This window comes from Anomaloglossus baeobatrachus, chromosome 5, assembly GCF_048569485.1.
Source record: "Anomaloglossus baeobatrachus isolate aAnoBae1 chromosome 5, aAnoBae1.hap1, whole genome shotgun sequence".
Classification (NCBI taxonomy): Eukaryota; Metazoa; Chordata; class Amphibia; order Anura; family Aromobatidae; genus Anomaloglossus; species Anomaloglossus baeobatrachus.
The window spans coordinates 404883309-405171666 of NC_134357.1; the positions used below are offsets into that span (position 1 = coordinate 404883309).

The following is a 288358-nucleotide window of genomic DNA, read 5'->3' on the forward strand; positions in this document are numbered from 1 at the left end:
AGTGAAGGCAAAAGGGCCAACAAGTGCTAAGCATTTCTGGGAACTCCTTCAAGACTGTTGGAAGACCATTTCCGGTGACTAACTCATGAAGCTCATCAAGAGAATGCCAAGAGTGTGCAAAGCAGTAATCAAAGAAAAAGGTGGCTACTTTGAAGAACCTAGAATATAAGACATATTTTCAGTTGGTTCACACTTTTTGTTAAGTATTTCATTCCACATAGGTTAATTCATAGTTTTGATGCCTTCAATGTGAATCTATAATTTTCAGAGTCATGCAATTAAAGAAAACTTTTTGAATGAGAATGTGTGTCCAAACTTTTGGTCTGTGCTGTATATACAGAGACAATACACATATACATATAGTGTGACACAAAATACAATTAGCACAAATAGTTCCTAATACTTGCCCTGAATAAGATATAGATAATAATGAAGTTTCAGACATGCAGTACCATATTGCAAATCTCCAAGCATGTGGTACAGATGATACTGGAATTATTTCACCCACTGCAGAGAGAGGAGGCACCCAGGGAGTGCATGTCAGTTGTGGGCTAAAATATCCATATAATCAACATCAGCTGGAAACAATAAATCATTTCCCACTAGATCAGCGTTATATGTAAATCACCATATTGGAATACTTTGCTCATGTGCACATGTAGTCTGCAGTGAGATATGTCAACCAAAATAGTAGAAGTATACACTGTGTCATAGCGGAAAACACATGCGCCAACTCGCGCAATGGAAATTAAGGCCACGCCTGAGCAACTCGTCAGAGACCCACAGTATAGTCACATGACAGATATGCTTGCGATTCACACTGAAGCATATAGTGTGCGCATACGCATTAAAGTAAAATAGTTTTGGACACTAAGTAAGCAATGTAGAATTATATCCCAAAGTGATATATATAAAATATTGCAAAATTTAGGATATATACATAGATATAAGATGGTATATAAGATATACAGTATCCGAGAGAAAAAGAGGGGAAAAACGATAAAACGTCCAGTTTATATGAGATATTAATTTTATTGATCAGTGCAAAAGGTGGACATACCATGATAAAAACAATAAAAAACAGCAACCAGGAACAACCGGCAGTGTGACAACCACAGAGGTATAGAATTTGACTTAAGGGCACTTTACACACAGCGACATCACTAGCGATGTCGCTGGTGAAAGCACCCGCCCCCGTCGGTTGTGCTGTGGCGCCTCTGACCTGGTCAGGCAGCACTGAGTACTGCACTCTGGCTGAGTACAAAACAGGTAATCCCAAATGCTGACTAGGGTGTGGACGCAGACACGAAGTAACCAGGAACACACACACAGCTTAGAGAGGACCCCTGGGCAGACCCAGGGAGGGGGCGTGGCCCTCGCATCCCAGCTAGTGGTGGGTTGTGGGACTGGAGACAGGGAGTTGTGTAGTGGCAGTCAGAGGAGTAGGAGTGGAGCAGCCGCGTCTGGAATGTAGAGCAAAAGAGCAGGACACTCTCAGACCCTGCACCTGTAGTGGCTGCTGGCGGGGGAGTGTGGCTACCCAGTGGTGCCGCCTGAAAACCACCTACAGCAGGAGCGAAGAGGTGGCTGAGTAAGGGGACTACCGGTAGACCAAGCCCGCATGGGGCAACAGGTCCCCAGAGCAGGAACCCATCTACTCAGCCTGCTAAATCTGCTGGTGAGGGTGCTGTATGTACCTCACCAAACCACACAGAACCTGCAGCATCAACAGCAATGAGGGGGCCCATAAGAAGGATCGAGCCTGGAGCCATCTTATCCTTGGTCCACGCTGTCAGCAAACGGGTCAGAAAGGGGAGAACGGCAGTAGCGACTTCCCTGGGTGATCCCGAAGGACTCCAAGTCGGGGTCACCTCAAAACAAGAAGGGCTAGGAAGGCGAGTCAGCCCTATATCAGCCGGAGGGATACCTGGTTCCACATGGTTCATCATAGCATTGTTCAGGTTGTCTCACGTTACCATCAGAAAAGTGAGTAAAAACCCTGAAAGACATTGCTGCCTGTGTGTGAGTTCTTCTGCGACCTGTGGTACTACATACTTCCACTGAGCCCTGGGGCCAGCCTCACTCTTGGGAGGCCTCACCATCTAACTGCATCTACCATCAGCACCAGTCGCTCCCTAAACTGCAGTGGCGGTCACCCACTGACCGCAAATACCGAGAGTGGCGTCACGATTCCCATAGAAGTTAACCTGACCTGCCCATTCCAGGAAGATTCCCAGCACGTGAAGTACCTGAAGACCCTGAGGCGATCTGAAGGTAATGGGGCTCCAGATCGCGTCACGGGGAAATCGCTGCCCGTGGGGCACAACATCGCTAAGAATGGTCACATGTACTTACCTGCCTAGCGACGACGCTGTGGCCGGCGAACTGCCTCCTTTCTAAGGGGGCGGTTCGTGCGGTGTCACAGCGACGTCACTAAGTGGCCGCCCAATAGAAGAGGAGGGGTGGAGATGATCGGACGGAACATCCCGCCCACCTCCTTCCTCATAGCGGGTGGCTACAGGTACGGTGATGTTCCTCGTTCCTGCGGTGTCACACATAGCGATGTTTGCTGCAGCAGGAACGACGAACAACCTGCATCCTGCAAAAGCAACAATAATTGGGAATAGAACGACGCGTCAACGATCAACGATAAGGTAAGTAATTTTGATCGTAAAGGTCGTTCGTGCGTTTCACATACAATGACGTCACTAACGAGGCCGGATGTGCGTCACAAATTCCGTGACCCCAACGACATCTCGTTAGCGATGTCATTGCGTGTAAAGCGGCCTTTATACAAGCACTATATATATATATATATATATATATATATATATATATCTCTGTTTGGACAAGAAAGGTTACATGAAGCTATCAAAAGCTGATCACATGGAATAAAGAATGAGTAATCAAGAACCACTCATTCAGATTCTGTATTATACCACTGCATTATATTATTTATAGTTAATAGATGGTATATAAAATGAGTGATCCAGGAACGGTTATAACATTCCCCTACATTGTATAGTGTCAGAACAAGGATGACAAACAGTGTAGATTACAATAGTGCTGGCAAAGTCAAATAGTGAGCCACGTGGGGTAATTATTTATTTAGTCTATTGTCTTGTGACTAATCTGCACTTCCTGCCCAGTAAACTAAATAAATAATTACCCCACGTGGCTCACTATTTGACTTTGCCAGCACTATTATAATCTACTCTGTTTGTCATCCTTGTTCTGACACTATACAATGTAGGGGAATGTTATAACCTTGTGTTCCTGGATCACTCATTTTATATACCATCTATTAACGATAAACAATATAATGCAGTGGTATAATACAGAATCTGAATGAGTGGTTCTTGATTACTCATTCTTTATTCCATGTGATCAGCTTTTGATAGCTTCATGTAACCTTTCTTGTCCAAACAGAGATATATATATATATATATATATATATATATATATATATATATATATACACAGAGCCTACAAGTAGTATTCAACCCCCTGCAGATTTAGCAGGTTTGATAGGATGCAAATAAGTTAGAGCCTGCAAACTTCAAACAAGAGCAGAATTTATTAACAGATGCATAAATCTTACAAACCAACAAGTTATGTTGCTCAGTTAAATTTTATTAAATTTTCAACATAAACGTGTGGGTCAAGTAGTATTCAACCCCCTGCAGATTTAGCAGGTTTACACATTCGGAATTAACTTGGCATTGTGACATTTGAACTGTAGATCAGCCTGGAAGTGTGAAATGCACTGCAGCAAAAAAAAATGTTATTTCTTTCTTTTTTTTTTTTTTTAAATTGTGAAAAGTTTATTCAGAGGGTCATTTATTATTCAACCCCTCAAACCACCAGAATTCTGTTTGGGTCCCCTAAAGTATTAAGAAGTATTTCAGGCACAAAGAACAATGAGCTTCACATGTTTGGATTAATTATCTCTTTTTCCAGCCTTTTCTGACTAATTAAGACCCTCCCCAAACTTGTGAACAGCACTCATACTTGGTCAACATGGGAAAGACAAAGGAGCATTCCAAGGCCATCAGAGACAAGATCATGGAGGGTCACAAGGCTGGCAAGGGGTACAAAACCCTTTCCAAGGAGTTGGGCCTACCTGTCTCCACTGTTGGGAGCATCATCCGGAAGTGGAAGGCTTATGGAACTACTGTTAGCCTTCCACGGCCTGGACAGCCTTTGAAAGTTTCCACCCGTGCCGAGGCCAGGCATGTCCGAAGAGTCAAGGCTAACCCAAGGACAACAAGGAAGGAGCTCCGGGAAGATCTCATGGCAGTGGGGACATTGGTTTCAGTCAATACCATAAGTAACGTACTCCACCGCAATGGTCTCCGTTCCAGACGAGCCCGTAAGGTACCTTTACTTTCAAAGCGTCATGTCAAAGCTCGTCTACAGTTTGCTCATGATCACTTGGAGGACTCTGAGACAGACTGGTTCAAGGTTCTCTGGTCTGATGAGACCAAGATCGAGATCTTTGGTGCCAACCACACACGTGACGTTTAGAGACTGGATGGCACTGCATACGACCCCAAGAATACCATCCCTACAGTCAAGCATGGTGGTGGCAGCATCATGCTGTGGGGCTGTTTCTCAGCCAAGGGGCCTGGCCATCTGGTCCACATCCATGGGAAGATGGATAGCACGGACTACCTGGAGATTTTGGCCAAGAACCTCCGCTCCTCCATCAAGGATCTTAAGATGGGTCGTCATTTCATCTTCAAACAAGACAACGACCCAAAGCACACAGCCAAGAAAACCAAGGCCTGGTTCAAGAGGGAAAAAATCAAGGTGTTGCAGTGGCCTAGTCAGTCTCCTGACCTTAACCCAATTGAAAACTTGTGGAAGGAGCTCAAGATTAAAGTCCACATGAGACACACAAAGAACCTAGATAACTTTGAGAAGATCTGCATGGAGGAGTGGGCCAAGATAACTCCAGAGACCTGTGCCGGCCTGATCAGGTATTATAAAAGACGATTATTAGCTGTAATTGCAAACAAGGGTTATTCCACAAAATATTAAACCTAGGGGTTGAATAATAATTGACCCACACTTTTATGTTGAAAATTTATTAAAATTTAACTGAGCAACATAACTTGTTGGTTTGTAAGATTTATGCATCTGTTAATAAATCCTGCTCTTGTTTGAAGTTTGCAGGCTCTAACTTATTTGCATCTTATCAAACCTGCTAAATCTGCAGGGGGTTGAATACTACTTGTAGGCACTGTATATGTATCAACTTTGCTGATCTGCTTGCAAATGTGCAATGGCAAGTGCAGGCAAAGGGGCATCTGCGCCTGTATCCTGGACAGGGTATTGGCAGGCATGTAGCACTCTATAAACTTATTCCTCAATCTCCACCTGGTCCACATGCAAAGATTTCTCTTAAATTGTGAACATGGAGCACTTGAGACACAGAAGCAGGATGGTTATACTGATTATGTCGTCATCATCACAATCCTTGGTTTTTGCCTCATATTTTGTAGAAACTCACAGATATCAGACATCAACGTTCACTCGTCGATTCTTACAGTCATATGAAAAAGTTTGGGCACCCCTATTAATGTTAACCTTTTTTCTTTATAACAATTTGAGTTTTTGCAACAGCTATTTCAGTTTCATATATCTAATAACTGATGGACTGAGTAATATTTCTGGATTGAAATGAGGTTTACTGTACTAACAGAAAATGTGCAATCCGCATTTAAACAAAATTTGACCGGTGCAAAAGTATGGGCACCCTTATCAATTTCTTGATTTGAACACTCCTAACTACTTTTTACTGACTTAAGCTGGGTTCACACATAGCGACAGCGACAACGACGTCGCTGTTACATCACCATTTTCTGTGACGCAACAGCGACCTTGTAAGTCGCTGTTATGATCGCTGCTTAGCTTTCAAACACAGCAGAAGCAGCAGAGATCATAACGACATGCGTCGCTGTGCTACATGTGCAGAGAGCAGGGAGCCGCGCTTACCGCTGGCTCCTTGGACTCCTAGCTACAGTACACATCGGGTTAACTACCCGATGTGTACTGCAGCTACATGTGCAAAGAGCAGGGAGCCACGCACACTGCTTAGCGCTGGCTCCCTGCACTCCTAGCTACAGTACACATCGGGTTAATTACCCGATGAGTACTGCAGCTACATGTGCAGAGAGCAGGGAGCCGTGCACACCGCTTAGCGCTGGCTCCCTGCACTCCTAGCTACAGTACACATCGAGTTAATTACCCGATGTGTACTGCAGCTACATGTGCAGAGAGCAGGAGCCGGCACTTGCAGCGAGAGCGGCGGATGCTGGTAACGAAAGTATATATCGGGTAACCAGGGAAAGGTCTTCCCTTGGTTACCCGATGCTTACCCTGGTTACAGCTTACCGCAGCTGCCAGATGCCGGCTCCTGCTCCCTGCTTGCTACATTTCGTCGCTCTCTCGCTGTCCCACACAGCGATGTGTGCGTCACAGCGGGAGAGCGACGACCAAAAAATGAAGCTGGACATTCAGCAACGACCGGCGACCTCACAGCAAGGGCTAGGTCGTTGCTGGATGTCACACACAGTGACAGCGACGGGACGTCGCTGCCACCTCACAGAAAATGGTGACGTAGCAACGACGTCGTTGTCATCGTCACTGTGTATGACACTGAAGTGATGGCCCAGGGGCACCTCCGGCTGTGTAGTCGTGGCACTGGTACTGAGGCAGACCCCTGGTTTCACCACTTCTTTAACTTCGGGGGCAGACTTGATTGTGCAGTGTGGGACGTCTCTCTCACCGGCCGATGCACAAAGAGTCTTCAGGCAACAGTTGAAATGCATAAAAACTGACATTTATTCACACAGAAAAAAAATAACACTCCGGTCAGCAGATTCCGGCAATATTGGTGGAGCTGGGGACAACCTGCCCAAACGCGCCCTCTGGTGGGGATATGCCCTAAATACTCCTCTTCTCCGAGCTCCCACTCTCCGGTCAAGCACACACTGGACCCACACCAGCGGAATAGACCCTGAGGTTGCGTCCACCTCCTTTACTCCGGTGTCCCCTGGTGTTCCGCTCACACACTCACACTTGCCGCTGCAGATGTTCACTGCCTGCTGTCCCGGATCCTTCTACCCACACACTCTCACAGCCCTTCCCTAGATATCCGGCCGACTCCTCCTTCCCCGGTGGCAACAGCCGTCCCACCCGGCCACTAGGGGGTGCCCTAACACAACACATACATAATAAAAATCAACACTTTTAATAATCACAATGCCGGGTAAACTATGCTAAACTAGTAGGGGGTAGGCCCACCCACTACATGCCTCCCCTCTTAAAATCCGAGCCTCCCGGCAAGGCTCTTAACTATAAACACATTAAAACAAAAACCTTTCAGGTCAGTCCACGACCACAGCGGCACCAGTTCAACGGCGCTCCTGGTCTTTAGGGGCGCTTAGAGGTGCAGCAGCGCTCCCGGTCTCTAGGTAGCGCCCGGAGGCTCAACAGCGCTCCCGGTCTTACGATGGCGCCCGGAGACGCAACAGCGCTCCCGGTCTTAGATGGGCGCCCGGAGGCTCAATAGCGCTCCCGGTCTTAGTTGGCGGGCAACAGACCCGTAAAACTTTTAACGGAACTTCTGCCGGTTAAACAGCACCGGACTTAAACAACAGGTGGACAGTGGAGACTTACTCTGGGGGCCAGGCCCGCTTCCATTCCTCTGCTTGAGCCTGGATGTAAGCCCCCAGAGATTGTCCCGGCTGGCGGCGGATTCTTCTGAAGGACACAGGGGCGAAAGGCGGCTCCACTGGCGCAGCTGCTGTAGCTCCTCGCGGCGGTGATGGCGTCGCTGCCCGGGATGGTGGTGGCGCGGGTGGCGACGCGTCTAGCATGATGACCGGCTTGTTGGTAACATTTTGCGTCACCGCTACCACGGATGGAATCTTCTCCGGGTCAGGGGTCGGTTCCATCGCTGTTTCTGGGGCAGCAGCCATGGTGCGCCGGGGACGAGAGGGCTCGGACGGAACCGGTCTGGCATGGCTCCGGCGTCGCTTTTGTTGTTCCTCCCACTCCAGCTCCTCTTGCCACAGTTCCGCTTCCCGGGTGGTTGGCATGCGGTTAACGGCCACTGCAAACAGGCCGCGACTACCCGCGTCCGGCAAAAACTGGACCTTTTCGCCCGGCCAAAGGGTGTGGAGACGTCGGGGCAACCCCTCCACATCCAGGTGGACCCTATTGTAAAAATAGTCATCCCCGGTGTTGATCTCGTGGATGAAGCCGTACCCTTCTTTCTGGTTGAATTTTACCACCACGCCGGTGGTAAACTGCAGGGCCAGCTCCTCTCCGCCCGGACCGGACAGCATCTTCCTGACAAGATTTTCAGCCAGGAGACGTTCCTGTACAGGGTCGAGCTTCGGGGACGGCTCTTTGGGGTGCGGCTCTGCGGGCGGGACGACTACCGGGTCCCAGACGAAGCCACGGTGGTCTTTCTCCAGTCGCTCGGCAAAGTCTTCGGCCGGCTCCGACACGGGGGCCGATGGTGGAGCAGCGGCGTCAAGTTGTGAGGTCTCCCACGGGAAGGCTGTAACTCCCGGACGGCTTCCCGATGGAGTAGCATAAACCGCCCGCACTTCAGTGATGGTGCTTCCGGTCTGTGCGTCCCAGGTAGTTTTCCACGACACTTTGTCAGGGCGTGTAGAACCTCCCGGTCCGGTTGGAAGATCCATCAAAGCTGCTTCACTGGCAGGAGCGAACCTGGGTCGGCCCCGGCCTAAGCTGATCAGCGCCATGGTGGTAGCCAATTCCTCCGGTTGTCCAAGTGCTGCCATCTCTAATCGCTGTATAGTAGCAAGCGGCAGAGTCATAACGCAGACTGAGGAAAAAGGAGGCGGGCTTCTGTTTCCCGCTCTTAAACAGAATCCTCCCCCAGCCTCACGCTTTCTCTTGACTCCTCCGCGGCGGTACTTCTTTCTTTTCCGAACTCCGCCCACTTTGTATGTTTTTCTCAATGCCCTGGAGCTGGCGCCTCCCCTCTTTGGGCGGAGTACTCCGTACCTCCTCTTCGGCACCGGCCAGCCCCAGGCTCTTCTTTCGGCGCCAACTTTTCGCGCCTTTTCTTCTTCCTGGGCCCGGTCCAACGCTACGGGTCCTGTGTTCTCTTCCCACCAGGGGACTCTTCTTCCATAATCAGGATCCTGTACTTCAGGGACTACCTGATCTTCAGCCTCTTGGGTCCCTGGCAGGAGACTCGGATCCTGCCGACAACGCCACATGAAGTGATGGCCCAGGGGCACCTCCGGCTGTGTAGTCGTGGCACTGGTACTGAGGCAGACCCCTGGTTTCACCACTTCTTTAACTTCGGGGGCAGACTTGATTGTGCAGTGTGGGACGTCTCTCTCACCGGCCGATGCACAAAGAGTCTTCAGGCAACAGTTGAAATGCATAAAAACTGACATTTATTCACACAGAAAAAAAATAACACTCCGGTCAGCAGATTCCGGCAATATTGGTGGAGCTGGGGACAACCTGCCCAAACGCGCCCTCTGGTGGGGATATGCCCTAAATACTCCTCTTCTCCGGGCTCCCACTCTCCGGTCAAGCACACACTGGACCCACACCAGCGGAATAGACCCTGAGGTTGCGTCCACCTCCTTTACTCCGGTGTCCCCTGGTGTTCCGCTCACACACTCACACTTGCCGCTGCAGATGTTCACTGCCTGCTGTCCCGGATCCTTCTACCCACACACTCTCACAGCCCTTCCCTAGATATCCGGCCGACTCCTCCTTCCCCGGTGGCAACAGCCGTCCCACCCGGCCACTAGGGGGTGCCCTAACACAACACATACTAATAAAAATCAACACTTTTAATAATCACAATGCCGGGTAAACTATGCTAAACTAGTAGGGGGTAGGCCCACCCACTACAACACCACCCGTACTGAAGCACTAAATTGGTTTTCTAACCTCATTGAGCTTTGAACTTCATAGGCAGGTGTATCCAATCATGAGAAAAGGTATTTAAGGTAGCCACTTGCAAGTTGTTCTCCTATTTGAATCTCCTATGAAGAGTGTTATCATGGGCTCCTCAAAAAAACTCTCAAATGATCTGAAAACAAAGATTATTCAACATAGTTGAATAATATGTATATATATATATATATATTATACAGTCATATGAAAAAGTTTGGGCACCCCTATTAATGTTAACCTTTTTTCTTTATAACAATTTGGGTTTTTGCAACAGCTTTTTCAGTTTCATATATCTAATAAATGATGGACTCAGTAATATTTCTGGATTGAAATGAGGTTTATTGTACTAACAGAAAATGTGCAATCCGCAATTAAACAAAATTTGACCGGTGCAAAAGTATGGGCACCCTTATCAATTTCTTGATTTGAACACTCCTAACTACTTTTTACTGACTTAAGCTGGGTTCACACATAGCGACAGCGTCAACGACGTTGCTGTTACATCACCATTTTCTGTGACGCAACAGCGACCTTGTAAGTCGCTGTTATGATCGCTGCTTAGCTGTCAAACACAGCAGAAGCAGCAGCGATCATAACGACATGCGTCGCTGTGCTACATGTGCAGAGAGCAGGGAGCCGCGCTTACCGCTGGCTCCTTGGACTCCTAGCTACAGTACACATCGAGTTAACTACCCGATGTGTACTGCAGCTACATGTGCAAAGAGCAGGGAGCCGCGCACACCGCTTAGCGCTGGCTCCCTGCACTCCTAGCTACAGTACACATCGGGTTAATTACCCGATGTGTACTGCAGCTACATGTGCAGAGAGCAGGAGTCGGCACTGGCAGCAAGAGCGGCGGATGCTGGTAACGAAAGTATATATCGGGTAACCAGGGAAAGGTCTTCCCTTGGTTACCCGATGTTTACCCTGGTTACAGCTTACCGCAGCTGCCAGATGCCGGCTCCTGCTCCCTGCTCGCTACATTTCGTTGCTCTCTCGCTGTCCCACACAGCGATGTGTGCGTCACAGCGGGAGAGCGACGACCAAAAAATGAAGCTGTACATTCAGCAACGACCGGCGACCTCACAGCAGGGGCCAGGTCGTTGCTGGATGTCACACACAGCGACAGCGATGGGACGTCGCTGCAACATCACAGAAATTTTCTAACCTCATTGAGCTTTGAACTTCATAGGCCGGTATATCCATTTATGAGAAAAGGTATTTAGGTGGCCACTTGCAAGTTGTTCTCCTATTTGAATCTCCTATGAAGAGTGGCATCGTGGGCTCCTCAAAACAACTCTCAAATGATCTGAAAACAAAGATTATTTAACATAGTTGTTCAGGGGAAGGATGCAAAAAGTTGTCTGAGAGATTTAAACTGTCAGTTTCCACTGTGAGGAACATAGTAAGGAAATGGAAGAACACAGGTACAGTTCTTGTTAAGCCCAGAAGTGGCAGGCCAAGAAAAATATCAGAAAGGCAGAGAAGAAGAATGGTGAGAACAGTCAAGGACAATCCACAGACCACCTACAAAGACCTGCAACATCATCTTGCTGCAGATGGTGTCACTGTGCATCGTTCAACAATACACCGCACTTTGGACATGGAGAAGCTGTATGGGAGAGTGATGCGAAAGAAGCCGTTTCTGCAAGCACGCCACAAACAGTCGCCTGAGGTATGCAAAAGCACATTTGGACAAGCCAGTTAAATTTTGGAAGAAGGTCCTGTGGACTGATGAAACAAAGATTGAGTTGTTTGGTCATACAAAAAGGCGTTATGCATGGAGGCAAAAAAACACGGTATTCCAAGAAAAGCACTTGCTACCCACAGTAAAATTTGGTGGAGGGTCCATCATGTTTTGGGGCTGTGTGGCCAATGCCGACACCGGGAATCTTGTTAAAGTTGAGGGTCGCATGGATCCAACTCAGTATCGGCAGATTCTTGACAATAATGTGCAAGAATCAAAGACGAAGTTGAAGTTACGCAGGGGATGGATATTTCAGCAAGACAATGATCCAAAACACCGCTCCAAATCTACTCAGACATTCATGCAGAGGAACAATTACAATGTTCTATAATGGCCATCCCAGTCCCCAGACCTGAATATCATTGAACATCTGTGGGTTGATTGGAAGCGTGCTGTACATGCTCGGCGACCATCAAACTTAACTGAACTGGAATTGTTTTGTAAACAGGAATGGTCAAAAATACCTTCATCCAGGATCCAGGAACTCATTAAAAGCTACAGGAAGCAACTAAAGGCTGTGATTTTTGCAAAAGGAGGATCTACAAAATATTAATGTCACTTTATGTTGAGATGCCCATACTTTTGCACCGGTCAAATTTTGTTTAAATGCGGATTGCACATTTTCTGTTAGTAAAATAAACCTCATTTCAATCCAGAAATATTACTCAGTCCATCAGTTATTAGATATATGAAACTGAAATAGCTGTTGCAAAAACCCAAATTGTTATAAAGAAAAAAGGTTAACATTAATAGGGGTGCCCAAACTTTTTCATATGACTGTATAGATAGATAGATAGATATATAGTGCTTGTATAAGTCAAATTCTATACCCCTGTGATTGTCACACTGCTGGTTGTTCCTAGTTGTTGTTTTTTATAGTTTTTATCTTGGTATGTCCACCTTTTGTACTGATCAATAAAATTAATATCTCACATATAAACTGGACATTTGATCGTTATTCCCCCTCTTTTTCTCTTGGCTATTGTTTTGCAATTTGTCCAGACACATATATGTAGTCAATGGTTGTCCCCAATAAGGCATTTATGACTAGAGTTGAGCGCGATTCGCGGTTCGAGGTTCTCCAGTTCGCGGTTCGAGTGATTTTGGGGGCTGTTCTAGATCGAACTAGAACTTGAGCTTTTTGCTAAAGCTTGATAGTTCTAGATACGTTCGAGAACGGTTCTAGCAGCAAAAAGCAGGGCTTTTTACAGCTACAGTGTGCAGGAGCCATCGCTGGCAGCCTGCCAGAAGCTGGTAACCAAGATAAACATCGGGTATCCAAGCAAAGTGCTTTGGTTAGTAACCCGATGTTTATCCTAGTTAAGTGCAGGAAGCCGACACTTCCCCGCTCAGCTCACTCCGCCCCCTCCTGCACGCGGCATGTACACACACACACACACACTCACCTGTCCCCAGCCAAGCAGTCCACGACACTGACGTCCTCAGCGCCACCCACTTCGCACTCCACCGCCAGCACACATGGCTCCGCCCACCTGCACTCTGCACACATGGTCCCGCTCGGCTTACCTGCGGTGATGAAGTCCCGACCTCAGCGCTGTCACTGTCCTCCATGGCCGCCGCTTGTCACATCACCTTCTCTCACTTCCGACCCGAGACTGACTAGCGGTGACGTCACGGGCCGCTCGCGATACTTGGCTGTGAAGGCGGCGGTCATTGAACTCAGTGACAGGTGCTGTCAGCAGTGCAGGAGATCAGCGCAGGTAATGTACCTCGCTGACAGCAGCACTTGTCATCCCCTGCAGTGACCTGGGCTGACTCATTGATGTTAGCTCAAGTCACTGCATTGCTCTCCCAGCCAATGGGGAACATCCTGCTCTTCATTGACTGGGACAGTGTGGATCGTCATGGCAACCCCTTGGATTACACCAGACCTGGATTTGTTTTTCTTTCTAATAAATTGGTTAAAGAGGGAATGTATTGGGGAGTGTTTTTTCAAATAAAAATGTGTTTGTCGTCTATTTTTTTTTATTACTGACTGGGTTAGTGATGTCGGGTATCTGATAGACGCCTGACCTCACCAACCCCAGGGCTTGATGCCAGGTGACATTACACATCTGGTATTAACCCCATATATTACCCCGTTTGCCACTGCACCAGGGCACGGGATGAGCTGGGGCGAAGCACCAGGATTGGCACATCTAATGGATGCGCCACTTCTGGGGCGGCTGCGGCCTGCTATTTTTAGGCTGGGGAGAGTCCAATAACCATGGACCTCCCTAGTCTGAGAATATCAGACCCCAGCTGTCTGCTTTACCTTGGCTGGTGATCCAATTTTGGGGGGACCCCTACGTGTTTTTTTTTTTTTAATTATTTATTTAATTTAAAATAACAGCGTGGGGTGCCCTCAGTTTTGGAATACCAGCCAAGGTGAGGCTGCCAGATGTGGTCTGCAGGCTGCAGCCGTCTGCTTTACCCTAGCTGGCTACAAAAATAGGGGGAACCCTACGTCATTTTTTTTTCATTTTTTTGGCTAAATACAAAGCTAAGCACCCCTTAGTGCCACATGAAAGGCACCAAAGGGTGCAAAATTACAAAATGCAGGAGAGTGGGACATTATGTGTCTTTCTGCCATTATAATGACAGAAAAGACTGATATGAAGTGCACTAACACAAGAAAATCACCAGAGCGCTCTACGCTGTGAAAAGCAGTAGAAAATGGCACTGTAGTGAACATGTGACCGCCTCATGTAGGATGAAGCTATGGATCCTGGGTAAATTTATGTATTTTCCCTCCAGTTTTTTTGCAGTACACAAAAAAAACGGAAGGCACACGGATGACAAACAGATGACATACGGACCGTCTACGGAATGGAAACGGATGCCACACAGATGCACCCGTAAAAAAAAACGGACTGTTTTTTGCAGACCGCAAAAATGGATCGGTCGTGTTAATGTAGCCCTATTCTGATCTGCCGTTTATAAACAGCAGGCAGAAATAAGTGAATAACGCCCCCCAGCGTCAGAAAATCTCCGGGGTTTCAGGGCTAGCTGAGACCCTGGAGATCATGATTCAGGACGTTTTTTCCGGTCCCCGCTCACGTGATCACAGGTATACACCGTACACCGATGATCACGTTACAGTAAATGACAGCGCCATCTGGCATGAACAAACATGATAAATCTCCTCCCCGGTCCCCTCCGGTCCCCCGGTGTCTCCACAGTGCCCCCCCTGATGCCCTCCCAGAAATCCAAGATGGCCGCGCGCACAGCAGCGCGCCGGCCGCATTCACCCTACTCCTCTGATTTCTGTCCATGTGCCATGACACATGCGACAGAAAACTCCTCCCCAGGCCCTGCCAGTTCACCCCCTATAACCACACCGGTGTTCCCCGGTGTCCCACGGTACCTGTGCAGCGTTGATCCCCCCACGGCCCTCTTCTTCACAATAGACACTGCCGCATGCACAGAGCGGCTGTCAGCTCAGCTTCCTGTGCTCAGACACAGTGAGTGGTGGTTATGCATCTGTAAGCTAAATCGGCGGCACGGTGGCTCAGTGGTTAGCACTGCAGTCTTGCAGCGCTGAGGTCCTGGGTTCAATTCTCACCAAGGACACCATCTGCAAGGAGTTTGTATGTTCTCCCCGTGTTTGCGTGGGTTTCCTTTGGGTACTCCGGTTTTCTCCCACACTCCAAAGACATACAGCGCTATGGAATTAATAACGCTATATAAATGAATAAATTATTATTACTGCAATGCCCTGCTCATGAGGTAAAGAACATAATTGATCAGGAGAGCTATATTCTACATTTCCAAATGGAGGGATTTGCTTTTATAGTTTCCCTGCTGAACGACTACCAAACATGAGAGTCCGTTATACAAGAAAACACATCTAAATAGCGAGCTCTGTTGTTAAGTATTCATTCAGCTGGATAACTGGACTTAAAGGGGTATTCCATCTCCAAGATCCTATCCCCAATATATAGTAGGTGGAATAGCAATAATATTTGCAAATACCAATATTTGGAAATGTAGAATAGTTCTCCTGATTAGGCATGCCCTTACCTCATGAGCAGGGCATTGCAGCTTTGGTAGCAACCATTACGACATGGACTCTGCTGCTGTGGACCCGGGGAGAGTGAGTGCAGATTCATTGCACCCACACTCCTCACATGAAGGGTCTGCACTCCTAAAAAATGGGGGATACGTTTCCTGAGTGTCTCCCCCCCATATTCTAGACGGTCCAGCATCGTCATGGGACCCCTTTATTTTTTTTCTTACAATAAATTGGTGAAAGAGGAAATGTTTTGGGGACTGTTTTTTCAAATAAATTTCTTTTGTCGATTTTTTTTTTTGTTAGTACTGACAGTTTAGGATGTTGGGTATCTAATAGACGCCATGACATCACAAACTGCTGGGCTTGATCTCAGGTGACTTTACAGCTAGTATCAACCCGATTTATTACCCCGTTTGCCACTGCACCAGGGCACGGGATGAGCTGGGGTGAAGCGCCAGGATTGGCGCATCTATTGGATGCATTATGTCTGGGGTGCCTGCGGCCTGCTATTTTTAGGCTGTGAAGGCCCAATAACTATGGACCTTCCCACCCTAAGAATACCAGACCACATCTGTCCGCTTTACCTTGGCTGGTGATCCAATTTGGGGGGGACCCTACTTTTTTTTGTGTAATTATTAATATTTATAAAATAATTATAAAAAAAGAGCCTGGGGGGACCTCCACATTGGATCCCCAACCACGGTAAAGCTGCCAGCTGTGGTTTTCAGGCTACAGCCGTCTGCTTTACCCTAGCTGGCTATCAAAAATGAGGGGACCCAACGTCATTTTTTTTTTAACTATTTTTTAAATAGAAAAAATTATTGGGCTTCCCTGTATTTTGATTGCCAACCAAGGTAACGGCAGGCAGATGGGGGTGGCAACCCATAGCTGTCTGCTTTATCTGCGCTGAGAATCAAAAATACCGCAGAGCGCTACGTCATTTTTTTTAAAGATTTATTTTTACAGCACTGTGATGTCCAGCAATCAAAATACAGGGAAGCCCATTTTGTTTTTAGTTATTTAAATAAATAATTAAAAAAAATATATATGGGCTCCCGCTGCATTTTTTGTATTGCTAGCTAAGGGTAATCCAAGCAGCTACTGACTGCTAACCCCCACTGCTTGGTGTTACCTTCACTGGCAATGGAAAATCCAGGGAAGCATTTTTTATTTTTTTTGCCAAAAAACTACAAAAAAAGGACGTGAGCTTCGCCATATTTTTGTATGCTAGCCAGGTATAGCAGGCAGGTGCTGGAAGAGTTGGAAACCAAAAATATAGGGAAGCCCGTTTTTTTTAATTATTTCACTTATTTCATGAAATAATTAAAAAACAAATGACGTGGGCTTCGCCCCATTTTTGTGTCCAGCCAGGTACAACTAGGCAGCTGGGGATTGGAATCCGCAGCACAGGTTAGCCCGAGGTTTCTGGGCGCCTCTGCTGCGAATTGCAGTCTGCAGCCGCCCCAGAAAATGGCGCTTTCATAGAAGCGCCATCATCTGGCGCTGTATCCAACTCTTCCAACAGCCCTGAAGCCGGGTGGCTTGTTGGGTAATAATGAGTTAATACTAGCTTTGTTTTACTAGCTAGTATTAAGCCAGAGATTCTTAATGTCAGGCACGTTTGACCCGGTCATTAAGAATCTCCAATAAAGGGTTAAAAAAAAGACACCACACAGAGAAAAAATACTTTAATAGAAATAAATACACAGACACATTAGAGACTCCATCTTTATTACCCCCTGTCAGCCCTCCACGATCCATGGTCTTCTATCTTTCTCGTTCAACAAATGCAGCTCTGCTCCATCACTGCTGCATGGGGGAAGACGCTGCTTCCCGTGCAGCCTTCACTCTGTGAAGGCTGCACGGGAAGCAGCATGCAGCCTTCACTCCGTGAGTGATCAGTGCTGCTGGCTGTTAGCGGTAATAGCGGTAACGCTGACAAACGCGTTACCATAGCAACGGTGCTCCGATCATGTAATTCCCGGAGCCGCGGTTAGCGGTGACGTCACTGCTAACTGCGTTGCTATGGCAACGGTGATCTCCGTTAATGACCGGCTGTGTCAGCCGGTCCCTAACAGAATGGGGAGTCGACCGTGTGCTAGAGCATGTCGCCGGTACACGGCGATACACAAATGTGCACCGTGTACCGGAGAGTGCAATGACAGGACCTACGACAGGACATGACATCAAAGCCATGTGACCAGTCTGTAGCCAATGAGATTATAGCCACGTGACTGGTCACATGGCTATTTTGACGTCACGATAGGTCCTGCATCACTGCTGGCAGTGCTGGTTACCGCCAGGATTCAGCGATCATCGGATGGAATAGCGGCAGGAGACAGAGTGCAGGAGGGATCGCGGGGACTGGTAAGTGTTATGGCAATGTTTATTAACTGTATGTGTACATTTATAATGCGTTTTTATGTGTTTGTGATTGCCTCCCATTATTTCCTATTGGTTCGAGTTCGGTTCGTCGAACGTTCGCCGAACTGAACTCAAACGAGACCTCCGTTCGACGAACCGAACTCGAGCCGAACCACGGCCGGTTCGCTCATCTCTATTTATGACATTAATATAATATATAATTTGGTCAATATGCAACCTTTATCCCTGTGTGTTCTCCTTGTTTGTAAGATATAGAGTATATCAGACATTAATTAGGGCATTCAAAACCCATAAACCGATACTGAGACAATTAGATCCAGATAAAAAGCCATACCTGTAACATATTACAAATACTAGGCCATATACAAAAATATAAGATGGTATACATGATATACTGTACATCCTTAAATATTATTCAGGGCATTCAACCCCAAATTCCAAAACTATGGATATCAATAACAGATATATGCATATAGAATACCCATAGTGATTCCTCTTAAATATTATAAAGAGGTTAGAGTGGGGAATCAACCCCTAAAGGGCAAGAGGGAACAAAAAAATCTTTTTTAATAACAAATGAGACCCATCAATATGGGTAATCCCCAAAAATAAGGAAAAAGTGCTATGGAGTATGGTTATCCAAGACAATCAAAAAGACAGGTATCGACAAACAACTATGACAGGAGGAAGCATGTAAAGGACAACTGCTCATTTAGGCCCCCCAGAGTCATTGACCCCATTTTAAAGATCACCCTGCTTCTTTCTGAAGTATCAAGACTAGAGTTGAGCGTGGTTCGCGGTTTGCGGTTCTCCAGTTCGCGGTTCGAGTGATTTTGGGGGGTGTTCTAGATCGAACTAGAACTCAAGCTTTTTGCTAAAGTTCGATAGTTCTAGTTACGTTCAAGAACGGTTCTAGCAGCAAAAAGCAGGGCTTTTTACAGCTACGGTGTGCAGGAGCCATCGCTGGCAGCCTGCCAGAAGCTGGTAACCAAGATAAACATCGGGTATCCAAGCAAAGCGCTTTGGTTAGTAACCCGATATTTATCCTAGTTACGTGTGCATTAGGCCGACACTTCCCCGCTCAGCTCGCTCCGCCCCCTCCTGCACGCGGCATGTACACATACATACACACACACACACTCACACTCACCTGTCCCCAGCCATGCAGTCCACGACACTGACGTCCTCAGCGCTACATGACCCCGCTAGGCTCCACCCACTTTGCACTCTGCCGCCAGCACACATGGCTCCGCCCACCTGGCACTCTGCACACATGGTCCTGCTAGGCTCCGCCCACCTGACACTCTGCACACATGGTCCCGCTAGGCTCCGCCCACCTGCCACTCTGCACACATGGTCCCGCTAGGCTCCGCCCACCTGGAACTCTGCACACATGGTCCCGCTAGGCTCCGCCCTCCTGGCACTCTGCACACATGGTCCCGCTAGGCTCCGCCCACCTGACACTCTGCACACATGGTCCCGCTAGGCTCCGCCGACCTGGCACTCTGCACACATGGCGCTACTAGGCTCCGCCCACCTGACACTCTGCACACATGGTCCCGCTAGGCTCCGCACACCCGGCACTCTGCACACATGGTCCCGCTAGGCTCCGCCCACCTGGCACTCTGTACACATTACCCCACTAGGCTCCTCCCACCTGGCACTCTGCACACATTACTCCTCTAGGCTCCGCCCACCTGGCACTCTGCACACATAGTCCCGCTCGGCTTACCTGCGGTGATGAAGTCCCGACCTCAGCGCTGTCACTGTCCTCCATGGCCGCCGCTTGTCACATCACCTTCTCTCGCTTCCAACCCGAGACTAACTAGCGGTGACGTCACGGGCCGCTCGCGACACTTGGCTGTGAAGATGATTGAAGTCAGTGTGCAGGAGATCAGCACAGGTAATGTACCTCGCTGACAGCAGCACTTGTCATCCCCTGCAGTGACCTGGGCTGACCCATTGATGTTAGCTCAGGTCACTGCATTGCTCTGCCAGCCAATGGGGAACATCCTGCTCTTCATTTACTGGGACAGTGTGGATCGTCATGGGAACCCCTTGGATTACACCAGACCTGGATTTGTTTTTCTTTCTAATAAATTGGTTAAAGAGGGAATGTATTGGGGAGTGTTTTTTCAAATAAAAATGTGTTTGTCGTCTATTTTTTTTTATTACTGACTGGGTTGGTGATGTCAGGTATCTGATAGACGCCTGACCTCACCAACCCCAGGGCTTGGTGCCAGGTGACATTACACATCTGGTATTAACCCCATATATTACCACGTTTGCTACCACACCAGGGCACGGGATGAGCTGGGGCGAAGCACCAGGATTGGCGCATCTAATGGATGCGCCACTTCTGGGGCGGCTGCGGCCTGCTATTTTTAGGCTGGGGAGAGTCCAATAACCATGGACCTACGTCATTTTTTTTTCATTTTTTTGGCTAAATACAAAGCTAAGCACCCCTTAGTGCCACATGAAAGGCACCAAAGGGTGCAAAATTACAAAATGCAGGAGAGTGGGACATTATGTGTCTTTCTGCCATTATAATGACAGAAAAGACTGATATGAAGTGTACAAGCACAAGAAAATCACTAGAGCGCTCTACGCTGTGAAAAGCAGTAGAAAATGGCACTGGAGTGAACATCTGACCGCCTCATGTAGGTTGAAGCTATGGATCCTGGGTAAATTTATGTATTTTCCCTCCTTCAGTTTTTTTGCAGTACGCAAAAAAAACAGAAGGCACACGGATGCCAAACAGATGACATACGGATCGTCTACGGAACGGAAACGGATGCTACACGGATGCACCCGTGAAAAAAAACGGACAGATTTTTGCAGACCGCAAAAACGGATCGGTCGTGTTAATGTAGCCTTATTCTGATCTGCCGTTTATAAACAGCAGGCAGAAATAAGTGAATAACGCCCCCCAGCGTCAGAAAATCTCCGGGGTTTCAGGCGTAGCTGAGACCCTGGAGATCCTGATTCAGGACGGTTTTTCCGATCCCCGCTCACGTGATTACAGGTATACACCGTACACCGATGATCACGTTACAGTAAATGACAGTGTCGGTAAAAAATTATTTATCTGCCATCTGGCATGAACAAACATGATAAATCTCCTACCCGGTCCCCTCCGGTCCCCCGGTGTCGCCAAAGTGCCCCCCCGATGCCCTCCCAGAAAACCAAGATGGCCGCGCGCACAGCAGCGCGCCGGCCGCATTCACCCTACTCCTCTGATTTCTGTCGCATGTGCCATGTACCAAACTCCTCCCCAGGCCCTGCCAGGTCACCCCCTATAACCCCACCGGTGTTCCCCGGTGTCACACGGTACCTGTGCAGCGTTGATTACCCCCCGGCCCTCTCCTTCACAATAGACGCTGCCGCATGCACAGAGCGGCTGTCAGCTCAGCTTCCTGTGTTCAGACACAGTGAGTGGTGGTTATGCATCTGTAAGCTAAATGGGCGGCACGGTGGCTCAGTGGTTAGCACTGCAGTCTTGCAGCGATGATGTCCTGGGCTCAATTCCCACCCAGGACACCATCTGCAAGGAGTTTGTATGTTCTCCCCGTGTTTGCGTGGGTTTCCTCCGGGTACTCTGGTTTCCTCCCACACTCCAAAGACATACAGATAGAGAATTTAGATTGTGAGCCCCAATGGGGACAGTGTTCCCAATGTATGCAAAGTGCTATGGAATTAATAGCGCTAAATAAATTATTATTATTACTGCAATGCCCTGCTCATGAGGTAAGGAACATAGTTGATCAGGAGAGCTATATACTACATTTCCAAATGTAGGCATTTGATTTTATAGTTGCCCTGCTGAACGACTACCAAACATGAGAGTCCGTTATACGCCACAAGAAAACACATCTAAATAGCGAGCTCTGTTGTTTAGTATTCATTCAGCTGGATAACTGGACTTAAAGGGGTATTCCATCTCCAAGATCCTATCCCCAATATATAGTAGGTGGAATAGCAATAATATCAGCAAATACCAATATTTGGAAATGTACAATAGTTCTCCTGATTAGGCATGCCCTTACCTCATGAGCAGGGCATTGCAGCTTTGGTAGAAACCGTTACGATATGGACTCTGCTGCTGTGGACCCGGGGAGAGTGGGTGCAGATTCATTGCACCCACACTCCTCACATGGAGGGTCTGCACTCCTAGAAAATGGGGGATACGTTCCTGTTTTATCCTTATAATAAATTTGTGAAAGAGGGAATGTTTTGGGGAGTTTTCTTTCAAATAAATTTTTCTTGTCGATTTTATTTTTGTTAGTACTGACAGTTTATGATGTCGGGTATCTGATAGACACCATGACATCACAAACTGCTGGGCTTGATGTCAGGTGACTTTACAACTAGTATCAACCCCATTTATTACCCCGTTTGCCACTGCACCAGGGCACGGGATGAGCTGTGGTGAAGCGCCAGGATTGGCGCATCTAGTGGATGCGCCACGTCTGGGGTGCCTGTGGCCTGCTATTTTTAGGCTGTGAAGGCCCAATAACTATGGACCTTCCCACCCTGAGAATACCAGACCACAGCTGTCCGCTTTACCTTGGCTGGTGATCCAATTTGGGGGGGACCCTACCTTTTTTTGTAATTATTATTATTTATAAAATAATTATAAAAAAAGAGCCTGGGGTGACCTCCACATTGGATCCCCAACCACGGTAAAGCTGTCAGCTGTGGTTTTCAGGCTACAGCCATCTGCTTTACCTGTGATATAATCACTGGTACTATGCTGAGAGGGTTAAGGTGTGTTACCTGGGCCGGCTCTGTTGTGGATAGCTAATGAGATAGGTGGGACGGCTGTTCACCATATCTCCACCTCGGGGTGTGGTCCCAGGAATGTAAGTCAGGCCTCTGGACACACCCAGGGCCCTGCACTGAAGTTCCTGTGCTGGAGGAAGTAGCTGGGTGTATTGATGGGTGGAGGTAAGGAAACAGCATCTGAGAAGGCTCTGCAGGGACTTGTGGACTGAACATAACCTGAAGGGCTGAGGTTTGGGAATGTACCTGTTTTCCTGCCTGTACATGCCATGTGATGTCCGTACCAGCGCGGTGCTTTATGAAGTGGAATAAAGCAGGCTGTGATCTTAAGAAACTGTGCCTCCTGTGTCTACCTGAAGCCCTCATGCTGAGCGAGTAACCCCCTATGTTGCAAGGTGCAACGTCACATACCCTAGCTGGCTATCAAAAATGGGGGGACCCAACATCATTTTTTTAACTATTTTTTAAATAAAAAAAAATTAATGGTATTTTGATTGCCAGCCAAGGTAACGCCAGGCAGATGGGGGTGGCAACCCATAGCTGTCTGCTTTATCTGCACTGAGAATCAAAAATACCGCGGAGCGCTACGTCATTTTTTTTAAAGATTTATTTTTACAGCACTGTCATGTCAGGCAATCAAAATACAGGGAAGCCCTTTTTGTTTTTAGTTATTTAAATAAATAATTAAAAAAAATATATGGGCTCCCGCTGCATTTTTTGTATTTTAGCTAAGGGTAATCCAAGCAGCTACTGGCTGCTAACCCCCACTGCTTGGTGTTACCTTCACTGGCAATGGAAAATCCAGGGAAGCATTTTTTATTTTTTTTGCCAAAAACTACAAAAAAAATGACGTGCGCTTCGCCATATTTTTGTATGCTAGCCAGGTACAGCAGGCAGGTACGGGCTGCCCATAACCCCCTGCTGCCTATTTGTTCCCGGCTGGGAACTAAAAATATAGGGAACCCCTTTTTTTAATTAATTCATGAATTTTATGAAATAATTAAAAAAAAAAAAAAAAATGACGTAGGCTTCGCCCCATTTTTGTGTCCAGCCGGATACAACTAGGCAGCTGGGGATTGGAATCCACAGCACAGGTTAGCCTGAGGTTTCTGGGCCCCTCTGCTGCGAATTGCAGTCCGCAGCCGCCCTAGAAAATGGCGCTGTCATAGAAGCGCCATCATCTGGCGCTGTATCCTACTCTTCCAACAGCCCTGAAGACGGGTGGCTTGTTGGGTAATCATGAGTTAATACTGGCTTTGTTTTACTAGCCAGTATTAAGCCAGAGATTCTTAATGTCAGGCACGTTTGACCCGGCCGTTAAGAATCTCCAATAAAGGGTTAAAAAAAAAATCACACAGAGAAAAAATACTTTAATAGAAATAAATACACAGACACATTAGAGACTCCATCTTTATTACCTCTTGACAGCCCTCCACGATCCTGCTCTTCTGTCTTCTTTCCCCTTCAACACATGCAGCTCTGTCTGCTCCATCAGACAGCACAGCTGCATGGGGGAAGACACTCCATGCAGAAATCACTCTGTGAGAGTGACCACAGGCTCCAAGCTGTAAGCGGTGGCACGGGTTGCCATAGCAACGCTGCTCCGATCACGTGATTCCGGTGCCGCTGCGTGCTGGTAGCGGGACGTCCCCGTCACCGCTACCAAGCGCGTTGCTATGGCAACAGTGATCTCCGTGATTGACCGGCTGTGTCAGCCGGTCAGGAGCCGGCTTCTGCAGACGGTGGTAACTACGGTAAACATCGGGTAACCCAGAAGCCCTTTCCTTGGTTACCCGATGTTTACCGTAGTTACCAGCGTCCGCCGCTCTCACGCTGCCAGTGTCAGCCCCCTGCACACATAGCCAGACTACACATCGGGTTAAATTAACCCGATGTGAACTCTGGCTAGGAGTGCAGGGAGGCAGCGCTAAGCGGTGTGTGCTGGTAACCAAGGTAAATATAGGGTTGGTTACCCGATATTTACCTTAGTTACCAAGCGCAGCATCGCTTCCACGCGTGCTGCTGGCTGGGGGCTGTGGTCACTGGTTGCTGGTGAGATCTGCTTGTGTGACAGCTCACCAGCAACCCATGTAGCGACGCTCCAGCGATCCCTGCCAGGTCAGGTTGCTGGTGGGATCGCTGGAGCGTCGCTTAGTGTGATGGTACCTTAAGGGAACGGGGAAGCAGAGCAGGGAGTCTAGCTAGAGCATGTCGCCGGTACACGGCGATACACAAATGTGCACCGTGTAACAGAGAGATGCAATGACAGGTCCTACATGACGCGTCATAGTCATGTGACCAGTCTGTAGCCAATGAGATAACAGGCACGTGACTGGTCACATGGCTATTTTTCACGTCACGATAGGTCCTGCATCACTGCTGGCAGTGCTGGTTATCGGGAGGATTCAGCGATCCTCGGATGGAATAGCGGCAGGAGACAGAGTGCAGGAGGGATCGCGGGGACCGGTAAGTGTTATGGCAATGTTTATTAACTGTATGTGTACATTTATAAGGTGTTTTTATGTGTTTGTGATTGCCTCCTATTGTTTCCTATGCGGTTCTAGTGGTTCGCCGAACCGAACTCGAACCAGACCTCGGTTCGGCGAACCGAACTCGAGCCGAACCACGACCGGTTCACTCATCTCTAAACAAGACCAAAAAAGAAAAAAACGAATACAAAGTTCTACAATGCATACAAAATATTTTATGTTTTAAGTGCAATGTAAATATGGAGCATATATATAAAAATAATAAGACTGAAGAATTTATCACAACATTATATATGACCCCCCATCCTGAAGAAGAAAGCGCCGAAACGCCAGCGTCGGGGAGCATCACGATCCTGTATCAGCGTCTGGTGCCATTGCAACTGTGGTGCCATTGCAATTGTAATTACAATCAAGTAATGTGCCTGTTTGTACTTCTTTGCGCCCACCAGCGCTCCTAATATGGCGTCATTGTACAGATCACAGGCTTTGATCTGCCTGTGTCTCTGATTAGGGCATTCTGCCTACACAGCAGTAATTATCATAGTGGCACCTGACAAGGGTGCAGTGTTTACTTACCTCTAATATTATTACATGATTAATAGACTTGCATATCGTTAGCCTTGCCACAGCCACTATCCCTGGTATCACTTAATAAGGGCTCTTTTACTCTCTGGTTTACACGTTGTCCCAGAGTACTAATATACTTTTGTATGTATATATATATATAATATCATCTTGAAAGTTTATCACCTCCCCCCCCTCCTCTTTTTTTCTAAGTACTAGTGATACCATTAACATCCAGAATTTTTTCCCTCCAGCCATCTATGGAGTTTTGGATACTTTTTTAACCAATTAAATACCAATATCCTCAAACCTGTCCTCTCTGTTTATCTAGTAACTCTACCTTGTGTATTTTACCCTTCACTATCACTAAACTCATTCTGTACGGCACTCCGCATGGTGGTCGGGCGGCAGCTCCGCACCGTGGTCAGGCGGCAGTGTCGGGGGCAAGCTTCCCCGTCGCGGGGGCTGCTCGGGGAGATCGCGCTCTGGTCCGGTGCCTTCTCCTCGGTGGCTCGAGTGGGCCGGACCCGGGGCTCGAGCAGCGCTCCTCGCCCTTGAGTGAAAAGGGGAATTGGGTATCTTTTGGGATGTATAGAGTTCGTGACGCCACCCACGGGTTGTGGTGATGGTGGGCACCACCGCTGTTGGTGACATGGTTCCTGGGAGCGATGGCAGGGAGAAGCTAGGTGTTGACCCCTCCGTGGGTAGGGGCTGTTGGTCCCGGTAGGAGGGAGGGTTCCGCAGGATGGGTTTTGGCAGGGTGCAGGGGTGCAGTGCAGTGCAGCGCGGTGTTGGATGGCACAGGTATTCTCACTCAGACACAGATGGACAGAGTCTCTGGTAAACCAAATGGCTGGATGGATGGGGCCCGCAGCCGGCTGTGGTGTTTTCCCTGGACGGGTTGATGGTGGCTGTCGTCTCCCTGCACCTGTGTTTTGTATCTAGACTCCAATGCCTGGGCACCGGTAGTCCGCTCCCCGATGTATACGTACCGGAGGAGCCCGTTTACCCGCAGATACTGGCCCTTTGGATCTCTGGCCCTTGGCGGTGGCACTTATCTGGAATGGTTGGGCTGTTGCCTTCAATCGGGACTTGGGTGGGAATGAACCCCTGAGGTCCAGACCACAATCAGATAATTTGACTAAAGGTTGGTTTCAAGCCTAGTTGGGGTCTGAGTACCCTGCCCGGTGCTTGTCTCCAATCGGCTCCCCGGTTCGGTATCAGCGGGCCACCGCCCGACCCCGGTCCTAGGGTTCCGCTGACCGTCACCAACTCCTGCAGACGGCCACCACCGTCTGCCAACCTTGCTGGAAGTGCCTGGGCTCCAACCCAGACACCAACAGTTTCGCTCCTCACACTCCACTGCCCACAACTGGACTCTCTGACTGACTACTGTCTACTGTGTTTTTCCCGCCTCCAGGCCTGTGAACTCCTCGGTGGGCGGGATCAACCGCCTGGCTCCACCCCACCTCGTGTGGACATCAACCCTCGAGGGTGGCAACAAGGGTTTAATGTGTGACTGGTGTGACCTGTCCAAGGAAGGGGGTGTGTATGGTGTTGTGTCTGTGACCACCTGGCTAAGCCAGGGCATCACAGTAGCTCCGCACGGTGGTCAGGCGGCAGCTCCGCACGATGGTCAGGAGGCAGTTCCGCATGGTGGTGAAGCAGTGAGTTCATTGTAGATTATAGGCATTTCTGAACAGATGAGTTTTCATGTTCCGTTTGAAGCTTGCAAGGGTAGCAGAGAGTCTGATATGTTGAGGCAGTGAGTTCCAGAAGACTGGGGATGCTCGGGAAAAGTCTTGGAGTCGGTTGCATGAGGAGCGAATGAGAGAGGAGGAGAGAAGGAGATCTTGGGCAGACCGGAGGTGGCATGTTGGGGTGTAGTGGGAGATTAGTTCAGAGATATATGGAGGAGACATATTATGGACGGCTTTGTAGGTCAGTGTTAGTAGTTTGAATTGGATACAGTGGAAGATTGGGAGCCAGTGGAGGGACTTGCAGAGAGGTGAAGCGGGTGGTATTGAGGCGAGAGGTAGATCAGTCGGGCAGCAGAATTAAGGATGGACTGGAGAGGTACCCAGCCTATGGGGACCAGAATTCAGAGATTAAAAATGTTAGTGGAAGGGATAGGGGGGTAGAAAAGCGCAGTGTACTCACTGAAGCTGTTTCATGGCGGCATACTCCTTCCAGGTCACGCTTTCCCTTTCAGAGCCAACAATTGAATATTCACTGCTTTGCCCACCGGCGAGTGTAATTGGTTGCAGTTAGACGCACCCCCACACTGAATGGCAGCATGTCAATTGACTACAACCAATCACAGGCGCCAGGACGGCCCCCAGCTGTCAGGCTTTATCTGTGCTGTGCATCAAAATAAGCACAGAGTCACACATGCAAGGGACTTGTGTGGCGCCCTGGACAAGCCAGGGGCCACAGGTAACAACACACACACCCCCACCCCCAGCAGTTCACAGCAGACATCCCCAGTGAAACTTGATTCCTTTCCTCGGGCTCAGACAGACACACCAGGTGGGCGGAGTCAGGAGATGGAGACACCCACCCAGGAGTTTAGCTGGTCTGAGGCAGGAAACAAGCCCAGTCAAGTCCAGGGAGAGGAGGAGAGAGAAGGTCTGCAGGGAGACAGAAGCAGACAGGGTCCTAGGTTGGAGCCTAAGGCAGAGAGAGGCAGACGGTAGTGGCCATCTGCGAGAGCCGGGAAGACAGTTGTTGGAACCGTAGGTAGCCGGGGCTGGGCGGTGACCCACCGGTACTGAATCGGGGAGCCAGCTGGAAACCGGATTGCAGGAGGAGCGTGCTCGGAGGTGAAAGAGAGGACTTACATTACCAACCTGGGGTCAGGGGAAAAACACCGCAGCCGCCTGTGGGACCCGTCCATCCAGCCGTGTGTTTTACCGAGAACTGTGTCATCATTGAGTGAGTACCACCGTGCCGTGTGGCACAGCGCTGCCCCCGCGACTCTGCACCTCTCCAGGCCCCGTAACCCGCCTGCCAGCTCCAAAACCCTCCACGGGCCCCGGGACCACCAACACCCCTACCCACGGAGGGTACATAACAACTACGCTGCTCCCTGTCATCGCTCCCGGGATCCCCATCCAGAGCAGCGGTGGTGTCACCAAAATCACCACAACCGTGGGTGGCGTCACGGACAATCTCCCTTACCTAACCCCTTTTTACTGTGGAGCCTGGGATCACAGACCGGGTCACGCCACTGTGATACCCACAGAAGTGACCTCGTGGCCCGGATCTGAGTACCCCTTGTCCCTGGGCGACATATTTGGCGTCACGAACAGGATCCTACCGCTCTGCCGTTTGGTAGAGGTGCGCCCTGTTACCGCCGAAAGTGTCCGGCCGAAAATTTTGCAAAGCCGCCATCTTGGGCGCGAAAAATTTCCCGCTCGAGCGTCTTCCCCGAGCAGGAAAGGCGCGAAAGTGGAGCCCCGCCCCCTGAAGAAGGAAGTGCTAAAAAAAGACTAAGGTGGACGGGATGGCGTCCGACCGCATGTGAACCGCGGCTGTGGAAGCAGGGACGCCAGGACTCTGCCAGTGTTTGTTTCCTGGAACACCGCTGCACGAGATGTCCCGTCCGTCCGGCACCGCTGAAACCTCAGTGCCCGTACCCGCGGCCAACGCCCCGACCGACCCGTTACCTCTGTCACCGGTAGCGGAGCTCGCAGCGTCTGTGAGGGAGGGCCCAGGTTTTACCTTTGTCACCTCTCTGCCACCGGTCCCAGCTTCCATCCCAGCCGCACCGCCGATGACGACGGCCCTGGCAGTCCGCCCGGCCGCGACGGAGATGACGACGGCTCCAGCAGTCCGCCCGGCCACAACGGCAGCGAAGCACCCATCCCGTTAACTATCTGGGCAGCCTGGTTCTGGACTGGGGTCAAGGGGTGCTGCCCATTTCTTAGGGGCAGCATCAGGGCCAGGTTGTTTGGGTGGGTGACTAAAGGACCCGTTCCGTTGCCATTATTAAAAGTGTTTGATTGTTGCTGCAACGTTAAAGTGATATGCATCCCGTGATGGGAAGTTAAAAAGTAATGCTTGTGTTTTAATGTTTGATATGCCTTTCTACTTTTTTTCAGTTAAAAGAAAAATAAAACCGGTGATGGACGGGCAGCCCGCGGACGGTCTGCATTTTGCTAAGGGGGAATGTGGCGCCCTGGACAAGCCAGGGGCCACAGGTAACAACACACACACACCCCCACCCCCAGCAGTTCACAGCAGACATCCCCAGTGAAACTTGATTCCTTTCCTCGGGCTCAGACAGACACACCAGGTGGGAGGAGTCAGGAGATGGAGACACCCACCCAGGAGTTTAGCTGGCCTGAGGCAGGAAACAAGCCCAGTCAAGTCCAGGGAGAGGAGGAGAGAGAAGGTCTGCAGGGAGACAGAAGCAGACAGGGGCCTAGGTTGGAGCCTAAGGCCCCCGTGCAGAGAGAGGCAGACGGTAGTGGCCATCTGTGAGAGCCGGGAAGACAGTTGGTGGAACCGTAGGTAGCCGGGGCTGTGCGGTGGCCTACCGGTACTGAATCGGGGAGCCAGCTGGAAACCGGATTGCAGGAGGAGTGTGCTCGGAGGTGAAAGAGAGGACTTACATTACCAACCTGGGGTCAGGGGAAAAACACCGCAGCCGCCTGTGGGACCCGTCCATCCAGCCGTGTGTTTTACCGAGAACTGTGTCATCATTACTGGCTGAGTGAGTACCACCGTGCCGTGCGGCACAGCACTGCCCCCGCGACCCTGCACCTCTCCAGGCCCCGTAACCCGCCTGCCAGCTCCAAAACCCTCCACGGGCCCCGGGACCACCAACCCCCCTATCCACGGAGGGGACATAACAACTACGCTGCTCCCTGTCATCGCTCCCGGGACCCCCGTCCAGAGCAGCGGTGGTGTCACCAAAATCACAACAACCGTGGGTGGCGTCACGGACAATCTCCCTTACCTAACCCCTTTTTACTGTGGAGCCTGGGATCACAGACTGGGTCACGCCACCGTGATACCCACAGAAGTGACCTCGTGGCCCGGATCTGAGTACCCCTTGTCCCTGGGCGACACACTTGCATCATATTACTGGCAGCTGCACACTCTCCTGACAAGAGCATGCAGATACATAGAAACACATGCTGCCAACCTGCTCCTGTCAAGAGAGTGTGCAGCTGTGCCGGGTGATGCGATGTGAGACTCATGTGAGTCTGGCATGACATCACCCAGCAGCCACACACTCTCCTTACAGGAGCGTGCAGATACATAGAAACATATGCTGTCGACCCGCTCCTGTCAGGAGAGTGTGTGGCTGTTTCAGGTGACGCAATGTGAGACTCATGCGAGTCTGGCATGACATCACCCGGCATGGCCTGCCACTCTCTGAACATGAGCGTGCAGGTACATAGAAACAAAACGACCGACCCGCTCCTGTTAGGAGAGCGAGTGGCTGTGCTTGGTGATCTCCCCCCAATCTTGATACCCAGCGAAGATAAAGCCAGCTGGGGGCTGGTATTCTCAGCCCACAGCTGCCCAGTATTGCCGCTTCCATTAGATATGACAATCCCGGTGCTTTACCGGCCCTTCCCGTTGCCCTGGTGTGGTGGAAATCGGGGTAATAGCTGGTGTTAATAGCAGTGCACAGCTGCTATTAAGCCCTAGGTTAGTGATGGCAAAAGTATCTATGAGGTACCTGCATCATAACCTGTACATGAAAGTAAATAAGTACACCCACAGAGAAAAAATCCTTTATTTGGAATAAAATACAAAAACTTTGACCACTTTATTAACCCCCCAACACACCCTTCCAAGTCCAGCAATTCATTATTCACATGTTCAAATTAGCAAGTAGCATTTTTTTATTGTATATTCCAATATTTTTCCATATGCTTGAGGCATTATACCATTATCTATGTTTGATGTGCAGCCTTATCCTTGTATAGTATGTATCTTTTGGCTTGCACTCATAATATATATATATATATATATATATATATATATATATATATATATATATATATATATATTAGTGCTCACTTCAGTTATCCTATTCAGTTATATGTAGTTTCTTTCTGAATGTGAATACAGCTCCGCCCCTTTTGGCCATGTTTTTTCCATCTCCTTTATAAGAAAGTCCTTAGTTACCCCTCTCCACCCACAGCAGTTTTTAATTGCAATGAGATGACACACAGTTAGGGTCACAGAGCTAGGGACCCCAATATAGAGATATACCTTGACGAGGTCTTGGGGCTCAGTTACATTGATCAATGCGATTGCTAAATATCTCCTTTTTCCTAATATTCATGGCAGGTATGCAATTCATTATTCACATGTTCAAATTAGCAAGTAGCTTTTTTTTATTGTATATTCCAATATTTTTCCATATGCTTGAGGCATTATACCATTATCTATAATTGATGTGCAGCCTTATCCTTGTATAGTATGTATCTTTTGGCTTGCACTCATAATATATATATATATTAGTGCTCACTTCAGTTATCCTATTCAGTTATATGTAGTTTCTTTCTGAATGTGAACACAGCTCCGCCCCTTTCGGCCATGTTTTTTCCATCTCCTATATAAGAAAGTCCTTAGTTACCCCTCTCCACCCACAGCAGTTTTTAATTGCAATGAGATGACACACAGTTTGGGTCACAGAGCTAGGGACCCCAATATAGAGATATACCTTGACGAGGTCTTGGGGCTCAGTTACATTGATCAATGCGATTGCTAAATATCTCCTTTTTCCTAATATTCATAGCAGGTATGCACTTCATTATTCACATGTTCAAATTAGCAAGTAGCATTTTTTCATTGTATATTCCAATATTTTTCCATATGCTTGAGGCATTATACCATTATCTATGTTTGATGTGCAGCCTTATCCTTGTATAGTATGTATCTTTTGGCTTGCACTCATAATATATATATATATATATATATATATTAGTGCTCACTTCAGTTATCCTATTCAGTTATATGTAGTTTCTTTCTGAATGTGAACACAGCTCCGCCCCTTTCGGCCATGTTTTTTCCATCTCATATATAAGAAAGTCCTTAGTTACCCCTCTCCACCCACAGCAGTTTTTAATTGCAATGAGATGACACACAGTTAGGGTCACAGAGCTAGGGACCCCAATATAGAGATATACCTTGACGAGGTCTTGGGGCTCAGTTACATTGATCAATGCGATTGCTAAATATCTCCTTTTTCCTAATATTCATGGCAGGTATGCAATTCATTATTCACATGTTCAAATTAGCAAGTAGCATTTTTTCATAGTATATTCCAATATTTTTCCATATGCTTGAGGCATTATACCATTATCTATGTTTGATGTGCAGCCTTATCCTTGTATAATACAAACTTTAACATGAGCCTGGATGCCGGTTCTATGGGGACACAAACATGTTTGCTTTATAATGCTGTTTGTAAGGGCTAGGGGGTTGTAAAACAGGAGAATTATACTTACACAGAGTCTCCCACATGGCTGTCACACTGCTTCTGAGTCCGCTCATTAGCTCACATGCATATTCACTGCCTTCCCAGTCCACCCTCTGTGACAGCATTTTTGATTGCATGCAGTCAGACTACCTAAGTGCCAGCGTCTCTGGTGATGGAGTGTAAAAAGAAATAAATAATTGGAAAAAAATGGAGTAGGGTCTCTCGTATATTGATACCTAGCACAGATAAAGCAGACAGCTACAGGCTGCAGCCCCCACCTGTGAGCATTATCTTGGCTGTGTATCAAAAATGAGGGACCCCATGCAGCTTTTTTTAATTACTTAAATAAATCATTTTTTTTTAAAAAAAAAACTGCATTTTGATACCCAGCAAAAATAAAGCAGACAGCTGGGGGCTGTTATTCTTAGGCTGGGGAGGTCCATGGTTATTGCCCCCCCTCTAGCCTAAAAATAGAAGCCCACAGCCACCTTGGAATTGTTGCATTCATTAGATGCACCAATGCCAGTACTTTGCCCAGCTCATTCCGATTGGCCTGGAGTGATGGCAGTCAAGATAATACAAGGGTTTAATGACAGCCCTGAATTGTCAAAAAATCACAGCTGCCATCAAGCTTAGTTTTGGTAATGGGGAGGGGTCTAGGAGACCTAACCATCACAAACTCTGTAAGCCAGAAGAAGTAAACACAAAACACAGAAAAATCCTTTATTTAAAAAAAAATACATCCTTTCTCCAGTTTATTAATCCCCAAAACACCCTGCAGGTCGCAGAAAATGTGATGACTTCAGGGACACAGCCGCAGATGTGCACGGTGACGTCAATGAGTTCACCAGAGGTCATAGATGGAGGTTCACACAGTACACCAGCCAGTTGCGACTGAATGTGAACTGACCTAAAGTGAACTCAATGAACTCAGTGACCTTACCTCAGGTGAAGTCATTTAACTCAATGCCGGATTACCCGACTAGGCAATGTGTGAACATTAAGTATTTGGGTGTAGACATTTCTTTACCAAATCTGTATATCCTGGCAAAAAAATGCAAAATGCATGCGTGTTTGATGTATATTTTTGCCAAGAGATGACGATTTGATGCAGACATGTTTGTAACCAAATACTAAATGTGTACACATTACCTAATTTGTTGAACCGGCATTGAGTTCAATGACTTCCCCGGAAGTGAGGTTACTGCCTTTAATGAGTTCCTCTCAGGTCAGTTCAACTGAGGTCACAGCTGGTGTACCATGGAAAACCCAGCTGTGATGTCAGCTGAACTCACTGATGTCACTTCTCCCAGCTGCAGCTCAGTCAGTGAGTCCCAGTCCCAGACACCACAGTTATCGGTCACGTTTTCTAATGTAGCTGCACTCTGCGACCTCAGATGTAGAAGAGCTGGGTTCATCATTGGACGTTGTGTCTGTGGATTATGTTGGACCTGCAGTGTGTTTTGGAGGTTAATAAATTGGAGAAAGAGGGTGGTATTATCTGTTTTTATAAGTAAAGGATTTTTTCTATGTTTTGTGTGTATTTCTTTTTATTTACAAGGTAGTAATGGGGGAGTCTCATAGAACTCTCATAAACTCATTATTAACCTGAGGTTGATGACAGCTGTGATTTTTTTTGACAAATCACAGCTCTCATTAACCTCTTATATTACCCTGATTGCCACTGCTCCAGGACAATCAGGATATGCTGGGTAAAGCACCAGAATTGGCACATCTAATCAATGCAACAATTCCAGGGTGGCTGTAGGCTGCTATTGTTAAGGCTAGGGGGACAATAACCATGTGCCTCCTTACCCTGAGAGTATCAGCCCCCAGCTGTTGGCTTTATCTTGGCTGGGTATCAAAATTGGGGAGACAGCACACCGTTTTTTAAAATTATTTATTTACGTAATTTTAAAAAAAGCCGCATAGGGTCCGTCGTATTTTAACACACAGCCAAGATAATGCGCACAGATGAGGGCTGCAGACTTTAGCTATCTGGTTTATCTGCGCTAGGTATCAATATATGGGGGACCCTATTTATTTTTCTATTTTCTATTCCACAACCAATCATTGACACCAGCATGCTGGCAGTTGTAACATCCTGGAGATGGATTAACTGGGCCGTGCACTGGACTCCCCCAGTGAGGCAACCCGGAGCTAACCCCTATACAGGGACTGTCCGATCACCCCACCAGAGGGCCTAGATGCACGGTAGCCTGAACACTGGGGGTACGGGATCAGAGTCCTTCAGGGATCTTGTATGGGAATGTCTCTGAGTCCAACGAGCACCGGAGGCCGGATGGATGACTGGAACCGGATTCAGGTGCCGGGTAGGAACCGCAGACGGGGTTCGGGTCCAGCGAGACGTGAAGGCTGGTGTTACCAGGTGAAGTCGGGGATCGGTGACTGGTTCAGGCTGACGGTAGATGGCGGGATCCTCAGCAGACAGTCACCGGGAGACTTCCTGGGGAATCAGCAGTCAGGACCAGGTTAAGGTGACAGGACGGGTTCTGTGGAAGAGACAGAGTTAAACAGAGGCAAGGCACAAGGGGACCTGAACACCTAGCTATGGGAACACGTTGATCAGGCACCGCCCACATGGAAAGGAAGTCCTAATATACCCTGTACCTGTAATTGGCAATATCCTGTTTCCGGGACGCTGGCCCTTTAAGAAGAGGTGAGTGAACGCGCGCGCGCCCTAATGCGCATGCGCGAGGCTCGTGTGCCGGAGACCAGAGCAGGAAGTGGTGCAGGAGCTGTAGGAGGACCAGACAGTGTGTCCTGGGTCACAGGGAGACACCAGGACCGGCGAACAGGAGGCACGGAGGGTGCAGAGGAGGGAGAGTGAGAGGAGCAGCCGCGGGCAGAGGAACCGGGAACTGGAGCGGTGAGTGACAGGCGGCGCCAGGACCCGTGGAGCGTGACAGCAGTCTGACTACAACCAATCACAGATGCAGTCACAAAGGGTGAGTGGAGGAAGGAGAGAATATGCATAGAAGCTAATGAGCAGACCCAGAAACAGAGTGACAGCCTTTTTTCATATTTATCTGGGTGGTTGAACCCGAACAGTAAGAAAAACGTCCCTGAGAAGTCAGTATTCAAGGTCTGTGCACGGACCCCGAACTTTACAGTTCGAGTTTACCCGTCACCATTCATGACTCCACCATAAGAAAAAGACTAGGCAAAAATTGCAAATGCCTGCATGACAAAGTTCCAAGTCAAAAACCACTGCTGAGTAAAATGAACATAAAGGCTCATCTCAGTTTTGCCAGAATATATCTTGATGATCCCCAAGACTTTGGGGAGAATACTCTGTTGACTGACGAAAAAAAAGTTGAACATTTTGGATGGTGTAAGTCCCATTATATCTGGCGTAGAAGAAAAACTGCATTTCAGAAAAGGAACATCATAATACCATACCAACAGTAAAATATGGTGGTGTTGGTAGTGTGATGGTCTGTGGCTGCTTTACTGCTTCAGGACCTGGAAGACTTGCTGTGGTTAATGGAAACATGACGTCTACCAAGAAATTCTGAAGAAGAATGTCCAGCCATCAGTTTGTGACCTCCAGCTGAAGCACACTTTGGTTATGCAGCATGACAATGATGCAAAATACACAAGCAAGTCCACTTCTGAATGACTAAAGAAAAACAAAATTAAGACTTTGGAGTGGTCTAGTCAAAGTCCTGACCTTACGCCAATTGAGATACTGTGTTATGACCTTAAAAAAGGTGGTTCATGCTCGTAAACCCTGCAATGTGGCTGAATTACAACAATTACAACAATTCTGCAAAGATGAATGGGCCAAAATTCTTCAAGAACATTGTAATAGACTCATTGTCAGTTATCGCAAATGCTTGATTGCAGTAGTTGCTGCTAAGGGTGGCCCAACCAGTTTTCAGGTTAAGAGGTCAATCAATTTTTCACACAGGACTCTGTAGGTTAGGATTTACTTTTCCCTTAATAATAAAGACCTTCATTTATAAGTTATATTTTGCATTTACTCATGATATCTTTGTCTAATATTTACATTTGTTTGGTGATTTGAAACATTTAAGTGTGACAAACATGCAAAAGAATAAGACATCAGGAAGGGGCCAAACACTTTTTTCACACCAATGTATATGTTGCCAGGGCCCCTTCTTCTTGGGCCCCTGAGCTGCTGTACAGGTTGTACCAATAGTATGTACACCCCAGTACAACTTTTGATTTGATGATTTGACATTTTCATATAGAGTGAAGGAAATAATTATTTGATCCCTTGCTGATTTTGAAGGTTTGCCCACTGACAAAGACATGAACACTCTACAATTTTAAGGGTAGGATCATTTTAACAGTGAGAGACTATCCAAAATAAAATCCAGAAAATCACATTGTATACATTATATAAATGTATTTGAATTTTGCAGAGAGAATTAGTGAGCTCCCAGCATGACAATGACCCAAAACATAAAGCCAAGGCAACAAAGGAGTGCCTCAAAAGGAAGCACATTAAGGTCATGGAGTGGCCTAACCAATCTTTAGACCTAAAGGGCGCTTTACACGCTACAATAAATCTTACGATGTGTCGGCGGGGTCACGTCGTAAGTGACGCATATCCGGCATCGTAAGTATGATTGTAGCGTGTAAAACTTCCATGCAATTGCGATTGAACGAAAATCCGTTCATCGCATGCACGTCGTTTATTTCTCAAAGATTGAACGTGCGGTTGTGCAATGTTCCAGAGGCAGCACACATCGCAGTGTGTGACACCCCGGGAACATTGAACGACAGCTTACCTCCATCCGCAGCTCCCGCCGACAATGCGGAAGGAAGGAGGGGGCGGGATATTTACGTCCCGCTCATCTTCGCCCCTCTGCTTCTATTGGCCGGCTGCCGCGTGACATCGCTGTGACGCCGAACATCCCTCCCTCTCCAGGAAGTGGATGTTCGCCGCCCACAGAGAGGTCGTATGGACGGTTAAGTACGTGTGACAGCTTTTAATCAATTGTGCGGCACGGTCAAAAAATTGGACGTGCCGCACATACGATGGGGGCGGGTCACATCGTATACGATATCGTATACAAAATTGAAAGGTGTAAAGCAGGCTTTAATCCCATAGAAAACATATAGAGGGAGCTGAAGCTCCGAGTTGCCAAGCGACAGCCTCAAAATCTTAATGATTTAGAGTTGATCTGCAAAGAGGAGTGGACTAAAATTCCTCCCGACATGTGCGCAAACCTCCTCATCAACTACAAAAAATGTCTGTCTGCTGTGCTTGCCAACAAGGGTTTTGCCACCAAGCATTAAGTCTCGTTTGCCAGAGGGATCAAATTCTTATTTCTCTCTGCAAATTGCAAATTAATTTTTAGCATCTATACAATGTTATTTTCTGGATTTTATTTTGGATATTCTATCTCTCACTGTTAATATTAACCTACAATTAAAATTCTAGACTGTTCATGTCTTTGTCAGAGGGCAAACTTATAAATTCAGGAAGGGATCAAATAATTATTTCCTTCACTGTATTCTTATGAGGTCACATACTGTACAAACCTGTTGAGTGTCACCTAACAATGGACATTAATGAGTAGCAGTGACCCCTCCCTTTCTGTAGACGTGAGCAAGCTCTTCTATTTCTTTTCACACAAAATCTTTGCTCCACTCTGAAGTCTTTCACATCTGACTCCAACAGGTAAGGGACAAATTTCTATTATTGTTCATCATATAGTTTTAACTCAGATTAGCAGGCACTAAGCACAGTGGTAATGCTCTGAAAAACTGCCCTAAATTTACCTCATTCTCCTATGTAAAGTTATCGACAACAGTGATATCCCGTGAATTCTGTCAATTGACAACTTCAATTCTCCAAAATCTGTTTTTTCTTTAAAACACATTACGAACAAAACTGTTACTAATTTTTGACTAATAAACAAATTTTAAATGCCAAAAGAGAAAGTTTTGAACGTTTTCTCATATTTTAGATGAGAGCAATGCTTAGATATTACTGTAGAAGATTACAACACAAACTATATGATAAAAAGAGGTTTGGCCAATTATGTGACATTGCAGACATTGTAAAGAATCCCAAGTTATTTTTACTGTTTGTGAAATTTTGATGTTGGATTTTTAAAGTGGATTTGGGAAATCTGAGCTTGGCATATTTGCAATAAATTAGTTTTTTGAATCAACTGTTATTTTTATATTAAATTACTATAGCTCTATGATAGTTATTTATGGGATGATTTGAAGGATTTTTTAAATATTACTTCAATTCATAGTCCATTATAATCACAGTAAAATGCATAACATCACTGTATGGATTGATAAAGTTAGATAGACATCAAGATACATGTAATTATGTTAAGTGTTGTACAGAAATCCCTGTATATGAACATTATAAATTATTTCATTCTTGGGGTTTTTGAGTATTTTTTCTTTACCACTTCAGTTCAATCTCTTTTACGCCCCCTTCACATGTACGTGTAGCAATCATTTATTCACGGACCCAACACATGCCTATTATAACCCATGGTGATTTTCACATGTCCGTACTTTCACATTGACCGTGTGTCCATGTCACATGGAGACATGTCCATATTTTTTCCGGCAACACAGAAGACAAAAGCATGTGTGCCGCCCCCATGCTCGGCAGCTTCCAAGCCGCTCGGGTCCGGGCCTTCCGGTGTTGGGGGAGACCTCCCGGTCTCTCAGGGTCACGGAGGTGGATTTCAAATCAGAACTGCGCAGATGTATATGAATCAGGAAAATGACCACACAGAGAAACGTGTCTCTATTTGGGAGAAGTGGATGCCTTCTGCCAGTGTATTCAAAAGCATAACATTTTATACAGCTTTTTGGACAGTCCTGTAAAACAACATTCCTTTAAGGCATTCAGGTGTGTCTGGGAAGAGAGGAAAGTCTATTCAAGAATATTGCTTAATCATGAGTCTAACCGGTTTTCCAAGACTGGAAGAAGACATTGAAGAATGTCACTTTACTTATTTATGAGACTGCAAACTCATTACTTAGCCCTAAGCATAGTTGGTTTACGTTTACAATCCTTGCAACATTTCATTCAGGTATATGTAAAAAGCAATACATAAAACATAGAAAATACAGATTAATCTTATTATAATATAATATCATACTGGACAAACGATTCATAGCCTAGGCCTTCACAGTCCCCCCTTAATAAGATTATCTGTCTACTTACTCCGTGAGGGCTGCCCAGAGACTACAGTGTCTTATAGATATGGTATATAGGTGCGTGCTATCACGCTCTTTCCTAGCATCTTCACCTCAGTTCCCACAGAGGGGATCCGGGCCCCATGGTGCCCTTCTATAACAACCTGCTAAGTTTGACTTTGGGTTGTTGAGCTTTGATGGTAACCATTGTGTCAGATTTGGAGGGGGCTACTGGTGTATGTAATACTGAAGAGAAGGTTGCCATGGCTATAGCCTCGTTTGTCCCCTTATTACAAATCTTCTTACAGCAAGGCAAAATACAGTAAACAATAATTATAGCAAAAAAACAACACTAGAAGGGTTATAATCCCTATATGAATTAGTATCCCTTTCAGAGAGGTCATCCAACTAAACCAGTCACCCCAAGGATTGGTTACCCCTGAATTTTCTTTCAATTCTTTAGATAGGGAATTTAATTGTTTCAGGGCCTGGGTAACCTTACCATTTGGGCCTGTTTCATCTGGGACATAAGTACAACAGGCCTCTCCTATCATTGCACAGACACCTCCTTTTTCTGCTATTAGCATATCCAGAGCCATCCGGTTCTGGTTGGCCAGCAGAGTAGTCTGACCCAACTGAGTAGCTAACCCAGTTAAGGAGTTCCTGAAGTAATTAACAAATCTCTGTTGATTATAATAGAGATAATTGATCCATGCAACATTTTTATTCACAGTAATAATGGGAAGTAAGGACTTAAATCCTGCTGCTACTTCATCTCTGGCCTTATTCTCATCTGGGACCCCCCTTGGGACTCCAATTACATCAATATATACATGGGGGTCTTCCAATAGGTCATTGTTTGACACAGTTCTATGGGGCCTGGTTCTACCTTGGTTACTTGTTCTTATCTGCTCAAAGGTAACTCCATGATTTACAGGGCTTATTAGGATCGGCATTAACACTTTCATTAGGGCACATTATCCTGACCAAGGAAGTTTGAGTCTAGATCTTATCTTGAGGTTAGCACATAACAAAACAACATTTGCTATACGTTGTCTGTGGTCTTTTCCAGATGTTAAATGAGAAGGAGGATACTTGGTTGGTGCTAGTCCTGTCCAGGGTCGACTCGTGAACCTTGGTGATCTGCTCTTGATAAAGATCCAAAGCGTGATGAGGCTTCATGTGAACAGTTTGAGGCGTTGACTCAGAGAAGCCTTCTGAGATAATGGGTGGAATGGCAGCCGCTCTCTGCTTCAGTTGTTTTAGGTCCATTGGTTTCTGAGGCGAAGATCTTAACTCGCGTGTCACTGCCAGTGCTCAGCAGACTAGGCCGGGGAGACATCAGCCTGGTGTGATGGGCTCTCCCAAAACTTTTCCCAGGATTAGAGGGTTAACAGCTGGCATTTTGTATTAAGGAAAATCAACGAATATATTTATATATGTGTTAGAAGAAAACAAAAGCATTCATAAATATGTATATTAGGCTACATCGACTAAACTACGTATCGGGGTCTGTGAAATGGCTGAATTAAGTATTTCAGGTTACTCAATTCTTATGGTGCCAGTCCCCCCTAAAGACTTATTTCTGCCATTTCCGAATACTAAGGGTACTGTGTTCCCTTAGGAAGAGAGGGAAAGAGATCTGTTGGGAAAACCTGCCTGACTGAACGTTGAGGCATGGGCGGAGAGGGGAAAGGGTTTTCTTCACCGGTTTGAGACTAAAGACTCCTAGACGAGTCCTCACCCTTTGTAGTTGGACTTTCCCATGTCTCAAGGTTCTCTAAGTCCTCTCTTCTACGTATTTTGGCAATGATGGTCTGACACTGTACAGGTCTTTTAAAAAGGATAAATACAAGCAAGACGCTCAGTGTAGCTTCGGTGGACCGACCCTTCTGCAATGCGACGTGTGAATCCATGTTGCCCTGCCGTCGTGCTTATTGACATGTCTGTGGCTGGATGACTCATTCTCGCTTGTCCTTTTAGGATCAATCAGTCCCCTGACTGAAGACCACGTGCTAATGACACTGATTTAAAATCTGGAATTGGAGAATACACCTGTTTATCACACTATTTAGTCAATCATATAAAAAAAATTGTACATGCCTGAGATAAACCAAAAAATATCTTACAAATAGACCTGTTTATCACGAAAAGAAGTTTCCACCTTTCTATAAAAATATACACTTTCTTTACTTCTGTAAACCCATTTTTTACATACCACCTCCATCATGTGCTTTTCAGCAATAACGTCACTTTCTGCACTGGAATGCCTCTGACCAAACCTGGAAAGAAATTTACACAACACGCACAAACTCACATAAACCTACTCATGGTAGATGTATATGACTAATCTGCAATCACCGGAGCAGTAGAGTGGATGAGGGGAGTGTTCCTACGAGGTCTTTTTAGTTTCTCTACTTTGTATTAAGCACAGGTCTTACAAGACTTGGTGTGTCTGGCCACCTGGGTACTGAGCACTGGTGCCGCCCATATCTTGTCCACCACCACACTTATAATGATCTTTGTCACATGTGTTCATGGGTTACCTGGGCCGTTATTGAGTAGAGCACTCATGGCAGAGAAAGCTTACCGCCCTTTATCCACAGACCTTCCTCAGTCAGCTGGCTCCCTGCGTCTCACACTCCGTTCCTTGCTGAATCACTTGTTTCTGTAGGGATTTAAAAACACAAGTAGTGACCAATGTCACGGACGTGACAGGAGCCACCAAGGTACTGGTCTGCATTGGTAAAGGACTCTCAACTCTAGGCCCATTCACTGCTTCTTTGCTGTCTGCACCTGTGCGAGAGCCTCCACCTGGGCTCATATGCACTCTACGGTCTTTATAGGGTTTTCACGTCACACTAGAAAAGATCTGCTGCCTATAGCCACATTTGACTATCTTACCCCTTTCCGCTCTACAAACCACAGCAATCGCAAATCTTCATCTCGTTCTCCTATTCCGATGGGAGAGGAGTGGTTCGATTTTTATTACCTCATGTTGTGTAACCTCAGCATATCCAGTGCAAAATCAACCAGCATCTTGGTATCTGGATCCATCTACGAAAAAACTTAAAATCTGCATTAGCAATGGGCTCATCTGAGACATGTTCAAAATCTGACAATTCTTGTTACAGCAGAGCAATCATGAGATATATTGCAGCAAAAAATGAACAAGTCCTGCACCGCCTGCCCTCAGATTACCTCCAGGTCCAGTGGCTCACGTGCTGATGATTGCCATGTAGCGCTGGTTGCAGGCGCAGCGTGCTGGTCGGTAGTGAGCAGCTAGGAGATCCAACAACAGGGAGATGAATAATCGACCGCAAACAGCTGCTATGCCAAACAAATTCTTTTTTATTCAAACGTTCTTTTCATCGGTGCAGATAAAATTGCGGGAGGTGGCTTGGATGCGAGTCCCTCCAAAGGACGACGGCCGTTTCGTCTGTAAGCCAGACTTCTACGGGTCCCCGTAGAAGTCTGGCTTACAGACGAAACGGCCGTCGTCCTTTGGAGGGACTCGCATCCAAGCCACCTCCCGCAATTTTATCTGCACCGATGAAAAGAACGTTTGAATAAAAAAGAATTTGTTTGGCATAGCAGCTGTTTGCGGTCGATTATTCATCTCCCTGTTGTTGAATCATGAGATATATGTCTGTCTGCTGTATCCTCCATTACAGATAAAAATATAAAGAAAACTTAATAGACAAACTCAATTGATTAACAAATTAAAAACTTAAAAATAGGTCTTTCCCCCCTTTTTGAATCCATTATCCAAAGCATAATTAGATTCAAAAAGTGTGTGTCACCGGAGCTCTACATTTAGGCACAAAAGTCACATTGTATAAGATCATACCTAACCGGGAACACCATAAATATGTTGTGTAGCCTTTCAATGGAAAACGATTTCAATGACTTTTCAACCTTTGCTTGAAACACAGAAATCTGCATTACAATCTTTCTATAAAAAGAAAGCAGATTATTCAATACATTATATATCAAACACAGAATGCCATAAATCATCCACCGTAAACCAAATTATTATAATTATTAATAAATTAGATTATTAATAAAGATTATAATAATTAACTAATTGTACACAGCCTGACCTCTATGCTCCAATATCTGCCAATAAATCTAAACATGTCCACAATTCAATTTATTCTGTTTAGATAGAATCAGTAAAATAAAACACTATTGTCAATTACTTTTTCCAATATAATTTACAATGCATTTCTAAAGTAGAGAAAAGTCTCCTTTTTTTTTATAGCAAACAATAGGACTACCCCCCCTGTAAGTTGAAACTTTAGTTGTTTGACCCACAAACTGGAAATACCTGTATTTTGGGTCCACACCCTGAAGCCAATAGCAAACAGGGCTTGTCTTCCCCTTGTTGGGTTAAAAATCTATCTACTCCTTTATTTATTTCTTTTTAAAAAAAAACAAAAAAACAAACAAAAAAAAAACATGCAACTCTCAAAATTCACCTATCCCATCCACAACTGGAATACATCCTTTCATTTTTTTCTTCTTATCTTCCATCATATCTGTTTCAAAGGTACGTTTATTTAAGTTTTTTTTTTTTTTTCCTCTTAGTTTATTGCTTACTAATTAATAAGGCTATGTGCCCACGCTGCGGATTTCGCGCGGATTTTGCCGCGGATTTCCTGAAAATCTGCAGCAGCGGCACTTCCAAGCCATTTCAATGGCATTTTGGAAATGCTGTGCCCATGCTGCGGATTTTTCCGCGGCGGATTTGCCTCGAAAGCCGCGGATTTTCATGCAGAAAAATCCGCAGGTACATTCTACCGTGGACACATAGCCTAAGGCATTCCCCATATGACTGTGCTTACTCAATCCAACCTACACACTGGATATATCTTAAATGTCTTCCACTGCCGTCTCCAGCACAACCACTTATTCATTCATTCATTCATTCATTCATTCATATTAAATCTTTCAGTATTATAAACTTTTACTAACAGCTTTAATTTAATATTTTCAATATAGCAATGGATGTTAACATTTTGATCCCTGAGGCTCACATTGCAAATACTCATTAAATCCAATTTCCTACTAACCTGACACTCTCTTTATGACTGACCCAAGTCCCAAATATTACTTTATATATATTTAACCATGATCTTAGTCTAATTATAGATAAAACACCTTTTTTTCTGTCTGAGTATGTAGTAGTCCACCCAATCTGTTGTTTAAACATTTACACATTACATGGTCTTCTTCACACATCCCCCTCTCACTTCTTTTGTAATAACCATGCCTCGACCACCATGTGCTTCATCCACCATTTTTAGATCTGACCTAAAATAGCACATGGTTTATCATAGTATTGCGGCCTAGAGTCTCCACATCCACAACAAAGTTCACTCTCATCCGGATTTTTCCAGTGACAGCTAGAACAGGCCCATACCACACCATCGCCATTTTTGGTCGCTCACAAGGTACATTTTTATTATATACATAACTCAAAATTCTGTCTTTCTTTTCCCTTTCCCCTTCTACCCAATTCTCTCTATATAGACACTATATAGACTTTTAGAAACCCTTCCCCATGCATTGTTTTTCAAAACACCTTTTTTTTTTTTTTTTTTTTTAGTGTACTAATCTAGCAAAGTTCTCTGCAACAATATACATTGCTGGGGAATTTTGAGACCTTACAATAGATAACACAGTTTGTATATACTGTACACTAATATCCATGAAAGAAAGGAAAATCAAAATATTAATGAAATACTGGCAGCCTATATCTCAAGAAATCTAATTCTCCATAATACACGTCTCTGTTGGATCTATTTTTTCTAAATGGATATAATACCTTCCAACATTATTGGGGTAAGTCTTTATGAATTTTTAGATTAGCTAACACGGTGCAAAAATATGTATTTACCTGCCCCTATTCTATTTTAAGATATAATGCTGCCACACTTTTACAACACCAATTGTTCAAAATTTTCACTTATTTGTACAATAAGGGGTCGACACTTCAGGGACTCAAAGTAACAAATTTTGTACTTGTAAACTCTCTATTCTGACCAGGCTATCCAACATATTCCTCTGATTCTTCCTGAATGGTCTGACCACCTTGTAAAACCATTTGCTGGGCAACTTCCCCCAGCATGATGTAAATTTGAATTAGCTGGGTTAACATACACCCCTGTCTCCTGCACCTTCTTCTTCTATTTCAACCTATCCTTCTGACTGCAACATCTGCGCTACACTTTACCAAACACCTGTGCATCTTCCCACAATCCTTTATCTTTCAACTTCACTTTCTTTCCCTTCAGCGCCGCATTCCATGTGACGGCTATAGCCATCCGCTCCTAGGCAAACCTAACACCTTAGAAATCTCTGAGGCATGGCGCACAACTTTCTTTTCCTCTCTGTCTGTCACTAGTTCTATAACATTCTGCAAACCTTCTCAACTTTCTTTTTCTCCACCTAAGCATTGTTGCTGTTTTGACGGCAGTTGGATTACACTAATTCAAGACTATATGGTGCACGATACAGTCCGGCCGGCACTGGGGCGTTCCACCCTTGCTCTAGCTCCCTCAGCTAAGTAAAAACAAAGGTGTCCCGTGAAAGGACAAAAATGTCACATACAAGAATGTCCCGCCCTCCGGACTTGGTCAGCTGTACCAATTTATTGTCCTAATCCCTATCTTCGATCAGGGGTATCCCCTCCGTATCCTCAAACTACGGATCGGGTCGGTCTATCCAGCTATATCCAACTGCTGCCGTCTTACTCCCTACAATCCTTCCTCCGGATCCCTTGTGACAATGAACAGTAATGCAGATTCCATTTTTTCACATTTTCACTCTTACATATAGCTATTGGATTTTTCAAGTCAGTATTCACACAGCAGTTTCTGCTATTTCATGTATTCCCCTTACATAGTCACTGGTGTGCATACCTTATCTCCCCATAGTGATGTTTTTTTAGGTTTTTTGCACCCAGTTCAGACTTAGAATGGTGTTCCAAACGTTATTCCTTATTTGTTAGTAGTTTTTCGTTTGTGAACCCTCCCCAACCACACCTATTGCCAATCCATATCATACGCATAAATAGCCTGGGTCTGTACTGTAGATGCAGAACTTACCTAAGGTGGTGAGGGACCCCAGGGACCCCACAGTCCCATATCTAGTGTGACAATTGGTCCCTGAAAAACACATACAGCACACGGATGGCATCCATATGCCATCCATGTGTTGTTCGTGTTCAATATTTAAACTTTTCACAACCTAGGATGCCTCCCCCAAGTTACTGCGGGCTCCTGTTGCAACCCCACGGTAATCCCCGCACATGTCTGCTGATCTCATCAACACACATGTGTGCCTTACTGGTGCCGGAGGATTGGAGATCCACTCGTACCTGTTAACCCCTTAGTTTGTGCTGTCAAACACTTACAGCACAACCTTACGCGCTCTGGCGGAGACCATTCTTTTTCCCACCGCCATCAGTGGCCCCATGATGCAATATGTTGCCATGACAGCACGAGGTTAGATGACCTCTGTTGCTGTTATGATGCACTTGACGCTGATTAGAGTGCTCTGGTCATCACAAGCGATCAGAGTGTAAAGCCATAAAGTCTTCTAGGGGGCTAGTAAAATCTGTAAAAAAGTAAAAAAAAGTTTTAAAAATATTGAAAAAATAAAAGCCTAAAAGTTCAAATCACCCCCTTTTGCCCAATAAAGAATAAAACAATAAAAAATACACATATTTGGTATTGCTGTGTTCAAACATTCTCGATGTATCAAAATGTAAATTAAATTAATTTGATCGGCAATTGGCGTAGGGATATAAAAAAATACATAGAAATGCATTCCATGTGGAAAATCCACAGGTAAGAAAAATCTGTGTGTTTTTAGTACTTTTTCGCTGCGGAAACACACTACAAGTGCATGTATTCCACATATGAAGTTTTGTTAGAGCCAAATACCAGGAAGCATCAAAACATAACAGCTTTATTTAAAACATCAAATACCAAACAAAACAAGACAAAAATAGCAGCATCAAAAACGTAAAAAAAACGCTTTAAATATCGCAAAGAAAAGAATGCAAGTAAAATAATTTACTTAATAGGTGCAGAAATTCTGTAGAAATTTTGCAACATCAAATACTCACAACTTGTGGAAACATAGCCTGAGGTCCAGAAACTGATAGACAGCTGTTAGGGCCAGGTGGACGGGTAGACCCAGGAGGTGGATCCACTGGGCTGAACACCTCACCGAAGGCAAGGTGCCCGGTAGCCGGAGCACTACGGGTAGCAGGACAGTCCGTTCAGAGGAGTGGAATGTAGAAGTCCCTGGGACCACGGAGTCACTGAAGGTAGTCCGGGTGACGGAGCTCAGGTTCGGAGGCCGAGATGACGTCAGGCAGAGTCCGGAACCGATGGAGCGAGAAGACGGGTCACCACAGGGATCGGAGATGGTATGAACTGACGGGATGGCAGACCGTCACCGTTCGGGTATCGTCAGGACCGGTTGGCGAGGCAGGAGCGGCTCTAGGAGAGAGATAGGTAAGTATACCAGAAGTCACAAGGAGACCTGACTCCTAGCTTAGCAAAACACGAAGAACAGGCCCCGCCCACTTGGAAAGGATCTCCCTATATACCCTGTACCTGATTCTTCAATATCCTGTTGGAGGACACTGGCCCTTTAAGAGAGGGTCAATGACCGCACGCGCCCCCTAATGCGCATGCGCGAGGCCCGGGTGCCAGAAGCCAGAGCAGGGAGCGGTGAACAGGAGGCAGGAGAGCCGGGCTGGAGAAGAGTTGCCGACGGGCGCCGGGAGCGGGGACCGGGCTGCCTGGGGACCGCAGGTGATGGGGCATGGAGGCTGTGGAGCGGGGGATGCCTGGCAGAGGAGCTGGGGAGCGAGGCAGGGGAGCCGGGGAGCGTGGCAGGGGAGCCGGGGAGCGTGGCAGGGGAGCCGGGGAGCATGGCAGGGGAGCCGGAGAGCGTGACAACAGCATGCCAGAGCAAATTGCAGAAGTCTCGAGAAATAAAGGTCAATACTAGAAACTTCCAAAATGTTCATAATTGTACTTCAGTAACCCTAGTAACATCTAACAACCCCTTAATGACCACTTGATCTTGATGATCCCCAAGACTTTGGGGAGAATACTCTGTGGACTGACGAAAAAAAAGTTGAACTTTTTGGATGGTGTAAGTCCCATTATATCTGGCGTAGAAGAAAAACAGCATTTCAGAAAAGGAACATCATAATACCATACCAACAGTAAAATATGGTGGTGTTGGTAGTGTGATGGTCTGTGGCTGCTTTACTGCTTCAGGACCTGGAAGACTTGCTGTGGTTAATGGAAACATGACGTCTTCCAAGAAATTCTGAAGAAGAATGTCCAGCCATCAGTTTGTGACCTCCAGCTGAAGCACACTTTGGTTATGCAGCATGACAATGATGCAAAATACACAAGCAAGTCCACTTCTGAATGACTAAAGAAAAACAAAATTAAGACTTTGGAGTGGTCTAGTCAAAGTCCTGACCTTACGCCAATTGAGATACTGTGTTATGACCTTAAAAAAGGTGGTTCATGCTCGTAAACCCTGCAATGTGGCTGAATTACAACAATTACAACAATTCTGCAAAGATGAATGGGCCAAAATTCTTCAAGAACATTGTAATAGACTCATTGTCAGTTATCGCAAATGCTTGATTGCAGTAGTTGCTGCTAAGGGTGGCCCAACCAGTTTTCAGGTTAAGAGGTCAATCAATTTTTCACACAGGACTCTGTAGGTTAGGATTTACTTTTCCCTTAATAATAAAGACCTTCATTTATAAGTTATATTTTGCATTTATTCATGATATCTTTGTCTAATATTTACATTTGTTTGGTGATTTGAAACATTTAAGTGTGACAAACATGCAAAAGAATAAGACATCAGGAAGGGGCCAAACACTTTTTTCACACCAATGTATATGTTGCCAGGGCCCCTTCTTCTTGGGCCCCTGAGCTGCTGTACAGGTTGTACCAATAGTATGTACACCCCATTACAACTTTTGATTTGATGATTTGACATTTTCATATAGAGTGAAGGAAATAATTATTTGATCCCTTGCTGATTTTGAAGGTTTGCCCACTGACAAAGACATGAACACTCTACAATTTTAAGGGTAGAATCATTTTAACAGTGAGAGACTATCCAAAATAAAATCCAGAAAATCACATTGTATACATTATATAAATGTATTTGAATTTTGCAGAGAGAATTAGTGAGCTCCCAGCATGACAATGACCCAAAACATAAAGCCAAGGCAACAAAGGAGTGGCTCAAAAGGAAGCACATTAAGGTCAAGGAGTGGCCTAACCAATCTTTAGACCTAAAGGGCGCTTTACACGCTTCAATAAATCTTACGATGTGTCGGCGGGGTCACGTCGTAAGTGACGCATATCCGGCATCGTAAGTATGATTGTAGCGTGTAAAACTTCCGTGCAATTGCGATTGAACGAAAATCCGTTCATCGCATGCACGTCATTTATTTCTCAAAGATTGAACGTGCGGTTGTGCAATGTTCCAGAGGCAGCACACATTACAGTGTGTGACACCCCGGGAACATTGAACGACAGCTTACCTCCATCCGCAGCTCCCGCCGACAATGCGGAAGGAGGGGGGCGGGATATTTACATCCCGCTCATCTTCGCCCCTCCGCTTCTATTGGCCGGCTGCCGCGTGATGTCGCTGTGATGCCGAACGTCCCTCCCACTCCAGGAAGTGGATGTTCGCCGCCCACAGAGAGGTCGTATGGACGGTTAAGTACGTGTGACAGCTTTTAATCAATTGTGCGGCACGGTCAAAAAATTGAACGTGCCGCACATACGATGGGGGCGGGTCACATCGTATACGATATCGTATACAAAATTGAAAGGTGTAAAGCAGGCTTTAATCCCATAGAAAACATATAGAGGGAGCTGAAGCTCCGAGTTGCCAAGCGACAGCCTCAAAATCTTAATGATTTAGAGTTGATCTGCAAAGAGGAGTGGACTAAAATTCCTCCCGACATGTGCGCAAACCTCCTCATCAACTACAAAAAATGTCTGTCTGCTGTGCTTGCCAACAAGGGTTTTGCCACCAAGCATTAAGTCTCGTTTGCCAGAGGGATCAAATTCTTATTTCTCTCTGCAAATTGCAAATTAATTTTTAGCATCTATACAATGTTATTTTCTGGATTTTATTTTGGATATTCTATCTCTCACTGTTAATATTAACCTACAATTAAAATTCTAGACTGTTCATGTCTTTGTCAGAGGGCAAACTTATAAATTCAGGAAGGGATCAAATAATTATTTCCTTCACTGTATTCTTATGAGGTCACATACTGTACAAACCTGTTGAGTGTCACCTAACAATGGACATTAATGAGTAGCAGTGACCCCTCCCTTTCTGTAGACGTGAGCAAGCTCTTCTATTTCTTTTCACACAAAATCTTTGCTCCACTCTGAAGTCTTTCACATCTGACTCCAACAGGTAAGGGACAAATTTCTATTATTGTTCATCATATAGTTTTAACTCAGATTAGCAGGCACTAAGCACAGTGGTAATGCTCTGAAAAACTGCCCTAAATTTACCTCATTCTCCTATGTAAAGTTATCGACAACAGTGGTATCCCGTGAATTCTGTCAATTGACAACTTCAATTCTCCAAAATCTGTTTTTTCTTTAAAACACATTACGAACAAAACTGTTACTAATTTTTGACTAATAAACAAATTTTAAATGCCAAAAGAGAAAGTTTTGAAAGTTTTCTCATATTTTAGATGAGAGCAATGCTTAGATATTACTGTAGTCTGAAGATTACAACACAAACTATATGATAAAAAGAGGTTTGGCCAGTTATGTGACATTGCAGACATTGTAAAGAATCCCAAGTTATTTTTACTGTTTGTGAAATTTTGATGTTGGATTTTTAAAGTGGTTTTGGGAAATCTGAGCTTGGCATATTTGCAATAAATTAGTTTTTTGAATCAACTGTTATTTTTATATTAAATTACTATAGCTCTATGATAGTTAATTATGGGATGATTTGAAGGATTTTTTAAATATTACTTCAATTCATAGTCCATTATAATCACAGTAAAATGCATAACATGACTGTATGGATAGATAAAGTTAGATAGACATCAAGATACATGTAATTATGTTAAGTGTTGTACAGAAATCCCTGTATATGAACATTATAAATTATTTCATTCTTGGGGTTTTTGAGTATTTTTTCTTTACCACTTCAGTTCAATCTCTTTTACGCCCCCTTCACATGTACGTGTAGCAATCATTTATTCACGGACCCAACACATGCCTATTATAACCCATGGTGATTTTCCCATGTCCGTACTTTCACATTGACCGTGTGTCCATGTCACATGGAGACATGTCCATATTTTTTCCGGCAACACAGAAGACAAAAGCATGTGTGCCGCCCCCATGCTCGGCAGCTTCCAAGCCGCTCGGGTCCGGGCCTTCCGGTGGGTGGCTCGAGTGTCTCCGGACCCGGGGGTCCTGCAGTCACTCCGATAAATAGGGGGTCTGGAGGTGTGGGGACGTAGGTGTACGGCCGGAGCCATGTCAAGTTCGTGACACCACCCACGGGATGTGGTGAAGGTAGACACCACCGTTGCTGTTACGGGGCACCCGGGGGAGATGTTGCACAGCAAGATGTTAACCCCTTCGTGGGTAGGGATGGTGGCCCCGGGACCCGGTGGGCTTGAGTTAGTGCAGGGAGATGGGCGGCCGGAGGGCACTGATGTACTCACGATTAGTAAACATACAGGTCTCTGGTAAACCAAGGTGATGGTGGTCGGTGCCCGCAGCTGGCTGCAGTCTGGTCCCCCACCCGGTTGGTGGTTTCTGTCTTTCTCCCGCACCTGCTTTGTGATGGTGGACTACCTGCGCCTGCAACGTCAGGAGTCAGCTCACCGGCTTGTGGTTGTTGGAGGAGCCCTTTGCCCGCAGACGCTGGCCCGTGGGATCTCTGTGCCGTGGTGGTAGCTTTCTATCCCCCTCGTTGGGCTGTTGTCTTCTTTCGGGACTTTGGGTGGGAAAGGACCTAAAGTCCTAGCCTCAATCAGTTAATTAGCTAGTCCCCAGCGGTTTCTGGACCTAGCTTCAGGGTCTGAGTACCCCCCTTTGTGCTCCGGTTTCTGGGTCAGTTCCCCGGGTCGGTACCGGCGGGCCACTACCCTGTCCCGGTCCACCTCAGTTCCACCGAGCCGTCTTCCTGACTCCTGCAGACAGAGGCCCCCGTATGCCTCCTGGCCATAGGTACCAGGGCTCCTACCCTGGCACCTGTCAGTTAGTTGCAGACCTGACACACAGGCCTGCCTCCACTTAACTTCCCCTCCAAAACTAATCTGCCTGTTTCTCCTGCCTCAGGCCATGTGAACTCCTTGGTGGGCGTGTCCAATGCCTGGGCACGCCCCCTGGTGTGCCCATCAAGCCCTGAGGGAGGTGACCAGGTTTTTAATGGTTGGCTGCTGTCACCTTGTTAGGGGACTGGTGTTGTGCGGGGGTCTATCTGTGACTACCTGGCTGGTCCAGGGCGTCACACATGTACAAGTGTATGGGTGTCACAGGTGTATCACAGGTGACAGAGTCATGTGGTTTCTGGCAGTAAAAAGTCACAGTCTTTGGCTGCACAAAATGCTGCCTAACATACTGTTGTTCCTGCTGTTAATCTTCATTGTACTAGGTAGCTTTCCTGTTGCATTTTCATCTATTCCCCTTTAGGACCCATTTGAGCTGCTGATTATCATTATTCCCCTTGTGCTTAAATACTCCCATCTTCCCTGGACTTGTGCTGTTGATTATTCAGTTCATTCAAGCTCTGGTTGCAAGCAGGTGGCTTGTACTCATCTGTGGCATTGTTGCTGAAGCTTTGCTGAACTTCTACCTGAGTCATCTGTGGATAAGTTGCTAATTCACTTTTCCCCCGTGTGTCCCCCTTGTGTACTCCTTTAGCGTTTAGTGGTGTTGACAGAGCACATACCAGCCATTCCCTATTTAGGGTCCAGCACTTGTTATAAGTAGGGTCAGGTAGCCGGCTGAGCGCATACTGTAGATGCGGAACTTATCTAGGGTGGTGAGGGACCCCAGGGACCCCACAGTCCCATATCTAGTGTGACAATTGGTCCCTGAAAAACACATACAGCACACGGATGGCATCCATATGCCATCCATGTGCTGTTCGTGTTCAATATTTAAACTTTTCACAACCTAGGATGCCTCCCCCAAGTTACTGCGGGCTCCTGTTGCAACCCCACGGTAATCCCCGCACATGTCTGCTGATCTCATCAACACACATGTGTGCCTTACTTGTGCCGGAGGATTGGAGATCCACTCGTACCTGTTAACCCCTTAGTTTGTGCTGTCAAACACTGACAGCACAACCTTACGCGCTCTGGCGGAGACCATTCTGTTCCCCACCGCTATCAGTGGCCCCATGATGCAATATGTTGCCATGACAGCACGAGGTTAGATGACCTCTGTTGCTGTTATGACGCACTTGACGCTGATTAGAGTGCTCTGGTCATCACAAGCGATCAGAGTGTTAAAGGGACAGTATCGCGTTTTTTTATTTTTGTATTAAAAATAGTGATTCTGAAATCAAGTATTTCTAATAAAAAATTAAAATCGCAGCTTATTTACTTTTTCTGTTATTCTAATTTTACTGTATGCACTGGGGGCCATGTTGGATTTGCTGTGTGTGTAACGACAGTTACACACTCCTTTACGGCAGCCCCTGTGCATAGAGAATAGTGGTCGCTATCCGACCCTATGTTTAACGTTACAGTGGGCGTATGCTGTGACCTGGATGCGCCCCCTGGGCTGTCCAGATCACAGCAGAGGGAGGAGTTCAGCCGCCATCATCGTGGAGCTCACAGCGTATGCTGTTTGCTCCACTTCACCCCTGTCAACCGCCGGGATGTGTGAGTACAGGCCGCCTCCCCTCCCCTGCCCCCGTTACCAATGACACCGCCTCCCTCCGCTCTCCCCAGCCCCCGCTACTGCTACCGCTAGTGCCACCCCTCGCCGTTCCCGTCTCCGCTGACACCCCATCCCTTCGCTCTCCTCAGCCCCCGCTAGTGCCGCCCCTCCCCCTCGCCGTTCCCGTCTCCGCTGACACCCCATCCCTTCGCTCTCCTCAGCCCCTGCTAGTGCCGCCCCTCCCCCGCCGTTACCGTCTCCGATGACACTTCCTCCCTCCGCTCTCCCCAGCCACCGCTCTGCTCGCCGCTGCTGTGTATGTGTGTGCCATTGCCCCACTGCATGCGAGTACCGCCGCTGATGCTGTCTGCACGGCTGTGTATTATCCTCTCCTGTTTCATACTATCTGCTGAGCCGTGTATCTAATCCTCTCTTGGGTGATACACAGCTCAGCAGACCGCATCACCCAGGACAGGATTAGATACACGGCCGTGCACACAGCATCACCCAGGACAGGATTAGATACACAGCTCAGCAGACAGTATCACCCAGGACAGGATTAGATACACAGCTCATCAGACAGTATCTAATCCTGTCCTGGGTGATGCTGTCTGATGAGCTGTGTATCTAATCCTGTCCTGGGTGATACTGTCTGCTGAGCTGTGTATCTAATCCTGTCCTGGGTGATGCTGTGTGCACGGCCGTGTATCTAATCCTGTCCTGGGTGATGCGGTCTGCACGGCCGTGTATCTAATCCTGTCCTGGGTGATGCTGTCTGATGAGCTGTGTATCTAATCCTGTCCTGGGTGATACTGTCTGCTGAGCTGTGTATCTAATCCTGTCCTGGGTGATGCTGTGTGCACGGCCGTGTATCTAATCCTGTCCTGGGTGATGCGGTCTGCACGGCCGTGTATCTAATCCTGTCCTGGGTGATGCTGTGTGCACGGCCGTGTATCTAATCCTCTCCTGGGTGATGCGGTCTGCACGGCCGTGTATCTAATCCTATCCTGGGTGATGCTGTGTGCACGGCCGTGTATCTAATCCTCTCCTGGGTGATGCTGTGTGCACGGCCGTGTATCTAATCCTCTCCTGGGTGATGCTGTGTGCACGGCCGTGTATCTAATCCTGTCCTGGGTGATGCTGTGTGCACGGCCGTGTATCTAATCCTGTCCTGGGTGATGCTGTGTGCACGGCCGTGTATCTAATCCTGTCCTGGGTGATGCTGTGTGCATGGCCGTGTATCTAATCCTGTCCTGGGTGATGCGGTCTGCACGGCCGTGTATCTAATCCTGTCCTGGGTGATGCGGTCTGCACGGCCGTGTATCTAATCCTCTCCTGTATGATGCTGTGTGCACGGCCGTGTATCTAATCCTGTCCTGGGTGATGCGGTCTGCACGGCCGTGTATCTAATCCTGTCCTGGGTGATGCTGTGTGCACGGCCGTGTATCTAATCCTGTCCTGGTTGATGCGGTCTGCACAGCCGTGTATCTAATCCTGTCTTGGGTGATGCTGTGTGCACGGCCGTGTATCTAATCCTGTCCTGGGTAATGCTGTGTGCACGGCCGTGTATCTAATCCTGTCCTGGGTGATGCGGTCTGCACGGCCGTGTATCTAATCCTCTCCTGGGTGATGCTGTGTGCACGGCCGTGTATCTAATCCTAGCCTGTGTGATACTGTCTGCTGAGCCGTGTATCTAATCCTAGCCTGGGTGATACTGTCTGCTGAGTTGTGTGTCTAATCCTCTCCTGTGTGATACTGTCTGCTGAGCCGTGTATCTAATCCTGTCCTGTGTGATACTCCTGCTGTCCTTGGTGACACTTTAGACATTTGTGGTCACCAACAAAATGGCTCCGCACTGTGTCCCTATATGTCATTCTCTGTTATCCTTTGTAAACACTCAGATTGGGAGGTGGAGGCGCCATCACACACAGGAGAGCAGACTCCGCCCACTTTACTGCAAGCTGTAACGTGAGCTTTTTCCTACAGTGGGATTTCTATAGGATTTCAGAAGCTGCTCCCCCTAGTGTTTAACAGTGGAAACAGTGGAAAATATTAAACTTTTTAATTTTTTTTTACATTTTGCTCAATTAAAAAAAGAAAATAATATTTAAAAAAAACATTAAAATAATATTACTTTACATTTTTTCAGGTATTTAATTTTTTTTTTTTCTGACGATACAGTCCCTTTAAGCCATAAAGTCTTCTAGGGGGCTAGTAAAATCAGTAAAAAAGTAAAAAAAAGTTTTAAAAATATTGAAAAAATAAAAGCCTAAAAGTTCAAATCAACCCCTTTTGTCCAATAAAGAATAAAACAATAAAAAATACACATATTTGGTATCGCTGTGTTCAAACATTCTCGATGTATCAAAATGTAAATTAAATTAATTTGATCGGCAATCGGCGTAGGGATATAAAAAAATTACATAGAAATGCATTCCATGTGGAAAATCTACAGGTAAGAAAAATCTGTGTGTTTTTAGTACTTTTTCGCTGCGGAAACACACTACAAGTGCATGTATTCCACATATGAAGTTTTGTTAGAGCCAAATACCAGGAAGTAGCAAAACATAACAGCTTTATTTAAAACTTTAAATACCAAACAAAACAAGACAAAAATAGCAGCATCAAAAACGTAAAAAAAATGCTTTAACTATCACAAAGAAAAGAATGCAAGTAAAATAATTCACTTAATAGGTGCAGAAATTCTGTAGAAATTTTGCAACATCAAATACTCACAACTTGTGGAAATATAGCCTGAGGCCCAGCAACTGATAGACAGCATGCCAGAGCAAATTGCAGAAGTCTCGAGAAATAAAGGTCAATACTGTAAAGATTGAGTCTTTGCATGAACTGGATCAACTGGTTAGTAAAGTTTAGAAACTTCCAAAATGCTCATAATTGTACTTCAGTAACCCTAGTAACATCTAACAACCCCTTAATGACCACTGATATGCCTTTTAACGATGGTTATTAAGGGGCCTTATTCCTCGGCACCGCTTTTTAACAAAGCTGAGTAATAAGTAAATAGCACCAACCCATAGGTCAAAATGCCTCTGATGACAGCTGTAGATGACAGCTGACACCCACGGACATCAGCCTCAACCGGTTTTGGATCTAATCGGGACTCATTAATCACTTAAATGCTGCTGTCAATTACATCATAGGTATCTAAGTGGCTAAAAGGGGTTAAAAGACCCCCTATGGTAGGCTCAACCCCCTGTGATTATAATCGTGGGTTCCTTATCCTTGACATGGTACCCTGGGGTCATTTGATGACCCCAGGGTACAGTAGCCTGTAATATCCAGGTATAAGCCTGTGTCAGTGAATCACTGACATATCCCATGAGCAGTTCATGAGGTCAGTGATCAAGGTGAAAAATATACATGTCCCACAGTGGTACTAAGTGAAAAAGTAAAAAAAAAAAGTTAAATAAAATGTGTAAAGAAAAACACACAAAAAACTCACACAAATCATGAAAACCTGTTTTGCTACAAAATACAAAGCTTTTGTGTTCAAACAAAACTTAAACAAAGAAATATACACATAATTGGTATTGTCGCGTACGTAAAAACCCAATTTATAAAAATGTCGTGTTACTTATTCTGTAGGGTCAACACTGTAAAATAAAAGATAAAACACACCAAAATTGGCTTTTTTTATCATACTGACACACAAAACAGTGAATAAAAAGCGATCAAAAAGTCATATGTAAAGAAAAATGGTAGAAATGAAAACGTCCAACTGTCCCGCGAAAAAAGAAGATCTAATATGGCTCATTCAGAAAGAAATAAAAAAGTTATAGCTCTCAGAATATGGCGTCAGAATCTGGGGTGCAAAAACAAATTCATTTTTGTATAGATTTTAGTGTGTCAAAGTAGCAAAGCATAAAAAGTATATGTCTGATATCATTGTAACCGCACTGACCCAGGGAGTTAATCTGTATTATCACTTTACTTCACAGTGAACTGAGCAAAAAACAACCAGTAAGTGATTTGCTAGTTTTTGTTAATTGTTCAAAAGAAAAATCTGAATTGAAAGCGATCAAAAAATATTATGTTTCGCCAAAATGGTGCCAAAAAAATCTCCATATTGTCGCTCAAAATATAATCATTTACACAGCCGTCTAAGTTACAGTTCTCATAATATTGCGATGGAAAAACTATTATATAAAAACATTTTTACTGTGATAGAAGTAAAACATCAAAAACTAAAAATCTGGTGTCACTGTAATCGCACCGACCCACAAAACAAATAAATCTGTCCAATCATTAATACCACACATTGAACAGCGCAAAAATAAAAATAAGAACTATTTCTGTACTGCTGTCTAATTCTTCATTCTGCAGAACAAAAAACAGTATAAGGCTCGGCTGATATTTATCCTGCGCACCTACGTCAGGGTTACCGTGTAAATCCCAAAAACCGGCAAAATCCCCGTTGAAACCACTCATCATAATGAGGCAGATGCAGTCACTTCGGACTCCGTCTGGTCTCTATTCTGGTGGTGTCCCATCATTTTAGGTGTGTTCTTAGCACACAAATGTGGATGACCCCAGCTCTGTGCATGCCTAAAAAAATAGACACCAGCGATACAGAAGTCAAATGGAGTCCAAATTGTCTCTAACTGCCTCATTACAGTGAGTGGTTCTGCCAAGGGTTTTCGTCTGAATCACATTTGTGTGGGCTCTTCATTGAAACGCTGATGTAAGTGCCGAGCACAGGACACAAGAATGTGATCTCAGCCTTAAATAGATATCGATCAAAAAATGTACACCCAATCTCCACTCAGGTGTGTCATCTGTCACTGCAAAAATAGGGGAGTTCCACTTTACTGGTATAACAAAGACTCAGGAAAAGTGACACCTATCATCCCTCAACTAAAATCCAGTGAAATCTGCGCTCCCAAATCCAAATGTCTCCATCCTTCTGAGCCCCCTGTGCCTAAATCAGAGTAAGCGACCACATGTGGGGCATTATTGTAGTGGGGAGAGTGCACTTAACATATTATGGAGCGTGTTTTCAGAAGCTGGGCACAACGTATGGAGGCGCTGCAATATATGTGGGCAAAATAATTGTACACTAAACTGGCATATTTGTAATCCTCCAGAAAACGAGTGTGGCGGGGATGCTACAAAATAGTCACTGCAGCCATAGATAAATTATTTGAGAGGAACAGTGAAACGCCCGCGCCAGGGCTTGCAGGGCTCGCAGGTCACTGGGCCGGTGGTATTCGGGGTCAGGCTGTGAGTGGCCCGACCCGGCTTCCGTGACCCCGGCGGATTTCAATAAAAGGGAAAGTTCGACAGTCAGTCTGGTGTGACAAAGGGGATGGAAGGAGGGTAACGGGGTTCCTGGGGAGCTTGCCATCGCTCATGGCGGCCACTGAGGTCTCGACCTCCTCTGCCACCGCTCTCCCCCAGGAAACGGGATGGGACGGGGGATGCTAGCAGCGCCACCTGTGGTATGCGGCCAGGTGTTCAGCCGCCGCTGTACAGTCTCTCCCCGGGGCAGGTGTTACAGGCAGCCAGATGGAATCGCTCCCCATGGGTGGAGCGGGGGAGCCCGGGGAGGTTAGTGAGACCCAGGACAACAGTCCTCAGGGACACCGGGGGCACTGGGCGGTGGCATTACTCACACCAGTCACGGAGTGCGGTTCCAGTTTCTCTTTATTTAAAATTCATTCCACATCGCACCCGGGTGCTGGTCCTTGCCACCTGTAGCCTCTGGTCGGTCCCGGGCAGGTAGGAGGAAGGGTCCGGTAGAGTGATCTGGGGTCCCTCTCTTTTGGTGCGTTAATGCCGTCCCTGTGGCATGGAGCATCTTGGGAACTCGCCGCCTCTCTGTCTTTCGCTTGCCCGGTAGCGGGCACTACACCAACCGCCACCGGGTACAACGTTCTCCAAAGATCCCCAGTCCTCAGCTCTATTCCCTTCCTCAGATGTTATCAGCCCTGGTCTCGTGGCATCTCCTCAGCAGGGAGCTGTACTGTGGATATCTGCACTCCCTTGCAGCCCCTAACGTTCTGACTAAACTTTCTGTCTGCTCTGCACTTCACTCCTCATTTCAGACCCCCCTCCCATCAGGTTGTCATGGGGACCTGCACACCTGCTCATTAAGGAGACAGGCTAAAACTACATACTGAAGAATTTTTAACTCCTTCCTGCCAGTGTGTGTGTGTGGACTCTTCTCCTGCCCGGGAAAAAATGGGATAACATTTAATATCCTGTAACGACCTGGCTGCAGGGGCGTTACAACAGTTTCTACAAGGGTTTTGTTTGTTCGTTTTTTCTGCTGTTTTGGCAACTTAGGAGCTTTGCAAATATCGACCAGAAACTATTATAGCAAAATTTATAGCAAAATCTGCTATGCAGCCAGGCAGTAGTTTCTAATAACATATAGGGCATCACTACATTCAGGAGAAACTGTGCAATAAATCACAATAAAACCCTTGTGTAACTGACAATTTTGAATTTACTAAAAAAAATAATTTTTTACTACTAAAATGTTTCCACATCCAATGTTATAAAATTCTGTGAGGCACCTGTAGGTTCAAAATACTTATGTCACCCTTAAATGAATTTCTCAAGCAGTGAAGTTTCCAGTATGAGATTACTTGTGGGGTCTCTGATGATCTAGCACCTCAGGGGCTCGGATGATGGAGGCCACAATCTTTTCAAACGGAATCTGCATTCTAAATACCGAGTCGCACACCTTCCCTTCTGATCCTTGCTGTGTACTCAAATAGTTGTGTACAACCACATATAAGCTACTGCCACATTTGGCAAAAATTCATAACAAATTGTCTTTTCCATTTTTTCCTGTTAACCTTCATGTGAATTAAAATTTTGAGGCTAAAGGAAAATTTTAGCAGAAAAATCCTACGTTTTTCGCTTTCACAGACTAATCTAATAAAATTTGGTGTAATTTTTGTGCTAAAATACACACAACACCAATACTGGAATTCATTACAGGTTTTAGTTTGCAAAGTGGGGTTACATGTGGATTTTTCTGCATGTTTGGCACCTTAGGGGCTCTGCAAATGCAACACGTCCAAATTTGAATTTCAAAAACCAAATAGCGCTGTTCATTTTCCAACCCCTGCCATGTACCAAACATTAGTTTTTGACAATGTATAGGGTATCATTGTTTTCAGGAGAAATTGTGTAACACATTATGCGATCCATTTTCTCCTATTAGTCATTGTCAAAATTACAAATTTGGGGCTGAAATAACATTTTAGCAGAAAAAACGTAACTATCGTTTTTACATCCATATTTTAAAATGTTCTGTGAAGTACCCATGGGTTCAAAAAGCTCAAAACACCCATAAATAAATTCCTTGATGGGTCTAGTTTCCAAAATGGGGTCACTTGTGGGGGTTTCTGATGTTTTGATAGATTAGGGACTTTGCAAAGACATGGTGCCTGCAATCTATTTCAGCCAAATTTGCTTTCCATAATTCAAATATTGCTCCTTCCATTCTGAGCTCTCCCATTTGCTCAAACAGAACTGTGAGGAATATTACATTCATACGACCCTATCCCTTAATAAACTATTTGAGGTTTCCAGTTTTAAAAATGGGGTTACTTGTGGGGGATTTCTGCTGTTTAGGTACCTTAGGTCCCTTGCAAATGTGGCATGCTGCTAAAGCAACATTTTTGTGAAAAAAAAATCAATATGATGACCTAATGTTGTCAAATTCTGTGAAATACCTTTGGGTTCAAAATTATCACTGTACCCCTGGATAAAATGCCTGAGGGGTCTACTTTCCAAAAGGGGTTCACTTGTGGGGGTTTCTGCTGTGTAGGTACTATAGGGGTACCTTGAAAATACTATTTCAGTCAAATTTGCTTGCCAAAATTAAAAAATTCCTTCTTCTGTTCCAAATCCCCCTATTTGTCCAAACAGAACTTTTTTACTACATTTGAGGTTTCGCTGTACTCACAAAAAGGGGGTAACAAAATGAGGGGTCCACTTTTTGGTGTTATCTCTTGTACAAATGATACACTTGTGTAGGTTTCTGCTGTGTAGATACCTTAGGGGCACTGCAAATGCAACATGGTGCCCACAATCTTTTTCAACTAATTTGTTGTTCCAAAATTCAAATATTGCTCTTTCCATTCTGAGGCCTCCAGTTTATCCAAACAGAAGTTTCTTACCACATATGGGGTATCAGCGTGCTCAGAAGAAACTAGGTAACACATTTTGGTGTCCATTTTGCTCTGCTATATCTTGTAAAAGTGAATAACTTGGGGCTAAAGCAACATTTTTAGGTAAAATGTACATATTTTGTTTTTATTTCACATAGCATTTATTCCTATGAAGCAGATAAAGGTTGAGTGAACTTCTTGGAGCAGAAACTTCTTGAGCAGTTTGGACTTTTGGGTATTTTATGCCACCCAGGTCTCTCAAAGCCACTTCAAATGTGATATCGTCCCTAAAAATCTTGTTTTGTAAATTTTGTTGGAAAAAGTATGTTTTTAAAATGATGCTGACACAAAGTAGACATGTGGGAAATGTTAAAAATTTCTTAACTATTTTGTGTGACATAACCGTCTGGTTTAAAGGCATCATAAAAATGAAAAGTTTGAAAATTGTGACATTTCTGACTTTTTACCAGATAAATGCTAAAAACATCATCCTAACTTTACCACTACCATGAAGTACAATATGTCACGAAAAAATAATCTCCGAATCATGGGATCTGTTGAAGCGTTCCAAAGTTAATAATTTGGCCAGGTCATTAAGGTCAGAACTGATGTCACTAAGGGGTTAAAGATCTAAAACACTAAGGGGTACTTTGCATGCTGTGACATCGCTAGCTGATGCTATCGATGCCGAGCGCGATAGTACCCGCCCCATCGCACATGCGATATCTGGTGATAGCTGCCGTAGTGAACATTATCGCTACGGCAGCTTCACACGCACTTACCTGCCCTGCAATGTCGATCTGGCCGGCGACCCGCCTCCTTCCTAAGGGGGCGGGTCGTGCGGCGTCATAGCGACGTCACACAGCAGGCGGCCAATAGAAGCAGAGGTGCCGGAGATGAGCGGGATGTAAACATCCTGCCCACCTTCTCACTTCCGCGTTGCCGGTGGACGCCGTGCGCAGGTAGGAGATGTTTGTCGCTCCTGCGGCTTCACACACAGCGATGTGTGGAGCTGCAGGAGCGACAAACAACATCGTACCTGCGGACGCACTGAAATTATGAAAATGAACGACACTACACAGATCGCTAATTTACGACGCTTTTGCGATCGTAAATCGGCGCATCTAGGCTTTACACGTTGCGACATAGTTACTGGCGCCGGATATGTGTCACTTTCGATTTGACCCCGACGATATCGCAGGTGCGATGTCGCAACGTGCAAAGTACCCCTTAGGGTATCAGAATAGTGGTAAAAAGTATTTTTGGAACTGTTTTGTGGTGTTCTCTTGAATTTTAGTAGTGAACCAACCATTACAACATTATATGGCAGAGAGTTCCATTGACTCACTGCTCTTACAGTAAAGAATCTGCGTCTGTGATTGTGATTAAACTTCCTTTCCTCTAACCATAGTTGATGCCTCTTTGTCCCTGTTACAGGCCTAGCTGTAAAAAGATCACTAGAGAGAGGTCTGTACTGTACCCTCATATATTCGTACATTCTAATAAGATCGCCCCTAAGCCTTCGTTTTTTCAAACTGAATAACCCCAAGTTTAATAACTAGTGATGAGCGAGTATGCTTGTTACTACTCGGTACTCGCACGAGTATCACTGTACTCGGGCTACTCGGCGGGTACCGAGTAATTTTGCAATACTCGTGCTTTACTCGTGGTCTTGATTTCTGCATGTTGGCGCTCTTTTGAGAGCCAGCCCTCATGCAGGGATTGGCTGGCAGACCACTGCAATGCCACAGCCCTGTTAGTTGTGGAATTGCAGTGATTGGCCGGCCTGCACAGCGTGACCGAGCCTTTATACCGGCCGCCGCGCTGTGCTCTGCACACAGCCATCTCATATTCCCTGCTTTCCACGCCCACAGGCGCCTATGATTGGTTGCAGTGAGACACGCCCCCACTCTGAGTGACAGGTGTCACACTGCACCCAATCACAGCAGCCGGTGGGCGTGTCTATACTGTGCAGTAAAATAAATAAATAAATAATTAAAAAAACCGGCGTGCGGTCCCCCCAATTTTAATACCAGCCAGATAAAGCCATACAGCTGAAGGCTGGTATTCTCAGGATGGGGAGCCCCACGTTATGGGGAGCCCCCCACCCTAACAATATCAGTCAGCAGCTGCCCAGAATTGCCGCATACATTATATGCGACAGTTCTGGGGCTGTACCCGGCTCTTCCCGATTTACCCTAGTGCGTTGGCAAATCGGGGTAATAAGGAGTTAATGGCAGCCCATAGCTGCCACTAAATCCTAGATTAATCATGTCAGGCGTCTCCCCGAGATACCTTCCATGATTAATCTGTAAATTACAGTTAAAAAACACACACACCCGAAAAATCCTTTATTAGAAATAAAAAACACTAACAAAGTCCCTCATTACCAATTTATTAACCCCTACAAACCCTCCATGTCCGGCGTACTCCACAGTCCTCCAGCGTCGCGTCCAGCTCTGCTGCATGGAAGTGACAGGAGCTGCAGAATACACCGCCGCTCCGGTCACCTCCACGCAGCTAATGAGATGAGTATAGCGATCAGCTGCTGTCAGTCAGGTAACTCCCGGCCACCGCTGGATCCAGCGGTGGCCGCGATTAACCTCAGTGACAGCAGCTGATCGCGCTACTCACCTCAGTTGGTGCATGGAGCTGACCGGAGCGGCGGTGAGTAGCGCGATCAGCTGCTGTCACTGAGGTTAATCGCGGCCACCGCTGGATCCAGCGGTGGCCGGGAGTTACCTGACTGACAGCAGCTGATCGCTATACTCATCTCATTAGCTGCGTGGAGGTGACCGGAGCGGCGGTGTATTCTGCAGCTCCTGTCACTTCCATGCAGCAGAGCTGGACGCGACGCTGGAGGACTGTGGAGTACGCCGGACATGGAGGGTTTGTCGGGGTTAATAAATTGGTAATGAGGGACTTTGTTAGTGTTTTTTATTTCTAATAAAGGATTTTTCGGGTGTGTGTGTGTTTTTTAACTGTAATTTACAGATTAATCATGGAAGGAATCTCGGGGAGACGCCTGACATGATTAATCTAGGATTTAGTGGCAGCTATGGGCTGCCATTAACTCCTTATTACCCCGATTTGCCAACGCACTAGGGTAAATCGGGAAGAGCCGGGTACAGCCCCAGAACTGTCGCATATAATGTATGCGGCAATTCTGGGCGGCTGCTGACTGATATTGTTAGGGTGGGGGGCTCCCCATAACGTGGAGCTCCCCATCCTGAGAATACCAGCCTTCAGCCGTATGGCTTTATCTGGCTGGTATTAAAATTGGGGGGACCACACGCCGTTTTTTTTAATTATTTAATTATTTATTTCACTGCACAGTATAGACACGCCCACCGGCTGCTGTGATTGGGTGCAGTGTGACACCTGTCACTCAGTGTGGGGGGCGTGTCTTGGGTATGTGCCCTTAACATTTCCGCCATGAAAATTCATTTTGGTGTCATTTTGGAAGGTTTTCAGGTGAGTCCGTAAAAATGGCGTAAAACTCGGACAAAATTGTTCAGAGCTGTGACTTTTGAGTGATAAATGCTTCAAGGGGTCTTCCCCATGCTGTTGCCATGTCATTTGAGCACTCTTCTGAGACTTTTGTGACATTTTTAGGGTTTCTACATGCTGCCGGGGGTCATTTCACAAAAATACTCGGGTCTCCCATAGGATAACATTGGGCTCGTTGCTCGGGCCGAGTACACGAGTATCTTGGGAGGCTCGGCCCGAGCTTCGAGCACCCGAGCTTTTTAGTACTCGCTCATCACTATTAATAACCTATCTTGGTATTGCAGCCCACCCATTCCTTAAATAACCTTGGTTGCTCTTCTCTGCAGTTGCGGTCCACCCAATTGCGGTCCACCCATTCCTTAAATAACCTTGGTTGCTCTTCTCTGCAGTCGCTCTAGTTCAGCTATTATTCTAGTATAGTATAGTATTCTAAGGCTATGTGCGCACGTTGCGTACTGGCCCTGCAGAAATTTCTGCAGCGATTTAAAGAGCACACGTGCGCTTCAAATCACTGCAGAAACAGTCCGTTAATGAAAAAAAAAAAGCCGATTCCATGCGGCTCCATATCTGCAAATATTGAAATTCTACTCTCAATGCCTCTTACAAGGTCATTAACCCCTTCACGACCGCGGGCAGTAAAATTACGTCCTATTTTAACGTGACTTAACGACCAGGGACGTAATTTTACGGCCTAAACTTCATTTGATTGCCGTGGCCATAGCAACGGCTTTTGAATGATGTCCCCTGCTGTTTCTTACAGCAGGGGACCTTTGCTTGACCCCATGGGGGGTGGCATCGCCAACCCCCATCGACGATCGATGTGATTGGCTGTTCAAATCTAAACCGCCAACCACAACATTCGCACTGATTTCGGCAAAAATAATGCCCGAATTAGTGCGATACTGTGAGATCCAGCTATGAGATGCTGTAGCAGGTACAGCAGATCATAGGTGGATCTCAAACATGCCGCCCCCAGCCCCTGCAGCACTGATTGGAGCGATCGTGCTATGACGCGCAATCGCTCCAATCAGTGTGCAGTGGGGCGGTCTGATCTGCAGGTGGCCGCCCTCCCCAGGCCTGTGCTGGTCTGGGGAGCCTTCCCCAACATGTCTGCAGCGTGGAGTGGCTGGTACTTATGGTACCACACCACCGCTGCCGCCGCTTTTGTCACCGCTTCTGCGCCTGCTCCACGTGAGTATTCCACTCCCCTTGCAGCCCGTGCGCGCTCCCGTTATGGCCCCTGCGCGCTCCCGTTATGGCCCCTGCACGCTCCCGTGATGGCCCCTGCCCGTGCCCCCCGCGGTCTGCCCCCCCCACGCCCCGATCTGCCCCCCGACATCCTGATCTGCTCCCCCTGCGATCTGCCTGCCTCCTCTGTCATCTCTATTCTGCTTCCTTCCTTCCTTCCTTCCTTCCTTCCTTCCTTCTTTGCTTCTCCGGTATCCCCCTCTGCTCTCCTCCTCCCCCCTCTGCTCTCCCGCGCCCCCCTCTGCTCTCCCCCTCCCCTTGACGTCCACTTACCTGCCTTCACCGGGTCGTCCGATTTCTTCACTGGCCCGATCACATCTGCCTCCATCTCTGAGTCCTTCTTCCTGGGTCTTCTGCTGATCTGTCCAACGTCCTGCCTGCTGCTCCTGTACAGATGTCTATCTCGCTTGCCTTCTGTTCCTCCTGCTACTCCTCATGGTACTGTGAGTATAACTTTTTTTTTTTTCCCCTGTATCCTGTCCATTTTTACACCTCATCTGTCCGTGCGTTCCGCCGAGCACTGATCACGGATGCAGATAACGGATCTGCATCCGTGGTCAATTTTTGGCGTGACTTTTTTTTTTTTTCCGTATCCCCAACGCGTTTTGTATCGCGTCTGTCCGTGCGTCCCGCCAATCGCTGATCAGGGATGCAGATTACGGATCTGCATCCCTGCTCAATTTTTGGCGTGACTTGTTTCCGTATCCGCGACGCTTTTTGTATCGCATCCATCCGTGCGTCTCGCCGAGCGCTGATCAGGGATGCACATAACGGATCTGCATCCCTGTTCAATTTTTGGCGTGACTCTTTTCCGTATCCCCGACGCTTTTTGTATCGCATCCATCCGTGCGTCTCGCCGAGCGCTGATCAGGGATGCAGATAACGGATCTGCATCCCTGCTCAATTTTTGGCATGACTTTTTTCCGTATCCCCGACGCTTTTTGTATCGCATCTGTCTGTGCGTCTCGCCAAGCGCTGATCAGGGATGCACATAACGGATCGGCATCCCTGCTCAATTTTTGGCGTGACTCTTTTCCGTATCCCCGACGCTTTTTGTATCGCATCCATCCGTGCGTCTCGCCGAGCGCTGGTCAGGGATGCAGATAACGGATCGGCATCCCTGCTCAATTTTTGGTGTTTTCCACCACATATGAGGTATCTGCGTACTCAGGTAAAATTGCACAATACGTTTTATGGTGCAGTTTTTCCTGATACCGTTGTAAAAAAAAAAAAAAGCTACCTGGTTGATGCAAAAATGTTGTGGTAAAAAAAAAAAAAAATTTTCACGGTTCAACGTTATCAACATCTGTGGAGCCTCTGGGGGTGCAAAGGGGCTCACCAAACATCTAGATAATTTCCTTGAGGGGATGGGGTCACTTGTGAGGGAGCTCCACTGTTTAGGCACCATAGGGGGTCTCCAAACATGACATGGCGTCCGCTAATGATTCCAACCAATTTTGCTGTCAAATGGTGCGCTTTCTCTTCTGAGCCCTGCCATGCGCCTAAACAATTACTTTCCACCACATATGAGGTATCGTCGTACTCAGGAGAAATTGCACAATACGTTTTATGGTACATTTTTTCCTGATACCCTTGTGAAAAAAAAAGCTACGTGGTTCAAGTAACAGTTTTGTGGTGAAAAAAAAAAATTGTATTCATGTCTCAACATTATCAACTTGTGTGGAGCACCTTGGGGCTCGCTAAACATCTAGATAAATTCCTTGAGGGGTCTAGTTTCCAAAATGGGGTCACTTGTGGGGGAGCTCCATTGTTTAGGCACCTCAGGGGGTCTCCAAATGCAACATTACGTCAGCTAATGATTCCAACCAATTTTGCTGTCAAATGGTGCTCTTTCTCTTCTGAGCCCCGCCATGCGCCCAAACAATTACTTTCCACCACATATGAGGTATCGTCGTACTCAGGAAAAAATGCACTATAAATTTCATGGTGCATTTTTTACTGATACCCTTGTGAAAAAAAAGCTACCTAGTTGAAGCAACAGTTTAGTGATAACAATTTTATTTTTATCTTTTCACGGCTCAACGTTATAAACTTCTGTGAAGCCTCCAGGTGTTTAAAGTGCACACCAAACATCTAGAAAAATTATTTGAGGGCTCTAGTTTCCAAAATGAGGTCACTTGTGGGGTAGCTCCATTGTTTAAGCACCTCAGGGGGTCTTCAAACCCGACATGGCGTCCGCTAATGAGTGCAGCTAATTTTGCAGTCAAAAATTCAAATGGCGCTCCTTGCCTTCCGAGCCCTGCCGTGTGCCCAAACATTTGATTTCCACCACATATGGGGTATCTGCGTACTCAGGAGAAAATGCACAATACATTTTATGGTGCATTTTTTCCTGCTACCCTTGTGAAAAAAAAGCTACCTAGTTGAAGCAACAGTTTTGTGGTAAAAAACAAATTTTTTCTTTTCATGGCTCAACGTTATAAACTTCTGTGAAGCCCCCAGAGGTTCAAAGTGCTCACCAAACATCTAGAAAAATTATTTGAGGGCTCTAGTTTCCAAAATGGGGTCACTTGTGGGGTAGCTCCATTGTTTAGGCACCTCAGGGGGTCTTCAAACCCGACATGGCGTCCGCTAATGAGTGCAGCTAATTTTGTGTTCAAAAATTCAAATGGCGCTCCTTCCCTTTCGAACTCTGCCGTGTGCCCAAACAATTGATTTTTACCACATATGGGGTATCAGCATTGTGTCGCCCTGGGCAAGCCAGGGGACACAGATAACAACACACACACACCCCACATTCCCTGTAGGTACACCAGCTAATCCACAAATCCTTGTTGCCTTCCTCCAGTAGGCTGTTGATGCACACCAGGGGGTGGGCCAGGCGGTTGGCTCCACCCACCAAGGAGCTCACAACTCTGGAGGCAGGAAGTAACCAGACAGATTAGCCCAGGCAGGGCTTGAGTAAAGAAGCAGTTAAGCCCAGGGAGGGCAAGTGTAAACACCTAAGTGAAGGAGAGAGAAGGAACAACAGAGTGTAGCTCAGGAGGGAGCTAGAGTGAAACAGCAGTGAGAGTGACAGAAAGCCTGAAGTTGGTCTGTGGCTGTGTGCCCAGATGGAGTCAGCAAGGTCAGCAGACAGTGGTGAAGATCTGCAGTGGGACTGTCTGGAGGTTGCTGGAAGGGCCACGGAGGCTGTGTGTATCCGGGGCCTGGAGCAGTATACAAAGGGCAGTCAGCACCAGAGCAGGGGCTTTCGGATCCCAGCAAGGCTTGGAGTCGCTGTAAATTGCTAAATCCGTTAGTGAAGGGGACGTAGATCCCCCAACAAGCAAGTCCTGATTGACGGCAAAGGTCCAACCACAACGGGGAAACACCGCCACCGCCAAGGCACCAGTTTCCCAGGGCCGGCGCCTGCGGGCAAAGTGTGGAGCTCCTCCGGCACAGATTGCAGTCGGGGAGCGGGTAACCGGTGGGGATCTACCGCTACCAAACAGACATTTCAAAGGTGCAGGGAAGAGACCGTCACCGCTAACTGCAGGGAACCGCAGCACCGTGAACCGTCCGAGGGACCCGCCCAACCAGCCGTTTGTTTACCGAGAACTGTGTCGTGTTTACTGGCTGAGTGAGTACCTCAGTGCCGCAAGGCACAGCGCTGCCCCTGCGCCCCTGCACCCCACTGGGCCCCGGGATCACCAACCCCTACCCACGGAGGGGCAACACAACACCTGGCTGCTCCCATCACCATCCCCGGGACCCCCACACTGAGCAGCGGTGGTGCCATCACCACAGCCGTGGGTGGCGTCACGAACTATAACCCCAACAATCACCTCCCCTTTCACTCACGGGCGAGGAGTGTCGCTCGAGACACCCCGGGATCCGGCCCGCAGCTCGAGCCACCAGGAGCAACTGCCGGACCCGAGCAGAAAGGGTGAGCGCGGTGTGCTGACACCCTCCTCCCCGCCCGCGACAACTTGGCGTCACGAACAGGATCTTACTGCTCTGCCGTCTGGTAGAGGTGCGCCTTGTTACCGCCGGAGGTATCCGGCAGAAAAATTTCAGAAGCCGCCATCTTTGGCGCGAAAAGTTCCCGCTCGAGCGTCTTCTCGAGCAGTAGAGGCGCGAAGGCCAAAACCCCGCCCCAAGAGAGGAGGGGCCGGAAAGAGCTAAGGGGGACGCGATGGCGGCTGGCGGCATGTAGTCGCCGCTGTAAAGGCAGGGACGCCAGGACTCTGCAAACATCCCGTTCCTGGAAGCAAACGAACCAGACGTCATGTGGATGCCGTCCCGCGACACCGTACCCCCCGCGCCTGGAACCGCGGCGTGGGTAGAGATCCGGACCGCGCAGCTCTACCAACGGCTGCAGGTAAAGATGCAGCTCCTCATGGAGGAGTGGGAGGCCGACATGGCGGACGTTGTAGCCACCGTGCGGAGACGCGAGGAGGAAGCGGAGAAAGGGAGGGTGAGTGACCCACGTCCCGACGCCCTTGAGGGGCCGGTCATCGCGGCTGTGGGGCCCGGTCCAAGCCCTCTCCCTTCGCTGCCTCCCTCGCCACCCGTCCCGGAGGCCGTGACCCCGCCACTAGGCCTGCTACCACCGCAACCGGTAGCAGTACCCAGCGTCCCCGCCCAAGCGGGCCAACCTGTAGCCGGAGCTCGCAGCAGGTCAGCGGTGTTGCCGTGGAAGACTCCGAAGGCCGAACCGGAGGCATCCCCTGAGAAACTCCCCGAGCCGGAGCCGAAGACCCGCTCCGAGCCGAAGGCCCGGCAGCGGAAAGCCCCTAAGCCCATCCCCCACACCTCGGCTGAGGTAGCGCCGGGTTGTTGCTGCAAGGCAGCGCCCAAGGCCATGACACCGCGGGATACGCCACCCACCTTCCTGACAGTGGGTAACGTGCTGGATGTCCCGCGGGGCTCAACCCGTGCGCCGGAGCCATACTGGGACAGGGAGCCGACCAAGCTGGGCCTGGAGATCGCGGAGAGGGAGCGTAGGAAAGCCGAGCTGGTGGCCCGAGCCATACGGGAAAAGGAGAACCTGCGGCAAGCGACCTTCCGTGTTCGGGGCCCGTTCTACGAGGGGCAGGTGAGGCGATTCGATATCCGCCGGGGCTACGGGTTCATATACGAACCGGGCCTGGAGGCCGAGGTGTTTGTAGCCCGGCGGGATGTACATGCCCACCTGCCCGAGGAGCATCCTGGCCGCAATCTAATACCAGGGGACATGGTGCGTTACACCCGGCACTGCGGAGAGAGGGGGTGGTTTGCCCTGGATGTAAAGTTGAAGGGCAGCCCGGAGAGCAAGGTGAGCTCTGCATCCCCTCCCTCGGGTGAAGCAGCAAAAGGACCGGAGTAGGGCAGCGGATGCCCGTTGCACCGTCCCCGTTGGGACCATCACTGAAGTTGCTGTTTGTTTGAGAAAAGTTGAAAGTTTTGAAAAATGGAAAAACACTGATTGAACCGAGTTTTCACCTGATTGTCTTCTGTGATTAGCAACCGGCTGGAGCCGGCACCGTTGTCCCCGTGGGGACCGTTTAAAGTTTATGCATGGGAACTAGCCATGAACAAGCCCGTGAACTCTGCAGGGCAACCACAAACGTTAGTGGCTTGTAAATATGTTGGGTACCGTTACCGTTTCTGCAGGCCGCCTCCGGAGAGGCAGGTTGGAGGGAGGGCCCTGAGCAGAGCAGGCCAGGGCCCAGCCACCAAAGGAACCGGTGGCTACCCTCTGGAGGGAAGGACAGATCCCGCTCGGGTGCCGTGTGCTGGACTGTGGGTCAAGGGGTGCTGCCTGGGTTTTAGGGGCAGCATCAGGGCCAGGTTGCTTGGGTGGGAGAGAGCGGAAACCGTGACCGTACACCGTTGAAACGTTAAAAGTAAAATGTGCCTCCCGTCTTGGGAAGAGTTGTGATTGAAAATGTATACTATTTACTGTTTATAATGTTATACCGTTTACCTTTTCAGAAAAACAAAAAGGAAAATAAAACCGGTGTTGGACGGGCAGCCCGAGGACGGTCTGCGTTTTGCTAAGGGGGAATGTGTCGCCCTGGGCAAGCCAGGGGACACAGATAACAACACACACACACCCCACATTCCCTGTAGGTACACCAGCTAACCCACAAATCCTTGTTGCCTTCCTCCAGTAGGCTGTTGATGCACACCAGGGGGTGGGCCAGGCGGTTGGCTCCACCCACCAAGGAGCTCACAACTCTGGAGGCAGGAAGTAACCAGACAGATTAGCCCAGGCAGGGCTTGAGTAAAGAAGCAGTTAAGCCCAGGGAGGGCAAGTGTAAACACCTAAGTGAAGGAGAGAGAAGGAACAACAGAGTGTAGCTCAGGAGGGAGCTAGAGTGAAACAGCAGTGAGAGTGACAGAAAGCCTGAAGTTGGTCTGTGGCTGTGTGCCCAGACGGAGTCAGCAAGGTCAGCAGACAGTGGTGAAGATCTGCAGTGGGACTGTCTGGAGGTTGCTGGAAGGGCCACGGAGGCTGTGTGTATCCGGGGCCTGGAGCAGTATACAAAGGGCAGTCAGCACCAGAGCAGGGGCTTTCGGATCCCAGCAAGGCTTGGAGTCGCTGTAAATTGCTAAATCCGTTAGTGAAGGGGACGTAGATCCCCCAATAAGCAAGTCCTGATTGACGGCAAAGGTCCAACCACAACGGGGAAACACCGCCACCGCCAAGGCACCAGTTTCCCAGGGCCGGCGCCTGCGGGCAAAGTGTGGAGCTCCTCCGGCACAGATTGCAGTCGGGGAGCGGGTAACAGGTGGGGATCCACCGCTACCAAACAGACATTTCAAAGGTGCAGGGAAGAGACCGTCACCGCTAACTGCAGGGAACCGCAGCACCGTGAACTGTCCGAGGGACCCGTCCAACCAGCCGTTTGTTTACCGAGAACTGTGTCGTGTTTACTGGCTGAGTGAGTACCTCAGTGCCGCAAGGCACAGCGCTGCCCCTGCGCCCCTGCACCCCACTGGGCCCCGGGATCACCAACCCCTACCCACGGAGGGGCAACACAACACCTGGCTGCTCCCATCACCATCCCCGGGACCCCCACACTGAGCAGCGGTGGTGCCATCACCACAGCCGTGGGTGGCGTCACGAACTATAACCCCAACAATCACCTCCCCTTTCACTCACGGGCGAGGAGTGTCGCTCGAGACACCCCGGGATCCGGCCCGCAGCTCGAGCCACCAGGAGCAACTGCCGGACCCGAGCAGAAGGGGTGAGCGCGGTGTGCTGACACCCTCCTCCCCGCCCGCGACAGCATACTCAGGAGAAAATGCACAATAAATTGTATGGTGCACTTTCTCTTTTCTCCCTTGTGAAAATTTAAAATTTTATGGCTAAAGTAACATTTTTGTGTTAAAAAGTAAAATTTTCATTTTTTCCTTCCACATTGCTTTGGTTGCTGTGAAGCACCTAAAGGGTTAATAAACTTCTTGGATGTGGTTTTGAGCAGAGTGAGGGGTGCAGATTTTAGAATGGGGTCACTTCTGGGTATTTTCTGTCACCTCGGCTTCTCAAAGTCACCTCAAATGTGATGTGGTCCCTAAAAAAAATTCTTTTGTAAATTTTGTTGGAAAAATGAGAAATTGCTGATTAACTTTGACCCCTTCTAACAAAAAAAAAATTTGGTTCGAAAATTGCGCTGACTTAAAGTAGACATGTGGCAAATGTTATTTAGTAACTATTTTGTGTGAGATATTTCTCAGATTTATAGGCATACATTTTCAAAATTTGAAAATTGCAAAATTTTCAAAATGTTTGCAAAATTTCCTAAATTTTCACAAATAAATGCAACAAATATCAGCCTAAATTTACCACTGACATGAAGTACAATATGTCACGAGAAAACAGTCTCAGAATCGCCAGGATCTGTTGAAGCGTTCCAGAGTTATAACCTGTCAAAGTGACACTGGTCAGAATTGCAAAAAATGGCCCGGTCATTAGGGTGTTTTAGTGGCCGGGGGTGAAGGGGTTAATAGGGATGAGCGAATGTATTTGCCACTATTCGGTATCCGACGGCTAATAAGGTATTCGCTCCGGTACTTTCATTTTCGTTTCTGGACTTCCTGGCGCCATTTTCCAGCCAATGAACACATCTGACGTTGCTTGCCCTCACAGTAATGCCACAGCCATCTTTGTTGTGGTGTTACTGTGCCACCCCCACGTCAGTATCAGCCGGGCTGCTCGGATCCGGATCCGCAGTGGCTCGAGGGATTTCCGGACCCGGGGGTTGCGCGGACACTCAAATAAAAAGGGGACATATTTGTAGGGGGATTGCTGTAGATACTTCCTGACGCCACCCACGGTGTGTGGTAATATATGGTACCACCGCTGCTGTTGGGGAGCACCCGGGGGGAGATGGGATAGCAGCTGGATGTTAACCCCTCCGTGGATAGGGATGTATGCCCCGGGGCTCAGTGTTCAGAACACGAGGAGTGATGTAGGCTGGAGGCGGCACGCCGGGCCGGACCGGGGAATGTTGGTGTACTCACTGTAGAAGAATTACACATGAGTCCATTGGTAAACCAAGGTGTCAGTGGCCGGCTGCCGCGTCCGGGTGTACTCGGGTCCCACACCCGGCTGGTGTACCGATGTCCCTTCCTCCGGCACTCTGTAACTTTTCTCACTTTTGGACGACTCCGTCTGGAATGGGGAAGTCCGCTCCCGGTGTATTTTGGTTGGGAGACGTGCCCGAGAAAACTGACCTTTGGGATTTCAGTGGGTGTATGCGGATACCCTATCCCCGCGGTGGGCTGCCATTTCGCTCTATCTGGGCTAGACTTCTGGAGCTAGGCCTGAAACCTGCTCCTGGCCTAGTGAATTAGAGAAGGGTCTTGCAACCATCTTCTAACTATGGTCCAGGTACCCCGCCTGTGCACGGTTTCCGGACCGGATCTCCGCTGTCGGTACGGCCGGGGTCCAACCCTGTCCCGGTCCACACTGGATCTCCCGCGACTGTATTCCTGTCGCCTTTGGACACGGTCCATTGCTTGACACCTAGCCAGCAGACCAGGGCCACTCCCCTGTCTACTCTCCACTAGGCTCAGCTTGTCTCTGACAGTCTGTCACTGTCACTCCTCTCCACTTGACCTCCAACTTCAAACTCCAAACTGATCTGACTTGTTCTCGCCCCCGGATCCTCAAGACCCCTAGATGGGCGCTCCCAATCTGCCTGGTTCTGCCCACTGGTTTGTCCTTCTTACCCTGTAGGGGGTGGCTGGGATTTTGTGGCTGATGGAACCTTGTGTGGGAAGGTGTTATGTAGGGTGTTGTACACTTCTGTGATCACCTGGCGGTGCCAGGGTGTCACATTCCCTCTTGGTTGAATACAGCCTGTTCGCGGGCTGTCCGACCACTGACGTTTATTTTTCTAAGAAACGGGAAAAGATAAAACATGTAAACATTTCTTCCCTTTATGGGAGGCACATATTCTTGAACGTTGCATAACATGGAAAACATTACATTCCGGTTTTTCCTCACCCGCCACACAAACAACCTTTTCCTTGGTGCCACCGCTAAGAATGATGGGCACCCCTTTTCCCCAGTCCACAGGTGTTCCGGGTAACGCCTACTCGGGCCGGGTAAAAAGTCCCTTACCCGACAGTCCATCTCAAGGGCCCCAAGTCTGGGGAACCCTTGGCCTGGAGGTTAGCCACCAGTTTCTGTAGTGGCTGGGCCTCGGCCTACTCTACCACAGGCCCTTCCTCCGATCTTCCTCTCCAGTGGTGGTGTAAGTGATGAGGCAACAAGAAGGTAGTTGGGGGGGTATTTACAAGACCACGCAGAAAGTTTTGGGTTGACCTCACCAGTCCTGAGGTCGTGGTCCATGATTAAATAACGGTTAACGGGGTTAAACTTTAACACAGTACGGGTAGCTGGGAACCGCTACCTTTTACTCTTGATCATCATACAGGAAGCTGTGGGAAGCTGGGCAGGGTTTCTCGTTCACCACTACCCATTTCTTCACATCGAGGGCAAACCACCCTCACTCCCCACAGTGTCGGGTATACCTGACTAGGTCCCCGGGCTCCAGCTCACGGTCCGGGTGACCTGTAGGTAGATGAGGGGCCACATCCCTCCGGGACACGAAGATTTCAGAATCCAGTCCCGGTTCATAGATGAACCCCCATCCCTTTTGGGGGTTGAAGTGGCGTACTTGCCCTCGGTGGGTCGGGCTCCGCACCAGAAAGGTAGCCTGCCGAAGATTGTACTTTTCTTGGTATGCACGCGCCAGTACCTCAGCCTTTCGCTTCTCCCGGGTAGCAATCTCTTGCTTCAGCTGGCGCTTCTATCGCTCACAGTACGGGGCACGGGCTCCATGCTCCGCTTCCTGCTCAGGGACGTGGGCCACACGGATGCCCTCGGTGCCGGCCACAACCAGCTTCTCACTCTGCCAAGGGCTCCATCTCTCATTGGCATTTTCCGCTTCCCTGTAGTTACATCCCGGCTGCTCCATAGCCGGGACTGGGCACTGGGGAACGACCTGTGCGGTTGCTGCTGGTGACTCTTGGGTGGGTACCACCTCCGGTGCGGCCGGGCAGACTGCCGGGGCCGTCGTCATCTTCGTCGCGGCCGAGCGAGTTGCTTGAGCCGTCGACATCTGTGTTGCGACCGGGCGGATGGCCGAAGCTGTTGCCATATCTGTTGCGGCCGAGCGGACTGCCGGGGCCAGGAATGACGTCATCAGCACTGCGACTGGGCTCGGGGTCGGAGGAGATGTCTTCCCGACTGCGGTCCGGCGCAGGGCCAGGACTGGTGTTGGAGCGGGGATGCTGACAGGGCCCGAGGTTCCCATGGCTGGGGCTTCTTTGGTAGATATGACGGGTTCCGCTGCCAGTGTTTGAGGTAGCAGGCCGATGGCGGCACTGGCTGCGGACACAGGCGGCGAGGGATGAGACGTGGCGGACGGGAGCCGGCCGGGCCTCTTAGCCGTGACGGCCGGTTCCTGGGGAACAGAGGGGAACAGGTCACTGCTTACCCACTCCTCCAAGGCCATCTGTATCTCGCGTGCCTGGACAGCGGCAGCCAAGCCCTTCATTTCGGTGGTCCACCGCGTCATCAAAAAATGCGCCTGGGCCTGGATCCTCCGACACATCCTCTCCGTCTGTACTTCAATCCAGTCGGCGGTCCCGGGAACGGGCCTCTCCACTTGCGGGTTTTCGGAACCCTGAGACATCCTGCTGCTTGCTTGTCCAGGAACGAGATTTGGCAAAGTCCTGGTGTCCCTGCCTTTTATCTCCTTGCATCTCATGCCGCTTTTTCTGTCCTCCCCCTTGATTTTTCGACCGCGGTCTCGCAGGACCCACTGTCCTTTGCGCTTCCTGTCTGGGGAGTCACCAACTTCCGCACCCGTTGCCAGGGGGTGGGGCTTCAACTTCGCGCCTTTTTCAGGGGAAGAAGATGCCGACTTGTTGTTTTTCGTGCCCAAAAATGACGGCAAAATGGCAGCTGTCGAAAAATTTCCAAATGGATCACCATTTACAGTCCAAAACAAGGCACACTTCCACCAGGTAGTTGGATGGGTTACAATCCTGTTCGTGATGCCAGGTTTTGAGGTGTGCCGCCCCCACGTCAGTAGCACCCGGGCTGCTCGAATCCGGATCTGCAGTGGCTCGAGGTGATTTCCGGACCCGGGGGTCGCGCGGACACTCAAATAAAAAGGGGACGTACGGGGATTGCTGTAGATACTTCGTGACACCACCCACGGTGTGGGGTAAGATATGGTACCACCACTGCTGTTGGGGAACACACGGGGGAGATGGAATAGCAGCTGGATGTTAACCCCTCCGTGGGTAGGGATGGATGCCCCGGGGCTCAGTGCCCAGAACACGGGAAGTGATGTAGGCCGGAGGCTGCGCGCCGGGCCGGACCGGGGAATGTTGGTGTACTCCCTGTAGAAGAATTGCACACAAGTCAGTTGGTAAACCAAGGTGTCAGTAGCCGGCTGCCGCGTCCGGGTGTACTCGGGTCCCACACCCGGCTGGTGTACCGATGTCCCTTCCTCCGGCACTCTGTAACTTTTCTCACTTTTAGACGACTCCGTCTGGAATGGGGAAGTCCGCCCCTGGTGTATTTTGGTTAGGAGACGTGCCCGCAAAAACTGACCCTTGGGATTTCAGTGGGTGTTTGCGGATACCCTATCCCCCGTGGTGGGCTGCCGTTTCACTCTATCTAGGCTAAACTTCTGGAGCTAGGCCTGAAACCTGCTCCAGGCCTAGTGAATTAGAGAAGGGTCTTGCAACCGTCTTCTAACTATGGTCCAGGTACCCCGCCTGTGCACGGTTTCCAGACCGGATCTCCGCTGTTGTTAACGGCGGGCTCCGACCCTGTTTTGGTCCACACTGGATCTCCCGCAACCGTATTCCCGTCACCTTTGGATACGGTCCACTGCTTGCCACCTAGCCAGCAGACCAGGGCCACTACTGTGTCTACTCTCCACTAGGATCAGCTTGTCTCTGACAGTCTGTCACTGTCACTCCTCTCCACTTGACCTCCAACTTCAAACTCCAAACTGATCTGACTTGTTCTTGCCCCCGGATCCTCAAGACCCCTAGGTGGGCGCTCCCAATCCACCTGGTCCTGCCCACTGGTGTGTCCGTCTTACCCTGGGGGGTGGCTGGGATTTTGTGGCTGATGGAACCTTGTATGGGAAGGTGTTATGTAGGGTGTTGTACACTTCTGTGATCACATTACTGTGATTGGCTTGGCCGCACAGCGTCATAGGGGCTATATAAGGCAGCCGCCATTTTGTCTGCACGCATTCATTCCTAAGCTTCCGGTGTAGTGAGACTGCTTTGTGTGCAGTACAGTGTTTTTCAAGCCAACTAATACTAGTCCTTCTAAGGGCAGAAACTATTTAGCATTAGCTGTTAGAGACTGTGTAAATTATAGAAACAGGTATAGGGGCAGTGCAGTTCATTCTATGAGATAGTGGTCCTGCTGGAGAATCCAAAAGAGTCTTTTTAAGGGCTGAAGACAATGTCCACTGTACTATCAGCTGTGTACATCATAGAACTGCTGCAAAAAAAAAACATCCTCTTCTTAGTGCTGCATACGCTCTGTTCCTGCAGTGTGTGATATAGGGACAACTAGGGACAGATTACTCACAGACAGGGAGAGATTTAAAGCTGTCCTGACATCTGCTACTAATACTCTACAATCTCAGCACTGCTACATTTTTTGTGTCTGTTATACTAGCAATAGGTATTACAACTTGCAAAAAAAAGGTCCCAAATTGTAAAAACAAGGGGTTCAGGTGTAGTGTAGTGCCTGTCAGCCACCATCTCAATTCACAGTCTGAGTGTTACCCAGTTTTTATTAATACTTGCTGTCAGGGGCACAACTTCTGCCTCAAGGCCAGTACCTTCCTACTAGCCACCTAGCATATTTTGGGGGGCTTCATACCTTATAGCACCTACCTAGTGGCTTTCTGCAAGTAACACACAGTCTCAATGTTAGCCAATTTTTATTAATACTTGCTGTCAGGGGAACAACTTATGCCTCAAGGCCAGTACCTCCCTACCAGCCACCTAGCATATTTTGGGGGGCTTCATACCTTATAGCACCTACCTAGTGGCTTTCTGCAAGTAACACACAGTCTCAATGTTAGCCAATTTTTATTAATACTTGCTGTCAGGGTCGGTAATTGTGCCTCAAGGCCAGTACCTTCCTACCAGCCACCTAGCATATTTTGGGGGGCTTCATTTCTTACAGAACCTAGATAGTGGCTTTCTGCAAGTAACACACAGTCTCAGTATTAGCTAATTTTTATTAATACTTGCTGTCAGGGGAATAACTTCTGCCTCAAGGCCAGTACCTTTCTACCAGCCACCTAGCATATTTTGGGGGCTTCATATCTTACAGCACCTACCTAGTGGCTTTCTGCAACTAACACACAGTCTCAGTGTTAGCCAATTTTTATTAATACTTGCTGTCAGGGTCAGTAATTGTGCCTCAAGGCCAGTACCTTCCTAGCAACAACCTTGTAAGGTTTTGGGTTCTTCATATCTTACAGCACCTACATCATACCTCCCAACCGTCCCGGATTCTGCGGGACTGCCACGATTTATCAGGTCTGTCCCGCACTCCTGCGGCTCACAGCTGATGTCCCGGCTCCTCCCCTCAGTGGAGTGAATAAATTAAATTAAATTATCATCGGCTGGATTTTCGGGGCGGCCGGGACTCGAACTCGTGGAGCTGTGAGTTCATTGTTTCAAAGGCAGCAGCTTTACCACTGATCTACTGCCTCTTTTGAAACCAATAGGAAGATTTTGTTATCTTGACCTCTATACTGCAGGTGAGACACCAGAAGCAGGTTATTCAGCTGCAAAGATGGATGGAGGGATGGATGAATGGATGGATGATAGAGGGATGAATGGAGGGATAGAGGGATGAATGGAGGGATAGAGGGATGAATGGAGGGATAGAGGGATGAATGGAGGGATAGAGGGAGGCATGAATGGAGGGATAGAGGCAGGGATGGATGGATGATAGAGGGATGAATGGAGGGATGAATGGAAGGATAGAGGGAGGGATGGATGGATGATAGAGGGATGAATGGAGGGATGAATGGAGGGATAGAAGGAGGGATGAATGGAGGGATAGAGGGATGAAAGGAGGGATAGAGGGAGAGATGGATGGATGATAGAGGGATGAATGGAGGGATCAATGGAGGGATAGAGGGAGGTATGAATGGAGGGATAGAAGGAGGGATGAATGGAGGGATGAATGGAGGGATAGAGGGATGAATGGAGGGATGAATGGAGGGATAGAGGGAGGGATGGATGATAGAGGGATGAATGGAGGGATGAATGGAGGGATAGAGGGAGGGATGAATGGAGGGGTAGAGGGATGAATGGAGGGATGAATGGAGGGATAGAGGGAGGGATGGATGATAGAGGGATGAATGGAGGGATGAATGGAGGGATAGAGGGAGGGATGAATTGAGGGATAGAGGGATGAATGGAGGGATAGAGGCAGGGATAGATGGATGGATGGATAATAGAGGGATGAATGGAGGGATAGAGGGAGGGATGGATGGATGATAGAGGGATGAATGGAGGGATAGAAGGAGGGATGAATGGAGGGATAGAGGGATGAATGGAGGGATAGAGGGAGGGATGGATGGATGATAGAGGGATGAATGGAGGGATGAATGGAGGAATAGAGGGGGGATAGAGGGATGGATGGATGATAGAGGGATGAATGGAGGGATGAATGGAGGGATAGAGGTATGAATGGAGGGATGAATGGAGGGATGAATGGAGAGATAGAGGGAGGGATGGATGGATGATAGAGGGATGAATGGAGGGATAGAGGGAGGGATGGATGATAGAGGGATGAATGGAGGGATGAATGGAGGGATAGAGGGAGGGATGGATGCATGGATGATAGAGGGATGAATGGAGGGATAGAGGGATGGATGGATGATAGAGGGATGAATGGAGGGATGAATGGAGAGATAGAGGGAGGGATAGAGGGAGGGATGGATGGATGATAGTGGGATGGATGGATGATAGAGGGATGGATGATAGAGGGATATATAGATACACGACAGATAATAGATAGATAGAGATAGAATCATAGATAGATAGAGGGATAGAATCATAGATAGATAGAATCATATAAAGAATCATAGAATCATAGATAGATAGATGGATAGATAGAATCATACATAGATAGAATCATAGATAGATAGATAGATAGATAGAGAGATAGAATCATAGATAGATAGAATCATAGATAGATAGATAGATAGAGGGATAGAGATAGATAAATACTGTATCTCAATGTTGGTGAAAGAGTCAGATTAATTTGTTCCCATAAAACTACTATAAAGAAATGAGGAAAAAAATACAAATACAATTTTTTTATTTTTTTTTTATCTTCACCACCTTGGATTCAAACCAGCAACATTCAAAACTTGTGTCCAGCAACCTCCTGGCTTTCCTAGCTGCTCTAGCTGTTGAGCCACTAGGATTGATGATGTCAGAGGTAGGATTTCACATAAATGAACCTACAATGCAGCCTCTTACACAGCAGATTACACAGGACACAGCTCCATTGTACAGAGCAGCATCTCTATGTCCTGTATTCTAGAGGGAGAGGAAAAGAGGATTTTTTTTCTTCTAATAAAGTTACTAAAAATAATAAAAAAAAATAGAATAATGTAATTTTATTGCACTTTTTTTTATAAAATAATAAACATTACAAATCAGCAAATAACATGGACATATTTGGTGTCCCTGTAATCGTAATGACCTGAACAACACAGCGATCAGATTATTTATGGGGATCGGTAAATGGCGGGAAAAAAAAGGCGCAATTTATTATTTTTCTTTATTAAAACCCATAAAAAATGTAATAAAAATGGATCACTGAGGCCGTGTTCACACATAGCGTAAATGCTGCATTTTTTCTGCAGGTGTCCGCGCCACGAGTGCAATAACAATGTTCTCTGATTATTGCGTGTTTGCGGTATTTTTTATACATTGTCCCTTATTTGATACATGCTTGTTGCTGATGTGAATCCTGAAGCTTATAAAGAAAGAAACACCAAATCCGCACAGTTCAGCGGCGTCTTTCCACACACCAGGAGCGGAGATTTCAGGACGTCTCATCCACTTTGCTTGGACAATTAGTCCGTGTTCACATGTAGTGTAAATGCTGCATTTTTTTCTGCTGTTTCTTTGCACATTTATTCTGCTGTGTTTTATTGTCCAAGTAAAGTGGATGTGATTCCATGAAAAGACGCCGCTGAATTCTGCGGTTTTCAGGGGGGGGGGGGGGGTGTTTCTCTGGAGGTTTCTATGTGGAGCTTAAAAAAATGCAGGAAAAAGCTTCTCTGTACATAAAAACACTTAAAAACGCAGATTCACATGTGAACCAAAAACGCATTAAATAATGGAGAAAAGGCAGAAAAAATGCAGCAAAAATGGAAAAAACAGAGAAGATTGTTATTGTGTATTTTGGTGCAGACAGAAACAAAAAGAAACAGAATTTATGCAACGTGTGAACACGGATTGATAGGCACAAATAAACAACATGTCATATAGTGACACAGAAATATAAAAAAATTCTGACTGCTATAAATATGAATGAACAGTCCGGGGCATCTGCTGAATGACCCTTACTGCTAAATGGGTGGGGCTAGGGGTGTGGCTAGGGGCGTGGTCAAAATTTGCCGCGGCGCGCTGCGCGCGCTGCATACTTTGTCCCTCCTTCCTTTCTTGAAAAGTTGGGAGGTATGCCTACATAGTGCCTTGCTCTTACGAATACACAGTCTGAGTGCCAAAAAACAATACAAAAAAAAAGTGTTGTCAAACCCTATTTTCTTTTGGGGCTGAAAGACATTCACAGCATCTTTGTCGACTCCTCCAAGTGGTAGTTTGTCCAATAAAGTTACCTTTTGGTTTTTAGACTTAAGGCCGCTTTACGCGCTGCAATATCGTTACCGATATAGATAGCATGCATTCCCGCCCCCCATCGGTTGTGGGACACGGGCAAATCGCTGCCCATGGCGCACAACATCACCCGGACCTGTCACACATGCTTACCTGCCTAGCGACGTCGCTGTGACCGGCAAACTGCCTCCTTTCTAAGGGGGCGGTTTGTTTGGCGTCACAGCGACGTCACTAAGCGGCTGCCCAATCAAAGCGGAGGGCGCGGAGATGAGCGGGACAAACATCCCGCCCACCTCCTTCCTTCCTCATTGTGGGCGGGACGCAGGTAAGGTGAGGTTCCTCGTTCCAGCCGTGTCAACCGTAGCGATGTGTGCTGCCGCAGAAACGAAGAAATACATCGTTACTGCAGCAGCAACGATAATTGAGAAGGGAGCCCCATGTCACCGATGAGCGAGTTTGAACGTTTTTGCGAAAAATTGTTCATAGCTTTCACACCCAACGACATTGCTAACGCGGCCGGATGTGCGTCACAAATTCCGTGACCCCAACGACATCGCATTAGCGATGTCGTAGCGTGTAAAGCGGCCTTTACAGAAACAGCTATTAACGCAAGTTTAACAATCAGGCATAAGTGTTGTTCCACTGCCTGTAGAAAAGGTCACATTACAGTATTCACCTTGAATAATCAAACCAAAAAAATGGGAAAAAGAGGGGGTAAGGGCCGTGGACGAGGTGGTAGTGACAGTGGTGGTCGCCCAAGCAGTGTGATCGAGCCAAAGAAAAAGGTTCCTGCTTTATTGACCTCTGACTTCCTATCAAAATTTTCTTCTCCACGTCGGAAAGCACTCTTGCGCCCTGAACAGTGCAAACAGGTAACGAGTTGGATAGCAGAAAATGCCTCCAGTTACTTGCCGAGTAGCAAATCCCAAGGGTTCACACAGACAGACTTGAGTAGCCCAGAGGCTGGCCCATCGAATCCTCAGCCTGGTCATCCTTCCTCACAACATCACTATTCTAAGGAAACATATGACACCAAAGCAGGTTACTCTGAGGAACTGTTTACGGGACCATTTGACCTTTCATGGCTCTCACCGCGCAACACCACCAACGCAGGTGAGGCCGTGGTGTGCAGTGATGCACAGATCTTTGAGCACCCAAGGCCAGAAGGAAGCCATGTTGTTGGCAGTGACATGCTGGGCAATCAGGTGGAAGTGTTGGAGGATGATGAGACACAGTTTCCCTCAGGTCAGCCTCAAACCACCATTACCGAAGATGTTGACCTTGAGGAATTTGAAGATGACCTGGTCGATGATGAGGTGACTGATCCAACATGGACGGGTGGCATGGATTGCGAGAGCAGCAGTGCATAGGAGCATGTGCCCATAGTCCGCAATAAGGCTGTAAAACATAGGGTTTCGTCCACTGCCAGAAGTCAATCAACTGTGCACATGAGATGACACCACCCCCTGTGGCATCTCAGAGTCCAAGGGTCCATGCACCACCTCAGCCATCTCAGAGTCCAAGGGTCCGTGCACCACCTCAGCCATCTCAGAGTCCAAGGGTCTGTGGTGCGATTGTGTGGGAGTTTTTTTCCAAGAGTCCTTCAGACCAAACAGTTGCCATTTGTCAAATCTGTCAGACCAAGCTTAAAAGAGGCAAAAATACTTCCAGCTTTGGAACCTCCAGCATGAGAAACCATATGTTAGCCAAGCACACCGCTAGGTGATTGACAGCTCTAGGTGAAAAACACGATTTCCAGACTCAAAACTCTGCCACTTCCCCTGGGCTGCCTGCTTCCCAAACTGGTGTGCAAGAAGGTGATGCTGATGCCTCCTTCTCTCAAGCTGATGTTGGCCAAACTCAATCATCAACGACATCAGCTTCGTTGTCCCAGCATTCCATTCAGTTGTCCTTACTACAGACCTTCGAAAGGAAGCGAAAATACCCCGTTACACACCTCAGGGCAGAAACCATAACTGCACACATTGCACGATTGATAGCACTTGAGATGTTTGCGTATCGGCTTGTGGGAACAGAGGCTTTCTGCGACCTTTTGGCGGTGTTAGAACATCGGAACTCTGTTGTGCCTAGCCGCCACTATTTTTCTCGTTGTGCCGTCCCCGCACTCCACAATCACGTGTCCGTAAACATCAAACATGCTCTCACCAATGCCATAACAGGGAAGGTCCACTTAACCACAGACACGTGGATAAGCGGAGGTGGACAGGGACGCTACATTTCAGTGACGGCACACTGGGTGAACCTGGTGGCGGCTAGTACAGAGTCTGAGCCGGCAACATCCCATATAATTCCCACACCCAGAATAGCTGGGCCCACTTCAATCACAGTTTCAGTAGCCTCCTTCACAGCAACAACTCCCTCCTCCCCCTCCTACTCTTCTTCATCTAGCTCCTGTGCATCCTCCTCAACATCCGCCGTTGTCCAACCGTCGACATCATTCCCCAGCTGGGATCTCTGCAGCACTGCCTCGGCTAAGGCCCCTTTCACATGTCAGTGATTCTGGTACGTTTGTGCTTTTTTTTAAACGTACCAGAATCACTGACATACGCAGACCCATTATAATGAATGGGTCTGCTCACACGTCAGTGATTTTTCACTGCACGTGTCTCCGTGCGGCGTACCCGCGTGTGCGTGATTGCCGCACGGAGACATGTCCATTTTTTCTGGCATCCCTGATGTCCCACGGACCACGCAGTGGTGTGGTCCGTGAAACACGTGCCAGAAAAAAACGTGCATTTAAAATAATAAACATTTTTACTCACCCGGCTTCAGCGGCGCTCTCTGCAGCCCGTGCAGCCTGCTGCTTCTAAGCCGGCTCATTACTGTTGCGCATATTAATGATGCACGACAGAGCCGACCCGGAAGCAGCTGCTGCGGGGGTCAGCGCCGGCCGGATGCTGCACCGCGGGAGCGATCAGCACCATGGAGAGCGGGAGCGCGCACAGGTGAGTTAATCTCTAAGTGCAATCACGGGCCACGGAGAACGGAGCCCGGATTGCACTTAGACAACCCACGTGTGCCGTAATTCACGGCACACGGAGGGACATGTGTGTGTTTTACACGCCAGTGAAAAACGTCAGTGGTTTTCACTGACGTGTGAAACGGGCCTTAGAGTCAACACGCTCTACTGAAGCTCATCTGTATCGGTGACAAATCTCACACGGAACCTGAACTTTTGAAAGCGATAACTGAGCAGACAGATGAATGGCTTGAGCCTTTGGATCTCCGTCCAGGCATGGTAGTGTGCGGTAATGGTCGTAATCTGGTGGCGGCTTTAAAACTTGGAAAGCTTATACACGTTCCTTGTATGGCCCACGTTGTAAATTTAGTAGTTCAGCACTTTCTGAAGAAATACCCTGGGATACCAGACCTACTTACCAAGGTACGACGTATTAGCGCACATTTCCGCAAGATGGGCAGTGAGCCCCATAGGGGTGAATAGGCCCCATGACGATCGGGAGGGTTCAGGGTAGGAAAGGGTTAAGGTATATGGCTAGAAGGTTGTATATGGGGCTTTTGGATTGGTGGGAGAAATGGCAAAGGGGATTGGGGGATAGACTGGAAGGGGTGGGGTGTTGCAGGGGGTATAAAAGGGGACGTGCATAGGTCACTGCCTCTTTGTCCTACAACCAATGTGTCCCACCTGTGCTGCTGCCTCGCTGACCTGCAAGATGGCGGCCCTGGCTGCACTGCTGGTGGGGCCTCTGAAGTCAGCGAAGTGGACACGCTGCAGGAGCAGCTGGCGGCGGTCTGGTGGCTGGAGCGGTTAGGCCTGCTGCTTCTGCTCCCGGGCCGGCGCTGCGCGCTCGGCGGGCGCGACCGCCGGAGCGCTACTCCCCTGGCGGGGGGAGGAGGAATAGATCTGGGAGCCCCCCCCTCGGGGACCCTCCGGGGCAGCGGAGCTCTCCTCACCTGTCTGGAGAGTCACCAGCCGCCGGGAGGAATCCTCGCCGGAGATCCCGTAGGCCGGAAGTGGGCGGAGCTTCGGCAAGGCCTACTTCCGGTTTGCGGCCTGCACGGCCCCGGACCGGAGCGACGGCAGCCCCCAGTGAAGAGCTGGCTGGGGGTGGTGCCCAGCGTTGTGGAGCGGGAGCGGAGAGCTCCTGCAGGCGGCAGGGCAGCGATCGGTGCGTGAGGGGCGGCGCGGATCAGAGCGGCAGCCGGAGAGGACCGGGAACAGGGCCCTGCAGTACACAGGGCCGGATGCTCCGGTCAGTAATAACGGTCCCCCCAGCAAGGATCAGGCTGGGGGGAGTTCCCTGCGTACGTCGGAGTGGCACGGCCTCCCTGCAGTCGGCAGGGAGCGAGACCCATACAAATGACTGAAAGGGGGGATGGCGCAGCAGGCAGGAGTGGAGGCAGCAAAGAAGAACGGCGGCAGGACGCCGCGTAGCAAAAAGACAGAGGCCCAGCGGGAGACGCCCGGAGGAGCAGGGTGAGGTGACCGTGGGGGTTGACGGCCGCTGGAGGCAGGCTGTCCCCTCGCTGGTCCCCCCTGAGGAATTCAGCGGCGTTTCTGAAGCCGGCGAGGAAGAAGGATTGGAGGAGGCGGCTGAATGGATGGAGCGGCAGCAGGACGTTCGTGTTACGGCTGCTCGGTTCAGAGGCAGCTCGGTAAGAGGACGACCACTATTGTTTAATGTTGTGGGTAGCGGGGATGGGGGTTCCTCTGCGGGGGGTAGCATGCTGGGGGCGGTCAGTCAGTCGGTGTTACCCGGGGCGGAATTTTTGGGCTTAGCTGTTGGGGGGTATTGCAGGGGTTGTTGGTGGAACGGTTAGGTCAGAGTGGGCCTGGGTCCGACGGGGGGCTTCGGTGGGCCCCCCGGTGGGTGTGTTGCCGGTGGTGCCGGTGCGCGAGGTAGAGGCTCAGGAAATTGTGCTGGCGGTTGTTGCGGGTCAGGCGGACGGCGTGGCGGCTGAGGCGGTGGTTAGCAAGGACATGGGAAAGACAAAAGGAAAGAAGGACGAGGTTGCGCGTTTGGGCGATAGGGCACGGAGTGCAGTAGCAGTATACGCGGGTGTTGAAAGTCCGTTGGGGGTACAGTAAAAAAAAAAAAAAAAAAGGAGGAGGTAAGGGAGAAGATACGAAAAGGGGAGTATGTGAAAAAATTTTCCCTGCTTCCCTTGGAAAAGTTTAACGTGGACAAAGGAAGCGAGTGAGTCCAAGAAGGAAAAGGAGGAGGAGGAGAAAAGGAAGTATAGGTTGCTCACTTTTACTAACGGGCTACAGTCCTTTGTGGCCCTAGCCAGGGTGATTGGGAAAAAGGAGCCGGAGCGTACCACCCCCCCCCCCCTTTTCCGGTTACATGGACTCGATCGGCGAGGCTAACGGAGGGTATGGGGGTTTAGGCTGGCTGTGATATGATGCGCAGTTCCGGCAACGGAAGGCTCTGCGGCCTGGCATCCGGTGGGACCACAAAGATATTTCTTTGTGGATGCGGTTAATGACGGCCTCGGCCCAGCCCTTTCGAGGGGGTGCCGGGAGCCCGGGGACGAGCGGCGAGTCCCCGGCTGGTCAGAAATAGGGCCAGGCTGGCAATTTAATGAGGGGCAAGTGAGTTTGGGGGCGTCGTGTCGGTTACAATACGAGTGTTCCGGTTGTGGAGGCTCCCGCTCTTTGGCCAGGTGTTTCGACCAAGGTTAAGGAGAAGTTGGGGGAGGGGTCTGGAAAGGGAGGCCGCCAGTGAGGGTAGAGGCGATGCGCCCCTATTTAAATAGATATCCGTATGTTCGGGCGGTGGAGCTGTTGGCGACAGGTTTTAGGGGGGTTTACGGATTTCGTTTGAATCCGAGGCGCCGGTGTTTCGCCCGGGTAATTTGAGGTCCGCTAAAAAACATCTGGAGGTGGTAGGGGGAAAAGCTGCAGAAGGGGGTGGAGTTGTGGATGATGGCGGGCCTGTTCAAGGACCCGCCATTCTACAGCTTGAGGATTTCGTTACTTGGGATGGTGCCCGGGAAGGAGCCGAACACCTTTTGGCTCATTCATCATTATCCTATCCGGCAGAGTTGTCAGTGAACGATGGGTTTTCACCTGAGTTGTCTGTGGTCTGCATGTCTCGTTTGACACGGCATGGGAGTCACTGCGGGTAGCCCGGCAGGGGGGGGCCCTGATGGCCAAGGCGGATGTGGAAGCAGTTTTGGTTAATTCCGGCATCCGGAGAATTTTCAGCTTTCAGGGTGCATGTGGGATGGTGAATACTATGTGGATCGGTGCCTGCCCATGGGGTTGTTCCAGTTCATGTGTTTATTTTGCAGCGTTTAGTTCTTTTGTGGAATTGGTATTCAGGGATGTGGCAGTAGTCCATGCGGTGATTCACTATTTGGTTGATTTCTTTACGTTGGCCCGGTGGGCTCCTTAGTTTGTTCCTTGTTGATATTTACGTTAGAGCGGATAGCGGGAAGCCTAGGTATTCCGTTTGCAAAGAAAAAGCGGAAGGGCCAGTGATGGCTCAGGGTTTTTTGGGCAACGGAATTGATACGGTGGCTATGGAACGCCGATTGCCGGTGGGGCAAGCTGCGTGATTTGAAGGCGTCAGTGCAGTTTTGTCTTAGGCTGGGAAGGTGCGGTTGCGGGATTTGCAGTCAGTGCGTAATAAATTGAATTTTGCTTGTCGCATTATGCCGATGGGGCAAATAGTTAATAGGCGATTGGCAAGCGCAGCTACAAGGGTGACGGCTTCGGATCATTTTGTCAGAGTGACGAAGGGATGAAAGGAGATCTGCTGGTGTGGGATGCATTTCTTGACCAATACAATGGAGAGATGTTATGGATGGGCAATGGCATTGTCAAATAAACAGCTGGAATTCTTTACGGACGCAGGGGGGCGTCGGGTTTGGGGCAATTTTTCAAACACGTTGGTGCGTTGAAAATGGCCACGGCTTTGAGTAAAATAAAAAAAAAAAAAAAAAAAAGGGGGCTTGTAAAGAATCTTGCGCTGCTGGAATTGTTTCCCATCTTAGTGGCTTTGGAGTGGGGCCCCGAATTTGGAGGCAAGAAGCTTGGCATGTATGGTGATAACATGGCGGTGGTGCATTCTAGCAATTCACTGTCGGCTAAATCACCTCCAGTAGTGGGGTACTTGAGGCAGCTATTGTTGCGTTGCTAGGCGCTCAACATTGGGGTGGTGGCGCGGTATGTGCCGGGGTTCAAAATGAGGGTGGGTGATGCGCTATCTCGATTGCAGTAGCACAGGTTCCGGTGACTGTGACGGGAGCAGACGAGGATGGAGTGCTATGCCCGTAATGGCTGTGGGACCGGGTGTCGGTGTAGCATTTGAGGGAATTAGGAGATCGGTGTCCGAGGCTACTGGTTGCCGGTATCAGTCGGTGTGGCAGAAATGGGTAGAGTTGGTGAAGGCGGATGGGATGGAGCCTGGTTACACGGGAGGAACGTTGGGGGTTTTTTGTCGTTGATTAGTGGGGATTTTTCTGCAGGTCGGTCTGTTCGGTCATAGGTTACAAGTTGGAGGCGTGGGCTTTCTTGTTTGAAATGCAAGGGGTCGGGACGCGACAAAGGTTTTTTTCTGGAACGGTAGGCGATGAAGGGGTGTTCGAAAGGGGGCGCGGTTGCGGGTCACAAGGCGGCCTATAGCGTTCCCATTGTTGGTTCGTTTGGTGGGGTGTTTGTGGGGATATATGCTCGTTTCCTTATGAATGAGCCTTGTTCACGGTGGCCTTCGTATTGGCGTTCTTTGGGCCTTTCGCATCGGAGAATTGGTTAGCCCGGCTGGGCAAGCAGGAGGCGGACTGTTGGTGGAGGGTGTGATGCTTGGGATGGATAGAGCGGAATGCTGGCTACGGTTTTCAATGACAGATCAAGTGGGCCGGGGATGCCTGGTGGTGTGTTTGAATTTCCAGGGCACCAGCTATGCCCGGTGGTACAAGTGAAGGAGTTTTTTGAAGGTGGGGTGGTTACCCTGTTGTTTTCCTTAGGCATGGGGATGGATCCGCTTTATAGCGATTCCAGTTTATCGCAGTGCTGAAGACGGCTTTAGTACGGGTGTGGGAGGAGACAAGGGATTGAGGGTCCCACTCCTTCCGGATTGGGGCAGCGACTGAAGCCGTTAGGTGAGGTCTGAGTGAAGAATGGTTTCGGCAGATTGGGAGATGGTGGGAAGCTTTGCGGGCGGATGGTCACCGGGACGGTCGGCAGCTCGGAGTGGCGAAGACGGAAGCCCGTCTGAAATGGCTCGGAAATTGGTCATGACCTGGGGGAGAGTTCGCCTTGAGGTGGTGTTTTATAGCTGTATTGATCAGGAACCGGATGCATTAATTCAGCATGTGGGAGGGAATGACCTTGGAGTGAGGGTGGCGACAGAGTTGAAGAGGGATATCAAGTTTGACTTGTTTTATTTGTGGAAGGCGTTCCCTGGTATTTTGATTGTAGGGTCCGGTATCATAGCCGGAAGCAGTGGCGTTTCGCGAGGTCGGTGGATCATATTAACAGGGCCCGGGTACAAAATTGAACCGGGCATTGGCAGGGTCGGAGCGCGAAATTGAGGATTGGTGGTCCGACAGGGAGAGCTGGAGGAGTCCACCGAGCATTATTTGAGGCGAGATGGGGTTCATCTCACGGGCATAGGTTTGGATTTGTGGATGTTGGTTTTGAAGGATGGCTTAAAGCAAACAATGGGGGTGTGGAGGGCCCGGGCCAAGTAAGGTGTCACTTGGCCGGTCTGTGGCGGGGTGATAGGTCCGTTCAGAGAGGTTGGAAGTACCGACAGTCGGTTTGTTGGTATGAAGCCACTCAGGGGGAGTGGCTTCGGTTTGGATGGGAACTTGTGGGTGGAGGTCCTGCAGGTTCTGGGGAGGGGTAATTAACGATGGAACGTTATTACCCCACATCTCGGGTCGGTTGGTCACGGCCGAGGTGGTCCTCTGGGCCGGTTGGAGGTTACGGCCGGGGGATAGGAATGATGGTTTGGCCTCTCGGACGGATCTATCAGGTGTGTTTTGTGGAGAATAAGTATATATGTACAGGTTATGTGTTATCAATGGGTGGCATGTGGAGCCACGAGTTTGGGTACATATATACTGTTAAATAAAGCTGTGGCCATTCGTGCAATAAAGTCGTAGTCTGTGTCATTATTTTAGGTACAGTTGGTAAGGGCAAGTTTTACATTGGAGACCCGCTTATCCCTATAGATACGTCAAGATGGGCAGTGAGCCCCATAGGGGTGAATAGGCCCCATGACGATCGGGAGGGTTCAGGGTAGGAAAGGGTTAAGGTATATGGCTAGACGGTTGTATATGGGGCTTTTGGATTGGTGGGAGAAATGGCAAAGGGGATTGGGGGATAGACTGGAAGGGGTGAGGTGTTGCAGGGGGTATAAAAGGGGACGTGCATAGGTCACTGCCTCTTTGTCCTACAACCAATGTGTCCCACCCGCCCGCCCTGCAATAATGTAAATAAAAAAAAAAAAAAAAAAAGAAGAGAATAAATAATTAGTTAAAAAAAAAAACAAAAAAACCCTAAGTTATACGGGGGTGGAAGTAGCATAAAAAAAAAAAAAAAATAAAGAGTTTTTGTTGTCACAGCGGGGTGATAGGTCCGTTCAGAGAGGTTGGAAGTACCGACAGTCGGTTTGTTGGTATGAAGCCACTCAGGGGGAGTGGCTTCGGTTTGGATGGGAACTTGTGGGTGGAGGTCCTGCAGGTTCTGGGGAGGGGTAATTAACGATGGAACGTTATTACCCCACATCTCGGGTCGGTTGGTCACGGCCGAGGTGGTCCTCTGGGCCGGTTGGAGGTTACGGCCGGGGGATAGGAATGATGGTTTGGCCTCTCGGACGGATCTATCAGGTGTGTTTTGTGGAGAATAAGTATATATGTGCAGGTTATGTGTTATCAATGGGTGGCATGTGGAGCCACGAGTTTGGGTACATACATACTGTTAAATAAAGCTGTGGCCATTCGTGCAATAAAGTCGTAGTCTGTGTCATTATTTTAGGTACAGTTGGTAAGGGCAAGTTTTACATTGGAGACCCGCTTATCCCTATAGATACGTCAAGTCATCTCCCTCTTTTGCTGGCCTGACAGTGCTGCAGCAATGCTTACACTTGCCTCGTCACAGACTAATATGTGACCTCCCTACGAGATGGAATTCAACCTATCATATGTTGGCCAGGATCCATGAGCAGCAGAGGGCAGTATCCCAATTCCAGCTGGAACATGCCCGTCAGACGCAGCTGCCAGACATAAGTACTACCGAGTGGGTGTGGATTGCAGACATTTGTCAGGTCTTGGAGAATTTTGATTACTGTACCAACATTGTGAGCAGTGATGATGCTGTTATCAGCATTACCATTCCACTGATTTGTTTATTGAAACACTCTCTGGATGGTCTGACTGACCAAAGTATTCATGCACCCGAGTTGTCTGTGGATCCAGACTTCACAATGGTTGCTAGTAATCCGCACAACCTCGGCCAACAAGCTCAGGCCACCTTTGCTCAGCATCATAAGGATGAAGATGAGGAGGATGATGAAGAACAGGAATGCTTTGAAGTTGGTAACTAAGCGATTGACAACCCAAGCTTCAGGGCTGTCCAGCATGGATGGCCTGAGGAGGAGCAGAAGGATGAGAAGAGAGTGAGGAGGAGAGGAGGTTTAGGGAGACAATGTATACTAAGCAGTGACACACAAAGGTTTCCAGTTCGGAGTCTGGGACAGATGGCACAGTTCATGTCACACTGCCTTTCTCATGACTGTCGGCTAGTCCACATTTTGTCAGACAACAAATACTGGTTATGTACCTTCCTTGACCCACGCTACAAAGACAAATTTGCTTTGCTACTTGTGGAGATGACTCACCCACCCCAGGGCTATGGGACACCCGGTGCCGGGCCACCATTGACGTCCTAGTCCGGGGGACGTCAGTGGTGTCGGGGCCCGACTCCGTGGCCCTAATGGGTGTCAGTTGTAATAGGGCTGGTGACTTGGGAGCAATTAAAGTATATATTTTGTGACGCCACCTGTGGTCTGCGGCTATTAAGCCGCTGCTGCTGTGTGAGGCCTCCGGGGTGATGTTATGGCAGCAATGGTGGTACTGCTCCCCACAGGTGGAGCGGAACCCCGGGAACACTGTTAGTGCTCGTGAAAGTCTATGGTGTTGTGTGGCTAACACGGTGCAGGGCCGACAGGCAATGAAAGAACCAGGCACAAACAACAGTCTCTTTACCTTTTCCTCTTTTACTTTAGGAACAGTCCAGTCCTGGGAGACCGTCACAGGTGGTGATGGGGATCCGGTCGGCCTGGAAGTACTTGGGGTGATCTTTCTGGCCAGCTGAGTATGAGGCCTACTCCTGTGCTTTTCTTTGTTATGATAGGACCCTGCTTCTCTGAATCCAGCAATGGCCCTCTTTGCTGCTGGGACCGATGGTACGTCCCTTTCCCTCTGTAGTAGGCTGCGCAGGCCCTCTCTGGTGCTTCTCTGCTGGAGTCCACACCGGGCCCTGATGCTGCATCTGTACCTTCGGGCTGTTTATGGGCCAGGTGCTTGCAGCTCTCCTGCCCTTCGGATTCGGCTACCAGGGAGTATTTTAAGCCCTGGTGGCCACAGACTCCGATGTCCGAGTCTCTTCGCTGCCTCTCTGCTACTCCTGCTTCCCTGGGCCAAGCTGCTCTAGCTCTAGGCCCCAGATCCACAGGACAGCACACTCTGCGTCTGCTCACTATCACTTCTCTCTGCAGACTGAACTCTACTTCCTCTCTCAGGTCAGACTTGAGGAAGGCTCCCTGGAATTCCAGGTTCAGAGCTCCCCCTGCTGGCCGGAGGGAGAACTGCGGTGGATGTTAAACTTGCTGGCCAATGGACCTCCCCATTACCTCCAGGCTCAGCATTAACCCTTTGGAAGGGCAATGCTGTTGTGGCGACCAGGTCCTGGGGCGCCACACTCCCCCTTAGTTAAATTCAGTACTGCCGGACTGTAGAAACAAAACAAAACATGTTACAACCTTAAACAACTATAAGAGTCCAGCGTGGCTCCCTGCCGGGTGTCCATTACACTGCTCCATGGGGGACCCGCCGCGATAAAACCCCCAACGTAGGCTCTGGACATGCGTCAGAGCATTGATGACCCCACTCTATGCACACCGGACGGGTTTTCCTTCAGGGGTGCTGAGCACACTGGTGCTAACTATGTACAGCTAGGTGTTGGCCACCCATAGTCCAGTGGCCCAATTGTCCATTTTCTCAATCAAAAAAGAAAAACATTTTATACACAACATTACAGACATTTCACATAACTATTTACATTCTAATAAGTACTCTTTCTTTTTACTCTCTATACCTTGGAGGGGGCTGTCCCCGAGTGCTGCGTTGAGACCTGCGTAGCTCTGGTGTTTGTCCCTGACTACTTGGTGTGTCTTCTACCTCAGCACTACAGGTAGGCCTAACCCTGATAGGTATGCGTGATGATTGCCTATGTGGTCTAAGAGTCGCCAAGGGTATGACAGGTTCACAACTGACAGGGGGTTGATTCTCCTGTTCCACTGCTGGCGTGTCATCTCGTGTTGGAGCGGACAGTTCTTTAGGTGGATCTGGAACCTCTTCTGTTTCTGGCTCGACCAACTGCGGGAACGTCAACACTGGTACCACTATGGCATTGTTTATTCGGGTCCAAGTTTTGGGGAATTTCCCAAGGATTGTTTGGATCATCTCTCCCTCTTTTTCTTGACTTTGGGGACTTTCTTGTACTTCTTCTACTTCTTTTTGGGTTCTGCACCGTTCGGGGCACGCTTTCAGGCGGTCTCGAGAAACTGCTTGATAGGTCTTGCCTTCATCTTTGCTTATGAGGCATACCTTACTATTGTCAAAGTTGGAGGGAATAATGGTGTAGGGTTCATTCTCCAACTGATCATCTAATTTATGCGCCCTCCGCTTTTTCTTGAGGACCTGTTCTCCAGGTGCTAAGGGAGTTGCTGGGGCTGTTTGATTGTAATGCTGCTCTTGTCTCGTTCTTGCTTGGGACAGGCTCCTTTCTACGCATTCCTGGACCTTGCGGTACTGCTGTTGTCGCTCTGTATCCCAATCTTCTATCTCCTGAACCGCTTCAGGTGACACAGTCCCCATCTCAAAGTCTACAGGTAACTTGCCAGGTCTTGCTCGCATCAGGTAAGCAGGGCTGCAGTTGGTCGAATTTACTGGGATATGGTTGTACAGGTCTACCAGATCTAGTAACTTCTCCGGCCATTGATTTCTTTCTTCCAGAGGTAGAGTCTTGAGCATATCAATGACCACATGGTTCATCTTCTCGCACAATCCATTGGTTTGGGGGTGGTACGGTGTTGTTCTGATTTTCTTACAACCGTACATGTTACAGAACTCTTGGAACACTTCTGCCTCGAATGCAGGACCTTGATCAGTCAGTACCCTCTCAGGGTAACCGTGAGGTCGACAAAAGTATGCCTGAAATGCTCTAGCTGCTGTTCTGGCTTTCTGGTCCTTCACAGGCACTACTACAAGGAAACGAGAGTAATGGTCCACAATGGTGAGGGCGTACACATAGCCTGACCGGCTTGGTGTTAACTTCACATGGTCCAGGGCCACCAACTCCAGGGGCTGCTTCGTGACAATTGGCTGTAGGGGAGACCTCTGGCTGGCATCATCTTTCCGCCTCAGGTTACACGGACCACAGTCTCGGCACCACTTCTCGACTGTCTTTCTCATGTGCACCCAGTAGAACCGATCGCGGAGTAGGGTCTCCAACTTCTTCCACCCGAAGTGTCCTGCGTTATCATGGTAAGCTGCTAGGACCATTGGAGTATCCCTCTGTGGGACCACTATCTGCCAGACGAGTTCATTCGTTCGCCAGTTGACATATCTCTTGCAGAGCTTGCCTTGGTACGTGAACAGTCGTCCCCGCTCCTTCCACAGCTGCTGGGCTTCTTCTGGAGCATCTGGGCCAAGATGGGTCTCAGCTTGTGTTAGCTTTTCTTTGACCAATCGCACGGCCAGGTCACCGTTCTGTGTCTCTTCCCAATTATGGTGGAGTAATGGGTTGACCGAGACCTCGTGCTGGCTCGAGCGCTTCACTCCTACAGCATGCTCACACTGGGAAACACCTTGGTGATGGAAAGCCGGTAACTCTATCTCTTCGAGTTCATCCAGGTGTTCTCCAGACTCGGGTAAGTGAGGCATTCTGGACAGCGCATCAGCATTGTTATTCTTCTTGCCAGCCCGGTACTTGATGGTAAAGTCAAAGTTAGACAGCCGGGCCATCCATCGCTGTTCCAACGCACCGAACTTGGCTGTTGCCAGATGTGTCAATGGATTGTTGTCCATGAAGATGGTGAACTTGGCCGATGCCAGATAGTGCTTGAAGCGTTCAGTCACTGCCCAAACAATAGCGAGGAACTCCAGCTTGAAGGAACTGTAGTTTTCTGGATTCCTTTCTGTGGGCCGAAGCTTCCTACTGGCGTAAGCTATCACCTTCTCTCTGCCTCCCTGCACCTGGGACAGAACTGCTCCCAGTCCCACGTTGCTGGCGTCTGTATACAGTACAAACGGCTGGCTGTAGTAAGGGTAGACCAGAATTTCTTCTCCCGTGAGAGCCCCTTTCAGCCGGACAAAGGATGTTTCTATTTGGCTGCTCCATTCAAATGGAGGGCTCTGCTTCTTAGCCTGCTTTGGCTGGCCCACCAGGAGATCTTGAAGGGGCGCTGCTATCATTGTGAAACCATCAATGAACCTTCGATAGTAGCCCACCAGCCCAAGGAACTGCCGCACCTCCTTTACCGTGGTGGGTCTTGGCCAGTCCTTGATTACGGTGACTTTCTCCGGATCAGGTGCCACACCTTCTGCCCTGACCACATGACCCAGGTACTGTACCTTTGGCTTCAAGAGGTGACATTTGGACGGCTTTATCTTCAGGCCATATTTCGACAAGGACTCAAACACTTCTGCTAAGTGCCTCAGGTGGTCTTCATAAGTCTTGGAGTAGACTATGACGTCATCCAGGTACAACAGCATGGTTTCAAAGTTGTGGTGGCCCAAGCAGCACTCCATCAACCTTTGGAATGTCCCTGGGGCGTTGCAGAGCCCGAATGGCATACAGTTGAACTCGCAGAGGCCCATTCGTGTCGTGAATGCAGTCTTCTCCTTGTCCGCCTCTGCCACGGGAACCTGCCAATACCCACTGGTGAGATCCAAGGTGGAGAAATAGTTAGCTGACTTTAAGGCTGTTAGTGACTCCTCTATTCTGGGTAGTGGATAAGCATCTTTATGTGTAATGCGGTTAATTTGCCTGTAATCTACGCACATTCTCATTGTACCATCTTTTTTCTTTACGAGCACTAGTGGAGCTGCCCAGGGGCTACAACTATCTCTGATAACCCCAGCCTCCTTCATTTCCCGTAGCATTTCTTTGGCACGCTGATACTGTGCGGGGGGTACAGGGCGGTATCTCTCTTTAATGGGATGATGATCACCCGTGGGAATTTGATGTTTAACCCCTTTTACCTGCCCAAAATCTAGGGGGTGTTTGCTGAAGACCCGCTCGTACTCCTGTACCACTCGGTAAACCCCATGCTTTTGGTGTGAGGGGGTGGAGTCGGTGCCCACATGAAATTTTTGGCACCAGTCTTCCAGCTGCCCCTTGGAGCCATTGTCTTCCGCCTGGTCGGACGGGATCAAGGGTTCCACTGCTTTGATGGTATTGTTGCTGACAGTGTACAGTTTTGCTACAGTGGCGTACCGGGGCAATTTGGCTTCCTCCTCCCCACAATTCAGGACACGGACGGGCACTCTCCCCTTGCGAACGTCTGCTACTCCTCTGGCTATCAGGACTCCAGGCCTACTGTCTGAATACACCGGTTCTACCAAGGCATGGTAATCCTGACCCTTGAGGCCTATTGCTGCCCGACACCATATCAACATTTCACTTCTTGGGGGTATTGCAATGGGGAGGGGGTCACTTACCCTCACACTGCCAATTTCTCCTCCGGCCAGCTCTACCTGCTGCCTCCTCATCAGGGCTCTGATCTCCCTCTGTAGGGCACGCTGCTGCCCGGAGCTGGCAGTTTCAGACGCCTGTTGCAACAAAATTATCACTTTGGCAATACAATTTTCAATCACATTTGTACCAATGGTTAGCAGTGGGTCAGATTCTTTGCGATCAATATCTACAATTATCATCCCTTGACATGGCAATTCTACCCGCCCCACTTTAATGGTTACTTCTTTATACCCAATTTGAGGTAAGGGCTGACCATTACTGGCCACAATTGTTAAATCATCATCTGGGCCATGGTCAATGTCTGAATCAGCCCAATATCTTTTGTACAGTTTATAAGGGATAGTTGTTACCTGGGACCCCGTATCCAGGAGGGAATTCAACGGGATCCCATCCAGCACAATAGGAAGGACCGGGCGTCCTCCCACATACTTGCTGCGACTGGGGGTTGAGCCGGGCTTTCTTACACCTGGGGGTTGGCTCCTGGCCCCAGGCTCAGCCCATTTAAAGGACAGTGTCTTGCAATGTGGCCCGCCTGACTGCAGCGGCGGCAGATCGGTTGTCCAGTTGAATCATACCGGTCTGTATCTTTTCCTCGGGTCGGCGGAATCCTCCTCTGTCGCATCCATGGGACGTCATCTGGGCTGGAGGCCAACTCGATTCTTGCAGGCGATGGGGTCACTTGTAGAGACTGCACGGTCTTGGCAAGGGCAGCTACAGTCTTGGTCAGCTCCTGGACCTGCTGTCTGAGCTCTGCAGTGGGATCCTTATCCAGGGACTGCGCCTCAGCCCCTGCAGCGGCTCGTGTTGCAGGCACCACCCCTGGGTACGTGATAGCAAGAGGCCGGAGGGGTACTGGGTCACTCGGTGTAGATTCTCTCAGTACCCGGATGGCCTGGTCCTTAAACTTTGCAAAGTCCAGAGCAGGGTTCTGCAGGACCATGATACGCAGCTGGGTCCTGTGGGCGTCTGACAGGAGCCCCTCTATGAACTGCTCAGTTAGGAGTTTGTCTTCTTCACGTACACTCTCTGGGTCCACCTGTTTAATTGCTCTCAGGGCCTCCTGCAAGTTTAAGGCATAGTCCCTTATGCTGTCTGTGGCCCGTTGTTTGCACCCAAAGAATCTCATCTTTACTTCTGCTGCGGTGCGGGTGTCAACAGTACTTTTTAACTTGGCCAGTATCTGGGTTGCTGTCCCTTTATCTGTATCAGGCCAGGACTTCACTTCACGCTGAGCCGCGCCGGCTAACTGCCCCATTAATATGCCCACCTTCTGGCTCTCAGTCAGCGGATACACTATGAACAAGTCGTGCAGCCTTTCTCTGAAGTCGCTCAAGGTATGGGACTCCCCGGAGTACTGCGGCAGCCATTCTGCTCCCGAGATGCATTGTGATCGGCATTACCGGCGCGACCGCGGGGGCTGGGGCGGCGGCGACTGGGATTACATCGGCCGGCGCTGCTGCATCTTTCACTACTACAGCCACCGGCTCTCCCTCGGTGTCGGACATCTTCCTCCCCCTTAGTGAACCTTACCAGGCTCCGCTTTCTTGTTACAATCTCTTCCGGGTAGCGCGGGGTTAACGGCGCTCTGCTCTGATGGCGCGCTCCCTTCGCGCTCTTTGTCAGGCACGCCCCCCTTCTTCCTGCACTCGGCGAGGCTAATGGCGGTGGCAGTTTGCAAACAGTAACACAGTCTTTTAAGCACACTTTCTGCAGGCACACAGTACCCGGTGGGACCGGGCACGAAATCCTGTTCGTGACGCCAAATTTGACTCGCCCACCCCAGGGCTATGGGACACCCGGTGCCAGGCCGGACTAGTCCGGGGGACGTCAGTGGTGGCGGGGCCCGACTCCGTGGCCCTGGTGGGTGTCAGTTGTAATAGGGCTGGTGACTTGGGAGCAATTAAAGTATATGTTTCGTGACGCCACCTGTGGTCTGCGGCTATTAAGCCGCCGCTGCTGTGTGAGGCCTCCGGGGTGATGTTATGGCAGCAATAGTGGTACTGCTCCCCACAGGTGGAGCGGAACCCCGGGAACACTGTTAGTGCTCGTGAAAGTCTATGGTGTTGTGTGGCTAACACGGTGCAGGGCCGACAGGCAATGAAAGAACCAGGCACAAACAACAGTCTCTTTACCTTTTCCTCTTTTACTTTAGGAACAGTCCAGTCCTGGGAGACCGTCACAGGTGGTGATGGGGATCCGGTCGGCCTGGAAGTACTTGGGGTGATCTTTCTGGCCAGCTGAGTATGAGGCCTACTCCTGTGCTTTTCTTTGTTATATGATAGGACCCTGCTTCTCTGAATCCAGCAATGGCCCTCTTTTTTGCTGGGACTGATGGTACGTCCCTTTCCCTCTGTAGTAGGCTGCGCAGGCCCTCTCTGGTGCTTCTCTGCTGGAGTCCACACCGGGCCCTGATGCTGCAGCTGTACCTTCGGGCTGTTTATGGGCCAGGTGCTTGCAGCTCTCCTGCCCTTCGGATTCGGCTACCAGGGAGTATTTTAAGCCCTGGTGGCCACAGACTCCGATGTCCGAGTCTCTTCGTTGCCTCTCTGCTACTCCTGCTTCCCTGGGCCAAGCTGCTCTAGCTCTAGGCCCCAGATCCACAGGACAGCACACTCTACTTCTGCTCACTATCACTTCTCTCTACAGACTGAACTCTACTTCCTCCCTCAGGTCAGACTTGAGGAAGGCTCCCTGGAACTCCAGGTTCAGAGCTCCCCCTGCTGGCCGGAGGGAGAACTGCGGTGGATGTTAAACTTGCTGGCCAATGGACCTCCCCATTCCCGCCAGGCTCAACATTAACCCTTTGGAAGGGCAATGCTGTTGTGGCGACCAGGTCCTGGGGCGCCACAGAGACAAATAAGGATTGTACTACAGAAACACTCAAGAGGGCTGTAGTGGAGCAGTTGATGAAACGATTACCCTCAGATCATACTGGCGCCAGAGGTAGCGTGTCATCTCACGCAACAGGATTACAACAGAGGGCTATGCATAGTAGGAGCAACACAGGTGGGGGACTAATGTGCCAAAACTGGTCCATTTTCCACAAACCGTCAACTGCGACTCAGATAACAGTTGGGGGAATGAGCACAAGAAGGGAACAGTTAAGTAAGATGGTGAGGGACTATGTTGCTGACCATATCATCGTGCTTTCAGAGTCTACAGTGCCCTTTAACTATTGGGTTTCCAAGCTCAACACTTGGCCAGACCTCGCCTTATACGCTTTGGAAGTGCTAGCTTGCCCTGCCGTGAGTGTGTTGTCTCTGAGCGTGTTTTCAGCTCAGCGGGGTCAATAATAACAGACAGTCGCACACGACTATCCACCGAAAGTGCAGACAGTTTGACCATGATTAAAATACACCATAGATGGATTGCCCCAGAGTATCTCAGGCCACCTGTTAACAAGACCCAATAATAAGTGTAGCTCCAAAATTTGGATTTCTTAAGTTCAAATAAGTTCCATTGTTTCTCATTCACTATTTTGTCTTCTATCATATAATGACACCGCATGACTAATGTAACTTGTTAGGCTGCTGCCGCCATGTAATTGTTTGGCCCAATCATCCAGGGCAATATTTTACAAGCCTTTGTACAGTATGCACTGGAACAAGCACTGTCGAGGCTACACTGTCTAGAACAATTGGTCAGGCAGTCTCTATTTGTGTTCTTTATTGATGCTGTGCTCCACAGTGTGTTACACATGACCCCCTGCAAAACCAGAATTTTCTTTTGCTTCTTGGCATGTTATGCCCTGTTGCTTATCCTACCAATTTTTTTAAAAAAAAGCTGTTCGTAGTACCTACTGATGCAGTGCTCCATAGTGTCTGAACGATTATCCCCTGGGGAAACTGAATGTATTAAACTCCTTGCCATGTTATGCCCTGTTGCTTATGCTACCATTTTTTAATAAAAAGCTGTTGGGAGTACCGACTGATGCAGTGCTCCATGGTGTCTGAACTATTATCCCCTGGGGAAACTAAATGTATTAAACTTGTTGGCATGTTATACCCTGTTGCTTATGCTACTAATTTTTTTAAAATAAGCTCTAGGGAGTACCTTGTGATGCTTAGCTACATGATGTCTGAACCACTACACCCTAGGGAAACTGAATGTATTAAAGTTCTTGGCATGTTATGCCCTGTTGCTTATCCAACCATTTTTTAATAAAAAGCTCTTGGGAGCTCTTGGGAGTACCTTGTGATGCTTAACTACATGGTGTCTGAACTATTATCCCCTGGGGAAACAAAATGTATTAAACTCCTTGGCATGTTATGCCCTGTTGCAAATCCTACCAATTTTTTTTTAAAAAAAACTGTTGGGAGTACCTACTGATGCAGTGCTCCATAGTGTCTGAACCATTTACCCCTGGGGAAACTGAATTTTTAAAATCCTCGGTGTTAGCTAGTGGAATAAAGCCTGAGTTCCAGACTCCAAACTCTGCCCCTTCCCCTGGGCTGCTTGCTTCCCAAACTGGTGTGCAAGAAGGTGGCGCTGAGGCCTCCTTCTACCAAGCTGATGTTGGCCAAACTCAATCATCAACGACCACATCCGCTTCGGTGTCCCAGCATTCCGTTCAGTTGTCCATACTACAGACCTTCAAAAAAAAGTGAAAATACCCTGTTACCCACCCAAGGGCAGAAACCATAACTGCACACATTGTACGATTGATAGCTCTTGAGATTTTGCCGTATCGGCTTGTGGGAACAGAGTCTTTCTGCGACCTTTTGGCGGTGTGAGAAAATGAATGTATTAAACTCCTTGGCATGTTATGCCCTGTTGCTTATGCTACCATTTTTTTTTTAAAAATAAGCTGTTGGGAGCTGTTGGGAGTACCTTGTGATGCTTAGCTACGCTACATGGTGTCTGAACCACTACAACCTAGGGGAACTGAATGTATTAACTCCTCGGCATGTTATGCCCTGTCGCTTATGCTACCATTTTTTAATAAAAAGCTGTTGGGAGTACTGACTTATGCAGTGCTCCATAGTGTCTGAACTATTATCCCCTGGGGATACTAAATGTATTAAACGTCTTGGCATGTTAGGCCCTGTTGCTTATGCTACCAATTGTTTTTAAAATAAGCTGTTGGGAGCTCTTGGGAGTACCTTGTAATTCTTAGCTACATGATGTCTGGACCACTACACCTTAGGGGAACTGAATGTATTAAACTCCTTGGCATGTTAGGCCCTGTTGCAAATCAAACCAATTTTTTTAAAATAAGCTGTTGGGAGCTCTTGGGAGTACCGACTGATGCAGTGCTCCATAGTGTCTGAACTATTATCCCCTGGGGAAACTAAATGTATTAAACTTCTTGGCATGTTATGCCCTGTTGCTTATGCTACCAATTTTTTTAAAATAGGCTGTTGGGAGCTCTTGGGAGTACCTTGTGATGCTTAGCTAAATGATGTCTGAACCACTACCCCCTAGGGGAACTGAATGTAGTAAAGTCCTTGGCATGTTATGCCCTGTTGCTTATCCTACCATTTTTTTTTTTTTAAATACGCTGTTGGGAGCTGTTGGGAGTAACTTCTGATGCTGTGCTACATGGTCTTTGAACCATTCCTCTCTGGGTAAACTGAATTTTTTTAAATCCTCAGTGTTAGCTAGTGGAATAAAGCCTGAGTTCAAGAGTGAAACAACTGCCACTTCCACGGTGCTGCATGCTTCACAAACTGCGGTCTAGGAAGCAGGCGATGATGCCTCCTGCTCCCAACTTGCTTTTGGTCAGATGCAATCATCATCAACGACATCAGCTTCGATGTCCCAGCATGTTGGTCATTTGTCCATAAAACATACATTTCTCAATCATTTGAATAGAATTTGAATAGAGGGCCACTGGAGCTGGTGGGGGAGGAAGAGGAGGAAGAGGGTAAGGCCAACATCCAAATGGCCACATTGGCAATAGCACTGTAAAGTGTTATGGAATACGTATTCCAACTTTCACACTAATGATTTAGGGGATGCAGAAAACTTAAATGACTGCTATCCCTCCCCAATGTATGTTACAGGGCCTACCTGCGAGCCCTAAGAAGTCTGAGATTTGAGAACAGCCAGTGGCCCTTAGAGGGCCACTGGAGCCGGTGGTGCTGGTGGAGGAGGAGGAGGGCAAGGTCAACATCCCAACGGGCACATTGTAGCTGACCTTTTAAAGTGCTGTCAAATATGTCCCAAAAAAGGAGGTGTGAGACAGACACCAATATAATGTATAAGTTACAGCCCTTTTTAATCGAAAAAGGAAAAATGTAAAAAACGAAACATGTGAACATATGCTAAACTGTTTTTTTTTGGGAGGTCGGGGCTTGATTTGACGTTTTATTACATTAGGCACTAGAAACCGTTTCTTAGCAATTTCTCCTCTTTTACTTTGGTAAAGTAAGCTGTTCTGGTGACTACGTAAACGCTGCGTGCTGCTCTGACCACTTTATTCAAAGACACCAGAAATGCAGTCAGTCACCTTCTACAGGCTGTGCCCCTACTGCTTCAGCCTTTTCCCATCGATTTCAGCCTTTTCCTCAGTCACCACAGGTCACCGACAGGTTCAACGTAAAATTATTCGAGTTTCACATAGACTTACATTGGGGGCCGAATATTCGCAAATACTCGAATAGCGGCGAGGTATTCGGCAGATAGCCATCAAAGTGAATAATAGGATATTCGATCATCCCTAGTCATTAATATATATGTTAAAAAGAAGAGGGCTTAATACTGATCCCTGTGTACTCCACTGTTAACTGTGCTCCAGTCCGAGTGTGTTCCAATAATAACCACTCTTTGTTTCCTATCACTGAGCCAGTTTTTAGTTAGTCAGTCTCCAGTCTACTAACTAGTTACCAGTTTCCTATGCTATTATTCCTGTGTACATCATCTGTACCTGCCTTCCCATACCTAGTTGTCCTTGCTGTGCCCACCACATCTATCTGTGCCCGCCTACCTGTCTTTTTTAATCATCCTGATGATACCTGCCTATACCTGTGGCCATACTAGTGTCCATATCTGCCCTTGGGGTCAGCTGCCACAGTCCGGGTCACTGTCCTGGGAGTGGTACCTTGAGTCTGCCTCGAGCTAGGCGCTTAGTGAAGCCCCTCTGCTGAAGACCGTGTCCCCCTGTTGTCCAGTGGGTCCACTAAACTCGCTTTCTGCCCCTACATTGGCCGTAAGCATTACAGGGTACTTCCTCTTCCTCTACAGTGTTTGGGTCATGGACAGATGAACACTTCTATGGGATGGAGTGGAGATACTTGGTGACATTGCTGGTGGCAGTGCTTTCACATCCTTTCTTTGCGGTGAACCAGGTGGTCATTTTGCGTGGGAAGGGGAGAAAGAGGCCAAGACTGCAGCAGAAGAGGGAGCAGGAGGAGCCTCATGTCTTTCCTAGTTTTTAGGTGTGTACTCCACAGCAGCTTTTGCTTTGCATTCAAACTCCCCATCATGCATGTTGTTCTCAGGTTAAGAACATTTATGCATCACTTCAGGCTCTGATGGTACAGTGTGCAAACCACCCATGTCTTGTCATTAGCACATTACCTGAAGAAATGCCATGCCAGGGAACTTCTTTGAGCTGCTTTTGGTATGTTCAGTCAGACTGCACAATAGACAGCAGAAGCCGTCGGATTGGTTAGAGGCCCTATTCCCTCTTTTGCTGTGTAGCTGGGGCAGAGTGACCACCACCTCTTCCTCTGAACTGAGTATATCACTGAGCTGGCCCTGACTCCATGTGGGGTCTAGGACTTCATCATCCTCACATCACCTCTACCCTCCTTGTTGGTCTGCACACTGCAGAAAGCAGCAGCAGTTGGCACCTTTGTCATCATCATCAGAGATGTGCTGCAGAGATCCGCTGACCATGTGCACTAGCCGTCCCACATCTTCATCCTCAAACAGAATAAGTGGTTGGGCATTAATGCACTGAATCTCAGCAACGTTTGGGGCAGGGCCAGGTGAATGGCCCATGGAACCTAAGCCAGTGGAGTCATCAAAAAGCTGAAGTGTGTAGGGGGGTCAGAGCTCCGCCCACCCCTGCAGAAGTAGCCGACACACTGAAGGGTTACATTCAATGTATAACGATGTATGGTATTATGTGTAAATGGCCACCAGGTGGTAATGTGTCTTAGGGACAGTAGCCCTGGCACCTGGGTAGGCAAAAAAACAGTTAAGGAAGAGCAGGAGAAGAGGGCATATGAATAGGACATGAGAGAAGGAGGGTTAAGAGAGTCCCCAGTAGGAGTTACAGAAGAGAAGCCCAAAAAATTGTCTTTCTTGATTATTGATCCTAAGAGTCACCCCTGTAATCACGTACACATGGGATCCTGCACTTAGAGGATTTGCTAACTGCGCCACCAGAAGTGGGGTATAGTCCGATCGGTCGGGGAGGAGTCCGTTTTCTTCTGGATCGAAAACCCGAAGAATTCCTCTGCGAAACTGAAGGTCAGTTGTGGCCACAGAAGTTGAGTATGTCTTGGTCCTGCCCTAAGCACGGACGGAGGAGTGCTGTCATGCTTGACCCTTGCAATGCATAATCGGTCCCTGTGCGTGGGATGGAGTGGTCAAAAAGACTATTTGATTCAGTCCATGCTAGTTTGACGTTAAACAGAAGGATGAGGGGCCTAGCGGTATCTTACGGAGCCCAGGTGCCAGGAGAACAACCGGCTGTTAAATTGAATACTGAAGTGGAGGTTGGAGGGAACCCGATAGGGACTAGTGATGGTACCAGTGTAATGCGACTAGAAGATGTACCTGTGTTAAAGAACAGTAAAGATTGTTTGTTTGAAAGAAGAAAAGATGTCTCTGATTTATTGTCTCTGAGAAAGAATGGTGTGAAGATGGGACTGTTACGGAGTGATCCTATGAGTAGTGTGGCGACATGGAGGCAAACGGTTACCGAACGGCTGCACGGTGGCCTGGTGACTGGTGCATGTGTGGCGCCCCTGAACTGGTCAGGCACCACTGGGTACTGCACCCATGCTGAGGCAGTACTTTCAGGTAATCCAAAGGCTGGAATAGGGTGTGTACGCACAGACACATAGCAACAGGTCTCCCACACCTTAGAGGGGACCCTTGGGCAGACTCAAGAGGGGGCTTTCCTCTACATCTCATCTAGGGGTGTAGGGGAGGGGCTGGAAGCTAGGTTGCAGCGGCTGTCAGGAAAGGAGGAGGAGCTAGCCAGTCTGGTAGCAGAGAAGCGCAAAGTGTGGCTGGAGAGAGAGACGCGCGCTGACACGCATGTGAAGTAGCCCTTAGCGGAGGACAACAGTTATCGGCCAGTCAGTCAGAAAGACGCTGAGGGAGTCAGTTGGTCGAGTACAGGGAATACTGGTGACTAGGCATGCATGGGGAACAGGTCCCTAGAGTAGACGTCCATTTATTGATCTGCTAAACCTGCTGGTGAGGGGGACAACAAGTACCTCACCAACCAACTAGAGTCCGAGCCTCAGCAGCAACGAGGGGGCCCATAAGGGGGATCGAACCTGGAGCCATCTTCCTTGGTCCATGCTGCCGGCAAACGGTCCAAAAAGGGGAGAAAAGGCAGTAGCGACTTCCCTGGATGAATCCCACGGTACTTCAAGTCAGGGGTTATCCGAAACAAGAAGTGCTAGGAAGGCGAGTTAACGGTTACCCTTAGACCGGCCTAAAGGATACCTGGTTCCACCTGGTTTATCTCAGCATCGCCCGGGTTACCTCACGATAACAGCAAAAGTGAGTAAACAAGTTGAAAGACTGAGTTATTCTGGGACCTGTTGTTCCACGCACCCGAGCCCCTGGGGCCAGCTTCACTCACGGGAGACCACACCATACGACTGCAGATCCCATCAGCCCCAGAAGCTTGTTAAAACTGCAATGGCAGTCATCCATATCCCTAACCGCAAATCGTGTGTGGTGTCACGATAATACAAACAAAAACTACATACCTGTTGCCTTGCCAGAATTCCCAAAAAGTGGAGACCCTGTGGCGTCCTTTAGGGTAGAGTGGTGTCCCTGGGGCGACTGCTGCAGGTGTTGAGGGCTCCACACATGCACGACTACCACTTCCTGCCCCGTGCCCTCCACAATTGACTGTTGGATGACTTGGGTGCTCAGATTGCTTTCCTGATTTGCGAGGGGGTGAGGTGGAAGACAGATGGTCATGGGCCACAGGTGCAAACTTTGCACTTTCAGCTTGGGACCGGGTGAAATAAAAAGCTAATGTTTCTTTAAGCAATATCAGCCATCTAATTTAAAACCGCCTCTACAAGTTCATCTTTGATGATACCAGCCCATACCAGTACCCCACCTCCACCTTGCTGGCGTCTGAGTCGGAGTGGAGCTCTCTGCCTTTTACTGATCCAGCCTCTGGCCCATCCATCTGGCCCATCAAGAGTCACTCTCATTTCATCAGTCCATAAAACCTTTGAAAAATCAGTCATAAGATATTTCTGGGCCCAGTCTTGACGTTTTATCTTATGTTTCTTGTTCAAAGATGGTTGTTTTTCAGCCTTCCTTACCTTGGCCATCTCTTTGAGTATGGCACACCTTGTGCTTTTTGATACTCCAGTAACGTTGCAGCTCTGAAATATGGCCAAACTGGTGGCAAATGGCATCTTGGCAGCTTCACGCTTGATTTTCCTCAATTCATGGGCAGTTATTTTGCACCTTTTTTGCCCAACACGCTTCTTGCGACCATGTTGGCTATTTGCCATGAAATGCTTGATTGTTCGGTGATCACGCTTCAAACGTTTGGCAATTTCAAGACTGCTGCATCCCTCTGCAAGACATCTCACAATGTTGGACTTTTCAGAGCCTGTCAAATCTCCTCTTCTGACCCATTTCGCCAAAGGAAAGGAAGTTGCCTAATAATTAAGCACACCTTTTATAGGGTGTTGATGTCATTACACCACATCCCTCCTCATTACACAGATGCACATCACCTGATTTACTTAATTGGTAGTTGGCTCTCAAGCTTATACAGCTTGGAGTAGGACAACATGTATAAAAAGTATCATGTGATCAAAATACTCATTTGCCTAATAATTCTGCACACAGTGTATGTCAATGTCTCTTTATTCTGGAGAAAATTTGGACACTTTATTTCAAACTTGTATAATGGAGGTTGGTGGGTCTGGAGAGTCACATGTCATCACGGTGGAAATAGCCGACACTTCTCACTCACCCAATGCCAATAAAGAAACCTGCAGAAACTTGGACAGTAAATACGTGATGGAGACAGTTCCCTAACAACAATCAAACAGAAGTAAACAGGCAGCCGAGAGTCCGTGAGAAGAGTCAACTCCTGCATCCCGGGCCGCTCAAATTTTCCAGCAGGCACTTACTTGACAGGTTCCTTCTATAGTTACAGGGAGAAGCAGCCCATTTACTAAACAGTGTGACATCAGCTGTTTGCTGAGGGCTCGGTGACGTCTATTTTATTACGTTCACTGCCACCGTGTTTGCTCCTGAAGACTTTCCAAGGACTCCGCAAGTGTATACTCTGGATGGAAAATAGAGTGTGACAGGCGAAGCAGGGACACAGAAAGAGATTGTTTCCTTTCTAAATTAGAGCAGAAATCATTAGGCTAAAAAAAAATCATTACAGTTAATGTAAAGATGCAAACTTTGAGAACTGTAAATAAAATGAGACGAAAAATGGTCCAGACGTCAACATGTTCCTGAACACAATTCACCAAAATCGTGTTATCCTGATGAAAGTAGAAGACCGTCCAGCACTGGCCACGTCCATATAAACTTACTATACATATATTGGTATAAAAAAATCTGGCCAATATTGTAACTTACACAGAGTTTGTCCACATAGACTCTGCATGGTTCATAGGCCTACAGAGGTGGACGCAACCAGTGGATTTCAAGGGGTTTGTGGAGGATCCTGCAGTTTTGAAGGCATCTTGTGAGTGTCCGGACCAGATCAGAAAAAAGTTTTGGTGCCGAAAACCAAACAACGAAGGAGGCGCATGAATTATGAGAGGCTCTCGAGTTATAGTAAGACTTCAGAGCAGAAGCCCCACCACTCACGAACTCTAGAAGATCAGAAACTTTAGCAGCAGCACCTGCAGGAGTCAGTTGGATTCAAGATCAGAAGATCTACTCATGAGGACCGCCCTTGAGACGGGCATAAACAATAAGGCTCATCAATATCCCAGGATCCCTTGGTGCATCAATACCTGGATGACTGAGCTGTATTACTACAGCTGAGAGAATCTTTTGGAAATTTCAATTCACCACAAATTCACCACAAATCAATTAACAATCGAAAGTACCCCAAAGCCTCCAATTCACCTGAAGATTGTGTATGGTACTATCCTCACATACTATTTGTACAGTGTCTTAAGAGTTTTATGATTTTCTCTCCATATCTCTATATCTGAGCTGTGAGTTGTGACATCCTCTCACTATCCAAAATCATCCTAAATTGGCTGCTGTGTTCTCTGCCTCAGATTTTATGCAGACTCTGATAGTCCCTCCTCATTGGCTGTGCTATACAATGTGTTGAGAAAGCTGCAAGGAATTATGTTGAAGCTTGAGGTCATGTGATCCATTTCTGGCTGATGCAATCTTTTTAGGCATTCACATATCGCTGGTGACAAATTGTTCAAAATCACCGGGTTCAGCAAATGCCTAAAAATTGTATTTGCTCATCTCCAGTGATAGGGACTGTTGGTTAGAGACAAATTCTAGTACCTTCCCTTAAAAAAGATTACATTTCCCATGATGCCTGTTGCCCTTCAGAGGGAGCAGAGTCCATAACCTGTTCTCGCTCCTTTCTAGTAGCAGCCAGTGATATGAAGCTGCTCTCCACTTACATTGTAGATTCATTGGGGGGGGGTTATAATGTATTCACTCTATAGAATATTTTTATATGAGGTCGAAATGATAAAGTAATGATATATTGGAGGGGAGATATCTGAGAGCTGCTAGGAGAGATCTGATCAGCTCACAGGAAGTTAGAGACTGACTTCCTGTCTACACATAGGTGCATGCATGGGGCTGGTAGTCAGATTAGTCATCACATTACACAGTACCCCATAATGAAAGGGTTACAAATATATGTAAATGGCCAAGCTGGAGTGAATGAAATTACACAACAAAAGGTATAGGTCTGCAATCTATCACAATGTAAAAGTGGGACACATTAATTTTGGGGCTTGCTGCATGGAGAGCTGTGTGGGGGTCACAGTTGGGGATCTTATTGCGTCGGGGTTACCATTCATTGCAAGGGTAGTTGAAGGGGGGTACAGTAGGGTTATCATACTGTGTTTGTGGAAGAATTTACTGTAGGGTATCAAACACTGTTTATGGAGCCCTTTTTTTGCCATCATACTTTATGGCTGCAATGAAGGGGGAATCTAGGGGCTTCAAAAGGAGGAAAATTAGCCAATAAGGGCAGAGAAGTTGTGAAGCATCCTCTTCTGTGACCCAACCGAATTTTTTTTTCTTTGCGGGGGGGGGGGGGGGGGAGGAGGAGAGAGGCAGCCAATTAGAAATTCTGCTATGGGGCCCCATGAATTCTATGTACACCCCTAAGCACAGACTAAAAATAAATGGATTTGGTAGCCAAACATGACCCCAAACAACACACCCCATAAAATTCAAGGGAGACAAGAGGTTCTTGACTGTAAAATAGTCAGAATAAGCGCTAGGTGGCTACAAATTGAAGTTAAATGGTAGTAAAAGCAGGATAGTTATACATACCATGTGTGCCAGAGGATCGCACTGCAGTCAGACTCTCTTCCCACTAAGAGCCCACTAATTAATTGTCATCAATATTTACTGCTTCCCCTGCCCACCCTCTGTGCCAGTGTATGTGATTGATTACAGACTGATATACACACCCCATCCTGTTGAGTAAAAGAGGGTGTGTGTATTTTATTTCAAATAAAGGTTTTTTTCAGCGTTTGTATTTTATTTCTTTTTACTTACAGGATTAGTAATGCAGGGGTCTCATAACTGCCTCCCATTACTAATCCAGGGCTTGATGATGACAGCTGTGATTTTTTTTTATTGTTTTTTTAAAAACACACACGCCCACACACATATTATGCTCACCTTACCTTCCGTTCCATTGCCGGTCTCCCGGTTCTTGTAGTTCGCCGCTACAGGATGAATATCAGGTAACCATCGCGAAAAGGGAGGAACTTCCGCTGTCAGCCGCTACTCTAAGGCAGCGGGCTGACCAATCAGAGGCAAGCAGCTCATGCCTTTGACGTCAGTGCTCTGGCAGCGGAAGTTCAGGCATCGGTCGCGATGGTTACCCGATATACATCCTATACCGGCGAACTGCAAGTACCAGGAGGCCGGCGATGGAACGGAAGGTAAGGTGAACATAATATGTGTGTGTGCATGCGTGTTTGTGTGTGTTTGTGCGTGTGTGGAATGGCACAATAGGGGACCAGGATGGGAGATTGCAGAAGTTGTGGAACAAATTGTCTGTGTGACGCCCTGGAGAATCCAGGTAGTCACAAATAGGCCCCTACATAACATCACTCCCACACTTAGGAACACCAGCCAACCATTCAAAGCCTAGTCACCCCCTTAGGGACAGATAGACACACCAGTGGGTGTGGCCAGGTGGTTGGTGCACACCCACTCAGGGGTTTAGAGATCCCAGGGCGGGAAAGTAAACAGTTCAGTGTTGAAGTTAAAGTTGAGAGGAGCTGGGGCTAGGTGTAGTCCCAGCAGGAGTAGAAGGAGTTCAATTTGAAGGTGCCAGGGATGGAGCCCTGGTACCGCTGGCTAGGAGGCAGACGGTGGTCTCCGTCAGCAGGAGACGGGAAGACGACTTGGTGGAACCGAGACGTGCCGGGCCAGGGTTGTAGCCCTCCGGTACCGACACGGGGAACCATCCCGGAAACCATAGCCCAAACGGGGGTACTCGGACCCTGAAGCAAGAAGCCAGAATCGACTGGAGCTGGTTAATTTACCGATTGAGGCCAGGACTAGAGGTTCTGTCCCACCCAAAGCCCCTCATAGAAGACAACAGCCCACCGATAGGGGATAAGGTATGCACACCAGTGACTATGTAAGGGGGATACATGTAATAGCAGAAACTGCTGTGTGAATACTGACATGAAAAATCCAATAGCTATATGTAAGAATGAAAATGTGAAAAATGGAACCTGCATTACTGCCTTGAACATATGAATAAAGAGAAATTTAGCTATTGAATTGATCAATGCAATAGAGCCCCAACACTACGCCAAAGTATTTCTCTACGTTGGGGTCTCTAGCTAGTGTGTGTCCTCTCATGCAGTTAAAAAAACTTACCGTGTATGGGAAGCTGAGACCCAGGCTATATATGCGTATAATGTGGATTGGCAATAGGTGTGAGTGGGGAGGGTTCACAAACGAAAAACTACTAACAAATAAGGAATAACATTTGGAACACCATTCTAAGTCTGAACTGGGTGCAAGAACCTAAAAAAAATCACTATATGGAGAGAAGGTGTGTACACCAGTGACACGACGTCGTCTCGTGTGAAACCTCTGAGCGACGCAGTATCGCTCACAAATCGTGAGTCGTGTACTCATCGCTCAGCTTCATAATACCGTTTATTTTTCCTGCACCAGGTTGTTCATCGCTCCCGTGGCAGCACACGGCGCTCTGTGTCACACCACGGGAACGATGAACACAGCTTACCTGCGTCCCGTGACTCCCGCCGGCAGTGCGGAAGGAAAGAGGTGGGTGGGATGTTTACATCCCGCTCATCTCCGCCCCTCCGCTTCTATTGGCCGGCCACTGTGTGACGTCGCTGTGACGCCGAACGTCCCTCTCCATTCAGGAAGTGGACATTCACCGCCCACAGCGAAGTTGCTCAGCAGGTAAGTACGTGTGACGAGGGTTTCACGACTTTGTGCGACACGGGCAGTGATTTGACCATGACGCACAAACAACGGGGGCGGGTACGATCGACAGGGGGGCATGCCATTCTATATGCCAATTGACGACTCCCGTGACATGATCATGGGGTGTCAATGGGTTACCATGAAGGAAGGGGGTCTGCTGAAGAACCCTATTCCTGTCATGATGGTATTCCTGTGAAAGCAAACCCATAGCTAACATTCATAGGAGATTGTGATTTTTGTTATGTACAGCAATACTGTGGCATTGCTGTATATAGTTGAACCAATTGGACAATCACAGGTTCTAGCACCCTAAGGGGACTAACAAATACAGTGAAAAGTAAAAAAAAGTTTTAAAAATCCGAAAAAATACATATACAAGTTTAAATCCCACCACTGATCCTCCACTAAAAATTAAGAAAAATAAATACACATATTTGATATTGTTATATTTATAAAAGTGTGATCTATCAAAATATTAAATTAATCAGATATGTAAAAGGCGAAAAAAATCAATACACCAGAATTGCAATTTTTGTTGCCACCACAACAACTCAAAAAAATTTATTAACAGACAATTATAACATTGTATCTAACTTACAATTATATGCGTAAAAGCATTGTGTCGGGACGCAAGAAACAAGCTCTCACACATGTCCATATCCTGTCAAATTAAAACGTTACAGCTCTCGGAAAATGGTATCACAAGCTAAATAGTTTTTTCCACAAATTTCTGTTTTTTTTTCATAACTTAAATAAAACAAAACTTGTGCAAGTTTGGTATCTGTATAATCGTAGTAACCTTGAGAATTATATTGCCAAATCACTTTTACCATAAATTAATACTGTATATATAGAACCCCAAAATTTTAGGGGTAGAATTGCACTTTCTTTGCTATTTCACCACAATTGGAATTTTTTTCTCACTTTCTTGTACATCACATGATAAAATGGATGGTGTAATTTAAAAGGACAACTCGTCTTCCAAAAAACAAGCTCTCACACAGCTATGTTGATTGAAAAATAAAAAGTTATGGCTCTTTGGGAGGAAAATATAAAAAAGCAAAAACAAAATAATTGCCTGGTCATTAAGGAGTTAAATACCATCTAAAATGTTCTGTTCTGTTACCTTACCCCTGTCCTGCTCAACATACACTAAACAAAAATATAAACACAACACTTTTGTTTTTGTTCTTCATTCTTTTGCTCTGGTTTTGCTTTTCATGAGCTGAAGTCAAAGATTTACAAAATGTATACAAAATGCCTTTTTCTCTCAAATATTGTTCACAATTTTGTCTAAATCTGTGTAGTGATCACTTCTCCTTTGCCAAGATAATTCATCCACCTCACAGGCGTGGCACATCTAGATGCTGATTGGAAAGCATGGTTATTTTACAGGTGTGCCTAAAGCCTGCTTTACATGTTGCAATTTCGCATACGATATCGTATGCGATTTGCAACGCCCCCATCGTATGTGCGGCACGTTCAATTTGTTGAACGTGCCGCACCAACGATTAACCCCCGTCACACGTACTTACCTTCCATACGACCTCAATGTGGGCGGTGAACGTCCACTTCCTGGAGTGGGAGGGACATTTGGCGTCACATCAACGTCACGCGGCAGCCGGCCAATAGAAGCAAAGGGGCGGAGCTGAGTGGAACGTAAACATCCCGCCCACCTCCTTCCTTCCGCATAGCTGGCCGGGAGCCGCAGGACGTAGGTAAGATCTGTTCATCGTTCCCGGGGTGTCACACACTGCGATGTGTGCTACCCCGGGTACGATGAACAATCTGACGAGCAATTCTAGAGAAAGGTACGATGTGTATGCGATGAACGTTTTAATGTTCAATCGCAATCGCACGTACCTGTCACACACTGCAATGCACCTTACAATGCCGGATGTGCATCACTTACGACGTGACCCCGCCGACACATTGTAAGATACATTGCAGCGTGTAAAGCAGGCTGTAAAACACGTGTAAAACACGCTGCGACATCGCTCAAGCGATCTCGTTGGGGTCACGGAATTTGTGACGCACATCCGGCCGCGTTAGCGATGTCTTTGCTTGTGACACCTATGAGCGATTTTGAATCGTCGCAAAAACTGTCAAAATCGCTCATCGGTGACATGCCCCCCTGTTCTCGATTATCGCTGCTGCTCGGTGTACGAAGTAGTTCGTCGCTCCTGCGGCAGCACACGTCGCTATGTGTGACGCCGCAGGAACGAGGAACCTTAACTTACCCGCGGCCGCCCGCAATGCAGAAGGAAGGAGGTGGGCACGATGTTACGTCCTGCTCATCTCTGCCCCTCCTTTTCTATTGGAAAGCGGTTCAGTGACGCTGCTGTGATGTCACTGTGACGCTGAACGAATCGCCCCCTTAGAAAGGAGGTGGTTCGCCAGTCACAGCCACGTTGCAGAGCAGGTATGTGCGTGTGACGCTGCCGTAGCGATAATGTTCACTACGGCAGCGATCACACGATATCGCATGTGCGACGGGGGCGGGTGATTTAGCGCTCGACATCGCTAGCAATTGCTAGCGATGTCGTAGCGTGTAAAGCGGCCTTAAGGCCTCTTTCATACGTCAGTGATTCTGGTAAGTATGTGCTATTTTTTTACACGTACCAGAATCACGGACATACAGAGACCCATGAAAAATCAAGTCTGCGCACACATCAGTTTTTATTTTTAACTCCAGCAAATTTAGTGATATACACCCTATACTAATTGCGTAATAGAATTAATTATGCTAAACGCAGTGGGGCTCATTAGTATGCAGTCTTGGAGAGCAAAGCTATTCAGACAGGGCGTAGGCTTCTATACCGAAACTAGTCTCTGACTAATCTCCCGTTTTGTCACTGCTACTCTGCCTGGATTTTTAATATTTTTCCAATAAAGACTATATGATATTACTTACATCTTCTGGTCATTGAGGAACACCACTGGATTTGCCTCTGCCTTTTTCCACATCAGTGATGTTTCACTGACCATGTCTCCATGTGGCGCACACGCATGTCCGTCTGCTCCGCATGGAGACATGTTCATTTTTTTCAGGCATCATTGATGTCCCACGGGCTACACTATGGTGTCATCTGTGAAACATGACCAGAAAAACAGGGACATTGAAAATAAAAAGCATTTTATACTCAACTTCTCCAGCGACGGTATCTCAGGCCGCTGTTGGCTGCTGCTTTGGAGCTGGCTTATTACTGTCATGCATATTCAGTTATGCACGACACCGCTACCCAGAAGTAGCTGCAGCAGCGGCCAGAAGCACAGCAGAGCAGAAAACTTCAGCACCATGGACAGCAGGAGCGGGAACAGGTGAGTATACGTCCATTTGCTATCATGGATCGCTTGTGACGCCCTGGACTAGTCAGGTCATCCCAGGTAGTCACACACACACACATCACCCCCCTCCCCGACTAGGTGACAGCAGCCAACCAAGAAACCCTTGTCACCATCCTCCAGGTTTGATGTCCACACCAGGGGGCGGAGCCAGGCAGTTGGCTCCGCCCACCGAGGAGTTCACAGGCCTGGAGGCGGGAAAACAAACAGTCAAGTCTAGAGCAGTGTGGAGGGAAGTCAAGTTCACGGGCAGACCTGTGTCCAGGCCTGCCAACAGACTACCCCGGTGGCTGGGTCGGAGCCCAGTCACCTTTGGCAAGGAGGCAGACGGTGGTGGCCTCCTACAGGAGCTGGGATTACAGCCGGTGGAACCGTAGGGACCGGGGTCGGGCGGTGGCCCGCCGGTACCGAACCGGGGAACCGATTGGAAACCGGAGCACCAGGAGGGGTACTCAGACCCAGTACAAAGCCCTGAACCGACAGGGCCGAGTCAAATCAACTGATTGCGGACTGGACTTTAGGATCTATCCCACACAAGACCCGTTAGAAGACAACAGCCCAACCATACAGGGTAAAGCCACCGCCAAGGCATAGAGACCCAAAGGGCCAGTGTCTGCGGGCAAACGGGCTCCTACGGCATATACAAGTCGGGGAGCGGACTACCGTTGCTTAGGCATAGGAGTCAAAACATCCATACAAAGAGGTGCAGCAGAAAGGCGGAAACCACCAACCTATTCCGGAGAAGCTGCCGCCGGCTGTGGGCCCCGTTCATCATCCCGTTTGGTTTACCAGAGACTCCAGTGTATTGTGTCATAGTGAGTACACCAGTGTCTTCGGGCCGCGCACCGCGCTGCACTACACCAGCGACTGCTCGCAACCGCTCCCACACTTCAGCACCTTCCCTGGGCCCCCGGGACCATAATTCCCCTACCCACGGAGGGGTCAACACCAAGCTGCACAACACCGTCCCCGGGAGGCCTAGATAACGGCAGCGGTGGTGTCCATCTATTCACCACAACCCGTGGGTGATGTCACGAACTTACATCCCAAACCAAACCACCGCGGCCCCGGCCGTAGAACTCCCCGTCAAGTCCCTGTGTGTAGCGCCAACTCCCTTGCAGAGCAATGTGACCCCCGGGTCCGTGAGAGGCTCGAGCCACCACCCACCGTACGAGCACGGATCCGAGTGGCTCGGCTGTCGCAGCCGAGCCCGCGGGGCGGTACACACTTATCACGGATAGCACATGGATAACCCACATGGCACACGAAGGGACATATTCATTTTTTCACGCTTAAAAGACGCGTGTACATTTGAATATGAGAGGTGCAGTCTGCAGTTCCTGCGCGCACCTCATTTTGTGCAGGGCTGAGGTCTCCCACACTGCAAGAACCTGTGGTGAGTCACATGACTGTGATGTTACCACAGGTCCTGTTACAACCACGGAAACTGCATAGATCGCACAGATTATTCTATGTGATCACTGCAGTTTATGATGGAAAGGCTGGGGGCCCATCAGAGCTGTCACGCTGTACTCTAAGATGTACAATAGCAGTACAGCGCAGTAATGTGGGACTGAGAGGATTCCTGAAACTATCTGAGAAGGTAGTTAGCTGGTAAACCACTAGGGGGCGTAAAAGTGGAGGAAACGTATGAGCAGGGAATTCCCTAGCAGAGGTAATACTAGTCAAGCTCACCAGATGGCAGTAGAATCGTCAGAAAGCCGTGTCACAACATGAGGTCTTGTAAGTACACAAGGGCAAAGTCTAAACATAGTCAGAGGGAAGCAAATAGTCAGTAGCCGGGAAATCAGAGCCTAGAAGCGAGGAGGAGTGTGAAGACAAGACAGAATAAAGGTAAACAGATAAGGAACGAACAGGGAGACAGCGGGAGAGACACTGATGGAAACAGACAACAGAGGAGGTTAACAGGTCAGGTGAACACGGAGGTCAGGAGGGGGCAGGGCAGACAACAGGTCACTCAAGAGCAGAACACAGCAGAGCCAGAAGTATCACTGGCGAAGTCCAAGAGAAACAGTGCCCTAATAAAGCAGCCTGACCTCCAGAATGAGGCAGAAAAGATTAACCCCTAACGTGACTTGCATCAGAAGTGAAACTAAAAAAAAGGCTCAGCTCCAGCTGAGCCAGGAGTCAATCATGACAAGAGCATTGGGTCCCAGTCTTCCATCTAAACACCCCTGCCCAGCCTGCAGCAACAAGCCAGTGGTACCCCGCACAATATAAAGCATGGGGGCCCACTGGGGACGGGGACCCACTGGAGGGCCCTACGGTGCTCTGGTGGGCCAGTCTGACGCTGGTAAGGGTGTTATCAGGAGAAGAGATGTTTCATTAGGTATCATTAGCATATAGATGGTACTGGAAACCAAATGTGCTGATGGTGTGTCCATTAGAGATATCATATAAAGAGAAGAGGAGGGGGCCTATGACTGAGCATTGAGGAAGCCCAATTTTAAGGGAAAGGGTAAAGGATGAAGTTTCAGCAAATTATATAGTGAATGACACAACTAAAAGGTTGGAGGAGATCTAAGAGAGAGTTTTTTGAAGCACAGAAAGTGAAGCATAGTGAGGAGTAACTGGTGATCCACAGTGTCAAATGATGCAGAGAGATCAAGGAGATTCAGTAGGGAAAAAATTATGCAAGCTTGGTATTGCCATAATTATATTAACCTGGAGAAAAATAATTCCAGGTGAATTTAATGCTCAATAAATGCCATAAAAAATACAATTTATTTTTTTTAATTTTACCTAAATTGGATTTTTTTTCTACAATTCTCCCATAATTTACATGGTAATACGAATGCTGCCATTTAAAAGTACAACTTGCCCCACAAAAAAACAAATTGTCATTTGGGTATGTGGGAGGAAATATAAAAAAGTTATGGTTCTTGGAAAAAATGAAAGTGTAAAATGAAAAGTTACAGGTCATCAAGGGTTAAAGAGAACGTATCACCAATCTGGAGCTTCCTTTTTTATTTAATAAAAGAGTGGACAATCCTAACATTGGAGTTTTACAATATCATGTAGTTATAAAACACCCAGAAATGTCCCTAATGTCCCCTGAAAGAGCCTAAATTTCTACCAAATTTGGGTGCTGACATTGTTATGACGTAAGCCTTGCAACCAATCAGTGCCGACTTCCTCTTCAATGGATAAGGACATTTGAGCAGGAAGTCAGTGCAGCGCTCACATCCTGCTGAAATGTCTGAAGGCGGGGAGACAGATGCCGGGCATTCATTGATCACGGGGCCCAAGTGTCATAACAATGTCACATGGGCCTTGGGAACATGACTTCAGACATTGCTGGAACCACGGCCACACCAGAGATATATATAGTATAAGCTTATTTATTTTTACAGGGGCGAACAAGGGTAATGAGTAGGGGTTGTTCAAGTAGTGTGCATCCCCTTTAAAACCAATGTAAAAATGCAGACCCTTTGTGGGGACCTTAGGGGACAGAAGTTACATTAATGTCTTTGCCCATAATCTTTACCGCTGGGTTGTTAAATTGCCTTTTATACAGTTATTTATTTTTGCAGAGAAACATCCTCTGGATAATGTACCAATTGTCATTGTTTCTTTTTTCTTTTATTTTTAGGAGAACCAATAGAATGTCCAAGTCAAGTACAATAAAGTTTAAAATAATTTTGGTTCTTGCAATATTTTTCATCACATTGCTTAGCTATAATGTTCAACTTAAGGTAGGTTCTTCAGAAGATAACATATTTTTCACGTTGTTTTAACTTGTGTAACAAAACAACTATTGCTAATTTCTCAGCAGATGAAGGACCATAAAATGCTACACAACCCCTGTAGCTCTGAGAAAGAACAGGCTACAACATTAACCCCATCAACTTCAACTGAGCCAAACAGAATAGATGTGCAAATACATGAGATAATGACTCTTGTGAATCGTACTCTTCCAAATGTGGATTTTACATTTATAAATGTAACGACCAGTGCCAAACACAGCACCGCAACCATCGTAAACTATAAACCTATGTACTGCGTTGGAGACACCATAACAGTTCGGTTGGAGATGTGTAACTACTTGGGTGAAATAAAAACCTATGGAGGAGACTTCTTAAGACCTCGTATTTTTTCTCCAAATCTTGGAGCTGGGGCCTCTGGGGAAATTAAAGATTTTAACAATGGGACTTATAATATATATTTTACTCTATTTTGGGAAGGTGAAGTGAAGATATCTATACTCTTGATGCATCCCAGTGAAGGAGTCTCTGTTTTATGGAAGTCAAGGAACAATAGATACAAATATATCAAATACACCGGTAAATTCCTCAACAAAAATGAAGAAGTAGAGACAGAATGTGGATTTTCTTTAGATACAAAAAGAGAGATATGTAGCTATGTGGATGAAAGATATGCAGAGCCCTTCTACTGTATTAGACCTCCCAGTGTAGCTTGTGAAGCTTTTATAGCTTTGAAGAGTGGAAACAGTCCTTATACCAATCTGACCGGACTTCAGAGGAATCTCTTTAAAAGGTAAATTCAGTTTTCAATTGCATTAAAATAGGTAAAAATATATTTTGCTAATTTATTGGATGATTTGCTTGTTTTGGAGCATTTTTTTTAAAAACAAATAAAGATGATAAGCACCGCAAAACAAAATGGATTAAATGTACTGTAGCCAGGGCTATGACTCTATTGCTATAATAGACAACGGGCCAGTTTTAGACAAATTGTGAATTTGGGAAAAGTTCAAAGTTTGAGGAGTTTATATTGTGTTTATTTTCAAGTCCTTAACTCAGGGCTGTCAAACTTAAGGCTCGAGAGCAAATCCGCAAACTGGGTTGCCCATTAAACCTGGGTACTTTCCCTGTCCTCCATAGCGGAAAAATATCACCCTCCATAATTTTGTCACTCCCCGGAGCAGTCGGGTTGCTTAGATCCGTTTGGTCCGTGTCTGGAGGGGTTCTGCATCTGGGGCACCATCGATCAGTTTTAAATAAAAGGGGAAATAAAATAAAAATAGTCCGACTACGCCACTTGTGGTGTGCGGCCAGGGATGGTAGGGCTGCCACTGCGGGTTCCCGTGGGGGATGATGGATGGGGGCAGTGTGGATGGTGGAGCCCTCCGCAAGTAGGGCTATTCCCCAGGGGGTAGGTGAGGGAGGCGCAGGCAAATTACTCAGTCCAGACAGGGGAGTGCAGTTTGGTCGCTTTACTTACAAGCTGCGTTCGCACCCTGGAGATGTGCTGGATCCCAGGTGCGCCTGAGTCCTGTGTCCCTTTGCCAGCTGACCTGGGGCCACTAGCCCACCTTTGCACTCCTGTGTGTGTGGGTCCTCCCTGGCGTGGATTATTTGGAGGTCCTCCTGGTGTCTGGGTCCTGCCGCAGGCAGCTTGGACTATTTAAGGGAATATGTCCCTGTCCTCGCTTTGCTGCTGTTGCCTCGGACATTAGTGGTGGTAGATGAGTCCTGGAAACCCACTCACCAGCCAGAGTTAACAGATGGCTTGAAGTCCTGGTGTATTCTGGATGCTGCACCCCCTGCGTGCAAAGTACTGGAAGCCCTGGATTTCTACTCCCACAGGATTCCACTGTCCCTGGAGCCTGATCTCTCACTCTCCAGCTACTTTCTCCTCTGAGTTGCTGATCTTTCTACTCAGGTCTTAACAGGGTCTTTGCTACTTTCACTGTGTCTCAAGATTCCGTTGTCTATCTTGACACCTCTCTCATTCTTGCTACTGCTCACTTCTCATTCCTCTCCTGAACTCTCAACTCCTTTTCTCTCTCTCTTCTGCTGTCTAGCCACACTTCCGAGGCCACTCGCTCCTCCCCCAGGTCTGGTCCCTCCCTCTCCAGTTGGCTGCCTGTTAGCTCACAGTGCCCAGCCCTGTCACCTGGTTCTAAGGGAGTCCCCAACCTGGTTTGGGTGTAAGTGTCCTGGTGTGCTAGTGTGTGTACTGACTGGCACAGTTATGTAGGACCCGCGCTGTTAAGCTATGTGCGCACTTTGCGCTTTTTTCATGCGTTTCTGCAGCGTTTTGAACTGCAGCATTTTAATGCCAAAATGCATGCGTTTTGATTTTGAAGCAAAGTCTATGGGAAATAGGGATTTCTTGTGCACACAATGCTGTTTAAAATGCAGCGTTTCAGTAGCAGAAAATTTGGCAAAAACTCAGCGTTTAAAGAAGCAACATGTCAATTGTTTTTGCCGTTTTGGCTGCGTTTTGCTAACATTAAAGTCAATGAGAACTTTCAAAACGCATCCTAAATCTAAATCCCAGCAATTTACATGCTTTTTTGATGCAGAAAACATGCTTTTTTAACAAAATAAACGCATGCCTTTTTGACTTTATAAGGGCATGATATGTCCCTTTACACACACACACATAGTCTGACAATTAAATTAATGAAAATCCATAATTTAACGTTATTTTATGCATAAATATTATAAAACAGGAATAATTTTAATAAAATTAGATATTTCGTGTATGATTTTAATCATGATATTTGTTATCATTTTTTTTCAGTTTTTTTCATAGTGTTTGAATGTTTAAACTTTATTTAGTAGTGTATTTGTATTCAAAACGCATCTGACTTTAAGCAATGAAAAAGCATGTAAATCGCGGTAAAAACGCAGCTAAAACGCGGTAAAAACGTAAGCGTATTTTCAGCGTTTTTGTGGACAAAACCAAATTTGACAAAGACAATTTCTGCAAGAGGATGCGTTTAGAACTGCAAGAAATCAACGTAAAGTGCGCACATAGCCTTACAGTGATGTTACCTTGTTTTGTGACACCTGGTTACCGCAGGGGCATCACAATTTTTTTAAAATTTTCCTCCAGTTTGTACTGTGCATGCACTAAAGAGGCTGTCATTCACAGTATTAATGGTAGATGCAAAAATTTGTAGGTTAGTAGTAGGTGTGACGTTATTTCCGTCACATGTTGTTGGCATCACTTCCATTCCGGAGTGCAGCTCGCCATTCAACGAGGTGTGACATGCGCTCCTCATCTTTAGCCCTCTCTCACTGCATCAAAGAGAAGCTGCAGGTAAAAAAGGGCAAATGGTGGTAGGATATTAAGGGTCTATACTGCTGTTGGTATGCCTTTGGTTGGGTAAAAGGGGGTCTATAATGCTGTGGGGTTGCCTATGGTAGGGTTTAGGGGGATCTATAATGCTCGGGGGATGTCTGAGGTGGGATCTGAAGGGCTGCAATAAATGTGGGTGCCTTTGTTGGGATTTGTGGGGGATGCCTTTGATGGGTTTTGAGGAATGCACAATTCTGAGGGGATTACTGTGGTGGGATTTTAAGGGTCTGTAAAGCAGTCAGGATATCTGTGTTGGGATTTGGAGAATGTGTGCAATGCTATAGGCATGTCTGTCTTGAGATTTGGGAGGGTATGCAATGCTGGCAGGACTCTCGTGGTAAAATTTGGGGGAGGTTGCACTGTTGGATGCTTGTCATGATTTGTCTGCACTCAAATACTCAATGTGTACACATTGCCTAATTTGGCAATCTGGCATTGAGTTCAATGAGTTCACCTGAGGTGACATCAGTGAGTTCAATGAGTTTACCTCAGGTCAGTTCACTGCAGGTCATAGCTGGGGTACTGTGAGAACCGCCAGCTGTGACATCAGGTGAACTCAGTGATATCACAGCTCACAGCTGCGGCTTCATCAATGTGTCTCAGAGGCAGCAGTAACCAGTCACATTTCTAATATGACTGCATACTGTGACCTCAGGATGTAGTAGAGCAGGCATCGTGGGACCTTGTGTGAATTACGTCGAACCTGCAGGGTATTTTGGGGGTTAGTAAATTACCTAATTAATCACTGGTGGAGATCTGCATGAGCCCTTACAATTACATGTGGCCCTGTGAAGGCAAAAATAATGCTGATGTGGCCCTGTTTAAAAATGAGTTTGACTTAACAGCTAGTGAGTGAGGACACATGCGGTCAAGGCACCTATTCTGTGCCCTTACATGTGCTGCTGTGTGATGTTAGAGCTATATGTGTAGTGACAAGCAAAAGTGTAATAATTAGAGATGAGCAAACCTCCCAAGGTTTGATTCAGTTCTTGTTTACCAATTTCACCTATGTTCATTGAACGTCTCAACAAAGATATCTGAACCTTATTGAATTCAAGGGGAGGCAAAAATAAAGACACAGGCAACATCTTTAGGGGGGCCCAAAACCTGCCAAAACAGCTCAAACCATTTTACTATTGTGGCACAGACATTAGCTTCCTAGACAATTAGCATAAGAAATATCGAGGGGGATGAGTGACAGGTATAGGCCTGGTGGGCTGGGAGCCCTCATACCTCATTCAACAGGTCAAACCTCTTTCCTGCTCAGCCACATTCAGGTGGCTGCAATATTAGCTTCATAAACGGTTATTGCTAGACACATTTAAGAATTGTAAGAGAGGTAGATGAGTGAAGGGTAGCTGCATGCTTGCCAGTCTGGAAGCCCTACTGCTATAGGCAACACACTACAATGGCACCCAACTAGGAGTCCACATCCCTATTTCCAAAAATTAGGGATAGTCACCAGGACAGTTTTATCACTTGTCACAGAGTACCCATAGTGTTTTGGCCCAGCAGTAAGGCATGGGCCATGCACCAAACAGGGTCTGGCCCAGAATTTAAAGCTCTCAAATGAAGAGGTGAATGAGTGACAGGAGTAGGCCTAGTCCTCTGAGACACCAGCCACTACAGACAAGACACAACTTGAAAACGCAACTTAAAGTCTCCACATTGCCAGAAATTAGGGGGAGACACCAGAACAATGGCATCAATTGCCTCACAACACTCATAGTGTTTAGGCCTAGTAGTGAGGCATGGGCCTTACACCAGACAGTGTTTGGCCCAGAATTTACAGCTTTCAAATGATGCTCTTAACTTAATGTTATGATTAGAAATTGTGCTGACCACTGGGTTGCCACTCTGTTAGATCCACAGTAAAAGAGTACATTTTGCCAAATGCTTCCCCCTTGGAAAGGGACACGTGCATGCTGGAGTATTTAAAAAAGCTTCGTTTTCCCCAAGGCAGCAATGAGGCATATGTAGTTTTGACACTCATTGAGTTTTGATCCAGACACCGTGTGACAGTAAATTACTAAATAGAAAAATGTATTCTGTACTGTAAGTCTTGGAGTATTGCTGTTATTCACAGCAGGAGTGTCCAGAAAGCTTGGGCACCCTGCGCTGCGGCTTCCAATCCCCAGCTGCCTAGTTGTACCTGGCTAGACACAAAAATTGGGCGAAGCCCACGTCTTTTTTGTTTTTTTTAATTATTTCATGAAATTCATGAAATAATTAAAAAAAAAAGGGCTTCCCTATATTTTTGGTTCCCAGCCGGGTACAAATAGGCAGCTGGGTGTTGGGGGCAGCCCGTAGCTGCCTGCTGTACCTGGCTAGCATACAAAAACATGGTGAAGGCCACGTAATTTTTTTGGGGGGGGCAAAAAACTCCTGCATACAGTCCTGGATGGAGTATGCTGAGCCTTGTAGTTCTGCAGCTGCTGTCTGTCTGTATGGAGGAGAGCAGAGAGCAGCTGCAGAACTACAAGGCTCAGCATCCTCCATCCAGGACTGTATGCTGGAGGGAGAGGCAGGGGGAGTAGAACTGCAAGGCTCAGCATACTTCATCCACTAGTGTATGCAGGAGAGCAGACATCAGCTGCAGAACTACAAGGCTCAGCATCCTCCATCCAGGACTGTATGCTGGAGGGAGAGACAGGGGGAGCAGAACTACAAGGCTCAGCATGCTCCATTCACTAGTGTATGCAGGAGAGCAGACAGCAGCTGCAGAACTACAAGGCTCAGCATACTCCATCCAGGACTGTATGCAGGAGTTTTTTGCCCAGCAAAAAAATGACGCGGGCTTCGCCATATTTTTGTATGCTAGCCAGGTACAGCAGGCAGGTACGGCTGCCCCCAACCCCCAGCTACCTATCTGTACCCGGCTGGGAACTAAAAATATAGGTAAGTCCTTTTTATTATTATTTCATGAGTAGGTATCTCTTATGTATGACTTTAGACTCTGCATCGGTCTGCTCTCATACTCCCTGCTATAATGCTTTTTCCGTAGAGAACCATATGATCTACCTACTACAAGAATTGTACTCACCATGTTTTGACTCATATACAGCCTAGGCTACTCATATATTAGTGTACGTTTCTATTTTATATTTTATTATACTCCCTCTAGCTTACACCCTTTGACATCCTGTATGCTCATTTCTCTATTCTATTCCCACAGCAGGTGGAAAAAGCACATTTGTATACTTGATATCCTTACCTGTTAGTGATTCCTGCCCATCTTAGGTGAGCCTTCCCGCCTCCTTTGTATCACTTACCCCTTACATAACGTACCACCTTACCATCACGAATCCACACCATATAATTCTAGAATATGTGGGATTTCCCCTTTTTTATGCCTACATACCCTATACTTTACGGATTTCATTGATGCTGTGTATCCTTGATTCTTTGCTGTATCCTCCCCATGATTTATGTATGCAATTCGTACTGTGATTGTGTCGCCCGGGGACCAGGGGTACTCAGATCCGGGCCACAGAGTCACTTCTGTGGGTACCACGGTGGCGTGACCCGGTCTGTGATCCCAGGCTCCACAGTAAAAGGGGATTTGGGTAAGGGAGATTGTCCGTGACGCCACCCACGGTTGTGGTGAAGTTGGAACACCACCGCTGCCTTGGACGGGGATCCCGGGAGCGATGGTATGGAGCAGCTAGATGTTATTTCTCCCCTCCGTGGGTAGGGGGTTGGTAGCCCCGGGGCCCGGTGATAGGGTAAGCAGGGAACAGGGCGCAGTGCTGCAGTGCGGTGCCCGAGGGCACGGGTGTACTCACAAGAAAGTCACACGGAGTCACTGGTGAACTAGAAATTGCCGGTGTCCGCAGCCTTTGGTACGGGGGTGTTAGTGTCCCACACACGGTGCAGCAGCCCTTGTTGTTCTTCCCCTGCAGCCAAGTGCCTTTCTCTCCACTCTCTTCCTCTTTCTCCTCAGCCGGGAACGGGGAATCCACTCCCCTGTAGTGATCCGGGTACCCAGGTACCGAGGGGCCACCGCCCTGCTCCGGCTACCTGTTCTGGCCCCTTCCTCACTACGGCCTGTCCCGGCCCTTTCAGAGCACGCTCACTCCCAGCCTGGGAGCTACAACTCCCGACTTCTGTCCTGTCTGTCCTCCACACACTCTCTGCCCCAGCCCCTCCCCTCTCCTCTGCTTTTCTCTTACACTGGGGGCTGTGGTTTGTCTGGCTGCACCGGTGTGAGATCAGATTACCAAGGAGGATTAACTCTTTCTGTGACAACCTGGCTGTGCCAGGGCGTCACACACCCCCTTGGTAAAACACGGCCCGTCCTCGGGCCGTCTAGGCACCAACATTTATTTAAAACTGAAAAAAAAAAAAAGGATAAAACATTTTAAACATTTTCACACATGCATTTCCAATCTTCCCACAGCGGGATGCACATTACTTCAACGTTGCAACAACAAACAACACTTTTAATAATGTCAACGTAACGGGTCCTTTAGTCACCCACCCAAACGACCTAGCCTTGGTGCTGCCCCTAGGAAGTGGGCAGCACCCCTTGACCCCAGTCCAGAAACGGTTCTAGATTGGTCAACGGGACCGGTACTTTGCTGCCGTTGCGGCCGGGCGGACTGCCGGGGCCGTCGTCATCTCCGTCGCGGCCGGGCGGACTGCCGGGGCCGGTGGCAGGGTGGTGACAAAGGTGAGGACTGGGGACCCCAGGTCTGGGTCCTCCCCAACAGGCGCTGCGGGCTCCGCTACCGGTAACAGGGGTAACGGGTCGGTGCATCGCTGCGGCGGCTTCTCCAGGAACCAAATGTTGGCAGAGTCCTGGCGTCCCTGCCTTTACAGTCCTTGTCACATAAGCTGCGGTTCTTCTTCCTCCTCCCCCTTGGTACTCGGGAGCAGTCCTTCCAGCAACTTTTAAAGTTTCCCTTTCGCTTCCGGTCCTCCGGAGCTTCACTTCCGCCCGCGTTCTCAGGGGGGCGGAGCCTCTTTTTCGCGCCCACCGCTTGGGGAAGAAGGCGTTGGGCGGGAGATTTTCGCGCCCAAAATGGCGGCAAAGATGGCGACTTTCAAGATTTTTGCAGCGGATCACCGCTGACAGTCCAGAATAAGGCGCACTTCCTCCAGGTAACTGGATGGGTTCGATCCTGTTCGTGACGCCAAATGTGTCGCCCGGGGACCAGGGGTACTCAGATCCGGGCCACAGAGTCACTTCTGTGGGTACCACGGTGGCGTGACCCGGTCTGTGATCCCAGGCTCCACAGTAAAAGGGGATTTGGGTAAGGGAGATTGTCCGTGACGCCACCCACGGTTGTGGTGAAGTTGGAACACCACCGCTGCTTTGGACGGGGATCCCGGGAGCGATGGTATGGAGCAGCTAGATGTTATTTCTCCCCTCCGTGGGTAGGGGGTTGGTAGCACCGGGGCCCGGTGATAGGGTAAGCAGGGAACAGGGCGCAGTGCTGCAGTGCGGTGCCCGAGGGCACGGGTGTACTCACAAGAAAGTCACACGGAGTCACTGGTGAACTAAGAATTGCCGGTGTCCGCAGCCTTTGGTACGGGGGTGTTAGTGTCCCACACACGGTGCAGCATGTTACGGTTGCTGCGAGCACTAGAGACTATGTCCAGATTTCTTGCTACTGCACATGTGCGAGCGCTGGAGACTAAGTCCAGATTTCTTGCTACTGCACATGTGCGAGCGCTGGAGACTAAGTCCAGATTTCTTGCTACTGCACATGTGCGAGCGCTGGAGACTAAGTCCAGATTTCTTGCTACTGCACATGTGCGAGCGCCGGAGACTAAGTCCAATCTTGGAGCCATTGCACATGTGCGGGTGACATCATCGCTGACACGAGGTCACATGTCTCTGACACCTTCTATGCCGATTGGTCGCTGGTCATGTGCTTGTGACGTCTTGCTCGGTGATAGGCCAGCATGACGTCACTCCTGTCATTCTAGCAGCGGATTTGGCTCTGGTGTCCTCCATCTTGGATGAGGCACAGAGTCTATATAAGACCCTGACACACGCCGCATGGTGCTCAGTCCTCTTGGTTCATGCATATGAGTAGACGCTCTGTGCGCGTTCCTCTAGGCATTCCTCTGTCTATGCTAGGTGAGCGCTACCGGCAGGGTAGCGTTCTTATACCTTACAGCTTCGGCTCCTGTCCGTATCCTTACCTCTTAGGGGAGCGGACATAGGCAGGTGCCTGAGGCACATGGTCTGGCTGGGCCTTGTGATTCTACTCGTAGGTGGACGTTGCCGCTAGGGTAACGTTCCTTATACTGCGTCTGGCAGTTGTTCGTATCCTCGCACACTAGGGGAGCGAACAGAGGTAGGAGCTTTGTGCGGCTTACGCTGCTGTTCGTCTCTTTTGCACCACTAGAAGAGCGGACCTAGGCAGGTGCCATATCTAGGGGTTCGTGTCCTCGCACACTAGTGGAGCGAACGCAGGTAGGAGCTTTGTGCGGCTTACGCTGCTGTTCGTCTCTTTTGCACCACTAGAAGAGCGGACCTAGGTAGGTGCCATTTCGCACACATTGCCTTTGTCTCTGTGATTATTAACAGAGATCATTCCACACACCCTCCAAGTAAGGGAGGAATTGCTTTACTTACTTATTATATCCTTCTGTGAGTTAACAGAGGTATTGCACTCTGCCATAGTCTGCAGCAAAGTCTTTGCACGGTGGACCCTGACTGTCTGATACTCCTTTCGGTTATTGTCAGACAGCCCCCCGTAACACAGCAGCCCTTGTTGTTCTTCCCCTGCAGCCAAGTGCCTTTCTCTCCACTCTCTTCCTCTTTCTCCTCAGCCGGGAACGGGGAATCCACTCCCCTGTAGTGATCCGGGTACCCAGGTACCGAGGGGCCACCGCCCTGCTCCGGCTACCTGTTCTGGCCCCTTTCTCACTACGGCCTGTCCCGGCCCTTTCAGAGCACGCTCACTCCCAGCCTGGGAGCTACAACTCCCGACTTCTGTCCTGTCTGCCCTCCACACACTCTCTGCCCCAGCCCCTCCCCTCTCCTCTGCTTTTCTCTTACACTGGGGGCTGTGGTTTGTCTGGCTGCACCGGTGTGAGATCAGATTACCAAGGAGGATTAACTCTTTCTGTGACAACCTGGCTGTGCCAGGGCGTCACATGATTCTTACCATTTGTATTGTCAAAATTATCTATATGCTCTTATTGATGGATGTCCTTTTGTTTTGTTTTGTTATATATAACAACTCATCTAGTCTGTCCAACCCGAGGAAAAGGATTCGAAATCAACTACCTGTGTCCATTATACCTTTATTTTTGGGAAATATACAGTGTGCCGGAGTTACTCTTCTCTACCTAACCTTTTTTCTCCTGAGCACCTGTGGAAGGTGATGCGAGGTCTTTTCTTGTATATACAGACAAAGAGACAGACTGACAGGGAAAGAGACAGACAGGGAAAGAGAGGGAAAGAGAGAGACACAGACAAAGAGACAGACACAGGGAAACAGACAGGGAAAGAGAGGGAAAGAGACAGACAGGGAAAGAGAGGGAAAGAGACAGAGATAGATAGACAGACAGGGAAAGAGACAGACAGGGAAAGTGACAGAGATAGATAGACAGACAGGGAAAGAGATAGATAGACAGACAGGGAAATAGATTGAGACAGACGGAGAAAGAGACAGAGACAGTCAAAGACAGACAGGGAAAGAGACAGACAGACAAAGAGAGAGAGACAGAGAGATATATACAGAGGGGGAGACAGACATTATAATTACATTTATATCTATTTGTTTTGTGGTTTTTGTGTGCAGAATACATTTTTGTTAATACATTCTATTTTGTTAACAGCAGGTATTAACCCGGACATATATATATGTCAATCATGGTTCCATTCTGGTATATGTGTCCCCATAATGGCCCCATCCTGGTATAGATGTCCCCAAAATGACGACATCCTGGTATATATGTCCCTATAATGTCCCCATCCTGGTAAATATGTTCCCATAATGGCCCCATCCTGGTATACATATTTCCATAATAGCCACATCCCAGTATACATGTACCCATAATGGCTCTATTCTGGTATATATATATATATATATATATATATATATATATATATATATATATATATATATATATCCCTATAATGGCCACATCCTAATATACATGTCCCAATAATAGCACGATCCTGATACACATGTCACCATAGTGGCATATCCAGGTATACATGTCTCCATAATGACCCCATCCCAGTATGCATGTCCTCATATCGGCCCCATCCTGGTATATATGTCTTCATAATGGTCCCAGCCTTGTTTATGTCCCCATAATGTCTCCATCCTGGTAGATATGATACCCCAGGCACCGGACAAAAAATGATTATACTCACCTTCCCCCCGCTCACCTGGTGTCCTCCTCCGATGATTGCATGCCACAACTGACCAGCATGTAAGCAGCACAGCGCATAACGTCACTATCATGTGCAGCACGCCCACATAAAGCATACTCATATCTTTATGAATATTCATAGCTTTAATTGGCAGCCGGCATATCGCAGTGCAGGGTCCCGACAGGTCTCTATGCCGTGATGTATTTAAGCTGGATGCGTGCTCTTGGACGAACATCTAAATGAAACAGGCACTAGAGATGGCGGGGCCCCTGTTTCCCAGGCCCGGTCACAGTCGTGATTACTGTGACTGCATTAATTGTGCCCGCATTCATTGTGCCCCTGATTTCACAGATCTCTTTTAAAGAAATAACTGGGTTCAGGAACCTTTCTCCCCTCATCTTCACCTCCTGTCTTAGGGGCACTTTGCACGCTACGACATCGCAGGTGCGATGTCGGTGGGGTCAAATTGAAAATGACATACTTCCGGCATCGCATGCGACATCGTAGTGTGTAAAGGCTCGATGATACGATTAACGAGCGCAAAAGCATCGTAATCGTATCATCGGTGCAGCGTCGGCGTAATCCTTGATTACGCCGACGTGACGGTCCGATGTTGTTCCTCGCTACTGCGGCAGCACACATCGCTGTGTGTGAAGTCGCAGGAGCGAGGAACATCTCCTACCGGCGTCACCGCGGCTTCCGTAGGATATGCGGAAGGAAGGAGGTGGGCGGGATTTTTACATCCCACTCATCTCCGCCCCTCCGCTGCTATTGGCCGCCTGCCGTGTGACGTTGCAGTGACGCCGCACGACCCGCCCCCTTAATAAGGAGGCGGGTCGCCGGCCAGAGCGACGGTCGCAGGACAGGTGAGTCCATGTGAAGCTGCCGTAGCGATAATGTTCGCTACGGCAGCTATCACAAGGATATCGCAGTTGCAACGGGGGCGGGGACTATCGCGCTCGGCATCGCAGCATCAGCTTGCGATGTCGTAGTGTGCAAAGTGCCCCTTAGTCGATGGGTCTTTAGAATTCCAGATGTCCAACATTGTGGGTTCTCATTTTATTCTGCATTCCTGGCAATATTTGGTTCATTGGCAGTGTTATGATCCTCCTGAGGAGAGGACTTGGGTACCTGACTCTGATATCTCTGCTGAGCACCTAGTTATGACTTTTCATCTTCTCCATCCAGAGAGACCGTGTCCTGAGGGTTCAAAGGCCCCTGTTACAGCAAGTGGTACTGTCACATGGGGATTTTTACAAACCGCCAATTATCATGGCTGCGTTGGGTTCTGTTCAGACTACAGATTCTGACTCTTTGTGTCACGTCCTCACCAGAGTCCGCTCCTGCGACTTCTGCTTCAGTCACGAGGCATCGACGTATTCCTGCTGTGGAATGTGCTGGTGATGGGGGAGGAGTCGTTGCCAGTGCCTCTGGTGGGCGCAGGCTCTGCTCATCCACTATGCTGGGTTTTCCTGAGTGTAGGTGGCGTGTGTCTTCCAGCTGAGGTTGCCACTATTCAGCAACAGCCAATGGGAAGACACCACACCCCTTTTAACCCCCCTTCTGTCTGTTGGCCATTGCCAGATATAGATTGCATTCCTGCTAGACTGTGATTCTCCTTACTCTGATTATTAATTCCTGCTTTGACCCCGGCCTGCTCTGTGACTACTCTCCTGTCTGCCGTATTTGTACCTCGCTGCCCGATCCGGATTTGACCTCTGCTTTGTTTTCTGATTACATCCTTGCCTGCCTGATTCTGTCCCTGTTTTACATTTCCCAGTTTGACCCTGCCGGATTACTACTCTCATCGGACTGCAGCCCACCACAGGTAGGGATCTCCTGGGCCCTGTGTAATTCCAAATTCCTGTATAGGGGTTAAAGGGTTTCACGTTGTTGGGTCCTGCTTTGTGAGTGGCTTTCCTCTAGCCTGCCATCACAGCCAATCTGAGTCTGTGGTTCCAGGCAAGCGTTACACTTTGCTCTATAACTTCTCTGGTGCCTGTGATCAATGCAGGCAGACTCAGGCATTGACCTGCAGAGTGGTAATTCATAGGCAATATAGGAAGAGTTAATCTCTCTTAGTCCACTTGTTATTCTCCTTTGATCACATGTTGTGGGGAAGCCAATCACATCTGTTGCTCTCCTCTATAAGCTGGTTAGATCCTTCCAACTATTGTTTATGTTAGCTGGTCTGGTGAGGTGTTGTGATCCAGTCTATCTAGTGATTGCTATACTTGTTGCTGAGTGCGTTTGTGGAGTTAACCCTAGTAGGTATTTTTGTTTTTACTTTCCCGCTCTTGCTTTTATCCCGAGTTTCTCATTTTCTATTCATGTTTGTGTGCAATGTGTCAGTTTTGGTTTTCCCTTGTCTGTGTCTATCTTTTTTTCATCTAACTCCTGCCCTATCCTTCCCTGGTGGGAAGGAGTATCAGAGTAGTACAGCAGCATAGCCAGGAATGGGACTCAGGTATCTCCAAGATTAGGATTAACCCTGGGGTTAGGGACAGCTTAGGGTCCCATAGCGTGAGGGACAGCATAGGAGCCCCTGTCCCCCGTTATCCTAACAGTCACCCAGTGACAGCTACTTGTCAAGATACGCCATGTGTGCGCCCTCTTTCGCATGTCAACTACAACTGCCACCGGTCTGGCAGTGCTGCAGCAGCGCTTGCAAGTGCCACCTCACCATATGATTTGCGACTTGTACACACGCTGGAAGTCAACTTTACAAATGTTGGCAAGGCTTAGTGAGCTGCAGAGGGCAGTAGTGAAATTCCAGCTACAACATGCCCATCAGTATTCCGGTAAGCCTCCACATACAAGAACCAATGACTGACCATGGGTTTCTGACATCTATGCGGTTTTACAAAACCTTGAGGAATCAACCAAGATGAAACGATGAAACCATAATTAGCTTAATCATATAGAGACAAAAACACAAAAATAAAACAACATTTATTAAGTGCTTATTAAGAAGTGAGAAAGGTCACTGAATAAAAACGTGAATTTTAAAAAATAAACACTGAACAGAATCCAAAACCTCACAACTGGAGGAACCGCCCCCAGGAGGAGGATTTGTGCCGCACTTTTGAGGGCATTGTTGTACCATGGTTAGTAGCATGTTTTGCACTGACAGAATGCAGAGCATTTAATCTTTGTGATGACTCCGCTGAAGAGTTACATCAATGAAACGCATCGGGAGCATGCGTGTATCTGCAACTAATTAACCAAGGAAGGGCATTATATGGCACGTCTGGAAATCGTGGAGCCCCAAACTTGGATTATCTATGAGCCCGTTTGATGATTTGGTGAGACCATTCCTATTTGGCAAGATCCATTTAGGTTTAAAAAAAATGGCTTCTTAGGCTATGTGTCCACGCTGCGGAAAATGCGCGGATTTTGCCGCGGATTTCTCGCGGAAAAGCCGCGGATTTTCCGAAAATCTGCAGCAGCGGCACTTCCCAGCCATTTCTATGGCATTTTGGAAATGCTGTGCCCATGCTGCGGATTTTTCCGAGGCGGATTTGGTGCGGATTTTGATCCGGAAAAATCTACAACATATCAATTATTGTTGCAGATTTTGATCCGGATTTTGGCTTCAGAGTTGGGGAAAAAAAAAAAAAAATCCGCACCAAAATCCGCGACAATTCCGCGGTAAATCCGCGGCAAAGCCGCACCTTTTCAAAGGTGCGGATTTTGCGGGAAAGCCGCGGATTTTCATGCAGAAAAATCTGCAGCAACATTCTACCGTGGACACATAGCCTTAGGCTGTTATAATTGGTTTCGTTTTTTTCACCTTGCCATTTGATATTTTCCGAAAATCCTCCTCCTGGGGGCAGTACCTCCGATTGTGAGGTTTTGGATTCTGTTCAGCCATTATCTATGGTGAAATCTGTATGTTTATGGGAATTTTGTGTGCCTCACACTTGGTATTGGTTCATTTGAGCTTGGTGACCAAGGGCCCTATGTGTTTATTTTTTAAAATTCACGTTTTTATTCAGTGACCTTTCTCACTTCTTAATAAGCACTTAATAAATGTTAAGTTTCATTTTTGTGTTTTTGTCTCTATGAGATAAAAAAGAACAAAAACCTTTGTTGCTAGCTTGATACTTGACCTTTGAGGGTTTATACTGCGAGGTATATTTGCTACTATCCTTAATTAGCTTAACCATCACTCTTCTGTGTACTTATATCCTCGCTGCTCACAATTAAAGAGGAAGTTTTATATGCGGACCAGGTGGAGATGGAGGAAGAAAGAACACTGAGTGATGCTACCCAGCCAAGCCTCATTTCCTCAGTGCAGATTGGGTGATAATGAGGAGGAGGAGGAACAGGAGATGGTTGTGTGACGCCCTGGCCTATCAGGTCGTCACAGGGTGTTGCACAATTTTCCTTTCCGTGCAGTATCTATCTCTCTCCCTTGGTTCCAGGTGTCACCCAGTGATGTGCTAAGACCAGCATGCAAATCTCAGTTACACACACACATCCAAGAGAGAAGAGGCCACCCACCTTAGAGTCAGGCAGACTGGGTGGGAGGTGACTGGGCAGTCGTCGGCAGAGGAGCAAAGAGAGCGCAGGGCTCTCAAGCAGCTCTCAGGGAAAGAGCAAGCTGGAGAGTTGGAGCTCCTAGACAGCGTGAGTGCAGCCTCAGAGAGTGAGGTGCAGTGGAAGTGGAGGTTTCCGGAGGATCAGACTGGACCAAAGCACCCTAGTAACATCACTGGGAACGGTCACCTGGACGTACTCCCCTCAGCGGCAGCGGTACTGAAGGACGTTTGGTTGAATCACTGCCTGTGTCTTCATTGACCTCACACATCAACACAGCCTCATCCAGCACCAGAACAACCACTGTGAGTTTCTCAGCTCCTTGTCTCCCAGGCCTACAGCCCACGGCTCCCCCTTCCCATTACTGGGCCCCGGGACACCAAACCCCCTACCCACAGAGGGGTTAAACATCCTGCTGCTTCAACATCGTCAGGCCTACTACAGCCCACGGCTCCCCCCTTCCCATCACCGGACCCCGGGATATCACTCCCCAGCCCACGGAGAGGTTGACAACTTAAGCTGCTACACACCAGCATCCCAGGGCTCCCCAAACCGGCATCAGTGGTCCGTCACGTTACCACACACCGTGGATGGCGTCACGAACATTATCCAAAAACCACAAACAATTCCCCCCTTTATTGAGTGGCCGCACGACACCTGGGTCCAGAGACTCCTCGAGCCACCGCGGATCCGGTTCCGAGCAGCCCAGCTGCTGGCACGGGGGCAGCACACCTTAATTTTTGGCGTCACAAACAGGATGCGAGCAGGACCCACTAACCTGGGTGACGTACGTCTTGAAGTCGCAATCCAAAATCCCTTTTTCCGCGACGCCCGCCATTTTTTTGCTATTTTCACGCCAAAAATGCCATCTTCTTGGAAAAGGGCATGAAGCCAAAGCCCCGCCCTTTGTCCTCATTTTGAAACAGGAACCGGAAGTTCCCAGAGGGCCACAGCGCGTGAAAGAGTGCTGGGAGAAAACCAAGGGGGCGTGCCCGAATGTAGCGAAAGCGGAAGAGAAGCAGGGACGCCAGGACTCTGCCATACTGTTCCTGGACCATGCTGAGGCAAGATGGCGGAGCAAAGCTGGTCACCGGAACGTGCTGCTCCCGGGACTGTGACCTGGATTGAAGAACAGACCAAGCAGCTGTGCAGGAGAATGCAGATGCAGTTCCTGTTCATACTAAACCACAGGAGGGAAGAGATGAGGAGTCTGGCAGTGGCGGTGCGAGCCCGTGAGATCGAAATCCCACGTGAAAAAAGGGTAAGCGGTTACCCAGTCCCTATTGATTACCCTAATCTGGCCATGGCGGCTGAGGGATGCGGTCCGCCGCCGCTTGTGGCAACCACTCCACAGTCACCTACCCCATCCTCGGCGGACGCCGAGCTGCCGTTATCCATCCCTGCAGTGGAACCTGCAGTCTGTTCTTATGAAGCTCCAGCAGCGATCCCGAGATGCATCGTTATCCCGACCATGATAGCGGTCGTCCGGAGGCCGGCCAGACTAGACCCGGCCGCATCACCGGGCCCTTCCTTAGAGGCGGAGCACCAGGACCCTGCAACCCCGGCTACGGAGCAGTCGGTACATCTACCTGCAAGTTCATAAAAAGTTTTAAAAGTTTTATATGGACTGTCACCCTTGTTGAACCTTCCCGTGTTCCTTGGAGAAGACCGCCTGGACCCCCAGGTGGAGGGCGACAGAAAGTTCTGCTATAATTAGACTGCGCCCGCCTTGTTGAACCTTTTTCCACCCATTGTTACAGAAAAAGACTGCCAGGGCCTTGGACGGTGCTGTTTGGGTGGCGGGTTAATGGGATCCAGGACATTGGGAGTGTGGAGTATTTTTGCAGTGTTGGGAAGTGTGCCTCCCCTGTGAGGGATGGAAAATGTTTATACCATGTTATCCCTTTTTTCCTCCTTACAGGAACAGTTTTAAATAAACCCTGATGTGTCCTGTAGCTCGGGGACGAGCTACGGTTAACCAAGGGGAAATGTGACGCCCTGGCCTATCAGGTCGTCACAGGGTGTTGCACAATATTCCTTTCCGTGCAGCATCCATCTCTCTCACTTGGTTCAAGGTGTCACCCAGTGATGTGCTAAGACCAGCATGCAAATCTCAGTTACACACACACCAGTGGGAAGGTCCACGAGAGAAGAGGCCACCCACCTTAGAGTCAGGCAGATTAGGTTGAAGGTGACTGGGCAGTTGTCGGCAGAGGAGCAAAGAGAGCAGAGGGCTCTCAAACAGCTCCAGGGGAACAGCAGGCTGGGGAGTTAGAGCTCCCAGACAGCGTGAGTGCAGCCTCAGAGAGTGAGGTGCAGTGGAAGTGGAGGTTCCCGGAGGGTCAGACTGGACCAAAGCACCCTAGTAACATCACTAGGAACGGTCACCTGGACGTGCTCCCCTCAGAGGCAGCGGTACTGAAGGATGTTTGGTTGAATCACTGCCTGTGTGTTCATTGACGTCACACATCAACACAGCCTCATCCAGCACCAGGACAACCACTGTGAGTTTCTCTGCTCCTTGTCTCCCAGGCCTACAGCCCACGGCTCCCCCTTCCTATTACTGGGCTCTGGGACACCAAACCCCCTACCCACAGAGGGGTTAAACATCCTGCTGTTTCAACATCGTCAGGCCTACAGCCCACGGCTCCCCCTTCCCATCACCAGACCCCGGGACATCACTCCCCTGCCCACGGAGGGGTTAACAACTTAAGCTGCTACACACCAGCGTCCCCAGGCTCCCCAAACCGGCAGCGGTGGTCCGTCACGTTACCACACACCGTGGGTGGCGTCACGAACATTATCCCAAAACCACAAACAATTCCCCCCTTTATTGAGTGGCCGCACGACCCCTGGGTTCAGAGACCCCTTGAGCCACCGCGGATCCAGACCCGAACAGCTCGGCTGCTAGCACGGGGGTGGCACAGTTGCCAGCACTACAAAGGATACTACCAATATCAGCTTGTCTGTTGAGCATGGATGGGAAGAGAAGAAAAAGAAAGGGAGGAGGAGGAGATGGATAGTCATCCTTTTGGTAAAGACAGGGAAGTCTTGCCAGTTTGAAGTCTGCATCTTGGCCAACAACGATTACTGGCTATTCACATTTTGTGACCCACACCACAAGGAGAGCTTTCAATCTCTCCTTTCTGCAGCAGAGAAGGCTACTAAAATGGTGCAATACCAGAAGGACATAATTGAATAATTGGCCAAAAAATTCCCATCTGACAATGCTGGCATTAGAGGTCATAGTTCTTTGGACAACCAAGGAGTAGAGAGGAGGAAGAGACACACTTGGTCCAACAGAGGTCTGGGACAATTTTATTACACTCTCCCAGTGCTCAGACCCTAATTTGTAGGGTTCTTTGACAAAAAGGCAATAGTTTACGAAAATGGTAAATAAGTATCAAGCTTCCTCCATGATTCCTGTGTGCCATACAACTATTGGGTATCCAAGCTGAACATGTGGCATGAACTGTGCCTCTACACCTTGGAGATGCTAGTCTGCCTTACTTCTAGCATTTTGTCAGGGTTTTTTGTGCTGCTTGGCATAATAACTGATTGGCACATTCACTTGTCAACTGAAAATGTTGACAGGCTGACTCCTATCAAAATGAACAAGGCTTGGTTTGGCCCACACTTTTAAACCCCACCGGATAACTCCAGCTGATCATATAGTCTACAAAAATATTGTTTTTTGGGCACAAGGATATACAGTTATTGTTATTTTCTCTGTCGTGTTTTTGCCTACCCGCTATATCAACAGGGTCATAATGCGACTATCGCTCTTAATTTTCCCAGGGTGTATATGATGCCCTACTACATATTTTTTAGAGGCCTACCTCTAACATTCTCATATATACAGTTTGTGATGGGGTATGCGACAGAGCAGGCAGGGACATCAGGCCGATGAACAATCCAACAAGTTTTATTGAGGCAGGGAGCATAAAACATACAAAATCCAAGTAGTTCTTTAGAGTCCACAATGGTCCACACAAAGAAAATAGATCCGGGGGCGCCACCCAGCATTTTGACGGAAGAAAAATGCAACAACAGTCCTTAGATGAGTTCTTTAAATCCAGTAGCGAGGCTGAGACAACACAATCCCACGTAGCAGCTGATCTTCAATGTCCCATAGTCCATACACAGGCACCAGGACCTGCCCTCAGCACAGATCCTCACCTTTCACCCAACAAAACATGATACATATATATATATATATATATATATATATATATATACAGTCATATGAAAAAGTTTGGGCACCCCTATTAATGTTAACCTTTTTTCTTTATAACAATTTGGGTTTTTTCAACAGCTATTTCAGTTTCATATATCTAATAACTGATGGACTGAGTAATTTTTCTGAATTGGAATGAGCTTTATTGTACTAACACAAAATGTGCAATCCGAATTTAAACAAAATTTGTCCGGTGCAAAAGTATGGGCACCTCAACATAAAAGTGACATGAATATTTTGTAGATCCTCCTTTTGCAAAAATAACAGCCTCTAGTTGCTTCCTGTAGCTTTTAATGAGTTCCTGGATCCTGGATGAAGGTATATTTGACCATTCCTGTTTACAAAACAATTCCAGTTCAGTTAAGTTTGATGGTCGCCGAGTATGGACAGCATGCTTCAAATCATCCCACAAATTTTCAATGATATTCAGGTCTGGGGACTGGGATGGCCATTCTAGAACATTGTAATTGTTCCTCTGCATGAATGCCTGAGTAGATTCGGAGCGGTGTTTTGGATCATTGTCTTGCTGAAATATCCATCCCCTGCGTAACTTCAACTTCGTCACTGATTCTTGCATATTATTGTCAAGAATCTGCTGATACTGAGTTGAATCCATGCGATCCTCAACTTTAACAAGGTTCCCGGTGCCGGCATTGGCCACACAGCCCCAAAGCATGATGGAACCTCCACCAAATTTTACTCTGGGTAGCAAGTGCTTTTCTTGGAATGGCGTGTTTTTTTGCCTCCATGCATAACGCCTTTTTGTATGACCAAACAACTCAATCTTTGTTTCATCAGTCCACAGGACCTTCTTCCAAAATGTAACTGGCTTGTCCAAATGTGCTTTTGCATACCTCAGGCGACTCTGTTTGTGGCGTGCTTGCAGAAACGGCTTCATTTGCATCAGTCTCCCATACAGCTTCTCCTTGTGCAACGTGCGCTGTATTGTTGACCGATGCGCATTGACACCATCTGCAGCAAGATGATGCTGCAGGTCTTTGGAGGTGGTCTGTGGATTGTCCTTGACTGTTCTCACCATTCTTCTTCTCTGCCTCGCTTATATTTTTCTTGGCCTGCCACTTCTGGGCGTAACAAGAACTGTACCTGTGTTCTTCCATTTCCTTACTATGTTCCTTACAGTGGAAACTGACAGTTTAAATCTCTGAGACAATTTTTTGTACCCCTCACCTGAACAACTATGTTGAATAATCTTTGTTTTCAGATCATTTGAGAGTTGTTTGAGGAGCCCATGATGCCACTCTTCATAGGAGATTCAAATAGGAGAACAACTTGCAAGTGGCCACCTTAAATACCTTTTCTCATGATTGGATACACCTGCCTATGAAGTTCAAAGCTCAATGAGGTTACAAAACCAATTTAGTGCTTTAGTAAGTCAGTAAAAAGTAGTTAGGAGTGTTCACATCAAGAAATTGGTAAGGGTGCCCTTACTTTTGCACCGGTCAAATTTTGGTTAAATGCGGATTGCACATTTTCTGTTAGTACAATAAACCTCATTCCAATCCAGAAATATTACTCAGTCCATCAGTTATTAGATATATGAAACTGAAATAGCTGTTGCAAAAACCCAAATTGTAATAAAGAAAAAAGGTTAACATTAATAGGGGTGCCCAAACTTTTTCACATGACTGTATATATATATATATATATATATATATACAGTTAGGTCCAGAAATATTTGGACAGTGACACAATTTTCGCGAGTTGGGCTCTGCATGCCACCACATTGGATTTGAAATGAAACCTCTACAACAGAATTCAAGTGCAGATTGTAACGTTTAATTTGAAGGTTTGAACAAAAATATCTGATAGAAATTGTAGGAATTGTACACATTTCTTTACAAACACTCCACATTTTAGGAGGTCAAAAGTAATTGGACAAATAAACGAAACCCAAAAAAAAATTTTTATTTTCAATATTTTGTTGCGAATACTTTGGAGGCAATCACTGCCTTAAGTCTGGAACCCATGGTCATCACCAAACGCTGGGTTTCCTCCTTCTTAACGCTTTGCCAGGCCTTTACAGCCGCAGCCTTCAGGTCTTGCTTGTTTGTGGGTCTTTCCGTCTTAAGTCTGGATTTGAGCAAGTGAAATGCATGCTCAATTGGGTTAAGATCTGGTGATTGACTTGGCCATTGCAGAATGTTCCACTTTTTTGCACTCATGAACTCCTGGGTAGCATTGGCTGTATGCTTGGGGTCATTGTCCATCTGTACTATGAAGCGCTGTCCGACCAACTTTGCGGCATTTGGCTGAATCTGGGCTGAAAGTATATCCCGGTACACTTCAGAATTCATCCGGCTACTCTTGTCTGCTGTTATGTCATCAATAAACACAAGTGACCCAGTGCCATTGTAAGCCATGCATGCCCATGCCATCACGTTACCTCCACCATGTTTTACAGAGGATGTGGTGTGCGTTGGCTCATGTGCTGTTCCCTTTCTTCTCCAAACTTTTTTCTTCTCATCATTCTGGTACAGGTTGATCTTTGTCTCATCTGTCCATAGAATACTTTTCCAGAACTGAGCTGGCTTCATGAGGTGTTTTTCAGCAAATTTAACTCTGGCCTGTCTATTTTTGGAATTGATGAATGGTTTGCATCTAGATGTGAACCCTTTGTATTTACTTTCATGGAGTCTTCTCTTTACTGTTGACTTAGAGACAGATACACCTACTTCACTGAGAGTGTTCTGGACTTCAGTTGATGTTGTGAACGGGTTCTTCTTCACCAAAGAAAGTATGCGGCGATCATCCACCACTGTTGTCATCCGTGGACGCCCAGGCCTTTTTGAGTTCCCAAGCTCACCAGTCAATTCCTTTTTTCTCAGAATGTACCCGACTGTTGATTTTGCTACTTCAAGCATGTCTGCTATCTCTCTGATGGATTTTTTCTTTTTTTTCAGCCTCAGGATATTCTGCTTCACCTCAATTGAGAGTTCCTTAGACCGCATGTTGTCTGGTCACAGCAACAGCTTCCAAATGCAAAACCACACACCTGTAATCAACCCCAGACCTTTTAACTACTTCATTGAGTACAGGTTAACGAGGGAGATGCCTTCAGATTTAATTGCAGCCCTTAGAGTCTCTTGTCCAATTACTTTTGGTCCCTTGAAAAAGAGGAGGCTATGCATTACAGAGCTATGATTCCTAAACCCTTTCTCCGATTTGGATGTGAAAACTCTCATATTGCAGCTGGGAGTGTGCACTTTCAGCCCATGTTATATATATAATTGTATTTCTGAACATGTTTTTGTAAACAGCTAAAATAACAAAACTTGTGTCACTGTCCAAATATTTCTGGACCTAACTGTATATATACAGTCATAAGAAAAAGTTTGGGCACCCCTATTAATGTTAGCCTTTTATATTTATAACAATTTGGGTTTTTGCAACAGCTATTTCAGTTTCATATATCTAATAACTGATGGACTGTATATAGAGCGGAATATGTTGGCGCTATAGAAATAAAACGTATTATTATCCTCAAGTGTAAATGTTTATCAGCCCTTACACTTAAGTGGGCTTTACACGCTACAACGATCTCGTTGGGGTCACGGATTTTGTGACGCACATCCGACCGCTGTAGCGATGCCGTTGCATGTGACACCTATGAGCGATTTTGCAGCGTCGCAAAAACATGCAAAATCGCTCATCGGCGACATGGGAGTCCATTCTCAAATATCGTTACTGCAGCAGTAACGAAGCGTTCCTCATTCCTGCGGCAGCACACATCGCTCCGTGTGACACCGCAGGAACGAGGAAGCTCTCCTTACCTGCCTCCCGGCCACAATGCGGAAGGAAGGAGATGGGCGGGATGTTCGTCCCGCTCATCTCCGCCTCTCCACTTCTCTTGGGCGGTGGTTCAGTGACGCTGCAGTGACGTTGCTGTGATGCTGAACGAACTGCCCCCTTAGAAAGGAGGCGGTTCGCCGGTCACAGCAACGTCGCAGGGAAGGTAAGTAGTGTGACAGGTCCGGGCGATGTTGTGCGACACGGGCAGCGATTTGCCCGTGTCGCACAACAGATGGGGGCGGGTACGCATGATGGCAATATCGGTACCGATATCGGTACCGATATCACAGTGTGTAAAGCGGCCTTTAGTGCATAGGCTTTACCAGTTTAGCAGTCCCAATCCTTTCAAATAATGAAAAAATGTTTTCTGAGGCACTCTTCTACATCTTTTCCAGGGTGTATTGGAGTGCCTCTTTCTAATTTTTACTAGCCCTTGCTTATGGGCTGAAGACCTTTTATACATATCTTCAAGGGGGAAAACACAACTGCAGGACCACATCCTTATATTCCTGCCTTCTTTAGTCATGATCATCATCCACCTTGTGGCAAACTGAAAGACACCAATGCATAAAACCACACAGAAAACTTTGATTCTTTGGTTCTACAGGAGGACAACGTTTTCTTGGATGAAAAAAATAAAATAAAAGTCCAGGCTTATCTGGCCTCCAGGATTCCCCAAATAGTCCCTCTATATCAGGGGTCTCAAACTTGGCTGGGTGTAGGGCCGCACAGAGGAAAAAAGTAATTTGGGGGGCTGTAGTCTCTGCAGGACAAAGTGACATTTTTATTGGTACCTTATATAATATATATATATATATATATATATATATATATATATATATATATATATACACGCACACTTTTTTTTTTTTACACACCTTTGGATCACTGATTTTGAAAACATTTTTCACTTGTTTATTATAGCAAATGTGCACATTGTTTGTTTAAATATAAAAAAAAAATGTTGACAGTAAAAAAAAAATTTCACGCCTTATTTTGAGGTTTTTTTTTACATTTTATTCCTTTCTTGTACCTAATAGCCTTCCAATTAGCACCATCTAGAAATTTTGACCAACAACTTTTAGTAGTGTTGCCCATCTTGTTGTAATGTGTCCATCCTTGCCCCCTTGTAGTATTGTGCCCCATTCTGTAGTAATGTGCTCATCCTTGTCCCCGTCCTATAGTAATGTTCCCAACCTATAGTAATGTCCCCAGCCTTGTCCCCATCTTATTGTAATGTGCCCATCCTATAGTAATGTGATCACCTTGTCCCCATCCTATAGTAGTGTACCCACCTTGTCTTGATCCAATAGTATTGTGCCCATCCTTGTATTGTCCCCATCCTATAGTAATGTCCCCAGCCTTATCCCCATCCCATAGTAATGTGCCCATCCTGTAGTAATGGGTGGGGTGGGGGGCTGAAAGGGGGCAGTGGCTTTAACTTACCGATCGCTCCCCTCACCTCCCACAGATGTCAGAGTTAAGCTGAGGGGAGCGGTCTCCGGCCCCAGATCTACAGTGATTGGAGAGATCGGTCACAAGGCAGGTATCTCCAATCAGAGCTGGGGGCGGGTGAAGCAGAGGTCACCCAACTCCAGCCAATGATCAGTGCTATAGCTGCACTGATCATGGCTGGATTTCAATGTTTCAGCCATTTTCAATGGCTGAAACATTACAGTGGCTGTGATTGGCTGAGCGGCGTTCGTCAGCCAATCACAGTCTCCGTAGGTCTGGGGAGGAGACACCACCCCTCCTGAGGTCACGCAGAGGTCCCCTCCTCCCTGAATCTAAGGTATTTGCAAAGCGTTTGCAGCCACCGGGGTTGCGACTTCGCCATGACGTGCTGGGTACGTCATGGGTCCTTAAGTACCAGGGAGCCATGACGTACCCAGTATGTCATAGGTCGCTAAGAGGTTAATGTGCCTGCCTTCACATGCACAAAAAAACCTCCAAAAACACACTATTCTTCTCACCTGTCCCGCGTCCCCTCGGCTGCCTCACCTCTGCTTCCGTGCCCCTGTTGACTATCGTGGCAGGTGCAGGGGCTGCTTGCAGCCCCTGTCAGCGATTTATGTCAGATTAATGTTTTGCCGGCGCTGCGGCCCCTGCACCAGCTGCAATAGTCAACAGGGGCACTGGCCTGGGGGCCGCATGAAGCAGCCTGAGGGGCTGCATGTGGCCCGTGGGCCGCGTGTTTGAGACCTCTGCTCTAGATCATGGCTCTTCCACCTAAAACTATAGTCCCCTTGGGGACCGACTGTCCCGAAATTCTTCTTAGAATTAGGGGCACTCATAAACATGCCCTCCGGTTAACAGGAAGAAAGTTAAATGGTCACCTGACTATTTCATGCCTTCTCTCTCTTCCGATAGGCTCCTTGCCTTGAGGTCTGCGGCCTCAGGGGATAATGGTTTCAGCATCTTTCACACCAGCTGCATCATCTCTATGGACTTGAGTCTCTGAGATAATGGCCATGTACAGTGACTCACCACTAGAGATGATCAATCCTGCCAAGGATCGAATCAGTTCATAATCGCCAAGCCCACCTGACATCGCCGATTGGATCATCAATGCCAGCCGATCTGATCGTCGATCCTAGCCGAACCCACTAAATTCAATGAGAGGCAAAAGTGATGTGTTGTAAAATGGTGTAGGGTTGCTGTAAAAGAAAGAAAATAAAAAGGGTTTAAGCAGTACATACTTACCGAGTCCCCACACCTGCAATCTGAAATTATACCTAATGCATATTCACTGCTTTCCTCTTCCACCTGCGTCCTTGATTGGCTGCCATTGGATCACACTCCCACTCTCTGAGACATCGTTTGTGATTGGTTAGAATCATAAACTCTGTCTGTGTCCTTATAATGGTGTAAAATAAAAAAATAAACCAATTGGCATAGGCTTGCCCCATATTATGATATCTGGCACAGATATAGCCATGGCTGTAGGCTGCAGCCCCAGCCCTGAGCTTATCATGGCTGTGTATCAAAATAAGAGGAACCACATACGTTTTTTTAAATAAATATATAAGACGACTTTTTACCCCCTTAAAATAATGGCTACAGTGGGGGGTCGTCTTATACGCCGGATATACGGGGGGGGGGGGGTGTGTGTGTATGTACACTGCAGCGTCCAGGGGAGGTGGGGGCAGCAGCTCTGGAGCACAGGGGAACGCTGCGGGCTGCATCCTTTGATCTCCTGCACCCGCTCATATAATATGCACAGCCGCTGTCCATCTCCAATGGTGCTGAAATCGCACGCAGTGAGGGGCTGGAGCAGCGGTGCATATTATATGAGCCTGCGTCCCAGTGTGATCGCACATGCCCCCCCCTGTGTTAGATTTGGCCCCCAGGCTGCTGCTCATTCTAAAATAAAAAAGCTTTACTTACCCCTGCAGCGTTTCTCCCCGTGTCCCTGCTTCCACTGTGATCAGGCAGAGAGCTCAGCCTGCTGTGCCGATCACATGACCGCACTGACAACCAGGAAGTGGAAGAACAGAAGCACGGAGCCAGACAGGAGGGAGCTCAGCGCTGGAGGAGATAAGGAAAGAGGGTTTTATTTTACTTTGGGCAGCAGCTTAGGGGTCATATCTGACACAGGGGGACTTGTGCGATCTATAGGGGCCATGGGCAGCACTATGGGGGCCATATCTAACACAGGGGGACTTGTGCCCATTATGGGCCCCGGTGAGCTGCTTCTAACCCCCCAGATGTATGCCCTGCCAATCCCCCCCCGCCGATGCCGCGGGTGCTGTACCCGCCGAGCCGCGGGTGCAGGCCCCACAGAGCAGCAGAGTTGTGTGTATTTGTCTGTATGTAGCAGAGTTGTATGTGTTTGTCTGTATGTAGCAGAGTTGTATGTGTTTGTCTGTATGTAGCAGAGTTGTACGTGTTTGTCTGTATGTAGCAGAGTTGTACGTGTTTGTCTGTATGTAGCAGAGTTGTACGTGTTTGTCTGTATGTAGCAGAGTTGTACGTGTTTGTCTGTATGTAGCAGAGTTGTATGTGTTTGTCTGTATGTAGCAGAGTTGTATGTGTTTGTCTGTATGTAGCAGAGTTGTATGTGTTTGTCTGTATGTAGCAGAGTTGTATGTGTTTGTCTGTATGTAGCAGAGTTGTATGTGTTTGTCTGCATGTAGCAGAGTTGTGTGTGTTTGTCTGTATGTAGCAGAGTTGTGTGTGTTTGTCTGTATGTAGCAGAGTTGTATGTGTTTGTCTGAATGTAGCAGAGTTGTATGTGTTTGTCTGTATGTAGCAGAGTTGTGTGTGTTTGTCTGTATGTAGCAGAGTTGTGTGTGTTTGTCTGTTTGTAGCAGAGTTGTGTGTGTTTGTCTGTATGTAGCAGAGTTGTGTGTGTTTGTCTGTTTGTAGCAGAGTTGTGTGTGTTTGTCTGTTTGTAGCAGAGTTGTGTGTGTTTGTCTGTTTGTAGCAGAGTTGTGTGTGTTTGTCTGTTTGTAGCAGAGTTGTGTGTGTCTGTTTGTAGCAGAGTGTAGTACCATTGTTTCAGTCCAGTTGTGGTTTTATACAGCAGGGAGGAGCATTCCTTGCTGTACTAAGTGAACATTGGAGCGATTGATCTGTCAATGGCCCTTTAAAAACATATTGTACGGCTCTCGCGGAATTAAAATTAACATGTTGCAATCAAAGCAGACTTTTTTTCATTTGGGAGCGGGGTAGTCTTATACAGTGAGTATATCCCAAATTCTATATTTTTAGGGCAGAAGTTGGGGGTCGTCTTATACGCCCAGTCGTCTTATACGCCGGCATATACGGTATATATATATATATATATATATATATTTATACACTATTTAAATAAATTATTTAAAAAAACAGCTTGCGGCCCCCTCTAATTTTGATAGCCAACCAAGATAAAACCCAAGAGCTGGGGGCTGATATTCTCAGGCTGGGGAGACCCATGCTTATTGGCCTCCCAGCCAAAGATAGCTGCCTGCAGGCGCCCAAGATTACCGCATCCATTAGTTGCAACAATCCCAGCGCTTAACCTGTCTCTCCGATTGCTCTGATGCAGTGACAATTGGGGTAATAAGGAGTTAGTTGCAGCTCACAGCTGCCACTAAGTCCTAGATTAGTAATGGGAGGTGTCTATGAGACCCCCCCATTTCTAATCTTTAAGTGAAAGTAAATAAACACAAACACTAAAAAATCCTTTATTTGAAATAACAGACAAAAAAACACCCTTTTTCACCACTTTATTAACACCAAAAACACCCCTGCAGGTCCAACGCAGTCCACACGAGGTCCTACGAAGATTTCAGCTCTGCTACATTACTGGAGTCACAGCGTGTGATCACGGTACATGACCGAACGCTGTAACTTCAGGCACATAATGAGCTGCAGCGGGTGACATCACTCAAGTTAGGTGCAAATTTAGTGTTGAAATGTCTGCACCAGATTTCAGCACCAAATGTGTACTTTTGTATTTTTGTGCCAAGAGATGCAGATTTGGTGCTGAAATGTTTACACCATATTCCTGCACCCAATTTACACCTCCTGGCAAAAAATGCATCACTACTGCATTATACCGCATGCAGTAGTGATGCGTATTTTTTTGTCAAGAGGTGCAGATTAGGTGAAGGAATATGGTGTAAAAATTTCAGCACCAAATCTGCATATCTTGGCAAAAACCCCCCCACAGTTTTCTACCAGGAGATGCAGAGCTGTGAACTCAATGAGAGTTCATTGAGGCCACCTGAGGTCAGGTTACCTGCGATCACAAGTGGAGGGCCGTGAGAACCTCCAGCTGTGACTGCAACTAAACTAAGTGATGTTACTGCTTATCGTTGAGTCTCAGTCTCTGCTTGAAGCTTACTATGGGGAGATTAGGTATGCACACCAGTGACTATGTAAGGGGAATACATGAAATAGCAGAAACTGTTGTGTGAATACTGACTTGAAAAATCCAATAGCTATATGCAAGAATGAAATGTGAAAAATGGAACCTGCATTACTGCCATGAACATATGAATCAAGAGAAATTTAGCTACTGAATTGATCAATGCAATAGAGCCCCAACACTACGCCAAAGTATTTCTCTACGTTGGGGTCCCTAGCTTGTGTGTGTCCTCTCATGCAGTTAAAAAACTTACCGTGTATGGGAAGCTGAGACCCAGGCTATTTATGCGTATGATATGGATTGGCAATAGGTGTGGTGGGGAGGGTTCACAAACGAAAAAATACTAACAATAACGAATAACGTTTGGAACACCATTCTAAGTCTGAACTGGGTGCAAAAACCTAAAAAAAACATCACTATGGGGAGATATGATGTTTTTTATGTTTATGTTTTTTAAGGCCCAGCAGCTGAAGTCTGAGAATACCAGTCTTCAGCTGCTGGGCCTTATCATGGCTGGGTATTAAAATTGGGGGGACCGCAAGCTGTTTTTTTTTATTGTTGATTTAATTTTTATTTTTTCATCTATTTTTTTTAAATGCTCTTCTTTTGATACACAGCCATGATAAGCACATGGCTGGGGGCTGCAGCCTGTAGCCAGGCTTTTTCTGTGCTGGTATCAATACAGAGGAGAGCGGATACCAATTGTTTTATTTATTTATTTCTTTATTTTATAACACATTAGACCCACACACAAATCACAGACACTGTCTATGGGTGAGGTCTGACAGCAGCCAATCAGAGACACCGGTGAACGAGGAAAGCATCGAATAGGTATTAGGGATAATTTGTAAGTAGCACTGCAGCTTTTAGAAACTCAGTAAGTACTGCTTTAACCTTTTTGTTTACTTTTTTATAGTGGTTAATCACACCCATGCCTATACTTGACATGGCTGTAATGGGCAGGGAGATGATGGTTTTTGCCATCTGAACATTTACCGATCCTTGTCAAGATTGCCCACTTTTGCGGTAAATGATCGAATTTCCGATACCGATTCGATCTGGCCAAAGATCGTACAATAATATTTTCCAATCTTTGACGATCAGGATCACTCATCTCTACTCACCATACACTTGATGTATGCGTAGGTACGCCTCTTCCGGGGCCGGCCTGTTGACATGCTGCCAGTCACTCTCTTCAACTGACCTGCTCTGATCCTCTGCTCTTCATCAGTTACAGTGAATGCGGCCTTTTTCATCCCATTGTTGTTTTGGGGTGTTTCTTCAATTTTTTACATAGCATGGTAGTAAGATTTTTACTTACACATAATCTTCATTCAGCACGTCAACAGCTTTAATTTCTATCGAGTTAAGTTCTTGCTTTTCCCCATCTTGTTTCGTTTCTCTTTGTCTTATGTCAATATCATGTGATGGAAATGAGTGTTCCTTCTGGTCACATAAATCTCTTCCACAGCCCATAACATGATCGTTTCTCTCCATGAATTTGTGGATAAATTCAGGCTGTTTATGATTTTCCGTAGACAGAAATTCACAAAACAACGCCAAATGTAACGTGGTACAAGGTGGTTGTCATGGGAGATGGCCTCATCGTCCAATCTTTTTCCAATACAATCTAATTCATACTGTTTTTAAAGTTGTTAAAAAAAAAATCCTCTGTGTCTTCTAGGGAGTATTGCAATCCCTTCTTAAAATTTTTGCTAGGCCTTGCACTTACTGCATAGTCTTTTCAAGTGTAGGAGTCACAATCATTTTAAAATTGTCCCCCCAAAATGTCTGAGGTCATCCTCTTCATGTCTTCCAGGGTGCATTGCAGTCCTCCCTCCTTCTAATTTTTGGCAGTCCTTGCACTTAAGGCACTGTCACACACAGAGATAAATCTGCGGCAGATCTGTGGTTGCAGTGAAATTGTGGACAATCAGTGCCAGGGTTGTGGCTGTGTACAAATGGAACAATATGTCCATGATTTCACTGCAACCACAGATCTGCCAAAGATTTATCTCTGTGTGTGACGGGGCCTTTAGTGTATAAGCTTTATGAGTTTTGGATTCCTACTGCCTATACCCTTTTAACAGAATTTGAAGTCTAATACAGGGTGTAACGGAGTGCCTTATCCTTCAATTTTTGGCAGTTCTTACATTGTCCGCATAGGTTTTGTGAGTTTCACAGAGTCCCTCCTTCATAAATTAAACAGTATTTGTCTGACCATGTCACACACAGCACATGCACAGATAAAGTAGCAAAATAGTAAAATTACATTTACCAGTGAATTTTTTTACCTTTGAAAGCAATGAGAAAGTGCAAAAACGCAGCAAAAACGCTACATGTAAACAGCTTAAGATGTGGAGGAGGCTTTTTTTTCTCCTTTTTTTCAATTTTCCTTATATACAAGTCATTATACAGGAAATAATGTTTCCTAAGATTTTTTTCCTTTGAAATTGATTTTATCATTAATTTTGTATGTTTTATTGTCACTCCGAAAAAGCAATGTACGGTAATTTTTTTCTCTCTAGTTAAATTTGCCTTAGTAACATGTCATTATACAGGAAAGAATATTTCCTAACATTTTAGGCCCATTTACACACAATGATATCGCTAATGAGATATCGTCGGGGTCACAGTGTTGGTGACGCACATCAGGCCTCGTTAGCGATGTCGCTGTGTGTGACACCTTTTTGTGATCAGGAACGATCGCAAAAAGGTGTCAAATTGTTCGTCATGTACACGTCGTTCATTTTTAAAAAATCGTTCCTCATTTGGAACGCAGGTTGTTTGTCGTTCCTGTGGCAGGACACATCGCTATGTGTGACACCGCAGGGACGAGAACTACGTCGTACCTGCGGCCACCGGCAATGAGGAAGGAAGGAGGTGGGCGGGATGTTCCGGCCGCTCATCTCCGCCCCTATGCTTCTATTGGATGGCCACTTAGTGACGCCGCTGTGACGCTGAACGAACCTCCCCCTTAAAGGAGAGTTTATTCGGCGTCCACAGCGACGTCGGTGAACAGGTATGTGCGTGTGACACTGCCGTAGCAATATTGTTCACTACGGGAGCGATCACCCTGTGACGTGCCACTGACATGGGTCGGGTGCTATCTCTTGCGACATCGCTAGCGATGTCGCAGCGTGTAAAGCCCACTTTTGTCCATTAAGATCAATTTTGTCTGTTTGGTTATATGTGTTAAAATTGTGTTTGCAAGGATCATGGAGGGATCAACTAGTTGACATGATTCCTCCGCTTAGTGTGTCTTGAACACAATGAGTGACAGCTCAGTCATCCAACCTAGTGCTGGGTCATTCTGAGCTGGTGTTGTATTGATTGACAGCTTGACAGCTAAGGCATCCAATCTTAGACTGAGAGGTGTTAGGCTCTGTGTCCTGTTCTCTGTGATTGCCCAGATACTTAGTTAGTCCCAGATCACTGCTCATTGTAGCATTTTGGTCATTGGTACAAAATTACCGAGAGTTTCATTGCTCTATTGTTATAAACCCACTACGATTATTGGTTATTATGACCCAATCATAGTCTTCATCATTTTTGCTCTATCTGTCTACGTTATCCCCTGCCTATGCCAAGTCTATGTCCTTCTCCACTTCCACCTGCTTCCTCTCATCTTTCTCTTCATCCTTTTCTCTCCTCCAAATCTTGTAGCATATGACATGAACCTTAACAGTCCCCAGCAGATGCAGGATGGCACTGAACAGTTGCAAATTGGTGTTCTTTCTCCATTCCCTCCTACATGCTGCCGTGTGTTTTTTCCAGAATGTATATTAGCAGTATTAGATAACTTATTCTACAGATCTCTAGTGACAATTTTTTTTTGTCGCCTCTTCAAAGAGCTTTAGTAGGCTACATACATCCTACAATAGCTGCCAATGTTGGATCTCAAAGTAACCCACCCTCCAGTTAGACAACTGCATGATGTAGTCCATTACTGCTTTATGATGTACAATTAAATGTTGCAAAATTTAGTGTTGCATTCTAGTGGGTTGTGACTTTGCAAACCAGGTTGTGATTTAGAAGTCTTTGGGGTTCTTTTCTTGCAAAGCCAGCATAGTGTGCTTTGCCATTTAAGACTTATTAAAATAGGCTGATACATTTCTGGCCATAGCCACCACCTTACTCGAGTTTGTATATTTCTGAAAAAAATCTTGCACTATTAGATACAGGAAGTTGGCCATACATGAAGCGTGAGTTATTTTAAATTATTTTAAATGACCATAAGGTGATCCGAATGTACCCGGTATTGTCGATTATTAAATTTGCTAGTTGCAGTTCACAGAGATTCAGCCTACAGGTGAGTTGCATTTTGATGCACAGTAGCAACTCCTCCGCTGTGTGGCTTTTTTCCCCTAGGTTTTCAAGCTGTAAAATGGCTTAGCAGCACTTTGCCTTGCACCAGTGAGAAGAATGTGAGCGTTTTGTGAAATCAATTATGTACAGTTAGGTCCAGAAATATTTGGACAGTGACACAAGTTTTGTTATTTTAGCTGTTTACAAAAACATGTTCAGAAATACAATTATATATATAATATGGGCTGAAAGTGCACATTCCCAGCTGCAATATGAGAGTTTTCACATCCAAATCGGAGAAAGGGTTTAGGAATCATAGCTCTGTAATGCATAGCCTCCTCTTTTTAAAGGGACCAAAAGTAATTGGACAAGGGACTCTAAGGGCTGCAATTAACTCTGAAGGCGTCTCCCTCGTTAACCTGTAATCAATGAAGTAGTTAAAAGGTCTGGGGTTGATTACAGGTGTGTGGTTTTGCATTTGGAAGCTGTTGCTGTGACCAGACAACATGCGGTCTAAGGAACTCTCAATTGAGGTGAAGCAGAACATCCTGAGGCTGAAAAAAAAGAAAAAATCCATCAGAGAGATAGCAGACATGCTCGGAGTAGCAAAATCAACAGTTGGGTACATTCTGAGAAAAAAGGAATTGACTGGTGAGCTTGGGAACTCAAAAAGGCCTGGGCGTCCACGGATGACAACAGTGGTGGATGATCGCCGCATACTTTCTTTGGTGAAGAAGAACCCGTTCACAACATCAACTGAAGTCCAGAACACTCTCAGTGAAGTAGGTGTATCTGTCTCTAAGTCAACAGTAAAGAGAAGACTCCATGAAAGTAAATACAAAGGGTTCACATCTAGATGCAAACCATTCATCAATTCCAAAAATAGACAGGCCAGAGTTAAATTTGCTGAAAAACACCTCATGAAGCCAGCTCAGTTCTGGAAAAGTATTCTATGGACAGATGAGACAAAGATCAACCTGTACCAGAATGATGGGAAAAAAAAGTTTGGAGAAGAAAGGGAACGGCACATGATCCAAGGCACACCACATCCTCTGTAAAACATGGTGGAGGCAACGTGATGGCATGGGCATGCATGGCTTTCAATGGCACTGGGTCACTTGTGTTTATTGATGTCATAACAGCAGACAAGAGTAGCCGGATGAAATCTGAAGTGTACCGGGATATACTTTCAGCCCAGATTCAGCCAAATGCCGCAAAGTTGATCGGACGGCGCTTCATAGTACAGATGGACAATGACCCCAAGCATACAGCCAAAGCTACCCAGGAGTTCATGAGTAGAGTTGAGCGCGGTTCGTGGTTCGTGGTTCTCCAGTTCGCGGCTCGAGTGATTTTGGGGCATGTTCTAGATCGAACTAGAACTCGAGCTTTTTGCAAAAGCTCGGTAGTTCTAGAAACGTTCGAGAACGGTTCTAGCAGCCAAAAAACAGCTAAATCATAGCTTGGTTTCTGCTGTAATAGTGTAAGTCACTCTGTGAATCAAACTATTATCACATTTCAGTGTATAGTGTGCGTGAACAGCGCCTTCAGATCACTGCTGTTTCTATAATGGCGATCGCCATTTTTTTTTTTTTTTTTCTTGTCTTCCTTCCCTAAGCGCGCGCGTCTTGTGGGGCGGGCCAGCATGTCAGCCAATCCCAGACACACACACAGCTAAGTGGACTTTGAGCCAGAGAAGCAACGGCATGTGTGATAGGATCTGCATGTCACATGTCCCTGCATTATAAAACCGGACATTTTCTTCACGGACGCCATTATCTGCCTTCTGCGTCTTTGGTGTCAGACATCACTGTCGCAGCTCCGTCTTCCTGAGTCCTATAGCCGATACAGCTGTATGCGCTGCATACACAGCGTTAGACAGCTTAGGGAGAGCACTTTATAGCAGTCCTTTTAAGGGCTCCAACCGGCAGGGTCAGAGAGCCATAGGTGACAGGTCCTGCAAACAGCAACAGCGTCTGTGTAGCCCAGGTCAGGGATTTCCTACCTGCATTTCACCATTAGGAGGGAATAGAAAGGCAGTCTTCCATTCCTCTACCCAGAGCACCACAATCCTGCCACTGTACCCTCTTGTCCTCTGCACACTCCAACTGATAACTAAGCCATTATACTAGCAAACACTCAGTGTACCTAGTGGCATCCTATACGTGGCTATTGGACTTTGCTATAGTCCCACTAGTGCAAAGACATTTGCAGAGCGCGTCTGCCTGCATTGCACACTACAACTCATTCTAACCAAGCCATTATACTAGCAAACACTCAGTGTACCTAGTGGCATCCTATACGTGGCTATTGGACTTTGCTATAGTCCCACTAGTGCAAAGACATTTGCAGAGCGCGTCTGCCTGCGTTGCACACTACAACTCATTCTAACCAAGCCATTATACTAGCAAACACTCAGTGTACCTAGTGGCATCCTATACGTGGCTATTGGACTTTGCTATAGTCCCACTAGTGCAAAGACATTTGCAGAGCGCGTCTGCCTGCGTTGCACACTACAACTCATTCTAACCAAGCCATTATACTAGCAAACACTCAGTGTACCTAGTGGCATCCTATACGTGGCTATTGGACTTTGCTATAGTCCCACTAGTGCAAAGACATTTGCAGAGCGCGTCTGCCTGCGTTGCACACTACAACTCATTCTAACCAAGCCATTATACTAGCAAACACTCAGTGTACCTAGTGGCATCCTATACGTGGCTATTGGACTTTGCTATAGTCCCACTAGTGCAAAGACATTTGCAGAGCGCGTCTGCCTGCGTTGCACACTACAACTCATTCTAACCAAGCCATTATACTAGCAAACACTCAGTGTACCTAGTGGCATCCTATACGTGGCTATTGGACTTTGCTATAGTCCCACTAGTGCAAAGACATTTGCAGAGCGCGTCTGCCTGCGTTGCACACTACAACTCATTCTAACCAAGCCATTATACTAGCAAACACTCAGTGTACCTAGTGGCATCCTATACGTGGCTATTGGACTTTGCTATAGTCCCACTAGTGCAAAGACATTTGCAGAGCGCGTCTGCCTGCGTTGCACACTACAACTCATTCTAACCAAGCCATTATACTAGCAAACACTCAGTGTACCTAGTGGCATCCTATACGTGGCTATTGGACTTTGCTATAGTCCCACTAGTGCAAAGACATTTGCAGAGCGCGTCTGCCTGCGTTGCACACTACAACTCATTCTAACCAAGCCATTATACTAGCAAACACTCAGTGTACCTAGTGGCATCCTATACGTGGCTATTGGACTTTGCTATAGTCCCACTAGTGCAAAGACATTTGCAGAGCGCGTCTGCCTGCGTTGCACACTACAACTCATTCTAACCAAGCCATTATACTAGCAAACACTCAGTGTACCTAGTGGCATCCTATACGTGGCTATTGGACTTTGCTATAGTCCCACTAGTGCAAAGACATTTGCAGAGCGCGTCTGCCTGCGTTGCACACTACAACTCATTCTAACCAAGCCATTATACTAGCAAACACTCAGTGTACCTAGTGGCATCCTATACGTGGCTATTGGACTTTGCTATAGTCCCACTAGTGCAAAGACATTTGCAGAGCGCGTCTGCCTGCGTTGCACACTACAACTCATTCTAACCAAGCCATTATACTAGCAAACACTCAGTGTACCTAGTGGCATCCTATACGTGGCTATTGGACTTTGCTATAGTCCCACTAGTGCAAAGACATTTGCAGAGCGCGTCTGCCTGCGTTGCACACTACAACTCATTCTAACCAAGCCATTATACTAGCAAACACTCAGTGTACCTAGTGGCATCCTATACGTGGCTATTGGACTTTGCTATAGTCCCACTAGTGCAAAGACATTTGCAGAGCGCGTCTGCCTGCGTTGCACACTACAACTCATTCTAACCAAGCCATTATACTAGCAAACACTCAGTGTACCTAGTGGCATCCTATACGTGGCTATTGGACTTTGCTATAGTCCCACTAGTGCAAAGACATTTGCAGAGCGCGTCTGCCTGCGTTGCACACTACAACTCATTCTAACCAAGCCATTATACTAGCAAACACTCAGTGTACCTAGTGGCATCCTATACGTGGCTATTGGACTTTGCTATAGTCCCACTAGTGCAAAGACATTTGCAGAGCGCGTCTGCCTGCGTTGCACACTACAACTCATTCTAACCAAGCCATTATACTAGCAAACACTCAGTGTACCTAGTGGCATCCTATACGTGGCTATTGGACTTTGCTATAGTCCCACTAGTGCAAAGACATTTGCAGAGCGCGTCTGCCTGCGTTGCACACTACAACTCATTCTAACCAAGCCATTATACTAGCAAACACTCAGTGTACCTAGTGGCATCCTATACGTGGCTATTGGACTTTGCTATAGTCCCACTAGTGCAAAGACATTTGCAGAGCGCGTCTGCCTGCGTTGCACACTACAACTCATTCTAACCAAGCCATTATACTAGCAAACACTCAGTGTACCTAGTGGCATCCTATACGTGGCTATTGGACTTTGCTATAGTCCCACTAGTGCAAAGACATTTGCAGAGCGCGTCTGCCTGCGTTGCACACTACAACTCATTCTAACCAAGCCATTATACTAGCAAACACTCAGTGTACCTAGTGGCATCCTATACGTGGCTATTGGACTTTGCTATAGTCCCACTAGTGCAAAGACATTTGCAGAGCGCGTCTGCCTGCGTTGCACACTACAACTCATTCTAACCAAGCCATTATACTAGCAAACACTCAGTGTACCTAGTGGCATCCTATACGTGGCTATTGGACTTTGCTATAGTCCCACTAGTGCAAAGACATTTGCAGAGCGCGTCTGCCTGCGTTGCACACTACAACTCATTCTAACCAAGCCATTATACTAGCAAACACTCAGTGTACCTAGTGGCATCCTATACGTGGCTATTGGACTTTGCTATAGTCCCACTAGTGCAAAGACATTTGCAGCACGTCTGCCTGCGTTGCACACTCCAACTAATTATAACTAAGTTGCATTGTCAGGGATATTTATTCTTTATTATTCTGCTGTTAATAAAGCTAGACCACCACTGCAATCTTCACCACCTCTCAATTTTTACTACCACATTTTCAGTCCACAATCTTGTCGCAATCAACATGAGTGGCAAAATGACAGATGCTGGTGGAAAGGGGAAGAGGCGTGGTGGAAAAGGCAAAAAAGGTTTTGTCCGTGGGGAAGGTGGCAAAGCTCCATTATCATCTGCTGAAGATAGACCATCTACCAGCAAAAGTAAGATGTCTACTACTTACCGTGGACAATCCGATGTGCTCCCTTTTTTACGGACACGAACAACAGGAAGAAAGGTAGATGATGGGCAAAAAAGGAAAATGCTTGAATGGATCTCAAGTGGTCCAACAAGTGCCCTCTCAGCCACTTCAAGTACCGCATCCAAAAAACACCAGTCCTCTGAGTTGTCATCCCAATCACACTTGATTTCTCCCAGCTCTGAAGTCTCCATCAGCCCTGCACAGTATGGTGGAACTGAGATGGCTGAGTCTGCAGAGCTGTTCAGTCACACTATAGCCTGGGAATCAGAGGTCTGCTCCCAAGCTACAGTGAGTACAGAACAGGAAATGGTCTGCAGTGATGCCCAGAACCTTTGTGACTCAGATTCAGGCCGTGAGGACCAAGTTTCTGAGCATAATGTTGACCCTTTGTCACAAACTGTAACACCTGTGGTTATAGACAATGAGGAACATACTGATGAAGATGAGACGCAGATACCCGATTGGGATGACAACTTAAATATTCCGTCAGGGCAAGAAGAGGCTCGGTCTGAGGGGGAGGGGAGTGCAAACACAACAATTGATGATGACGTTCTAGATCCCACCTACTGTCAACCCCCAGTCAGGCACTCGAGGAGGTCAACAGAGGCGGTGGAGGAGGATGCAACCGACGACGAAGTTACCTTGCGCCTTCCTGGACAGAGTCGGAGCACTGGTAGCACGTCTACAACTGCATCCTCAGCCACCACTCTGCCTATGAGCATTATTCGGGGTGGATCAACAGGTCGCATGGCCTCTAAGCCTTGCCTAGCCTGGTCCTTTTTTCACATCGAAAAAGATCGCCCAACTCATGTGATATGTAACATTTGTCATGATTCTCTTAGTAGAGGTCAAAAGCTCAGCAGTTTGACAACTTCTTCCATGAATCGTCACATGAATAAATATCATAAGTCCCGGTGGGAAGCTCACCGTGCTGCAATGCGGCCTAGCGGAGCGAACCATCCACCGCCCGCCCCTTCCACTGCATCCGCGCGCTCTTCATCTTCTAGGACTGTGGGGACAGCTGCCACACCTGTTTTTCCACGCAAAACTTCCACCACTGTAACCGCAACAGGCAGTTTGCTTGTAAGGTCGTCAGTTGGTTTGGAAGGGGAAACAAGTGAGTGTGTACAGCTCTCTCAGACATCGATAGCACCAACGTTGGATGAAGGCAACATCATGTCTCCGCCTGCACTTTCCTCACAAACCTGCATTTTTCCAGGGACACCCTACTCAACACCGTCTACACACAGCAGCCAGATCTCTGTCCCTCAGATGTGGTCAAATAAAAGGCCACTTCCTCCGACCCATGACAAAGCTAAGAGGTTGACTCTATCCCTCTGTAAGCTGTTGGCTACCGAAATGCTGCCTTTCCGCCTAGTGGACACACAGGATTTTAGAGACCTTATGTCTGTCGCTGTGCCCCAGTACCAGATGCCTAGTCGCCACTACTTCTCTAAGAAAGGTGTGCCCGCGCTACACCAGCATGTCGCACACAACATCACCGCTTCCTTGAGAAACTCTGTGTGTGAACGGGTGCATTTCACCACCGATACTTGGACCAGTAAGCATGGACAGGGACGTTACATGTCGCTGACTGGGCACTGGGTAACTATGGTGATAGATGGTGAAGGGTCTGCTGCACAAGTCTTGCCGTCCCCACGACTTGTGTGTCAATCCTCTGTCTGTCCAAGTTCCGCCACTGCTTCTGCATCCTCCACCTCATCTGGGTCCTCCACCTCCGCCCCAAGCCTGCCTGGTCAGGCCACCAGCGTTCTCACTGCGCAGAAGGAATCACGCACCCCTCATTACTATGCTGGCAGCAGAGCGCAACGGCATCAGGCGGTCTTTAGCTTGACATGTCTTGGTAATAAGAGTCACACAGCTGAGGAGTTGTGGTCAGCTTTGCGGTCCGAGTTTAATAAATGGTTGTCTCCACTCAAACTGCAGCCTGGTAAGGCCGTGTGCGACAATGCTGCAAACCTGGGTGCGGCACTTCGCCTGGGCAAGGTGACACACGTACCTTGTATGGCTCACGTGTTGAACCTTGTCGTGCAGCAATTTTTAACACACTATCCCGGCCTAGATGGCCTTCTGAACAGGGCACGAAAACTGTCAGCTCACTTCCGCCGTTCAAGCGCCGCAGCAGAGCGACTTGCATCGCTCCAGAAGTCTTTCGGCCTGCCGGTTCATCGCCTGAAATGCGATGTGGCGACACGCTGGAATTCAACTCTCCACATGTTACAGCGACTGTGGCAGCACCGCAGAGCCCTGGTGCAATACGTCATGACGTATAGCCTGGGCCAACGAGATGCAGAGGTGGGGCAGATCACCCTGATGGAGTGGTCTCAGATCAAGGACCTATGCACCCTTCTGCACAGTTTCGACATGGCGACGAATATGTTTAGCTCTGACAATGCCATTATCAGCATGACGATTCCAGTCATTTACATGCTGGAGCACACGCTAAACACTATTCGGAGTCAGGGGGTGGGACAACATGAAGGGGAGGAACTACAGGAGGATTCATATGCGCAAGGGACAACAACATCACGAAGGTCCAGACGTTCATCATCACCAACGCAGCAGGCATGGGACCATGGGGGACAGGGATCGACAAGGGCGCATAGTAGCAGGCGAAATGTTGAGCAAGGTGCAGGAGAACATGAAGAAATGGAGGACGAACTGTCCATGGACATGGAAGACTCAGCGGATGAGGGAGACCTTAATCAAATTTCAGTTGAAAGAGGTTGGGGTCAGATGTCAGAGGAAGAAAGAACGGGTAGCACCTCTATGCCACAAACACAGCATGGACTTGGTCCGCATGGCTGCGCAAGACACATGAGTGCCTTTTTGTTGCACTACCTCCAACATGACAGTCGTATTGTCAAAATTAGAAGTGATGATGACTACTGGATTGCCACACTATTAGATCCCCGGTACAAGTCCAAATTTTGTGACATAATTCCAGCCATAGAAAGGGACGCACGTATGCAGGAGTATCAGCAGAAGCTGTTACTAGATCTTAGCTCGGCTTTTCCACCAAACAACCGTGCAGGTGCAGGGAGTGAATCTCCCAGTTGTAACTTGACAAACATGGGACGGTCTCGTCATCTTCAACAGTCTACCCGTACCAGTAGGACCTTTTCTGGTGCCGGTAACAGCAATTTTATGGAATCTTTTCATAATTTTTTTAGACCCTCTTTTGCAAGGCCACCAGAGACAACAAGTCTGACACATAGTCAACGGCTGGAGAGGATGATACAGGAGTATCTCCAAATGAACATCGATGCCATGACTGTGCAACTGGAGCCTTGCTCCTTTTGGGCTTCAAACCTACAAAAATGGCCAGAGCTCGCAACTTACGCCTTTGAGATTTTGTCGTTTCCAGCTGCCAGCGTTGTCTCTGAACGTGTATTCAGTGCTGCTGGGTGTGTGCTGACAGATAAGCGCACGCGTCTGTCCAGTGACAATGTGGACAGACTGACGTTCATCAAAATGAACAAGTCATGGATCCAGAAGGAATTTACTACCCCTGTGTCATCCTGGGGAGAGTAAATGCTTGTGGATTTGGAATGTGCTTGATGCAAATCAAAACATCCTGTTTGCAACTAGGGCCCAAGTGCTGCCACTGATGGGGTGGGTGTCTGTGTGGCCCAATTTTTGGAAAAAAGGGAGACTCCGCTTGGAGTAACCCTTGCTTGCTGTGTTTTTAAAAGAAGCCAAGATGAACAGAGCTGGGATCAGGAAAGACTTTGCTACCTACCCCGGTGTCATCCTGGGGACGGCTAAGAATAGCGTATTTTTGAATGTGCTTGATGCAAATCAAAACATCCTGTTTGCAACTAGGGCCCAAGTGCTGCCACTGATGGGGTGGGTGTCTGTGTGGCCCAATTTTTGGAAAAAAGGGAGACTCCGCTTGGAGTAACCCTTGCTTACATTGTTTTTAAAAGAAGCCAAGATGAACAAGTCATGGGTCAGCAAAGACTTTGCTACCTACCCCGGTGTCATCCTGGGGACGGCTAAGAATAGCGTATTTTTGAATGTGCTTGATGCAAATCAAAACATCCTGTTTGCAACTAGGGCCCAAGTGCTGCCACTGATGTGGTGGGTGTCTGTGTGGCCCAATTTTTGGAAAAAAGGGAGACTCCGCTTGGAGTAACCCTTGCTTGCTGTGTTTTTAAAAGAAGCCAAGATGAACAGAGCTGGGATCAGGAAAGACTTTGCTACCTACCCCGGTGTCATCCTGGGGACGGATAAGAATGGCGTATTTTTGAATGTGCTTGATGCAAATCTAGCTGTGAAGTGTACAACTGGGGCACAACTGCTGCCACTGAATGGGTGGGTGTGTGTGGGGCCCAATTTTTGGAAAAAAGGGGAGACTCCGCTTGGAGTAACCCTTGCTTACATTGTTTTTAAAAGAAGCCAAGATGAACAAGTCATGGGTCAGCAAAGACTTTGCTACCTACCCCAGTGTCATCCTGGGGACGGCTAAGAATAGCGTATTTTTGAATGTGCTTGATGCAAATCAAAACATCCTGTTTGCAACTAGGGCCCAAGTGCTGCCACTGATGGGGTGGGTGTCTGTGTGGCCCAATTTTTGGAAAAAAGGGAGACTCCGCTTGGAGTAACCCTTGCTTGCTGTGTTTTTAAAAGAAGCCAAGATGAACAGAGCTGGGATCAGGAAAGACTTTGCTACCTACCCCGGTGTCATCCTGGGGACGGCTAAGAATAGCGTATTTTTGAATGTGCTTGATGCAAATCAAAACATCCTGTTTGCAACTAGGGCCCAAGTGCTGCCACTGATGGGGTGGGTGTCTGTGTGGCCCAATTTTTGGAAAAAAGGGAGACTCCGCTTGGAGTAACCCTTGCTTGCTGTGTTTTTAAAAGAAGCCAAGATGAACAGAGCTGGGATCAGGAAAGACTTTGCTACCTACCCCGGTGTCATCCTGGGGACGGCTAAGAATAGCGTATTTTTGAATGTGCTTGATGCAAATCAAAACATCCTGTTTGCAACTAGGGCCCAAGTGCTGCCACTGATGGGGTGGGTGTCTGTGTGGCCCAATTTTTGGAAAAAAGGGAGACTCCGCTTGGAGTAACCCTTGCTTGCTGTGTTTTTAAAAGAAGCCAAGATGAACAGAGCTGGGATCAGGAAAGACTTTGCTACCTACCCCGGTGTCATCCTGGGGACGGCTAAGAATAGCGTATTTTTGAATGTGCTTGATGCAAATCAAAACATCCTGTTTGCAACTAGGGCCCAAGTGCTGCCACTGATGGGGTGGGTGTCTGTGTGGCCCAATTTTTGGAAAAAAGGGAGACTCCGCTTGGAGTAACCCTTGCTTGCTGTGTTTTTAAAAGAAGCCAAGATGAACAGAGCTGGGATCAGGAAAGACTTTGCTACCTACCCCGGTGTCATCCTGGGGACGGCTAAGAATAGCGTATTTTTGAATGTGCTTGATGCAAATCAAAACATCCTGTTTGCAACTAGGGCCCAAGTGCTGCCACTGATGGGGTGGGTGTCTGTGTGGCCCAATTTTTGGAAAAAAGGGAGACTCCGCTTGGAGTAACCCTTGCTTACATTGTTTTTAAAAGAAGCCAAGATGAACAAGTCATGGGTCAGCAAAGACTTTGCTACCTACCCCGGTGTCATCCTGGGGACGGCTAAGAATAGCGTATTTTTGAATGTGCTTGATGCAAATCAAAACATCCTGTTTGCAACTAGGGCCCAAGTGCTGCCACTGATGTGGTGGGTGTCTGTGTGGCCCAATTTTTGGAAAAAAGGGAGACTCCGCTTGGAGTAACCCTTGCTTGCTGTGTTTTTAAAAGAAGCCAAGATGAACAGAGCTGGGATCAGGAAAGACTTTGCTACCTACCCCGGTGTCATCCTGGGGACGGATAAGAATGGCGTATTTTTGAATGTGCTTGATGCAAATCTAGCTGTGAAGTGTACAACTGGGGCACAACTGCTGCCACTGAATGGGTGGGTGTGTGTGGGGCCCAATTTTTGGAAAAAAGGGGAGACTCCGCTTGGAGTAACCCTTGCTTACATTGTTTTTAAAAGAAGCCAAGATGAACAAGTCATGGGTCAGCAAAGACTTTGCTACCTACCCCAGTGTCATCCTGGGGACGGCTAAGAATAGCGTATTTTTGAATGTGCTTGATGCAAATCAAAACATCCTGTTTGCAACTAGGGCCCAAGTGCTGCCACTGATGGGGTGGGTGTCTGTGTGGCCCAATTTTTGGAAAAAAGGGAGACTCCGCTTGGAGTAACCCTTGCTTGCTGTGTTTTTAAAAGAAGCCAAGATGAACAGAGCTGGGATCAGGAAAGACTTTGCTACCTACCCCGGTGTCATCCTGTGGACGGCTAAGAATAGCGTATTTTTGAATGTGCTTGATGCAAATCAAAACATCCTGTTTGCAACTAGGGCCCAAGTGCTGCCACTGATGGGGTGGGTGTCTGTGTGGCCCAATTTTTGGAAAAAAGGGAGACTCCGCTTGGAGTAACCCTTGCTTGCTGTGTTTTTAAAAGAAGCCAAGATGAACAGAGCTGGGATCAGGAAAGACTTTGCTACCTACCCCGGTGTCATCCTGGGGACGGTTAAGAATAGCGTATTTTTGAATGTGCTTGATGCAAATCTAGCTGTGAAGTGTACAACTGGGGCACAACTGCTGCCACTGAAGGGGTGGGTGTGTGTGGGGCCCAATTTTTGGAAAAAAGGGAGACTCCGCTTGGAGTAACCCTTGCTTGCTGTGTTTTTAAAAGAAGCCAAGATGAACAGAGCTGGGATCAGGAAAGACTTTGCTACCTACCCCGGTGTCATCCTGGGGACGGATAAGAATGGCGTATTTTTGAATGTGCTTGATGCAAATCTAGCTGTGAAGTGTACAACTGGGGCACAACTGCTGCCACTGAAGGGGTGGGTGTGTGGGGCCCAATTTTTGGAAAAAAGGGAGACTCCGCTTGGAGTCACCTTGCGGTGTTTTACATGACTTTAGAAGGGCGTGCCATGCCTATATCTGTGTGTCCTCCTCTTTTTCCTTGTCCAGCTGTTTTGTTTTCGCATGAGTACATGTCCTTGTCACTTTCCCATGTGTTTGTGTTGTGTTGTGAGTTGTTTGTCACCTTTTGGACACCTTTGAGGGTGTTTTCTAGGTGTTTTACTGTGTTTGTGATTGCCTGCCATTGTTTCCTATGGGCTCGAGTTCGGTTCGTCGAACGTTCGACGAGCCGAACTCGAGCCAGACCCCCCGTTCGGCGAACCGCCTCGAGCCGAACCGGGACCGGTTCGCTCATCTCTATTCATGAGTGCAAAAAAGTGGAACATTCTGCAATGGCCAAGTCAATCACCAGATCTTAACCCAATTGAGCATCCATTTCACTTGCTCAAATCCAAACTTAAGACGGAAAGACCCACAAACAAGCAAGACCTGAAGGCTGTGGCTGTAAAGGCCTGGCAAAGCATTAAGAAGGAGGAAACCCAGCGTTTTGGTGATGTCCATGGGTTCCAGACTTAAGGCAGTGATTGCCTCCAAATGATTCGCAACAAAATATTGAAAATAAAAATATTTTGTTTGGGTTTGGTTTATTTGTCCAATTACTTTTGACCTCCTAAAATGTGGAGTGTTTGTAAAGAAATGTGTACAATTCCTATAATTTCTATCAGATATTTTGGTTCAAACCTTCAAATTAAACGTTACAATCTGCACTTGAATTCTGTTGTAGAGGTTTCATTTCAAATCCAATGTGGTGGCATGCAGAGCCCAACTCGCGAAAATTGTGTCACTGTCCAAATATTTCTGGACCTAACTGTATACTGTGCTAATTGGAGATAAGGTCATGTCAGTTGAGCAGGATCCAGCAGGTGTAGGAGTAGACAGTTAACTGCTGCCTGCCAATAGAAACACACATGGCTCCCAGTGGCTGAGGCCTAACCACTTATCCAGTGGTGTATCAGTAGCGGTGAAACATTCACTCAGTGAAACTCATGTATTTTCATTGACCGTTGTTACTGAAAAAAGGATATGTGCCTTTACCATGTAGGATGAAACAACGTTCCAAAAGAAAGTATGTGCCATGGAACTCTGTGTTCAGATATTATGTGTACTCCCTTAAAATTATTGGATCAATGAAGAAAGCTCCAAAAATGTATTTTAAAAAACATGCACAATTTGTTTAAGAATTAAGGGCGCTTTACACGCAGCGACATCGCTAGCAATGTCACTCGTGAAAGCACTTGCCCCCGTCGTTTGTGTGTCACAGGCAAATCACTGCCCGTGGCATGCACAATATCGCTAGAACCCGTCACACATACCTTCCTAGCGACATCACTGTGGCCAGCGAACAGCCTATTTTCTAAGGGGGCGGTTCATGCAGTGTCACAGTGACGTCACACAGCAGGCGTCCAATAGAAGCGGAGGGGCGGAGAGCAACCGCATGAAAGTCACGCCCACCTCATTGCCGGAGGACGCAGGTACGGTGTTCTTCGTTCCTGGTGTGTCACACATAGTGATGTGTGCTGCCTCAGGAACGACGAACAACCTACGTCTAAAAGCAGCAACGATATTTTGGAAATGGACGACGTGTCAACAATCAACGATTTGGTATTTTGCTTCGTTAGCGGTCGCTCATACGTGTCACACGCAATGACGTTGCTAACGAGGCCGGGTGTGCGTCACGAATTCCGTGACCCCCAAAGACATCTCATTAGCGATGTTGTTGCGTGTAACGGGGCCTTTAGGGAGATTTATCTTTAAAAAACATGGCATATCTCAAAACACAGATAATGTACTTTAATTTATGAACAAATAAGCCTTGAATTCAGAATTTTGATTTAGTTGCAAAATCTGCAATGAGTGGTTCAATATTACCCTTGCATGTGGCCACTGTTTGGAAAAAAAAAAAAAAAAAAAGTAGCTATTATAGTGCTGTTGCAAATGTATTAATTCACTGTTATGGGGTTGGTGGCTTAGGAAGGAAATAGTCAATCTCAATCGCAACCCGGGATCCACCATGCAGAGATGGTAATCTGCTTCTGAGAGCACAGAGGACCTAGCGGACTCAACAGCTGCACGTAAATAAGATGCACTATGCACTATAGTCTATGTTGGCTACACACAGACAATGCGTATAGTAGCTTATGTTCACTACACATAGACAATGGGAATAGTAGCCTATGGTCACTTCACATAGACAATGCAGCCATACGATAGAATAACTAAAATGAAACTAATAAGATAGTATCTCAGGCCACAAGCCATGCTGCCATAAAAGAAGACAGAAAAGACGCAAATTCAAGTGACTGTTGCTGATAGATTGTTTATAGCACACTGCCCTGTTCACACACCTAAACTAGAAAAGGAAGACGCTATACAGTACCTGTCTAAGTGGTATATAACTCACTTAACCAGCATACATACCAAGACACCAGGACGCAGATAATATCATCCATACACAATGTGGTTATGTGACAACTGGGCGCCAACTGGTGTGGGCGGCAGCATTATATAAACTAAGGACCACCCCAAACAGTCTTACTTCCAGTCGGTGTGGGTGTAGTCCACAAGCCAATCCAGGAACGCCACGTTATCAGGACGTCTTATGTCATCAGGACAGCTGTCATCTAATGGCCAATCCTGGGATGTCGTGTCATCCGGACACCTGACATCCAACCACCAATCAGAACGTGCCATGTCATTCACATGTTCAGTAGCTTGATTGCTGGACTTAGAGGCAGACTGAGCACAATCAGTCTGCGCATGCTCAGCAGCCCGATTTGTGGATTTAGGCTCTGACTGAGCACAATCAGTTTGAGCATGCTTAGTAGCCCGATTTGTGGACTTAGTCACTGGCTGAGTACTATCAAGCCACACATGCGCCATGGATGACTTTTGGCACTTAGCCTCAGGCAGCCAAGTAGTCAGCAGGATGTCACAAGAGCGAGCCAAGCACTGAGACCAGCGTCTAGGCAGAGCAGTAGCCGCAGGGGGCATCTCGAGTGAGGAAGCAGGGGTACCTGTGGGTACCCAGAGTCTGACCCGTGCATGCGGAGGACTCTGGCACATAACATTCATAGTTACACAGTATGATGAGATTGCTACAACAGCTGACTGCATATCACTTGAATCTTGATTTCTATTCTTCTATTCACCGACTAAAGGGAGCTTTACACGCAACAATATCGCTAACGATATGTCGTCGGGGTCATGGAATTCGTGACGCACAACCGGCGTCGTTAGTGACGTCATTGCGTGTGACACCTATGAGTGAGTGTTAACGATCAAAATTACTCACCTAATCGTTGATCGTTGACACGTCGGTCATTTCCCAAATTTCGTTGCTGGTGCAGGACGCAGGTTGTTCGTCGTTCCTGAGGCAGCACACATCGCTATGTGTGACACCCCGGGAATGACGAACAACAACGTACCTGCGTCCTGCTGGCAACGAGGTGGGCGTGTTGTTAATGCGGCTGCTCTCCGCCCCTCCGCTTCCATTGGCGGGCTGCTGTGTGACGCCGCTGTGACGGTGAACGAACTCGACGGCGACGTCGCTAGGAAGGTAAGTATGTGTGACGGGTACTAGCGATTTTGTCCGCCACGGGCAGCGATTTGCTCGTGACGCACAAACGACGGGGCAATGTCGCTGCATATAAAGCAGCCTTAAGACTATCATTCCTATTTTGAATATGGTACATCAGCACTGAAGTAGTGCACCACAATCGCTCTAGGACTTTATCTATTCCTATCCTCTATAATCTGAGTACTCCTATCCCTACACAATACAAGCAAATGACTTTCCTTGACCAGCCTTTGATAGCCCACTAATTGACTGTATTACACCATCATCATCAGATTGCTGCAGGGTATTATCAGGAAGCCCTGGCTATTTCACCTAAGGGGTGCTTCACACACAGCGAGATCGCTACTGAGATCGCTGCTGAGTCAGTCGTTTTTTGTGACCTCATTAGCGATCTCGCTGTGTGTGTCACTGAGCAGCGATCTGGCCCCTACTGTGAGATCGCTGCTCGTTACACACAGCCCTGGTTTTATTGTTGCTCTCCCGCTGATAAGCACACATCGCTGTGTGTGACAACGAGAGAGCAACAATCCTGAATGTGCAGGGACCAGGAGCCGGCGTCTGACAGCCTGCGGTAAGCTGTAACCAAGGTAAACATCGGGTAACCAAGGTGGTTACCCGATATTTACCTTCGTTACCAGCCTCCGCAGCTCTCACGCTGCCAGTGCCGGCTCCTGCTCCCTGCACACAAGCTAAGCGGTGTGCGCTGGTAACTAATGTAAACATCGGGTAACCATACCCGATGTTTACCTTAGTTACCAGTGTCCGCAGCTTCCAGCCGCCGGCTCCGTGCAAGCGCAGCGTCGCTTGCACGTCGCTGCTGGCTGGGGGCTGGTCACTGATCGCTGGTGAGATCTGCCTGTTTGACAGCTCACCAGCGACCATGTAGCGATGCAGCAGCGATCCTGACCAGGTCAGATCGCTGGTCGGATCGCTGCTGCATCGCTAAAGTGTGAAGGTACCCTAACGCCGTTAGCCCGCACACTGAGTGTGTGCCTCATGTGTGAAATGGTACCGAGTAGTTTTTTTACAATCCTTGCAAATCAAATGGTAGATATTTTTAATTTGCATGGAATCATCATCAATAAATTCAAGTCAAATTTGATTCCCTGCAAATGCTTATATATTAGTTTGGGGAAATTGTTCTTACTGAAGGACTCCATTTAAATGTTTTCTTACACTTTTTTTTATTCATTAAAGATCTTTCAATTTTGGAGCTGAAATTAACAAACTAGTTCAAAGTGTTCAAGTTCTGAAGTGTGCAAGTAAGTCCTTTCATCTCTTTATTATTCTTAAGCTTGAAGAGCTCAACTATTTTAGACTTTCCCAGTGATGTAACTAGAGTCTGATTGGCCAGGTGCAAAATTTGGACCTGAGTCCCCCAAACCTACATGTTGGTCAGATTTATGGGCCCATGTAGTGTTCTAAATCCTATAAAGACATGTCTTGCCCCCTTCACTATGTAATAATGTCCCCCATTCTGTACTAATGTCCCCCATCCGGGAGCTCCTTCCTGGTAAATAGGTCCCCCATCCTGGTAAATATGTTCCCCATCCTAGTAAATATGTCCCCCCATCTTGGTATATATGTCCCCCATCATGGGCTCCCTCCTGAAAAATATGTCTCTAATCCTGGTATAAATGTCTCCCATTCTGGGCCCCTTCCTGGTAAATATGTCCCCCTTCCTGGTATAAACAGTAAATCCTCATCCTGAGCCCCATTTTGTTTTTTATGTCCCCCATTCTTGGTCCCTCCATGGTAAATATGTGCTCCTTCAAGGTACTTATATGGCCATCCTGAGCCTCTTCATGGTGAATATGTCCCTATCCTGGTAAATATATACCCATTCTTAGCCCCATCTTGGTAAATATGTCCCCTGTTCTGGTACATATGTCTCGAATCCTGGGCCCCTTTCTGGAAAATATGCGGCCCATCTTAATATATATATATGCCCCCCTGGTATATAAATCCTCGTCCTGAGCCCATTCATGGTAAATATGTTCCCTGTCCTGGTAAAAATGTCACCCATTCTGGTATATATGCCCCGAATCCTAGGCCCTATTCTGGTATATGTCCCCCATCCTGATATATATGTTCCCAATCTTAGGCCCCATCCTTGTATCTATGTCCCCCATCCTGGGCCCTTTCCTGGTTATGTCCCCCATCTTGGTATGTCCCCATTCTGAGCCCCTTCCTGGTAAACATATCCCCCATCCTGGTATGTATATCCCCATCCTGGGCTCCTTTTTTCACATGTTCCCACTCTGCCTCTAATGCATGTAAAAAAACAAACATTCTACTCATCTTCCCCTCTTTCCATGTCACATAGCGTCCTCTTCTATGGTGAGTACAGTGGCCAGCAGCTGACATTGGTGTGCTTGCTATGGCAAAGCTTGACTGGCATGCCAATGTCAGCTGTCAGCCTCTGTATTATGGTGCAGGGTCCTGAAGTAGGTGTTGGAGTTGGCGAACCCCTTTCTCCCCTGGGCCCAGTTGTCACTTCTGCTACCGTGATTATTACAGAGAGAGATAGAGAGACCAGGAGTGATTTTAAATGATGCAGATCGTTTTGCTGGACATGCTGAGCATGCTCAGTAGAATCTGACGGAATCCGTCAGTCGATTCCGCTGTTTAGCGCATTGTGGCGGAATCTGCCACCATAGACAATCAATAGACACCTTGGCGGATTCCAACGGATTCCATTAGACACCAAAAACTGCGTTCCCTTCAACCGGCGCTTAGTCAAAATGGCAACTCAGCGTAGGCCAGCGGATGCAACGCAGACACTTGCGACACAGTGCATCGTCAATACAAGTCTATGGAGAATAGCGCAGTCCGTTAACGGACTGCGCTATTTTCCATAGCGAAGGATTGCGATGAACGCAAGTGTGAAAGCACCCTTAAAAACATACATGTTTAAAATCAGAACAGCCTTACGCGTTTCAGGTCATAAAGACCCTTACTCATAGGGTGAGTAACCCTATGAGTAAGGGTCTTTATAACCTGAAACGCCTAAGGCAGTTCTGATTTTAAACATGTATGTTTTTAACATGTTTTGGTAATAAAGGATGTCTTAATTTTCATTGAAGACTGGACTACAGGTGCTGGATTACCACTTAATCTTATTAGGCTGACTTCTGCAGGGGTGGACCGCCCCTTTTCTTCATCCGTGCACCCTAGGTGGTATGGATCACATGGCTATGGTAGGCCGAAATGTACTCCTTTTCAATTAGACCAGTGTCCCTTTATGAGGTAATAACTCTGGAACGCTTCAACGGATCCTGGCAATTCTGACATTGTTTTTTCATGACATATTGAACTTCACGAAAGTGGTAAATTTAGGCCAATATTTTTTGCGTTTATTTGTGAAAATTTTGGAAATTTGGCAAAAATTTTGAAAATTTTGCAATTTTCAAAATGTGACATTTTATGCCCATAAATCTGAGAGATATCACACAAAACAGTTACTAAATAACATTCCCCACATGTCTACTTTACACCAGTGCAATTTTCGAAACAATTTTTTTTTCGTTAGGAAGTTAGATGTTATCAAAGTTCATCAGCAATTTCTCATTTTTCCAACAAAATTTGCAAAAACAAGTGTCAACCTCTAGGGGCTTCACAGAAGTTTATAATGTTGATCCGTGAAAATATAAAAAAAAATTACCACAAAATTGTTACTTCAACTAGGCAGCTTTTTTTTCACAAGGGTATAAGGAAAAATTGCACCATAAAATTTATCGTGCAATTTCTCCTTAGTACACAGATACCTCATATGTGGTGGAAATCAAATGTTTGGGAGCACAGCAGGGCTCAGAAGGGAAGTAGCGCCATTTGACTTTTGGAACTAATTTTCCATTCAAAAAGTCAAATGGCGCTCCTTCCCTTCCGAGCCCTGACGTGCGCCCAAACAGTGGTTTATGACCACATATGAGGTATCGGTGTACTCAGGAGAAATTGCCCAACAAATTTTAGGATCCATTTTATCCTGTTGCCCATGTGAAAATGAAAAAATTGAGGCTAAAAAAAAAAATTTGTGTGAAAAAAAAGTACTTTTTCATTTTTACGGATCAAGTTGTAAAGCACCTTGGGGTTCAGAATGCTCACTATGCATCTAGATAAGTTCTTTGGGGGGGCCTAGTTTCCAAAATTGGGTCACTTGTGGGGGAGCACCAATTTTAGGCACACAGGGGCTCTACATACATTACATGGTGTCCGCTAACAATTTGAATGGAAAATTAGCTCCAATTGTTAGCGGACACCATGTCGCGTATGGAGAGTATGTAGTGTATGTCAGGTTAGTGTGTGTGGTGTTTACTACACCACACACATCAACCTGATATACACTACACCACACACCAACCTAACACAACACTACATCAGGTTGGTGTGTGTGGTGTAGTGTACGCCAGGTTCATGTGTGTGGTGTAGTATACACCACACACACACACACACACACACAACCTGATGTACGCTACAACACACACACCAACCTGATGTACACTATACCACACCACACACCAACCTGACCTAGTGTATGTCAAGTTGGTGTGGTGTGGTGTATGTCAGGTTGGTGTGTGTGGTTTAGTGTACGTCAGGTTGGTGCGTGTGTGTGTGGTGGTGTATGTCAGGCTGGTGTTGGTGAGTTCTGTAGGAGAATATCAGGATATGTTTAGTCCACGGACGTGTGATGAATTCTGAAGCATTCATTCAAACACGGTCCAGGTTTGTCAGGACACGTTGCACATTGGAAACGCGTGACCTTTCTAATCCCCCTGTTATAACAGACCCGGCACCTTTTTCTTGATCTCTCCTCACTGGGAAAATGTTGCCCTGGTACCATACGGGAAACTTGAGTTCTAGGAGTGCTGGGGCCTGCTCCTTCCTCGTCTCCAAACATGAGGGCCTTTATCACCGCCTCCTGGAACTGAAGGAAGGTGGTGTTGGTCTGGCCTGCACTTCGTGATAGCACGTACAGTACAGACCGAAAGTTTGGCCACACATTTTCATCTCTAGAACAAGTGTTAAGAGGAGACTTTGTGCAGCAGACCTTCATGGTAAAATGGCTAAATGGCTGCTAGAAAATCACTGCTAAGGACAGGCAACAAGCAGAAGAGACTTGTTTGGGCTAAAGAACACAAGGAATGGACATCAGACCAGTGGAAATCTGTGCATTGGTCTGATGAGTCCAAATTTGAGATCTTTGGATGCAACCACCATGTCTTTGTAGAAAAGGTGAATGGATGGACTCTACATGGCTGGTTCCCAGCTTGAAGCATGGAGGAGGAGGTGTGATGGTGTGGGGGTGCTTTGCTGGTGACACTGCTGGTGATTTATTCAAAATTGAAGGCATACAGAACCAGCATGCCTACCACAGCATCTTGTGCTATTCCATCCGATTTGCGTTTAGTTGGACCATCATATATTTTTAAACAGGACAATGACCCCAAACATACCTCCAGGCTGTGTAAGGGCTATTTAACTAAGAAGGAGAGTAATGAGGTGCTACGCCAGATGACCTGGTCTCCACAGTCACCAGACCTGAACCCAATCGAGATGGTTTGGGGTAAGCTGGACTGCAGAGTGAAGGCAAAAGGGCCAACAAGTGCTAAGCATCTCTGGGAACTCCTTCAAGACTGTTAGAAAACCATTTCCAGTGACTACCTCTTGAAGCTCATCAAGAGAATGCCAAGAGTGTGCAAAGTAGTATTGAAAGCAAAAGGTGGCTACTTTGAGGAACCTAGAATATAAGACATATTTTCAGTTGTTTCACACTTTTTTAAGTATTTCATTCCACATGTTTTAAATCATAGTTTTGATGCCTTCAATGTGAATCTACAATTTTCAGAGTCCTGAAAATAAAGAAAACTCTTTGAATGAGAAGGTGTGTCCAAACGTTTGGTCTGTACTGTATGTGTTATATAGTGCCATCTGTACGAGATGCATGGCCAGTTTTTTATACCACACCCTCGCCTTCCACATGGCACCATAGAGCTGGAGGACTTGATCAGAAAGATCAACTCCCCCATGTCTTTGTTGTACCCCAGGGCACAGTCCGGTTTGTAGACCTGTGCTGGGTTCCCTCTAACGGTGGTGGGAGTGGTGCCGAGACCATGGATTGTTGTCAAGAAAAAGACATCCCTTTTGTCTTTGAACTTGACCACAACCATGTTGCCGCTACATTGGGCTTGGCTCTCACCCTTAGGCCTGTTTCACACGTCAGTGAAAAACACAGACGTTCTTTACTGACGTGTAAAACACGCACATGTCCCTCCATGTTTCGTGATTCACGGCACACGTGGGTTGTCCATGTGCAATCCGTGATCCGTGATTGCACATGGACATTACTCACCTGCCTTCACTGCTGCTGTCCATGGTGCTGAAGTCTCCAGCTCTCCAGCATCCGCCCCCCGCTCTCTGCAGCTACTACCTGGTCGGGTTTTCCTGCTCTCATGAATATTCATGAGCCAGGCAGAAACTGCCGAGAGCGGAGGCTCCAGAGAGAATCGCAGGCAAGGTAAGTTGAAAATATTTAATATTTAATATGTCCGTGATTTTCTGGTAAGTGTTTCACTGATCACACACAATCACACCATAGTATGGTCCGTGGGTCATCAGTGATGCCAGAAAAAAAACTGACTTGTCTCCGTGCAGAATCACGGCCACGCGTGCACGCTGCTGAAAAATCACTGATGTGTGAGCAGACCCATTGATTATAATGGGTCTGCGTATGTCAGTGATTCTGGTACGTTTTAAAAAAAACACAAACGTACCAGAATCACTGACATGTGAAAGGGGCCTTAGGGAGAGACTGCTCAATTAGCGACAAAGGGAGACCCCTCTGGTTTCTGAGCACAATACCGCAAGCAGTGGTAGTTCTGGCTGAGAGGGATTGAAAGAGTGGGATGCTTATAAAAAAGTTATCAACGTACAGATGGTAACCTTTATCAAGCAGTGGGTGGATCAAATCCCACACTATTTTCCCACTCACCCCCAGAGTAGGTGGGCATTCTGGGGGCTAGATCCTGCTATCCTTCCTTTGGTAAACTCTAAAGTGGTGAGTGTACCCTGAGGTACTCTCACACAGCTTATAGAGTTTTATCCCATACCTGACTCTCTTACTGGGCAGGTACTGATGGAACTGAAGCCTCCCTTTAAAGTGGATGAGGGATTTATCCATACAAATTTCCCTTTGGGAAATGTACAATTCAGCAAACTTGTTGCTGAAGTGTTCGATGACCGACCAAATTTTGAACAGTCTACCAAAATTCCGGTCATCGCGGGTAAGGCTGTCTGCATTGTCCCTAAAATGAAGAAACCTATGAACTGCCTCAAACCGTTTGCGGGTCATGACCATGCCAAATATTGGAGTTTCATATACAGTAAAATATCAGTACTCCAGTTTTCTGGTTTCTTCACAATCCCTATGTGAAGGATCAGTCCCCAATATTTTATCATTTCTACTGAGTCAATGGGACTCCAAGTAGAATATGATGAATTTGGGTTTTCGGCCAAAAATTGCTGGACATACAGGTTAGTTTGCTCCACCAAAAGACTAACAATTGACTCAGAGAAATAGACTTTGAAAAATTCTATTTCTCTGAGGTTGGCAGTCTCAAACTGGATTCCTGATTGGGGAACGAAATCAGATATCCGTGGAGCAAAATTTTCAGGGACGGGGGTCCAGACAGGGGCACTAGTGCTAGGTTGGGCGTGACTAGCACTAAGTTGGGGGTTACTCACACTTGGAGATGCAGGAACCAGCAGCTGCAGGGGGGTGATCACAGGGCAGGGGAAGGTGATCATAGGGCATGGGGGTGATCACAAGGCAGAAGGGGTGATCACAGGGCAGGAGGGGGTGATCACAGGGCAGAGGGGGTGATCACAGGGCAGAGGGGGTGATCACAGGGCAGAGGGGGTGATCACAGGGCAGAAGGGGTGATCACAGGGCAGGAGGGGTGATCACAGGGCAGGGGGGGTGATCACAAGGTGGGGGGTGATCACAGAGCACAGGGGGTGATCACAGGGCAGGCGGGGTGATTACAGGGCAGAGCGTGTGATCACAGGGCAGGAGAGGTGATCACAGGGCAGGAGGTGTGATCACAGGGCAGGGAGAGTGATCACTGGGCAGAGGGAGTGATCACAGGGCAAGAGAGGTGATCACTGGCAGCAGCAGAAGGCCTTACACCAGCCGGCTGGCAGAAGCACCGGCAGTGAGTGATCACGGCAGTGGAAAGGGAGCTGCGGTAAGTGTGGGGGTGGGGGGAGGTGAAATCTGATGGCGGGGGGAAGCGGAGGTCAGGGTGGGGGTAGAATTGGACGGCAGGGGGGACCAGAGGACAGCAGAGGAGAGCAAATATTAACAGGTGGCAGCGGTGGGAGATCACAGTGGCAGATCGCAGCGAGAGATCGCGGCGGCAGCAGGGGACCATGCCCTTCACCTTCAAAGGACAGAATGAGGCTGAAGAGGGAGGGCACCCATCAGTCACTCCGCCCCTCCATATCAGATTGGAGGGATGACGTCACAAGGATGCTAGCTCCAATCAGATCAGGGGGGATGACACAGAGGTCACCCGCTCCAACCAATGGCCAAAGATAATGCATCATCGGCCATGGCTGGATTGCAATATTTCACCAAGTTTCATTGGTGAAATATTACAATCACGCTGATTGGCATGTTCACTTTCACTTTCATTTTCAACAGCCAATCAGCGTGATCATAGCCACGGGGGAGCAAAGCCACCCCCTGGGGTCAACTACAGGTCCTCATGTACCTGCTGCGCAGGTGACATTTCAGTGAACTCAGTCACCAGTATTGCGGGCGGGGAGGGGACGCTACACTCACCACACTTGGGTCCGGCGCTGCTGCTACTGCTGCTCGGTGGCTCGAACGGTGGGCCGGATCCGGGGACTCGAGCGGCGCTCCTCGCCCGTGAGTGAAAGGGGTGGTTTGGTTTAGGGATATTGTCCGTGACGCCACCCACGGTTGTGGTGAGGTTGTGACACCACCGCTGCTCTAGACGGGGATCCCGGGAGTGGTGACAGGGAGCAGCTTGGATGTTGTTTCTCCCCTCCGTGGGTAGGGGGGTTGGTTGTCCCGGGGCCCGGTGAGGGAGGAATAGCAGGCGGGTTACGGGGCCCGGTGAGGTGCAGGGTCGCGGGGACAGCGCGGTGCCGCATGGCACGGTGGTACTCACTCAGCCAATGATGAATGCAAAGTCTCCGGTAAAACAAACGGCTGAATGGACAGGTCCCACAGACGGCTGCGGTGGTTCTTTTCCCGGTAGGTTAGCGGTGACTGCCTTTCCCTGCACCTGTGTTCTGTTTACGGTTCCAATGGCTTCCCACCGGTAACCCGCTCCCCAGCTTGGATGGAGGCTGAGGGAGCCCCTTTTGCCCGCAGGCTCTGGCCCTGGGAACTGTAGCCTTGGCGGTGACTATATTTCCCTTCACGGTTTGAGCGTTACCTTCAATCGAGTCTTGACTACTGGGAAACCCCGGAGGTTCCCTTCGCTAATGGATTTGACCGGTTTTACGGCGACTCCAAGCCTGGTCGGGGTCCGTAGGCCCTGCCGAATGGTGCTGGCTTCTCTTCGCTCCCCGATCCAGTACCGGTGGGCCACCGCCTGTCCCCGGTCCTTACGGTTCACGTCAATCCGCCTCTCCTGCAGACGGTCACCACCGTCTGCCAACCTTGCTGTATGTGCCCGGGCCACGCACCCGGACACGGTTAGTCTCCTCTACTACCACTTCACTCTCTTCAACTCTCTCACTAATATGACTTCCTTTTCCCGCCTCTAGGACTGTGAACTCCTCGGTGGGTGGGGCCAACCGCCTAGCTCCACCCCCTGGTGTGGACATCAGCCCCTGGAGGGAGGCAACAAGGATTTTTGTCTGACTTTGATGTGCCTAGCCGGGGTGTGGGGTGTGTTGTTGTAGTACCTGTGACGTCCTGGCTTGTCCAGGGCGCCACATTCCTCCTTAGTAAAATGCAGACCGTCCGCGGGCTGCCCGTCCATCACCGGTTTTCTTTTTGTTAACTGTAGAAAAAGGGGTAAAAACATACAAATATTAAAACAAGCATTTTTGTATAAACTTTCCTTAACGGGAGGCACGGTTCTTAAACGTTGCAAAGGGTAACGGCTTCCGCTCTTCTCCCACCCAAACAACCTGGCCCTGATGCTACCCCTAAGAAGTGGGCAGCACCCCTTGCCCCAGTCCATCACCAGGCTGCCCGAGCGGGTACAGTCTCTTTCAGGGGACCCTCGTCCATGGGGACCCCTGAACCCCCGGAAGATTGCCACCGGTTACGGTAGTGGCAGGCCTCGGCCATCCCTTTCCTCCAGGCCCATCCTCCCAAATCAGCCTCTCCGGAGGCGGTAACGGTATCAAGCCAACATATTTTTATATACATCCCACAAGTTTGTGGTTGCCCTGCAAGTTCTCGGGCTTGTCCGTAAGAAGTTCCTTACGCAACGGTTGCAGGAAGTCCCTACGGGGACTAGTTGCCGGCAACGGCCGATTCAGTCAAAGTTCCAATCAGGTGACATCTTCTGGTGATCCAATCTTATCATTTAAAACTTTAATCTATACATTCAACACACAGAGCCCTCTTTACAGAGTAGTTTCCCTGTATCTAAGCGGGGGTCTACCTAGGTTGGGACGGGTGGACCTTCGAGGCACAGTGTCAGTGGTGGCAGGCAGTGGGGCAGAGGGAACAACCAGTTCCTCCTCCCTGCTATCGTGTGGGGAAGGCGGAGGTGTAGGGGAGCTGGGTACAGGTACATCCCTGGGCACTGGCTCATGGTTGACCACTTCCATCACTTCCTCATCCACGGGTTGTGGGAACAGTATCACTGGAAGAATCACCGCGCCATTCTGTGTAGGCCAGTCTGCCGGAAAATCACTTATCATGGTGTGGATTACCTCTTTTTCCTTCTCCACCGGTCTGGGAACTGGAGCTTCAGCCGCTACCCTCAATGCTGGTGGGCATCTCTTTAGATGGTCCCGGGAAACCGTGGCCAAAGTCCCCCCCTGGTCACGGCTGATCTGGTAGGCCTTCCCATTCTCCCATCCTGTGGGCTGTACCACATACGGGGTCTTTTCCCATTGATCATCCAGCTTGTGGGTCCTTCTTTTTCGCTTCAGCACTACATCCCCAGGCTGGAAGGGACCGGCAGTCGCCTTCTTGTTGAAGCACTGCTCCTGTTGTCCCCGACTCCGGCACAAGTTCTTTTCAACATATTCCTGGACCTGTCGGTACTGCGCCCTCCGCCGAGTGTCTCATTCAGCTGTCGAAGGGAGCGCTTCTGGAGCTTCCAACCCCATTTCTAAATCCACTGGTAGCCAGCCGGGGCAAGCCCTCATCAGGTATGCTGGAGTGCATTTCGTCGAACTGGAAGGGATGTTGTTATACATATCGACCAGGTCAGGTATCTTTTCTGGCCACAGGTTCCGCTCTTCCAGCAGTAACGTCTTGAGGAGGCTCAGGACCAAGTGGTTCATCTTTTCACACATGCCATTGGTTTGGGCATGGTAAGGCGTGGTCCGGATTTTCTTGCAGCCGTACAACTGGCAGAATTCTTGGAATACCTCCGCTTCAAAGGCCGGACCCTGGTCGGTAAGCACCCTCTCGGGGTACCTATGGGGTCGACAGAAATAAGCTTGGAACGCTCTAGCGGCGGTACGGCCGGTTAGGTCCTTAACTGGGACAACCACCATGAACCTTGAATAGTGGTCTACAATGGTCAGAGCGTAGGTGTACCCACTTCGGCTGGGGGTGAGCTTCACATGGTCGAGGGCAACCAGCTCCAGCGGTTGATGCGTAATGATCGGGTGTAGGGGTGCCTTCTGGCTGGCCTCATCCTTCCTTCTCAATGCGCAGGGGCCACATTCTCGGCACCAGGCCTCTACAGATTCCTAGAGATGAGCGAACCGGTCCCGGTTCAGCTCGAGGTCGGTTCGCCGAACGGAGGTCCCGTTCGAGTTCGGCTCGTCGAACGTTCGACGAACCGAACTCGAACTGCATAGGAAACAATGGCAGGCAATCACAAACACAGAAAAACACCTAGAAAACACCCTCAAAGGTGTCCAAAAGGTGACAAACAACTCACAACACAACACAAACACATGGGAAAGTGACAAGGACATATACTCATGCGAAAACAAAAGAGCTGGACAAGGAAAAAGAGGAGGACACACAGATATATGAGTATATGCAAGGAAACATCGATTCCATTATTGTGCAACTTGAGCCCTGCTCATTTTATGCTTCCAATCTTGATAAATTGCCTGAGCTCGCCACGTACGCCTTGGGGATCTTGTCGTGTCCTGCAGCCAGCGTTCTCTCGGAACCTGTCTTCAGTGCTGCTGGGGGTCTGCTGGCAGATAAGCACATGTGTCTGTCCACTGACAATGTGGACATGGCTCTCAGAGGACTTTTCTTCCCCTGGGTCAGCCAGGGGACGGGAAAGGCACGCGTATTTTTGAGAGTGCTTCATGCAAAGCATCTTTTTCTTTTTCAAAAGGGGGCTCAACCGATGCCAGTCAAGTGGGGTGTGTGTGGCCCAGTTAGTGGAAACGAGGGAGACTGTGGTTGGAGTCCCCGCGCTGTGTTTCCAAAAGAACCAAGATGAACAAGTCATGGCTCTCAGAGGACTTTTCTTCCCCTGGGTCAGCCAGGGGACGGGAAAGGCACGCGTATTTTTGAGAGTGCTTCATGCAAAGCATCTTTTTCTTTTTCAAAAGGGGGCTCAACCGATGCCAGTCAAGTGGGGTGTGTATGGCCCAGTTAGTGGAAACGAGGGAGACTGTGGTTGGAGTCCCCTCGCTGTGTTTCTAAAAGAACCAAGATGAACAAGTCATGGCTCTCAGAGGACTTTTCTTCCCCTGGGTCAGCCAGGGGACGGGAAAGGCACGCGTATTTTTGGGAGTGCTTCATGCAAAGCATCTTTTTCTTTTTCAAAAGGGGGATCAACCGATGCCAGTCAAGTGGGGTGTGTGTGGCCCAGTTAGTGGAAACGAGGGAGACTGTGGTTGGAGTCCCCGCGCTGTGTTTTACATGCTTTTAGAGGGGCATGACATGGCTTAGAGGTTGACTTTCAGCATCTGGAAACTGTTGGCTACCAAAATGCTGCCTTTCCAACCTTTTTAACCGAGGATTTTCGAGACCTTATGCCCATCGCAGTGCCCCAAGAGCCGATGCCCAGGCGCCACTCCTTCTCCAACAAAGGCGTGCACACGCTACACCAGCATGTCGCACTAAACATCACTGATTCCTTGAGAAACTCTGTGTGACAGGGTGCATTTCACCACAGATAATTGGCCCAGTAAGCATGGACAGGGGCGTTACATGTCATGGGTTACTGTGGGGAGAGATGGAGAAGGGTCTGCTGTACAAGTCTTGCCGTCCCCACGAGTTGTTTCAATCCTTCTTCTGTATGTAGAAGTTAATACACTGCTTCTGCCTCTTCAACCTCGTGTGGGTCCTCCACCTTGGCGCAAACCCTGTGTGGTCAGGCCACCCTTCCTTGTAACTGCGCACAAGGACTACCACACACCTCCTTACTATGCTGGCAGCAGAGCTCAATGCCATCAGGCGATCAAAGTTTTACTTTGAAATGTATGGGAAATGTGAGTCACACCGCTGAGAAGTTGTGGACGGTTAGCTCTGGAGACCGAGTTTCATCAATGGTTGTCTCCACTCAACCAGCAGCCAGGGAAGGCCGGGTGCGACAATGATGCAAACATGGGTGCGGCCCTTCACTGTGACAATGTGACACACGTGCCTTGTGTGGTTCACGTGTTGAACCTGGTTGTCCAGCAATTTTTAAAGCACTATCCTGGCCCACATGGCCTTCTGCAGAGAGCACGGTGTAACGCCTTCCTTGATCCACACACTCAGATGGGCTGTAAATGATAGGCTAGAGGGAAGCCACTCACCAAGCAGGACCCCTAGAACCCTGAAACCCTTTAACCCCTATACAGGGATTAGGAATTACACAGGGCCCAAGGTGATTAATACCTGTGGAAGGCTGCAGTTCCAGAGAATAGTAGTCAGGCAGGGTCAAAACATTAATTGAGGAACAGGAACAGAATGGGACGGCCAGGACTTAATCAGAAAACAAGCAGAGGTGAAATGCGGATCGGCCAACAAGGTACATAAACAGCAAGCAGGAAAAGTAGTCAGGTAACAAGCACACAAAATCATAAAACTGAACTGGGGGTAAAAGCAGAGCTATGTCTGGCAGTGGTCTGCAGACAGGATGGGTGTGAAGCCCCTCCAGTGTTGTGTCGGTGCATTACCTTCAGGGACTCCACGCAGCTGGATCTTGTCACAGGTAGGAGATCTTCTTTTAGGATTGTCGTGACGCCACTCTCAGAATTGCGGTCAGTGGGGACCGCCACTGCAGGTTAAGGGATGCCTGGGGCTGATGGTGGGTGCAGCCAGTTGTAATAGCCTCCTGAGAGTGAGGCAAGCCCCAGGGCCCTGTGTAGGTGTGTAGAACCACAAGGCGCAGAATAACTCCACACAAGCAGAATGTCTTTCAGGGGTTTTACTCACAGAAGGTGGCAGAGTGAGTAACCCGGGCGTAGCTGGGATGAACCAGGCTGGAACCAGGTGTCCTTCAGGCTGACTGATGAGGGTGGCTACCGACTCGCCTTCCTTAGCCCTTCTGTGGTTTGTGGTAACCCCGACTTTTAGTCCCTATGGGGGTCACCCAGGGAAGTAGCTGCTCCCCTCGTTTGTTTGCCGTTTGCTTGTCGCCTGGACCAGATCACTCCAGCTGCTTGCCTCCTGTGAACTATGGGCCCTAACTGTGGCTACGTGGCTGCGGCTTTTGTGGTGTTGTGGCGTGGGCTTTAAGGGCCCCACACCGGCAGGTTTAGCAAGGAAAGGTGGATCTATCCCCGCACCGGGATCTGCCGCCCGTTTGGGCCTGGTACTCCCTGACAGTCTCCTTACTTTCCACTACACTGCTCTCTCTCCAGCTGTGTGTGGTGTTCGGGCAGCACTACCAGGTGACCGTTCTCCCCCGTCGGTAGTCACTGCGCGGACGCTGTTAGACTGCAACAGCTCCAGGGTCTGCTTCTGCTCTTCCTGAGCTGCACACTAAACTGGCTCACTCGTGGGACCTGCACTGCTGCTCCTGTCTGAGCTCCACTTCCATGCTCCTCACTCCTCCACACTCTGCTTCAGACTGTTTACTCCTCCTTCTCTTTCCCCTTGTGCCTGCCTACGCCACCTAGCAACCAGGCTCTCCACCACACCCCTTGAGTGGAGATGGAGGCTTCGCCCCCTCCACTCCTCAAGTGGAGGTGAAGGCTTTTGCCCCCTCCTGGGATCCCCAGGGGTCCTCTCAAAGGTACATGTGTGAGACCTGATCACTATGCGCCTGTGTAGTCACACCTCGGTCAGCCTTCTGGATTACCTGTATTGTACTGTCCCCAGCATGGGTGCAGTACTCAGTGGTGCCTGACCAGGTCAGGGGCGCCACATTCCCCCTTAGTTATCACCAGCACGTCCTCGGGCTGCAAGACAACATTTTAAAATGCATAAAACATTAAAACATGGTAAAACATTTTAAAACCACCAGGTACCATACATCACCACCCTCCACCCACAAGTCCGTTAACCCACCCTAAACCCTCTCACGTTGGCCGCGCCTTCAGCCACTTCTGGCAGGATGTAGAGGCGGCTTTCATGGGCTGGTGGTCTTCAGGGCATACCTGGCCTGGTGAAGCCGCGCCTTCAGCCTCTTCTGGCTGGATGCAGAGGCGGCCTCCACAGTTGGTGCTGACCAGGTACCCTCTTTGTGGTGGAGAGCCAGGCCCCATAAACAGGCATGCTCCCTGGTTGCAGGCGAGCCAAGGCCCCCTAAACGGACGTGCTCCCTGGTTGCAGGTGAGCCAAGCCCCTAAACAGGCTGGCTCTGGTGGTGGTACCTCTGGGGTAACTATTTACACTGCGAGAGTTTGTGGCTATAGCCAGTTCATAGCCTTAAGGTTCATGGGTTTCTCACACTAGTTTATGTGGGCACATTTCTTAAACATTAACGTTGCAAACTTTTCAAAACTTGTCAAACTGGTAACTTCTGTACTTCTTTCTTTACTTTACATAGATTCCTCCTTACCAGGGCTTGGGCCTGTAGGGCTGCGGCACCTGTTGTTTTCTCCATCTCTGTCTTTTCCTTCTTCTTCTACATCTGTTTCTTGTTCTGTATCTGTTTCTTTTTCTGTTGAGACAGCAGGTTCACTGTAGGGATTTCTGGGACATGGTGTAACATCCAATGCATACCATCCTCTTTCTCCTTGGTGCATGGTGAATTCCACTGTATCTCCCATCCGTAGGTTCCTTCCTGGATGTCCTCTGGGCAAATGGGCTCTTACGTCTCTTCTATTAACAAAGATGCCTTCCTTCATACCAGGAGCTACTATGAAGCCATATCCTGATTTCAAGCTGAAGTCTTCTACTACACCACGACAAAGTGGACCTCTAACCTGGGATTTGGCCCTTCTCAGGAACCGTTTCTCTTCCAAGTCTCTGGCCATGACTTCGTCTTTCTGCTCTGGAGACTGCGGTGCAGGGGAAAACCTTGTTCTGCTACGGCGCCGTGTCCTACGGGCTGGGTTCTGCTGGGTTGCGGCTTCACTGTTTGCAGGCTCCCAGGTGAGGTACCTGGACAGATCTTCTTCAGCAGAGGGTGTCGGGCTCTCTTCATCCCAGCGGGAATATGGCAACATCTCTGGCTCTGGGCATGGATCCACTGCTGATGGCTCCGGGGTCAGCTTCTCAGCTTCCTGGCCTCCTCTCCCCCTTAGTTCTTCTGAGCACTCCTGTTGTGGCAGCGCTGGGGATGGGTGTTCATCAGCAGGCCCGGGCGGGGGACTCTTTGGCGTGGTTGCTGCAGGAGTCGCCTTGGGGGTGTGCGGAGGGAGCAGATACCGATCCACCATCTCCTGTGGGAACTGGGCCTCTAGGTCAGCCTTCAGCTTCCAGTATTCGGGGTCCTCTCCTATCAGGGACTTCCTAGTAGGGACTTCCTTAGACTGGGGAGCGGTGTCTGCTCTGGCCTTGCAGGCCGGGGTAAACAGTGGTACATTCTTGTCTTGGCGGGCCGCGCCTGACATGGCGGCGGCCTGGTCTTGGCGGGCCGCGCCCTGCATGGCGGCGGCCTGGTCTTGGCGGGCCGCGCCTGACATGGCGGCGGCCTGGTCTTGGCGGGCCGCGCCTGACATGGCGGCGGCCTGGATCAGCGTTGCAGTTGCAATCAGGGTCGCAGCTGGAGTCTTAGCGGGCATCGCTACTGTGGCCGGTTCTTGGCGGGCCGGGCAGGGCATCGCTGCGGCGGCCTGAATTGGCGTCGCAGCCGCGATGGGATCTGTGCAGGCTGGGCTGGGCGTCGCTGCAGCGATCTGGGCTTGGCGGGCCGCACCTGGCGTGGCTGCGGCCTGGTTCAGCGTCGCCGCGCCGGGCGCCTCTTCAGGGACCGCGGGCGTGGCAGCAGGGATCGGGGCACTCGCGCTGGCAGGGGCAACACTGGACTCACCCATCGGTGGTATCATCGGGGTCTGAGTCGTCGCCGTCCGGTCTGGCACTCGTCGTGCGGTTCCCCTCTCATAGGCCTGAACCGCTGCAGCCATCTCCAGAAGCTCCGTGCGTTCCTCTCCGATCTGCTCTACGACCCGGGTCTCCAGTCGGTCGCAGAACTGGGCAAGCTCCCGATACCACCAGGCAGCGGAGCCTGGTTCTGGGTTTCTGCGTTCAGACGCCATTTCCTCTGCGCCTTCTTCTGCACGATTTCCCAGCAGTGGACTCGTCGCTGCCTCCAGTTGCAGGCTCTTCAGTTTCTGCTCTGCCTCTTCCAGCAGCAGGCTTCTGGCTCCCTTTCTGTCCCGACGTCTCTGAACGCCTCCGCTCTCTTCACTTGCGAGGTCAGGACTCTGCAGGGGATCTCTGGGTAGCCACACCTCTTCGTGGGCGGTAACTTCTCCCAGCGCGGGCTGCTGTTGTTTTTCAGCGCGCTTTTCATGGTGGCAATATGGCGGCGCTTCCAATTTTTCAAGCGGACCGCCCAGGCACATGGTCACCTGTCTGAACAGGTCTAGTCCTTATCCTGTTCGTGACGCCAGATGTGAAGCCCCTCCAGTGTTGTGTCGGTGCATTACCTTCAGGGACTCCACGCAGCTGGATCTTGTCACAGGTAGGAGATCTTCTTTTAGGATTGTCATGACGCCACTCTCAGAATTGCGGTCAGTGGGGACCGCCACTGCAGGTTAAGGGATGCCTGGGGCTGATGGTGGGTGCAGCCAGTTGTAATAGCCTCCTGAGAGTGAGGCAAGCCCCAGGGCCCTGTGTAGGTGTGTAGAACCACAAGGCGCAGAATAACTCCACACAAGCAGAATGTCTTTCAGGGGTTTTACTCACAGAAGGTGGCAGAGTGAGTAACCCGGGCGTAGCTGGGATGAACCAGGCTGGAACCAGGTGTCCTTCAGGCTGACTGATGAGGGTGGCTACCGACTCGCCTTCCTTAGCCCTTCTGTGGTTTGTGGTAACCCCGACTTTTAGTCCCTATGGGGGTCACCCAGGGAAGTAGCTGCTCCCCTCGTTTGTTTGCCGTTTGCTTGTCGCCTGGACCAGATCACTCCAGCTGCTTGCCTCCTGTGAACTATGGGCCCTAACTGTGGCTACGTGGCTGCGGCTTTTGTGGTGTTGTGGCATGGGCTTTAAGGGCCCCACACCGGCAGGTTTAGCAAGGAAAGGTGGATCTATCCCCGCACCGGGATCTGCCGCCCGTTTGGGCCTGGTACTCCCTGACAGTCTCCTTACTTTCCACTACACTGCTCTCTCTCCAGCTGTGTGTGGTGTTCGGGCAGCACTACCAGGTGACCGTTCTCCCCCGTCGGTAGTCACTGCGCGGACGCTGTTAGACTGCAACAGCTCCAGGGTCTGCTTCTGCTCTTCCTGAGCTGCACACTAAACTGGCTCACTCGTGGGACCTGCACTGCTGCTCCTGTCTGAGCTCCACTTCCATGCTCCTCACTCCTCCACACTCTGTTTCAGACTGTTTACTCCTCCTTCTCTTTCCCCTTGTGCCTGCCTACGCCACCTAGCAACCAGGCTCTCCACCACACCCCTTGAGTGGAGATGGAGGCTTCGCCCCCTCCACTCCTCAAGTGGAGGTGAAGGCTTTTGCCCCCTCCTGGGATCCCCAGGGGTCCTCTCAAAGGTACATGTGTGAGACCTGATCACTATGCGCCTGTGTAGTCACACCTCGGTCAGCCTTCTGGATTACCTGTATTGTACTGTCCCCAGCATGGGTGCAGTACTCAGTGGTGCCTGACCAGGTCAGGGGCGCCACATGGGCATAAAAAAGGGTGTGGTGTCTTCCCATTGGTTGTAGCTGAATGATGGTATTTCATCTGTGAGATACCCACCAGCTACATTCAGCCAGAGATTCTGCATCTGTCAAGGTAATGCAGCCCAGTGGGTGAGCATAACCTGCGTCCACCTGCGCCGCTGGCATCGACTCCTCTCCCATCATCAGCACTATTCATGAAAGGAACACGTTGTCACCTGGCGACCGGAGTACAAATTGACGGAGCGGACTCCGTTGGTGACTTAACAGCCGTGTGCGGCAATGATGCAAACCTGGCTGCGGGCCATCGTCAGGGCAATGTGACACACGTGCCTTGTATGGCTCACGTGTTGAACCTAATTCTCCAGCAATTTTTAAAACACCATCACGGCCTACATGGCCTTGTGCAGCGTGCACGCTCGCTATGTGCTCACTTCCATCGTGCGCACACAGCAGCTCAACAACTTTCGTCGCTACAGAAGTCTTTAGGTCTGGTGGTTAAACACCTGAAATGCGATGTGCCCACACGCAGGAATTTGAATCTGCACATGTTGCAGCGTTTGTGGCAGCACCGCCGAACCCTGCTGCAATACGTTAGGACATATAGCCTGGGATAACTTGATCCAGAGGTGGTGCAGATCACGCTGCTGGAGTGGTGTCAGATCAAGGACCTATGCACCCTTCTACACAGTTTACAAATGTCGACGAAGATGTTTAGCACTGGCAATGTCATTCTCAGCGTGACAATTCTGGTCATCTACATGATGGAGCACACTGTAATTATTATTCGGAGTCAGGTGTTGGGACAAGAGGAAGGGGAGGAAGTACAGGAGGAGTCATATGCGGAAGGTATAACAAGATCTACGAGGTCCAGATGGTCAGCGGCACATATGCGGCAGTCATGGTGAGGGAGAGGGATTAACAAGGGCGCATAGTATCAGCAAAAAGTGTTGAGGAAGGTGCAGGAGCCCATGAAGAAATGGAGGACGAACTGGCGATGGGCATGGAAGACTCAGCAGATGAGTGAGAGCTTGCTCACATTTCGGTTGTGCGAGGTTGTGGGGAGAGGGCAGAGGAAGGAGGCACGATTCTCACCTCTCTGCCACCAACACACCAAGGACTTGGTCCTCCTGGATGCACAAGACACATGAGCGCCTTCTTGCTGCACTACCTACAACATGACCCTTGGATTGTACGAATTCAAAGTAATCCAGAATACTGGGTTGCCACACTGTTAGATCCCCGGTACAAGACAAAATTTGGCAAAATAATTCCTGCCATAGAAATGGACGCACGTATACAGGAGTATCTGCAGAATGTGTTACGCAATCTTAGATCTACTTTTCCACTAAACACCAGTGCTGCACAGAGTGAATCTCAACGCTTTGTCATGGATAGGAGGAAATGGTCTTTTACTTGTCCACATCGGAGGGACCGAGGGCTGGCTGCTGTGCTGAGATGGCGTTGAGTACGGTGTCCCTGCAGAGTTGCACTTTTGGTCATATACCAAAATGAGTTGAAAAAAGGACAGATGCTGGTGGAAAGGGGAACAGGTGTGTTGGAAAGGGGAAAAAGTTTTGGTCCGTGGATTTGGTGGTTAAGTAACAGTAACATTTGCTGAAGAAACACCATCTGTTACAGTGGGACTGGCAGATTTGGATAAAGTGGTATATACTATGTTACCGCTATATAACGAAAATTAATAAGAAAAGAAAGAGAAAGTTATATATCCCCATCAGCAGTCAGTGTCCACCGTGCTCCCAGTTGGAAAAGGAGAGGTTGGCAACTGGAAGGTTTGGTGGAGGATACAGAGCTGTGTGGCTATGAAACTAATAGTAGCCTGAACCGAGTTAGACGCCATTCGGATCTGGAGACTGGGAGCCCTGTTAGCGTCACAGGGTCCACATGCCCACCCAGCCCAGGAACTCCCTGTTAACAACACAGGGGCCATTGAGTACGCTGACCGTGTGCGTAGGGGCACACCTGTGGACAGCAGGCGCATCAGCAGCAGCAGGCCTGTTAATGCCACTAGGCTGCACAAGCAGGACTGGTAGGACAGGAGCTGGTCTTAACCGTTCTGCGTTACCAACTGTGGTGGTGGCCTGCATCGACACCCTATCCCTGCCTACCTCTGGCCTAAAGCCGCAATGGGTTCAACACATGGAGGTGTGCTATTTTGGAGCATAATAGAAGACTGCGCACCTCCTTGTTGGCTCCAGCCCCTTTTATAACCTGGGTCCGCCCCAAACCAGGGTGAACCACAATGCACCTCCTGGAGACAAAAGTAGAGTGACACGTCATGAGTGGCATAACTAGCGTCCTATTTGGAACCGCAACTTCAATGATGACTTCATGGCTGCCATGACCCAAACACCTCACCAGTCATCGTCTGACCATCAATAATGCGGTGACAAGTCATAGGGGTGGGCCTCTGCAAGCCATTTGGGAGGACACCTGATGCCCTGTGGTCTATATGGGACCCCCACATCAGGGGCAGGGCCAAAGAGTTCATTACCGGACCTAGTCTCTGATGCAGTAAGTGCCTGAGCATGCTCAGTAGCATGAAATACAGTCTCTGAAAAAAGACTATCAGCTTTAGCATGGTGTCTAGGCACAAAACAAGACTTAGACCCGGCACGGAATGCAAGCACCTGTGCAAAGAGGCTTTTCACACTTAGTGTGGGAGCATGCGCTGTATCCCGAAATGAAGACTTAGCGTCAGGAATAGCACAGTCAGGCTGAGCATACTCACTAGGCGAAACACTGTAATTAGGCTGCAGCTGGGGTAAATCGGCACACGCATGCGCACTAGCTGCCTCTCCACACTTAGACGTGGAGGGGAAATTGCTCTTGGAGATGCTGTCTATGAACAGAAGGAAAAGCTAAAGGAAGCCTGACTTTCTATCCCTCCGAATTATCAAATGCAGCAATGAATTCCATGAGTTTGCTATAACATTAGCGTAGCAAAATGTGCATGAGGGTGTCATGTAGAGGTGCTAGAAATAGCTTGTCACCAGTGGGGCACTAATGGAATACAACAGCCAGTTCTATGATGCCACTAAATGGCAGTATTTTTTGCTATCATTATAGCTTATTAAAAACAGAGCAGGAGGGTGTCCTGCACAGGTGCTAGAAATAGCTTGGCACCAGTGGCGCACTAATGGAATACAACAGCCAGTTCTATGATGCCACTAAATGGCAGTACTTTTTGCTATCATTATAGCTTATTAAAAATAGAGCAGGAGGATGTCCTGCACAGGTGCTATAAATAGCTTGGCACCAGTGGGGCACTAATGGAATACAACAGCCAGTTCTATGATGCCACTAAAAGGCAGTATTTTTTGTTATCATTATAGCTTATTAAAAACAGAGCAGGAGGGTGTCCTGCACAGGTGCTAGAAATAGCTTGGCACCAGTGGGGCACTAATGGAATACAACAGCCAGTTCTATGATGCCACTAAATGGCAGTATTTTTTGCTATCATTATAGCTTATTAAAAACAGAGCAGGAGGGTGTCCTGCACAGGTGCTGCACATAGATTTGCACCAGTGGGGCACTAATGGAGTACAACAGCCACTTCTTGTATGCCACTAGGTACACTGACTGTTTGCTAGTATAATGGCTTAGTTAAAAAGAGTTTGAGTGTGCAATGCAGGCAGAGGTGCTGCAAATATCTTTACAATAGTGTGAATAGACAAAAGTACAATAGCCACGTTTAGGATGCCACTAGGTACACTGACTGTTTGCTAGTATAATGGCTTAGTTAAAAAGAGTTTGAGTGTGCAATGCAGGCAGAGGTGCTGCAAATATCTTTCCACTAGTGTGAATAGACAAAAGTACAATAGCCACATTTAGGATGCCACTAGGTACACTGACTGTTTGCTAGTATAATGGCTTAGTTAAAAAGAGTTTGAGTGTGCAATGCAGGCAGAGGTGCTGCAAATATCTTTACAATACTGTGAATAGACAAAAGTACAATAGCCACGTTTAGGATGCCACTAGGTACACTGACTGTTTGCTAGTATAATGGCTTAGTTAAAAAGAGTTTGAGTGTGCAATGCAGGCAGAGGTGCTGCAAATATCTTTCCACTAGTTTGACTACACAAAAGTACAATAGCCACGTTTAGGATGCCACTAGGTACACTGACTGTTTGCTAGTATAATGGCTTAGTTAAAAAGAGTTTGAGTGTGCAATGCAGGCAGAGGTGCTGCAAATATCTTTACAATAGTGTGAATAGACAAAAGTACAATAGCCACGTTTAGGATGCCATTAGGTACACTGACTGTTTGCTAGTATAATGGCTTAGTTAAAAAGAGTTTGAGTGTGCAATGCAGGCAGAGGTGCTGCAAATATCTTTACAATACTGTGAATAGACAAAAGTACAATAGCCACGTTTAGGATGCCACTAGGTACACTGACTGTTTGCTAGTATATTGGCTTAGTTAAAAAGAGTTGGAGTGTGCAATGCAGGCAGACATGCTGCAAATATCTTTCCACTAGTTTGACTACACAAAAGTACAATAGCCACGTTTAGGATGCCACTAGGTACACTGACTGTTTGCTAGTATAATGGCTTAGTTAAAAAGAGTTTGAGTGTGCAATGCAGGCAGAGGTGCTGCAAATATCTTTACAATAGTGTGAATAGACAAAAGTACAATAGCCACATTTAGGATGCCACTAGGTACACTGACTGTTTGCTAGTATAATGGCTTAGTTAAAAAGAGTTTGAGTGTGCAATGCAGGCAGAGGTGCTGCAAATATCTTTACAATACTGTGAATAGACAAAAGTACAATAGCCACGTTTAGGATGCCACTAGGTACACTGACTGTTTGCTAGTATATTGGCTTAGTTAAAAAGAGTTGGAGTGTGCAATGCAGGCAGACATGCTGCAAATATCTTTCCACTAGTTTGACTACACAAAAGTACAATAGCCACGTTTAGGATGCCACTAGGTACACTGACTGTTTGCTAGTATAATGGCTTAGTTAAAAAAAGTTTGAGTTTGCAATGCAGGCAGAGGTGCTGCAAATATCTTTGCAATAGTGTGACTAGACAAAAGTACAATAGCCACGTTTAGGATGCCACTAGGTACACTGACTGTTTGCTAGTATAATGGCTTAGTTAAAAAGAGTTGGAGTGTGCAATGCAGGCAGACATGCTGCAAATATCTTTCCACTAGTTTGACTACACAAAAGTCCAATAGCCACGTTTAGGATGCCACTAGGTACACTGACTGTTTGCTAGTATAATGGCTTAGTTAAAAAAAGTTTGAGTGTGCAATGCAGGCAGACGTGCTGCAAATATCTTTACAATAGTGTGAATAGACAAAAGTACGATAGCCACGTTTAGGATGCCACTAGGTACACTGACTGTTTGCTAGTATAATGGCTTAGTTAAAAAGAGTTTGAGTGTGCAATGCAGGCAGAGGTGCTGCAAATATCTTTACAATAGTGTGAATAGACAAAAGTACGATAGCCACGTTTAGGATGCCACTAGGTACACTGACTGTTTGCTAGTATAATGGCTTAGTTAAAAAGAGTTTGAGTGTGCAATGCAGGCAGAGGTGCTGCAAATATCTTTACAATAGTGTGAATAGACAAAAGTACAATAGCCACGTTTAGGATGCCACTAGGTACACTCACTGTTTGCTAGTATAATGGCTTAGTTAAAAAAAGTTTGAGTGTGCAATGCAGGCAGAGGTGCTGCAAATATCTTTACAATAGTGTGAATAGACAAAAGTACAATAGCCACGTTTAGGATGCCACTAGGTACACTGACTGTTTGCTAGTATAATGGCTTAGTTAAAAAAAGTTTGAGTGTGCAATGCAGACAGAGGTGCTGCAAATATCTTTACAATACTGTGAATAGACAAAAGTACAATAGCCACGTTTAGGATGCCACTAGGTACACTGACTGTTTGCTAGTATAATGGCTTAGTTAAAAAAAGTTTGAGTGTGCAATGCAGACAGAGGAGCTGCAAATATCTTTACAATACTGTGAATAGACAAAAGTACAATAGCCACGTTTAGGATGCCACTAGGTACACTGACTGTTTGCTAGTATAATGGCTTAGTTAAAAAGAGTTGGAGTGTGCAATGCAGGCAGACATGCTGCAAATATCTTTCCACTAGTTTGACTACACAAAAGTACAATAGCCACGTTTAGGATGCCACTAGGTACAATGACTGTTTGCTAGTATAATGGCTTAGTTAAAAAAAGTTTGAGTGTGCAATGCAGGCATAGGTGCTGCAAATATCTTTGCAATAGTGTGACTAGACAAAAGTACAATAGCCACGTTTAGGATGCCACTAGGTACACTGACTGCTAGTATAATGGCTTAGTTAAAAAAAGTTTGAGTGTGCAATGCAGGCAGAGGTGCTGCAAATATCTTTGCAATAGTGTGACTAGACAAAAGTACAATAGCCACGTTTAGGATGCCACTAGGTACACTGACTGTTTGCTAGTACAATGGCTTAGTTAAAAAGAGTTGGAGTGTGCAATGCAGGCAGACATGCTGCAAATATCTTTCCACTAGTTTGACTACACAAAAGTCCAATAGCCACGTTTAGGATGCCACTAGGTACACTGACTGTTTGCTAGTATAATGGCTGAGTTATAATGAGTTGGAGTGTGCAATGCAGGCAGACGTGCTGCAAATATCTTTGCAATAGTGTGACTAGACAAAAGTACAATAGCGACGTTTAGGATGCCACTAGGTACACTGACTGTTTGCTAGTATAATGGCTTAGTTAAAAAGAGTTTGAGTGTGCAATGCAGGCAGAGGTGCTGCAAATATCTTTACAATAGTGTGAATAGACAAAAGTACAATAGCCACGTTTAGGATGCCACTAGGTACACTGACTGTTTGCTAGTATAATGGCTTAGTTAAAAAAAGTTTGAGTGTGCAATGCAGACAGAGGTGCTGCAAATATCTTTACAATACTGTGAATAGACAAAAGTACAATAGCCACGTTTAGGATGCCACTAGGTACACTGACTGTTTGCTAGTATAATGGCTTAGTTAAAAAGAGTTTGAGTGTGCAATGCAGGCAGAGGTGCTGCAAATATCTTTACAATAGTGTGAATAGACAAAAGTACAATAGCCACGTTTAGGATGCCACTAGGTACACTGACTGTTTGCTAGTATAATGGCTTAGTTAAAAAGAGTTTGAGTGTGCAATGCAGGCAGAGGTGCTGCAAATATTTTTACAATAGTGTGAATAGACAAAAGTACAATAGCCACATTTAGGATGCCACTAGGTACACTGACTGTTTGCTAGTATAATGGCTTAGTTAAAAAAAAGTTTGAGTGTGCAATGCAGACAGAGGTGCTGCAAATATCTTTACAATAGTGTGAATAGACAAAAGTACAATAGCCACTTTTAGGATGCCACTAGGTACACTTACTGTTTGCTAGTATAATGGCTTAGTTAAAAAAAGTTTGAGTGTGCAATGCAGGCAGATGTGCTGCAAATATCTTTGCAATAGTGTGACTAGACAAAAGTACAATAGCCACGTTTAGGATGCCACTAGGTACACTGACTGTTTGCTAGTATAATGGCTTAGTTAAAAAGAGTTTGAGTGTGCAATGCAGGCAGAGGTGCTGCAAATATCTTTACAATAGTGTGAATAGACAAAAGTACAATAGCCACGTTTAGGATGCCACTAGGTACACTGACTGTTTGCTAGTATAATGGCTTAGTTAAAAAAAGTTTGAGTGTGCAATGCAGGCAGAGGTGCTGCAAATATCTTTCCACTAGTTTAACTACACAAAAGTACAATAGCCACGTTTAGGATGCCACTAGGTACACTGACTGTTTGCTAGTATAATGGCTTAGTTAAAAAGAGTTTGAGTGTGCAATGCAGGCAGAGGTGCTGCAAATATCTTTACAATAGTGTGAATAGACAAAAGTACAATAGCCACGTTTAGGATGCCACTAGGTACACTGACTGTTTACTAGTATAATGGCTTAGTTAAAAAAAGTTTGTGTGCAATGCAGGCAGAGGTGCTGCAAATATCTTTGCAATAGTGTGACTAGACAAAAGTACAATAGCCACGTTTAGGATGCCACTAGGTACACTGACTGTTTGCTAGTATAATGGCTTAGTTAAAAAAAGTTTGAGTGTGCAATGCAGACAGAGGTGCTGCAAATATCTTTACAATACTGTGAATAGACAAAAGTACAATAGCCACGTTTAGGATGCCACTAGGTACACTGACTGTTTGCTAGTATAATGGCTTAGTTAAAAAGAGTTGGAGTGTGCAATGCAGGCAGACATGCTGCAAATATCTTTCCACTAGTTTGACTACACAAAAGTCCAATAGCCACGTTTAGGATGCCACTAGGTACACTGACTGTTTGCTAGTATAATGGCTTAGTTAAAAAGAGTTGGAGTGTGCAATGCAGGCAGACGTGCTGCAAATATCTTTGCACTACTGTGACTACACAAAAGTCCAATAGCCACGTTTAGGATGCCACTAGGTACACTGACTGTTTGCTAGCATAATGGCTTAGTTAAAAAGAGTTGGAGTGTGCAGAGGACAGGAGGGTACAGTGCCAGGATTGTGGGGCTCTGGGTAGAGGAATGGAAGCCTGCCTTTCTATTCCCTCCTAATGGTGAAATGCAGCGACGAAATCCCTGACCTTGGCTACACAGACGCTGTCTCTGTTTTCAGGACCTGTCACCTATGGCTCTGACCCTGCCGGTTTGAGCCCTTAAAAGGACTGATAGAAAGTGCTCTCCCTAAGCTGTCTAACGCTGTGTATGGAGCGCATACAGCTGTATCGGCGATAGGACTCAGGAGGACGGCGCTGCGACAGTGATGTCTGACACCAAAGACGCAGAAGAGATAATGGCGTCCTGGAGGAAAATGTCCGGTTTTATAATGCAGGGACATGTGACATGGACATCCTATCACACATGCCGTTGCTTCTCTGGCTAAAAGTCCACTTAGCTGTGTGTGTGTCTGGGATTGGCTGACATGCTGGCCCGCCCCACTACACGCGCGCGCTTAGGGAAGGAAGACAAGGAAAAAAAAAAAAATGGCGATCGCCATTATAGAAACAGCAGTGATCTGAAGGCGCTGTTCACGCACACTATACACTGAAATGTCATAATAGTGTGATTCACAGAGTGACTTACACTATTACAGCGGAAACCAAGCTAGGAATTAGCTGTTTTTTTGCTGCTAGAACCGTTCTCGAACGTTTCTAGAACTATCGAGCTTTTGCAAAAAGCTCGAGTTCTAGTTCGATCTAGAACAGGCCCCAAAATCACTCGAGCCTAGAACTGGAGAACCTCGAACCTCGAACCGCGCTCAACTCTACAGATTCCAGCATTCTGCTCCAATAGAACCACTCTCTCAACAACATCTCCAGCTTCTTCCACCCGAAGTGCCCAGCACCATCATGGTATGCTTGCAAGACGGTGGACACGTTAGCCTGGGGAATCACTAGCTGGCGAACCTTCTCGTGGGTCTTCGGGTTAATCAGCTCACGATACAACTTCCCTTGGTGTAGGTACAGCCGGGTCCGTTCTCTCCACAGACGTTGGGCTTCGGCAGGGGCGGCAGGGTCTATCCCAGCAGAACCCTGTTCCACCAGGGTCTTGACCAGGCGGACAGCAGGTGCCTGGTCCTGAGCTTCTTGCCACTCCTGACTGGGCAGCGGGTCTAGGTTCACCCGTTGTTGGTGGACATGCACCTTCTCAGTTAGCGGCCGGTGAAACGCAGGCAACTCGATCTCTTCGAGGTCGTCATCCTCTGGCCCCTCTTCCGACAGGTGGGGCATCCGGGAGAGTGCATCGGCATTGACGTTGGTACGGCCGGCCCGGTACTTGATGGTGAAATCGTAGTTGGCTAACCTGGCCACCCACCGCTACTCCAACGCACCCAGCTTGGCTGTATCTAGATGGGTCAGAGGGTTATTGTCTGTGTAACCGGTGAACTTGGCTGCTGCCAGGTAATGGTGGAACCGCTCAGTGATAGCCCACACCAGAGCTAAGAGCTCAAACTTGAAAGAGCTGTAGTTCTCAGCATTCCTCTCAGTCGGTCGAAGTTTTCGGCTAGCATAAGCAATCACCTTCTCCCTTCCGTCTTGAACCTGGGATAGAACAGCCCCCAAGCCCACATTGCTGGCATCGGTGTAGAGGATGAATGGGCGGCTGTAGTCGGGGTACGCTAGGATTTCCTCTCCGGTCAGAGCCGCTCTCAGCTGGCAGAAGGATTCTTCATGCTCTTCTTCCCACACCAATGGGGCTCCTAGGGATCTACCACCCTTGGTCTGTCCCACGAGGAGGTCTTGCACGGGGGCAGCCATCTTCGTGTACCCCTTAATGAAGCGACGGTAATATCCCACCAGGCCCAGGAACTGTCTCACTTCCCTCACTGTGGTCGGTCTCAGCCAGTCTTGGATGGCAGTGATCTTCTCGGGGTCGGGGGCGACACCTTCTGCACCCACCACATGTCCAAGGTACTGTACTCTGGGCTTTAGCAGATGACACTTTGAGGGTTTCAACTTCATCCCATACTTAGCAAGGGACACGAACACCTCGGCTAGGTGCTCCAGGTGGGCTTCATACGTCTGTGAGTACACAATCACATCATCTAAGTACAGCAAGACGGTCTCAAAATTTAGGTGCCCCAGACAACACTCCATCAGCCGTTGGAAAGTTCCGGGGGCGTTGCACAGCCCGAACGGCATACTGTTGAACTCACAGAGTCCCATAGGAGTGGTGAAGGCAGTCTTCTCTCGGTCTTCAGGCGCCACGGCCACCTGCCAGTACCCACTGGTGAGGTCAAGGGTAGAGAAGTAATTAGCGGTTCTCAGCGCGGCCAGGGACTCTTCAAAATGGGGCAGAGGGTAAGCGTCCTTATGCGTTATCTGGTTAATCTTCCGGTAATCCACACACATCCGCATGGTGCCATCCTTCTTTTTAACCAGCACCAACGGGGCGGCCCAGGGACTACAGCTGTCCCTAATAACCCCCGCCTCCTTCATGTTCCTCAACATGTCTTTGGCGCATTGGTAGTGTGCAGGGGGAATAGGCCTGTACCTCTCTTTAATAGGGGGGTGTTCACCAGTAGGGATGTGGTGTTGGACCCCTTTAATCTGCCCAAAATTTAAGGGATGTTTGCTAAAAACTCGCTCATACTCCTGTACCACCCGGTATACCCCTTCCTTGTGATGTGTGGGTGTACCATCAGTGCCGACGTGTAGCTCTCGACACCACTCGTCTAACTCTTCCAGGGACGGGTGAGAACTAGCAGTAGGCGGTGAGATCGGGGGAACGGCCTCATGGATGGTGTGGTGGTCTAGAGTGAGCAACTTGGCAAGGGTAGCGTACCGGGGAAGCCTAACCTCTTCCTCCCCACAGTTCAGCACCCTTACGGGCACTCTCCTCTTCTTGACGTTTACCATCCCTCGGGCGGCCATTACTGTGGACCAGTGTTCGGAGGGCATGGGCTCTATCATGGCGGGGTAGTCTCGCCCTTGAGGCCCTACCGCTGCCCTACACCAAATCACCATCTCACTCCTGGGAGGCACAATCAAAGGGGCCGCATCCATCACTCTCACTCCTCCAATCTCTCCTCCTGTCGAGTTCACATGCTGGCGATACATCAGGGCCCGGATCTCATGCTGCACAGCTCTCTGTTGGCTCCCCGCTGCTGTGGCGGCCAGCTGCTGCAGTAGGGTCAGCACCTCACTCATACAGTGCTCCATCACATTAGTCCCTAGCACTACTTTTGGGTTATGATCACTAGGTTCATTCATTATCACAATCAACCCCTGGTGTTGCAGTTCAGCTCGTCCCACAGTCATGGCCACTTGTTTGTACCCCACTTGGGTCAGTGGGAGCCCATCAGCGGCAATCAGCGTCATGCTGCTATCTGGGGGGGCTAGTTCTTCCTTCCCCCAATACCGTTGATACAGTGTGTATGGTATTGTGGTTACCTGAGATCCAGTGTTCAGGAGAGCAATCAGCGGGATACCGTCCACTGCCAGGGGGATGATGGGCCGGGCTCCGATGTACCGGTCCCGCCAGTCGGGGGGGCCAGTGGGTTCTACTCCTGAGGATTGGCCCGTGGCCCCAGGGGTTGCTCGTTTAACGGACACCGTCGGGAGTAGTGGCTGGGCTTGCTGCACCTGTAACAAATTGGAGGTCTATACCGTGAGTCATTGGCCCTTCTCCGCTGCATCCAGGGGACATCCTCTGGGCTGTCGGCGAGCTGCATCTTTAGGGTGCGGAGGGCGGTTTGCAGACGCATGGCGTAGTCCCGAATACTATCCGCGGGCCGTTGCCGGCATTGATAAAACTGCATCCGCGGCTCGGCTTCGGTACGGGTTTCAAAGGCAGTCTGCAGCTTCTCAAAGATGGTGGCTACAGAGGACCGGTCCCCCTCGGCCCAGGTCTCCGCCTCCTGCTCTGCCGCGCCGGTTAGCTGTCCCAGCACTACCGCTGCACGTTGCTAATCAGTCAGGGGGTACAGTTCTAGTAGCGGGCTAAGCTTCTTCCGGAAGACCTGCAACGCGTCAGGTTTCCCATCGTACTGCGGCAGCCAGGTAGCTCCGGGCACATAGGGCAAGGAGAGCGGCATCACCTGAGCAAGAGCTGGGGCCGCGACGCCCCCCGCCAGGGCGGCCGGGACCTGGGCGGGCCCATTTCCATCCACAGGTGCCACTGCGGCTGCGACCGCCGCTCCTCCAGCGGCTCCGTTGGGCGCAGATATCTTGTTTCCGTCCCCCTTAGTCTTTTTCCGTCTCCTCCTCTACAGGGGCGGGGTTTCGGCTTTCGCGCCTCCACTGCTCAAGGAGACGCTCGAGCGGGGACTTTTCGTGCCCAAAATAGCGGCTTCTCAAAATTTTCGGCTGGACACCTCCGGCGGTCACAAGGCGCACCTCTACCAGACGGCAGAGCGGTAAGATCCTGTTCGTGATGCCAAGTTGTCGCGGGCGGGGAGGGGATGCTGCGCTCACCACACTCGGGTCCGGCGCTGCTGCTACTGCTGCTCGGTGGCTCGAGCAGTGTGCCGGATCCGGGGACTCGAGCGGCGCTCCTCGCCCGTGAGTGAAAGGGGTGGTTTGGTTTAAGGATATTGTCCGTGACGCCACCCACAGTTGTGGTGAGGTTGTGACACCACCGCTGCTCTAGACGGGGATCCCGGGAGCGGTGACAGGGAGCAGCTTGGATGTTGTTTCTCCCCTCCGTGGGTAGGGGGGTTGGTTGTCCCGGGGCCCGGTGAGGGAGGAATGGCAGGCGGGTTACGGGGCCGGGTGAGGTGCAGGGTCACGGGGACAGCGCGGTGCCACATGGCACGGTGGTACTCACTCAGCCAATGATGAATACAAAGTCTCCGGTAAAACAAATGGCTGGATGGACAGGTCCCACAGACAGCTGCGGTGGTTCTTCTCCTGGTAGGTTGGCGGTGACTGCCTTTCCCTGCACCTGTGTTCTGTTTACGGTTCCAATGGCTTCCCACCGGTAACCCACTTCCCAGCTTGGATGGAGGCTGAGGGAGCCCCTTTTGCCCGCAGGCTCTGGCCCTGGGAACTGTAGCCTTGGCGGTGACTGTATTTCCCTTCACGGTTTGAGCGGTTGCCTTCAATCGGGTCTTGACTGCTGGGAAACCTCGGAGGTTCCCTTCGCTAACGGATTTGACCGGTTTTACGGCGACTCCAAGCCTGGTCGGGGTCCGTAGGCCCTGCCTAATGGTGCTGGCTTCTCTTCGCTCCCCGATCTGGTACCGGTGGGCCACCGCCCGTCCCCGGTCCTTACGGTTCACGTCAATCCGCCTCTCCTGCAGACGGTCACCACCGTCTGCCAACCTTGCTGTATGTGCCCGGGCCACGCACCCGGACACGGTCAGTCTCCTCTACTACCACTTCACTCTCCTCAACTCTCTCACTAATCTGACTTCCTTTTCCCGCCTCTAGGACTGTGAACTCCTCGGTGGGTGGGGCCAACCGCCTGGCTCCACCCCCTGGTGTGGACATCAGCCCCTGGAGGGAGGCAACAAGGATTTTTGTCTGACTTTGATGTGCCTAGCCGGGGTGTGGGGTGTGTTGTTGTAGTACCTGTGATGTCCTGGCTTGTCCAGGGCGCCACACCAGCACTGCAGGAACGGAAACCCGCCATGACACAATTTTTCATGACACATACAGTGTGTCAAGAGTCGTTAAGGGGTTAATATATGTCCACCATCCTTGGCCACATACTGATATAATTTCCCCCATTCTGAGTCTCTTCCAGTTATAATTTCCCTCATCCTGAGCCCCTACCAGCAAAAATGTCCTCCATTCTGGTACAATGTCCCCATTCCTGGACCCCTTCCTGGTGTAATGTCCCTCATTGTGAGACCCTATCAGTAAAAATGTCCCCAAACATGGGCCCCTTCCTGGTATGTCACCCATCCTGGACTCCTTCCTGGTATAATGTCCCCCATCCTGAGACCCTTTCTTGTATAATGTCCCCTATCCTGGGCCCCTACCATGAATAATGTCCCCATCCTGGGCCTGTTGTTATCATACCCTCTGCGACCGTGATCGTTACACCTCTTGCTCTGCTGTATTATGTGAGCTCTAACCTCACTGCAGAGCAGTGTGTGATTCTGAGTGCAAAGTGTCAGTCATTAGCTGGTTCACACTGGTAACACCCCTTTCCATGAAATTTAAAGGATTTGTCCGGCATAAACTCCCAAAAAGATTTTAAGTTTATCCTTGCTGTATTGTTATATAAATCATTGTTATAAATTGTTATATAAATAACATTGTTATTTTTTGTTTTCTGACTTTTGTTCCTCTTGAATCATCCCTTTATTCTCTGCAGCTCTTCGTTTACCTTCAGCTCAAGCAAACTTGACTTCTTCTTCTTCTTGGTTGCCAAACCACACAGTCAGAGCTGGCACCGCCCGGCCTCAGTGTCCAGCCTCGTCCTCTGCACACTCATTGGCTGTCAGTATACTGCACACGCATCTGACCTCTCAGCATTGGAAATAACAGAGCAGAGATCCTACTTCTCTCATCTGTGACACAGCAATCACCTCACATCTACAATGGTGACACATAGAGATGTTACATGTTCCTCACCCCTTATAGATAAATGAATATGTCGCGGGCAGAGAGGACGCGCTTGGCACGCTCGGGTCCGGGGCTTGAGGAGGGGTAATGGAGGGTGCATTATATTGTGTGTGTGGGGAGGGGTAATGGAGGGTGCATTATATTGTGTGTGTGTGTGGGGGGGAGGGGTAATGGAGGGTGCATTGTATTGTGTGTGTGGAGGGGAGGGGTAATGGAGGGTGCATTGTATTTGGGGTGTGTGTGTGTGTGGGGGAGGGATTAAAAAAGAGCAGTTTGGGGGGGGGGGGAATATATAAATAAATGTTAATAATAATAATAATAATAATAATAAAAAAGGGGCAATATGGGGCATATTAGGGAGAGAGGCAGTGTCCGGGTATATTATAAAGAGAGCAGTGTGTAGGGGACATTATGGAGAGAAGCTTTGTAAGGGGACGTTATGGAAAGAGGTAGCGTGGGGGTATATTAGGGAGAGAGGCAGTGTGGGAGGTATTTTAGTTAAGGGCAGTGTGGGGGATATTTTTTTGAAGGAAGCACAGCAATTATTTAAGCAGGGGCACAGCGTGGGAGATATTTATATTTAAATTTATGGGGCAGTATAATGATACTGTGGGGAAGTGCTGCTGAAGAATAAAGAGGGAGGTCTTCAGAGACGAGCAGTGGGCATGAAACCTCATCATGGTGTCTGTACTGCATGGAGGCAAAAGGGATGGGATCGACTCAGATGTCACCTATAAAGGTACCTGGATGTAAATAATTATTTGTGATATTGCCTGCATCTTATCAGTATTGTGGCTCCTGTATGGTCCAGAGTCTGATAACAACAACTCCCAGCACCTCTTTACTTTGTTAAGGACAAGCTGGGAGTTGTAGATTCCAGCATCTTCTGAGCCTTCCCATTGATTTGCATTGTAAAATACAGAACGTTTTCCGAGTGGAAAACACTAGAAGAATGGAGCAGTCACTTCTTTTAATCACTTGGTGGTTTTAGAAACCAGAAGTTGGTAAAAGATGCTCAAAAACCTGAACCTGTGCTCAGCAAGAAGATGCATATGGTCATTTGAGGATTTTTCATAGTAGTTTCCATGGTGGGATCTGCCCCCCAAAAATGTCATTGCACATACCCTAAGTGGTATGTGTCCAAAATGATCACAAGTGAAAACAACAGCTTCCTTATCACCTATCTGTAGAATAGGTCATCAGTATTAGTTCAGGGGGGGTCTGATTTTGTATCCCAGCCCATCAGCTATATGAAGAGGTCACAGCATTATATGGAGAGCAGCATCCTCTTCATTACCTGCGAGACCCAGCTCTGTAAGAAAATAGCAGCTTCACTAGGTCTTGCTACTAAGAGCAATAAATAGAACTGAGTTGTGATACTGGATGCAGCTGTGACTACATGTTATATGGTCATGTTACACAATCTACAAGTGCACAAAGATATTACACATTCACCATGCGAAAAGTGGGTCTGTGTATCCCCAAATGCCAGGGCTGAATTTTAGTTCCAGTCTGGCCCTGCGTGCAGGCATACCAACGAATGAAACAGTCTGTATGTTACATATGATTCTTTAAAGCCGAAGGAAGGCTCATGTTTTTTGTTACTGGAAGACAGTTTATGTGTTTGTTAATAAACCAGCTGGACTGTTTAAAAAGAAACCGTTCCTGTGTGTGCCTCAATCTAGAAACCAAGTGAATATCCCTTATCACATTCTGTGAGTGCAACCTCACACCATATAGATGGCTTAGGAGTAGTGATGGGCAGACCCAGACTGTAAAAGTCCGGATCTGCTGGGGTTCAAAAGAATCGACCCTGGAAATCTCAGAGAACTCCAAGTAACAATCCGGATCCAGCCACCTGGGTAGAAAAAAAAATCAAAGAGCTTTGTACTTACCGGTCTCCACACAGCTGTAACTCTCCTTCCAGGCCACTCACTCTACTTCAGGGGCTGCTCATTATCTTCATGTATATGCACTGCTTCCCCCGCCCACTGGCAGTCCTGGCATCTCTGATTGGTTGCAGTCAGACAGGCCCCCTGTATTAAGATACTCAGCACAGATAAAGTACATGTCTCTGTATCAAAATAAGAGAAACCGCATGTTGCTTTTTTTTTTCATTTTTTTAAATTAAATAAATCATTTAAATAAACTGGTGTACGGTCCCCTCCCAAAGTTTGATTCCCAGCCATGATAAAGCCGACAGCTAGGAGCTGGTATCCTCTGGCTGGGGAGGCCCATGGTTATTGGAGCCCACCAGCCTAAAAATTTCACCCTGCAGGCGCCCAGGATTGTTGCATCCATTTAAGAGGTAATAAGGGGTTAATAGCACACCTGCCACTAAGCCCTAGTTTAATAATGGGAGGTGTCTATGAGTCCCCCCATTACTAATCTGTAAGTGAAAAGAAATAAACAAAAACACCGGAAAAAAAGCCTTTATTTGAAATAAAATAGAAAAAACACCCTCTTTCATCCCTTTATTAATCCACAAAACAACCAAGTCCAATGTAATCTACATGAGGTCCCTTGACAATTCCTGTACTGCTACATTACTGAAGGCACAGCGCGTGGTCATAGTATATGATCGCCCACTGTGAGCTTCAGGCAGAGAATGAGCCACAGAGATAAGTGGTGATTTCACTCAGGTTATTTGAGGTTCCCATGGTCCTCCACGTTTGAGTGCAAGTAACCTGACCTGAGGTGAATTCATTGAACTGAGTGACCTTTCAGTATTCTGAAAGTTGAAGGCTCTTTTAAAAGAGATTAACAATATAATCTAGCTAAAACTGTACTGCACTAGCAATACGAAGAGAAGGTTGACTATTCTCCGCCTAAGGAATTGTCATCTTCTGAATAACCCCTTCTTAATAGCCCCAGGGTGCAGCATATAATATACTACATACTTCCCAGACTGGGATCATTAATCAGATCTTAACCCTTTGTCCCCTGCTGATATATTGACATTAAAAATCTCACATGGCAGCTTCATTATTGTGTCAGAGTGAAAAAAAACACTGGGACACAAGGCTGAGACTGTAGGAATTACATTCTTCTGGGAGGTAAGACATCTTCATTCAGCAGTAAACAACTAATTTAAAATAAGAACATAAGAACAGGAAACCTTCCCTTGGTTTGCTATTCTAATATATAATTTTTTAGAAGCTGCCTTAAATCTCTATTAAAAGGGCTTTTCACTTTCAGGATTCTGCCTTGTATTGGTTAACCCTCAGCGTTCGCAGTCATTGTTTTTAGCAGTACCTTGCCTGTTGTCCACAGAGGATCTGCTGCCTTTAACAAGAATTTCATTTGGGAACAGAGCGATCAAATTAATCACCATTCTGTTTCCATAATTTCTAGTTGGCTAATGTAAACAGTCAATTAAATAAGCTGTGATCAACTTGTATAAAGCCAATTAGTATACATGAAGACCAAAGATGCAGAAAAAAACAGAAAAACCAAAGCATGGCACCTGTTGAGGCACACTCAAGACATCAGATAAAAAGTGGAGGACAAGGAGTACAGTGCAAATAAGTTTAATAAAGAGTAACTGGCACAAGAAGGATTAGCAGCAGACAAGCCGGCAGATAAAACAATTGTACATAAACCAATATATGTTACATACATATAAAAAATGGTAAGTCATAGGCTGGGTCAATGTTAATACATACAGAAAAGCATCCAGCACAAATTGGGCATGATATATAGTTTAGACAATTGTTAGGATAAAAACCAGCACTAAATAAATACTGCAGTACATATATGTACTCTGAGGTAGCAGGGATACATTCAGTACATACAATAAGACTCAAGTGTCACTTAGTAGAAAGCTACAGGTGCTGGTAGAAAGCAAACTCTGCAAAAACAGAGTGAATAGTAAAACAAAGGTCAGGGCTTAACAATCAAGGATGGACAAATGTAGCCACTATAAAGTGCTCAATGGATGCACATAAACAATCAGGTATAGATGTGAGACATAAACATTGGATTAAAACCCAGCCAATAGAGTAAACATACCCATAGAAAGTACAAAGCCGGCCTGATAGCAGTAGAGCGGACCCCCCAGTGAGAGCCCCGACGTATACGTTTCACAATCTCTGTAATCGGATTATTTCTACTTATTCTGCTCAACTTCAGGCCATCCTTGGTAAAGCGTGTGCTCAAGGTATCATTAACAAACAGTTTGCGGAGGGACTCACTGTACATTTTCCTAAAATACCTACTTTTTACCTGCTGCCCAAAATCCACAAAGATGCCCTTTGTCCTCCTGGTCATCCTATTGTGTCCGGCATTGAGGGGTTGTGTCAACCTGTATGTCAATTTATAGATTATTATCTGAAACCTTTGGTCGAGACGCTCCCCTCATATGTCCGTGACACTATGGACGTTCTCAGGAGGATAGATGGCATCTTTGTGGACAATAATGTGTCGCCAGGGGTTAAGGGGATACCCAGAACCGGGCCAAGGGGTCGCTTCTGGAAAGGGGATCACGGTGTCGTGACCCGGTCTGTGCTCCCTGGTTCCACAATAAAAAGGGGGGTTGTGTTCGTGACGCCACCCGTGGAATGTGATCAGAGATGACCACCGCTGCTGCAGAACCTCCGGGGTGATGGAAGGCAGCTTGAGATGGGACGGCTCCCCACGGGTAGAGCCTTTTCCCCGGGGCAGTATGTTAGTCTATGGGGGGAGTGCAGGACACGAGCACAATAAACAGGCAGACTCACGGTTTTGCAGTTTCTTTGTCTTTTACTGATGATGTTATTCAGCAGAGTACTGTCCACGGAGTCTGTGAGGGCTTCAGGGCTTCTCCCACCCAGCCGGGCCGTTTTGGCTTCCTTGCCTGCACTGTGTGTCTGTGGCCCTGCTGCTGCGTGAACTATGCAGCTGGCTCTGTGCTCCTCGGTACCGACCTGACAGGCAACTCGAGTCCTTACTAGTATGTTCCTGAACTCTGCGCTTGTTGCTTGTGTCTGTGGTACAGATAGAGAATGTGGAATCCTCACTTCTCTGGTGTTCACTGTGCAGTATGTAACCTGCAGTCTCGGATCCAGCATCCGTTCTGTGTGCTCCACTGGGGATGAGCTCTGCAATGCTCTGTCTCCCAGGAATGTTCCTCTGTGTACGCTTTCTCCTTTCCTCAGACCCTCAGCTAGGCCTGGAATTGGTCAGTGGATCCTGAGGTGAGCTAAAGCCAGCTTCCAACCTGCAGAGATCCTGTCTCCTCAGTCCTCTGCACTGAACTTCCAAACTGAAACCACTTCTGACCATTTCCTCCCTCCACCAGAATATACAGGGAAGCAGCTTGGTCTCCCCCTTCTGGCCAGGAGGTCTTGGTGTTGTGTGTGTGGGGAGTTAACCCTTTGTGTTGTTACTGTGGCAACCCTGGGGTGCCACAATAACACCCTACTTGTTACGGCAGATGTTGAGTCCCTCTACACCTGTATACGTCACGAGGATGGCCTGAAGGCTGCTGAATATTTTCTTTTAAGTTCCGGTCGGGATGGCCCTTTGTGTGACCTAATCCTTGAGTTGCTCCGTTTTGTCCTTACCCATAATTTCTTTTTATTTAAAGATGTACATTATTTACAGCAGCGCGGCACTGCCATGGGCGCGGCCTGCACGCCTTCGTACGCAAATCTCTTCCTGGGTTACTGGGAGAGGGGTTTGGTGTGCGACGGGGGCGGGCCGACCGATGCCCATGTGCAGTGCTGGCTGCGGTACATTGACGATTTATTTATTTTATGGACGGGCAAGACGGAGCAACTCGACGAGTTCATGGTACGACTTGGCATGAACCCCTTTGGGATTAAATTGACCCATAAGTATGATAGTAGAAATCTGGATTTCCTTGATATTGATATTCAAATTGATGAGGGTAGGAAGATCCAGACTAATGTTTATCGTAAGACAACTTCGGTTAATTCCCTTCTTTATGCCTCGTCGTCCCATGATCAGTGCACCATTCGGGCCATCCCCACCGGTCAATTTTTACGTATGAAACGTATCTGCTCGTCTGACCCTCTTTTTGAGGAACAGGCGGCAGATTTAAAAATTCGTTTTCAAGAACGGGACTACAGTAATAGGAGTATAAAACGGGCTTATCTACGAGCAAAGCACACTCCTCGATCCACTTTATTATATAGTGGTGGGGCTAAAACCGGTGGTTCCTCGAGTCCTGGCCAAATCCGTTTTATTTCCACTTACAATCATAAATGGTCCAATATGCGATCTATTTTGAGCAAGCACTGGAATGTTCTCCTGTCTGACTCTACCTTATGTGATCTTTTACCCAAAAATCCTCTGATGACGCCTCGTAGGTCACGCAATTTACGTGACATTCTTGTACGGAGCCACTATGTTCCAAACCAACCTACCACCTTTTTGGATCTTGGTACTCCCCTTAGGGGCTGTTTTCCCTGTGGCCACTGTCTGGCCTGCAGCAATGTCCTTCGGATCTCCACCTTCACCTCTGCTGACGGTCTGCGCAGTTTTGATATACGCCACTACATATCGTGTGGCACCAGCAATGTGGTTTATTATGCCACGTGCGGGTGCCACATGATATATGTGGGCCTCACCAGTAGGGAGCTGCGCAGACGTGTGAGGGAGCATGTGAGGGACATTGCTGCGGCCCGGACAGTGGTTGACACCTCCACCCTGAAGACCCTTCCCCGTCACTTTCGTGTTTTTCACGATTGTGACCCAACGTCTCTGAGCATCAGGGGCATTGATGTTATACATGGGGGGGCGAGGGGTGGCAACGTACGTAAAACACTTGCCCAGCATGAAACACGCTGGATTTACACTTTGGGAACATTTCCCCGAGGGGACTTAATGAACATCTGAGTTTTGCGCCCTTCTTACGATGACTGCTCTCTTCTTTGTTCTCCCTGGTTTTTGTGCCTTGTTTTTAATTTTTAAATTTTGCATATTTTTCTTTTAGAATCACTGATTCAACTTTGCTGGCACTCTTTTGGAACCATGCTTTTGACATCGAACATCGACATGGAGCCTTTTATATATTGATTACCTTCCTCTCTATGCCACGACTTGTTACTTGTAGTAACACTGTATACTCTGTGTTTTAATATATGCTTTTTCATCAATGTTATATGATTACAGAGTTGTTATATGTTGATTATTTTCCTCTCGTGCCACGACTAGGACTTTTTACATTGAATGTCCTTGTTTTAATATACATGTTCCCTGCCAGTGTGGCACTGTTGATAGTTATTTAGTTAGTCCCTTTTGTGCCACGACTAAGGATACTGGCTGCAATATTTGATACTCTGGGTTATAGTATTTGATCTGTCCTCAGTGTCACACTGTTTATACCTTTTTACTTATACTCTCTGATTCAATTATGGATGTGGGGCTCATATAATATATTATATATTGATCGTTTTTCCTCTTGTGCCACGGCTAGGACACTTTGAAGTGATACTAATCATATAACCCTTTTAAAATTTAAATTTTATTGATACTTATTAAAATCCACAACCTTTGTGCAAAATAATTATAAAGAAATAAAGAGGGAAGAAGGTAAGATGCTTACCCTTTACAATAGCCCTCCCTCCTGTCCACTACCTACCGCGGGGGTCGGCACCCTGATAACTACGAAAATGGCGCCCCCACTCCACGGTGGCTGACCCTGTGATATCCCTATACAAGCCCTCAAATAGGTGGTAAAAAACAGATAAAGTCAAGGGTCATACACAGGGTACACTCATGCTTCAGTGGACCCTGTGATATCCCTATACAAGCCCTCAAATAGGTGGTAAAAAACATATAAAGTCAAGGGTCATACACAGGGTACACTCATGCTTCAGTGGACACTTTGAAGTGATACTAAATGCTTTGTGTTATAATATCTGTCTTCTCGTTAGTGGCACAGTGTTCATATTTACTTATATATGTTTTCGAACATCATCCTGGACATTGTGCTATGGTTATACATTAACTATTCCTTCTTGTGCCACGACTGGGGTTTAATTTTGCATATTCTGTGTCATAGTATAGGCTCTCTTATTCATGTCATACCTTATGACTATGTATCTTTGTCTTTCATGCTCGCTCTCGCTTCTCCTCCCCCTGTCGGCGCGGCTACGTCGGTAGCCTGCTGGCCCGGCTCTGTCGGCGTCATTATCGCCTGCGCGCATGCACGGTCCGCGGGTGACGCGTCCCCGTGTTCCGCGCATGCGCGCTACCTCTAAGGGGCGTTGACGGCCGACGGCACCGGGTACCAGCCGCGATTGGCTGGTCGCGCTGACAATGAGGGGGTGGAGTAGCTGGAGCATGCGGGCGCCATGTATAAATACACATGGCTGCCTCAAAGCGTTCCACCTCCCCCTGATGAAATAATCCGATTACAGAGATTGTGAAACGTATACGTCGGGGCTCTCACTGGGGGGTCTGCTCTGCTGCTATCAGGCCGGCTTTGTACTTTCTATGGGTATGTTTACTCTATTGGCTGGGTTTTAATCCAATGTTTATGTCTCACATCTATACCTGATTGTTTATGTGCATCCATTGAGCACTTTATAGTGGCTACATTTGTCCATCCTTGATTGTTAAGCCCTGACCTTTGTTTTACCATTCACTCTGTTTTTGCAGAGTTTACTTTCTACCAGCACCTGCAGCTTTCTACTAAGTGACACTTGAGTCTTATTGTATGTACTGAATGTATCCCTGCTACCTCAGAGTACATATATGTACTGCAGTATTTATTTAGTGCTGGTTTTTATCCTAACAATTGTCTAAACTATATATCATGCCCAATTTGTGCTGGATGCTTTTCTGTATGTATTAACATTGACCCAGCCTATGACTTACCATTTTTTATATGTATGTAACATATATTGGTTTATGTACAATTGTTTTATCTGCCGGCTTGTCTGCTGCTAATCCTTCTTGTGCCAGTTACTCTTTATTAAACTTATTTGCACTGTACTCCTTGTCTTCCAATTTTTATTTAATTAATTGTATAAAGCCAATCTGCACATGTTATTAGGCCTAAATCAGCCCATGATCCAAATGAACCATTAGATACAGTATATGAAATATATTACCAATGCACAATTTAGCAAGAGCAGCAGAGTGAAGCAGCACAGTGACAACTCCCAAAGATCTGACTTTTTCTTCACAGACAGGTAATGGAACTGCAAAAAAGTGGGGCTCATAGTCAACCAGTGTAGCAGATCTAGGAAGTGCAGAGCTGTATCTCCAGTAAGTTCCGGATCCACCCTCACAGAAATAAGCGCTATTCTCCCTAATTGGTCAAACCTCTTTACTATGCGCTGGATGCTAAAAAGATTTATTAGCAGTAGTGCTACAAAGATCTACTGACCTTCCAGCACATCTTCAGAAGATCACTGGCTCTCTGTAGTACTGATGCTTATAAATCCCAGTAATTCCAACATTCAGTTCAGCAGACCTGCTCACTGTGAGTCTCCTGCCTTGGAAGAAGGGCAGCTCTTGTACAACTCCTTAGTTTTGCTCAGATTATCTGCTTTCTCATCAGTCTCCTACTTATATATACATACAATGAGACTGACTTAAAGACTAAAAAATAATTTACAGATGTCAGTAATGTCTTTAGGAGAATAATTGCAACCTCTGATGCACAGTATTGTTAAACTGGCTACATTCTATTATCATGGACTTTTAGGAAATAATACTAAAAATTATTTGTGGTAAATCTTATTTTTCAGACCGGTCAAGGAAAGTGTTACCAAAATGCCAAGTTGGGATGCTTCCCTCTTTTCCTAGTGGATATTTCCTGAAAAAACAATGGTTTCCCATATATTGTAACTTATCAAACTTTGAACCTTTAAATCGTATTGATTCCTGTCTGGCTAACAAAATGATATATCTAATGGGAGATTCAACTCTTCGTCTGTGGATTGAGTACTTCCCGAGAATCATGAAGTGTATGTATGATGTAACTGCATTCTTTCATTACCTATTTACCTTTCGTATATCTCTAGCAAAGGAAGCTTAGGTAGATAGAGGAGGTTTTAAGAACAATCACTTGACCATTAAATTAAAGGGATTTCCCAAGAATGTATTAAAAATGGATGCCATCACATACTGTATTTCAAGCTGTAACTTGTACTAGTCACCAGTCAGAATAGGTTGCAGCCTGAAGAAACACCTCAGCCAACGTGCATGGCTGTAGCAAGAGAAAAAAAATACTCCTCAGCTCAGCTGAATGGGTTTCTTCCCTTCTTCATCCTGCTCACTTGTAAGCCCATTCTGCTGTGTCAGTCTGACAGATTTACAGATGAGCATGGAGACCGATTAAAAATGAAGCTCCACAGCTGAATGAGCAGACCAGGTATCTTTGCTAACGAGACTGCTCCTCTGACAATTGAGACACCTGTCTTGAGTGGGTTTTTTTCAATCTCAACTCGTTCTGACACGTGACTTGGTTGTAGCTTACAGTATGTGATAATCTGCTGATTGCTGGAGATCTGACTGCTTGGACTTCCAAAGATCAAATAGAAGTGGACTCCCGAGCTGTCGTAAGAAGGTGGTCAGCAGTAATGGTTAAAATATGATTTTATTATGCGTTTCAGAGATCACATCTCCTTCGTCAGATATATGACACATGTACAACATGTATACATGTGTGATTTATCTGAGGAAGGAGATGTGATCTCTGAAACGCATATTAAATTCACAATTTAACCATCACTGCTGACCATCTTCTTATGACAGCTCGGGAGTCCACTTCTATTTGATCTTTTGACGCTAACTCCTCATGGTGCCTGCTGCAGCCATAACTTATACATTGTCAATAACAGTTGTGACTTTTTTCACAACTGCTTCAATTGAGCACATCTGATTTTTCCTACAAACATTTTGTAACATTAGAACCCTATTAGTGCATTTTGTCTTTTCAGTCTTCTTCACATTGCTTGGATTTCCACTGATTGTTAGTAGATTAGAGCCAATAACACTTTGTTGTCTCCCACAGACTTACAGAAAATTAATCGGTGGTGTACATACTATGCCATTACTATATTCTAATGTGTCAGGACTTTGGCTATTCTGATTACCTTTTGGGTATGTTTGCCCTCTGCCAAGATGGCGTCCTCTGCTTCATTCCTCTCCATGTGTTTTTTGCCCTCCTTTATAAACCCCAGTCCAGCCTCTAGTCCTCTGCTTGAGTATTCGGCCTGGTTTTCTGCTCTTAGTGGCTTATCAAGTTCCTCCACCTACTCCTGCAATTCCTATGTGATGTTCCCAATACTGCTCATCTAAGGTTCTGCTACCTTCACCTGTTGCCAAACTGCCTGCTGCTTTCAGCTGCTATTGCTTTGCCCTCAGCTGTGGCCCTTGCCTGGCCTGCCTTTGCTGACATGTAAGCTGGTTTGCTTAAATAAGTGCTCTGTCACTTCCATTTTTGAATAGATGCAGTAGCAGAGCATGGGACTGTTCTGGACTTTACTAAACTCTGCATCTGGTTCTGGACTCTCGTAAACTGCTCTGCATCTGGTTCTGGATTCTAATAAACTGCTCTGCATCTCATTCTGAACTCTAGTAAACTCCTCTGCATCTGGTTCTGGACTCTAATAAACTGCTCTGCATCTGGTTCTGAACTCTAGTAAACTGCTCTGCATCTGGTTCTGAACTCTAGTAAACTGCTCTGCATCTGGTTCTGGACTCTAGTAAACTGCTCTGTATCTGGTTCTGGACTCTAGTAAACTCCTCTGCATCTGGTTCTGGACTCTAGTAAACCGCTCTGCATCTGGTTCTGGACTCTAGTAAACTGCTCTGTATCTGGTTCTGGACTCTAGTAAACTCCTCTGCATCTGGTTCTGGACTCTAGTAAACTGCTCTGTATCTGGTTCTGGACTCTAGTAAACTGCTCTGCATCTGGTTCTGGACTTTCAGAGACTTCTTTATGGAGGTTTAAAGACTGTACTACTAAATTGCATAATCTTGTGAAATTTTCAAGAGACTTTCCTTAAAGGCCTCATTTGATATTTTCGCTGTGTGTTTATGGACTTGATTGTTTTCCTCAGCACTCAGCTTGCTATCACTGTGTGTTACAATACAAACTTATTACCTATTAACTGGGTTCAGTTGTGTCTTCGCTCCAAGTATCCATTATAATTATTACATAATGGCTCATTTCTGAGACCTGGCAGTGGGACACCAGCCATCAGCATTCTATCAATTAGCAAGTAATCACCTATGTTTGGAATAGGTATTAAAGGGGTTGCTCAAACTCAACAGATGAAGGGAATCTAGTGAATTTGAAATTGCCACAACTAGGTAGAATTTCTTCATATAAATTATATAATATGAACAAGAATGTAAATAATTTAAAGCACCACTCTTGAGGTTTGCTCTTTTTATTACTATTATTATTATTATTATGTAAATGCCAGAGTGGCATAACTAATGCCTGTTTCCTGTCTCTAAAATATTTACCAGCCCCTTTCTCCTGCTCTACCCATTCCACCATCTTGTAACTGCAGCTTCTGATTCAGCGCTAATGGTCCAAGCTCTCAATGCAAAAACTCTTTCTGGCTTTCAAAGACGTGAATTCTGATCCACCCAGCAAACACTGGAGCAATCTGGCTAGTCACAACTAGCAAAACATGACCAGCGTGGCATCAAATACAGCAGAAGACCACAGCTGGTTGATATTCTGCTACAGGCAGGGAACATACACTAGTAATACCATTCCGGCGGAGAAATTTAAAAAATGCCAGAGTGGTGCATTAACCAAAAACATTTTAGGGTTGTAGTAAAGTTAATAAAGTAAGTTTTAGAAGAGTAATTCTTTTTATAATTCTTTTAAAACATTTTATTTTTTTAATTATTTAAAGAATAATGTAAGCAATCTCCTTGAATTTAATTCAATTAGTAATAAAACATAGTTTTAATAATTTTTTTTTTGAGTAAAACATTTAATATTTTTATTTTCTTGATTGCAGCACTTAGGTTTATTAATGATCATGGATTTGGTCAGCATAGGAAACGTTTAGAATCCGATTTGACAAACCACATTTACATCCAGTGGAAGAAGCATGGACACCCCTTCGTTACTCAGTTCTACTATACAGTGAAGGACCATGCCTATATCGCTAGTGAAATTGATCGGGTCGGTGGAGATCCTAACATTATAATAGTCATTAGTTTAGGACAACATTTTAGACCTTATCCTCTTAACATGTTCATCAGAAGAGTTCTTGGTATACGCCAAGCCATTGAAAATTTATTTTTAAGAAGCCCGGATACAAAAGTCATCATAAAGTCAGAAAACACCAGAGAAATGAATAATGATGTTGAACGATTTAGTGATTTTCATGGATATATTCAATATCTCTTGGTGAAGGACATCTTCAAGGGACTTAACGTTGGTGTAATTGATGCTTGGGACATGACCACGGCCTATGAATGTTATGATGTCCACCCACAAGAAATATTCATTAAAAATCAAATCAATCTGTTTCTTTCTTACATTTGTTAATTATATTATTATATACTATTATGTTAATGCATGTGCTATTTATTTTTATCCTTGGCCAAATCTGGTATACATTTAGAAGAGATAAATAGTTTTTTGCATTTATGTCAGAAAACAAATATTTATACATATATTCTTCTTACAAGAAGAGGGACTGCCATGTAAAAATTTGAAAGTGTGTGTGTGTGTATATATATATATATATATATATATATATATATATGCACACAGTATAGACCAAACGTTTGGACACACCATCTCTTTCAAAGAGTTTTCTTTATTTTCATGACTCACATTGAAGGCATCAAAACTATTAATTAACACATGTGGAAAGAAATACTTAACAAAAAAGTGTGAAATGACTGAAAATGTATCTCATATTCTAGGTTCTTCAATGTAGCCACCTTTTGCTTTGATTATTGCTTTGCACACTCTTGGCATTCTCTTGATTATTTTCAAGAGGTAGTCACCAGAAATGGTTTTCACTTCACAGGTGTGCCCTGGTTTAATAAGTGGGATTTCTTGCCTTATAAATGGATTTGGGACCATCAGTTGTGTTGTACAGAAGTCTGGTGGATACACAGGTGATAGTCCTACTGAATAGACTGTTAGAATTTGTATAATGGCAAGAAAAAAGCAGCTAAGTAAAGAAAAACGAGTGGCGATCATTACTTTAAGAAATGAAGGTCAGTCAGTCCGAAAAATTGGGAAAACTTTGAAAGTGTCCCCAAGTGCAATGGCAAAAACCATCAAATGCTACAAAGAAACTGGCTCACATGAGGAGAAAGGAAGACCAAGAATCACCTCTGCTGCTGAGGATAAGTTTATCCGAGTCACCAGCCTCAGAAATCACAGGTTAACAGCAGCTCAGATTAGAGAAAAGGTCAATGCCACACAGAGTTCTAGCAGCAGACACATCTCTAGAACAACTGTTAAGAGGAGACTTTGTGCAGCAGGCCTTCATGGTAAAATAGCTGCTAGGAAACCACTGCTAAGGACAGGCAACAAGCAGAAGAGACTTGTTTGGGCTAAAGAACACAAGGAATGGACATTAAACCAGTGGAAATCTGTGCTTTGGTCTAATGAGTCCAAATTTGAGATCTTTGGATCCAACCACAGTGTCTTTGTGCGACGCAGAAAAGGTGAACGGATGGACTCTACATGCCTGGTTCCCACCATGAAGCATGAAGGAGGAGGTGTTATGGTGTGGGGTGCTTTGCTGGTGACACTGGTGGGGATGTATTCAAAATTGAAGGCATACTGATCCAGCATGGCTGCCACAGTATCTTGCAGCGGCATGCTATTCCATCCGGTTTGCATTTAGTTGGACCATCATTTCTTTTTCAAGAGGACAATGACCCAAAACCCACCTAAACACACCTTCTTGACTAAGAAGGAGAGTGATGGGGTGCTACGCCAGATGACCTGGCCTTCACAGTCACCAGACCTGAACTCAATCGGGATGGTTTCGGGTGAGCTGGACCGCAGAGTAAAGGCAAAAGAGCCAACAAGTGCTAAGCATCTCTGGGAACTCCTTCAAGACGATTGGAAGACCATTTCCGGTGACTACCTCTTGAAGCTCAACAAGAGAATGCCAAGAGTGTGCAAAGCAGTAATCAAAGCAAAAGGTGGCTACTTTGAAGAACCTAGAATATAAGACATATTTTCAGTTGTTTCACACTTTTTTGTTAAGTATTTCATTCCAGATGTGTTAATTCATAGCGTTGATGCCTTCAATGTGAATCTACAATTTTCAGAGTGCGAAAATAAAGAAAACTCTTTGAATGAGAAGGTGTGTCCAAACTTTTAGTCTGTACTGTGTGTGTGTGTGTATAATATATATATATATATATATATATATATATATATATATATATACATATATATATATATATATATATATATATAATTATTTTCTTTTTGTTTTTATATTATATGTTTAGAGCTTGCAGTCACAATTGCCTTTAGATTTTAAATTGCCCTGAATGCTTATTTCATATCTAAGATTCATACAGTTCTTAGGAGAGGGCCCTACCATGGATTTTGCTTCTGTGCACTGGAGATTTAAAACACATTTTTGGGTATGAGGTGTAAAGTGGATATCCAACCTAAACAATAACTTTACATGCAGCAAGGATTGCTTAAAAATAACAAATTTAGACTTATGAAGCCTCTATCACCCATTGAATTAGCTCACACCAAGACTGGAAGCAATGTTTATATTCACCTGACCCCTAAGGCTCCTTTCACATTGCATTTTTCTCTACGTCCACAGGTCCCGTCGGAGGATCCGTCGGAACTGCCCCTCCCCCACTCGGCAAAGCGTGTTCAAGACGCATGCGCCCGACAGGGCCATTCACTGTAATGGAGCGCACTGCGTTAGCGTGTGCTCTGTTTTGTGCCATTTTTTGCACATATACGTTTCTGCAGACGGACACCCGAACGTAGTCCACTACGTTCGGGTGTCCGTCTGCAGAAACGTATATGTGCAAAAAATGGCACAAAACAGAGCACAGAGCACACGCTAACGCAGTGTGCTCCATAACAGTGAATGGCCCTGTTGGGCGCATGCGTCTGGAACATGCTTTGCAGAGTGGGGGAGGGGCAGTTCGGACGGATTCTCCGACGGGACCTGTGGACGAGGAGAAAAACGCAATGTGAAAGGAGCCTAAGGGTTTTGAAAATTGTAGACCATTCTAATAATGTAACAAGACCATTTTTAACAATTAATTCACTCTATGGGGTACAGATATATATTTGCTGATATCATATGTGTTATTTCTGGTAATTCCACGTTGTAAGGACAAAAGTTCATAACATGGACAAAACAGGTGCCAAGCTTAAACATATAAATACCTCATCACAGGACACTCAGGGGGACCCACTCACTTAAGGGAATTCACTGAAGAAAGACATGCTGTGTGATAATAAGCCAATTAAGATACAAGGAGAGTTGGGTAGTAAAGATAGTAAACTTCTGCTAAGCTAAAAGACAAATGGACTATTGTCTGCTAGAACCTCCAAATAAGCCATTATGTAAAATAGGGTAAAATATTTTTGTCTTCCTTCTGTAAACTAATATCATTTTTGTACAATGAACTTTTATTTTTTGTCAATCATTTTTGTACTATGTAAATACATTTGTTTATTTATAAACCTTGAAGTCTATCCTTTCCTGTGCCTCATCACGCTCTTACCTAAAAAAATAAGTAAGTCATATATTTTTTAACATTTGGTAAGCCAGCCATTCCTGATTTTTTATACCATTTTTGTGTACAAATTCCTTCTTCTTACACATGGGAGGGAAAGGAGGAAAGATTAACATTTCTTGTCCAAAGTCTTAGGAATGGAATACAGTTATGTCAAAATCAGTTAGAACCTAAAGAGATGACGATTTGCGTCTCCAACTGGAAAAGTCGCATGAGTCCTGTCTAGATGGAAGTTTGATGGATCCGCTAAACCACAGAGGACCATCCATTGACGAGTCATTACAGGAAAAGAATAGACAATCCATAGATGTATTGAGAAGTACTACATGTGTCAGATGTGCTGAACAGAATCAGTAAAGTCACAAGGAAGCTCAAAGGCAAGTTATTTCCAGGTAAGAAAACTAATTTTATTCACTTTCTGACCAAATTAAGTCAAGATTTACATCTTCAGATAAATCTAACTTGGACTTTTTTGGCTTAGCTTGTATGCAAAATGTGAAAGTGAGAGTTTACTGATAGATTGTAAGAAGCTGATGTCATTTAACAGAGAAAAAGAAAAATTAAGAAACAGTTTACATTTGGTTGATGTATTTCATAAGTTGTTAGAGAAATCCCAAGATTGTGTAGAAACGGTAGTGTTAGTTAGTAATATTGATTGTAATGTCAGTGTCTGTAATAAGGATCGTCAACAAAATGGTGGCAGACATGTGTCTTTAAGGCCCAGTCACACACAATGACTTACCAGCGATCCCGAAAATGATGCGACCTGATAGGGATCGCTGGTAACTCGCTGGGAGGTCGCTGGTGAGATGTCACACAGTCAGACCTTACCAACGATGCAGGAATGATACAGGTCGCAGTAGCGACCTGTATAACGATCTCAGCAGTCAATGTGACCCTGTCACACAGTGTCAAACACAGCGATGTGTCCTGCCCAGCAGGACATTGCCTTTGAAGAAAATGGCCTGGACCATTCTGCAACGACTAGCGATCTCACAGCAGGGGCCTGATCGCTGGAAGATGTCACACATAACGAGATCGCTAACGGGATCGCTACTGCGTCACACAAACCGTGACTCAGCAGCGATCTCGCTAGCCATCTCGTTATGTGTGACGGTACCTTTAGTCTCTGTTGAATGTGACCTTGTCTCCAAGGAGAGAGGAAATGACGTAGAGAAGGATGAGGGAGAAGTCATAGGAAATGACATAGAGAGTTGATGGAGGAAGAGACAGAGAAAATGGTGAAGGTAGGTCTCTAAAAATAGAAGTGACACAGCTGGAAGTAAAAATCAGGAAAACCTTATTACATTTATGCAAAATGATCCCAAGATTCATGTGTGTAGAAATTTGGAAATATTTGAAAGTTTTGCTGATAAGTTTAATTTGACCAAGGATGAGAAAAATCAGATTTTTACCATGTGGTTGCCTTTAAGTTTTTCCAGAAGCATAACATTAAAAAAGTCTTGTGATAGTGAGTCACATGAGTGCTCAAATGATATCACAGATGGAAAGATCTGATTTTTGTGAAAGAAATTCCAGCTATAGAGGGGAGTGAGGTGGGATCTAGCATTACAGATTAGGTTCCAAGTATACAGAGATTACCTTGCCGTTGGTTACCGGGCTCACATGCATTGACCAATACATATGCTAAATATCTCTCTTTTTTCAAATATCTCTATAGCAGTAATGCAATACCAGAGTTCCCTTATTCATTGTTAGCATTGCAGTGTGCAGCTGTATATTCGTTGCAATTAATCAATTAGATCTTTGTATATTAACAAAAGTAATGATATTTTAAATTTAATAAGAGAATAAATATATAAGATATATTAAGTGCTTCAGTTTTTACAAATGGTATATTACTCTTATTCTTTCTATCTCCTTAGAATTGAAGGAAACAGTTTCTTTATGAAGTTATTTTTTGTTTGTCGCAGAAAGTTTCAATACCTGTATGAATACATATATATATATATATATATATATATATATATATATATATATACACTGTATGTTTGAGCGACATACATACATATATGTTGATCAAACATACACAAACAAACACTGCGCAGGACCCTCATACTCCCAGTTCTGTTCAACAGAGATGAATCAGCAATCAGACTGCTGATCCTTATAGTCCCCTAGGGGGATTAGTAAGATAAAAATTAAAAAAAGTTTTTAAAAATGTATAAAAATAAAAAACCTAAAAGTTCAAATCATCACCCATTCGCCCCATTGAAAATTAAACAGTTAAAAAAAAAAATACACATACTTAGTATTGCCACGTAGTAGAAAAAAACACCAGCTCACCCACTTGGAGTTCCATAAGAATCTGACCGGTGCACGGACATCAGCAGGACCCACTGAAGTTTGAATATGAAGAAAGGAAATTCCAGCATCCAGGTTCCAGATTATTTTAAAAAACGAATTTCTTTATTCCAAAATGATTTAAAAGGTCATTCCATATATATAAAAACAAGTGGCAATTTTCAAACAGGTACACGTTTCGGAGGATCACCTCCTTAGTCTGAGACAACACCATTCAAATGAAAAGCCCTTAAAAAAGGTCAAGGGGGAGGGGAAAAATCACAAAGAAATGACGTCACATGTGTAGAAACACGACTGAGTAGGTAGCACATGAGATAGACTTTTTACAATACATTTGAAATTTCATTTTTCACATTGAGCCCATACGGCATTCTGCTATTAAGTAAAATTATCCATTTTGCTTCGCAGCGGTGTAACAATTTTGTCAAATCGCCACCCCTTTTAGGGAGGGTCACGTTTTCTGCAGCATTCACTTTGAGCGATGTCAGATTGCCAGCATGCACATTTAAAAAATGTTTAGATGCGACAGACAAGCTCCGTGTAGTGGTATGGTGTACATCATAGACGTGCTCTGAGATGCGACGGCGTAATGTACGGGAGGTATTTCCCACATACTGGACGTGGCAGCTCATGCAGGTGATGATGTAGACCCCCGCAGCAGTACCGCAATTAATAAAAGGACTTAATGGTAAATTCTCGATTATTAGCACAAGATGTAAATTTGGTGGTATTAAGCATGAACCTACATAAACCACAATTTTTTTGAGCACATTTGTAGGAGCCCAATGTGGGTAACCAATTATGTGAACAGTGACTTATATTCTTATTGAGCACTGTGTGGTCACTAGGTGAGATGCGATTTGCTATTGTAGTATTACGCTTAGACACAAATCTCACGCCATTAGCCAAAATATTTTTTAAGGTGTTGTCAACCTGTAAGATAGGTAAAAATTTCTTGACAATATCAATGACATGATAATAATCACTACTAAAACAGGTTGAAAAAACTACCTGGGGAGAGGTTTGTGCAGACACAGAAAAAGAAGTGGATTTTTGTTCCAAATATTGCGCTCTATTTTTCTTTTCAGATTTTAGCTTTGCTTGGTCAATAACCTTTGGGGAATAACCCCTGTTTTTGAATCTGTTTTTAATAATATCACATTGCTTCTAGTAAGAGCATTCAGAAGTGCATGTGCGTCTGGCTCTAATGAATTCTCCCACAGGTATATTATTGATGACATGGCGTGGATGGCAACTAGAGGCATATAATAGGGAGTTGCCTGCAGTTGCCTTTCTGAATAGGTCACAATCCACACTATCAGTACCAGCATTAGCTGTCAATTGAAGGTCCAGAAAGGAAATTGAAGTAGGATCAGTTTGATGGGTAAAAAAAAAATTACAGGGATTATTGTTCATGTAATTAATAAATCTTTTCATGTCTTCCAATCCCCCCTCCCAGACAATTATCACGTCATCAATATACCTTAGGAAAATATTGATATTAGATTCAAAGGGGTTTGTATCAGTAAAAATGTACTCCTCCTCCCACCATGCCATAAAGACATTGGCAAGAGAAGGGGAAAATTTGGACCCCATCGAACAACCCTGTGTCTGAACAAAAAACTCATCCAAAAAAGTAAAATAGTTGTTTTTGAGAAGAAAAAACGCAACCTCTATAATATAGGTTTGTAGGTCAATTGAATAATTGGTATATTTTGACATGTATTTTGTTAAGGCTAGAATGGCTAGGTCATGGGGGATAGATGTATATAGATTTTGGATGTCGCATGTTAACCACCGGCATGATTTATTCCATTTAAATTTATTAAAAATATTGAGTGCATGTTTAGTGTCATGAGTATAACTTGGAGACAACTTTGCAAGTGGGCTTAATCTAGTGTCCAACCATTGGGAAATATTTTCTGTGATTGACCTAATTCCCGATATTATGGGTCTAAGAGGGGGAAGGAAAATATTTTTATAAGTTTGACATGTCAATTGTTTTTGCCATTTGAGTTTTGCACTGCAAAGCTGAGTTTTTGACCAAAGTTCTGCAACAAAAAGGCTACAGTTTGAACTGCATAGTGCGGACAAGAAACCCAAATTCCCATAGACTTTGCTTGAAAAGCAGAACACAACCATTTTGGCATTAAACGCTGCAGTTGAAAAAGCAACAAAAAAGCAGGTAAAAAGCAGGTAAAACGCAACGTGCGGACATAGCCTAAGTCCTCTGGGGATCATTTTGGCATTTAGATAAGCCTGTAAGGTTTTTTGAGCCCACCACACCCTCAGTCTTGTGGACATGAGCTTTTCCAGCTCCCACATGGTGGTTTTGAGGTCAGTTCCATCATCCATTAAAGTGTTTTTAGAACCAGTAAAAATACTGGCCACTTTATTCAGTCGTGTCTGATTATTAAGTGAAAAAAATTCGTCCATCACAATATTATTTGGATTCTCCATAATAAAGTCTCTATTGACAATGTATCAAGAGGAAACTATACAGTTCCAAATTATATGGAAATATGCAGGGAGCACGGGACTGGTCTGTATAGTATAGCAGTAGAAAAAAACACCAGCTCACCCACTTGGAGTTCCATAAGAATCTGACCGGTGCACGGACATCAGCAGGACCCACTGAAGTGTGAATATGAAGAAAGGAAATTCCAGCATCCAGGTTCCAGATCATTTTAAAAAATGAATTTCTTTATTCCAAAATGATTTAAAAGGTCATTCCATATATATATATAAAAACAAGTGGCAATTTTCAAACAGGTACGCGTTTCGGAGGATCACCTCCTTAGTCTGAGACAACACCATTCAAATGAAAAGCCCTTAAAAAAGGTCAAGGGGGAGGGGAAAATCACAAAGAAATTGCTACGTGTAGGATTGCCTGATCTATCAAAATATAAAATCAATCAATCTGATCGGTAAACAACAAAAAAATTCCAAACGCCAAAACTAAGTTTTTTGATCGTCACAGATTTTGCTCAAAATGCAATAACAGGAGATCAAAAAGAAGCATCTGTTCAAAAATTCTAATATTAAAAACGACAGCTCAAGATGCAAAAAATAAGTCATCACTGAGCTCCTTATCCCAAAAATGAGAACATTACAGGTAATGGAAAATGGTGCAAAAGGTGCGCTACCTTTTTGGACAAACTTCTGAATTTTTTTTAACCCTTTATATAGAACTAAACTTATACATGTTTGGTATCTACGAACTTGTACCGACCTGAGGCATCACCCTGACACATAAGTTTTATCATATAGTGAACAAAGGGCTAAAATACCCCCAAACAATCGTGCAATTGCACTTTTTTACAATTTTTCTGCACTTGGAATATTTTTGCTTTTTCCAGTATACTATATGGTAAAACTCATGGTTTCATTTAAAATTATAAATAGTTCCACAAAAAATAAGCCTTCATATGGCAAGATTGATGCAAAAATAAAAAAGTTATGGCTCTCAAAAGAAGGAGAGCAAAAAACAAAAACGGAAAGTCGCCCGGGGGTGAAAGTGTTAATATACATATTTTTTACAAAATTTTGATAAATAATAACGATTAAAGGGGTTATCCAGATTATTTTGCCTTTTTCTTGTCATTTCACTATTGGGCTACATTGGGGCAGGTAAGTAGATAGTAACTACCCACCTGCCCTGCTGTCAGCCCCTCTCCCCCAGCTCAGAGCGGTCATGTGACCGCTCCCGCCATCATTTTGCTGCTTCCTGGTGATGTCACGTTGACAGGGGCAGGAGCTTATGCTTGCCTTGTAGACAGGCATCACAGCCGACGTCATGTAGCCGCCCTGCTGGGCAGGTACAGTGCGCCGGATTCCCCGCCCCCCTTCCCTGCACCCACCCACACATCCCATAATGCAGTGGTCTCACTGCCTGTTCACTGCATGCAGCCCTCAATGCTGCTTGTGGCTGTATATGTAATAAACAGAAACGGTTCCGCACTGAACCGTGAAATACCTTACACCGAAGACCTTAGAACAGCCTCAGTCCTCTCCTTTTAGAAGAAATGGTAATGGGTGCACGTGGACGAGAAGAGGAGATATCCAGAACAGAAGTCCATAAAGTAGAAAATCACGGCATACACCATCCAAGATCCAGAAAGTGCTTTTATTCCATATAGCGTGCAGGTAAAATAGCGGGGAAGAGAGAGCCAGGTGCAGGCCCCCCAAGGACGACGGCCGTTTCGCACCTTGTTTGCTTCTACGGGTCCAATGCAGTGGTCAGAACCTATTCCTCTAAATAGAGGAAAACACCCAGGTCTCACCCACCGCTAATTAAAATCAAGCTGAGTGCATAAATTACAAGCCCAAAGAAAGGGGCAAACATTACAGCAATGACAAAATAATAAATGATAGAAAGAGAAAAGACAGGAAAATGGTTCATTCACTTAGGACATATCAAAAAACAGTACAATAAAATACTAATTATTGAAAACCAGATAATTAGTTTCTGTCGTTCAGACCTAGTTCCCCTTGTGCCCGGTATTTGATGATCAGCTTGGCTTCAGTTTGCAGCAAAAACTTGTGGAGGTTGCCCCCTTGTGGGGGAAGAGAAACCCTCTCTAAACCTGCAAATTGCATAGACTACGGGTCACTATTGTGACACTCCTGTATATGCTGAGTCATGCGGGGAGAACCCTTGCCTGAAGTAACAAAATTGAAGTGTTCTTTGAACCGTACGTATAGGGGGCGAATTGTCTTACCAATATAGAATCTTCCACAAGCACATATTATGATGTATACAACAAATTTAGTTTTGCAAGAAATAAACTTTTTGACATTATGCTAAAAAGGGCCAAAGTGGATCGTGTTGGAGGTCAGGTGTGAATGACAAAAATGGCAGTTTCCACAGTGAAAATTGCCTGTAGGACAAGATTTTTCAAGCCATGTAGCGTTACATTTTAGTGTGTTTTTGACTAAGTTCCTAAGATTACTACATCTTCGATGCGTGATCAAAGGTCTAGACTTTGTAACATCCTTTAGGTCAGGAGCACACTCTAAAATATGCCAATGTTTTAAGATCGCATTTTTAATTTGGAGATCTAACGGGCCATATTTAAAATTGAAAAAAAATCTACGGGTCTATTTTTTATTTGTTGTTTTTTTTGGCCCCGGAAAACAACCTAAAGGTACTGATTGCGCTCTAGCCAGGGAATCCTCTATCAGGGTATGAGGATATCCTCTATCTTTTAGCCGTGATATCAATTCAGATGCCTGTGCTCCAAAAATATCTTCATCATTATTTATTCTCCTTAATCTCAAAAACTGATTGAAAGGGAGAGCTTTTTTCACATATGGGGCTGCGCACTACAAGAATGGTATTCAAAAAACCATCCTGGATTGTCACTGTGACATCCAAAAAATTCAGGGAGGTCCCTCTAAAAACTGAAGTAAATGACATATTCATCGTGTTCACCAAGTTCAGATATTGAACGAACTCCAATAACAGCTCAGGTAAGCTGTCCCACACGATGAATATGTCATCCACATATCTGACAAAAAACTTAACATATTTAATGTAGGGGTTATGCAGGGAAAAAATGTATCTACTTTCAAAAATGCCTACAAAAATATTCGCTAAAGAACATGCGACATGGGTACCCATTGCGGTACCCCCGCACTGAAGGTACCACCTGTCCAAAAACATAAAGGCATTATTTGAAAGAATAATAGTCAGAGCTTCACTCACAAAGTCACAAAAGTTATCTTGTTTTCCACAGTTTTTCAACACCTCCTTGACAGCCTCCACACTCTTCATTTGAGGAATGCGAGTGTAGAGGCTTTCAACGTCGATATAGGCTAAAGAAAGACTTTCCTGCCAGAAAATCTCTTTCAACGGATTTATATAATCCTCACTATCTTTCACATATGAAGGAATGTTAAGTAGGAGAGGACGCAACCACCAATCTACATAGCGGGACAGAGGCTCCATCAGAGAGCCTATGCCAGACGCTATGGGGCGCCTTGGTGGTTTATTATTTTTGTGGATCTTAGGGATCTAGTACCAATGAGCTTTATGCAGAAAAGGGGGCAATAATTTGTCTGCTTGATTACGGGTAAGCATGTTGGAAATTACTTGTCTGTCTAAAAATTTTTCTAGCTGTTTTTTAAAATGCTGCTTGTGGTGCGCAGGCCTGTGGCCCCCTCGCTGAGCGTTGCCTATCCTTGGGGCCCGTGCAGTCAGCGTTGTATATCAGATGACTGATTCCCGGGCACTGCACACATGGGAGCACTGTATACAGTGATTATCAGCCGCCTGTCAATCTGAGGCTAGCAGCAGATCATTGCAGTAGCTGTATACAGAGCTCGACTCTGCACAGCGCCCGGGAATCTGTCATCTGATATAAAGCGCTGTCAGCGGCAGCCTTTGATGCTGCTTGCGGTGTGCAGGCCCATAGCCCCCTTGCTGATCACGGCCTGTGCAGGGGCCGTGCAGTCATTGCTTTATATCAAATGACAGATTCCCGTGCGCTGCTCAGATACGAGCTCTGTATACAGCTATGATCAGCCGCCGGCCAATCAGAGGCCAGCAGCAGATCACTGGAGAAGCTATATAGAGAGTGTGTTCCTTCACAGCGCCTGGAAATCAGTCATCTGATATAAAGCAACCAAAGAAAACCATCCCAAATGAAGGAAACCGAAAGCGGTTCATGCTAAAATATATATATATTTTAATAATTAAAAATAATTTTATAATAAAAAACAGAGATGATACTCCTGAGAGGGACAGAAAAACGTACCCAGATATTTACAAAAAAGTACTAAAGAGAGGGATACAGGGAACAATAAATACAAAAATTCATGGAATATGATTAATACGTCACATAAATATATATAAAAATACTTTAGTAATCAAAAGATTATCTAAATAATGAATTATGTGAAGCTACATAGAATGAACCACACTGTAACATATTCTGCTGCAAAAAGTGCAATAACCCTGGCCAACATATAAAAAAGTGCAGCTAGTGCAAAAACTATACAAACACATAAATATCTCAAAAATAAGCTGCCAGAGGAATCATAAAGTACACCGTAGCAAAAGGTAAAAATGCCCTGCATCCACACTACAGAATACTGATGAGTAATGACGTTAAACAAACCCAAAGGCAAATAAAGTGTTATAATTACCACAATGGTGACTATACACTGCCTGGGTCTGAGTAAACAGGTCCCTCCACCCCAACGCCGTTTCGCCCTAGCTTCTTCCGGGCTAGTTTTTGCACTAGCCGCACTTTTTTGTATACTTTTATATGTTGGCCAGGGTTATTGCAATTTTTACAGCAGAATATGTTACAGTTCGGTTCATTCCATGTAGCTTCACATAATTTATTATTTAGAGAATCTTTTGATTACTAAAGTATTTTTTATATATATTTATTTGACGTATTTATCACATTCCATGAATTTTTGTATTTATTGTTCCCTGTATCCCTCTCTTTAGTACTTTTTCATAAATATCTGGGTAATTTTTTGTGTCCCTCTCAGGAGTATCATCTATTTTTTATCATACATTTTTTTTTTAATTAATAAAATATATATATTTTTTAGCTGGAAACGCTTTCTGTTTCCTTCATTTGAGATTGTTTTCTTTGGTTGATTTATTACTGTTCTCAGTGGCATGTGTGCCGCCCCCGTGCCAGCAGCCGTCGCTGCTCGGGTCCGGGCATTCTTGGGTGGTGGGTCGAGGGTCTCCGGGCCCAGGGGTCTCGCGGACACGCTGAATAAAAAGGGGGGACGTAAATGTACGGGCTAGGCTGTAGTAAGTTCGTGACGCCACCCACAGTGTGTGGTGAAGTAGGACACCACCGCTGCTGTTGTGGGGCACCCGGGGGAGATGTTGTGGCAGCTAGTTGTTAACCCCTCCGTGGGTAGGGATGATGGCCCCGGGACCCGGTGTCTCTGTGCAGGGGATAGCGACCGCAGGGAGAGTTTGTGTACTCACAGTTAATAAACCACACAAGTCTCTGGTAAACCAAGGTGCTGGTGGCCGGTGCCGCGGCCGGTTGCATTCAGGTCCCCCACCCAGCTGGTGGTCTCTATTCTTTTCTCTGCACTGTTTTGTGTAAGGTGGACTTCCTAGTGTGAAACTCAGGAGTCCGCTCCCGGCTGGATGTGGCCTAAGGAGCCGTGCCCGCAAACGCTGGCCCGTGGGATCTATGGGCCCTGGCGGTGACCTCCTATCCCTATCGGTGGGCTGTTGTCTTCTATGAGGGACTTTGGATGGGACAGGACCTCTAGTCCTGGCCTCAATCGGTGAATTAACCAGTCCGTTTGTTTCTGGTTCTGGCTTCAGGGTCCAAGTACCCCCTTTGTGCTACAGTTTCCAGGTCAATTCCCCATGTCGGTACCGGCGGGCTACAACCCTGTCCCGGTCCACCTTGGTTCTGCCGAGCCGTCTTCCTGTCTCCTGCTGACTGAGACCACCATCTGCCTCCTTGCCAGTGGCACCAGGGCTCCTACCCTGGTACCGTTCAACTTGAACTTTCCTGCTGGAGCTACACTTAGCTCCAGCCCACACTCCTCTCCAAACTGAACTCTAAACACTTTCCACTTGTTTTTCCGCCCCGGGCTGTCTAGACCCCAGGGTGGGCGTGTCCAACCGCCTGGTCATGCCCACTGCTGTGTCTATCTTTCCCTAAGGGGGGTGACTAGGGTTTTTAGGTTGGCTGTGTGTTTCCTAGTGAGGGAAGGTATTATGCAGGGGCCTATTTGTGACTACCTGGTTTTACCAGGGCGTCACACATGCATACATGAACGGGTATGAAGTTGATTAATCTGATATAAAGCATTGTCAGCAGTGGCCCCTGCACCAGCAGCAATCAGAAAAGGGGGCTACGGCCACAAGAAGCAGAACACAGGGCATCGAGGGAATGAGGACAGGTGAGAAGAATTTTTCTTTTGTTTTTTTTTGCGTGTGTGAAGACTGGAACACTAGGGGGCACTACTGCAGGACAGAGCAATGCTACAAGAAGAGGAGCCCAAGGGGACATTACTACAGGATAAGCACATGGATGGGCACATTACTATATTATGGGATCAGGGATGGGCACAAGGATGAGCACAATACTATAGGATGAGCAAAAGGATGGGGCACAATACTATAGGATGGGCACTTTACTATATTATGGGGACAGGAATGGGCACATTACTACATTATATGGGCGGTGGATGTGATGTGATTGCTGTCATAGATGAGAAAAGCAGGATCACTGCTCTGTACTACCAATAATTGGATATACAGAGCAGAGATATTTCATCTGTGCAGCACAATCACCTCACATCCACCGCACATATAATGTAGTAATGTGCCCATCTTTGCTGGAGTGATGAGAAGTCAGTGCTGGGGTGGAATGCTGACAGGGAATGTGTGTGCAGAGGTTCTGGCAGAGGGTGGGGTTGGACAGTGAGGCCGGGCGGTGCCAGCTCTGACTGTGAAGTTTGGCAACCAAGGATAGCAAAAAGTCAAGTTTGGTTGAGCTGCAGATAAATAAAGCTGCTGCAGAGAATAAAGTGGTATAATACAAGAGGAACAAAAGTTAGAAAACAAAAAAAAAAATACTGTAGGGGTCTTTTATATGACAATACAACACAGATTAGCTTAAAAAAAATATTTAGAGTTTATGTTGGACAACTCCTTTAATAAGGCACAACAGTATGACTATTGGGTATAAGCAAATGGAGTAAGGTAATCATAAGTCCTTTTATACATTAAAGAAGAGTATTATATACAAACTTACATTAATTAAATTATTTTGATAATTTGATGATAGGACAGATATGGAAATCATACAGAGTATTAGTAATATTAAGGGTATGTGTTATTGAGAACATAAATCTGTCATCAACATAATAAAGGCCTTATTTTTATTCTTATTTTTATTTTGATTGCTTTTATTCAAAATTTTTATTTTTATTCAAAGTTTTTATTCTCCATTTTTATTTTTTTATTCCATTTTTTCAATATCTCAATTGAGAGAACAGAAATATTTAAAAGAATAATTTCTAGTATAAGAATATTATTTTATTAAATATGATTGATGATGAAATTAAACCATTAAAAAGAAAAATTTCAAGTCTCTGGAAAAAAAAAACAATATTTCATTCACTTATATATTCATACATTCTGGTTTATGGTTATACATTTTCTTTATATTAGTAAGTTATAAATATATAGTATATCAAATAAATGAAATTTGAGTAATAAAGATGAAAACACTTGTTATATCTAAACACACTGACACCTATGGGTTGATTAGCTAATTACATCAATGACATAAGAATTAGGGATGATCGAATACCTCAAATATTCGGCTTCGCAAATATTTTCCGAATAGGTCACCGATATGCCCGAATAGTTTTGAATAGTTGTTTCTCATAGACTTACATTGCACATCAAATATTCGCGAATAGTCGAATTACGGCGACCTATTCGGAAAATATTTGCGAAGCCGAATATTTGAGGTATTCAATCATCTCTAATAAGAATTTTATAACATGAAAGATGTTATATCACATGTATTATTATCTAGTACTATTTTATTATTCTAAAGATCAATTATTTTAATCCTCTGATGATAATGATATGGTATTACTGATTGCTATGGTACGCTGTGATATTATAGGTTAGGAAGTCACCAGGTTTGGTATATAGTTAGGGAATGAAGTCCACAATCAAGATGCCAGAAATATGATAAAAGACTTACATGTTTAATAAAGAGTTATACTATGCCTAAATCCAAGTGATTCTACAAAAAGTTATAAGAAGGAAAAAGCCGATATCCAGAAATCCCAACGGTAAAGTCCTAAATAAGACTGTGTTAATTACAATACACACTCACCACTTCAGGACTGCAGTGGATGATGATCCCATGATGCCAAAATGCACAATGTTTCATAAAGTTTCAGTGATTTTTATCACCTACAAAGCATTACAATATGGTGTTGTCAGGAATCTGCAAATCTTACATGTTCTGTGCATCTGTGTAGGACTATTTTAAGCTATGGTTGCTACCAAGAGCAGGGAAGTATCAAAGTTAACCCGTGCCATGCTGACCAAGCACGTTAAACAACACTGGATCCAGAACTGACAGTACCAAGCACGGAAGATTCCAGAAATATCCAAGGAAACCAATGTAGGTCCAACTGACTCTGCACAAATATCAGAAACTACAATATGTTTCACTCATGGACTTTTTCTTAAGGCTCAGTCACACACAACGACTTACCAGCGATCCCGAAAATGATGCGACCTGATAGGGATCACTGGGAGGTCACTGGTGAGATGTCACACAGTCAGACCTTACCAACAATGCAGGAACTATACAGGTCGCAGTAGCGACCTGTATAACGATCTCAGCAGTCACTGTGACTCTGTCACACAGTGTCAAACACAGCGATGGGTCCTGCCCAGCAGGACATTGCCTTTGAAGAAAATGGCCTGGACCATTCTGCAACGACTAGAGATCTCACAGCAGGGACCTGATTGCTGGTAGATGTCACACATAACGAGATCGCTAACGGGATCGCTACTGCGTCACAGAAACTGTGACTCAGCTGCAATCTCGCTAGCAATCTCATTATGTGTGACAGTACCTTTATAATCATTTGATTTAGGAACTTTGATTAAAACTATCGACTTTGCAATAAAGAATAAAATCTATATGCAATCATCTATTCCAAAAGAGTTATCATCTAAAGACTGTGTTTATGCTGTAAAGAATCAACAAACATCAGATAAAGATGAAAAAACACCCCGTGATAACCAGATGACATTAGATGATGATCAAATTCGTTTGCTTTGTTTTAGCTTTAGGAAAGTATAATTATGCATTTTATATGAATATCAGTCATGGCTCGCCATAACGTGAATCCACATTATTATATTATTGAACATATAACAATAATGTAATATTGATTATTATTTTTTATTATTATTGTTATTAATAATATGGACATTTAAATGCTATTACCAAAGATGAAGAAGAGACGAAAGACGATCTATTATACTAATGATGAATTTATCTACTTTGAGGGTTCCATTCAATATATATTTCACCCGCAAACAGGGGGGACTGTAAAAATGTAAAAAGTCCAAATTTAATAATTAATTCACTCTATGGGGTACAGATATATATTTGCTGATATCACATGCGTTATTCCTGGTGATTCCACATTGTAAGGATAGATGTTCCTAAGATGGACTAAACAGGTGCCAAGCCAAATATATAAATACCTCATCACAGGCATCTCAGGGGGGCCCACTCACTGAAGGGATTTCACTGAAGAAAGACATGCTGTGTAAGACTGCAGCATTTCACATTATGACTTAAATCATTCAAGATTTAACCAAAGTTGGGTTAGAAAGTTATTAAACTTCTGCTAAGCTAAAAGAGAAATGGACTATTGTCTGCTAGAACCTCCAAACAACCCATTTAGTAAAATCACAGAAAATACTTTTGTCTTCTTTCTGCAAACTAACATAATTTTTGTACAATGAACTCTTAAGGCCGCTTTACAGACAGCGACATCACTAGCGATGTCGTTGCCGATCGCATCCGCCCCCGACGTTTGTGCGTCACGGGCAAATCGCTGCCCGTGGCGCACAATATCATTAGGCCCCGTCACACATACTTACCTGCCTAGCAACGTCACCGTGGTCGGCGAACCGCCTCCTTTCTAAGGAGGAGGTTTGTTTGGCGTCACTAAGCGGCCTCCCAATAGAAGCGGAGTGGCGGAGATGAGTGGGACGAACATCCCACCGACCTCCTTCCTTCCTCATTGCGGGCGGCCGCAGGTAAGGTGATGTTCCTCTTTCCTGCGATGTCACACGTAGCGATGTGTGCAACTGCAGGAACGACGAACAACCTGCGTCCTGCAACAGCAATGATAATCGGGAAAGGAACGACGCATCAACGATCAACAATTAGGTAAGTAATTTTGATCGTTAATGGTCGTTCGTGCGTTTCACAAGCAACAATGTCGCTAACGACGCCGGATATGCATCACAAATTCCGTGACCGTTAGCGATGTCGTTGCGTGTAAAGCGGCCTTTATCTTTTGTCAGTCATTTTTGTCCAATATAAAATACATTTGTCTATTTATAAACTTTGAAGTTTATCCTTTCCTGTTCCTCACCACGTTCTTACTTAAAAAAATAAGGAACTCATATATTTTTTAACGACCATGAAGTAAGACATTTTACTGTGGCAACTCCAACCCCATTAGAAGTTAAGCTTAGAAGTATTGTAACCTTTAGCAGAATGGAAAGTTTATATTTCTATTGTACTCTAAAGGTGGCTTTACACACTGCAACATCGCAAACGACATCGCTGTAGCGTCACGGGTTTTGTGACGTTACAGCGACCTCCCCAGCGACATTGCAGTGTGTGAAACCTATCAGCGACCTGGCCCCTGCTGTGAAGTTGTGATCGCTACAAATCGTTCAGGACCATTCCTAGGTCCTTTGTTTCCCGCTGTGCAGCATGCATCGCTAGAAAGTTTCAGTGTGTAAAGGGGACTTTACAGCGACTTCCCTTTCAAATAGCAGCTTTACAACGTCCCCAACAACCAGCTAGGTCGCTCTGCAGGTCCGGATCACTGTTGCGTCGTTGGCCAGATCTGCCTGTTTGACAGCTCACCAGCGACTCAACAGAGACTTGGGGAGGTCGCTATAACGTAAAAAAACCGGTGACGTTACAGCGATGTCCTTTGCGATGTTCCAGTGTGTAAACCCAGCTTAACACCCAAGTGAAGCAGCTGCAGCTCTATGGAGACCACGGAACAAGGACTATGGTCTTGTGTGTTTCATAAGAACTTTTGGTGAAAACGTGGATTCCAGTTGAACTCAAAAACATTTTCAAATATGGAAATGAGGAAAACTGAAATATTTTAGTGTTACAAACCAGATTCTCTTAGCTGTGAGTCACTAGTCTCCTCCAATACTTTAATAAAAATCTCTCAATCCCAATATCCAATAGAAAACATGACATTTTAAGGTAAGGATGTGGTGTGGTTTGTTAATATATATTTTAGTCTTGACACCTTGAGAAATTATACTTCCAATAATGCTGGCCCATATGCAGTAGATTGAAAGTTTGGTGATGCATTTTATTTCAAAGGCATTGGAATTTAGAGGTGTCCTATTTCCAAACAAACATTTATCTGCACACAGGTCTCCATGCTTAAAATATGAACACTCCCCCATGACTTCCAGGAATATCAAAAGAGGGAAATGGGGCTCAAATGGGGCTTACATTATTACTGTAGGAAACACAAAAGATATAATTATATTGTTCTGTTGTGAGCCACTGTTACTTTTGGAGCCACAAGAGGAGGGCTAAATGCACCATGGGGGAGGGGACATTATTACCACTTGGGCACTTTGAATGGCAATAACAGTATAGCAGTCGTGTAGATCGGAATGGGAGAAAAGTATAAATGCTGCTCAAAATGTGATGATCTAGACTGAATGGAGAAGAAAATGGAAAATTAAAGACTTCAAAAAGAGAAAATGTCACCTGTGAGTCACTGACATTAGTTCTTCAATATACAGGGCCATACTTGCCACTAGGCACTGGAGGACTGGTGCCTACGATAGTGGTTTGTGAATGTGTGCCCACTGGTCACAATGAGAATAACATAATATTTTTTACACATCCATTTTCCTGCCCTCCATCTGATATACCATTTAAAATGGCCACTCATTCAAGTACACAGGGTGTGGTGAAGTAATTCACATGCTGCTCATCAATGAGAGAAAAACATGCAATGCCCCTCCCTCTTCCCTCCTGCAGGAAAAGACCATGTGCACCCTAAATATGTGAAACAGCAGAGCTGGGTTGCGTGCGGGTACTAAGTAGAGATGAGCGATGTTCGAGGTTCGCCAATTTCATGTTCGACTGATTTTGGGGGGTGCTCGAGATCGAACTCGAACTCAAGCTTTTTGCTAAAAGATCGACAGTTCGAGTTATGTTCAAGAACGGTTTGATCACCATAAACGTGGCTTTTCACAGTAAGGCTATGTGCACATGTTGCTATCTGCATGCGTCCTGCGTCCCCAGCACAATCCCTCTCCCTTTCCTACTCACCGATCACGGGCGCCTTGCTCCACGTCTGTCACAAATCTGCGGTGTCTTTTCCTCTTTAGAAAATGGCTGCCACTTCATTAGTCAATTAGTTATTCCGTGCTTTCCCCGCCCACCGACGCCCATGATTGGTTGCTATCAATTGTTATCAGCTCTACATAGCAATAAAGTGAATCGCGTGGTCAGCAGAGGCTTCAGCAATGCAGAAGTCAAAACTACCAAATCCGCCTATCTTTATCATTAGAAGCAATAGACTAGAGGATAGAGCGCTTGCATGAGATCATGAGTTCTAGGCCAGGCGAAGATTTTTTTTTTTTATTATTTTTAAATTATAATTATTATCTGTTTATGAAGTGAAAGTAAATAAACACACACTGCAAAAAATCCTTTATTTGGAATAAAAGACAAAAAAACACCCTGTTTCAGCATTTTATTAAAATCTTCCAATACCCCTCCAGGTCCGACGTAATCCACACGACACGGTCAGCTCTGCTACAGAACACGAGTGCTCTATCAGTTCCACATAGCAATCAAGTGAAGCGCGTGGTCAGCTGAGACTTCAGCAATCCAGACTTCAAGATTACCAAATAAATGCCTATTTTTTAATTTTAATTATATTTGTAATATATTTATAATATATTTATAATTATAAATTAATTATGCACTGAGGGGAGGAGCAAGACATCAGCTGTGAGCTCTCTCTCTCTCCTTTCTCTCTCTCTCCTTTCTCTCTCTCCTTTTTTTCTCTCCTTTCTCTCTCTCCTTTTTTGCTCTTTCTCCTCTTTCTCTCTCTCTCTTCTTTCTCTCTCTCTCTTCCTTATCTCTTTCTTTTCTTTCTCCTCTTTCTCTCTCTTCTTTCTCTCTCTCTCTCTTCTTTCTCTCTCTTCTTTCTCTCTTTCTCTTTCTCTCTCTTCTTTCTCTCTCTCTTCTTTCTCTCTTTCTTCTTTCTCTCTTTCTCTCTCTCTTCTTTCTCTCTTTTTCTTCCTTCTCTCTTTCTCTTCTCTCTCTCTTCTTTCTCTCTTTCTCTCTCTCTCTCCTTCCTCTCTCTCTCTCTCTCTCTCCTTCCTCTCTTTCGCCCTCTCTTTTTCTCTCTCTCCTTCATCTCTCTCCTTTCTTTCTCTCCTCTCTCTCTCTTCTTTCTTTCTCTCTCTTTCTTCTTTCTCTCGTCTTTCTCTCTTTCTCTCTCTTCTTTCTCTCTTTCTCTCTCTTCTTTTCCTATTTCTCTCTCTCTCTTCTTTCTCTCTCTCTCCTTCCTCTTTTTCTCTCTCTCCTTCATCTCTCTCCTTTCTCTCTCCTTTATCTCTCTACTTTCTTTCTCTCCTTTCTCTCTCTTCTTTCTCTCTCTCTCTTTCTTTCTTCTTTCTCTCTCTTCTTTCTCTCTGTCTCTTCTTTCTCTTTCTCTCTCTCTTCTTTCTCTCTTTCTCTTCTTTCTTTCTTTCTTTCTCTCTCTCTCTATCTCTTCTTTTTCTCTTTCTTTCTCTTTTTTCTCTCTCTCTCTTTCTCAGACCTGGCGATGATCAGCTGATACAGTCACCTGACGGAATCAGCTGACACTATAAGTCGAGCTATGAGGCCGGCTTTTTACCGTAAACTATCAGCTGATGCGGTCGGACAGGAGTCTGCACTGAAGTGTGTAGTTTTTTTTTTGTTTTTTTTTTGCACTGATGCATCAGCCGTTTATACAATCAGCTGCTGTGTCATGTGATTCAGGCCCTTAAACCTGACACATCATCTGATCGCTTTGCCTTCCAGCAAACCGATCAGATGATATTGGATCCGGATTGGACGGCGCAGGACTCTTGACCCAGGATTACTGCAGAGGGGGGTTCTTTATTTCAATAAAGATGGAGTCACTAATTGTGTTGTGTTTTATTTATAATAAAAATATTTTTCTGTGTGTTGTGGTTTTTTTTATCGGTACTAGAAATTCATGGTGACCATGTCTAATATTGGCGTGACACCATGAATTTCAGGCTTAGGGCCAGTTGATAATATACAGTTAGCCCCAACCCCAAATGACGTTTGCTTCGCCATATTTTTGTATGCTAGCCAGGTACAGCAGGCACCTACGGGCTGCCCCCAACCCCCAGCTGCCTATTTGTACCCGGCTGGGAACCAAAAATATAGGGAAGCCCGTTTTTTTAATTATTTCACTTATTATCGACATGAGCTTCGCCATATTTTTGTGTCCAGCCAGGTACAACTAGGCAGCTGGGGATTGGAATCCGCAGCACAGGTTAGCCCGAGCTTTCTGGGCACCTCTGCTGCGAATTGCAATCCGCAGCCGCCCCAGAAAATGGCGCTTTCATAGAAGCGCCATCATCTGGCGCTGTATCCAACTCTTCCAACAGCCCTGGAGCTGGGTGGCTTGCTGGGTAATCATGAGTTAATACTAGCCTTGTTTTACTAGCTAGTATTAAGTCAGAGATTCTTAATGTCAGGCAAGTTTGACCCAGCCATTAAGAATCTCCAATAAAGGATTAAAAAAAGAAGACACCACACAGAGAAAAAATACTTTAATAGAAGTAAATACACAGACACACTTAGAGACTCCATGTTTATTACTCCCTCTTATCCCTCCACGATCCTGCTCTTCTGTCTTCTTTCTCCTTCAACCCATGCAGCTCTACTACATCAGCAGCACTGCATGGGAGAAAGACGCTGCTGTTCCCCGTGCAGGCTTTTCACTCCGTGAGTGACCAGAAGCTGCTGCCTATAACCGGTGACGTCACCGCTGACAGGCGCGTTGCTATAGCAATGGTGATCTACGTTATTGACCGGCTGTGGCAGCCGGTGAATAACGGAACGGTGACGCAGAACGGGGAGTCGACCGTTATGGCAATGTTTATTAACTGTATGTATACATTTATAATGTGTTTTTATGTGTTTGTGTTTGCCTCTCATTGGTTTCAATGGGGTTCAAGAGGTTCGTCTAACGGCTCGCCGAACCGAACTCGAACGCGGCCTCTGTTCGTCGAACAGAGTCGAACTCGAGCCTCTAGAGGTTCGCTCATCTCTAGTACTAAGTGCCGACAGGATAAGTAGGTATATTAGTTTCTGGCTGCCTCTGCACATAAAAATGTGGCCATAAAAATAATTTTCCCTGTCCTAACAACTCCTCTGTGTGTTTGGAGGGATTGGAGGGAATGGGGGTGGGCATTACGTTTACATGGGTAGAGGATCTGACTCCTGGGACACAGGTGATATGAAAGTAGACCATATAGCAGTTGCCTTAGTACCCACAAGCTATGTATAATAAGGAAATTTTGTGAGAACAATGAAAAATTCAACTGCTTAGATGCCGCACTGCTCTGTACAGCTGGCAAAGTCAGTGAGACTTTCATCAATCATACAAGGTGCTGTTTGCAAGAAAACTTGTAGTACTTTAACACGCTGTCTTCCAATCAGTGCTCCTAGTTACAAAAAGCAACACAAGAAAGTAGGTCTATTTCAATAGAAATTCCAAATCCAAAGCATCTGCTAGTGTCCTTATAAAATATAGATATGTATACTTTTAGTTCTTCGATTAGTGGCATACTACTAATAGTGGCAGACCACGAGGCCAATGGGAAATGCCAATACAAGCGCCACCACACCACCGTACGGCATTACACTTTCAACTGTATCTGCATCATGGAAAACAGATACAGTTGAAAGCAATGATGGAACAGGGAGCCTGTGACGACCTGGACTCTGTCAGTGCTTAGAAGGGGTTAAATTTCTTAAAATTCAGCCAGACATGAAGATAGTTTGTTTATAGACGGGGGATAAGCTCTCATTGTTTTTACAAGACTCTTGTTGACTCATGTAATTGCCTTGGCTAATGAAGGCCAGACACACAGATAAATCAATTATGCGAACTTCCCATTGTATTACTAAGTGAATTGCTAGATGTGATGTAGCTTATCTGTCTCTCCCTTGTCTCTGGATATTTGAATATGACTTGAAATCTAGCCAGTAAGAGCCCAGTCTTTTCCATCAATTGTGAAGACCCCAATGGTATGAATGGAGAGCTCAGAGGTATAAGAAGGAGGACTATCCATTGCCCAGAGAGACTCTTGCTACATGCTACCAATCTAGGACCTGCGGATCCGATTGGCATGCCATAACCAAACCTGGATTATAACACTATATGGACTTCAGCATCGAATTCAAGGATTCAGCTTTGATATCAAGGACTACCTAAGGAAGGAATCCAGCTTGGGACAATCCAGTCATCTAACTACAGACTTTGCGGACCTCAGCCAGCTTCCTAAATCTGGCGTTATTCCATTCTCGGTGGGTGCCCGCCGAAAGCGGGGTGCTGCTGGATTGGAGTAAGTAGCCCTGGAAGCTCTGAGGCACAGACATTCTAAATCCCTGGTGAGCCAGCGGAAGGGTGAGACTCTGTTGCCTGCTACATTTGTGTGTTTTGCTGGTTATGTGCTATGTGACGTTAAAGTCTTAATATTGTGATTCCCTCACCCTGTGTTGTCTGAGTAGTGTTCCACCCACGGTTAAGGAGGTCGGGCGTTCAGTTGGGATGACCTTGGGCCATGCTGTCTTTCTAAAGGTGGCTGGGCCAGCGGACGAGAGCACCCACTGACCCACGTGTCTACACAGAGGTAATATTTGGTTAGGTACCCATGCACACAAGCAGGTTTTACCCGAATATAGAGGTAACATTTGGTTAGGGACCCCATAAATAAGAGATTACCGTGAAGTTGGTTATGGGGCAGTAATAAATTGATCAATACATTAGCTAAATATCTCTTTTTTCAAATAATCCTCAGGAGTTATGCAATGTCACATTTAATTTTTTTTCCATTTTTCATATGGCTAGTTGTATTTTTCATTCCTTATGTATCATAAAGCAGTTATGCTTGTTCATATTTCTCTGAATTTGGTGTGCAGCTTCATATAGTTCCAGGCACCTAGCCTCAATCCCCTGCGACTGGTGGTCCGACTCCTCTAGGTCCAGACCACCGTCTGCAAACTAGTCTGCTTATCCCCTGGGAGCTACAACTCCCAGCTTCCTCAGAGCTCCTCACAGCTCGAGGGCTACCACTGCACTGACTTGACACCTCCCTGTCTGACCCCTAGGTGGGCGGCCCTATTACTGCTTAAGCAGCCCACTGGTGTGCCTGACAGGTGTAGTGTAAGGTGTATCTAGGATTTGTGAATGCTGATGGAGGCAGTGCTGCAGGATGGAGACCCAGAACCATGGGGGGTTGAATCCTGCACTAAGAAAAAGAGCGTGCAGAACCCTGTGACAACCTGAATAGTCCAGGGCATCACATTCCCCCTTGGTTAAAGGTAGCTCGTCCCCGAGCTACAGAACATCCAGAGGTTTCTTTTTGTCAACTGAAAAAGAGAAAAGTATAACATTTTTATTAACACTTTCCATCCCTCACAGGGGAGGCACATTACTTAAACGTTTCATTAAAATCTTAGAGTTCAAAACTGTGGAAACACTACCAGTTGTATTGATAGCGGAGGCTCAACCTGCTCCATTACAGTCCCTTCCTGCGACAGTCCAGTTCCAATGTCTCAGATCCCATTAACCTGCCACCCAAACAAACCTGACCTGCTGCATTCCTACTTGGGGTCCGTGACAGGGTTAAAGTCACGGATTTAACAGGACGACTCTGGTAGGCACAGGAGATACAACTTATTTACAATAGCACAAGTCCGTGCTGGCTGCAACCAGTCCCGCAGCCATGGTCCATTTTTACTACTAAAATACGAAGTCCATGCACCAGGTGCAAACATTATACAAACTGTTTTCAATCAGGTGAGGTACTCAGTTGATTAAAACCCGGTAATCATTATTTTTCATATAAACACCATTTTTCAAGAAAATAACAAACTAAGAAAAATAATAAAAGAAAACAGAATTAACATGAACGCTAGATGGCCTGGTACCGCTACCCTTACTGCAGCAGGCAATCGGGGTCTACCTGCGCCAGCGTCCCCTCCAGGGTACAAGGCTGCATCTGACACAGTCCTATGGGTCCCGGACCCAAATGACACTTTCACTCACAAGCTCCTGAGCGGCGATTCTTCTCCTGCGCCACTCCCTAGCAAGCACTTTCGCACGGAACCGCATCAGCCGTCGACAATGCCTCTCCCACTCATAGGGGCTGATGTCAGGCTTCACTTCGATCTCTGATACGGGTTGTAGGTGGACTCCTGCGGCCTCAGCAGCCGCTGGGATAACGTGCGATGGTGAACTGGTTTCTCCACAGGCTCTGCCTCCGCCTTGGTGGACAAAGGAACCGACTGCTCCGCAGCCGGGGATGCAGAGTCCGGGTGCTCCATATCAGGGTATGGGCCCAGTGATGCGGCTGAATCTGGTCGGGCCGGTGTTGGGGTGACCGCTGTCATGACCTTGTTGGATGGTAGGGTCTGAAGCTCTGCAGCTCGCTCTTTGTAAAAGGGGACTGGAGGTTTCACAGCTGCTGTTGGAGTTGGCAGCTCGATGTCCTCCGAGGGCGAGGTTGACGGTGGCGGAGTGCTTGCAGCGGACGGGGGTAAACTGGACCCCGCAGCCGTATAGACCGGGTCAACCAGGGCTGGGTAGCTGATCACCAACTCCTCGTCCTCGCATGGGACTTCAATTACACAGGCTGGCACCGCCATTGCCAGGCTCCTCATCTCTTCCCTCCAATGGTCCAGGATAAAGAGGAATTGCATCTGCATCCTCCTGCAGAGTTGTTCAGTCTTCTGCTCAATCCAGGTTGCGGTACCAGGAGCAGCGCGCTCTGGTGACCAGTCTCCTGCCGCCATCATGCCTCTGCGGTGCCCAGGAACGTTATGGCAGAGTCCTGGCATCCCTGCTCCACTTCCGCTGCTACATGCCGTCACGCTCCCTCGGTTTTCGCCAGCCACTCACTTCTGTGCTGGAGCACTCTGGGAACTTCCGGTTCTGGCTAAACTCTCAGGATGAAGGGCAGGGCTTCTGTTTTGCGCGCTTTTGGTCTGTAAGATGGCATTTTGGCGCCAAAGATGGCGGGAACGGGATTTTGACACCGCAGCTCCGCGTTTCAAGACGCACGTCACCCAGGTTAGTGGGCCCAGTCTGTATCCTGTTTGTGACGTCAGAAATTTGAGGTGCGCTGCCCCTGCAGTGGATCGAACCGCTCGGGTACCGGGATGGTGATCACTCGTGGCTCGAGGGTCTCTGGACCCGGGGGCTAGGGGCCACACTCAAATGGAAAAGGGGAAATATTTACAGGGGATTGGTATAGTTTGTGACGCCACCCGTGGTGTACGGTAATTGGGAGTACTGCTGCTGCCGTTGGGAGTACCCAGGGTCTTAGAGTGGGGCAGGAAGATGATGTTACCATCCACGGGTATGGGAAGGCCCCAGGATTCTGGATGGTGCTATGGGATGCAGGGGGAGCGCAGGCTTGCTGGTTACAGGGGTCAGTCGGGTACTCACTCAGCAATGAAACAGACGCTGACAACAGGGCAAACCAAGTCTCTGACTGCTATTACCTCTCGAGGGAAGCTCGTTCTGGTCTCATCCCCTGTAGCACTGCCTGGTGGTCCGTGACCTGCATCCTGGGACAAATTTAGAGTGTCCTTTGTGGCCCATTAGCTTGGAGCTTTCCGGGCCCCGCTCCCCACTATGTCTAAGTGAGGGAGCCTGCTCTCAGGGGCTCACGCTTGGAATTTCAGTGCGCCGCTTCTTTGGAAAGCCCTATCCCCCTCGTTGCGCTAGTGCCCCCGATCTCTGAGCTTCGTGGGAACAGTCCATAGAGGTCCTATCCTCCGGAGGTTAATTGCCGGGTTGCCTGAAGCTTCTCCCTGACCTAGGGTCCGTGAACCCCATCGTGCCTTCGGTTTCAGACCGGTGATTAGGCCCAGGCTGCTGACCGTCCTCCAAGAAAGGTCCCAAGCACTTAGCCTCAATCCCCTGAGACCAGGGGTCCGACTCCTCTAGGTCCATACCACCATCTGCGACCTAGTTTACTTCTCCCCTGGGAGCTCCAACTCTCAGCTTCCTCAGAGCTCCTCACAGCTCGAGGGCTACCACTGCACTGACTTGACACCTCCCACCTCCCTGTCTGACCCCTAGGTGGGCGGCCCTAATACTGCTTAAGCAGCCCACTGGTGTGCCTGACAGGTGTGGTGCAAGGTGTATCTAGGATTTGTGAATGCTGATGGACTCAGTACTGCAGGATGGAGACCCAGAAATATGGGGGGTTGAATCCTGCACTAAGAAATAGAGTGTGCAGAACCCTGTGACGACCTGAATAGTCCAGGGTGTCACACTATCTTATGTTACTTTGACTAATTGATTACATCTTATGTCTACTTTTGCCCCTCCATAGAATGTACATTGATATGTTCTGATATGTTCTTAACCTTCACCTTTGACCCTGATTTTTACTATTTATGTAAATGTTTTTATTTATTTTTTATTTAATTGTATAAGCATTTCATACTTTTTCTTATTGCGGATGTGTCGCGGGCGGGGAGGAGGGTGTCAGCACTGCGCTCACCCCTCCGCTCGGGTCCGGCTGCTGCTGCTCAGTGGTGGCTCGAGCGGTGGGCCGGATCCCGGGGGTCTCAAGCGGCGCTCCTCGCCCGTGAGTGAAAGGGGGTGTTTTGGGTGTGGGGATTGTTTATTGTCCATGACGCCACCCACGGTTGTGGTGATTTGTTGACACCACCGCTGCTCTGTATGGGGATCCCGGGAGTGATGGTGTGGAGCAGCAAGTTGTTGTGTTGCCCCTCCGTGGGTAGGGGTTGGTGATCCCGGGGCCCAGTGATGAGATGGGAGATGCAGGGCTTGGTGGGCGCAGGGACGCGGGGGCAGCGCTGTGCCTTGCGGCACTGTGGTACTCACTCAGCTTGAGACGTTGACACAGTTCTCGATAAAACACACGGCTGGAAAGACGGTTCCCACGGACGTCTGCACTTGCTTTTCCCCAGTAGTTGACGGTGACGGTCCCTTTTCCTGCACCTAAGATGATGATGGTTGCGATGGGTTCCCACCGGTAACCCGCTCCCCGGCTTGGATATAGGCCGGAGGAGCCCTACTTTGCCCGCAGGCGCTGGCCCTGAGAAACTGGTGCCCTGGCGGTGGCGGTGTCTCTCCGTTCTGGTTGGGCTGTTGCCTTCAATCGGGAGTTAGTTGTTGGGAGACAGTCGTCCCCTTTCACTGACGGATTTGGCAAATTATGGCGACTCCTAGCCTTGCCGGGGTCCGAAAGGCCCCTGCCCTGGTGCTGACTGTTCCTTGTACACTGCTCCAGACCGCCGGGTCACCACCCATCCGCGGTCCTTCCAGCTACCTCCGAGCAGTCCCCCTGCGGACAATCACCACCGTCTGCTGACCTTGCTGTCACTGCCCGGGGCACACACCCGGACCAACTTCAGGCTTTACAACTGTCACTACTCTTACTTTCCTCCTTTACCACTTCACTTCACTTCCTTTCACTTTCACCTCCTAAACTGAACTCTAGCTCTTCCCTGAGCTGACTGCCTGGTTCTCCCGCCTCCAGGGCTGTGAACTCCTCGGTGGGCGGAGCCAACCGCCTGGCCCACCCCCTGGTGTGAACACCAGCCCCTGGAGGAAGGCAACAAGGATTTTGGGTTAGCTTTGGTGTTCCTAACTGGGGTGTAGGGTGTGGTGGTGTTATGACCTGTGACCCCTGGCTTGCCCAGGGCGTCACATTCCCCCTTAGCAAAATGCAGATCGTCCGCGGGCTGCCCGTCCAACACCGGTTTTATTTTCTGAAAATATATAAAAAGGTAAACGGTAACATATATACAAGTTATGACATCATCCCACATCAGGAGGTTCAGTTCTTAAACGTTGCAAATGGTTTACGGTTACGGTCTCCGCTCTCTCCCACCCAAGTAACCTGGCCCTGATTCTGCTCCTAAAACCCAGGCAGCACCCCTTGACCCAAGTCCAGCACACGTTACCCGAGCGGGATCTGTCCTTCCCCTCCAGAGGGTAGCCACCGGTTCCTGTGGTGGCTGGGCCCCAGCCGGCTCTACTGCGGGCCCTCCCTCCAACCTGCCTCTCCGGAGGCGGCACTGCGGAAACGGTAACGGTAAAACAACTTATTTACATTCCACTTAACGTTTGTGGTTGCCCTGCAAGTTCATGGGTTTGTCCATAAGGAGTCCCTTATGCAACTTTTTAAACGGTCCCCACGGGGACAACGGTGCCGGCAACGGCCGGTTTTCCAATCACGGTGAATCAGGTGAAGCTTCGGTAATCATCTTACTTATCATCAGCAGAACTTTCAAACAAACACACCTGTGGTCCCAAAGGGGACTGTGCAGCGGCACTCCGCTGCCTTTTGCGGCTCAACAGTCCATTCCCACTCGTGGGGCGATAGTGCCACCTTCACATGATGCACCACTCTGGACCCCAATGGTAGCTCGCTGCAGGCGATCTTCTTCCATATACATGCGGGCATGCACATCCGCTCCACACCCCTCTCGGGCATCAATCTCCCTGCGCAGCTGCTGTTGCCGCCACTCCCAGTCTGGAGCACTTTCTGCTTGCTCCTGTTCAGCGTGTGCGGGGGACGGACCCAGCCAGAGTCCCTCCATGTCGGCTACGACCGGCACCTTCAGTAATGAGGGACCCGCTGTGACGTGGCCTGCTCTGCCGCTTGGCAGCTACATCCCCCCCGTGCCTCAGCCGAGGCCCGGTGCCTGGGAGCAGTCAACGTGACTTGCAGTGTTGGCGTTTGATCAAGGATCGCCTCCGCTGCGGCCGGGCGGACTGCCGGGGCCGTCATCATCTCCGTCGCGGCTGGGATGGAAGCCGGGACGGGTGCCAGAGCGATGGTAAAGGTAAGGCCCGGGGGCCGCAGGTCTGGGCCCTCTCCCACAGATGCTGCGGGCTCCGCTACCGGTGGCAGGGGTAACGGGTCGGTCGGGGCGTTGGCCGCATGCATGGGCAGTGAGGGAGGTAGCGTGGTGGACGGCAGCAGGCCGGGCCCCTCAGCCGTATCGACCGATCCCTCGGGGACATAGGGGCGTGGGTCGCTTACCCGCTCCTCTGAGACCACCTCCACTTCGGATGCCCAAACGGTTGCAGCCGGGCCCTTCATCTCCGACGTCCACTTCGCCAGCATGAAGTGGACTTGGGCCTGGAGCTTCTGGCACATCTTGCTTCTGGATCCAGGAACGTGTTTCAGCAGATTCCTGGCGTCCCTGCACGCTACAGCGCTAGTTACATGCGGCTGCGACCACCGCTCCTCCAGCGGCTCCGTCGGGCGCAGACATCTTGTTTCCGTCCCCCTTAGCTTCTTTCCGGCCCCTCCTCTATCGGGGCGGGGTTTTGGCCTTCGCGCCTCTGCTACTCGAGAAGACGCTCGAGCGGGAACTTTTCGCGCCAAAGATGGCGACTTCTGAAATTTTTCAGCCGGATACCTCCGGTGGTCACAAGGCGCACCTCTACCCAACGGCAGAGCGGTAAGATCCTGTTCGTGATGCCAAGTTGTCGCGGGCGGGGAGGAGAATGTCAGCACTGTGCTCACCCCTCTGCTCGGGTCCGGCTGCTGCTGCTCAGTGGTGGCTCGAGCGGTGGGCCGGATCCCGGGGGTCTCGAGCGGCGCTCCTCGCCCGTGAGTGAAAGGGGGTGTTTTGGGTGTGGGGATTGTTTATTGTCCGTGACGCCACCCACGGTTGTGGTGATTTGTTGACACCACCGCTGCTCTGTATGGGGATCCCGGGAGTGATGGTGTGGAGCAGCAAGTTGTTGTGTTGCCCCTCCGTGGGTAGGGGTTGGTGATCCTGGGGCCCAGTGATGAGATGGGAGATGCAGGGCTTGGTGGGCGCAGGGACGCGGGGGCAGCGCTGTGCCTTGCGGCACTGTGGTACTCACTCAGCCTGAGACGTTGACACAGTTCTCAGTAAAACACACGGCTGGAAAGACGGTTCCCACGGACGGCTGTGTGGCGCCCCTGAGGCTTCCGTCGCCACAGGTCATTGCACCCCATCCAGCGGTGTGATGCCCCATTCTGGGAGAGGAAGAGAGTGAACTCCGGTCCCCTGGTAAATCCACACTACACCCATTGTTAGGTACATACTGGGACCAGGGAAAGTGGCAGGCAACCCTCCCATGCTGCATGCTGAGAGGGGCTGTAAGACCCATCCCTGCTCCCATAGGGTGGTAGCTTAGCAACTGGGGAGGTGGGAGGAGCCATCTGAGAGCAGACACAGAGAGGAAGGTCAAGTTTAGTCAGTCTACCTCAGGGAGTGAGAGAGTGAGCATGTAGTTGGAGAAGAAGAACGAGAGAAAGGAGGGAGGAGGAGGCCTGCTGGAGGCAGGCAAGGAGGAGAAAAGAAAGAAAGAAAGAAAGAAGGAAAGAAAGCTCCAAGTCAGACAGGAGCAGAGAAACTGAAGGAGACGCTTCCTGGTGAAGACCCTGGGACCCAGAGGTCCAGGTGACACCACGTAGGAGACAGAAGGAGTCGCAGGGCCGCGGGTAGTCCTGGAAGTATCACGAGCAGGCCTAGAGGTACCAAGGAGAGAGGGCCCTAGAAGTGCCACGGGTAGTTGTAGGCTGCGGTGGCCTGTTCCACAGTAACATCGGTGGAGGGATTAAGCTGCAACAGGGAACGGTCCCTAGAGACTGGAGGAGTGCAAAATCATCTCCAAACAGTAAAAACCGAGGCCCAGGGACGTTGTAAGCTCCCAGGGCCAGAACCCATAGCAGACTTCCAGAAAAGGGGTAATCAGCCGACAGGTGACCCCCCAGCCTGGAGGCTGTAGTGGAGGCCAAGCCAGGTCTATCCTAACAAAGGCAAGGCTAAGGAAGACAGCAGAAGAAAGAGACACTAAGAGAAGGGCACCGGCTTTTACTCTCTGAATCACCCAGAAACGGCGGAGGTCCCTGACAGTGGTCCCAGCAGTCCAAGGGTCCCTGCAGCTGTGACAAGAAGTGTGAGTAAAGAACTTGAACTGCACCCTTGAAGTGGTCTCTGTTATTTCCGCTGCATAGACATTCACAAGCACCAACTGTGCCCCGGGCATTGCTCCACCTGTGGGGAGCAGTACCACCATTGCTGCCATAACATCATCCCGGTGGCCTCACACAGCAGCGGCGGCTTAATAGCCGCATACCACAGGTGGCGTCACGAACACAGCCATTAACAAGCAAGCCACATATTATACTGACACCCACCAGGGCCACGGAGCCGGGCCCAGCCACCACTGACTACCACCGGACTAGTCCGGCCCGGCACCGGGTGTCCCATAGCCCTGGGGTGGGCGAGTCAGCTGCACTTGCTTTTCCCCAGTAGTTGACGGTGACGGTCCCTTTTCCTGCACCTAAGATGATGATGGTTGCGATGGGTTCCCACCGGTAACCCGCTCCCCGGCTTGGATATAGGCCGGAGGAGCCCTACTTTGCCCGCAGGCGCTGGCCCTGAGAAACTGGTGCCCTGGCGGTGGCGGTGTCTCTCCGTTCTGGTTGGGCTGTTGCCTTCAATCGGGACTTAGTTGTTGGGGGACAGTCGTCCCCTTCACTGACGGATTTGGCAAATTATGGCGACTCCTAGCCTTGCCGGGGTCCGAAAGGCCCCTGCCCTGGTGCTGACTGTTCCTTGTACACTGCTCCAGACCGCCGGGTCACCACCCATCCGCGGTCCTTCCAGCTACCTCCGAGCAGTCCCCCTGCGGACAATCACCGCCGTCTGCTGACCTTGCTGTCACTGTCCGGGGCACACACCCGGACCAACTTCAGGCTTTACAACTGTCACTACTCTTACTTTCCTCCTTTACCACTTCACTTCACTTCCTTTCACTTTCACCTCCTAAACTGAACTCTAGCTCTTCCCTGAGCTGACTGCCTGGTTCTCCCGCCTCCAGGGCTGTGAACTCCTCGGTGGGCGGAGCCAACCGCCTGGCCCACCCCCTGGTGTGAACACCAGCCCCTGGAGGAAGGCAACAAGGATTTTGGGTTAGCTTTGGTGTTCCTAACTGGGGTGTAGGGTGTGGTGGTGTTATAGCCTGTGACCCCTGGCTTGCCCAGGGCGTCACAGATGTATGACTTCACTACGCTACTATCTTTTCCTTTTATGGTGGATTCATTTCCGCTTGTTGCATATGTCCGCCCTACATGTTAAGCAGATTTGTGTATATTCAGATGACCATTATAATATATAAATAAAATTATGAGATATGCAACCTGTGCTAACAAAAAAGAATTTCCAATAATTATCAACTGTAACATAACTCATGTGGTACTGTACTGCCCCGTGCTTGGCTGCAGCCGAGCCGCTCGGATCCGGGCTCGCTGGTGGGTGGCTCGAGCGTCTCCGGACCCGGGGGTTCTGTGGTCACTCCGATCTAAAAGGGGCTGGCAGTTTAGGGGACGTAGGTGTACGGCCGGAGCCGTGTTAAAGTTCGTGATGCCACCCACGGGATGTGGTGAAGGTGGACACCACCGCTGCGGTTTTCGGGGCACTCGGGGGAGATGTTGCGCAGCCGGTTGTTAACCCCTCCGTGGGTAGGGATGGTGGCCCCAGGACCTGTTGGGGAGAGCTAGTGGGGCGGTGCAGGGAGATGGGCAGCCGGAGGGCACCGATGTACTCACGATTAGTAACACACACAAGTCTGTGGTAAACTAAGGTGATGGTGGTCGGTGCCCGCAGCTGGCTGCAGTCTGGTCCCCCACCCGGTTGGTGGTCTCTGCCTTTCTCCTGCACCTGTTTGTGTGATGGTGGACTACCTGCACTTGCAACGTCAGGAGTCCGCTCCCCGGCTTGTAGATGTCGGAAGAGTCCTTTGCCCGCAGACGCTGGCCCGTGGGCTCTCTCTGCTGTGGCGGTGGCTTTCTATCCCCCTCGTTGGGCTGTTGTCTTAAGTTGGGACTTTGGATGAGACAGGACCTATAGTCCTGGCCGCAATAAGTTAATTAGCTAGCCCCCATTAGCTTCTGGACCTAGCTTCAGGGTCTGAGTACCCCCCTTTGTGCTCCGGTTTCCGAGTCGGTTCCCCAGGCAGAGGCCTCTGTATGCCTCCTAGCCAAAGGTGCCCGGACTCCTCCCTGGCACCTCTCAGTCTGCTACAGGCCTATCACACAGGCCTGACCTCCTCCACTGAACTCTCAAACTGAACTGACTACTTTTCCCACCCCAGGCTCTCTGAACTCGGTGGGCGTGGCCAACCGCCTGTCTCCGCCCCCTGGTGTGTCCATCAAGCACTGAGGGGGGTGACTAGGGTTTTAGTGTTTGGCAGCTGTCACCTAGTTAGGGGACTGGTGTAGTGCGGGGCTCTATCTGTGACTACCTGGCTTGTCCAGGGCGTCACACTCCCCCTTGGTTAACCACAGACCGTCCGCAAGCTGTCCGACCAACACCGTTTATTCTTCTGAACTGAAAAAGATAAAAACATATTTACACGTATAATAACAGTATTTACATTTTCAAGCATTTGAATAGTTCTTCCCTTGTGGGATGCTTGTTACTTAAACGTTGCAAACAATTTTATTAATCAGGAACGGGACGGGACTGGGTCCTTTCCATTTTGCCCACCCAAGCAAACCTAGCCCTGATGCTGCCTCTAAAATCCAGGTCAGCACCCCTTTTCCCCAGTCCAGGAAACGGGTTCAGGTCCGGGTGTTGCCCATACGGGCCGGGTAATAAGTTCCTTACCCGGCAGTCTCTCAGAGGCCCCATGTCCAGGGGACCCCTGACCCGGAGGATTGTCACCGGTTTCCTTGGTGATGGGACCCCGGCCTCCTCTGCCGCAGGCCCTTCCTCCAACCAGCCTCTCCGGAGACTGCAGGACATGAAAAGGGTGGTTAACTTAGTCCCAACGGGGACGGGCAGGATGGTAGTCGGAAACCGCTACCTTGTTCAATACTCTTCATCTTCTTCGGGACTGTATGGCGGAGGAGGGAACTGGGTGTACCTCCGGGCACTGCGGCTCACCCTCCTCTTCACATCGAGGGCAAACCATCCCCTCTCTCCGCAATGCCAGGTGTACGTAACAAGCTCACCGGGCTCCAGGTCATGGTCCGGGTGACCCATCGGGAGGTGGGAGTTGACGTCCCGCCGGGACACAAAGATCTCCGCATCCAGGTCCGGCTCAAAGATGAACCCCCATCCATGTCGGGGGTCGAAATGCCAGACCTGGCCATCATAGGTCGGGCCCTGCACCCATAAAGTGGCATTGCAGAGGTTGTCCTTTTCTTTGATGGTACGGGACAGCACCTTTGCCTTCCTCTTCTCCCGGGCCGCAATCTCCCGGCCCAGCTGGCGCTGCTGCCGCTCCCAATACGGAGCGTCCTCCTGCTCCGGTTCGCTCTACGCAGGGGTCGGGCCCAGCCGGAGCTCTCCTTTGCTGGCTACAACCGGCACCTTCTGCACTGGGGAACCCCGCTGTGTCATGGCGTGCTCAGCTGCTTTGCAGCGGCAACCCCGAGATGCCTCAGCCGAGGCTTGGAACCTGGGAGCGGCCAGCTTTACCCGCTGGGCTGACTTCCGGTCTACGGCCACCTTCATCTTGCCAGGGCCTGGATCACCTGGGGCGCGGTTGCTTCCGGGACTGGCAGGTCCACATCGGGAGCGGGCATCCTCCGGAGCTGAATCTTCCTCGGGGGCCGGTGTCGGTGTCGAAGCGGCGACGACCTGTTCGCCGGCAGCTTTTGCAGGCGGGTCCTCGTGGGTTGGTGGATCGGGCTCTGCTGCTGGTGTCGGTGGCAGAGGACTGAGCGGGGGAGCAGCGGCAACCGGTTTGGGCGGCGAGGGAGGCAATATAGAGGGCAGGGGCAGACCGGGTCCCTCAGCCGCATTGGCCAATCCCTCTGGGACATAGGGGCGTGGGTCGCTTACCCGCTCCTCCAAGGTTGCTTCCACTTCACGTACTCGCACGGCCGCAGCCACTTCCTCCATCTCGGCCACCCACCGCTCCATCAAGAAGTGCACCTGGGCCTGCAGACGGTGGCATATCTGCGTCGTCCGGGCTTCCACCCACGCCGCTGTTCCAGGCACGGGCTCCGGTGCTCCGGGCTTGCTAGACGGGTCAGCCATGTCACTCTCTCGGCCTCCAGGAACCAGAAGGGTGGCAGGGTCCTGGAGTCCCTGCCCTTTATCTGCTTGGTCACATGTCGCAGAATCTTCACCCGCCCCCTTTGGTCTTTTTGCGGCACTCCTCTCTCTGGCAGGTAAGTTTTGTTTTGCGACTTCCGGCTTTGCTGTACGGCCGTGTTCCCAGGGGGCGGGGCTTCAACTTTTGCGCCCTTTTCGCGGGGAAGAAGACTCTAGCGGGAATCTTTGCACTAAAAGATGGCGGCAAGATGGCGGATTCTGAAAATTTCACAATGGATCACCACTGACTTCACTTCAAGGCGCACTTCACTAGGTAAGTGAATGGGTAAGTATCTTGTTCGTGACGCCAGGAGAGTCGATGTGTACCACCCTGTGCTCCACTGCAGCCGAGCAGCTCGGATCCGGGCTCGCTGTTGGGTGGCTTGAGCGTCTCCAGACCTGGGGGTCCTGTGGTCACTCCAATCTGAAAGGGGCTGGCGGTTTAGGGGATGTAGGTGTACGGCTGGAACCGTGTTAAAGTTCGTGACGCTACCCACGGGATGTGGTGAAGGTGGACACCACCGCTGCGGTTTTTGGGGCACCCGGGGGAGATGTTGCTCAGCCAGTTGTTAACCTCTCCGTGGGTAGGGATGGTGGCCCTGGGACCCATTGGGGAGAGCTAGTGGGGCGGTACAGGCAGATGGGCGGCCGGAGGGCCGATGTACTCACAATTAGTAACACACACAAGTCTCTGGTAAACCAAGTTGATGGTGGTCGGTGCCCGCAGCCGGCTGCAGTCTGGTCCCCACCCGGTTGGTGGTCTCTGCCTTTCTCCTGCACCTGTTTGTGTGATGGTGGACTACCTGTGCCTGCAACGTCAGGAGTCCGGTCCCCGGCTTGTACATATCGGAAGAACCCTTTGCCCGCAGACGCTGGCCCGTGGGATCTCTCTGCCGTGGCGGTGGCTTTCTATCCCCCTCGTTGGGCTGTTGTCTTCAGTCGGGACATTGGATGGGACAGGACCTATAGTCCTGGCCGCAATCAGTTAATTAGCTAGCCCCCAGTAGCTTCTGGACCTAGCGTCAGGGTCTGAGTACTCCCCTTTGTGCTCTGGTTTCCGAGTCGGTTTCCCGAGTCGGCACTGGCGGGCCACTACCCTATACCGGTCCACCACAGTTCCACCGAGCCGTCTTCCCATCTCCTGCAGGCAGAGGCCTCCATGTACCTCCTAGCCAAAGGTGCCCAGGCTCCTACCTGGCACCTGCCAGTCTGCTACAGGCCTGTCACACAGGCCTGACCTCCTCCACTGAAATCTCAAACTGAACTGACTACTTTTCCTGCCCCAGGCTCTCTGAACTCCTCGGTGGGCATGGTCAACTACCTGGCTCCGCCCCCTGGTGTGTCCATCAAGCACTGAGGGGGGTGACTAGGGTTTTAGTGTTTGGCAGCTGTCACCTTGTTAGGGGACTGGTGTAGTGCGGGGCTCTATCTGTGACTACCTGGCTTGTCCAGGGCGTCTCAGTACACTTGTTGGAGTGTCAGTTATGATTTACAGTACAACGACTGTACTACGCAAAAACTGAAAATTAGAATATGTGAACATGAGAATAGAGCACCACCTAAACCAAATTCCCAGCAGACTAAATGTTCTCTTTGTGGAACCCTGAAGAAAAAATCTGTACAAAGACTTTGTAGTTGAAAATAGAGTCAAATTTTATTCAGTACAAAAAACAACAATCAAAGTGATAAAAAACTTTTTCATAGAGACAGATGGTGATAATTACCAGATGGTACCCATATACCAACCTGGCACACATTGCATGTAAAAACCAGTCAAAGAGCAAAAAGATGATCCAACAAAGGGGGAGTCACTTAGCATAAGGTTGTAACACCCAATGTCTGGAGTTGGATACTAAACTAGGTTCAATGGGTACGACTATAACCACTAGCACTATGCTTTAAATGTCCACTATTCTTAACCACCTACAATATAACCACCGTTGAGTGCAAAGGGCTATCCATGTGGTGAGTGGTCATTCTAAGGGAACCCCAAGCTAACCACTGGGGCTATAGATTAAAGTGGAAAAAGTACCATACAAGAACAAAGTGATACATACCAAACACATGGACAACCATATGCTAAGTGGATAAAAAGCAACTACTGACTGCTAAACAGTACCCGGTGCCAATAATACTAAACAGACCAGCTACAAATGCACAAACGTGTCTCACTAGTGGCACAAGGTAACAAGACACACAGCAATATCGTACCTGAGGTATGGTATATGGGAAAGGAGCTACGTTTAGACTACGTTTAGACTTTGCCCTTGTGTACTTACAAGACCTCATGTTGTGACACGGCTTTCTGACGATTCTACTGCCATCTGGTGGGCTTGACTAGTATTACCTCTGCTAGGGAATTCCCTGCTCATACGTTTCCTCCACTTTTACGCCCCCTAGTGGTTTACCAGCTAACTACCTTCTCAGATAGTTTCAGGAATCCTCTCAGTCCCACATTACTGCGCTGTACTGCTATTGAACATCTAAACCTACCGTCACACATAACGAGATCGCTAGCGAGATCGCAGCTGAGTCACTGTTTGGTGACGCAGTAGCGATCCCGTTAGCGATCTCGTTATGTGTGACACCTACCAGCGATCAGGCCCCTGCTGTGAGGTCGCTGGTCGTTGCAGAATGGTCCAGGCCATTTTCTTCAAAGGCGATGTCCTGCTGGGCAGGACACATCGCTGTGTTTGACACTGTGTGACAGGGTCACAGTGACTGCTGAGATCGTTATACAGGTCGCTACTGCGATCTGTATTGTTCTGCATCGCTGGTAAGATCTCACTGTGTGACATCTCACCTGCGATCTCCCAGCGACTTACCTGCGATCCCTATCAGGTCGCATCGTTTTCGGTATCGCAGGTAAGTCGTTATGTGTGAAGGTACCTTTAGAGTACAGCGTGACAGTAGTATTTAATATGCAATCATTTATCCAATTTTGTAGTAACCAATGAAATTAAACAACATTTTGTCTTGGAAGGAAATATGGGAAGGGTTATTGACTCATGTCATTATGGACCTGTGTATTTCAATGGGTCATTCACACTGTTATACTGCTATGATTAAAGAGAATCTGTCACCAGGCTTTTGTAATTTGAGTTGAGGACTGCATGCTGCAGGGTTAAAAAAGAAAAAAACATCAGTGTTTCTCTTATCTGTGTGTGAGATATTGTTTACTCATACTAAAGGGTTTATTGCTCTGTGATTAACATTGGTGTGACTCCTCTGCATATGCAGAGCAGACTGGCATGCACCTTGCTGTGATTGGCACCTCATAAACAATGTAAGATGGGGTCCAGTGCTCAGCCGCTCCTGAAGAATGTTATAGAATGTGATGATAAACTAGTGTATTTTAGTGATATGTGATAGTAATGTACTGTATGTTATGTCTTCCACTGTGTAATTTGGCCAGCCACCACCAGGTGTCACTGAGTCCCTGGTCCCCCAGTGTAGAGGAATGTAGAGGGAGTGACAGGATGGCATGGGTTAAAAGAGGGAGGATAGTCCCCAACACAGAAGAGATATAGGGAAAGATAGCTTCCTGGTTAGAGCAGTTAGTGAGAGACAGGGAGTAGTGACAAGTAAAGAAAGACCCTGAAGGGTCAGATATAGCAGAGAGGAGTCGGATGGTGTGGAGGAGTCAGGCATAGAGAGGAGACAGAAGGAAGAACAAGTAAAAGAGACTGAAGTGGACTGTGAGCCCCCTCACAGCTAATGAGTGTAATTCCAGTATGAAGGAAGTAAAGGAGGACATCGTCCCTTTTCCCAGGAAGGAGAGAATAAATCCTTTTTGGCCATAGCTGAAAAGTCGGGTTCTGTAAAGAAAGAAAAGCCTGTAAAAGATCTTGATGTGAAGACTGTCTTTAAAAAATGGAAGCTGTTTACTAAACGAATGTTCGGTGAAGTTGTCATGGTTTTAACTGGTGGTGGACTCGTTACTGAAAGTGCAGCATGTGATGCTGGTTGTAGTGAACGGGATTCAGAGAAGCCAGATGAAGATCCAGATGAGCTGCTTCAGGCAGGTACCACCTTTACACCCACCTCAGACACCACTCTGACCCCGTGTCTGTACTGTGCCGGGGTGGGTTGAGGACTGCAACCCTTACCCACAACTGCCCCTCCCTGGCACTTTACATTTTGCATAAATGTGTGCCGCCCCCATGCCTGTAGCAGCCGAGCTGCTCAGATCCGGACCCGCTGTGTGGCTCGAGGGATCATCCGGACCCGGGAGTCACACGGACACGCCAAATGAAAAGGGGGACTTAGTTGTACTAGCTTCGCCATATACAGTTCGTGATGCTACCCACGGTGTGTGGTGAAGTGGGACACCACCGCTGCTGGTGCGTGATACCTGAGGAGGATGGGATGGCAGCTGGATGTTAACCCCTCCGTGGGTACGGATGGTTGCCCCGGGACCCGATGGCTTGGTGCAAGGGATGGTGATGGCAGGGGCCTGCGCGCCCGGACGTACGAGGGGATGTTTGGGTACTCACAGTTGAATAAATCACACAAGTCTTTTGGTAAACCAAGGTACTGGTGGCCGGCCGTCGTGGCCGGTTGTACTCTGGTCCCCCACCCGGGCTGGCGGTCGCCGTCTTTTCCCTCTGCACTGTGTTTGCTTGTGTTGGACTTCCCGGTATGGAACACGGGAGTCCGCTCCCGGCTTGTTGTGTACCTGAGGAGCCGTGCCCGCTGACGCGGACCCGTGGGATCTACTGGGCCCTGGCGGTTGCCCTATCCCTCTCTGTGGGTGGTTGTCTGCTTTTGGGACTTTGGTTGTGAAGGACCTATAATCCTGCCCTCAATCGGTTGATTAGCTAGGCCGTTGATTCCGGTCCTGGCTTCCGGGTCAGAGTACCCCCTCTGTGCACGGTTTCCGGTCGGGTCTCCGGTGTTGGTACCGGCGGGCTCCAACCCTGTCCTGGTCCACCTCGGATCTGCCGAGCCATCTTCCCAACTCCTGCTGACGGAGACCACCGTCTGCCACCTAGCCAAGGTGTCAGGGCTCCGACCCTGGCACCAGTCAACTTGGCACCTCCAACCTGCACTTGAACGTTAACTCCCCTCTCTGTTTTTCCCACCCCGGGCTGTCTAGACCCCTAGGTGGGCATTTCCTAACCGCCTGGTCCCGCCCACTGGTGTCCCTATCTTGCCCTGAGGCGGGGTGGCTAGGGTTTCAGGTCGGCTGTGTGTAACCTAGGTGAGGGAAGGTGTTATGCGAGGGCCTATGTGTGACTACCTGGTTTTGCCAGGGTATCACAAATGCACAATCTCTATTGGAGCCTGGAGTGGTCAGGAACAGCTCCCAGCTCTCCCAAACTCAATTCTGAGATAAAGTCAGAACGGCTGCACCTGTAATCTAAGTTAAACATGGTTAGTTTCAGAATCTCTTTACCTGCAATATGCTGCTCTCAGATGAAGTAGCAAAGACCTGGGGACAGATTCCCTTTAACCCCTTCACGACCCTTGACGGATCTATCTGTCATGGATCGTGTGAGGTTAATCCCCGCCCTTTGTCGTGGGCAGGTCGTGGCGATCCATTTACAGCTGTGTAGCTGTGATCAGCAGATAGGGCAGTGCGATCTCGCATTGTTGATCCATATAGCCCCCTAGGGGGACTAGTAAAATAAGAAAAAAAAAAGTAAAAAAAAGTTTTTTAAAAAAAACAAAAACCTAAAAGTTCAAATCACCCCCCTTTCACCCCATTGAAAATTAAAGGGCTAAAAAAATTAAAAATATACACATATTTAGTATCGCCGCGTTCATAAATGCCCGATCTATCAAAATATAAAATGAATTAATCTGATTGGTAAATGGCATAGCGGCAAAAAAATTCAAAACGCCAAAATTACGTTTTTTGGTTGCCGCAAGTTTTATGCAAAATGCAATAATAGGCGATCACAACGTAGTATCTGCGGAAAAATGGTACCATTAAAAATAGCAGCTCGAGATGCAAAAAATAAGCCATCACTGAGCCATAGATCCCAAAAAATGAGAACACTACGGGTTTCGGAAAATGGCGCAAAACGTACGCCACTTTTATTGGACAAGCTTGTGAATTTTTGTTAACCCCTTAGATACAAGTAAACCTATTCATGTTTGGTGTCTGCAAACTCGCATTGACCTCAGGCATCGCACTGATACATCAGTTTTGCCATATGGTGAACACAGTGAATAAAACATACTAAAAACTATTGTGCGATCCCACATTTTTGGCAGTTTTTCCCCACTTGGAATTTTTTTGCTGTTTTCCAGTACACTATATGGTAAAACTTATGGTTCCATTTAAAACTACAACTCGTCTCACAAAAGAAAGCCCTCATATGGCACGATTGACAGAAAAATAAAAAAAGTTATGGCTCTCGGAAGAAGGGGAGCAAAAAACAAAAACGGAAAACGCCCGGGGGCTGAAGGGGTTAAGGACCCTGCATAGGCTTGAAACATGAAGGCAGTATTTCTTTTAATTTGTTTTTGTCTGTGAAGTATTAAAGTAACTAAATAAATATTTTTTTATTTTTAAAATTGTGGCTGCTTGACTTACCCTCTTTACCTTCCTTTTCCCACATGACTTCTGTACCATACAGAAACTGCTTGCTTATAAGTAAAATATACAGCATTTTGATGTTACTGGATGGATTCAGTTGCATCAGAGAGACTTTCCTAATTCTTGTGTTCTGGTGTTTGTGACTCCCCCACCCCAGGGCTATGGGATACCCGGTGCCGGGCCGGACTAGTCCGGGGGTCGTCAGTGGTGGCTGGGCCTGACTCCGTGGCCCTGGTGGGGTCAATTAAGCTGGCTTCAGTGGGGGTGATTGAAGTTTGTATTCGTGACGCCACCTGTGGTTTGCGGCTATTAAGCCGCCGCTGCTGTATGAGGCCTCCGGGGTGATGGAACGGCAGCAATGGTGGTACTGCTCCCCACAGGTGGAGCGGTGCCTCGGGGCAACAGTTGGTGCTTGTAAGTGTCTATGGTGATGTTGGTGTGAATGATACGGTGCAGGGCCGACAGGCAGTGAAAGAAACAGTCGCAAACAGTAGTCTCTTTACCTTCTCCTCTTTTACTTTGAGAACAGTCCAGTCCTGGGAGACCGTTACAGGTGGTAGAGGGCTCCGGCCGGCCTGGAAGTAACTGAGGTATCTTTTTGGACAAATGAGTATGAGGCCTACTCCTGTTCTTTCTTTGCTGTTATAGGACCCTGCACTCTGGATTAGCAATGGCCCTCTTGCTGCTGGGACCGATGATACGTCCCTCTCTCTGTGTGGTAGGCTGCGCAGGCCCTCTCTGGTGCTTCTCTGCTGGAGTCCACACCGGGCCCTGGTGATGCAGCTGTACCTTCAGGTTATTTATGGGCCAGGTGCTTGCAGCTCTCCTGCCCTTCGGATTCAGCTACCAGGGAATATTTTAGGCCCTGGTGGCCACAGACTCCGATGTCCAAGTCTACTTCTTTGCCTCTCTGCAGCTCTGGCCTCCCTGGACTGAGCTAACCAGCTCCAGCCCCAGTTCACCAGACTGCACACTCTGCGTCTGCTCTCTCTGCTCTCCCCTCACAGACTGAACACTAGCTCCTCCCTCAGGTCAGACGTTCCATCATGAGAAGAAAATGGTATCCCAGCTTCAACAGGGTCAGTTTTGATCATACGGACAATGATCAAACCACCTCTTATGCTTCAACATCTGAAGGTACTTCAGATACTTCTGCCTCTTCAAATGATGCCTCTTTTGTTATAACAGGATCAAAATCGTACAAAAACAAAAATAAGAATAAAAATTCTAACTTTACGTACAACGAATATGGATCTTCAAAAAACGACAAAGACGGGCAGGCAGAAAACATAAAAGGAGCCCGAAACTACAATTAGAGCCTGATAATGTGCCAGTCTGGAACCTATCTGCTTATATCCTTTCAGAGAATCAAATTTCATTATTAAGCAAGGGCCTGGGATTCTCACCCAATGTTAATTTTGATGTCTTCCACACCATCTTAGACTTGAACAAATTTGCCAGAAATATAACATTAAAGCGACACTTTTTTCAGGATACGGAAAAAATCCAAGAGAATATTGTACCAACTAATATACCTTATACTGTGAATGACTATCCATTGTTCCAAGAACAAAAAGCCATCATGGACATCCGCCTACTCCAGTCGGACCAGAATCAGGAGTTCTACTCTGAGGATATTAGATCAAAAATTCAGCTGTCTAACCACACATATTATCCAGTTCAATCACGACCAATGATAATGGACACTTTTCAAGAACTGATAGTACAAGAATTAACGGAGCTGAGCAGGACACCCTCCCCCCACAGAGATAATCTCACTAAGGTGAGAGAACTGCACTGTCTGAATTAACCCATAATACCAACATAGTGATCAGACAGGCAGATAAAGGGGGGGCGATTGTCCTGCTCGACTCTGGCCTATATAGGAAATTAACTCTTTTTGATCTACAGGATCCAGATACCTATATGGAACTACAAAATGACCCTACTGATCATTATAATAATCCTATGTTAAAAATCTTAGAAGAGGGTGTCTGTATGGGAGCCATCGATAGTAAAACAAAAGACAATTTGTTTGTGTCATTCCCTGTGGTACCAATTTACCATTCATTACCAAAAATACATAAAAACATTTTTCCTCCCCCCCTTAGACCCATTGTCTCCGGCATAGGGTCCTTGGGGGAAAAACTAGGAGGTTGGGTGGATCAATTTTTGCAACCATTGGTTTATAACATCCCAGGTTTTATCAAAGACACGAAGGAGATTGTCAAAGCATTAGGTAAATTTCACTGGCAAAAAAACTATCGATGGCTCTCATGCGATGTGGTTTCATTGTATCCTTCAATACCACACAATATAGCACTAAGATCCTTATCACAACACCTGGATAGATTCAGCACCTATGAAACTGAACTCAAAGATTTTATTTTGATGGCTGTACAGTTTCTCTTATAACACAATTATTTTACCTTTGATGGACAGTACTATTTACAATGTAGGGGCGTCAGCATGGGGGCTCGATTCTCCCCCTCGCTAGCTAATATTGTCATGGCGAGGTGGGAGGAACAGTTTCTATATGGTGATGCCAACCCATTCAGCAGCAGCATCCTCTGGTATGGCAGATACCTGGATGACATGCTGCTGATTTGGGTTGGTCCACCAGAAGAAATCACGGACTTTTCATATTACATCAACTCAAATGAGTTTAATTTAAAATTTACAACAGAAACACATACATCTAAAATTAGTTTTTTGAATGTAACTTTGTCTGTGAGCAACACCAACCATTTGATAGTGACCCCATACAGGAAACCTACAGCATGTAACTCCATACTGACAGCCAACTCATGTCACACTTTTCATACAAAACTAAATATACCTGTTGGAGAATTGATCCGTGTAAAGAGAAACTGTATAGACCATAATGACTACTTGATAGAAGAGAAAAAACTTTGTTACAGACTGGCAAGCAGAGGGTATAAAGATTGGATGTTGAGCAGGGCAAGGAACATTGTAGCAGATATGAATAGAAATGACTTGTTATTTAAAGACAAAAGTAAAAATAATGAAAATAAACATTTTAACAATATCACTTTTGTAACAAACTATAGTAATCAGTTCCTCTTGATCACCAATATTATAAGAAAATATCTACCAGACTGCTCACTCTGCGTCTGCTCTCTCTGCTATCCCCTCACAGACTGAACACTAACTCCTCCCTCAGGTCAGACTTGAGGAATGCTCCCTGGAACTCCAGGTTCAGAGCTCCCCCTGCTGGCCTGAGGGAGAAACTGCGTTGGATGTTGAACTTACTGGCCAATGATTCCCCCAATTACCTCCAGGCTCAGCATTAACCCTTTGGAGGGGCAATGCTGTTGTGGCGACCAGGTCCTGGGGCGCCACACTCCCCCTTAGTTAAACTCAGTACTCCCGGACTGAAGAAACAAAAACAAGACATAACATGTTAGAACATTTCATCCCATTATGGGAGGCACATTTTCTTAAACGTTACAAACTTAAACAATACTATAAGAGTCCAGTGTGGCTCCCTGCCGGATGTCCATTACACTGCTCCATGGGGGACCCGCCGCGATAAAACCCCCAACGTAGGCTCTGGGCGTGCGCCAGAGCATTGATGACCCCACTTTATGCACGCCGGACGGGTTTTTCTTCAGGGGTGAAGAGCACAGTAGGTGCAACCTATAAACAATTGAAGTTTTGGCCACTCATAGTCCAGTGACCCAGTTGTCCATATACTTAATCATTTAAATAAAAAGCATTTTATACACAACATTACAGACATTTTAAATAACTATATATATTCTAATAGGTACTTTTTCTTTTTACTCTCTATACCTTGGAGGGGGCTGTCCCCGAGTGCTGCATTGGGACCTGCGTAGTCCTGGTGTTTGTCCCTGACTACTTGGTGTATGCACTACCTCAGTGCTACTGGTAGGCCTATCCCTGATAGGTATGCGTGATGGTTGCCTACGTGGTCTGAGATTCGCCAAGGGTACGACAGGTTCACCACTGGCAGGGGATGGATTCTCCTGTTCGTGACGCCAAAGATGACTCGCCCACCCCAGGTCTATGGGACACCCGGTGCCGGGCCGGACTAGTCCGGGGGTCATCAATGGTGGCTGGGCCCGACTCTGTGGCCCTGGTGGGGTCAATTAAGCTGGCTTCAGTGGGGGTGATTGAAGTTTGTATTCGTGACGCCACCTGTGGTTTGCGGCTATTAAGCCGCCGCTGCTGTATGAGGCCTCCGGGGTGATGGAACGGCAGCAATGGTGGTACTGCTCCCCACAGGTGGAGCGGTGCCCCGGGGCAACAGTTGGTGCTTGTAAGTGTCTATGGTGATGTTGGTGTGAATGATATGGTGCAGGGCCGACAGGCAGTGAAAGAAACAGTCGCAAACAGTAGTCTCTTTACCTTCTCCTCTTTTACTTTGAGAACAGTCCAGTCCTGGGAGACCGTTACAGGTGGTAGAGGGCTCCGGCCGGCCTGGAAGTAACTGAGGTATCTTTTTGGCCAGATGAGTATGAGGCCTACTCCTGTTCTTTCTTTGCTGTTATAGGACCCTGCACTCTGGATTAGCAATGGCCCTCTTGCTGCTGGGACCGATGATACGTCCCTCTCCCTGTGTGGTAGGCTGCGCAGGCCCTCTCTGGTGCTTCTCTGCTGGAGTCCACACCGAGCCCTGGTGATGCAGCTGTACCTTCAGGTTATTTATGGGCCAGGTGCTTGCAGCTCTCCTGCCAGATTCAGCTACCAGGGAATATTTTAGGCCCTGGTGGCCACAGACTCCAATGTCCAAGTCTACATCTTTGCCTCTCTGCAGCTCTGGCCTCCCTGGACTGAGCTAACCAGCTCCAGCCCCAGTTCACCAGACTGCACACTCTGCGTCTGCTCTCTCTGCTCTCCCCTCACAGACTGAACACTAACTCCTCCCTCAGGTCAGACTTGAGGAATGCTCCCTGGAACTCCAGGTTCAGAGCTCCCCCTGCTGGCCTGAGGGAGAAACTGCGTTGGATGTTGAACTTACTGGCCAATGATTCCCCCAATTACCTCCAGGCTCAGCATTAACCCTTTGGAGGGGCAATGCTGTTGTGGCGACCAGGTCCTGGGGTGCCACATTTGCCCACCAAAACAACAGTCCCATGTGTTCTCTTCTGGTCAAAGTAGGGCTTCACTAATATTCCAGAACTGGCTAACATGGTGTCTTGAAGCCCACTTTTTACTAACTGGCTTGTGTCCAATCTTCACACAGCTCTAATTGCCTTCCAGACGAATTTACTCAAGGTGGCTGATATCTTCATTAGCATGCATGTAATCGCCACTCTCCGGCAGTATAAGAATTAGTTTCTAGTAGGTTGCTTTGGTCTAGAGACATCCTATCTTTACATCTTCCTAGTCATCACACTCTCTACAAGTGGCCTAATTAATGCATCAATGTCAATACTTCTCCTCTCTCTGAAAACAAAACTCAACTAACTAACTAAAAACCAAGAGCCCAATTCCCTAGTTACCTTATATCACTTCCCTCCATATTAGCTGTAACCTCTAACTGACCAGGATATTGCAACCCACATGGGAAATAAACACATAAAATATCAGGTCAATATACTATACCAAAAATATTTAGAGAGGTTGATGAATTGTCAATCTTTAAATCAGCAAGAGTCAGCAGTGATGCTCCATCGATAGAGAAGACTGGAAGAAGAAAAGCTGCTCTGATGACAAGAGGTGAAATGAAACAAGGGAATTGTCGACTAAGCAAGCAGAGATTTTCCACGTTAAGAACAGGCAGGTAGTTAGCAACAGAAAAAGAATACAATTCATAGATAACCTCTTTAAGTGCGGTTTGAAGTTAATTACAGTCAATCCGCCACATAAATCTCATTTCTTGAATTGGATTGCCATCTACAGGCACAAGCAGGTTTCACACTTGTCCTAACACACTTTGGTGCCTGGGAAAGGTAACATGTACAGGCATCCAATAAATCCAGGCCATCCATCAGAGACATACCAAAGTACTTTTTATAAAGGTGCCATTCTTGACCAAAAAATTTTCTGAAAACTCAGAATGATAACGCGCAGGAAAAAAAAAATCACACCAACATCATAACAAGCTGTACCTTTGCGTTTACAAAGAATGAGATCGAAGCCCAGTCATCCCACCATCCTCTTCAGGTTATGAAACCCTTCACCATTCTAGCTCACAACATTCGTCTGAAAATATCACAACTATGACTGCCTGTTCTCCTAAATCGGATTCCTCCAAATGCTAAGATCGTAGCCCAAGCTCACGGATCCAGATGCGCACAGCTCCTCCAGATTATGGAGAATATGTAAGCAGTTGTACAAGAAGGACAAGTATCAAACTATTTTCTTTTAGTTAGTCTGGTAAAACATAAACCGTGTATACAAGGCGTTTGTCACTCTGAACTATAGCAAAATGGACAGATCATCTGCGTCAGATGCCCTCTCTTCTTTCCATACTTCAGAAGAACCAGCATCAGGCATCCTCCTCAATGATATATTTCTAGCCTTCAACTCTTCATTGCAAAAGAACTTTAGACAATTACAGGAGCCAGTCAAAAAACCTAAAGAATGAAGTTCACCATATTGAAGGACAGATGGTAGAATTTGCAATCAACTACCATAGCAGAAGCACATAACAATTTCACGAAAGAAATTAAAAACTTAAAAGCAAGTTTACTGACCTGGAGGATTGCTCACACAATAACATTTATTTCAGGGCCATACCGGAAAAGGTAAAGGAACAAAAAATAAAGCAATATCTCCAAAACCTCATAAAATCCTTCTGGAAGGCCATCACATGAAATAGCAATCGACAGAGCACACAGGGTTCCTAATCCTAAATATATCTATGAATCACATCCTTGCAATGTGCTTACTTGGATACATTTTTTCCATATTAAAGAGAAGAAGAGAAGCTGATGACTGCAGCAAGGAGAAGTGGGGTCCTACTCTTAACACCGGGTTAAACTCTTCTCAGACTTTCTGCAGCCAAACTCAGATTTCTCCGCTTTATGGCCTCAATATCATCTGTTCTTAGAACCAAGGACATCCCTTATCATTGGGGCTACTCCTTGAAAACCTATGATCACTTAATAAGGCAAGTTACACCCTACCTCTTTAATGGGTAACACAAGCAGCTTCTTCAAGATTAAAATATTCAGATCACTGACCCTCGTGATGGCCTGAGAAACATCCCACACTGAGTAAAGCAGAATTGGCACCTGAACTGTCAATGAAAACAACTAAATGCTGACAGATTATTTGATAAACAGAAAGTCTACTTTATGGGTTTGTAGCAACTGGTTTTATTGTGACCTGCCTTTATTGTTAAATTAGCTAGCAATGCTGATTAGATAATGGGCGAGCAATAAAACGCTTGGGTCCTTGTTAAGGTCCAGTCACACTAAGCAACTTACCAGCGATCCCAACAACGATAGGGATCGCTGGTAAGTTGCTAGGAGGTTGCTGGTGAGATGTCACACTGCAACACTCCAGCGATCCCACCAGCAACCTGACCTGGCAGGGATCGCTGGAGCGTGGCTACACAAGTTGCTGGTGAGCTCACCAGCAACCAGTGACAAGCCCCCAGCGCCGCGTGGAAGATGCTGCGCTTGGTAACTAAGGTAAATATCGGGTAACCAACCCGATATTTACCTTGGTTACCACCACACGGAGCTACACGTGCAGAGAGCAGGGAGCAGCGCACACTGAGCGCTGGCTCCCTGCTCTCCTAGTTACAGCACACATGGGGTTAATTTCCCGATGTGTGCTGCAGCTACATGTGCACAGAGCAGGGAGCAGCGCACAATGCTTAGCGCTGGCTCCTTGCTCTCCTAGTTACAGCACACATGGGGTTAATTAACCCGATGTGTGCTGCAGCTAAATGTGCACACAGCAGGAGCCGGCACTGACAGTGAGAGCGGCGGAGGCTGGTATCAAAGGTAAATATCGGGTAACCAAGGACAGGGCTTCTTGGTTACCCGATGTTTACATTGGTTACCAGCCTCCGCAGAAGCCGGCTCCTGCTGCCTGCACAATTAGTTGTTGCTGTCTCGCTGTCACACACAGCGATCTGTGCTTCACAGCGGGACAGCAACAACTAAAAAATGGCCCAGGACATTCAGCAACAACCAACGACCTCACAGCAGGGGCCAGGTTGTTGCTGGATGTCACACACAGCAACATCGCTAGCAACGTCACAAACGTTGTTCGTTAGCAGCGATGTTGCTAGCGATGTTGCTTAGTGTGACGGGGCCTTTACTCTATTTGACCAATTTCTAAAGGCCCAGTCACACTAAATAACTTACCAGCGACCCCAACAACAATACAACCTGATAGGGATCGCTGGTAAGTTGCTAGGAGGTCGCTTGTGAGATGTCACACTAAGCGACGCTCCAGCGATCCCACCAACAACCTGACCTGGCAGGGATCGCTGGAGCGTCGCTACACGTGGAAGCATGCTGCGCTTGGTAACTAAGGTAAATATCGGGTAACCAACCCGATATTTACCTTGGTTACCAGCGCACACCGCTTGGCGCTGGCTCCCTGCACACCTAGCCACAGTACACATCGAGTTAATTACCCGATGTGTAGTCCGGCTACATGTGCAGAGAGCAGGGAGCCGGCACTGACAGCTGAGAGCGGGGACGCTGGTAATGAAGGTAAATATCTGGTAACCAAGGTAAGGGCTTCTTGGTTACCCGATGTTTACCGTGGTTGCCAGCGTCCGCAGAAGCCGGCTCCTGCTGCCTGCACATTTAGTTGTTGCTCTGTCGCTGTCACACACAGCGATCTGTGCTTCACAGTGGGAGACCAACAACTAAAAAATGGCCCAGGACATTCAGCAACAACCAACGACCTCACAGCAGGCGCCAGGTTGTTGCTGGATGTCACACTAAGCAACATCGCAAGTAAGTTGTGCATCAGCAGCGATGTTGCTAGCGATGTTGCTTAGTGTGACGGTACCTTAATGCTTGGGTGCTCATCTTGAGTAATGAGCATAATGGAAGTAAATTGGAAACTCAAGCATTTTTCCGGCAGACATCCCCGGGATGTCTGAGGGGGCCTGGAAATCACTGAAATGGATGGTAACAGCACTAAAATGGAATGTTAACAACATGGGGAAAACAACTGGACACATCTTTGACCAACAGGTCACTTCTGAAAACAATGTTGTCAGAGTATTACACCACTTTTACAGACTGACAGTTGAGCTTAATGGACAAAATGTTAGGAAACATTCTTTCTAGTATAATGACATGTTACTGAGGCAAATTTAAATAAAAAGAAAAACTACCTCCTCTATCCCTTTGGCTATATTCACACTTAGCATTCTTTAAAAAATGCAGCAGTTTTCCATTTCAGTTAAGATAAATAAACAATCGTGTGCAGTAGCTTAATGAAATCTCATATCTCTTTGGGGCTTTAAAATCAGCTGTGCATCAAACTTAATAAAAATTCTGCTAAAATAAATGCAGCAAATATGCATAGTGTGAACATAGCCTTAATAGCCAGGTCCCTGACTACAATACATGACACATTATAGGGGTAAAAAAAATCTACACCCTCTGGTAGTCACCAGTAAATGTAATTTTAACAGTTTACTTCCTTATCTGGGCATTTGGTGTGTGTGATATGGTCAGACACATACTATTTAGATTATGAAGGAGGGACTCTGAAACTCACAAAGTCTATGTGGACATTGCAAGAACTGCCAAAAATTAGAAGGAAGAGAGACTCCGATACACCCTCTATTAGACATAAAGGAGGGAATTATACACATTCTGTTAAAATTCTTTGGTAGTATGACTGCTATACTTATAAAGGCTATGCAGTAAGTGCAAGGTCTGACAAAAATTAGGAGGAACTTCAATACCCCCTGGAAAACACATAGAAAAGGGCCTCAGAAAACATTTTTTTTAACATTTGGAAGGAGTGGGACCTTTGTGGCCAACAACAAGGAGTGCCGGATTCAAGGCCACTCAGGGTACAACAAGGATTTCAAGACTTCCGACTACGATTTCGCTCCAGAAAAGGTGGGCAGCAGTTCCTCCTGTGCTGGCTCAGGGCATCAGTCTGCCTCAAGGATATAAAAATGGAAGGGGTGACAAAAATTAGAAGGAGGAACTTCAATACTCCCCCGAAGACACATAGAAGATGGCCTCAGACAACATTTCTTGACCATTTTTAAGAAGTGAAACTGCAAAAAAACAAAGGAGGGACTGGAAGATAGCCAGCAAGAAAATAAATGTAGAGGAGAGACTGATTTAATTATGGAACAATAATACAAAGAATCTGACTCCAAAACTGGCAAAGGCTATGCACACATATAGGTGCAATGCCTAGCTAAAATTCCAAGAAGGGATTGTAATGCATGCAGCAAGAGATAACGAAGAGGACATTTGACTATATTTTGTGTAATTTACAAAAAGATTCAGACTCCTACCCTCGTACAGCCTATATGCTCGTTACAAGGACTATCTAGATTTTAACCCTTTTCTCTTTTCCAGTGACTGTCTTCCATGTGGGTCTCTGCCGCAGCCGTTTATGCTTCCACAGGGGTTGTGACTCTCACAATCACACAAGGTGAGTCTATCCTAGACCTCCAGTTAATATTTTATCAACATAAGACCCTTTTGCACATTTATTTCTTTCCAGCTTCACTTATTGGAATCTCAAGAAGGGATTGTACACGCAGCAAGAAACACAGAGGAGAGACTCTGAATTCTGTGATAATTTTAAAATCACTATCTGCCATCTAACCAACAACCTGTTGGTACCGTTCAGCCTTCAGGGGTGTTGTCTTGCACCCCCCTGCTAAGTAATATAGTAAGGTAGTGGATGAGCATTTTTGTTGTGCTCTTGCAGAAGGCACAATTTCACCTGCCAGATGATCTCGACCTGTGCATGCACCATCAATAGCACATCCACATCCCTGTCCCTTATCGCAAAGCTGGCGCATTTTCAATTTAGGAGGCAGCTAACAGCGGTATTAATAGGTAATAGAATCTAATACATGTAGGCTGGAAAACATATTTTGGTTTTAAATTGCAGTAGCAAGGACTGTAAGGAAAGAAATCTAGCCTTTATGCCGATAATGGTAAGTTACCCCTTCTTTATCAGCTAGCCCTACAGTAATACAGGCTATGCACTACATGCAAGGACTGCCAAAAATGAGAATGAGGCACTCGGATACACCTTTAATGAGATTGGGAGATTGGCCTATAAATAATTTTTTTCAACATTTTGAAAACACTTTTAATTCAAGACTCTCAAAGTGGAAAACAATATGCAGACAGTGAGAGGCCTAGCCAAAATGGGTAGAAAGAGTGGCATCATGAAAATGTTGATATGATGAATGTAAAGGAGGAGTAGGTGTACACAAGCTGTACCCAAAAAATGAAGAGAAATAGTAATTACTACCTACTGGTAATGATATTTCCAGTAGCCCATCATGACAGCACCACAGGAGTTGCCCTTTGACCTTTAAAGGGACAGGAAACACACAGGTTAAAAGCCCTTCCAAGCCCAACCTCCTCAGTGACTTTTCATGTACCATACCATGATGGGTGCAACACAATTTTATTTATCATCTTCTTCATACAAATTTTAACTTCACACAAGAATAAAGAAGGATTCGGGAGGGATATATGGGTGCTGTCATGATGGGCTCATGGAAACATCATTACCAGTAGGTAGTAATTACTATTTCCCAGGAGGCCACATGACAGCACCACAGTAGAATACCAAAGAAAACAACACTAGGGTGGGATAACAGCCTAAAGGACCTTCCTACCATAGGCAGTCTGGTGACTGGATAGGTCATATAATTTATAGTGTCTACAAAATGTAATTGGACTAGTCCAAGTGGCTTCTCTACAAATCTCCTCTAAAGAGGCCCCTGCTTTCTCTACCCATGAGGTAGATAATGCTCTAGTGGAATTGGAATGAGCCCTAATTTCTACCGGAGGAGCCTTATCTGCCAGAATGTAAGCTGACTGGATGTTGAACTTGATCCATGTGGATAGGGTTGATTTTGATACCTTTCTGCCCCTGTTCCTACCTCTATACTGAACAAAGAGATTAGAATCCTACCTCCAGTTCCGAGTGGCCTCCAGGTATGCTAGCACTGTTCTTCTGACATCCAAGGAATGAAGGCGACGTTCTTTCTGATTTCTGTAGTCCTGGCAGAAAGAGACATAAAAAAAGGAACTGAAAGACGCAATCTGAACCTTCAAATTGTATGGTTTTAGGTCGTTATCAAACATCGATTGCAAGAAATCCAGATGTCCAGATGCGCACTATCTGTTGGATCCGTGCCTAGAAAAATGCAGAATTTCTTCCAGGCCTTCTTGTAGATAGACCTCGTAACTGTTTCCTACTTGCCTGGAGAGTGGAGATGACCTCATATAACAGGCCCTTTTGTCTCAGGTATTTTCCCTAAGTATCCAGGCTGACAGGTGCAGCTGTTGTATGTCCTGGTGTACTACTCGACCCTGGTGTAGGAGATCTGGTACTAGAAGAAGGAAGATTGGTCCTTTCCAAGCTAGGCTCTTCAACAGAGAACACCAGCTTCATGTGGGCCAAAAAGGAACAATCATCAACACCTTGCATCTCTCCTTGATCTTCCTGACCAGTCTGGTTATCAGAGGAAATGGAGGGAATGCATAAGCGAACTCCATGTTCCAGGGCTCTAACATGGCATCCACCGCTATGGGGTTGTAATGAGGATTCAGGGAAAAGAATCTTTTTGCGTTGTTCCTTGAAGCGAATAGATCCACTTGCGGAAGGTCCCATCTTCTGACCAACTCCTGGAACGAATTCTTGTTTAGCTCCCACTCTGATGGATTTATCCTTTGTCTGTTGAGATTGTCCGCCATTTTGTTGTCTGCTCCTTTTAGGTGTACTGCTGTGATAGTCAACACTGAAGTCTCTGCCCAACAAAAGACCTCTGCTGCTAGTGATTGTAGTGGAGCATGTCATAACCCTTGATGGCATTTGAAGGATACTGCCATAACGTTGTCTGAAAGGATCCTGATGTGATGATTTTGGAAACAATCAGAGTTCCTCTTGAGGAATTCCCAAATGGCTCTGAGCTACCTGTAGTTCAAGGATCTGCCTAGTACTTCTGCTGGTCAAGAGCCCTGGAAGAATCTGGTTCCCATGTGAGCACTCCATCCCGGCTTGCTTGCGTGGGTAGTGAGAGTAGTACATGGCAAAGAGTCCCAAGGAACTCTGACCCGGAGGTTCTTCCTGTCTTCCACACCGAAGGGATTCCCTGAGTGGATGAGGAAGGGAGATCTTGTTGTTTAAAGTCCACCAAGAGCTGATTGTGGCCGACAGGACCAGCTTCTGGAGGTCCCTGAAGTGGACCTGACTCCATCTGACTGTCGGAATGTAAGATGTCATCTACCCCAGGACGCTCATGGCTTCTCGGACTGTGGTGTTTCGGTTTCTTCTGAAAGTACAGACTATGTGTTCAATACTTCTTGCCTTCTCGTCTGGTAGAAACGTTGATCTCTTGTCTGAGTCCAGTAAGACTTTCAGAAAGACTTTCCTGGTATCTGCCTGGAAGTCCAACTTTTTCGCATTTATCACCCAGCTGTTATGATCTGGTAACTGTGGACAATTACAAAAAATTCCATTAATCAGGAAAAACCACAAGAGTAGTTGGAAACTTAGCTGACCGCAATCCCCTATCGGACAACACTGGAAGTAGCAGTGGGATGTTCCTAACACACCTAGACACCTCGTCACTGCCAGAGAAACTTGCTACACCGCAAAGATAGAAATGAGGAATCCTAACTTGCCTCGGAGCAGTCCCCAAAGGAATTGCAATCCCCAACATGTAAAGACAGTGATGTAAGAAAACACAATACACAGATAGAAAATATACATTAGCAAAGGTGAGGCCCGACTTACTAGATACAACAGGACAGGAAAGATAACTGATTAGAGCCAGGAAAAAACCCTGCAAAAAATACCAAACTCCTGATAGAAAAAAGGTCTAAGACCACACAATCTCTCCCCCACTATATCAGGTACTCTTGTGCCAGACACTTTAAGCAGAACTGCAGATATAATGGGAAGGAACAAAATCACAGAACAAATAATATTCAAAAGTGCAGATAATCAAAATCAGAACAGGGAGAAACTCCCTTTCTTGCTGAAGGAATTGCCATCTCAAAAATAGCAGAGAGCTAGATCCTCACATACAAGAAAACAAACATAGAACAAAATGAAAACAAAAACAAACACCTGTAGGTGCAAAACCAGCAATTTTGCAAAGAAAACCAGCAGACTTTTCTGGAGTGAATTCTGGCGCAGGATAAATAGAAGGACGAACTCCAAACCATCTTAAGAGGCAGAAGGCACATTTAGCACCGGCAGCAGCTAAGCAGAAACTGCTCTCCTATATACACCAGGCTTGTCAGCAATAGGACTTCCTGGATTCCAAATTAATGCCAACACCTGTTTGAGTCACAGATTCAGACTCAGCTTCAATACCATTCCTGGCCACCAGAGGGAGCACCAAGCCAGCACCCACTCGAATGACATTCACAACACCCAGCCTAAGGAATGGAGGATCCTGAGGGTGAAGTCTAGGTTCTGAGTTAACTCTTGCCGAGAATCTGCTGCCAAAAGAAAATCATCTAAATAGGGTACTATCAACCCTTTTTCCCGGAGGAAGGCTACTACTTCGGCCATCAGCTTTGTAAATGTCCGAGGAGCCGATGACACGCTGAAGGGGAGACATCGGAAGTGGAAAACACAACCTTCCCTCTCTAGAGCAAACCTGAGGAATCTCTCGCAGATTGGCTGGATGGCTACATGATAATACGCCTCCTTTAAATCTATTGTGGCCATAACCGCATCTTTGTGTAGGAGAGAGATTTTAGATTTTATCAAATCCATATGGATTTTTTGTACCACACCCATTTGTTTAGTGGTTTCAGGTTTATAAAAGTCCTAAATCCCCCTGACGGCTTTTTCAATAGTGGCCTCTGAATTGTTCCGCTATCGACACAGAGACTACTGCTTTTGATGCTATCAGTTTCTCTACATCTGCCCAGAGACTGATGCATGTAGCTGGGGACTGAGGCCTTGTAACAATACATTTTCTGGGGGGTTTGTGGGAAAATTCTATTTGGAGACCTTCCATTATCGTCTGCAGAATCCATTGATTGGAGGATATTTGCTGCCAAGCTCCTAAAAAATCCTGTAGTCTTCCTCCAATAATGTCGGCGTCATGATCTTTCTGGACCTCACCTAGCGTCAGAGTGGGGGTTCCTATCTCTTCCTCCCTCCATGTAGCTTCAGGTCATTAAGCAGATTCAAAATACAATACATATTTATGACCAGTAATAACCATCACCGGGTGTCCTGCCCCCTCCAAAAAATGACACCATTTCCCAAAAGCCAACATCATTGCCAGGAGATTTTTATTGCTGATATCATAATTTCTTTTGGTGGAAGACAATATTTTAGAGAAGAAGGCACATGGATGCCCATTACCGGGAGACGATACCTGAGACAGTAAAGCCCCTACCCTCACCTCTGATGAATCCACCTCCACAATGAATGGTTGGGTGACATCAGGCTGTATAAGGACTGGTGCGGAAGCAAAACATTTCTTAAGAGTAGCAAATGCAACATGGGCAGGATTGGACCATTTTGAAAAATCTGTCCTTTTTCTAGTCATATCAGTTAATGGTTTGACCACTACCGAAAAATTCTTTATGAACTTACAGTAATATTTTTCGAAACCAATAAACCACTGTAAAGCCTTCACATTTTCAGGAAGATCTCAGTCCAGTACAACACAGACTTTAGAAGGATCCATACGAAAACCAATGGCAGTTAACAGATACCCCAAAAATGTAATCTCCTGAACAGCGAACATGCATTTTTTTCAACTTAGCATAGAGTTTATTTTTCCTAAGTACTTGTGACACCTGCCTCACATGTACCTGGTATGACTTTGATCTGGAGAATAAACTAAGATGTCATCCAAATATACCACTACAAATATACCCAATAGATGTCGGAAAATGTCATTCACAAAATATTGGAACACAGCGGGGCATTAGTTAACCCAAATGGCATGACGAGGTTTTCATAATGCCCCTTTGGGGTATTGAAAGCTGTTTTCCATTCACCCCCTCCTTCATCCAGATAAGATTGTATGCCCCCCTGAGATCCAGTTTGGTGAACTATTTTACCCCAACAATCTGATTAAAGAGATCTGGGATAAGAGGGAGGGGGGTATGGATCCCGAACGGTCTGATTAATTTCAAGGAAATCCAAACAAGGACGCAGCTCACATCTTTTTTCTTAACAAAAGAAAAACCCTGCAGCTACTGGAGAACAGGAAGGTCTGATATGTCCTTTAGCAAAGCTTTCTTTCATGGTCTGCCTCTCTGGACCTGAAATATTATATAGCCTGCTCGTAGACAACTTGTCCCCTGGCCTAAAGCGGGGTTTACACGCTGCGACATCGCTAGCATCGATTTTGACCGCTTTTGCGATCGTTTAAGGTCGCTCATAAGTGTCACACACTGCGATATCGTTAATGACACCGGATGTGCGTTACAAACAACGTGACCCCGACAATAATTCATTAACGATATCGGAGCGTGTAAACCTGACATACAATAAAACTGCACACTATGGAGCTTATTGGACAGCTTTCTATGATTAATTAAATAAATAAATAAATAAAAAATGACATGGGGTCCCCTCTTATTTTTGATTACCAGCAAAGGTAAAGCAGATGGCTGAGAGCTGATATTATCAAGCTAGGAAAGCCCATGGTTATTGGGCCCTTCCCAGGCTAAAAGTACCAGCCTGTAGCCACCCCAGAATCTCATTAGTTGTGCCAACTGTGGCACTTCGCCTCAGCTCTTCCCAAATGTCCTTGTGCCATGGCAATCGGGGTAATGGTTTTTGGGGTTGATGTCACCTGTGTAGTGTTAGGTGGCATCAAGCCACCTCAATACTACTAACTAGTGATGAGCGAGTACTAAAAAGCTCGGGTGCTCGAAGCTCGGGCCGAGCATCCCAAGATACTCGTGTACTCGGGCCGAGCAACGAGCCCAATGTTATCCTATGGGAGACCCGAGTATTTTTGTGAAATGACCCCCCGGCAGCATGGAGAAACCCTAAAAATGTCACAAAAGTCTCAGAAGAGTGCTCAAATGACATGGCAACAGCATGGGGAAGACCCCTTGAAGCATTTATCACTCAAAAGTCACAGCTGTAAACAATTTTGTCCGCGTTTCACGCCATTTTTACGGGCTCACCAGAAAACCTTCCAAAATGACCCCAAAATGATTTTTCATGGCAGAAATGTTAAGGGCACATACCCAATAGTGAGATAGAGCTGGTGTATGTTACTTTTTGAGATTAATACATGAAAGATTTTACGTGAAAACATTGTGTGGCACTCCGATGTCCCTGAGAAGAGACGTACATGAAGGCCTCTTGAGTCTAATGTGCCCATTTTGAGGAAGTGAGTCTTTGTAGTATTTTCCTTTGCCAGGGCAGTCCAAAATTGTGAGGTTCACCAATGCCCCTGCATAGAGACGTGCATGAGGGCCTGTAAACCTGAAGTGCCCATTGGAAGGAAGTGGGTGTATTATAGTATAGCCCTTTGGCAGGGCAGCCAAAAATTGGGAGGCTCCACGTTGTCCCTGGGTAGAGACGTGCATGAGGGCCTGTAAACCTGAAGTGCCCATTGGAAGGAAGTGGGTCTATTGTAGTATAGCCCTTTGGCAGGGCAGCCAAAAATTGGGAGGCTCCACGTTGTCCCTGGATAGAGACGTGCATGAGGGCCTGTAAACCTGAAGTGCCCATTGGAAGGAAGTGGGTGTATTATAGTATAGCCCTTTGGCAGGGCAGTCAAAAATTGGGAGATTCCACGTTGTCCCTGGGTAGAGACGTGCATGAGGGCCTGTAAACTTGAAGTGCCCATTGTAAGGAAGTGGGTCTATTGTAGTATAGCCCTTTGGCAGGGCAGTCCAAAATTGTGAGGTTCACCAATGCCCCTGCATAGAGACGTGCATGAGGGCCTGTAAACCTGAAGTGCCCATTGGAAGGAAGTGGGTGTATTATAGTATAGCCCTTTGGCAGGGCAGCCAAAAATTGGGAGGCTCCACGTTGTCCCTGGGTAGAGACGTGCATGAGGGCCTGTAAACTTGAAGTGCCCATTGTAAGGAAGTGGGTCTATTGTAGTATAGCCCTTTGGCAGGGCAGTCCAAAATTGTGAGGTTCACCAATGCCCCTGCATAGAGACGTGCATGAGGGCCTGTAAACCTGAAGTGCCCATTGGAAGGAAGTGGGTCTATTGTAGTATAGCCCTTTGGCAGGGCAGCCAAAAATTGGGAGGCTCCACGTTGTCCCTGGATAGAGACGTGCATGAGGGCCTGTAAACTTGAAGTGCCCATTGTAAGGAAGTGGGTCTATTGTAGTATAGCCCTTTGGCAGGGCAGTCCAAAATTGTGAGGTTCACCAATGCCCCTGCATAGAGACGTGCATGAGGGCCTGTAAACCTGAAGTGCCCATTGGAAGGAAGTGGGTCTATTGTAGTATAGCCCTTTGGCAGGGCAGCCAAAAATTGGGAGGCTCCACGTTGTCCCTGGATAGAGACGTGCATGAGGGCCTGTAAACCTGAAGTGCCCATTGGAAGGAAGTGGGTCTATTGTAGTATAGCCCTTAGGCAGGGCAGCCAAAAATTGGGAGGCTCCACGTTGTCCCTGGATAGAGACCTGTTAGGTTCTTAGTGCCTCCGTGCTTGCATTTAAAAACCGCACGTGTGTGCCTGTTGGTGGCAGCTTTCCGCTGCACTTGTGTGCATTTTGCAAAAACTTGGATATAACGCACAAGTCTAGTGAATACACATCAGCACAGCATTGCAAAATGCGCAAGGGCGTTGTCAACGAACAAGGAAGTGGACGTGATGGTGGTGCAGGCAGAGACCGAGGTCGTGTGCAAGCTCTAATTTCGCCACAACAAAGGGCCACATCTACTCGCTCGCACGTCCTGTCCCAAATTCTTGGGGACTGCAGCAGTACACCGCTCTTGAACCAAGACCAGTGTCAACAGGTTGTTAGTTGGATAGCGGATAATGCTTCCAGTCAGATTGGCACCACCACAAACACTCTGTCTTCCACACGGTCAAGTGTCAGTAGCCGTGATACTGCACCGCACATTTTGGAACCTGATCCTCCTTCCTACCACCAGGCCGAATACACGTCCACGGACATTACTGATCTGTTACACCTCGTGGCTGTCCTGTGGCAAGGAATGAGACAGTCTCCTTGCCTGCCACGAGTGCTCCTCCTCAGCAGCGCCGAAGGTCTGCCAGACTGCGCAGAGTGCAGGAGAAACCTCCTCAGAGAGGCAGCACAAGGGTGACACCTAGTGGTACTCCTGTTGCAAGAAATGAGACGGTCTCCCATTCCTTTCCTGCCGCAGCTCCTCCTGCTCAGCAGCCTCGAAGGTCTGTGAGGTTGCGCAATGTGCAGAGGTTTGCTGCTCAGGGAAGCAGTGAGACTCCCGTTATCTCTACACATTGTGAGACCGAGGATCCCGCCTCTATTTCCCAGAGGCAGGAGGGTGAGCATGTGCTATGCTTGGTGGATCCTGATTCGCCCACTGATGTCACACGGCTTGATGACAAGGCTGGTGACGTGGTGAATCCTGACTGGCCAGGCTGGGATGTCGTGGATCCTGATTGGGTCAAGTCCGTCATCTCCGCCTCGCGCCCGCCCTTGGCTGGAGCTTTACCTCCTTAAAAGCTCCTCCTGCCATCATGGCGGCGCGCGACCGTCCTTCTATGTTTGGATGTCTGGCAGCGTGCTGCCACGCCACTGCTCAGGCATTATCTTCCTCTGTGGGCTTGGCCCTTGCTGCTTAGGCAGCACCTGGTTTGCAGGCCGTGTCCCTGCCTTGCTGCTCCGGCAGTAGCTCCTTCTACAGGCCGTGTTCCTGTCCCAGGTGAGCTCCTCGAGTCTCCACTGGACTCACCTGGTTATTGAAAGCACACGTGCGTGGGCACCTCTGTGCTACCCTCGTGCCATATTCTCGTGACTTCCACTGGCACACGTGCGTGGGCACCTCTGTGCTTCCCCGTGCAACAGGTACACCGAGCCGTGTGATCCCTGCCATACAACCCACACGGGTTAGAGCAGACCGGTGTACATAGATCGTCTGTGATATTCCAGACGATCGCTAGCAGCAACCCGCTCACTCTTCACCCACCATAGCAGCGGTCCCTTACACCGCACAGTGGACCTTGACCGGCGGAAGCTGTCCATTCCCCATCTTGGCACGCTTCCCCGGGTCCCCCTCGTAACATTACGGTCGCGCCAAAGGTCTGGCTATGGCTGAAGAGCAGCAGCAGTTGCTGCGTTATGTGCAGCAGTTGGAATCACGTTTGGCAGCAGTGGAGCAGTCTTCCTCCGACAAGACTGCTCTGACGACAGTCGCCACCCAGGCGGCTACCCAGGCTGTGCTATTGGGCAGAAGGTCTCCTCGCCTTGCGCTTCCAGAGCGCTTTAGCGGGGACAGCTCCGAGTGCCGTGGGTTTATAAACCAAGTTACCACCTACTTAGAGCTGTCCGCGAATCTTTACGCTACCGAGAAGGCGAAGGTAGCCTTCGTCCAGTCCCTGCTCACAGGGAGAGCGCTGAAGTGGTCTACGCCGTTGTGGGAGCGCGGAGATCGGGTGGTGACTAACTTAGCATCTTATCTTGGGGCCATGAGAATGGTGTTCCTCGGGCCTCAAGTCACCCACGACTCCGCGCTGCGCCTCCTACGACTTCGGCAAGGGTCCACTTCAGTCGGGGACTTTGCCGTACACTTTAGGACACTTGCCGCAGAGCTGGACTGGCCCGATAAGGTCCTTGTCCCTGTGTTCTGGGAGGGCCTGGCAGGGTTCGTCAAAGACGCACTGGCCACGCGTGAGGTGCCTGCTACTTTAGAGTCCTTGATTGTGGTTGCCTCTCGCATAGACATCCGCCAGGCGGAGCGGAGGCTCGAGGTCTCTTCAGCACCCACGTCCTCACGGCCTAAAAAGCGTCTGGCTCCCGTCTTCCACCAGACAGGTCTCCCAGCCAGCTCTGTAGGCGACTCCGTGGAGTCAATGGAGGTGTCCAAAGCGGTCTCCTCTACCCCAGGTTCTCGGTCTGGTGTCATCTGCTTTTCCTGTGGGCAGAGGG

The 288358-nt window shown here is 47.3% G+C and overlaps 1 protein-coding gene across 2 annotated transcripts; it reads left to right on the forward strand.

The window, feature by feature from the left end:
• Positions 1-52028: 52028 nt before the first annotated feature.
• Positions 52029-223048, forward strand: LOC142310220 (NXPE family member 1-like). Of its 2 annotated transcripts, none has more exons than XM_075347707.1 (6): positions 52029-52061; positions 124545-124647; positions 124725-125449; positions 176181-176245; positions 219122-219340; positions 222362-223048. In XM_075347707.1, exons 2-6 carry the CDS (start codon positions 124558-124560, stop codon positions 222895-222897), a joined length of 1635 nt encoding a protein of 544 aa, XP_075203822.1. In that variant the 5' UTR covers positions 52029-52061; positions 124545-124557; the 3' UTR covers positions 222898-223048. The 2 variants fall into 2 exon arrangements, with proteins under 2 accessions (XP_075203822.1, XP_075203823.1); XM_075347708.1 differs by having other exon boundaries at positions 124728-125449.
• The last annotated feature ends 65310 nt before the right edge of the window (positions 223049-288358 follow it).

Excerpts from the sequence above, each read along its gene's own strand:
- LOC142310220 (XM_075347707.1), top strand. The coding sequence starts at position 124,558 with ATGTCCAAGTCAAGTACAATAAAGTTTAAAATAATTTTGGTTCTTGCA. Across the intron at positions 124,648-124,724 it reads GCTATAATGTTCAACTTAAG|CAGATGAAGGACCATAAAAT; the intron begins GTAGGTTCTTCA and ends CTAATTTCTCAG. Across the intron at positions 176,246-219,121 it reads TCAAGTTCTGAAGTGTGCAA|ACCGGTCAAGGAAAGTGTTA; the intron begins GTAAGTCCTTTC and ends CTTATTTTTCAG.